The sequence below is a fragment of the Euleptes europaea genome, chromosome 7 (genome assembly GCF_029931775.1).
Source record: "Euleptes europaea isolate rEulEur1 chromosome 7, rEulEur1.hap1, whole genome shotgun sequence".
In the NCBI taxonomy this organism is placed as follows: Eukaryota; Metazoa; Chordata; class Lepidosauria; order Squamata; family Sphaerodactylidae; genus Euleptes; species Euleptes europaea.
Genome location: NC_079318.1, coordinates 81004598 through 81253885, shown reverse-complemented (window position 1 = coordinate 81253885; position 249288 = coordinate 81004598). Strand labels below are relative to the sequence as shown.

Sequence of the window (249288 nt, the reverse complement as noted above, 5' to 3'; positions counted from 1 at the left end):
ACTATAAATGAAGCAGATAAAAATAAAATCTCTGCCATGGTTGCAAGTCCCTAACACAGCCCCACCCTTCCACTTCTGTGTTGTCTGCCTACTTTAGACAGACCTAGCACATTTGGTGGCACTGTTATATATGTTAAGTTGCAACAGCACTTCCTACGGATCCCCCCCCCATCCCGTCAATGCCAAGATTTTTCTTCTAAAACACGCACCCTCTCCACCTCTCTTTTATTCCTTCACTGCTGCCATGCCCCCCCCCCAAAAAAAAATCACACCGCATTGTGCCGTCTGCCCGGACAGACAGACCGGCTTGCTTGTCATTTGCATGAACACTGCGCGGAGCGCTAATGCAATATTGATCCCCGGGAGTCCAGCCAACAGCTGACAGTGGCAGGAGATGATTGGAAAGGGAGAGGTGGGGGGGGGAGAAGAAGAGTTGCAAGAGGAGTGAAAGGGAAAGGACAGTGGGGCCTGCAAACTTGGGTGGGGTAGCTGGGGGCTTTCCAATGTGCCTTAAGAAGCAGTTTTCCACCCGAGAATCTCTACCAGTCTGCGACTTGCAAACGAAAAATTATAACAGGCTCCGGATGGTTTAGGTTGAGAAGAAGAAGAGTTGGTTTTTATATGCCAACTTTCTCTACCACTTAAGGGAAACTCAAACTGGCTTACAATCACCTTCCCTTCCTCTCCCCACAACAGACACCCTGTGAGGTAGGTGGGGCTGAAAGAGTGTGACTAGACCAAGGTCACCCAGCTGGCTTCGTGTGTAGGATTGGGGAAACTAATCCAGTTCACCAAATTAGCCTCTGCAGCTCATGTGGAGGAGTGGGGAATCAAATCCAGTTCTCCAGATCAGAATCCATCGCTCCAAACCACCACTCTTAACCACTACACCACGCTGGCTCTGCTTGAGTCTCTTGCTCCAAAGGGTAGGGCCAGGTGCCCACAATCTTCCCCACCATCAAAGCACGAGCCCAGCACATATTAGGAGTCCTGCAGAGTTTCAGCTTACTCAAGTCAGCAAGCCAAGCCATTTCCTGCAAGAAAAGTTTGATCTGGGAGGGAAGGGACGGATTCCTTTCTAGCCTTAACTAAAATGAGCAGTCAGACAATTCGCCAAGCCCCACAGTTATCATATCAGCCCCCAAGGAAGCTTTACTGGATACAATTCCATAACACCCGAGACCCCGCCTCAACCTGCAGCAGTCCCCAATGGTCCCCACCCCCACAAATATGGGGTGAGAAGTGTATGCCAAATGGGGTGGGACGATCAGGAATCATGCAAGACACAGCTGAGATTCACCCAGGACTTAAAAGACAAGAAAATTCTTGATCTTTATACATTTCTCCAACTTTACCTTGGGCCCAGAGAGTGTTGCTGCCTACCCACGATTCCAGGGAGGCTTCTCCCCAACCCAGCCCCTTGCTGTTATAAGTCTCTCAAGTGCTAGCAAGAATTTTATTTCTTCATTAGAGCATCCTAAGCCTGAGCAAGACTGTTGGCTACACATGAAAATGATACTGGCCAGTCAGTCACCTTGAAGAGTCTTCAACACTGTGATATTTAAACACTGGGGATCCTATAACCATCTTCCTATAACCACCTTCAACTCTATGATTCTCTTCTCAAGGGGAAAAGACTTTCTGCCATGGAGAATGACTGAGAAAAGTCTTTGTTGAAGTAAGTTACACGTGAACACCCATGAAGCTGCCTTATACTGAATCAGACCATTGCTCCATCACAGTCAGTACTGTCCACTCAGACTGATAGAAGCTCTCCAGGATCTCAGGTACATCACCTACTGCCAGATTCTTTAACTGGAGATAACAGGGACCGAACTGGGGACCTTCTGCATGCTGAGTAGATGCTCTGCCACTGAGACATGGGCATTCCCCATAAAGATATTGCCTTACTGAACACATGGAGCTACTTTGTACTGAATCAAACCATTAGTCCATCAGGTTCAGTAGTGTCTACTCAAGACCGACAGTGGCTCTCCAGGGCCTCAGGCAGAGGTCTTTCACATCACCTACTTGCGTAGTCCCTTTAACTGGAGATGCCGGGGATTGAACCTGGCACCTTCTGCATGCCAAGCAGATGCTCTACCACTGAGCCACAGCCCCTTTCCAACGTGGTTGTCTGCTGCAGCAAAACTGAACAGGAACGTTGTAACCTTAAAAACTAATGTTATTATTCCAGCATCAGCTTTCCTTGACTAGGGCTCTAGCCCATGAAAATGTATGCTGGGATAAAAAAATCAGTTAGCTGTTTTATGGCCATGAGCCTCCTGTTTATTTGTTTCCTTGTTTTGTTTGTTCTTTGTTTGTTTTTTGCTTCATCCGCAGGAGAACGATCAAGTAACATTAGAGAGCCTCACCGTATTCCAGAGTTCCAGCATTTTCACACCAGAAAGACACACATGCCATCTGCTTTTCATCCAACAGTTTTCAAAGCAGAGCATAATGAAACGATCAAAGAAGCGTAAGCAAATACACAGGCCGTTTATCCAATAATCCAGCGTAAGCAGCAACAGAAAACAAGATCTATAATTCAGAGTCTTTTAAAATGGTTTGGGATCAAAAACTTGCCTAGACAGAAAGGTTTTCAGTGCCCAGCTGAACAGACCAGGCACCCACACGTGGCGGATCTTGAACGGCACGGAGTTCCTACATGAGACCTCCAAGAAAACCCTTCAACAGTGGAGGATAACAGTCAGAACCCACAAGGTTAGGACTTCAACAAACAGGGAGGTACTGTATGGATGCAAGTGCTTTTGAAGGTGTATTTATTTACTTCAATTGTGTGTGTGTTAAGTGCCGTCAAGTCGCTTCCGACTCATGGCGACCCTATGAATCAAAGTCCTCCAAAATGTCCTATCTTTGACAGCCTTGCTCAGGTCTTGCAAATTGAGGGCTGTGGCTTCCTTTATAGAGTCAATCCATCTCATGTTGGGTCTTCCTCTTTTCCTGCTGCCCTCAACTTTTCCTAGCATGACTGTCTTTTCCAGTGACTCTTGTCTTATCATATTACTTCATTTATACCCCGCTTTTCTCTTCAATGGGGACCCGAAGCGGCTAACATCCTACTCCTCTACTCCATTTTATCCTCACAACAACCGTGTGAGGTAGGCTAGGCTGAGAGTCTGTGACTGATCCAAGGTCAGCCAGCACACTTCCACAGCAGTGTGGATTTGAACCTGGGTCTCACAGATCCCAGTCCGATGCTCTAACCACTACACCACGCCAGTTATACCTGATTTCTTAAGACTTTTATAACCCTGCTTTTCTCCCCAGTGGGGAGGCAAAGGGGCTTACAACACCATTCTCCTCTCCTCGATTTTATTCTCACAACAACCCTCAGTTCAATCCTAAGAATGCTTTTCTGGGAGTAAGCCCCACTGAGACCAGTAAGGTCCTGAGTAGACTTGCTTACAATTGAACACATGAAGCTGCCTTATACCAAATCAGACCCTTGGCCCATCCAAGTCAGTGTTGTCTACTCAGACCGGCAGTGGCTCTCCAGGGTCTCAGGCAGAGGTCTTTCACATCACCTACTTGCGTGGTCCCTTTAACAGGAGATGCAGGGGATTGAACTGGGACCTTCTGCAGGCCAAGCAGATGCTCTACCACTGAGCCACAGCCCCTCCCCAATTGCACTGTCTGTGTGAGGCAGATCAGGCTGAGTGTATGTGACTGGCCCAAGGTCACCCAGCTGTCTGGATCAGGCGTCTGTCCCTAGCATCCCATAAGCAAACTCATCCAGGCAGGTAGCTCTGAAGCAGTAATACTTTATTAGGAGCAAAAAGACAGATTAAAGGACTGACTGCCTACAGGCAGGTGAGGCTAGTCATGGTGAACACAGGCAGGTTACATGCTTAAGACACTACGGACTGAAAAAATAAACATTGCTAGGCAACCCCGAGATAAGCAGTTCCCAGGAAGACAGACTAAACATTATCACAGCTGCAGAAAACAGGATGAGCGAAACTGTACATAGACGTTCATAGGCATGAGAACCAAGGACTTGACGTGTGACCAGAACCTGGCCTAACATGTCAAGAGCCTTTGCTCCAGCTAAAAGGCAAAGGTTTGACACCAGCGAGCTTCCATGGAAGAGTAGAGTTTCAAACCTGGGTCTCCCAGATCCTCGTCTGACACTCTAACCACTGCACCACATCATATAAAAAGGAGACACAGAGGTGGCCGTCATTGGCATATAAGAAACTGAAGGGGGTCAGGGAGGGCGGCTGCCTTTTGGGACCTTGCTGGAGATCTCCGGCTCTCAACTGTTGGAAACAAGATGGCAGGCCAGACAGACTCCTCCAGCAAGGCTCTTCTTTCAACAACCTACTTCAAAACGTTCCCAGAGGATTCATGTGGATATTAGAAAGCACGGAGGATAGAACAGATGCCCACGGGATTCCACAAGAGAGCTCCCACAGGGAAGGAGACCTTCTGCATGTATCCAGCGAGAAAAGCAGAGAACTGTTGCAAAGCCCTTACTCCCAACGCATACAGCTGACCGAGAAAGATACCATGGTGGAGAGTACAGAATGCAGCCAGGAAATCCAGGAGAATAAACAGGGACATGGTCTCCCTATTGCTCCTTCAGATTGAGAGCCAGCGTGATGTAGTGGTTAAGAATGGTGGTTTGGAGCGGTGGACTCTGATCTGGGGAACTGGGTTGGGTTCCCCACTCCTCCACATGAATGGTGGATGCTAATCTGGCAAACTGGACTTGTTTTCCTACTCCTACACATGAAGTCAGCTGGGTGACCTTGGGCTAGTCACAGCTCTCTTAGAGCTCTCTCAGCACCACCTACCTCACAGGGTGTCTGTTGTGGGGAGGGGAAGGGAAGGTGATTGTAAGCCAGTTCGATTCTTCCTTAAGTGGTAGAGGAAGTCGGCATATAAAAACCAACTTCTTCTTCTTCTTCTATATTCAGCATCCAAAACCACCAGGGCAATCTCAGTCTTGATCCCCGTTAACCCAGAATCATAGAATTGAAAGGGACCACCAGGGTCATCTAGTCCAACCCCCTGTACAATGCAGGAAATTCACAATTACCTCCCCCCCACACCCCCAGTGACCCCTACTCCATGCCCAGAAGGTGGCCAAGATGCCCTCCCTCTACAGATGGCCATCTAACCTCATCTAAAAAACCTCCAGGGAAAAAGAGCTCACCACCTCCCGAGGAAGCATGCTCCACTGAGGAACCGCTCTAAGAACATAAGAACACAAGAAAGGCCCTGCTGGATCAGACCAAGGCCCATCAAGTCCAAGGCCCATCAAGTTCACACAGTGGCCAACCAGGTGCCTCTAGAAAGCCACAAACGAGACGACTGCAGCAGCACCATCCTGCCTGTGTTCCACCGCACCCAAAATAATAGGCATGCTCCTCTGATACTAGAGAGAATAGGTATGGAGCATGACTAGTATCCATTCTAACTAACAGCCATGAATACCCCTCTCCTCCATGAATATGTCCACTCCCCTCTTAAAGCCCTCCATGCTGGCAGCCATCACCACATCCTGGGGCAGGGAGTTCCACAATTTAACTGTGCGTTGTGTGAAAAAATACTTCCTTTTATCTGTTTTGAATCTCTCACCCTCTAGTTTTAACAGATGACCCCGTGTTCTAGAATTATGGGAGAGGGAGAAAAACGTCTCCCTGTCCACTCTCTCCAAACCATGCATAATTTTATAGACCTCTATCATGTCTCCCCTCAGCCGCCTTCTTTCCAAGCTAAACAGCCCTAAGCATCTTAACCGCTCTCCATAGGACAGTTGCTCTAGTCCCCTAATCATTTTGGTTGCTCTTTTCTGCACCTTCTCAAGCTCTGTAACATCCTTTTTTAGGTGTGGTGACCAAAACTGTACACAGTATTCCAAGTGTGGTCTCACCATAGATTTGTACAAGGGCAGTATGATATCAGCAGTTTTATTCTCTATTCCTCGGCTAATTATGGCCAGCATGGAATCTGCCTTTTTTACAGCAGCCGCATACTGGGTTGATATCTTCATTGAGCTATCCACTACCACCCCAAGATCCCTTTCTTGGTCTGTTGCTGCCAGCACAGATCCCATCAGTGTATATGTGAAGTTGGGATTTTTTGTCCCAGTATGCATCACTTTACACTTACTCACACTGAATCTCATTTGCCATTTTAATGCCCATTCTTCCAGTATGCCAAGATCCTTCTGGAGCTCTTCACAGTCCAATTGTGTTTTAACCACCCTAAATAATTTGGTGTCATCTGCAAACTTGGCTACTTCACTGTTTAACCCCTGCTCCAGGTCATTGATGAACAGGTTGAAAAGCACCGGTCCCAACACAGATCCCTGAGATACCCCACTGCTCACATCCTGCCATTGGGAGAACTGACCATTGATTCCTACTCTCTGCTTCCTATTTTTCAGCCAGCTCTCAATCCATAAGAGGACTTGTCCTCTTATCCCGTGACTATGAAGTTTGCTTAGCAGTCTTTGGTGGGGGACTTTGTCAAAAGCTTTTTGGAAATCCAAATACACAATGTACACAGGCTCCTTCCTGTCCACATGCTTACTGAAGCTTTCAAAAAACTCTAATAGGTTAGTGAGACAGGACCTACCCTTACAGAAGCCATGTTGGGTTTTGCCCAGCAGACCTTGTCTTCTATATGCTTGACAATTCTATATTTAATAATGCTTTCCACTAATTAACCCAGAACAGACATTAAGCTAACTGGCCTGTAATTTCCTGGGTCCCCCCTGGAACCTTTTTTATAAATGGGTGTTACATTGGCCATTCTCCAGTCCTCTGGTACAGAGGCTGATCGGAGGGACATATTACATACCTTTGTTAGAAGTTCAGCAATTTCCCATTTGAGTTCTTGAAGAACTCTAGGATGAATACAGTCTGGTTCCTGTGAACTGTTAGAAAATTCTCCTAATGTCTAGATGGAAACTCTTTTGATTTAATTTCAACCCGTTGGTTCTGGTCCGACCTTCTGGGCAACAGAAAACAACTCGGCACTATCCTCTATATGACAGTCCTTCAAGTACTTGAAAATGGTTATCATATCCCCTCTCAGTCTTCTCCTCTTCAGGCTAAACATACCCAGCTCCTTCAACCTGCTGGACTGAAATGGGCTGAGATAATCCACATCACCCAGGAATCTCTGGAACTGCTTGACCAGAGCCTGCTTGACCAATCTGGCTAGAAAAAGGAGACCGGAAACAGCCACTGGAGTAGCATCAACAGGGCATGACCAGCTACCACCACTCCTGGCTGGCCACACCAATTAATATTATGCCTTTTTTCTTCACAGCTGGAAGCAGAATCGGCCTTACCAGCAAGCCAAAAGATGAGGCAGAGACAATGGATTTCCAAACCAAACTGGAAATCCAGGGACCGGTGTTGTTCCAGTATTTCTCTCTCTATGCTCGTTCCAGACTCCGTACTCAAACCCTATCCTGAACCTCAAAATGGGGAAAGGGCCGTGGCTTAGCAGTAGAGCACCGGCTTGGCATGCACACAGTCCCAGGTTCAATCCCACCCCGGAATCTACCTGAGACCCTGGAAAGCAGCTGCCAGTCTGAGTAGACAATGCTGACAAGGAGGAGGAGGAGGAGGAGGAGGAGGAGGAGGAGGAGGAGGAGGAGGAGGAGGAGGAGGAGGAGGAGGAGTGGGGAAACAAATCCAGTTCACCAGATTAGCCTCCGATGCTCATGTGGAGGAGTGGGAATCAAACCCAGTTCTCCAGATCAGACTCTACCGCTCCAAACCACTGTTCCTAACCACTACATCACACTGGGTGAAGCAGGGGTCTGGTTCAGTATAACAGAGCTTAATATGTTCAAAACTGCCTCTTCTTGGTGCATAGCTGACAGATGCAGAACCTAGCACCTCCTCCAAAAAAAACTAGACGTTTCATGGAGGGAGTGTTTTGGACCCCCAGTTGCAGCAGAGAAACTTTGTGGTGCAATGCCATCACCCAAGCACCTGTAGAAACAAGCCTATCATTCATTCATTCATGGAATCCAGGCATGGTATTCCTACAGCATCTCTCGACTACAAAGAATGCCCTCAACAAGGAATTCATTACACTCAACACGATGGCCATTAACTTCTCTTGACTTTTTAATTCTATCTATGATGGAAGAGGGTCAAGCGGACATATTGGGGCGTACACAGATCCTGTCCACATCCTTGGGCATCATCCATTGAATCTCATTCAACAAAAATCTTGTCAGAGGAGGTCTGAGTTGCTATTATTACTGTGGTGTCCAGATCAGAGAGGAAGCGAGTGATTGTATTTACAAAGAAGTCTGCCAAACAATTCCAGCCCTTGCTTAGGGTTCCAACATGCTGGTGAAGGAGAGCCAGACTGTAAGAGCCCAGGAACTACATGGAAAGGCTCAGCAGGGTGAGAGTGCGGTAGAGCATCTGTTTTCCACACAGAAGGTCCCCGTTTCAATCTCTTGCATCTCCATTCAGGTAGCAGGTAAGGTTGGCGACCACCAGGTGGGGCCTGGAGTTCTCCTGGGATTACAACTGACCTCCAGACTACAGAGATCTGTTCCCCTGGAGAAAATGGTTGCTTTAGATGGTGGAACCGGGCATTATATCCTGCTGAGGCCCCCTCCCAGGCTCCACCCCCACATCTCCAGGAATTTCCCAACCCAGACCAGGCAACCCAGTAGTAGGTGATGTGAACAACTCTTGGAGATCTTTTGCCAGTCAGAGCAGATAATATTGGCCTTGAATGGCCAAGGTAGGGTTGCCATCCTCCGGGGGGGGGGGGGGGGCTGGAGATCTCCTGTATTACAACTGATGTCCAGACTACAGCGATCGGTGCCCCTGGAGAAAAAGGATGCTTTGGAGGGTGGACTCTATGGCACTGTACCCTGCTCAGGCCCCTCCCCAAATGCTGCCCTCTCCAAACTCTGCCCCCAAATGTCCAGGTATTTCCCAACCCAGACCTGGCAACTCTATCCAGGAGGTCAGTACTTCTATCTCTATATTCTCGACTCAGTATATGGCTGCCACAAGAGTTCATGTTAACACAGCAGTGGCAGAGAATTAAGACTTCTTTGCTACTACCATGATCATGAAAAAGGCTTCAAATAGGCTCTAAAATGCTCCATCAGATTCATCACTGCCACTGGCATTCAAGCTCTTGTCCCTACCAACTTGTCACCAGTAACTCATCACTAGGGCAGGGTAACCAGCCAAGGCTCCAGATACTCTTATGGACCCATAAGCCTTTGAGGGTCAGCCCATCTTAACAGATCCACCACTCCTGTGAAGATAAGGGTTGCTGAGAGCCAGTGTGGTACAAAGGCCTGGGTTCAGGTCCACACTCAGCACTGGGTGATCTTGGACCAGTTACCTTCTCTCCACCTAACTTACCTTACAGGGTTGTTGGTGGTGTGAAGACACAAGGGAGGAAGGACGAGCCATGTAGGTTGCCCTCAGCTTCTTGGAGGAATAGGGGACAAGAATTTGATAGACGGGTCTCAGGATTTGGCCTAAAGGACCACACTTCAACTCCAGGGCTCCTTCCCCCAGCATCTCATGGTCTGAGCCTCAGGAAACCGCACAGATACTAGTCAAGATCAGTAACTATAATCAGTCCAAAGTTCACTTGATCATGGTCCATCCCACTATGGAGGGACCAATGAGCTGACCTGTTCAGATTGCAACAGCCATGTCAAGAGTGTGACCAGCCACATGTGCTGGTGTGTTAGAAGAGGCCCATGGTGGTTTTGGCTTCCACAAACTCCCTAGCCATGCCTATTAAAAGGTACTTTCTGCAAGGAGGTCCCTGGTGTCAGGCATGGCCTGAGAAAAGAATGTTGTGGTTTCTCCAGGTGCTGGCCAAGGCCAGCTCTAGCCCTGCAAACAACTTGTTTAGACTGGACTCTGTGGGAATGCCGGTAGAATCCTACCTCCCTGACAGCTCCTGGGAGGGGGGTTGCCATGGCATCCAGATCTACCCTGATTTGCCCTATGCTCTTTCATATATACCCTGTACCATGCTTATAGTTTTCATTAGTGTCCATTTGACTCTTAGCTTCTGTTAACCTGTGGATTTTCCAATAAATCAACTCTCTTTTGGACTACTTGTCTACGGCTGTCTGTTTATGGGATTATCATGGGACTAGAGCTGACACCTGGTGCCCAAGAGCATAATAACTCCAGAAGAGTAGCCATATCACAGTGCAGTCCTATGCAGAGTTACTCCAGTTTAAGCCCACTGGTTTTGATGGATTTAGACTGGTGCAACTCCGCAGAGGATTGCACTGTCAGGCTGTTGCGCAGAAAAGTATACCAGAGTCCTACAGCTCCTTAAAGACAAACAACATTTTTTACGGTTGCAGGATCTCTGTACCAGGTCCTAGATCACCTTCATCCATTCAGACAAGGCATCTGGGAAGCAGCAGGGTAGTCGGTTGGCACGCAGATGGAATCCTCAGTCTCTCTGAAAGCCCAACACAAAGTATGCGTTTAGTATGAGGGTTGCCAACTCTGGGTTGGGAAATTCCTGTAGATATGGGGGTGGAGCAGGGACAGGGCAGGGTTTGAGGAGGAGAAGAACCTCTAGCAGGGTTTAGTGCCATAGAGTCCACCCTCCAAAGCTGCCATTGTCTCCAGGGGAACCGTTCTATGTACTCTGGAGATCACTTGTAATTCCAGGAAATCTCCAGGCTGCACCTGGAGGGTGGCAACCCTACTCAATATGGACCATATCTCCAACTGGATATCTCTCTAGGGAGTCCTTGCCTTTACAGATAATGTCCTTTCCTCTTCCTCACTCATTCTGAATCAAACCCCCCTGCTGGGCCTAAGCTGAATTCCCACCGCCACCCTTTGCCCTATCCAGCCACGTCTCTTAGACGTAGCGGCTTGGCCTCCTCCTCCGGAATTAAATCACGGATGACAGCTGTGTTCTTGTAAACTAAACTAGCATTAAAAAGGTCCAGATTTAAGGTTTGCTGGGCAGCTGAAATGAGTCCCCAAGAGCCAGCGTCTTGGCAGAGAACCAGAAGACGGAAAAGCTCTTAATTGTCTGAACCCTCTCCCCGCCCCCAATAGCGGTGCATCGCTCCCCAGCATCTTTCCGTTAATCACACCACTCGCGCTACCTGCTTGTCTTCTATCTATGCCAAGTCCAAGTGAGCAAAGCATATAATAGGTGACCCACGCCCCTCACAGAGAGCCAAGCTAACAATGCTGCCAAATAAATATCCATTGTTAAGATGTTCACTGTCCCCTCCCTTCTCTCACCAGGAAGCCCTCCAATTCCCCCACACACACTCATTGACACTACATTGGAATCACATCGACAGATGTAGCTATTCACCCACTCTTGCTGGGTAAGTGGCAAATTAAGCGGCTGATAATACACAGCCAGCAATAAACAAGGCAGACTCTAAAGCCAGCCGAAACCAGTGCCCACGTCACTGAGGATCCCACGCCAGGGTCTCGGTACCCCCCACAGCAGGCAAACTTTTCTAAAAACAGTCTATCTGACATCATTTCTCGCCCACACCCTCAGGACCACCCCAAGGGCAGCTCCCTTTGGGGGCCACGCGCCAGCCACAGCCCACCACCAGTGGCTGCCTAGAGCTAAAAATACTCCCAATCAGAAAGAACAGCTGAGACCTCCTACACTACAGGCAAAGAAGACAGGCACTTAAGAAGATTTACTGGCACAACAGCTCTGCAAGGTAGTCCTTATTGTGGTTAAGGGAGGGGCTGTGGTTCAGTGCTAGAGCATCTGCTTGGCAAGAAGAAGGTGCCAGGTTCTGTCCCCGGCACCTTCGGTTAAAAAGGCCAGGCAGTATATGATGGGGAGACCACTGGCTGAGGCCCTGGAGAGTGACTGCCAGTCTGAGTAGACAATACTGGCCTTGCAGGACCAAGAGCCTGATTCAGTATCAGGCAGATTCATGTGTTCCCTATTGTCTTTCACACATGAGAAGCGGAACACATGAAGCTGCCTTATACTGAATCAGACCCTCAGTCCATCGGCGTCAGTATTGTTTACTCACACTGGCAGCGGCTCTCCAGGGTCTCAGGCAGAGGTCTTTCACATGACCTACTTGCCTAGTCCTTTTAACTGGAGATGCCAGGGATTGAACCTGGGACCTTCTGCATGCTGAGCAGATGCTCTACCACTGAGCCACAGCCCCTCTCCTAGGCCAAGAGACTCAAACCAATCGAAAGGCCAAGTGAAAGAGATCATTTGCCCAGGTCATCCAGTAAGTCTGGGGAAGAGGTGTCTTTTGACAGCCGGTTGGCTGTCCCCAAATTCAGATCTCTGGCCTCCCATCACATCCTAAAGGTCCTTGTCAGGCAGGTCAGAGAGGGGCCCCTAGTGAATTGCAGAAGGGGCATCTCTAACATTCCCCACACACACACACACACACACACCTCTCTATGAATCCAATTCGAATTCATGCCCCTTTGTAACACTCCCCCCCACACCCCGCTTCAATCCCCAGTTTCAAATTAAAGGAGCAGCCACGGCTGTTTTTATTCATAGCTGGTGAGCTCATAAATAAAAACGCACAGGTAATGTATTCCCCAGCTGCAGCCCGGAGAGACGAGGTCCTGCAACCAAGAGGTAATAAATAATTTCACATCTCCAGATTTGGGAGAGAATCGGCACCTCATCTCCGGCGCTGACCTCCCTCCAGTGTGGCTTGTTCCCATTTCTGGCAGCTGCAGGGGAGCTCTCAGCATGGGGCTGATGCTCAGTCTGAAGTATGTGCTGTGCACAAGTCCAATGTTCCCCCAGCTTGATCCCCGGTGCTCTGATAACCAAGGGAATTTTCACACATTAACTCCAAAACCTGATACATCACTAACGCTCTGCTATGCTTTTCTTTCACCAGGGAACGCTTCTGCTGCCTGGTTTCACGATCCTTGAGCATCTCAGACCTCCAAACTGGAAATAATTCTTCATTTAATATACTTACTTCATGTATTCCCTGCCTTTCTCCCTCAATGGGGACCTGAAGCGGCTTACAGTGTTCCCCTCTCTGCCATTTTATCCTCACAACAACATCCTGTAAGGTGAGTGAGGCTGAGAGTGTGTGACTGGCCCAAGGTAACCCAGCAAGCTTCCATGGCAGACTGGGAATCTGAACCCGGAACTCCCAGTTCCTAGCCCAACACTAACCACTACACCTCACAGGGTATATCTGATTTAATTATTCAGACATTTACAAGGCCGCTTTTCTCCACAATGAGGACCTGAAGCAGCTTACAGACTTCCCCTCTCATAAAATCATAGAGTTGGAAAGGACCACCAGGGTCATCTAGTCCAACCCCCTGCACAATGCAGGAAATTCACAACTGCTTCCCCCACACACACTGCCAGTGACCCCTACTTTATGCCCAGAAGATGACCAAAAAAATCCTCCAGGATCCCTGGCCAATCTGGCCTGGAGGAAAATTGCTTCTTGGCCCCAAAGTGGCAATAGGCACTACCCTGGGCATGCAAGAAAGGGCCCCGAAAGCCAATCACTGATGCAAACCTTCCTGCCCTTCCTCTCATGTTTTGCCTAAGTTCACAGAATCAGCATTGCTTACAGATGGCCATCTAGCCTCTAATTAAAAACCTCCAAAGGAGAGCGTACCACCTCCCAAGGAAGCCTGATCCACTGAGGAACCACTACAACTGTCAGAAAGTTCTTCCTAATGTTTAGCCAAAAGCTCTTTTCTGAATTAATTTCAACCTGTTGGTTCCGGTCCAACCTTCTGGGGCAAAAGAAAACAACTCGGCACCATCCTCTATATGACAGCCCTTCAAGCCCTTGAAGATGGTTATTGTATCACCTCTCAGTCGTCTCCTCTCCAGGCTAAACATACCAAGCTCCTTCAACCTTCCTCACAGGAGTTGATCTCCAGACCCCTCACCATCTTTGTTGCCCTCCTTTGGACATGTTTCAGTTTGTCTACATCCTTCTTAAATTGTGGTGCCCCAAACTGAACACAATACTCTAGGTGTGGTCTAACTAGAGCAGAGTAAAGCAATACCATCACTTCACGTGATCTGGACACTATACTTCTGTAGATATAGCTCAAAATTGTATTTGCCTTTTTAGCTACCGCATCACACAGCTGACTCATGTTCAGTGTATGGTCTACTAAGACCCCTAGATCCTTTTCACACATACTACTGCCAAGACAAGTCTCCCCCATCCTATCATGATGTATTTTATTTTTCCTACCTAAATGCAGAACTTTACATTTATCTGCTGAAATTCATTTTATTAGTTTTAGCCCAGTTTTCTAGCCTGTGAAGATCACCCTGTATCCTGGATCTGTCTTCTACCGTATTTGCTACCCCTCCCAATTTAGTATCATCTACAGATTTAATAAGCATCCCCTCTATTCCTTCATCCAAATCATTTATAAAGATGTTGAACAACACAGGGCCCAGGACAGATACTTAAGGTACTCCACTTGTCACTCCTCTCCAAGAGAATGAGGAACCAGTAACAAGCACTCTTTGGGTGCAATCTGTCACCAGTTACAGATCCACCTAACAGTAACAGGATCTAGACAACATTTTACCAACTTGTCAACAAGAATATTATGTGAAACCTTATCAAAGGTCTTACTGAAATCAAGGTAAACTATGTCCACAGCATTCCCCTGATCCAGCAAGGTAGTAATGTTCTCAAAAAAAGAGATGAGGTTAGTCTGACATGACTTGTTCTTGAGAAACACGTGCTGGCTCTTAGTAATCACAGCCATCCTTTCTAAATGCTCAAGGACTGACTGTTTGATTATTTGTTCGAAAACTTTTCCAGGTGTAGATGTCAAGATGACGGGTTGGTAGTTACCCGGATCCTCCTTTTGCCCTTTCTTGAAGATGGGGACAACATTTTCCCGCCTCCAATCTTCTGGCCCTTCACCTGTTCTCCAAAAATTCTCAAAAATTATGGACAGAGGCTCAGACATTACATCTGCGAGTTCTTTTAATATCCTTTGATGCAATTAATCTGGCCTGAGGAGTTAGTTTCATTTAAAGAAACTAAGTGTTTATGTACTGTCCCTATGCCAATCCTAGTCTGCAATTCCCTTCCCTCATCATGTGTTCTGTTTTTGCCAGGTTGAGCACCATTTCCCATGCAAGAGAAGACTGAGGAAAAGTAGGAATTAAGCAGTTCTGCCCTCTCTTCATCATAACCTGTTGGAATTTCACTTCCCTGTCCCTGCAATGGCCTTACCATGTCCTTATTCCTTTTTTTTTACTCTCAACATAACAAAAGAACCCTTTTTTGTTGTGTTTAGCATCACTTGCTAGCCTAAATTCATACTGAGCTTTAGCCTTTCTAACACTCGCCCTACAAGCACTGCTTGTTTATATTCATCCTTGGTTATAAGGCCAGCCTTCCATTTCCTAAATGAGTCTGTTTTATTTCTCAAATCTTCAGAAAGCTGTTTATGGAGCCATCCTGGCTTCTTTAGGCTCCTCCCATTTTTCCTTCTCATAAGAACTGTTTGTGATCGTGCCTTCAATATTTCACTTTTAAGAAACTCTCACCCCTCTTGAACTCCCTTCTCCTTAAGTATTTCTGACCATGGGATTCTACCCAACACAACTTTTATCCTCACAACAACACCCTGTAAGGTAGGTTAGGTTGACGGTATATGATAGGCCCAAGGTCATCCAGCAAGCTTCCATGGCAGAGTGGAATCATAGAGTTGGAAGGGACCACCAGGGTCATCTAGTCCAAACCCCTGCACAATGCAGGAAATTCACAACTACCTCCCCCACACGCACACCCAGTGACCCCTACTCCATGCCCAGAAGATGGCCAAGATGCCCTCCCTCTCATGATCTGCCTACGGTCATAGAATCAGACGCTCTTTAACCACTACACCACACTGGCTGGCTGGGAATTCTGGGTGCCATTTGGACTTTCCCCAAACCATTTTGGGCTGTTCTTCCTGCAGCCTTTGTGTGCCGCCAGAGTGTTCAGAGAGCTGGGGCAGTCAGTCAGACAGCTGTAGGCATCCACAAACTGGGTTTCCCAAAAGAGATGCGGAGGGCCCAGCCTATCCAGCAACCTTGCTGCCTGATAAGGAGCTTGTGGTGATGACGATGTGGGAAAGGCGTTCTGTGCATGCTCAGGAACCTTCCCTCCTTGGTTACACCACCACGCATTCTAGGGCTGAGCCCTGGCATTGAACCCTGTGGTGGGGCTGTTGGGCTCTGGGGGCTTCTCTAAAGGAGGGCGCAATTTGCCCTCGCCTCCTGCCGCAGCTTTTTGCGGTTAGCTCGCAAAAGGACCCTGCGTTTGCCTGTGGCCGGCAATCGTTAGCAGCAGCGGTTGGGAGAAGGAAGGAATATTCTGGCCGCATGGCCAACCCGACCTTTATAGATCATGCTATGGATTTCCCTTCAGAGCCCTGCAGTCTGCACGTTCCGCTCCTGGCTCCGCTGGTACCTCAAGCCCAGCCTCAGCGGAGACGGGCTTACTCTGAGCTTAGCCTCAGGCGTGGTTTTCAGTGCCAGTCTTCAGATGAAGAACTTCTAATAAAGAAGAGTGCCTCTGGGCCTATGCAAAGAGCCTGTCCTCTCGCATGCCTGGCATAAAGTGCCCCCAGCAACTTCAGCAACCATCCTTCAGCGTGGTGTCGTGGTTAAGAGCGGTAGACTCTAGTTTGGAGAACTGGGTTCGATTCCCCACTCCTCCACATGAAGCCAGCTGGGTGACCTTGGGCCAGTCACAGTTCTCTCTCAACTCTCTCAGCCCCACCTACCGCACAGTGTCTGTTGTGGAGAGAGGAAGGGAAGGAGATTGTAAGCCGATTTGATTCTCCTTAAAAGGTAGAGAAAATTGGCCTATAAAAACCAACCTTCCATTTATTTCTTCCGATTAGGCATGAATGGTGGGATCAGCCATTTTCTCTCAACCTAACTTAGCTCACAGATTTGTTGTAAAGTTCTTGTGTCGATAAAATGGAGGGGAGAGCCAGGCACGCCACCCTGACTTCCCGGGGCCAAGGGCAGGAGCAAAGTGTAGTAATAAATCAAAGGAGCAGGCAAATTCTCCAGGAGGGGGGAAATCACTCGACAGATATGAGCTGTGATCACTACACGGTACCGCAGTGTTCAGAGGCAGCCTACAGCTGATTGTCAGGCGCTGGGGGCAAACAATAGAGGATGCCCATCGCCTTCATGCTCTGCTTGGGGCTCCTGGAGCCACTGTCAGAGGAAGAAACTTGAAGCAGACAGACCTTTGAGTTGGGTCGTGAGTTGTCCTCCGAAGCTCTTTTTGTACAGCGCTTAGTTTCCTGTGGTTGCATAATTCATGACTATCATTTTGTGAAGAAGCTTTGCTCTGTTGCCCAGGGGAGGGCGAGTAGAATTTAAGTTATTTTGTTATTTGTTATGTTAACAGCCAGTGTGGTGTAGGGGTGAGAGTGTCGGACTAAGATATGGGAGACCGAAGTTCAAATCTGTTGATTATTGGGGGAAAGGGAAGGTGACTGTTAAGTCGGTTTGATTCTTCCTTAAGTGGGAGAGAAAGTCGGCATATAAAAACCAACTCTTCTTCTTCTAACTCATATGGGGCCCAACCTACCGGAAACCACCCTCCCTTAATAACAACTGTGTGCTGTCAAGTTGCAACCAACTCATGGCATCCCCAGGACCATGGGGTTTTCAAGGCAAGAAGAAGAAGAGTTGTTTTTTATATGCTGACTTTCTCTACCACTTAAGGAAGACTCAAAGCGGCTTACAATCACCTTCCCTTCCCCACAATGGACACCCTGTGAGATAGGTGGGGCTGAGAGAGCTCTAACAGAGCTATAAGCCCAAGGTCACCCAGCTGGCTTCGTGTGTAGGAGTGGGGAAACAAATCCAGTTCACCAGATTAGCCTCCGCCACTCATGAGGAGGAGTGGGGAATCGAACCCGGTTCTCCAGATCAGAGTCCACCACTCCAAACCACTGCTCTTAACCACTACACCACACTGGGTGAAGCAGGGGACCACACTGGGTGAAGCAGGGGTCTGATTTCTTGAACACAGCAACCCAGGTCCTCAGTCTTCCTTGGTGGTCTCCCATCCAAGCACAAACTGTGGCCAACCCTGCTTAGCATCCAAGCCCTGACACCAGGCTAGGCTGGACTATTAGGCTGCTCCACCGCCCGCCCCCCCCAACACAAGCCTAGTGGAAAGCTTCAGCTGAGCAAGAGCGCTACCAGTCTCAGCATCGGGCTTGCACCAGAGAAACTTGCCAGTGGGCCACAGGACACGAGTCAGATATGTCTCCTTCCCATTATTCTGCCTTTGAGCAGCACCTCAAACCCGCCTCCTGCGGCAGCCACTTCCCTTTGCCTCTACATCCCAGACTTGCCCAGTCCAACACCCAACAGCTAACACAAGGTCTGGCAGAAGTGGTCCAGCCAAGCGCACCATCTGCATAGTGCAGATGCCACAAATACAAGCGAGTATCTCCCCTTGCTTTCTATTAACTCCCAGCTTTCACAGCCAAAGCTGTCAGCTTGAATTGCACCGAGGGCAACGAATCTCAAGAGCCCAGCGAGACCCTCCAGCATTGGCCTTGGTGGTGGGAAGTGCCGCCTAGTCGCAGCTGACATATGGAGACCCCCACATGGTTTTCAAGGAAAGAGATGAGCAGAGGTGGTTTGCCATTGCCAGCATCTGCACAGCAACCCTGGACTCCTTTAGTGGTCTCCCATCCAAGAACTAACCAGGGACGACCCTGCTTAGCTTCCGAGATCAGGCTGGCCTGGACCATCCAGGTCAGGGTGCTTTGGCCTTATGTATCCATAATATTTGTATGCTATCTTCTCTCATGCTACTCGTCCTTCCTCAATAGTTAGCAGTAGCACCTTATAGACTGACAAAATTTATTCCAACATAAGTTTTTATAAATCCAAGCTCACTTAATCAGATGCATGGAAGCGTATATTCATTCGGACAATGCTTTTACATTTATTTAGGATATTTCTATGCCACCTCTTCAGTGCCCTGCTCGAGGTGGCTTACAATTAAAACAACATCCCAATATAAAAACAAGCCATTGGACATACATAGCATAAAAACTATCCATAGAATAGAAGCAGGGCATTAAAAAGCTGGTAAGAGAAAACCTCTAGTTAGAAGCCTGGGTTAAATAATTGTGCTTTAGCCTGGTGCCTAAAAGAAAGCTGGCGCCAAGCAAGCCACAAGGGGGCAGAAAATGCCCTGTTTCTAGTCACCACCCATATCACCTCAAAAGGCAAGGGCACAGAAAGAAGGATTTAAGAGGCAGATATTAATTAGTGGGCTGAATAGTATGGGAGGAGATGGTTTTATAGGAGACTCACAAAAGCCTCTGCTGGAATACATTTTGTTAGTCTTTAAAGGTGCCACCGGACTCCCAGATTGACTACTAACACGACTACCCATCCAGAACTATTAGACTATGAAATTCAGGGCGGGGCCATGGCTCAATGATAGAGCATCTGCTTTGTGGGCAGAAGGTCCCAGGTTCAATCCCTGGCATCCATCCAAGTGGTTCATGGGATTTAGGCAGAGAAGACAATACTGACCTTGACGGCCCAAGGCTCTGGCTCAGTAGAAGGCAGATCCATGCAGTCATGAAATGAGCTACCGATGCAGGAATTTGGAGATAAGTGTCCAGGGTTTATGAAGTCCACAAAGAAGAAGAAGAGTTGGTTTTTATATGCCGACTTTCTCTACCACTTAAGGGAGACTCAAACCAGCTTACAATCACCTTCCCTTCCCCTCCCCACAACAGACACCATGTGAGGTAGGTGGGGCTGAGAGAGCTCTAACAAAGCTGTAACTTGCCCAAGGTCACCCAGCTGGCTTTGTGGGTAGGAGTGGGGAAACAAATCCAGTTCACCAGATTAGCCTCCGCCGCTCATGTGGAGGAGTGGGGAATCAAACCCAGTTCTCCACATCAGAGTCCACCGCTCCAAACCACCGCTCTTAACCCCTACACCACGCTGAGGGTAACTGAAGCAGAGGACATGATGCCTCCAATCAGCCCTAACCCCATCAGCTTAACAGTATGCCAGAGGCCCAGCGCTTCTACCTCCCAGCGTCTCAGCATCCTTCCTCCTAGCACAGGAACTTATCCAGCCATTCTAGCTGCAGCTCTGTGATCTAGGAGAACTACCATTGGCTACCTTCAGCCTGCCACCAGCAAGACTAAGACTTGGTTTAAACGTGAAACACTGGCAAGGAGACGAGTGCTTTCCCAGGGGACTTGGCAGTTACACAGGGTCTCTTGTAAACTGGGCCACTCTACCAGTACTAAGCCGCTCTGTGTCTGCAGCCCCTTTGCAAGGGGAGCAGCCCAGATGTAGCGAGACGTTGTGTGAGCGCAAAGTCCCATGGGACAGTGCCTTTGCCTGCGTCATATTTCCATTGGCCCTGAATTATTTGTGCTCTGTTCTGAGGCACAATTCACAATGCTCTCCCAGCAGCCACATGTGCAGCTGACCCAAGAGAGGGCCTGCTTGCAAGAGAAAGCCAAAAGATCCAAGAGAGGGGCCCAGCGGAGCCTTTCCTTCTCCGCTGATATGGCAAGCCGTCGCGCTTTGTCGCCTCTGAAATCTTTTGGCTTTGTTCAAAATGAGTTAACGTTAATTGAGCAGACAGTCAGTACGTTTTGTTGCCTTGTGTGGTGCTTTTTTTAGTTGTCAGCAGGTGGCGACGTAGCATCAGGAGAACCAGCAACGCTGGGAGAGGGAATACAAAGGAATCCAGCGCTTCCGCCATTCTTATCAATCATTTAGGCAGACACTGTTAAACAGAGATGGAAAAATAAAAGCCTGTTAATTGGTAGTGACTTTACGAGGGCGTCAAGCTGTAAAATTCCTCTAAAGCAAATTTCCTCATGGGCACACCACATACCCCCTCCCTGGGAGTGACCATGCCCATCCTACCACTAGAGGTCAGATGGCTGTTATGACCACATTTTCCGCTCTCTTTAAGTTTATTGCCAGGACCTCTCATAACATGCTACATTTTCAATTAGGGATGGTCTGCTTGGGGGTGGGGATGAAGCCAGTGGCCAGCATCGAAAGAGGGGCCGGCCACACCACAGGGGCTTATGCGCCGGAGCAACTGGGCACACGCATAATTTCCTGTATGGCTTTTATTTACAGTGCATCGGGACCCCAATATTTATTAGATAAAAAAATATATATGTATACATCCTCGCACTTCATCAACAGCCTGTTTTCTGGTCAGTTATCTCAGGATAACAGCCCGTAACTCATTTCCACTTCAGATTTTTATTTATATGCTCCAGGGGGGTGAAACAGAGGTTGGAAAGAGGGAGACGGATAACCACACTGCAAACAATCAATCACGCATCCATGCTGAATATAAAAAGGTCTGTCAAATTAAAGGTTACCCAGCCCCAGTTTCACTCGGGGGCCCATAAAAGCCAGTGCTAACAAGGCGGGTTTCCTGTGGGCAAATGTTTAAGCTCAGACTATGGCATGCCTCTAGAGAATTGGGGGGTGGGATTCACCAGTGTGGGCAGAACAGCCCTCCGCACACCCACTGACTTTGTCTACAGCTGGGATAATGAAGGGGGCGCAGCGGATAAGGGAAATCGCCATAGGCCGGGCATAAAGGAGGCATCAATCTCCAAGAGCTTTGTAGGTCAAAAGCCGATCAATATGCCTGAGAATCAATAGTGGGGGTAGCCGATACGCTCTGGCACAGGAGCGATGAGTTCTCAGAGACGAAGCCCTGTCAGGTCCGGAGGCTCGCGGTTGTGTTTCTGGGCCTAATGAGGCTCTTGCAGCGCCCAAACCTAAGCAGAGTTACGTTCTTCTGAGCCCACTGACTTCAATGGATTTAGAAAGATGCAAGTCTGTTTGGGATTGCCCTGTCAAACGGCCATCGAGGGGAGCTGGGATCCGAGAAAAGGCCGGGATGACCGCCTCCAGCGGCGCTTCCACACAGCAAAGGCTCTCTGCGCCGCACTTGTTGCTGCTTCACACACACATGTAGCTGCTTTATACTGAGCCAGACCCTCGGTCCATCAAAGGCAGTACTGTCTACTCAGACCGGCAGCAGCTCTCCGGGGTCTCAGGCAGGGGTCTTTCACATCGCATACCTGCCTAGCCCCTTTAACTAGAGATGCCGGGGATTGAGCCTGGGACCTTCTGCATGCCAAGCAGAGGCTCTACCACTGAGCCACAGCCCCTCCCCTTCAAATGCAGGAGCATTCACAGCGGCAACAGAGCATCCAAATAGCCGTTTTCCTTATGCTGTTCCTTCCTCAGCCCCCCCACCACCACCACCAGCCAGCAAGAGGGCTTTTTAAAAAATCAGGAATTCACATACTGCTATAGCATTTAATACTGTGGTGGGAAGTGCTATCAAGTCACAGCTGACTTATGCCTGCCAACCCCATAGGGTTTTCATAGCAAGAGACGTTCAGAGGTGGTTTGCCATTGCCTGCCTCCGTGTCATGACTCTGGTATTCCTTGGAGGTCTCCCATCCAAACGCTTGCCAGGGCTGACTGTTCTTAGCTTCTGAGAATCTGATCAGATCCGGCTAGCCTGGGCTATCCAGGTCAGGGCAGCATTTAATACAACCAATACATTAGTTGCTGATATGTTTAAAACCAGGAAAGGTCCTCTAGCCATGGGGAAAGAACAGCGACACTATAGGACTGCAGCAAAAATAAATAAATAGCACTATATGTTCAGAACCTGAAAAATTTGCACCTTCCAGCCTTAGCTCGTGCAGACGCCATGATGTTTCAAAAAAGATCATCCCAGATCAGGTTGAGGAAAGTTCGCAGCAAGACTGGGGGAGGGGGAGAAGATGGAAGGTGTACAAAATTGTGCAGTGATGCCGTATGGATGCTGGGGGAAAATCCGCCCATTTGAGACCCCTGGCAGAGCAAAATAACCATGTGGAAACAGCCCACGCGCAAAAGGGAAAGAAAGCCGATGTCAGTGGGTGGCAATTCTGGAAGCTGCCTTTGGTGCAGAATTCCCTGCGCAGACACAGTAACCTCTCAATGACCCCCCCAAGGATGAACCAGGCAGCAGAAAGGAAGAGCTGAGATCCCAGGATTCCCTGCAGATTGTCATTGCGTCTAAGGAACTGGTGCCAGTCCGCCATTTCCACAGGGCAGATTATTTCCATTGAATAAATTATTTCAATTTCCGTTAAAATAAATTAATGCATTGAAGGGTTTGGAAATCTTAGAACAATCAAAGCTAGGACCCGAAGGAGGTGGAGGGCAACATTCCAGCGTCTTCTGTGTTGTTGCAGCCGGCTGATGTCCTGGGAATGCAGAAACACCGCTGCAGAGATGTGCGGCCAAGGTATTCGTACAAAGTCTCCAAATTTGGCTTACGGAGAGGGGCCAAAGCAAATGTGGCAGGCTGCCCAGATAGCTTTGCAGCGTGGCAAGGCTCAGGGCTCTGTGCCCAGTTGAAAAATTCCCGGCAGTATCTAGGAGGGCATCATGCCCAGCACGACTGGAGAGAAACCAACATTCTGGCGGCCCGGCCGAATGCTGACCTGGTCAACCCCACCTTGCAAAGGCAAAAGGGGAGGGTGATAAGAAACATGGCACAGCTGTGCCAGGCTCCCAGTTCTGGCTGGACGTAGCTCTGGCTTCGTTGCCTGGCAGCCCTCAAACCTACTTGGCTGGCGGCTGCCAGGGGAGGCCCCACAGAGCGGCGGACAACCTTTCGTGCCCTTGAATGGCAGAAGCAATTAAAATCAAGCAATCCTGAGTGGGGAGCGAGGGCGGGAGGAGGGGCATCACAGCAACGAGGCTGAGGATGTGTTTTGGGGAGGGGGAAGAGGGAGGAGATTTGCCTGGTGGTCTTCAACTCAGTCCAGCATGGCTGAGAAATTCCCAGGCCTGCAGTCCTCCAGGCAACTAATTATACGAAACTGGTTCCAATTTCCCATATGTCCCCAGGCAGCAAAGATACTGCCCAAAAGTATCTACAAAAGATCAGGGAAGAGAAGAAGAAGAGTTGGTTTTTATATGCAGACTTTCTCTACCATTTAAGGAAGAATCAAAGCGGCTTACAATCACCTTCCCTTCCCCTCCCCACAAAAGACACCATGAGGTAGGTGGGGCTGAGAGAACTGTGACTAGCCCAAGGTCACCCAGCTAGCCTTATGTGTAGGAGTGGGGAAACCAACTTGGTTCATCAGATTAGCATCCACCGCTCATGTGGAGGAGTGGGGAATCAAACCCAGTTCTCCAGATCAGAGTCCACCACTCCAAACCTCCGCTTTTAACCACTACACCACGCTGGCTCTCTGAAAGTGTTCCTCAGATCCTGCCTGTGCAGGGTCTACTAGTCAATACTGCCCAAGCCAGACCAGATAATTATGTAAGAAGAGTTGATTTTTATATGCCGACTTTCTCTACCACTTAAGGGAGACTCAAACAGGACACCCTGTGAGGTAGGTGAGGCTGAGAGAACCGTGACTAACCCAAGGTCACCCAGCTGGCTTCATGTGTAGGAGTGGGGAAACAAATCCAGGTCACCAGATTAGCCTCCGCCGCTCATGTGGAGGAGTGGGGAATCGAACCCGGTTCTCCAGATCAGACTCCACCGCAGTGTCTGTCACGCAGTGCTGTAGAAAATGCCCTTCGCTGGTTGCCAGAAGCCTTCCAGGCCCGGCACCACTTTGAGTTCCTAACAGGTGGCAAACCAGAGGTCACTGCAGAGGCACACCTTTCCCAGCCGCTGGAGAAAGTAACAGTGACTACTTTTGAAAGTGAAGCGCCTCTGAGCATGCGTATAATGTATTCCCCTTAAACCCTGAATTACTGTGGACAGCTCTCTGGCACACAAAGGCTTCCAGGTAGAGTCTTAAAACCATCTTATTCACTTCATTCATATCCCGCCTTCCTCCCCAAAGCTGACCCGAAGCAGCTTGCATCGTTCTCTCCCCTCCTCCAGTTTTTTCTCACAACAACCCTGTGAGGGAGGTTAAGGTGAGTGTGTGTGACTGGGCCACGATCACCCAGCAAGCTTCCATGGCAGAGTGGGGGTTCGAGCCCAGGTCTCCCAGATCTTACTCTGACGCTCTAACAGCTACACCACGCTCAGCCTTGAGCTCCTCTGTAGATATCAATCGCTGTACAACCCCAACTCTGCTTTGCCAGATTCTCCCTCAAGAAAGTAACAAGAGATCATGAGAGGGAGGGCAGGAAGGGATGAGTCAGTGGTCAGCTCTCATGACCCTTTCTTACATGCCCAGGGCAATGCCAGTTGCCATTTTGGGGTCAGGAAGGAATTTTTCTCCAGGCCAGATTGGCCAGGGATCCTGGAGGTTTTTTGCCTCCATCTGAGCACAGAGCAGGGGTCCCTGGGGGAGCGGGGTCGGGTAGGTAGCTTTAAATTTCCTGCATTGTGCAGGGGGTTGGACTAGATGACCTTGGAGGTCCCTTCCAGCTCTATGTTTCAGTGTTTCTAATCAGTGCAGCGACGAAACCCCACATCCTCCGCAAGCATAACATTAATATAAAACCTCTCCCTTTCCACTCCCAGGTGGCCCAAGAAAAAGAGCACTCCTCGCAGACAATGCGTTTGTGCAGGGACATTTGTGCCCCAGTACTCCTCACCAATGCAAAGGAGTGTGCAGGCATGGGTCTGGGGGTGTGAGGGCATGTGTGAAATGTCACCCAATGAATTGCCTGCCACGGCTGCTGGGTTGCTTTGTGCCACCAAACCACTGGCTCGAAGCTGGGCCCCAGAGGGGAGAAAGGCAGGCAGTGGCAGAACCATTTATCACTTTAAAAGTCACAGGTGCCCATTCTCAGCTTAACCAGAAATTACTTGGGAGCGGGGAAACAGTGCAGAAAAGAGACTCTCTTGTTAATCTGCGTAGGTTATTAAATAGAACTAAATATCTGCAGACTTGAACAGCTGATTGGCTATAAAGGGGTATTCTCTGATCCCTTTTATAGACACTGGCATTGCCAGAGGTGGTTTAAAAGGGTCACAAAGAGAGGTGCTGGGGCTCACATTGGGCTATAGGCTGCAGCCCTCACCCCCATCCTCAGATTTAGAAGCCCCAAATAATTATTTACTTTATTTATCATCCAACTTTCTCATTGAGACACAAGGCATATTACAAAATTACAAAAGCAACCCAATAAAGACTCATGCAACAAGTGGGGATAGCTTAGCACAACAAATTCTGTACACGTGCAAAAGAACAATCTGTTGTGATTTTTACCCTGGCTTTCCTACAAGCTGGTATACATGATTCTCCCCTCCTCCTATTGGTATGTCAAACTGAAAGGGACTGGCCCAAGATCACCCACTGCTGAGTGGTTTTGAATCCAGTCTCATAAGAACAGCCATGCTGGATCAGATCAAGGCCCATCAAGTCCAGCAGTCTGTTCACACAGTGGCCAACCAGGTGCCTCTAGGAAGCCCACAAACAAGACAACGGCAGCATCATTGTCCTGCCTGTGTTCCACAGCACCTAATATAATAGGCATGCTCCTCTGAGACTGGAGATAATATGTATGCATCATGACTAGCATTCGTTTTGACTAGTAGCCATGCACAGCCCTATCTTCCATTTACATGTTCACTCCCCTCTTAAAGCCTTCCAAGTTGGCAGCCATCACCACATCCTGCGGCAGAGAGTTCCACAATTTAACTATGCATTTTGTGATGAAAAACTTCCTTTTATCTGTTTTGAATCTCTCACCCTCCGGCTTCATCTTCATCTTCCCCATCTACAGCCCAATGCTCTAACCCCTATACTATACTGGCTCTCATCTTACTACTGCACACGCTCCACAATGGAAGCCCGGCTTTGAAAACAGGCTCTGGGCTTAAACCTCAGCGATCCCTGGGGTTGAAATGACACAACTTCCCTCAGCAGCTCAGCTGGCACCAAGAGGCATGCAGCTCTCGAGCGGCGCGGGCTATTTATATGGGAATTCTCCTTCCCGTGCAAATGACCCCGCCGATCTGAAACGAGCAGAAAGGTTGGTGGGCCCTGGCACCTTTCGTTCTCAAAAAATCGAGCACTGCCCATTTTCCTGCCCGCCCCCAAAAGCTCAAAACTGGGTTTTGTTCCTCCAGCATAATCAGCCGCTGCAGCCAGCGGGGAGAGGCACCGTGTTTTGTTTGTCTGCACACAGAGATGCCCACTGCAGATGACAGCCAGGTCAGGGGGGGTCACGGACAAGACCGCATTAGGAATCCAAACAGAAGCACCTCCAGGGAACTCCTGCCCTGACCTTGCACAGGCTCCCCGGCCCTTGTGGGTGGGGGGGGAGAGAGGAATTTCTTCATGTGTCAAGATGGGGAAAGGATATGCACACAATTGGGGGGGGGTTCCTACTGTGAGGTAATGAATTTGGAGCCCCATGAAGGGGAGGGCAGGAGACGCATGTGTCCTGCAGCTGAGCACCCACCAACCCTCCAGGAATCTCTGCACAATCCCTCTTTATTTCAAGCTTGCTTTTACAGGAGCCAGCATGGTATAGTGATTAAGCGCGGTGGTTTGGAGCGGTGGACTCTTATCTGGAAAACCTGGTTTGATTCCTCACTCCTCCACATGAGCGGTGGACGCTAATCTGGTGAACTGGGTTGGTTTCCCCACTCCTGCACATGAATCTAGCTGGGAGACCTTGGGCTAGTCACAGCTCTCTTAGAGCTCTCTCAGCCTATCCCACCTCACAGGCTGCCTGTTGTGGGGAGGGGAAGGTGATTGTAAGCCGGTTTGAGTCTCCCTGAAGTGGTAGAGAAAGTAGGCATATAAAAAACCAACTCTTCTTCTATAGGAGGACATCCCTGTGGGTTGTGCACTGGGTTCGTTTTGTGGGAGAGGCAGGGTGTTGCTTCCCCGTTAGGATTTTCCATATCAGACACCACAATGTTTAGGGGCAGCCCACAGATTGGGAGATGCAGGGGTTCGTACAATAGTCAAGGTATTTAGGGACATTATTTGGGTGTGCGTTAAGTGCCGTCAACTTGCTTTCGACTCATAGCAACCCTATGAATCGATGTCCTTCAAAAAGTGCTATTGTTAACAACCTTGTTTATGTCTTGCAGACTGAGGGCCATGGCTTCCTCTATAGAGTCAATCCATCTCATGTTGGGTCTTCCTCTTTTCCTGCTGCTTTCAATTTTTGCTGGCATGATTGTCTTGCTGCTTTCAATTTTTGCTGGCATGATTGTCTTTTCCAGTGACTCTTGTCTTCTCATAATGTAACTAAAGTATGATAGCCTCAGTTAGATTAGAGCAGTGTACTCTAATCTGGAGAACCGGGTTGGATTCCCCACTCCTCCACATGAGCAGTTGACGCTAATCTGGTGAACTGGGTTGGTTTTGCCACTCCTACACATGAAACCAGCTGGGTGACCTTAGGCTAGTCACAGCTCTTAGAGCTCTCTCATCCCCACCTACCTCACAAGTAGTGTCTATTGTGGGGAGGGGAAGGGAAGGTGATTGTAAGCCAGTTTGATTCTCCCTTAAGTGGTAGAGAGAGTTGGCATATAAAAACCATCTCTTCTTCTTCTTCTAGGGACATTCAGGTTTGATTTCATCTGGAATTCACTTATTTTGATCTAGAACCTACTGACAGCCAGAGTGGGGTAGTGGTTAGAAGCGGTGGTTTGGAGTGGTGGACTCTGATCTGGAGAACCGAGCTTGATTTCCCCACTCCTCCACATGAGCGGTGGACGCTACTCTGGTGAATTGGATTTGTTTCCCCACTCCTATTCAGGAAGCCAGCTGGGTGACCTTGGGCTAGTCACACTCTCTTAGCCCCACCTACCTCAAGGGTGTCTGTTGTGGGGAGGGGAAGAGAAGATGACTATAAGCCGGTTTCATTCTTCCTTAAGTGGTGGAGAATGTCGGCATATAAAAACCAACCCTTCTTCCTTCTTCTTCCCTCTCCCTCGTCATCTGACTCTTCTTCGGGGGGTTTTGGCGGTCCACGGTATCCATAAGACTCTCTTCCAACACCACATTTCAAAGGGATCTACTTTCTTTCTGTCCAGCTTTCACACCCATACATAGTAATAGGGAATACTATAGCATTAACTAACTTGATCTTGGTTGCCAGGGAGTCGGGACATACTTGGGTGTGACATTTCAAAAAATAGGAGTGACATTTCAAAAGAATGGAAGAGGGGGGCAAAGGAGATTTACGGGTATCAGGCTTGGCACCCTTGCTTTCCTCAATTCCAACAAAAGCAAAATAAATCAGGCAAATAATTTATTTTGCCTTTTTTTAGTTATTTGAAATAAATGTGCACATTTGCTCAATTTCGACTGCATTCAGGTAACAGAATTCAGTTTTATCTTGAGACAGAAATTGGACTCTCCCTTTTCCATTACTTATGGGCATATTTTTAATTTTTGTAGCTCATAGACATTCCAGCCTTAGCAGACTAACCAAAAACACCTCTTCAATTATTCCACGTGTGCTGCAAAATTCACCCTCAGGTGGGCAAACTGGTAACTTTAAGATTACTCTGTCTACCTCTCGGTTCACTGTAAGAGAGGTAAGTTTAGACCTAGGGGAAAGAACTGTATTTATTTCCTCATTTTATTTTATTTTGCCCAGTAGTTAGCAACATTTTGCTCACTATGTTTTCTTTCCCCTCTCCATAATCATGGCCTTCAATTTTAAGTAGGGTTTTTCTTTTTATGAATTCGGCGTTATCATGGTAACTCTGCACTCGCAGACAAAACCTGCTTTGACTCCTCAAGCAAGGTGGCCAGGAAAAGCCAAGAATTCTTAATCTGAAGAAGAGTCTTTAAAGGAACAAAAGAGATCGTTCAGTTTCCAGAGGCTTGAAACTGGCATCTCTTTACGAGACCCTGGGGGCACACAAGAAAAAGTTCTTCTTTGGGAGTAGGTGGGGAAAAGTTGGAATGGAACTAAGATTGCCAGGTCCCTCTTCACCACCGGCTGGAAGTTTTTTGGGGCGGAGCCTGAGGAGGGTAGGGTCTGGGGAGGGGAGAGACTTCAATGCTATAGAGGCCAATTGCCAAAGCGGCCATTTTCTCCAGGTGAAACTGATCTCTATCGGCTGGAGATCAGTTGTAATAGCAGATCTCCAGCTAGTACCTGGAAGTTGGCAACCCTAAATGGAACTCATTGAGGTCTAGTGACAGGATCTGGGCCAAGAGGACAGGTCCTTAGGACTTAGGATCTGGGCCAAGATGGGGCTTTTGTGCTACAGACCTACCCTCCATGAATTTGCCTAATGCTCTTTTACAGCCATTTAAAATAGAGGCCAGTGGATTTGACCAGTCCTGGATCTAGTGAAGAGAGTGAGAAGGCAGGTTCTAGGAGGAATAATTTTCCTAAATATGGTAGAAAGAAATAAAAAGATTATCTTGTCTTGATCCAGCTAAGAACGTGTGTGTGTGTTAAGTGCCGTCAAGTCGCTTCCAACTCATGGCGACCCTATGAATCAATGTCCTCCAAAATGTCCTATCTTTGACAGCCAGCTAAGAATACTCATGTGCAAACACACTTTACTGGCATGCTGCATGGTATTTGCTGGAGTTGAATTTCTTTATTTATTGAATTTGTATCCCACTCCCTATCCTGGCCGAAGCCAGGCTCAGGGAGGCTAACAACAGTTAAAAACATCATAAAACACAATACAATAAAACATACAATTCCAATTCAGCATTAATTTAAAACCCAGCAATTCTGATCTAAATGAATCAGAGGCATAAACGGGATTCAGGGATTCAGTGGAATGAAAATGCAGTTTAACAGGCACTGGGTTGTTTAGCCTGAGATGTGCATGCTTTTGAATAAACATCACCCTCCACATTTTCACACAACTAAGCACACATTTTAACATTTCATTTATGCGCAACTAGAGCTGAATCGTGACCGCTGCAGTGCCTTTTTCAACCACAGTTCTGAAGGTGACGGCAGACGGAACGCCCTCGCGCCAAGCAGTTTGTGCAGCGTGTAAAGCTGAGATCTTTCAATTCTGTTTCCCCCCCCCCAAAAAAAATATCAAACGAAAATACAAGACAAAGCAGAAGTTACCTACATATATTATCACTTGTGCCAGTTTTTTAAAATATGTCTAACAATCTGAATTTAACCTATGAGTTTACACTCAAAGAACCTGAATATGTAACTAAAATCCAGTCGTAATCTTAAGAATACATGAAGCTGCCTTATACTGAGATGGTTACCACAAATATACACATAGATGAGCCAACCACATAAAATAACATTCACAAAATCACTATATCTGTATGCAAAAAAATATAAATCCCACCAATACAATATAAATCCCACCAATACAATATAAATCCCACCAGTAGTGTAAGTGGTTTTTGCATGATTGTTGTATGTATTGGTGGGATTTATATTATATTTTTGCATACATATATCATGATTTTGTAAATATTATTTTATGTGGTTGGCTCATCTATGTGCATATTTGTGATAGCTGTATGTTGTACATGGAGGTAGTGTTGGTGTTCATTACATTATACCGAGATGGGTCAGGGGACACCTAGCCCATCGATGTCCACTCAGGCACTGGTTCTGAAGGGTCTCAGGACGAGGAGGGTCTTTACCCACCTTGCTTTTCAGAAATCTTTAAACAGATGATCCGGGGGGGCTCAACTTGAGACCCCAGAAAGTACAGCAGATCTGAAGACCCTCCCATATCATTCTGCTCACTTGACACTGCCAGAACAATATGAAAATACTAAGCTGAAACTAATTACTTAATCCCAAGTGGGGGGAAACAAAACCAATTTTACCAAGTTGGTGTTTATGCATGCGTTTGGGGGGGGGGTTGCTTATGCATACACACACTGATGTGGGGCGATACAGTTTCAAGCCACCAGGCAGCTTTATTTATGGACCTCCCAACGCCTCGACCCCCTCCCACGTCCTTTCAGACGGCATCTCTTGGTGTTAAAATATTAATGTTCAGCCTCTGGCCCTCTTAGAGTGGGAGAGAAGAAGGGAGGCCACAGTACTGCCTCCGGCAAGGCTGCCGTTGCCCCCCCCCCAAAGGGGGAGGCAAAGCAGGGAGAGGAGGTTCAAACTCAAAAAACAGCAGGATGATCCGAGTCCTCGCCAGAGGGAAATGGAGCATTCCCACCCTAGGCACAGGCCAAGTATCAGATGCCTTCGGAAGACACCCAGTCCTCACCAAACCCATACTGGGGCAACGCACATGCCTACTCCAGATGAATCAGGAAGCTCTTGAGGAGAAGAGTAGGTTTTTATATGCCGACTTTCTCTTACCACTTAAGGAAGAATCAAACTGGCTTACAATCACCTTCCCTTCCCCACACCCTGTGAGGAAGGTGAGGCTGAGAGAGCTCTAGGAGAGCTGTAACTAGCCCAAGATCACCCAGCTGGCTTCATGTGTAGGAGTAGAGAGACAAATCCAGTTCACCAGAATAGCCTACGCTGCTCATGTAGAGGAGTGGGGAATCAAATCCAGTTCTCCAGATTAGAGTCCACCCCTCCAAACCACCGCTCTTAACCACTACACTACACAAGGAGGTGAGAGGAGAGCCAGGAAAACACAAGGCATCTCTTTCTCAGCTGATTCTGCTAGAGAAAAACTCACCCTTTCCAAACGGATCATCAGCAAGGCTCTATAGAATTGTAGAAACACACACACACCTGCTCCCCAAATCATGTAGTGAAGATGGGAAAAAAGCATACCAGCAGGTGTTCTCTCTCTCCTGTGGTATGAGAGGGCTGGTTTGGGCCCTAAAGTCAATTCTAGCTTCCTAACTGGTGTCATCTGGGATCCCCCCTCCGTCTTTTCCCCTCCCCAGTTGCCAAGCCTTTCTCCCTCCAAAAGAAGGGGTAACAACAGAGAGAAGTGAAGGTGGCTGGGGGAGAATCTGGGAAGATGCCCCTTAGGGATGCCATCTTCCAGGTACTAGCTGGAGACCTCCTGCTATTACAACTGATCTCCAGCCAATAGAGATCAGTTCACCTGGAGAAAATGGCCACTTTGGCAACTGGACTCTAGGGCACTGAGGTCCCTCGCCACTCCAAAACATGCCCTCCTCAGGCTCCGCCCCCAAAATCTCCAGGTATTCCCCAACTCAGAGCTGGCAACCCTAGCACCACTGAGGGATAAGGACAGCAACCTAAGAAGAGCCATGTGGGATCAGACCAATTGCCCATCTAGTCCAACATCCTGTTTCCCTCACAGTTCAATCAGATCCCCCCCCCAAGAAGACCCATAACCAGGGCCTTCCTTATTGCTACCCTTGCTAACAGTATTCAGAGGTACAATGCCTCTAAACATGGAGGCTCCATTTCTCCATCAAGGCTAATGGCAGGCTGATCATGGTTTTGTCTAATTACCTTTTAAAGTGTGTGTAAAGTGCCTTCAAGTCGCAGCCAACTTATGGCGACCCCTTTTGGGGTTTTCATGGCAAGAGACTAACAGGTGGTCTGCCAGTGCCTTCCTCTGCATAGCAACCCTGGTAGTCCTTGGTGATCTCCCATCCAAATACTAACCAGGGCTGACCTTGCTTAGCTTCTGAGATCTGACGAAATCAGGCTAGCCTGGGCCATCCAGGTCAGGGCAAAGCCATCCCCTGCCCTCCTACTATTCCAAGTGCTCCACCAGTAAACCTACAGTGCAATCCTAAACTGAGTTACTCCATTCTATGAGTCAGTGCGGTGTACTGGTTATAGCCTCGGACTAGGATCTGGGACAGCCAGGTTTGAAACCTGTCTGCCATGGAAGCTTGCTGGGTGACCTTGGGCCGGTCATACACTCTCAGTTCCTCACAGGATTGTTGTGAAGATAAAGTTGAGTAAAGGAGATCCCCATTAGGGAGAAAGGCAGAGTATAAATGAAGCAAATAAATAAAATAAATCAGTTTTAAACTAAGGGACCTAGAAGGGTCATGATGGGTAGCCCTGTTAGTCTGTCACTAGCAGTAGAAAAGAGCAAGAGCCTAGTAGCACCTTAAAGACTAACAATATTTCTGGCAGGGTAGCAGTTTTCCTGAGCCTTTCACTTCTTCAGATACAGCTAGAATGTGATTCCATCTATCCTTAAGTAGAGACGAGTGAATTAGACACACAATGGCAACGTAAATGTCATAAGCAAGTAAAGGACATTAGCAGGTGTGATTGGATTAGGTGTGATATGCAGAGGGATAGTCTGTGTGGAGAAATCAGCATTGGTAATGAGACAGGAATCCCAGATCTCTATTAAGTCCTGGAGAATGCATACTCTTGAGCTTCATTATTAGTTGTAATTCAGCAGGCTCTATTTCTAATCTCCCTTTGAAATCCCTTTGTAAGAGAACTGCTACTTCTTACATCAGCAACTGAATGTCCTGGAAGGTTAAAATGTCCCCCCACTGTTTTCTGAATGTTGTGGTTTCTGATGTCAGACTTAGAAGGGTGTAATCCTGCTTCAGATTGCACTGCTACACCGCAACTGGGTTTTGCTGACAGGGCTCTGGTGTGTTTAACAGCTGCATGACCAGTCTGCAATTCAACAGAAATGCATCTTCTTATTAAAGAGAAGCGGTATGTGAGTGTCTGCCTGACCTGCAGTAATTTACTGCCTTTAACAACAGGTGCAGCACAGGCCTGCCAAGAAAAGACGTGGCAAGCTCCTAGGCACAAGAGTGGCATGTGCCACCCTCCATGGGGCAGGGGGGAGGTGCCCCATGCCCAAGTCACAGAAGACGACCCCTCCCGCTCCAAGCACGGCTCCCTGGCACCAAACCGACCCATTAGCCATTCCCGACCTCCGCCTTAATGTATCAGGAAGCTTCTGAAGGGCCATCAAAGCACTACAGGAAAGAACTCTAGGTGCACTCGGCGCAATAAAAAAACCCACTAATTAGACCCAACCTCTGCCATCAGGACAACTGCTCTGGGGTATTTCCTCCCCCCCAGCAGCTGCATCACAGCCCCTCCCCCTCCCTTTGCTTGCCAGGAATGAGATCCACTGCACAGTTCTAATGGGTGTCTTAAACAAAGCTCCCACCCCATAGCTCCACTGAGCTCGGGATCATCAGAATTACACCACAGTTCGATCACTAGAAAATGTCCTCCTTCCTCAGGGCCACGACTAAGCACTCTGCGGCACTCCAAAACTGGCATCTTTGTACAACAGCCTAGGTTGGAAATGTTTTACCTGCTTTGGGACCTCTGATTTATATATAAACCGGGCTGAGAAAAGAGGAGTCATAATGCAGACTTTTTAAAAACAGCAGACTGCATTCTCCCTTTGCATTAAACGTTCAGTTCCTTTCTGATTTACCAATGTCTGGCTTCGTTAAGCAAAGAGAGCATCTGTCAGAAGTGCACAGAAAGAGAAAGCTTCTCCATGCCCACCCCGGACAAGGGGCTATATATTAGAACCACCAAGAGTCAAGTCAGACGCTCGTGGGATATTTTCAAATGTAGAACAATTCTCTCACTCATGCCCAAACAGGTATACCAAGCTGCCCCAACCTAACCCATAAGATTCTAGAGGGGGAAAACAGGGGCCAATCTGGGCTAAGCTTTGCATTATACTGGTTTAATCTTACATTTATGTACACTTCACAGCCAGTAGAAAGGTAAAGGTAGTCCCCTGGGCAAGCAACAGGGTCATTCCTGACCCATGGCGTGACATCCCATCCCAGCGATTACTAGCTTACAGGGTGGTTTGCCATTGCCTTCCCCAGCCATCTACTCCATAGCAAAACAAGAATGCAGAATTAATTTTCTTGCTTGGGTGGACAGGTGGGGGGCATAAAAAAACAGCTAAACCATCTTATTTTAAAACTTGATGGTGGGGAAAAATAAGCAGCAAAGAGAATTTCAGAGGGTAGCCATGTTGGTCTGCAGTAGAACAGCTAGATTTGAGTCCAGTAGCACTTTAGAAGCCAACAAGATTTTGGGGTGTAAGCTTTTGAGAGTCAATGCCCGCTTTCTCATATAGGGTTGCCAGGTCTCTCTTCGCCACCAGTGGGAGGTTTTTGGGGTGGAGCCTCAGGAGGATGGGGTTTGGGGAGGGGAGAGACTTCAATGCCATAGAGCCCAGTTGCCAAAGCGGCCATTTTCTCCAGGTGAAATGATCTCTATCGGCTGGAGATCAGTTGAATTAGCAGGAGATCTCCAGCTACTACCTGGAGGTTGGCAACCCTACTCAGATATGAAGGGAGCATTAACTCTCTAAAGGTAGCTTATACCCCTTGTTGGCCTCTAAGGTGTTACTGGACTCAAATCTAAGGTAAGTGAACTGCAAGGCATCCAGAATACATAACTTCCTTTCCACTGGGGAAAAACCATTCTGTAATTTTGAATATGTTCCTTGTACAGAGATGGAGAGGGAAAGCAAGCCCTTAGGAGGAAGATTTCCAAGGGGGCTGCTGGTACAGGAAGCAGGAGGAAAAGGGAGACAGACCCGGCAATCTTATCACCCATCTTTTAGCTCAGGGGAAACCACCATAATCCCTGACCCTACCAAGGAACTTGGTCTCTGCGATAGGCGCAGGGCTGGTGGTATGGTTGCCAACCTCCAGGTGAGGGCTGGCGATCTCCTGGAATTACAACTGATCATCAGACTACATACATCGCTTATTTATTTAAAACACTTATCCCGTTCCTCCTGGAGAAAATGGCTGTTTTGGAAAGTGGACTGCATGGCATTATACCTACCGAGGTCCCTTCCCTCCCTAAGCCCCAATTTCCCACGCTTTACCTCCAAATCTCCAAATATTTCCGAACTCAAGAGTTGGCGATCCTAGCTGGGGGAAGGGATGCCGATTCGGTCTCCTCGATAACAAAAGGAATACATTTTATCACGTGCTCAGAGGAACTCTTACCCTTTTCCCACAACCTCAGGGCAATCTAAACAGGTCCTCACGGTGAGCCGCTGCTGGAAGGAAGCCACGTGGCAGGAGCGCGGGAACGGTGGGATTTTCTGCCCCAGAATCCCCTTCTGCACTGTTTTCGGGGAGGGGGAGGGGGGAGTATCCGTGTTCTCTGTGTTGGGGGGTCATCTTGGGAAAGGGAGGGGTTGTTGTTTTTCCTCTTCCTTAGAAGGAAGCCTGTAAAGAGATGTAACCCAGGCTAGATGTGTAGATCAGGCGTGTCGAACTCATTTGTTAGAAGGGCCGGATATGACATAAATGTTACTTGGTCGGGCCGGGCCATGCGCACATAAATAAAAAAATACCACAGAAAGAAAAAGTGGAAGGAGGGAAGGAAGGAAGGAAGGAGACAGAAAGAAAGAAAGAAAGAAAGAAAGAAAGAAAGAAAGAAAGAAAGAAAGAAAGAAAGAAAAGGAGAGAGACAGAGAAAGGAAAGAAAGAAAAGGAGAGAGACAGAGAGAGAAAGAAAGAAAAGAGAAAGAAAGAAAGAAAGAAAGAAAGAAAGAAAGAAAGAAAGAAAGAAAGAGAGGAGGGAGACAAAGAAAGAAAGAAAGATGAGAGAGACGAGAAAGAAAGAAAGAAAAAGAAAAAGGGAGACAAAGAAAGAAAAATGAGAGAGACAAGAGAAAGAAAAGGAGGGAGACAAAGAAAGAAAGAAAAAGAGAGAGACAGAGAGAGAGAGAGAAAGAAAGAGGAGGGAGACAAAGAAAGAAAGATGAGAGAGACAAGAGAAAGAAAGAAAAAGGGAGACAAAGAAAAATGGGAGAGACAAGAGAAAGAAAGAAAATGAGAGAGACAAGAGAAAGAAAGAAAAGAAAGAAAGAAAAAGAAAGAAAAGAGAAACGCCTCCCACACACACACCCGGCCACGCCAGCGGCCCGCAGCCCAGCTCGGCCGCGCCAGAGCATCCCCACCCCACACACACACACACCGGCTCCGCGGCCCAGCGCGGCCGCCCCAAGCCCCGCGGCAAAGCTGCCACCCACCCACCCCCGGCCCCGCTTGGCGGTGGCAAAGCGCCTCACCCTGAGGCATGTGGAGGACCCCCCCTCCCCCCGTCACATTGCGGGTGTGGTGTGGTGATCAGTGCGTGGGACCAGGATCTGGGCGAGTGAGGTCGGTCGGAAGCCTGACTCTGTCCTGGAGGCTGGATGGGTGTCTTTGGGCCAGTTGCTCTCTCGCTCTCTCAGCCTCACCTCACTCACAAGAGTGTTGTTGTGAGGGGGAAACGAAGGAGAGGAGCGCAAAGGGGGCTGAAGAGGGTTCCCAGTTCGTTCCCTGTTCCTTATTCACATTTCCTAGTTCCTGAATGATACCGAGGACAACTTAAAAGCTCTTCACCCCAAAATAAGGATTGGACCCACACATATTATACACACATCTTCAATATAATTCGGGAACTAGGAAATGTGAATAAGGAATTGGGAACAGGGAACGAACTGGGAACCAACTTCAGCCTCCTGGAGAGCAATGTCCACAGTGGATAGAAAAAGGGGGGGTATCAAAATAAATTATGAGGCGGGGGGGAATAATCTTGGTCTTGCCTTGCCTAGCTGATGGAATCTTTTGTTTGCACCAAGGGAAGCAAGATGTTAGCGCAACGTGCAAGCTGAGCCCCCATGTATGTTTGCACTCAGCCTGACTGACAGCATCTATGGGGTAAACGCTCGCACGCTCCGGCCGCAAAAGAGCGCATCATTAAAATTCCTGTATAAATGATGCATAATTGCAGAACATGTGAGGTCTGTAAAAATCCATTTAAATTTTATGTAAGTTATTAGAGGCGGCCGTAACGTTGGCTATAGATTTTTCTCAGCCCTCTTATGCCCACTGGGGGACTTGAAGGTGCTTGGTGGGGTGGGGGCTCTTGCCCCTCCAATTCCATTACAAATTAAACTTCCCTTTCGACTGCAGTGCATTCCTTGGAAGGCTACAGTGCCTCCCACCTGCACACAATGCATACGTTGTAGCCGATTGTTAAACACTTATTTATTAATGCATAATTAATTAGCCACGAATAAATTATTCAGCATAGCCCTTTGTCCTTTCTTTTCCCCTAGTGGCATTTGTTGTGAGGAAAATGCAGATGGAGTGAAGTTCATCAGACTGGCCTCCATAAAGGGGCAAGGTCACATCAGAAGCAGCCAAGGGAGAAGACCTGGGTGTTCACCTTGACTCATGTGAATGCACCTTTGAAGCAACTTGCTCTGGGTACAAGCTAACCTGGAGGAGCCCCCATTACTGGTTAAGTCTCCTAGTATATAGGCCGATAACTGGGGGAAAGGGCAGGGAGAGAGGCCTTTGAGGACCCACTGCTGATGCGGAAAATGGTGCTAGTTTAAAAACATGCACAGGAACACACAAAATTGCGTGGATGCCAAGTCAGACTATTGGTCTATGAAGCTGGGAGTGAAACAGGGGGCCTTCTGCCTGAACATGTGCTTCTTAGCATAGCGGTTGTGTGTATGTGTTGTGCCGTCAAGTCACTTCCAACTCACGGCAACCCTATGAATCAAAGTCCTCCAAAATGTCCTATCTTTGACAGCCTTGCTCAGATCTTGCAAATTGAGGGCCATGGCTTCTTTATAGAGTCAATCCATCTCATGTTGGGTCTTCCTCTTTTCCTGCTGCCCTCAACTTTTCCTAGCCTATCTTTTCCGGTGACTCTGGTCTTCTCATAATGTGACCAAAATATGATAGCTTCAGTTTAGTCATTTTAGCTTCTAGGGTCAGTTCAGGCTTGATTTGATCTATAACCCACTGATTTGGTTTTTTTGGCAGTCCACGGTGTCTGTAACACTCTCCTCTGACACCACATTTCAAAGGTTAGCATTTGTCAAACTAGGATCTGAGGAACCCAAGTTCCAGTCCTCCCCTCTGCCATAGAAGCTTCCTGGGAGACCTTGGGAGACTCTTGCACCCTCACAGGGTTGTTGGGAGGATAACATAGAGGAGAATACACCAACGTATGCACCCCAAGCTCCTTGAAGGAAAGGTGGATAAAACTGCATTGAATGAATAAATAAATGGCCCCTCCCCTATACTCAGATTCATATCACGAGAAAATAATATAGTTTCTTGCCCATTCCAGAGGCATTTTTGCCCTGACTCCTTGTGCCAACCAACCCTGGTTGGGGAAGAAGACATGATTCAATGCAGCCCTCACCCAGGCTACAGAAATTACTGATTACCAAGCTATTGGATTTACAGTCAGCTTTAATTTTGGACTTTTAGTTGCCTGTTTGTTTCATATTGTATATATCCTTGTACCTTTTTCATGTTTATTTGTGTTATATTGTATACTCACCCTGTATTTCGTGCTTGCAGTTGTTACACTTGCGGTTTTTTGTGGATAGATACATAAGACTGTCGTTCAAATAGTCATTTGATTTTGAGCTTTTTGGTGGTTGTTCTCCTGTCATTCCAGAGGCATGGCTGAAACCCAGGACATCTGACTCCACTGTCACACAGAAGAGGAGTTGGTTTTTATATGCCGACTTTCTCCACCACTTAAGAGAGACTCAAACCGGTTTACAATCACCTTCCCTCCCCATCCCCACAACAGACACCCTGTGAGGTAGGTGGGGGCCGAGAGAGCTCTAACAGACTAGCCCAAGGTCACCCAGCTGGCTTCATGTGTAGGAGTGGGGAAACAAATCCAGTTCACCAGATTAGCCTCCGCCACTCATGTAGAGGAGTGGGGAATCAAACCCGGTTCTCCAGATCACCTCTCCAAACCACCGGTCTTAACCACTACACCTCACTGGCTCTCACACAGAGACTGTAACCACTCTACATACCATTCCTCAAAGCCCATCTGCAAAAGCTCTGGTGGTTTGTGGGGCACTAATGGAAGGGTGTGTGTGAAATGGTATGGTATAGCCCTATCTCATCAGGCCTCGGAAGGTAAGCAGGGTCAGTACTTGGATGAGAGACCACCAAGGAAGGCTGTGCAGAGGACAGCAATGGCAAACCACTCTTCCTCTTGCTTGCCTCGAAAGCCCGTAAGTTGGTTGCGACTTGACAGCACATACATAATGAAGTGGGACAAGGCGCAAGATGCTGAGACTACAAAGATCACACTGCTGAGCAAGTCAGAGCCAAAAAATATGGGGGGGGGGGCGAACAGCAGCTCTTGAGGAACTGAAGCGGATTTGGCTCAGAGTCAGGGAAGGTGGGTGGGGAAAAGTTTCCGTCAGCAAAGGAGGTTCTTGTCTGAAAGGTCATGTCTCATCCCCTCCTTTAATCCGCTTAGCAAGAGGGGAGCCGAGAGCGGGGCTCTGTTTACCCGCCTGCTTAAGACCGCCTGGCGCTTATCGCATGCGCCATCCATGCGCCAATCAATATTTTTCATAATTCAATTTTCTCTCTTCTGCTTAACGGCTTCAGCTTTCGGAGGGAGAGCAGGACCCGTCCTGCCAGGCTACCTTCCCTTCTCATTAAGAGCCGCACTGGGTCAGAGCAAAGAGCCACCTAATCCAGTATCCTGTTTCCATCAGTGGCACAAAGACAACAGGCTCCACCCCATTATATGTCCCTCACATTTGGTATTCACAGGTAGGCTGCCTCTGAACATGGAGGTTCCATTTAGCCATTATGGCAAATAGCCTTTGATAGCTCTCTCCTCCTTCGTGAATTAATTTTTTTAAAGACTGTCTAAAGATAGGATCAAAAGGGCACGGCCATATGATTATTTTTCAGCATCCAGGTTGAGCTTTAGAACACAACATCCGGTGTGGCACAGTGGATAGAGTAGGATTCTGGAAGACCTGGGTTTGAATCCCTACTTCTACCATGGAAGTTAGCTGGATGACCTTGGGCCTGTCAAACTTTCAGCCTGGGTTTCACACAGGGTGCGAAAAATGGAGTAAGGTAGAACGATATTCTAAGCCACTTTGAGTCACAACCAGTGAGAAAAGCAGGATATTAATAAATAAATGCAATGCGAAGAAGAAGAGTTGGTTTTTATACCCCGATTTTCTCTGCTTTTAAGGAGTCTCGAAGCAGCTTACAAGTACCTTCCCTTCCCCTCCCACAACGGATACTTTGTGAGGCAGGTGGAGCTGAGAGAGTTTGGAGAGAACTGTGACTAGCCCAAGGTCACCCAGCAGGCGTCATGTGGAGGAGTGGGGAATCAAACCCAGTTCTCCAGATTAGAGTCTGCTGCTCATGTGGAGGAGTGGGGAATCAAACCCGGTTCTCCAGAATAGAGTCCACCGCTCTTAACCACTACATGCAAATACATGATGGTTAAAATCAAATGTGCCTCTCTCTGGGCATGAGCGGCGTGTCCTTTCCTCAACCAGCCCCCCTGTTCAATGGACGGAGTTTTTCCAGAACACATGGATCTCCCCCCCACACACACACACACACAGAAACCTAACAGAAGCAAAAATGGGACCATCTCATAAAGGGGGAGCAGGAGGGGCGGACTCCATCTCAGTTACCTTGCAGCATGGAGGGAAATGTTGCCCAAGAAAGGAGCAGCCGAGGGTAGGAGGCATCTGGGGGAGCTAAATGCCTTGCCAATAATTCCAGGCCACAAATGACAAGAGCCTTGACATGAGCAATACAGAATGATAAACAGAATCTGTCACCAAGGGGAGGGAGAAGAGGGAAATCAATGTAAGTCTTATTATGTGTTTTTTTCCTTTTCACTCTGTGTCCAGTTTGACAAGAAATGAGAAGGGGGGGGGATAAAAGGGATATTTATCCAATTAATGGCACCTCTCTCTCCACCCCCTTTGTTCTGTAAATGCACAGAAGGGCAGCGGCATCACCACTTGCCCCCAACCCCCCCCCACACACACACCCATTGCAGGGGTCAAGGTGGCCTGCATTTTAGCATGAAAAGTGGCCTCCCTCTTTGGCAGTTTTTGCAACGTCTGCGTATGCTCTGTGGCAATTTCTCCTCTTCGGTAACATGGAGATGTATTGATAAGAACAGCTTTACTGGTTGAATTCCCAGCTGCCACGTGGTTTATAAAGGAACAAGAGCCCTTCCCAGGAAAGGCGGCAATAACATAAGGCGAGCAGGGCAGGAAGGGGGAAGGCAACCAACGACATGAAAAGACGAGGTTGTGTGGACCAATCCAATTTACCTGATCGAGCACAGATGGTCCCTTCCCTCTGCCTGAATCCACTCCCCCCACTCGAAACAGCAGAATATTTTGGTGATGGAACAGGTGGGCAGACAAGCAATGTCAAATTTATTGGAATCATTATTACATCTTGGAATCCAGTTCTTCAAACAAATATACACATGGTTTGGGAAGGTCTGTGTCACCTGGTAGAGCCCTAACGCCTCCTCCCAGCCATGGAAACGCAAGCCTCAACCCTTAAGAAGGGTAAAGGAGAGGAGGGTATTCTGAACTAGGTTTGAGGAAGAAAGTTTCCTAGTCCAGCTGCTCTACGGTGCAGCCCCTCTGGGTATCAGCTCCACATGTACTTAATATACATTTCCCACTTCTTGGGGGCAGCCCTTAGAACAAGGCGGAGGACTTCCTGGAGGCAGCGGGAACAGGAGATCCTGCAAAGATAAGAACACAACACTTAAGTGAATGACTGTGCCCCATACGCACCCACCTTCTCACAAAATTCGTGCTCTCCCAACTGCATAGAGAACCCCATCAGCTCTGACTTCCAGATAGGGTTGCCAACCTCCAGGTACTGGTAAATATTTATACCACAATCAGTGTTCATTCAATACACAATATCTAGAAGGAATGACTCGCAGTTAACATAATAACAATTTCAGCTCGCAGTTGAAGCAGCAAATACTTTGAATATCATCAGACTGTGTATTCTAAAATGTCCTCAGATTCCAAAAAACAATGATGGGTTTCCGGTAAAAATCCCATTTCGCTCCAGCTTCATTAAATTTGGAAATCCTGAGACAACGAGAAAGTTTGAAATGTGCTCATAGAAGCGGATGGCTGGCTGAGAGTCATCTGCGAGTCATTCCTTCTAGATATTGTATATTGAATGAACACTGATTGTGGTATAAATATTTACCAGCAACTACTGGATTTGTGGCTGTAGTGCTATTTTGCTTTGTTAACTAAGCCCATTTTGGCACTTCTTGTTGAAAATTTTGATTACCAAACCTCCAGGTACTAGCTGGAGAGCTGCTATTACAACTGATCTCCAGCTGATAGAGATCAGTTCACCTGGGGGAAATGGCCACTTTGGCAAATGGACTCTATGACATTGAAGCTCCCTCCCCAAACCCTAACCTCCTCAGGTTCCGCCCCAAAAACCTCCCGCTGGTGACAAAGAGGGTCCTGGCCACCCTATTTCAAGACTTCCCCCTAATATTGCTGACAAAGTCTTCTAAAGTGTAGGCAAAACCCAGGAGTTTCAGTTAAGTCAGGCCCAACTAAACAGTGCACTCCATTTACAGGTTCATCCCATGTCCACCCTGGTTCCTGCCATGCAGAGGTATGCTGGGAGTTCCCTGTTAAAATGAAATTTTTCATGCATGAGCATCACCGTTTCGAATCAGTTTCAGCATGTGGAGAGAGGGACTATCCATTTCTGCTGACCTGAAATGGCTCCAGGGAGCCACTGGGGAAAACTCCCATGTTGCCCATCAGTACAAATAAGTTTCCCGAACAGGGAAAGCAGCTCGCATGGGCCTTTTCAGATCAGGAAAGTGGCAAAGGGAGGAAGGCTTAAGTCCCCTTTCCATGGACACCATGGTCATGATCCTTGGCGGGGGGAAACGAAGAAGATCTTGCTGGCACAAGCAATCAGCAACTGAGTCCTATCTGGGTTAAGTTGGTCTTCTTCTCCTCACAGCTACTTAAAAGCCTAGGTGGCATCAGAGGCACAGGCCAAAGGGCTCTTAGCTCTGGCAGCCTCGTCAATCAGGGCCCACCCAGAATCCATTTCTCTTGCTTATGTTGTTGAATTGTATTATTTAGGGAATTGTATATTGGTATTTTTCTATCAGCTGCTTTAGGTGAGAAAGCAGTGTACAAACGCCATAAATAAATGAAAAAATTGGGCACCGCATACTCGAGGAGAAGAAGAGTTGTTTTTTATACCCCGCTTTTCTCTACCATAAGAAGTCCCAAAGCGGCTTACAATTGCCTTCCCTTCACCCCTCACAACAAACACTTTGTGAGGTAGGTGAGGCTGAGTTCTGAGAGAACTGTGTCTAGCTCAAGGTCACCCAGTTCTCCAGATTAGAGCCTGCTGCTCTTATTCACTACACTACACTGGGTTTCAACAGGAACTACCAGGGCTTGTGTGCTTGACAGGACCTGGGGCGAATCTGTGAGCTGTGTAATGTAGAGTTATATACACAGTTGTCCCTTCTACTAACTTCTTGTCCTCTGCACAGATAATACACCAGTGCTATAGATTGTACGGAGCCCAGCAATGCGGTTGTCATTAAAAACCGTTCAGGCATAGTAGGCGTCTACTGGCAGGAGTTAAACATGATCAAATCTAAAATACCCCCCAGTTATGTTATGGTGTCAGGAAAGCTGACTTTGGCACCAAAGAGGATTCATTGGACACTCTGCATCTTATCAAACACACAATGCTTTTTTATCATCAAGAGCTTAACCTAAGTAAGAGGCTAAGCCTGCTTTTTAAAACTAGGGCCGCCCTGCAGCCTGTGACGTAATGACAGAGCACCTCTAACATGTGTCCCCTTTCTTGAGGACCTACAAGTGGCCCCCCAAAGACATTAGGAATTAAGGGGGGAAGGCTGCCAAGGTGGACGACGCAACTCCTGGGTAGGGTTGACACTTGACCAGGAAAAGAAAAACCTTGGGTCCACTGGCCAGTCCGTCATATAACGTCAAACATCAGCCAATAATTTAAAATGGCTTAATGAGAAAGAGAGAATTAGGCTGATTACTGCTGCCTTCCAGAGGACTCTGGAAGCCCAGTCCCTCCCCAAAGCTTGACTGAGTCACACAGAGATGCCCTTCTTCTTCTTCTTCTTCCTCCTCCTTCTCCCCCTCCCTTAATCAACTGCAATGGGCTTGCAAGCAGTCCTTAGCTCCTGGTAACCTGAGCCTTCATGGGAGTTGCATGTGTGCTTCTGCTCCCTCCCGAATCCCCTTCTGTGTTCCTTTTCAGACATGCCTGTATTTAGAGCACATGGCCGGCAAAAGAAAGCAGGCTTTCAGAGAAGAGAGGCGCTCTCAGGAGAGAACTGCAGGGCAGGAGGGTACTTGCTCCAAAATTAGAGATGTGTATCCCTGACTCTTGCTGGCCAGAGGAGCAAAGGACCGTCCCCCTCCTGCCACTATTATTAGGTGTCCTTGTGATGCTGTTTTAAAGCATAGCTACCCTTTACCCCGAGCAAACTGAGCTCTTTCTAGCCGCCAAGGACAGTGATGCACAGTAAGGGCAGGGCCCACATGCATCCGATTGCACTCATAAAAATGCAGTGTGCAAATGATGTTGCTCCAAAAAAGAAGAAAAGTGGGGCTCCAGGGTCAAGCGCTAGAGGGCATTTTCCTCCTCGGCAGTCCCCCCCCCGCGTGACCCTAGACTCTCCCCCACCATTATCACTACCTTTCCTTCCCTCCCCTCTCCCTGCCTCCCACTAGACCCTGAAGTGTGATCATGTGATGCCTACATTCCAAGCAAACCCTCGAGCATCAGCCTCATAGGTGGACATCGAAGACCCCATCCTCCACCGCCTGCACGTCTTCCTCCTGGATTTCTGCACAGACACCAGAATGTAAATTGGGTAAAATGCAAAGAAAGAGAGAAGGAGAAGAAGAAGAGTTGGTTTTAATACCCTCTACCTTTAATAAGTCTCAAACCAGTTTACAATCGGCTTCCCTTCCTCTCCCCACAACAGACACCCTGTGAGGTAGGTGGAGCCAAGAGTAGGGTTGCCAACCTCCAGGTACTAGCTGGAGATCTCCTGCTATTACAACTAATCTTGAGACGAGATCAGTTCACCTGGAAAAAAAATGGCAGTTTTGTCAATTGGACTCTATGGGATTGAAGGCCCTCCCCTCCCCAAACCCCACCCTCCTCAGGCTCCACCCCCAAAACCTCCCGCAGGTGGTGAAGAGGGACCTGGCAACCCTAGCCAAGAGAGTTCTGAGAGAACTGTGTCTAGCCCAAGGTCACCCAGCAGGCTTCATGTGGAGGAGTGCGGTAACCAACCCGGTTCACCAGATTAGAGTCTGCCACTCCTTACCACTACACCACGCTTGTTTGCTGCCACTCCAGAGGCCTAAGGGAGATCTGATGGACTCAAGCGATAGGAGGGCAGATTTCATTTGAAACATTAGGTTAGGAGAAGCTTCCTAACAATAAGAGCAGATCAGCAATTATCCTGGTGGGGACTGAGCAGGTAGTTGCTTGCTGGAGGTCTTTGGTCAGAGGATGGACAGTCTTCTATGGATGATAACTTCGGATTTCCTGCGCCAAACAGAGGGTTGCACTGTCTGGCCTGTAAGGACCAACTCTATGATACTATGGATCAGGGCCACAGTGCTAAGGAAGGCAAGTGTTTAATCTTCATCATCACACACACACAGTTCCCCCAATTACACAATAACAATCTCCTTTATTGGCATAAAATCAAAACATGGGGTGTCTGCATAGTAACATAGAATTGTTGCAGTTGAGCATTTCTGACAAGGATAAAGCATAAAAATAAAAGGATGGTGGAATTAATAAAAGCCCTCTACTTATGGTAACTAACTGATGAACATTCATAGCAAGTCTCAGAAATTGTGCTACTTTCTCCAGAGAGTGATTATTCAGCAAGAAAAGAGCATTACGAGAATCAGGAAAGTGTGACTTTTTTGTCAAAACAGGGCCTAAAAATTTGCTGCGAATTACTGCATAAAATCTGCAGTGGAATAAGACATGTATGGTTGATTCAGTGCAATTATTACCGCAGGGGCAAAGTCTCTCTGATAGGGGGACATTCCCCCAATTTAAAAAAGAAGAAGCTTTCCACCCCATTCCTGAGCTGCTTTAAGGTCTAGCAGAGAAAAAGGCATGTACCCATGTTGTGTCTGTCTTTTTCCCTGTGCAAATGTGTGTGTGTGTGTTAAGTGCTGTCAAGAGGCTTCCAATTTATGGCAACCCTATGGATTAATGACCACCAAAGCATTCTGTCATTAACAGCCTTGCTCAAGTCTTGCAAACTGGCAGCCGTAGCCTCCTTGACTGAGTCAATCCATCTCTTGTTGGGTCTTCCTCTTTTCCTACTGCCTTCAACTTTTCCTAGCATTACTGTCTTTTCCAGTGACTCTTGTCATCTCATGATGTGACCGAAGTACGATAGTCTCAGTTTAGTAATTTTAGATTTCAGGATAGTTCACACACCCCTTCCCTAGCAGCACTGCCTTGGGTTTAGATTAAGCCTCTGCCCTCAGTTACTTTTCAGGGTCAAATTTCACATCAAGGTTTCAGCCGTAGAAATCCTCCATCCTGTGGAATTGTTGCAAGTACAACACCACAAGCCTTTAGGTAATTTCCCAGCAACAAACATAACACAGGCTCTGAGAATATTCTTCATCACTATAGGCAGAGGCTTTTTGCTGTCGAGATTTTAAATTCCTTTCCGCTATGCCTGATTGTGTGTGCAAACCTTAAAAACTGGCACACTCCTTCTCCCAACAAAAGCCAGACCAGAAGAGATAATGCTTTACCAATCCTCTTGCGTCAACAGCCTGGATAGTCCAAACTCCCCAGTGTGAGGCAGCCTCAGAACACAAGAGGGAGACACTGCCTCATAATTCAGCCACTGCAGTATGTTACAGGCAACATCAGGAAAAAAACTGATGGATGGAATTGAAAAGGGGTGGGAGAATACACAGAGCATGAATAATGCCAAATGCATCCTTCACAAACCTACAGTCAGTGTGTGAACACATGAACACATGAAGCTGCCTTATACTGAATCAGACCCTTGGGTCCATCAAAGTCAGTACTGTCTACTCAGACCGGCAGCGGCTCTCCAGGGTCTCAGGCAGGGTTCTTTCACATCACCTACTTGCCTAGTCCCTTTAACTGGAGATGTCGGGGATTGAACCTGGGACCTTCTGCGTCCCAAGCAGATGCTCTACCACTGAGCCACTGCAATGTTGTGGTTAGTATTTTTGAACTACCCCTGGGAGCAGCCAGGTTCAAAATTCCTGCTCACGATTAAAAACTCACTGGGAGGTTTACTCGTTTATTTACTTCATTTATTCCCCGCCTTTCTCCCAGTGGGGACTCCCTTCTGCTCTCCTCTGTTTTATCCTCACAACAATCCAGTGAGGTAGGTTAGGCTGAGTGTGTGTGACTGGCCCAAGGTCACCCGACGAGCTTCCACCAGCAGGTTGGGGATTCAAACCTGGGTCTCCCAGATACTGATTGGACCCTCTAGCCACAACTGCACTGGCTTTCTGGGCGATCTTGTGCAAGTAATTCTCTCTCAGCCTACCTCATAGGGTTGTTGTGAAACAGATGAGGGGAGAATCAAGTATGCCACCCTGAATTATTTGGTGGGGGTAAAAATGCAGGAGATAAGTAAAATAAACAAGCTTTCAGATATTGATGTCTAAATAGCCATGCACTGCTCCTATGACTCCTGCGGCAGTGCTTACATTCATGTTTTGTAATGTTATGTTGGCGTCACTCGTGTGTTACAGACTTAACGCGTGGGTGGAGGAGAGATCTCATATTAGTCGCCCAAAGAAATGAAGTGTGCAAACTCACACAGAGCAACACATACAGGAAGCAGACCTCTGAGTTTATCAACCCAAAGCACACATGGCAGGAAGCAGAGCTAGGCAGAGAGCCGTTATCTGGGTGGGAAGCCGGTTTCCGTCATGGGGCGAGGATCAGCGGGTAGAAAAAGAGGGGGGGGCCAGTTTGGCTGGGGGAATGTTTCTGTGCACAAAAATAATGTGCGACTGCTGATGCTGGAGAGAAAAACACTGAAAACGGATGTGTATGCGGGAGGGGGAGCAGCGGGATATAATGCAGAAAGAGAAGCAAGCGAATTGGGGGTAAAAGAGCCGGTGCAAGGAGAAGAACCACAAATTGGAGCCCAGCAAATTTAAGCCATAAATCACAAAAGGGATCTTTAATTACTCAGTGTCAAACTCTGGAATTGTTTATCTGGAAGTATTATGGCAGCAATGAACTCTGACGTAGAAACTGTTGATTTTTGGGGCTAAAATATGTAATTGGTTAAAAAGACCGCCCTTCTTATTGAAACACTGGGAAACAAAGCACTAATGTTTTATACAAAGATATGCATGAAATTAAAAATCTGCCATCTTAACCTCTGCCTCAGGTTAAAGAATGCCTGCATAGTTAACAATGGAAGACAAAAAAAACCTAAAAAAAAAAAAAAGGTTTATTTTAGAAAGTGGAAGGTCTGCCCCAGTTAAATGAACATAAGGGAGCACAGAGTCTGGCAAAGAAGTGTAAGTTAATAATTAGGCAGGTGAAAAGAGAATCGAGAAGCAGATTGCTTAAAGCATCAAGACAAACAATAAGCGTTTCTTTAAATATATCCAGAGCAGGAAACCAGCCTTAGATAAGCAGTTGGGCCTTTGGATGACCAAGGAATAAAAGGTTTGCTAAAGGAAGATGGGAAGATGGCAGAGAAGCTAAATTAATTCTTTGCAACTGTGATTGCTGTGGAAAGTGCAAGGCATGTAACGTGGTCAGAGCAGCTATTTTCAGAAATGAAATGTGAAGAACGGAGTCAAATTGAGGTGACAGACAAAATTCTAGACCTATTGGGGAAAATAAAAGCCAATAAGTGTCCAGGTCCTGGTGGAATACACCCAACAGTACTTCGAGAACTCAAATGCGAAACTGTTGAACTACTAACCAATAGTAGTTACTATTGTACCACTGCACTAGAGGAATATAAATATTACATTGATTTTTAAAAAGGGATCTAGAGGGAAACCAGGCCAATTAGGCTAATATCTGTCCCAGGCAAATTAGCAGAAACTGTAATCAAAGACAGAATTATTAGGCACACAGAGAAATAAAGTCTGCTGAGAAAAAAATCAGCATGGCTTCTGCAAAGGGAAGTCCCGCCTCATCAACCTTTTTTGGTGCCCTTTAAGAAAATGAACAAAAAGTAGATAATGTTGACCCAGCAGACATTATATACTTGGACTCTCAAAAAACTTTTGAGAAAGTGCCTCACTAAAGGCCCTTGACTATGCTTAGCTATTATGGGAGAAGAGGATGGCTTATGGATTTTTAAGGATTAAAAATTGGCTACATGAAAGGAAGCAGAGAGCAAGAATAAATGGACAGTTCTCTCAATGGAGGGAAGGAAGCAGTGGGGTCCTACAAGGACTAGTACTGGGGCTGGTGCGATTTAATTTGATCATTAATGATGTGGAATTGGGGGTGAGCAGAGTAGTGGCCAGATCTGCAGATGCTACAAAATTATTCAGGATGGTAAAAACCAAGGCTCACTGTGAAGAGCTCCAGGAGGATCTCCACCAATTGGGTGAGTGGGTGACAACATGGTAAATGAAGTTCAACGCAGGTAAGTATAAGGTGTTACACACTGGAACAAAAAAATTCCCAACTTTAAGTACATGCTACTGGGGTCTGCAGCATGGTGTAATGGTTAAGGTGTTGGACTAGGACCTGGGAAACCCGGGTTCGAATCTCCGCTCTGCCATGGAAGCTTGCTTGGTGACCTTGGGCCAGTCACACACTCTCAGCCCTGACCCTGGCTAGTATTTGGATGGGAGACCTCAAGGAATACCAGAGTCGTGACATGGAGGCAGGCAATGGCAAACCACCTCCGAATGTCTCTTGCCTTGAAAACCCTACGGGGTCGCCATAAGTCAGCTGTGACTTGACGGCAAAAAAACATTAGGGTCTGACCTTACTGAGACAGGTAAAGAGACAGGTAAAGTATCAAGCAAAATACACTGCTTACCTCTCCAGCATCCAACACTGCAACATTAGGGTCTGACCTTACTGAGATAGGTAAAGCGACCTCCAGGTTGTAGTGTTTAACAAAGTGTGCTGCAGCAGTGTGAAAGATGAATCTGATGCTGGTGATTATTAGGAAAGGGATTGAAAATAAAACAGCCAATATTATAATGCTCTTGTATAGATCTATGGTGTGGCCTCATTTGGAATACTCGGTGCAGTTGTGGTCACTGTATCTCAAAAAAGGACATTGCAGAGTTGGAAAAAGTACAGAAGAGGGCAACCAAGATGATTAGTGGGTTGGAGCACCTTCCCTATGAGGAAAGGCTGAAGAGTCTGGGACTTTTCTGTTTAGATAAGACATGATAGAAGTTTATAAAATTATGCACAGAGTAGAGAAAGAGGACAGAGAGAGCTTGTTCTCCCTCTCCCAAAATACTAGAACTCGGGAGCATCGAATAAAGTTGATGGGCAGAAGATTCAGGATGGACAAAAGGAAATACTTTTTTTTAGAAAAGGAGCAATTAAAATGTGGAATTTGCTGCCAGGAGATGTAGTGACGGCCATAGAAATAGACAGCTTTAAAGGAGATTAGATAGATTCATAGATAGGTCTCTCAGTGGCTAGTAGCCATGGTGACTAAAGGAAACCTCCTTGTTCAGAGGCAGTCAACCTCTGAATACCAGTGCCAGGGGGCAATGTAAGAGGAGGGGCTGTGGCTCAGTGGTAGAGCATCTGCTTGGCATGCAGAAGGTCCCAGGTTCAATCCCCGACATCTCCAGTTAAAGGGACTAGGCAAGTAGGTGATGTGAAAGACCCCTGCCTGAGACCCTGGAGAGCTGCTGCCGGTCTGAGTAGACAGTACTGACTTTGATGGACCAAGGGTCTCATTCAGTATAAGGCAGCTTCATGTATTCATGTGTTCAAGGGGAAGGCCACGGCTTCTATGCCCTGTTTTTGGTCACTGTGTGAGACAAGATGCTGAACTAAATGGACCACTGGGCTGATCCAGCAGGGCTCTTCTTATATTCTTACATGCTGAAATAAAAGCAGCAAGAATGTATCATTGATGCATCCACATTTTAGAACACTGCCCAGTTCTAGCTGCCCCTTCTTAAAAAGGGTGTGTAAAAGCTGGAAACTGTACAGAAAAGGGCAACTAAAAGGATCAAGGGGCTCTTGAAGCACCTTCCTTGCAAGGAAAGGCTAAAGTATTCAGGGAATTTTAGCTCTAACCCATGACAAAAAGAACATGATCCATAACACTACAAATGGTGTAGAGTGAGTGATAGAGAAAAGTTTTTTGCTCTTACATACAATACCAGAACTTGGGAGCAGCCAATGAAATTTATGGACAATCGATTCAAGACAGACCAAAAGGAATAAAAAAGAGCAAGAGTCCAGAAGCACCTTAAAGACTAACAAAAATTTTGGCAGGGTATGACCTTTCGTGAGCTGTGGCTCATACCGGCCAGAAATTTTGTTAGTCCTTAAGATGCTACTGGACTCTTGCTCATTCCTACTGCTATTGACAGTAGCCAATAGTTTGTGTGTGTAAAGTGCCATCAAGTCGCAGCCGACTTATGGCGACCCCTTTTGGGGTTTTCATGGCAAGAGACTAAGAGGTGGTTTGCCAGTGCCTTCCTCTGCACAGCAACCCTGGTATTCCTTGGTGGTCTCCCATCCAAATACTAACCAGGGCTGACCCTGCTTAGATTCTGAGATCTGACGAGATCAGGCTAGCCTGGGCCATCCAGGTCAGGGCAGCCGATAGTTTAAATAGCTTTAAAAAGGGACCGTACAAATCCAAGGACGATCAATGGCTTTTAGTCATGATAACCTAAGTGAAACTTCCCTGATCCACGGTGGTATATCTGAATCCAGCAGATGCTGGGGTCAGTGAGCTTCCCAAAGGCAGAGTTTGGTTGAGACAGACCCAGCGTTTTTGTCTAGCAAAGCAAGGGCCCACAATGTGTCAGCACAGCCAGAGATTCTCCAGCTTAGAGGTCAGGGCTGCAGCCCTCCCCCTCTCCCCAAGCACTGCAGAACAGGCGGGGCAGTACCTGGTTGCCGCAGGGACGACCGTCCAGGGCGTGGCAGGGAGAAGCTGAAGGACCGCGCCGGCAGAGCTGCCGGCCCGTCTAGGCTGACGCTCTTGCTGCGTTTGCGACACTCCACAGAGAGGAGATCCCGGCACTGTTTGTGGCAGCTCACACCGCAAGCTGGACGGAACAAAAGAAGGGAGTTACAGTCACACGCCATCCGTATGAGCTCAGTTCTCTAGTCCCCACTCCTCAACCCTACTTCAGATGGCTCATTTCTATCAAGAGAGAGGAGCAGAGGCTTCAGCATGGCTGGAAAAATTCATCCTCTGAACTGGAAGCTCTGCTTCAGCGAGGAAGGGGAAAATATTTTGTGCATGTTTTGAATTATTCTTATCTTCCAGGGCTGAGTCCTGCCATTGGAAACAAGCTCAGACTGGAAGTCCTGGCTCAAATTAAGCTCTTTCCCACCCTGGGGCAATCCCAAAAGACATCCTCCCTGTCGTCCTATGGTCTGTTACACGCACCCCTCAATTTCTGCTGGCTTTCCCTTTACCCCTATAACTCACCTCGACATTTGAGCCCTTTCTTGTAGAGTCCAAGGATCTGAAGGAAGACAAACACACACTTTTAGATATACAACTGGTGGCAACTCCATTTAGAAGAAGTTGGTTTTTATATGCCGACTTTCTCTACTACTTAAGGCAGAATCAAACGGGATTACAATCACCTTCCCCCCCACAACAGACATCCTGTGAGGTAGGTGGGGCTGAGAGAGTGTGACTATCCCAAGGTCACCCAGCTGACTTCATGTATAGGAGTGGGGAAACAAACCCGGTTCACCAAATTAGCATCTGCTGCTCATGTGGAGGAGTGGGGAATCAAACCCGGTTCTCCAGATCAGACTCCACCGCTCCAAACCACCGCTCTTAACCACTGCACCATGAACTATAGAAGCACTATAAGGACCCGATTCTGATCAGGACTGTGGCGCAAGGGGAGGAGGGGCTCCTGCCCCCCCCCCATTCTCCTGAGCCAAAATTTCACTGGAGGTGTCATTTGCCCCATGGGTGGGGGCTGCATGTGCAAGTATTCTCCATGGTGGCCCCCAGGCTCCGGAATACCCTCTTTCCAAAGACTCAGTGCCGCCCTACTGGAGATCAGTTTAAAAAATTCTCTTTGAAAGGAGCTGATTTGGGGGTCTTTCTTATTGAAAGGCACTCAGTGCTTTTTTAAAAAAATAAAAAGGTAGGATAGAGATTATATAAATTAATACATAAATGCAATAACTAAACCCAGGGATTGTTTGCAGGATCTGCTGCCTGTGGTGCCCTTGTGCAAATATGCTCATCCTAAACTCTGACTCAAAAGGGTTTAGGATACCAATTACCAATGGGGTTAGAAACCTACAAGCTTCTGAGGAGGTGGAGCTTCCAACAGCCAATACAAAGGGTGCACAACAAGTATTGAGCAACCTACACTGCTTACCTCTCCAGCATCCAACACTGCAAAAGGCAAGCTAGCATTTTTTCCTCCTATCAACCAACTACTCCTCTAACCCTGGGTGAGACTTTTCCTAGCATCCCAGAAAGGCTGGACAAAATTGTGGAATTCAACTCTGAATACAATGGTCACTTAAAAAAAACACAGATTTCATGAGATGCTTAGATGCTTGTTGAATGATTTTTAACATTATGCCAGATTTGATACTTCCCTCCTCCAAAACAACTTCATCCAACAATGATCATAACAAGGTCAGGATTACCAGGATTTCCTGTGCGGGCTTTGTTGGCGCAAACTATTGCACTTTCAAGGAACTGCCTTGAGAATTTTAGTTCCAGATTTAGTTACAAGACCTTCTCAGTTGATCAGATTGACCGATAACCAGTCTGAATTTCTCCAACATGCAGACAGGGAGAGGGAGAGGGAGAGATCTCCACCCGCCGTCTTGAATCGAGTCAGCTCTTAAGATGCAATTTCAAAGGTGGGTTGATGGGGGCTTTTTGACCCACCACAATAATGAGACATTTCACGGTGATAACAGAACCCACTCAGTTTCCCTAGGACACGTTCACCCTCATGCCTTGCTTGTGAGCCCCTAGAGTTGTCTACCTGTTGGAAAAGGACTATTGGACTAGATGGACCCTGTGGGCCTGATTCAGCAGGGCTCTTATGTTCTTAAGCATAAGAACGGACCACCCCACCTTCCAGCACAACCCCCCTCCTCACCAGGCCCTTGCACTGGCGGCAAGCGATGGGCCGCAGGAATGTGGTCTCGTGGAAGCTGTGGATGAACCCCATCTTGCCGTTCAGCTCCATGCTGGATTTCATGAAGTAGGAGATCATCTCTTCCCGACTGATGCAGCCGTCCCTGTGCCATGGAGATAGAAGGGGGTTAGCAGGTATGTTTCATTTGTGCCACAACCACCCGCTGGAACACAGCCTTGGAAGTAGAGGCAGCCGGTGCTTCCAAAAGGGTGAGGCGGTGTGCCACAAGCCACTCACTCTGCCAAGCCTTTCTGGCCACACCTTCCCACGGCTCCACCCACCCAAAGCTCCTCCTACCAGGTCCATTCCAGCTCCGCCCACAGAAGTCCATTCTATCCACCAAAAGGGCCAAATGGAGCTTCCAATGTGTATCCACCCATCTGTGGGCTATGTGGAAGGGGACTTAGAAGCATAGAATCATAGAGTTGGAAGGGACCACCAGGGTAACCTAGTTCAACCCCCTGCACAATGCAGGAAATTCACAACTACCTTCAGCCCACACACCCCAGTGACCCCTACTCCATGCCCGGAAGATGGCAAAAAAAAAAAAAAAAAAGGCTCCAGACTTTCCTACTTTCTCCTCCTGCCTCACTGAACTCCTACCCCTGAAATTTTATTTCTGGGAGGGGGTCTGCAGACCTCCAGGAAAAGTATAGGGGGTAAAGTTAGGGGGGTATTCAGTGGAAGGGAGGAACTGGTAGAAGTCGCCACCCGCTCTTCTGCCAACAGAAATGCCCTTTGATCAGAGGCCCTGTGCAGATAGCTCCGTGCTGCTGTGTTCAGAGAAAAGCAACTGGGAGAAGACCAACCCTTTCGCCACCCACTTGTGAGTTCCATTAGCAATTTTGGAACTCACTGCCGAAGGCAGTTTGAAGGGGGAGCATCTCATTATTCGTGTGTGTTCCATTTGTCCCGCTGCTTGCAGAGGATTGACAGTGTTTCTGCAGTGTTTCTGTTCAAAAGCTAAGATGGTGACAAACTTTACCCTTTAATGTCTTTGTGGCCAAAAGAGAGACTTCTGAGAGAAACGTCCCAAAAATGCCCTTCATTTTTGCACCTGTTCATATTATTTTATTTTTAAATTACAGAGTTTTCTGCTTTGGGTATTAGGGCAAGATCCCAGCCAAAGAGGGATCACATAGCTAGGGAGTCAATCCGATTGGACTACCTGGTGACATCAGCAAAGGCAAATGGAGCTATGTGACTCGCAGTTTGAGGCTTTGGATTCAGCTTCTCCAGTGTGCCAGAGAACTCAGTGCAATGAGCATTTGGGAAGCGCACTTCTCAGTCCAAGCACTATTGTTTGGACACAGGACATCCACCTTCCCACATGCAATTAAACGAAAATCCTAGCTGCTGTTCCCAGTTTTATCGAACTATACTGTGGTGCAGTGGAGCACAGCAAAATCAGGGAACATCAGCCCAACTGCTGAAGCAACGGGGGCACACTTCCTTTCCTCCTCATAACTTTTTTCACTTCCTTTCAAACATCTCCCTTCTGAAAAATGCAGGTGCTTTTCAAGGGGTATAAAAACATCAACAGAACTTGTGCCAACACAATTGAGTCAACTGCTCATATTTTACTAAACTGTGAATTTTATAGGGATGTCAGAAATTGCCTAATCTCGCCTCTGATGTCCAGATTCCCTGGATACACTAGCCACTGTAGTCACGATAGTGTCTTCATGGTGAATTTTTAAATTGAAGAATCCCACCATCTCACATACAGTGGCAAAGTTTTGCTGTATTGCTACCAGAATACGGAGATCATTGTTGCTATGTGAAACAGCTCGTTAATTGTACTATTGTATGACTGTGCACCACTGTAATTGCTCCTTTTAAAATTTTTATTGTTATGCTGGTCAATGACTGTATTTAATAAATCTAATCAACAGAACTTGGGCCTGATTCAGGTCCGCTCTGGCCGGAAACCAGAAGTGATAACCGGTAGGGGATGAGAAGAAACGTGAGACGGCAAGGGAAGCGATGCCAGCTGCTTTCCTGCTCTCTCGAAACTATACTCCGTTGCAGGACTTATGGCGCCTCTGAGCACATTCAGAGTTCATTGCCCTCACTGATGAGCAACCACAGCTTGCGATCTAGCAGAACTGAAAACATCTGAGTGTTCAGGTTTCAGAACAAGCTTAACACACACACCCCCAGCAGCCTGCCTCTATCTCCAGCTATAAGGAGTGTTGTCAAGAGTAGAAAGACCAGGTGTCAGGCCTTGCGGGGAAGGGGGGGTCCCAGAGAATGACTGGGTGTGGTCTCATGCATTGCGGACCGAGCTGTTACGGGAGCCCAGCCCAGCCCCTCCCTTTTCCCACATGCTTACAAGGGTGGAGGCAGCTACCGGAAACCACTGAGGCTGAAAGAGAAATGCCCCCACTCTCGGTCATAGGCGGAAGAACCTGGAGCCAAGCAGCTGCTGCCTCAGTCGAGAAGCAGGCCACCAAATATGGAGTGATGTGATTGTTTGATGTCTGGGAGGGAAAATCAGGACTCTGGGGTTCTCTCTCTCCAGCTCCAAGAGGAGGCTCGCAAGGAGGCGCAGCGGTGGGTGGGCCAGGAGCCAGAACGCCTGGGTTCCCTCCCAGTGGACGCAGCCGTAAAACAGTTTGACTTTGCATTCGAGACTGCCAGACAGAATGCAGCTCGCTCCCGCAAAGGCACGCACAAACATTCCAGACTCAAGAGTGTGCCTGAATTTGGTTTTAAAGCAGAATTTGGTTGCGGGGCGGGGGGGAGAATATAAAATTGTACCTTCAAACAGTCCTCTCCTGCTGATTCAAAACAGCTCTGCTCAGCTCATCTTCCTTTCCTATCCAATTCTTCCACCTGCTCCATCTCATGTGTCAGCTTCAAGATTCTGTGTGTGTGTGTGTGTGTGTGTGTGTGTGTGTGTGTGTGTGTGTGTGTTAAGTGCCGTCAAGTCGCTTCCGACTCATGGCGACCCTATGAATCAGTGTCCTCCAAAATGTCCTATCTTTGACAGCCTTGCTCAGATCTTGCAAATTGAAGGCTGTGGCTTCCTTTATTGAGTCCATCCATCTCTTGTTGGGTCTTCCTCTTTTCCTGCTGCCCTCAACTTTTCCTAGCATGACTGTCTTTTCCAGTGACTCTAGTCATCTCATGACGTGACCAAAATACGACAGCCTCAGTTTAGTCATTTTAGCTTCTAGTGTCAGTTCAGGCTTGATTTGATCTAGAACCCACTGATTTGTTTTTTTGGCAGTCCACGGAATCCGTAACCCTCTCCTCCAACACCACATTTCAAAGGAATCTATTTTCTTCCTATCAGCTTTCTTCACTGTCCAGCTTTCACACCCATACATAGTAATAGGGAATACGATGGCATGAATTAATCTAGTCTTGGTGGCCAGTGACACATCCTTACACTTCAAAATCTTTTCTAGCTCCTTCATGGCTGCCCTTCCCAGTCTCAATCTCCTTCTGATTTCTTGGCTGCAGTCTCCCTTTTGGTTGATGGTGGAGCCAAGGAATAGAAAGTCTTGAACAATTTCAATTTCCTCATTGTCAACCTTAAAGTTGTGTAATTCTCCTGTAGTCATTACTTTTGTTTTCTTGATGTTCAGCTGTAGTCCCGCTTTGGCACTTTCTCTTTTAACTTTCAGCAGTAGTCGTTTCAAATCTTCACTATTTTCTGCCAATAATGTAGTGTCATCAGCATATCTCAAATTATTAATGTTCCTCCCTCCAATTTTCACTCCACCTCCATCTAAATCTAATCCAGCTTTCCTAATTATATGTTCTGCATATAGATTGAAGAGATAGGGAGATAAAATAGATAGGGAGAGATAGGGAGATAAAATACATCCTTGGAAACCATTCCGTTTCTCCATATTCTGTTCTAACTGTGGCCTCTTGTCCAGAGTACAGGTTGCGCATTAAAACGAACAGATGTAGTGGCACACCCATTTCCTTTAAAACCAGCTATAGCTTTTCATGATCCACACAGTCAAAAGCTTTGCTGTAATCTATGAAACACAAGCTGATTTTCTTCTGAAATTCTCTCGTATGCTCCAGTAACCAGCGTATATTTGCAATATGATCTCTAGTACCTCTCCCTTTTCTGAAACCAGCTTGAACATCAGGCATTTCTCGTTCCATATATGGTAACAGCCTTTGCTGTAAGATTTTGAGCATCCTTTTACTTGCATGAGAAATTAACGCGATGGTCCGATAGTTGCTGCAATCTTTGATGTCTCCTTTCTTGGGAATCGGAATGTAAATGGATCGTTTCCAGTCTGTGGGCCATTGTTTTGTTTTCCATATCTGTTGGCATATTCTTGTCAAGATTTTGATGGACTCTGTTTCTGTGGCTTGGAATAGCTCTATTGATGTCCCATCTGCTCCTGGTGATTTGTTTCTCCCGATTGCTCTCAATGCAGCTTTCACTTCACTTTCTAAAATTGTAGGTTCTTCTTCAAAAGATTCTTCTTGGAAAGAATCTTTTATCCTTTCATCTCTTCTGTATAGTTCTTCAGTGTATTGTTCCCACCTTTTCTTTATTTTGTCCTGTTCAGTTAATGTATTTCCATGCTGATCTTTCAGCATGCCTAACCGTGCTTTAAATTTCCCTTTGATTTCTTGGATCTTGTGGAACAGATCTCTTGTTCTTCCTTTTTTGTTGTTCTCTTCTATTTCTTTACACTGGTTATTATAATAGGTCTCTTTGTCTCTATGTGCGAGTCGCTGGAACGTTGCAGTTAGACTTTTGATTTTATTTCTATCACCTACTTTTGCTTCTTGTCTATCTCTGGCAATTTTAAGAGTTTCCTCAAGATTCTAGTCCTCACTATTAAAATATCAGTACCTTCACACTTCTGACTTTATCTGCTTTGTTATCTCCTCCTGTGCCCTTCATTCTGTTCTGCACCAGCTTATTCCCATTTCCAAGATGTCTGTCATCCTGCCTGCTACGACTGGAAAAGCCCCCTCCCCATTCACCAACCCACCTCCTCCTCTTCTTCCTACACATTTTCCCCATGTTCTTCCACTGCCATCCAATTCTATCCCAACTACTAAACTCACAGCCCCTAAGCTCTCCTCTCTACCCATCCCACTGAAGAAGAAGAATTGGTTTTCATATGCCAACTTTCTCTACCACTCAAGGCAGAATCAAACAGGCTTACAATCACCTTCCCTTCCCATCCACACAACAGACACCCTGTGAGGTAGATGGGGCTGAGACAGTGTGACTGGCCCAAGGTCACCCAGCTGGCTTCATGTGGAGCAGCGGAGAAACAAATCCAGTTCACCAGACTAGCCTCCGCCACTCATGTGGAGGAGTGTGGAATCAAACCGGGTTCTCCAGATCAGACTCCAGTTCTCCAAACCACTGCTCTTAACCACTACACCATGCTGCTCTCATGAATGTCCAATGTAAGAGTCCTAGATAAGGAGTACATCACTTTTGTACATAAGAAAAGCCAAGGCCCATCAAGTCCAGCAGTTTATTCATACAGTGGCCAACCAGGTGCCTCTAGGAAGCCCACAAACAAGACGACTGCAGCAGCATCTTGCCTGTATTCCACAGCACCTAATAGAATAGGCATGTTCCTCTGATCCTGGAGAGAATAGGTATGCATCATGACTAGTCTCCGTTTTTACTAGTAGCCATGGATAGCCCTCCATGAACATGTCCCCTCCCCTCTTAAAGCCTTCCAAGTTAGCAGCCATCACCACATTCTTGGACAGGGAGTACAGCCTCTAGTGTACACTACTTGTGCTGACTTATTACCAGCTACAGCATTCATTTAAAGGTGTGGGGCAGTGTACAGCTCTGACTTCAGAACACCCCTTTGTCTGCACATAATACTTCTCCTGTTGCTCTACCAACACAGAAGTTGGTTTTCTCCAATTTGGCGGAGGAAGCAGTGTTAAGGTTCAAATTATCCAGGAAGGGCCGCCTTTGGCAGTCTAACTATGTAACATAGACAGGGTTGCCAACCTCCAGGTACTAGCTGGATATTTCCTGCTATTACAGCTGATCTCCAGCCAATAGATTTCAGTTCACCTGGAGAAAATAGCCGCTTTGGCAATTGGATATTTCCTGCTATTACAGCTGATCTCCAGCCAATAGATTTCAGTTCACCTGGAGAAAATGGCCGCTTTGGCAATTGGACTCTATGGCATTGAAGTCTCTCCCCTCCCCAAACCCCACGCTCCTCAGGCTCCGCCCCAAGAACCTCCCACCAGTGGTGAAGAGTGACCTGGCAACCCTAAACATAGACCTGTGATTTCTTGGTGTAGGCAACACAATTTGCACATGCTCAGAGGCACTCCCCTTGACAGCTATATGGCAGATATAGTAAGAGAGAAGGAAAGAAAAAGTCCCAGCACTACATAATGATGTGTGAGATGCATATTGTGGTACAGAGAAAGGGCTCTGGAGTCACGGGAACAGTGAGCCCCCCCCCCTCCCCGACTCAAATTTAGTCTAGTGGCAGAACCACAGGATGGCTTTTAGACATGAAAGATACAAGAGTCTTTTGAGTTGATGCTCCCCCCCTCAACCCACTCACCCCTACACCTGGCCAGCACTCACTGGTTCTCATCCAGATCTCCAAACTTGCAGAGGTATGGAAAATTATTCCTGATGATCTTAAATTCTTCCTGTGAAATGTGACCATCTCCATCCACGTCAAAGTTTCGGAAGACAGACTGAAAGGCAAGGTGGGGGGGTGGGGGAGCAGGAGATCCCGGTTACAAAATCTTCAGAGCCAGAACCAATTTTCCCTCCCTCCTTCCCACTCCTCACAAGGTTTTTTAGCTTGTCGGTTGTTCTTTCAGTTGTTGTTGCTGTTTACAACTTTGTTGGCTTTGCAGTTGTCCCCCGCGCCCCCTTACATGGGTTCATTTTTGTCCTCCCTGTTTATACTGACCTGTTTACATTGCTCTCTGTTGTTATTACATTCTGTCCCTCGATTTGGTTTTAGTTTGTGATGGTGGCTTTTTTTTAAGGGTTTGTTTTTAAACCACCGGCTTTGATGGTTTTGGTGCAGAGGTGACTGTTGTTTTATCTTTGTAGATCATTTTATCTTTGCAGGGAAACCGCCTCAAGAGTGTTGTGCTCAGAGGGCGGTCTAGAAAGCATGGAGGTTAAAAGAAGCAGGAGTCCTATGGCTCCATAAAGATTAACACGTTTTGATTCTAGGGTAAGATTTTGTGAGCTACAGCCCAAGAAAATGAGCTAGAATTAAAAAAAAACCTTTTTAGTCTTTGAGGTGCTAAGAGACTCCCGTTTGTCTAGCTCAAGACACCCTGGTTACTGTGAAAAAGGGATGTTTTACATCTTGCATTCATCACTAGAGTCATGTTTACCTGATGACAGGAGCTAAGGGCTCTAGGGTGCAAGTCCCACCTGCCCCACAGGGCTGAACTCTGTGAAAGCCCTAATCAGGCTTGGATTGGGGAGGGGACTTCAAGGAGCAGCCTGGAGCAAGGAACGATGCTTGCAGAAGAAAAAGAGTTGGTTTTTATATGCCAACTTTCTCTACCACTTAAGGAAGAATCAAACCAGCTTACAATCACCTTCCCTTCCCTTCCCCTCCCCACAACAGACACCCTGTGAGGTAGGCAGAGTTGAGAGAATGTGACTAGCCCAAGGTCACCCAGGTCACCTCCTCATGTGGAGGAGTGGGGAAACCAACCCGGTTCACCAGATTATTCTCCGCCGCTCACGCAGAGGAGTGGGGAATCAAACCCGGTTCTCCGGATCAGACTCCACCGCTCCAAACCACCGCTCTTAACCACTGCACCACTCTGGCTCTCTTTGTTATAATTTTGTGCATCTAGAAAAACCCTCATGGATCTTTAAAAACAAAAGAGGGAGTCTAGCAGCACCTTAAAGATACACATAATTTGATTCTAGCATCAGCTTTCATCCAGGACAGCCTAGTATCCAAACTTGTTTGTCTTCAAGGATGTTGCAACATACTTGCTTAGTTTTGCTGCAACAGACTAACACCCCCCAAAATTAGTACTGTGATTAAGGTAAGAGGAGTACACACAGTAATAAGGAATGCTAGTGATTTGTTTCATTTATACCCTCCTTTCTCCCTAATGGGAGCTGGAGAGCCAATGTGGTGTAGTGGTTAAGAGCGGCGGACTGTAATCTGGAGAACCGGGTTTGATTCCCCACTCTTCCACATGAGCGGTGGACTCCTTTCCATGCTCACTACAGTGAAACCTGTCTAGGTTGTTGGCTGGCTGTTTGAAGCCAATCACTAGGCATGAGGATTACCCACCCAGCATATCTGGTTTGGAGGAACTATTTACGACATTCTACTCCCACCCTTTTTCCAAGGAGCTCGGGGTGGCGTACAGGGCTGCTCTCCATTTCAGCAACCTTGTGAAGCAAGGCAGAGAGCGGCTGGCAGAGCAGGGATTTGAATCCGGGCCTCACAGGTCGTAGACCAACACGCTCTAGCTACTTAAAGAGACTGACAGGAAGTCCAACATATCCCTGGTGAGACAATCAGATTTTCACACTGCCAGGGCCCCACCCAACACGTTGCCCTCCCCCACTTTCCTTCCTACCTCCACCATCTTCTCAATGTGCTTGCGCACGATGGCCTGGTCCGGCTTGGGTTTGGGCACCGATGCCCACTCCTCAATGACCACCGGCTGGGGAGGCGGGGTGGAGGATGTAGGGCTGGAAGGCTGGAAGAGACACACAAAACAAGTTGCTGGAGCCGGTGGCAGGGGCAGCAGCTGTTGTAGTAAGAAGCAGCTGGTTCAGGGATGGGGCAAGGGGGAGTGCAAAAAGGAGGACCTTCCCCCTTCTTCACATGCTTACTACGTTTATATTCCACCTTTTGTTGCTTTTTAAATCCTGCTTTCCTCTCCAGCAGGAACTAGGGTTGCCAGCTCTAGAGTTGGGAAATACCTGGAGATTTTTGGGGCGGAGCCTGAGGAGGGCAGGTTTGGGGTCCTACTGCCAAAGCGGCCATTTTCTCCAGGTGAAATGATCTCTATCGGCTGGAGGTCAGTTGTATTAGCAGGAGATCTCCAGCTAGTACCTGGAGGTTGGCAACCCTAGTGGGAACCCAGAGCAGTTTACATTGTTTTCCCCCCTGCTCTGTTTTGTCCTCACAACAGCTGTGTGGGGTAGGTTACAACTGATAGGTTACAACCTGCTATTACAACTGATCTGTGTGTGTGTGTGTGTGTGTGTGTGTGTGTGTGTGTGTGTGTGTGTGATGCCCAAAGTCAGCTTGCAAGCTTCCACAACAGAGCGAGGATTCGAACCTGGATCTCCCTGATCCTATCCCAACATTCTAACCACTATAGTACACTGGTCTCTCACCTTTCCCCAAATTGGTGCTTTAACTAGGGTTGCCAGCTCCGGGTTGGAAAATACCTGGAGATTTGGGGGGCAGGGTTTGGGGAGGGACTTCAGTGCCATCGAGTCCAATTGCCAAAGAGGCCATTTCCTCCAGGTGAACTGATCTCCAGCGGCTGGAGATCAGTTGTAATAGCAGAAGATCTCCAGCCACCACCTGGAGGTTGGCAACCCTCATTTTAACCTTAGCACACCTCTGTGAGGAAGATTAGGAAGAGACACAGTGACTTGACCCAGGGTCACCCTTTCAGGTTGAGCAGGGGTTTCCCTTGAAACTGGCTTTTCGCATTCTAGCCCAGAGCTTTTGCAACTGTGCCGTCCTGACTCTCCCCATCCCAGCCACCCTGTTTCCTGCAAGGCAAAAGTCACTTCCTCTAAGTCTAACCCGTCTCCAATATGGGGGCAGGGGTGCGAGGAAGACTCAGGTCACCAGACGAAGGACAGCCTGATAGCGAGTACGCCCACAGTTGCATCCAGCAGTTCCGTTCTCAGAGAGCAGGAAGTGCAGCCCTGAGGGAGGAAGCCTGGAACGGGTTGGCGAGAAAGGATACTTCTGCCCCCACCATGACGCCTACATTCCCTTCCCCACTCTGAACATTTGCAAGAGCCATGGGGGGGAAGACGCTTCTTTGGCCAAATTCCTGCTAACTATGAGAGCCAACAACCTGAAGAATACAATTAGTAGGGTTGCCAACCTCCAGGTAGTAGCTGGAGATCTCCTGCTATTACAACTGATCTCCAGCCGATAGAGATCAGTTCACCCGGAGAAAACGGCCGCTTTGGCAATTGGATTCTATGGCATTGAAGTCCCTCACCTCCCCAAACCCCGCCCTCCTCAGGGTCCGCCACAAAAACCTCCCGCCAGTGGCTAAGAGGGACCTGGCAACCCTAACAATTATAGAGCAGGTAGAGAGAAGGTAAGGCAGGCAGAGGGAAGCCACCAGATGGAGAGAGACCAACAGCAGAATTTTTCACCCAAAGCTCAGCCCCAGAGTGACAAAGGCCCCTTGCACATGCTCAGAGGCATTGTCCTCTGAGCATATTTGAGGAGACTGCCTCTGAGCATGTGCAAGGTGCCTTTCCCTCGCAATTAAATAACCATAGCTACTTTCTAACACACCTAGGATTAAATGATTGCAGTTCCAGACAGCCCAGACCCCTAAAAAGTAAACTTGGTTTACAGCAATCATCCACTGAAGAGAGCAAAACAGTTAGAAAATTTCAACATTTACTCCTTTCAGTGGTCAAAGTACTTCGAAATTCTCATGCTGAGTTGTCCTCTCAACAGGGCAGCGGGTTCACTGGAAGGCAGGGTCTGTTTCTGAAAGGAAAAGTGCTGGGGCTCAAGGTCGCCTGAAAGCTGCACCCGAACATGCCACAGGAAGGGGACACTGGTTGAGGACGCTGCGGCAGGGGAAATGGGCTCTGTGTATGGTCCTTCCTCCCCACATTTTTGGGCACGGAGAATATGTCGTAAGGCTAATCCCTGGCTCAAAGCAGAGAAGGCGGCTGGCTGCCTTAAGTCAGGCGCCTTCCTGGAATCCCGGGCGCATCAGCCTAACGAGCATTGTACACTCACTGTGGATTTGTTCCGGGGCTCCCGTTGCAGAGAGAGTTGGTAGATTTCCTCTTCTGTCTGATACTGATCTAGAGAGACCTGCAGGGAATGATGCAAGTTAGAAGGAATGCCAAGACACACTCCCCTTGGTTCAAAAGATGTTTCAGCAGAAATTCCCACTAGACCCTAAGAACATGCTGTTAGGGATCACACCATCAAAATTGCCTTCGCAACTAAAAGACCTATTTAAGTATGCTACAACCGCCACCAGAATAGTTTTGGCGAGGAAATGGAAACAACCACATCTCCCGGACATAGAAGAATGGAAAGAAAAGCTGATGGAATATGCCACTATGGTGAAAATGTCCAATATGATAAATACAAGCAACGAGATCAACTATGAGCAGTTTTATGAAAAGTGGAAATTATTTTACAAATATGTTGTTTAATACCAACAAAAAGTGGAATAAGAAAGTAGAGATTAATTGATGGTAATGATATCTAACCTAATTTCCGTGCCTAGATAACAAATTTGAATGTAGAGATATAAACGTAGAGAAATAACTTTGATGATACAGATATAATAGAGATATCTGATATGTCTAATAATTTTATAAGGTGATCATTTTTAGATTACATACTAGCTCAAATATTCTTTCATTACTTTATAATTAGAATAAATATTTGATTATAATGTAGAAAAGCAGGGCAATGTAGTCTGACTGACCTATATTTGTATGTCTGACATTCCTATTTTCCCCCTTATCCCTCTTTCCTTCTGTACCCTTTATTATAAAAAAAAAAATTTTTTTAATTTAAGACACCCTCCCCTTGGGAAGGTAGTGCACATGAACACCCGAAGCTGCCATATACTGAATCAAACCCTTATTCCATCAAGGTCAGCATTGTCTACTCAGACCAGCAGCATCTCTCCAGGGTTTTAGGTAGAGGTTCTTTCACATCCCCTATTATCTGTTGCTTTTAGCTGAAGATGCCAGGGATTGAACCTGGAAACTTCTGCATGCCAAGCAGATGCTCTACCAAAGAGCCATGGCCAGCCACAGGGCTTGGGGACGGAGCAGAGAGAAATGTGCCAGGTGGGAGCACACAGCAGCTGCCCCCGCAGAAAAAAAGCTCACCCAGTAGGCTTCATTTGAAGGAGTGGGGAATCAAACCCAGTTCACCAAATTAGAATTCTCCGCTCATGTGGAGGAGTGGGGAATCAAACCCGGTTCTCCAGATTAGAGTCTGCCCCTCTTAACCACTACACCACACTGGAAGGAGTTACTGCTTCAGTTGTTAGTAGTAATTTGGACCCGTTCTCTGAACTCAGCCAAAATTGGTAATTTTCCCCATCATCCCAGTCTCTAGTCCAACACACCAGCTCCCAGTAACGGATCTGTTATTCATAACATGGGAGAACATCCTTTCCGTGGAAAGATGGGAGGTCACTGGGCATTCGTTGAAGGGTAATCAGGGAAACCTTTCTAGCCTGGCTGTCCAACCCAGTGAGATGTAGCCAGGCTTCCCTGGAAAGGCACCAGGGGCAAGTGCAGATAGGGACTGCAAAGGAGGCATGGTAACTGGAGCGGCCTGGAAAACTGAGGAGGAGTTCATGGGGAGCAGCCTGGGGCGCTCTGAGCGTTTGGATTTGGGGGCTCTGCTTTAGGAGTGTTTATTGACATTCTATGACAGACATTCTGTGACATCATAAGCATCAATGGTTTAGCAAGGCTCACAGGGGACGTGACACCAATTTGTAGCCATGTGGGGGGGGAGGGATACTAAAAGAGATGTGTGTTGTGCAGTTTGTGTGGGGGAATCTCTCACCATGAGCAAATTGAGGAGGTCAGTGTTGGCTTCAAAGGGGGGCCGGATGCTCTGGACCATGGCCAGGTCACTCAGGATACTGAACAGCTGCTGCATCTTGTTCCCATTCAGGCAGGTGTGGGCACGATCCAGCCAGTCAGGGAGGGCCACGTGAACAGCCACCAGGTCCTTGAGGTGGACCCCCAGGATGGGGAACTTGAAGCCCACGCACTTAGCAAAGCACCGCCGATAACGGCTGTAGTTCCCCACCGACGTCAGCAATTCAGTGAGTGATTCCCATACCTGAAAGTTGCCGAAAAACAGAGCAGGAGGGGTCAGCAAAAGGGAAAGGCCCTCCTGGAGGTGAGCAGGCTAACCCACACTTGAAGAAGTAGGTTTAGAAGGAAGATGCAAAAGTCAGAAAAGAGGCAGCCTTACCTACAGGCAGGATAGTCATTTCTCATGAGGGCTAGAAACGTCCTTTGATTCTTAAATGAAAGCTAGTCTGGCAGCAAACCTCTGCATTAAATGTGATGTACACATAGATAGCCAGGACAGAGGAAGAGGATTAAAACCCATTAGGGAACAGGGGCTTTGGGGTTCCAGGAAGTCTCCCCCTGTAATGAGCTTAGCTCATAAGAGGAGGAGGAGGAGAAGAAGAGTAGGTTTTTATATGCTGACTTTCTCTACTACATAAGGAAGAATAAAACTGGCTTACAGTCACCTTCCCTTCCCCTCCCCACAACAGACACCCTGTGAGGTAGGTGGGGATGAGAGAGCTCTTAATAGAACTGTAACTTGCCCAAGGTCACCCAGCAGGCTACATGTGGAGGAGTGGGGAAACTAACCTGGTTCATCAGATTAGCGTCTGCCGCTCATGTGGAGGAGTGAGGAATCAAACCCGGTTCTCCAGATTAGATACCACCACTCTAAACCACTGCTCTTAACCACTACACCACGCTGGCCATGCTGGATGAGACCAAGGCCCATCAAGTCCAGCAGTCTGTTCACCCAGTGGCCAACCAGGTGCCTCTAGGAAGCCCGCAAACAAGACGACTGTAGCAGCATTATCCTGCCTGTGCTGCACAGCACCTAATATAATAGGTGTGCTCCTCTGATCCTGGAGATAATAGGTATGCATCATGACTAGCATCCATTTTTACTAGTAGCCATGGATAGCCCTCTCCTCCATGAACATGTCCTCTCCAATGCTGTTCTGCTACCCTTTCCCTCTGTTTTCTCCAGCCCCCGCAACACAACCCTGTGACTGCAGCCAAGACCCCCCCACATCACCTACCTTAGTGGTCTCTGAGCTCACAAAGCTGTGTGTCTCCTTGAGCCGGGAAATTGAGCTGTGACTCAGGCCACCCACCACTGCCATCAGGGTGTTGAAGTTCTGCAGCTGTAGCAGTCTCTGAACGTAGACAGATAGACAAACGAGACAAATGATATAGCAGTGGAGAAGGATACCGTAGACTGCCAAAAAAATAATAATCCGTGGGTTATAGATCAAATCAAGCCTAGAAGCTAAAATGACTAAACTGAGGCTATCGTATTTTGGTTACATTATGAGAAGACAAACGTCACTGGAAAAGACAATCATGCTAGGAAAAGTTGAGGGCAGCAGGAAAAGAGTAAGACCCAACAAGAGATGGATTGACTCAATAAAGGAAGCCACAGCCCTCAATCTGCAAGATCTGAGCAAGGTTGTCAAAGACAGGACATGTTGGAGGACACTGATTCATAGGGTCACCATGAGTCAGAAGCGACTTGACGGCACTTAAGACAACACACACACACACGCAAGGAGACAGGCAAAGCTGGGCTGGGAGGGGGTTTAGAGACATGGTCGTAGTTTCATAGAATTTAAGGCAGAACACAACTGAGGACAACTCCCCTTGGGTCAGCACTGGCCACGATATCTCACGTAGCCCTTCAGACTGAGTGTTTCAGATGAGTCACAAGTTTGATTGGCAGGGTAGGAAGACTTCTGTATTTCCAGTCTGTCACTGCTGTCGAACAGAGCAAGGATGTGTCTGTGCACTCGGGGGGGGGGGGGCATTGGGCTCAGTTCATGTGGGGCAACACTATATTGGCCAGAAGCCCCCAACTGCCTGTTGAGCAGTAGAGTCTGATCTGGAGAACCAGGTTTGATTCCCCACTCCTCCACATGAGCGGCAGAGGCTAATCTGGTGAACTGGGTTGGTTTCCCCATTCCTCCACATGAAGCCAGCTGGGTGACCTTGGGCAAGTCACACTCTCTCAGCCCCACCTACCTCACAGGGTGTCTGTTGTGGGGAGGGGAAAGGAAGGTGATTGTAAGCAGGTTTGAGTCTCCCTTAAGTGGTAGAGAAAGTCGGCATATAAAAACCAACTCTTCTTCTTCATCAGGTCTGACCCACACAGGCATCTGGAGGCTTCTGCAGAAACCCAGATGCCATAGCACCTGCACTTTGCAGAACACACTGCCCTGTCCTTTGGGTCACAGCCAACCCCTAAAAGGAGCGCGGACGCTGCAACCCAGGCCACACTGGCCTTTGCAGAGCTGCGAGTCGCACAAACAAAAAGAGCCCTGTGAGAAGCAGCTGTCAGAATACACAGAGTTGGCTGGATTCTGGAGCAACATTGATTTTGCCCGGGGATTGGTACACTTTCTGCCCCCTGCTGCATCCCACTCATTCCTTCTCTGTCTGAGATTGTATAAATAGATTTTTATAGTTGCCAGCAAGTGTTCCTCCTTCCCCTTCAAAAGGAACACAATCTAGTAAGGGAGGGGGGAAAACGTTGCCCTAAACTTCACACCAGGGAAGGACAAACCAAACAAGTTTTATTTATATAGCTGGCTTCCCTGCTAATGGGTGCTCAGGGCCCTCTCAGAGAAAACAGTGCAACGGCAGACCTCTCTGCAATCGAATTTAGCCTGGTTTTGGGAGGTCACAGAAGCTAGGGAGGGGTGCTGGCGAGATGCCAAGCCAAGCAAGAGACATTTTGGGGGCTGGGAAAACTCTCCATGTAAGCTGAAAAGGCAGGATGGAGGGAAGAAAATCTCAGATTTCCTTGAGTTTTCTTGTCAAGCGTAGATTGTTTTCAGGGGTGAAAGGGCCTGAACAGAGTGGTGGTGGTAGAAAGTGCTGTCCAGTTGCAGACAATTTATGGTGACCCTGTAAGGTTTTCAAGGCAAGGGACATTCCGAAGTAGTTTGCCATTGCTTGCCTCTGCATGGTGTGGACTTCCTTGGTGGTCTCCCATCCAAATACTAACCAGGGCTGACCATGCTTAGCTTCCAAGAGCTGACAAGATCAGGCTAGCCTAACCAAGTGGTCAAAGCTGAACCTCCCTCCTTCGGCTTTAAATTGCCCGAGACCAGATCCATTCAGGAACTGGTTACTTTCACTCCAAATTTGTTTGCAGAGTTCCCAGAGTAAGTGTGCTGTTGGGTTTTAAGGGGGTTTTAGTAAGAGAATCAGGAGTAGGAAGTAGTGGGTCTGGACAGACCTAACAGCATTGCCTTAAATATTGTTTTGTTATCAAGAAAACTGAAGATTAAGAAGAGTTGGTTTTTATATGCCGACTTTCTCTACCACTCAAGGAAGAATCAAACTAGCTTATAATCACCTTCCCTTCCCCTCTCCACAACAGACACCCTGTGAGATAGGTGTGGCTGAGAGAGCTCTAAGAGAGCTGTGACTAGCCCTAGGTCACCCAGCAGGTTACATGTGTAGGAGTGGGGAAACCAACCCAGTTCATCAGATTAGCGTCCGCCACTCGTGTGGAGGAGTGGGGAGTCAACCCTGGCTCTCCAGATTATGTTCTCATGAGTCCACCGCTCCAAACCACTGCTCTTAATCACTACACCAAGACTTTCTTTTCTTTTTTTTAGCTCTCTTTGGTCCTGGTGGTGCAAAGAAGATGACAAAGGGAACATCCTCCTTTGGCAAGCGCCGTAGTAAGACTCACACTTTGTGCCGCCGATGCGTATCTAAGGCCTACCATCTTCAGCAATCTACGTGCGGAAAATGGGGATATCCTGCTAAGCGCAAGAGAAAGTACAACTGGAGAGCTAAGGCCAAAAGGTGCAATACTACTGGGACTGGACGTATGAGGCATCTGAAAAAGGTCTACCGGAGATTCAGGAATGGATTCCGTGGAGGAACGGCGCCAAAGCCTATGAGAGCTGCTGTTGCAGCATCCAGCTTATCTTAAGGAGTCAAATGTCTGTTTAAAATAAACGGTGTCATCTATGGAGTGGGGAAGAAAGACCTCCTCTTCTTTTTTTAAAACAACCCCCCCCCAAAAAAAAATCAGAAAAAAGTTTGCGGACCCTCTCACCTGGGCCACCATGACAAAGCGGGTGATGACCTGAGCTCGTTGCTGAGCCGTGGGCTTGCTGAGAACCATCAGCTGCACCCATTGGGAGACACTGTTGAAGAGGGTGATGAACCGCTCCAGGATTGGGTTGTCCACAGTGCAGCCGTGCATCACGAAACTGTGGTAGTCTTGGAACTGGGGGGGGGGAGGGGGAAAGCAGAGAATTCAAGAGAGGGAAGGCTAACCAATACGGAAAGACACCCTAGCAGAGGATCATGGGGCTTTTTGGATTCGACTTCCCCCTGCAAAAAGAAACTCTCCCAATTCTTGTTAGCACCTGGAATCCTACTTCAAAGATGGCTCTGCCAGCAGGTGATGGGACGGCCAGACCCGTGAGTTGCTTTTGCCAACTCTGCTCACTGAGCCACGCCAACCTTTTGGTTTCGGCCAGTTTGCAGTGGGTGCGTGGCGGTGGCTCAATGGCACAGCATCTGCTTTGCATGCAGATGGCCCCAGGTTCAATTCCCCCATATCCCTAGTTAAAAAAGATTAGGTTTGTAGATGACAGAAAAGGCCTCTCTAGCTGAGACCCCGAAGAGCTGCTACTAGTCAGAGTTGACAATACTGACCTTACAAACCAATGTAGAAAGCAACTGTCATCTGTTCATAGAATCATAAGAGTTGGAATGGACCGCCAAGGTCATCTAGTGAGTCCAACCCCCTGCACAATGCAGGAAATTCACAACTACCTCCCCCCTACTCACACACAGTGACCCCTATTCCATGCCCAGAAGATGGTCAGGGTGCCCTCCCTCTCATCATCTGCTTAAGGTCATAGAATCAGCAATGCTGACAGATGGCCATCTAACCTCTCCTTGAACACATGAAGCTGCCTTATACCGAATCAGACCCTTAGTCCATCAAAGTCAGTATTGTCTACTCAGACCAGCAGCGGCTCTCCAGGGTCTCAGGCAGATCACCTACCTGCCTAGTCCCTTTAACTGGAGATGTTGGGTATTGAACTGGGGACCTTCTGCATGCCAAGCAGATGCTTTACCACTGAGCCACAGCCCCTCCCAAAAAAAAATTTTCAGAGAAGGAGAGCTTACCTCTCGAGGAAGCCTGTTCCACTGAGGAACTGCCCTAACTGTTAGGAAATTGGTTCTTGTAGGTTATCCGGGCTGTGTGACAGTGGTCTTGGTATTTTTGTTCCTGACGTTTTGCCAGCAGCTGTGGCAGGCATCTTCAGAGGAGTAACACTGAAGGACAATGTCTCTTCAGTGTTACTCCTCTGAAGAAGCCTGCCACAGCTGCTGGTGAAACGTCAGGAAAGAAAATACCAAGACCACGGTCACAGCGCCCGGATAACCTACAAAAACCAATGAACTCTGACCGTGAAAGCCTTCAACAATATGTTAGGAAATTCTTCCTAGACGGAAACTCTTTGGATTTAATTTCAACCCGTTGGTTCTGGTCCGACCTCCTGGGGCAACAGAAAACCACCTGGCACCATCATCCATATGACAGCCCTTCAATTACTTGAAGATGGTTCATGTGGCATAAATTAATTAACAAGAGTGAAACCACTGTGCCTTGCCCTTGCTCCCAGTATTGGTAGAGGGGTCAATTATCAGGGCTGGTTTTTGTGGGCCTTGAGATAACAATGACACCTTAAATATCTTGGGGGCACTAAACCAGGTGTGCAGCAAGTGCCAGACACAGCACCAGCTGGGACAACATGCAGTAATGCCTGGGAGGGGGGAAGTAGGTGAGGAATCCTTTTTTTCTCCCCAATCGTTCCAGGGAAAGCCAAGCCAGATCTCAGAGAACCAATTAATTTTCCAGGAAAGGAGAACTAGTAGGAAGGAGGGCTCTGGAAAAAAGCTTGTTTCTCACCAGGATCTTGCTGAAGGAGCGGTACTCCAGGTGAGTCAGATGCTCGGCCAGCTCCCCTGATTCCAAGTGGTCGAAAAGGAGCGATGTTTTGCGCTTTTTCTGGGCCACCGGTTGGCGTTGCGTGACTTGCCGCTTCCACTTGTAAGTAGGGCTGGGAAAGGACAGGAGAGGTCAGCCGTGAAGTGGGATGCAAATGGAGACATGTAAATTGGCTAATTGCTCACCAGAGGAAGTCGCTGGGGCTCGTGCCTGCCTGGAAGTCCGCTACCTAATCTCAGAAGCATGGGGGAGAGGGGCGGTTGCAATTATTCCATTTTTCTAATTTGTTTCTTTTAAAAATGGATATCTAAACTTAGAAGCCCCCTCCCACCCCCAAACAGGCTCTCAACGTGGCTTACATAAAAAAATCATCTTCTTGATAAGGCCACGAACGAGAACGAAACCACATAACAATGATTAAAACCAACGTGTAAAAGTTGCAATCCCAGCCTCAGCAAAAGGCTGTCACTCTCTGACTCAACAAGGCGTTTGATTGGCCTCCTAAACCTGGGGACTCTCCTGGAGTAGCATTTTCCACAAAGAGGGTACCACCAGTGAGGAAGCCCTGTTTAGGGAAAAGCTCTCCCTTCTTTACTACTGTTACATCCAGAATACACTGGGGAAAGCATTATTTGGGGGAGAGTGTTATACATGTGATTCTCGCAAAACCTGGAATGAATGCCGTATTTCCAACCAAAACTTTTCAACGGAATCACACCAAACTCCAAACTGCTGCAAAAGATGCAACCCACAAAGCCAGCAAAGGTAGTGAGAGGGGCGGCAGGGCAGTTGGGCCCCCCTGGTTTACCTACACATTCTCTATGTCGATGAGATTGCTGTGGCACTGGTTCCCTTCCTGGCCCAGAACTTCCTTCAGCTCCTTGATCTGGTCTGCCAATTCTGGGTTCAAATCGAATTCCGCCGGAAATGCCGAGATCCAGTATCTGCCAGGGACCAAGGAAGACAGTCAGCACTAAAGGGCGGAGGAAGTCTCCTCTGGATTTGGCACTGTTAAACTGGAAGTCTTCTCCAAGTTGAAGACCACTGAATCATCAGTGGAAACCTCAAAGTGGCTTGGGAGATGCTGAGCTAGTGACATCCTTCCAAGCACTGGACCCTACTTCTTGGCTACCTTCTCAGTTCCTTCCCCTCCCAGGATTAATTTCCAAATGAAAATATATAAAATATATAGTTGCTAGACCTTAGACCTGTAGCACAAAGTCCCATTCTCAGCCTAAGAATTTTCAAGCATCGGTTTCGTTAGAGAAGCACAACCACCACAAGCTCACAGTGCTTTCCGTTGTTATTCATATGTTTCAAGGCAATACTCTAGCACTGAAAGCAGGCTGTGGGGTTCTACTGGGGCAATGAGTTTAAGTACAGCCCTTCCCACTTCCCACTGCTGTGCCAGGACCTACCTGACCAGATGGCAAGTTTTAACCTGCAGGGAATTGTTTTCCGGCCCACGTGATTCTTGGTAAGTTCAGGCCAGAGTTAAGGAGATATCATGTCTGTCTTGGAAAGAGGGTTAAACTGAAGAATATCAGGCAAGCAGGTGAAGTTATGGATTTTTATGGTACAAGTGCATCCCAGATTACACTACACCGTGCATGAGATTATGTTATATATGATCTGTCTGTCTGTCTGACTCTCTCTCATATCCCACTTTTCTCCCTTCCTCACCGATTGTATCTTCACAACAACAAGCCTTTGAGATACAGCAGACAGAGAATATGGCAGGCCCATGGTCACTTTGTGAGCTTCCATAGCCGAGTGGGGATTCGAACCTGGTTCTCCCAGGTCCTAGTCCATCATGCTAACCACTACGCCATGCTGGCTCTCTGGCAGCAGTCTCTAAAACTTGATTTAAATGTCATGCTGGCCAAGAGTAACTCATCCATGAGCCTTTGGCACTTTGATGGCATCTCATTGAAACTGCGCGGCTACCGGTACAAAGTCCAGTTTAAAGGAAAGGTGGTGTGGCTGCAAAATCCTACACAGATTAGTGCTTTCGTCTCAGACACCACTATGAGTGTTGGAATATCTATGGTCTGATGTTCCAATATTTAGCAGAGTGCGCAAAAGGCATTCAGCGCAATGGTATCACTCCTTAGATTCTGAACACGTGTGTGTGTGCAAGTCTGAAACAAAAGAAGCATCCGGCTTCTGTTCTATTTAAACTAAACTCATTTATTGGTAAAATACAATAAGGATAGGAAAGGACAAACAGGGTCCCCTATCCTAATCTATCTCGCTAGCTTTCTAGATATAAAAAAAGGTAACCTGCCTTCATTCCATTGTGGGATAAGAAGGCCTGAGCGTGGCAGTGCTCGGCTCTAGCGGCTTGCTTGATGAGGGCGAGTGGGAGAGAGAGAGAGAAGGGAAGTTTTCCCTGACAATATAACTCTAAACATCAAAGGGGGCAGGAAATGAGGGAGAGGTGTAACTAGAGACGACCTTCTGTGTCCTGTCTATCTATCTGACTCTGGTCAGTTCCCCGCTCTGAATGTGGAGGCAAGTGACACCGTTAAGAAGGGCATATTTTCCAACAATGAGAACATAAGAAAGGCCATGCTGGATCAGACCAAGGTCCATCAAGTCCAGCAGTCTGTTCACACAGTGGCCAACCAGGTGCCTCTAGGAAGCCCACAAACAAGACGACTGCAGCAGCATTATCCTGCCCGTGTTCCACAGCACTTAATATAATAGGCATGCTCCTCTGATCCTGGAGAGAACAGATATGCATCATGACTAGTATCCATTTTTACTAGTAGCCATGAATACCCCTCTCCTGCATGAACATGTCCTCTCCCCTCTTAAAGCCTTCCAAGTTGGCAGTCATCACCACATCCTGGGGCAGGGAGTTCCACAATTTAACTATGCATTGTGTGAAGAATATTTCTTTTTATCTGTTTATCTATGTCAAAATAGGGCTGAAGTTTCCACCGAGCGCATGGATTTTTTAAAAAAATAAGCTTTATTCTGTCAGCAACCAGCTCCCATTTGTTCCCAAGAACAGCCAGCCAATTCTTTTTATAAAGGCAAAGGAAGCATGAAAATTAATATGGAAACTTTCAGATGCAGTTAAAGGATCCAAGAAGGGTCAAAATTTGGAGGAGCTGGCCCCCTTGTTTGCTCTGCAAAAGATAGAATGGAACAGAGGAGTTCTGGAAAAATGCCAGAGAATAATCCACTCTATCGCCTGACTGGTACGGCCCCACATGATCAAGTGCTTCTTTCCCCAGGACTGCCGAGGCAGAAAAGAAGCCGCCCCTCCACTCACCACCCTCTGGAGACACAGACCTCCAAAGAGTAACATGACTTTGGCTAGCAGACATTTTGGTGTTGGCGGCGGGGGGCTGTTTCCTGTTAGAAAAAGGGGACACCATCAAAGGAAACGAAGCAGACAGCGTGTGAGAAATTTGCAAGAGGAAACAGAGATACATAGACTGGACAAGGAAGAGTGGGCGATCTCATCAAGCCAGAGAATTGTGTGGGGCAGGGCGGGGGAGAGGGGGAGGGAGAGACTAAGGAAGGATATATCTGCAGCAACTTGGCAGCCAGTTCTGAGGAAGGGATGTACCACGGGTGCATCATGAGAAACATGCGGACCAGTTGTGGGTCTCGAACTTTGCCCTCATCATCTGCAAGAGAAGACAGAACAAGTCAGGACAAACCCCCTATGGATCTCTGCCACCCGCCCCTTGGAACCTGCCCCCCCATCTTGCTTCCTCCACCTTGAAGGAGGAAGAAGAACCTTTCCTGGATCCCAAAGGCCCCACCTCGGGTTGCCAGCCTCCAGGTATTAGCTGGAGATCTCCTGCTATTACAACTGATCTCCAGCCAATAGAGATCAGCTCACCTGGAGAAAATGGCTGCTTCGGCAACGGGACTCTATGGCATTGAAGTCCCTCCCCTCCTTAAACCCTGCCCTCCTCAGGCTCGCTGGTGGCAAAGAGGGACCTGGCAACCCTAGCCCCACCTGGGGGCCAATTCACAGCTGCTTAGGAGGACTTCCCTGGTGCATTTCTGCCCTTCCTCCTTCTTCTCTGCCTGGCGCTCCCCGCAGCACAAACAGGCACTCGTGCAAAACACTGCATCTGTTTTTAGCAATACATTCCGTTTGCAGCTCCAGCCCTTTCTGACCCCCGAGTGCTATTCCCTGGAGGGGCCCGTGGAAGCTTTTTCCCTAAAAACTGTCGCTCCAGCCACCCCCCACTCTGGGCAAGGAGCAACAAGCAAGCCAACTGCAAGACACAGATTTTGCCTTCCTTCCCTCATCCCGGAAACAGCTGCAGCGGAAATGCAGGAATCAGCACTGAGCTACCACCAGTTACCCTAGGAGCTAAATCTGGGGTTCACCCCCAGCCACAAAGACTCGCCAGTCTTTTGGACAAATTAACCATGAATCAAGCTGAAAGTCTCCTGATCTTGTGCACCCTACAACCCAAAGGCAGCATGGTTCCTTAGCATGGACTTGTCGGTAGTATACCGAACTGGGCAGATGCAGCTGTGCGATACAACGTAGGAGAGACAGGCAGGCATCTATGCCAGAGCTATGCCCCGAGGGGCAGCCCTCTTTGGCTCCCATCTAGGAATGCCGCTACCCCCAATGCGTATGCAGCTTGGGGCATCCATTGCAAGTTGAACCCCTCCCAATATTTTACTGCAGGAAACAATCCCTGGCCCTCCCTCTCCTACTCACCAAAAGCCTCGATGCAGCCGTGTAGAAGTTCATCCACCGTGCACCCCTTTTCCAGGTCCAGAGTCCCAGACATTTCAGCTCCCCAGCCCTGCCGCCCAAGCCGGGCACAGCACTGTCACCAGCGTCGGTGGGTAGGTATCCCTGAGGGTGCACCCTAACGAGAAAAGGAGAAGAAAGTTATCAACAATGCAACTGTGTCTGGGATTGGGGGAAGAGGAGGTGGAGGAGGAGGAGAAAAGTTGGTTTTATTATGCCGACTTTCTCCACCACTTAAGGAAGAATCAAACCGGCTTACAATCACCTTCCCATCCCCTCCTCACAACAGACACCCTGTGAGGTACGTGGGGTTGAGAGAGCTGTGACTAGCCCAAGGTCACCCAGCTGGCTTCGTGTGTAGGAGTGGGGAAACCAATCCAGTTCACCAGATTAACCTCCACCGCTCATGTGGAGGAGTGGGAATCGAACCTGGTTCTCCAGATCAGAGTCCACCGCTCCAAACCACTGCTCTTAACCACCACACCACGCTGGCTCTCCCCAAGAGAGTGGGGGGAAGGCTGCAGCTTCCCACGGAGCTAGACGCATCCTGATGGGAGGATAAATCCCACGTTAGCAAGCAGAGAATTTGCAACACAAAACAACACCTTAGTGGAGCACAGCAGCAACGATTAACACCTCACAGCCAAAGTAGAGACTACTCAGTGTGTTCTCGCAGGCAATGCAGAAATCGCCCCAGACATTTCACCCTGGCTGGGGATGGCACCATAAGCATTTGCATGAGGAACATTGGAATGGTGGTTCCCAATTCTCCCCATCAGGGAACAGCAGGGAGAGATAGCATGGTGTAGTGGTTACAGTATCAGACTAGGACCTGAGAGACACAAGTTTGAATCCCCACTCTGCCATGAAAGTGCACTGGGTTGACCTGAGTGGGGCAGCCACGCACTCTCAGTCTAACCTCCCCCACAGGATTACTGTTACGACATTAAAATAGAGGAGAGGTAAACACTATGAGCCCTGACCTGGATGGCCCAGGCTAGCCTGATCTTGTCAGATCTCAGAAGCTAAGCAGGGTCAGCCCTGGTTAGTATTTGGATGGGAGACCACCAAGGAATACCAGGCTTGCTGTGCAGAGGAAGGCACTGGCAGACCACCTCTGTTAGTCTCTTGCCATGAAAACCCCAAAAAAGGGGTCGCCATAAGTCGGCTGCGACTTGAAGGCACTTTACACACAAACACTATGATGAAGACAACGACGACTTGGTTTTTATATGCTGACTTTCTCTACCTTTGAAGGAGAATCAAACCCGCTTACAGTTTCCTTCTCTTCCTCTCCCCACAACAGACACCTTGTGAGGTAGGTGGGGCTGAGAGAGTTCAGAGAGAACTGTGACTAGCCCAAGGTCACCCAGCTGGCTTCATGTGGAGGAGTGGGAAAATCAAAGCGGTTCAGCAGATTAGAGACCGCAGCTCATGTGGAGGAGTGGGGAATCAAACCTGGTTCTCCGGATTAGAGTCCACCGCTCTTAACCACTATGCCATTTGAATCCCCAGTAGGAAGGAAAGCCGGGTATAAATATTGAAGTAAACAAACGGAAAGGCCGTATGCCCAGAGTGTTACTTCTTTGCTGGGCTTTGCTGATGTCTGTCCCTTTTCAGCAGATGACCAAGGGAGAAGCCAGCATTCAATGCCACCACCTCCCCACCTTCTACTCTGGCACACAAAACTGGGTTCAGAAGAAGGGCAGCTACCTCACACATTACATGGCAGCAAAGTCACTCTGACCTTGCTAACACAAACGGGAAGCCATGGTCCAGCAGATTTTAAAAAGCTGACACCCGTGGCCAGAGGAAAAGATCCTTGTGAATATTCTCGATTTTGTCTTGTTAACGGCAGCCAGACATCTTTCTGAATGGGCCCTGCTCCACTGGCAGCCCCCCCCCCCTCGACTGCCACCAGCAAGGATGGTGGGAGAAGCAGCAGCAACCAAGCATCTTCCCAGTGTGCCTGGATCAAGACCTCACTGAAAAACCCCTCCTTGACACCATGTTTTATTTATTTTAATTGAAATTTGTATTGCTTTTTAATTACTGTAAGTGTCCTTTTGAGGCAGTCCAAGTAAGGAATTTAAACCTAATCAGGTTTACTCAGAATCCTAAGTACGGTATATTCAATGGCCTGTTAGGGAAGGGTAATCTTCCCTCCTATCTGGATTCTCTGGTTAGTCCAAAGTTATGTAGAATCTTCATGCATTCAAGATTTAATTGCCCCTTTTCAACCGTTTTGCTGGGTCGTATGCTAAAGATCCCTTTTTTCACATCGGCTGTGTCCCTGCTCTCTTCAGTCAGTGGACTCCTTGGTACATATCCTTTTGCATTGTTTTTATGTTTACCAATTTAGGCTAAAATGAATTATACTGTGTTTTAACAAACGGTCCGCGTTTTCTCAAGCAACTGGAGCAAAAGGTTCTGTTCCTCTTAGAGGACTCTGACCCTCAGAGTACTTATTTTGTTGCTCGTTTTTTGGAGGCTGCAGAGAATAATCAAAGGGAGGTGTTTTTAGAGATGGGTCTTATTTAAGTTTTATGGTTTTATTGTTCAAGACCTCAGTCTAAGAACTTTATACTGAATCAAACCCTTGGTCCATCAAAGTCAGTATTGTCTACTCAGACCAGCAGCAGCTCTCCAGGGTCTCAGGGTATTTCACATCACCTACTTGCCTGGTCCCTTTAACTGGAGATGCCGGAGATTAAACCTGGGACTTTCTGCATGCCAAGCAGATGCTCTACCACTGAGCCACAGCCCCTTCCCCAAACAGGTGGAAAGAACAGAAAGAAAGTATATTCAATGGGGATTACTTCAAGGAAAGTGTTCTAGGGTGGTACTGGCAAGCCATTTTCACCTCTGCGCAGCTCCCCTGCTTAGCATATCATTGGTTTATATGGTACACTAATTATATCTTGCAACTTGAGCAGTAACCCCAAGGTCAGAGTGTCCCGGGGGACTGAAACACTCCCCTTCTGGTTTTGACAGGTTCCCAATTTAAGGTTCGGTTGGCCTCAGTTCATTTCTGTCCTTTCCAACAGCAGAACCCTCCCCTTTACTGTGCAATCATCTCCCTGTCTAGAATTCATCTGTATGTCCCTTTTCACTTGCAAAGTTCTCTGCAGTCTGAAGTTCATCCTCGTGACAGCCCTATGAGACAGAATTTATCTTGTTCACATTATGGTATGACAATGAAGAGCTGGGGGTGAAGTCAGTGGGATGGGAATTAGATCTGGTGGACTTTTGACCCCAGCCCAATTCTTATGTGCGATCAAAGGAGAGCTCTACCCTGCTGCCTGTACTTGGTTATCATGATGATGTCACAGTCATTGGGGGGGGGGGAGACACTACATTAGGTTTACTTTGCAGTTGCAAAACTGTAACAGTTGAGAAATGATTCTAACATCAGCTTGGTTCCCAGCCCAAACCAGGCTGCTTTTTATTCAGCAGATTGACAGACCGTCCTCTCGATCTGACACGCACACAGTCGTCGCAACCTTGCAAGATCAGACCAAAGGGCTATCTAATCCAGCATCCTCTTTCCTAAAGCAGCCGTCCAGATGCTCACAACCAAAGACAACACTGCCCTGCCTCTTGCATCTAAAACAACATCATGACTAGCTGCTCTTGGGGTCAGCATCACTTCCGAAAAGCAACATCCTGGATAGAAACAGTGTTTGAGGGTGGAAACTAAAACTGCAGAAGGGAATTCTGAAGAACCGTCATACGGAGAGACGTCTTCCATCCACAGCAGCTGCACCGCGACATCAAAAACCTCTTTTAGGAAGGAGCTGCACCAGTTGAGGCAGGACATGAAGTAGCAAGAAGGGTGTTGCACAGCATTTCCTCCAGCCTCTCTCTTAAGACCTCGTCAAACTATATTGCACACATGTTGCAAGGATTTCCTGGCTGTGGCCCTCTTGCCCACAGTTCTCCACTTCATCAGTGCTAATTTGGGATTCGGTTATCACTGGACATTTCAGAAGTGTCTCAAGGATTCTGAAAGAAACTTCTGGAGTACAGAGTCACCGCTTCGGTCCTCCTGGGCACAGATTGTTGGCTAAATTGCCCTTTCAATGGAGTGCTTTTTTATCTCAACCCTGGGGGCAAACCACTTTTCAATCCTTGCAGAAGTGGCCATGTAGAGGGCACAGAAGGACAGGACTCTGCTGTTGAGGTTAACAGGACACAAGCTACTGTTTATGGGTGCGGGGTGTGTGTGTGTGTGAGAACGAGCTTACGGCCTTTTATGCAGGGATGGTTCCCTGACTGCTTCGGGGCTTCCTTTTAATTAGGCATGCCTTTTCTGGCTGTCAGAGGTTGCCTCGCTCTGCGCGGTTTGCCCGCATTTTCGAGATTCTGGTTAAAACAGCATCTGGAAAACATGGGCAAAATGCGCAGGGAGAGCGAGGCAACCTCTGATGGGCAGAAAAGGAATTCATAATCAAAAGGAAGCCCCAAAGCAGTTGGTGGGAGTAGGTTTGTAAGGTCCCTCTTCGCCACCGGTGGGAGGTTTTTGGAGCGGATGCTGAGGATGGCAGGGTTTAGGGAGGGGAGGGACTTCAATGCCATAGAGTCCAATGGCCCAAGCCGCCATTTTCTCCAGGTGAACTGATCTCTATCAGCAGGAGCTCAGTTGTAATAGCAGGAGACCTCCAGCTAGAACCTGGAGGTTGGCAACCCTACGGTGGGGTGACCAGGAGGGGAAACATCCCTGCATAAAAGGCCTTAGGGTGCAAAAGAGGCCCAATTCACTGATGCTGAGAACAGACAAGAGAGTATAAATGGTATCACTGTTTTGCTTTTGAAGTCCCAGAAGAACGAATGTTGCTGAAGAGAAAACTCTGGACTAGATGGACCGCTGGTCTCACCAAACAAGGATTCTTCTCTTGGGCCACAGCTCAGCCCTGGAAGCACTTCCCCACTCAGGTCTGAAACCTGACAGCTTGTATGCATATGCAGTATTCTTTCCCTTACCAAACATTTCACACAACCAAGGATTAAGGGGCAGGAGCTTCCAGGTAAGAAAATGGATTCCAAGCAGACTTGATCCCTGTTCACGTTATAGTGAACACATGTACAACCCGTGGACAGGGTTCAACTTGATTTTTTAAAAAATGCATGCGTTTAGTACTTCTCATGATACATTCAACACATGTAAAGCTGAAGGTGTGTGATTCAAACACCACATTTACACAGGTACTAGTCCCTGGTTTCAATTGCACAGTGAATATATGTTGGCTCTTTCTTCCAAACATGTATACCATATAATCAGAATATATGTGAGCTGTAACATACGAAGAGGGATTTGGAGTCTCAGGCATTTTCATTTTAGACAAAAAGTACCAGTTGCTTCAAAAGGTGGGTATGAAACCTCTTTCTTCAATCGGTGGAGTTCCAACTTTGTCCAAGAACTTTACCCCTAGATACAAATCCCCAACTCTGAGAGTAAAGAAAGGGCCCCAGAAATCTTGGCTCTGAGCAGGCACAGGCTCTTTTTGGACATGGGAATCCAAGCCAAGCAGTTTTTGTCCCCTTGAGGATGCTGGGCCAGGATTCCTTCTCCACTCTTCAGTAGGAACATGTGGGGCGGGGGGACACACACATCAAAGCAGAGTTGGAGGGGGAGAGGCTTATTTTCAGCTGGTTCTTCCTTATCTGCATGGAACTGAAAGCCTTTTTCTGCAAATAGGGAGGCAAAAGAACCTGTTCTTGCCCTTGGGGAAAGCGGATGCAAACTCACAGACCCCACCCCTCAGAGTTTTTAGCATATCCATCCACTCTCCTCTTCCCGAGTGAGGGAAAGAGCCGTGGAATGTTTGGAAGGCAGGCCGGGACCTGGGGCTCCTGCCAGAGGATGACTCAGGGCAGGCGGCTGATTTTAGACAAGTTCCTCAGCCTGGGAACTCCAGCCGGCCCCTTGCTGCTGAGCTGACCAGGGAAACAGAAAGGCTTGCAGGCTCTCCAGGCCCAAACTGTGGCCTCCTTGATCGAAGTCTGCAATCACTGAGAGACACTGTCCTTCAGTGTTACTCCTCTGAAGATGCCTGCCACAGCTGCTGGCGAAACGGCAGGAAAGAAAATACCAAGACCACGGTCACACAACCCAGATAACCCACAAGAACCAATCTGTAATCACTGCTGCTGAGATATGCTGAGCTTGAGTGGTGGGCGTTGAAGCCTGTTCGCAGTAGCTCCTTTTGCCACAACTAGTCTCAGGGGGCCACTAAAACCCATTCCTTCTAAGTGCTGTTCACGTGTCAAAAGAAAACACAAAGACAGGGCCTTTTAAACCCAAGCACACATTCAGGTCATCCAGTTTCCAAATAAAGGTGTTTTTTTTAATTTAAGTGTATCTTTCTCCTCTGAAAACATAGGGTTGCCAACCTCCAGGTGGTGACTGGCGATCTCCCACTATTACAACTGATCTCCAGCCAATAGAGATCAGTTCCCCTGGAGAAAATGGCCGCTTTGGCCATTGGACTCTATGGCATTGAAGTCCCTCCTCTCCCCAAACCCCACCCTCCTCAGGCTCCACCCCCAAAACCTCCCACCGGTAGCAAAGAGGAACTGGGAACCCTATGAAAACAGCCTCCAGACCCTTGTATGCGAGAGTTCCACATGCTCTCTCATTAGGTTAGCTAGCCTCCAGGTGGCATCTGGGGATTCTCTGGAATTACAGCTCAACTACAGACTACAGAGATCAGTTCCCCTGGAGAAAATGGATGCTTTGGAGGGTGGGCCCTACGGCACTGAATCCCATTGAGGTTCCTGTCCTCCCCAGACTCCATCCCCAAATTTCCAGGAGTTTCCCAACCTGGATCTGGCAACCCTGCCCCCGGACATGGCAACCCTATCTCTCACACCACCACATCTTCAAACAAGCATGTATGTCAAAGTCCTACATAAAAATAAGCCAAAAAATTGGGGGGGGGGGTTGAGCAAATAATCTACAGTGAAACACCCACCCCAAACACACACTTTCTCAGGGTTCAGTAGCACCTTATAAAGCAACAAGATTTTCAGGACATAAGCTTTCAACAGTTACATCTCCCTTTGTCAGATACTTTGACTCTCAAGATCCTACTGATCATTGGTTCTCGTAGGTTATCCTGGCTGTGTAACCGTGGTCTTGGTATTTTCTTTCCTGACGTTTCGCCAGCAGCTGTGACCGGCATCTTCAGAGGAGTAACTCTTCAGAGGAGTTACTCCTCTGAGTGTTACTCCTCTGAAGATGCCGGCCACAGCTGCTGGCGAAACATCAGGAAAGAAAATACCAAGACCACGGTTACACAGCCTGGATAACCTACGAGAACCAATGAACTCTGATCGTGAACGACAATATCCTACTGATCCTTTGACTCTCAAGATCCTATTATACTCTGAAGATCCTATTAGTTGCTAAAGTGCTACTGGACTCAAATCCAGTTGTTCTACTGCAGCCCAACACGGCTAGTCTCTGAAACGATCTTTCTCGGGGACAGCTCGGGACAGTTGGCTGTTCACAGCCACCACCACACCTCGCACGGTGTTCCACTTGAGTTTATACAGTTAGCCAATTTGCCTACACCTCAGTTTCTTCAGATACTGTTGTAAAACAGTTTGTTAGCTACTGCTCACCTCGTTCATGGGTGAGGCTTGTGGTAACACGCGCACACATACCTGTGAACATAAGCGAGGGTTAACAATTGAGCACACAAGAGCCAAGGCAATACCAGTGGTAGCTTCAGATTATGTACACAGGTGGGGTTCCGCCTCTGAAACCGTGTAACAGTCAGATACAAGTTGCGGCCTCAATTCCTGTGCAGGTGGTAGGCAATTCAAATTGCAACAGTGGTGCTGATGGCTTCTGCTTTCCTCCACTCCGTGTCATTTTCCTGATCTGAAACAGCATACTTGTGGGTTTTCCCAATGGGTGAAATCCTGTCCCCCTACCAAGGACCATTTCAGGTCAGGTAAATGGGGCAGGAGGGAAGTCTGAACTCCCTTCTCCACAATCACCACAGTGGCAGTCGGCGTGCGGGAGCTGAAGAGAACTCATAACTCACGTCTTACTATTACACAACACACAAGGTGGCGACCCTAAACCCTACCCGTGAACATGATAATTAGAGACCACCAAGATTTACACTGTGTGCCCCTCCTTCCATCTGTGCGATGGAGTACCTTAGTATCCTTGGGCAAGTCACTGTCCCCAAGCCCACCCCCATCCCCGCAAAAGGGGAACATTGACCTGCCTCACGACACAATGGGGAAATATAGTTAAAGACCGCGAAGGATTTTACTCAGTTTTATTTATACCCTGCTTTTCTCACCAGAAGAGCCCCGTGGCGCAGAGTGGTAAGCTGCAGTACTGCAGTCAAAAGCTCTGCTCACGACCTGAGTTCGATCCCAACGGAAGTTGGTTTCAGGTAGCTGGCTCAAGGTTGACTCAGCCTTCCATCCTTCCAAGGTCGGTAAAATGAGGACCCAGCTTGCTGGGGGTAAAGGGAAGATGACTGGGGAAGGCACTGGCAAACCACCCTGTAAACAAAGTCTGCCTAGTAATCGTCGGGATGTGATGTCACCCCATGGGTCAGGAATGACCTGGTGCTTGCAAAGGGGACCTTTACCTTTTACCTTTCTCACCAACAGAGACCCAAGTGGCTTACAGCATCATTCTCCCCTCCTCCAACATAATCCTCACAACAACATCCCTGTGAGGTAGCTTAGGTTGAGAGAGTGACCCAAGGTCATTCAGCGAGCTTCCAAGGCATATGGATTTGAACCTTAGTCTTCTGGTCCAATACTCTTAACTACCACACCATGCTGGCCATCTGAAGAAGAAATGGTAGCAAGAGTCATAAGGAAAAGATGATCCTGCATGCACTTATATCTGCCATGTGGAGAAGCAAGTGTGGTGTAGTGGGCAGGGTATCGACTTTAGATTGTGATGACCAAGGTTCAAATCCCAACTCAGCTTTATATGGTGGCCATGACAGTAAAGTTGTGGGGGGAGAAGCCATGCGTACCACCCTGAGCTCCCAAGAGAGGTAATGTCACACCCCAAACTGCTGAAGTGGCTGCCATTCCCACACCAGCATTTCTTTCTCGCACAGCACATGGAATCCCTGCATATAGTGAGGAACGTCTTTTGTGTCGTAGGACGCAATTATTATTAATCTTTTCAGACAGCCTTTTGTGCTCGGAAATGGTGGGTTGGCGTTTTTTGGTGGAGTTATTTTTAGGTAAGTTTTTTTATCTTTTTTGTTCCTCGCTGTTCTGGATCAAAACCTCAGCAGCAGCGTGGAAGGAGACAACGTTCAGGGATGGGCAGCTTCAGCGGGAGAGGGCAAGGAGACCTCCTCCTAGGTGCCACTTCTGGGTTTACATTCAAGCTGTCTACAGACCGGGGTGTGCGTTGTTGTTGTTTTTCGGTTCCTGCACACCCAAGGCCTTGTTGCAAAATATCAGTCAAACTACCAGTTGCAAAATGTAATTTCCCAACATCTACCCCCCCCACACACACACACACTTTCACTTCAGCAGGATAAATATATTGACAACAGATTGTCTGTGGCACAAACATTTATCAACAATCACAGCTGCTGCACACACCAAAAGGCAAAGGAGTAAGCATTCTAGGGATCTGCTGCAGGGAGGCACACACGCACACGCGCACTGCTTCAAAAGCAAGCCCACACATGCCAAAAGCAAAGCCTCCGCACAGAAAGGAGCCCAAGCCCTCTTCCTGCCATCCAACCTGCCCCTGACCTCCCATGCGGGGCACACGCACACAAAACCGCACGCCCCATCCCTTCATGCACATACAAGATGCGGTCGTTTTTCACATGTGGCGCTCCACGCTGCAATGCTCAGCCCCTTCTACGCGCACCGGACACCCCCTCCACAGCAGCAGCCCCGGGGAGGGGGCGCACCAGCGCCGACTGAATGCTGACCCCAGGCAACTGCACCACAATGCAGCCCCCTCTTTGTACGCCAGGGAAGCCGTCCCCAAAACCCACACCTTCTTTACCAGCACCAACAGAACACTAGAGCCAGAAGCCCCTCCGATGAGCCAGTTTACACACACACCTCGCCCATGCACGGTTGTGTGTCAAGGGAGGCACACCAGTTTACCCAGATGTTCTGCCCTCCCCCAGCCCTGCAGCTGGGCGCAGCAGCCACAAAACAGGCACACGCCACACGACACCTTGCCAGCACAAAGCTACACTTTGCCATCACAGACCAAATCTCACCCGCAAACACTATGAGCAGTGATGGAGCATGGAAGGAGAAGGAGGCTGCCTTGAGCAGAGCAACCCGACCCCTCCCCAGGTTACCCTCCCGTTTCAAAGCATCTGGGCAACGAGGGCTGCCCCCCCCCGCGCCAGGTGCCAGCACTACCTTTTTAAAGCAGGTATTCAAGGCACCTGGGAGTCACACCTCCCATGCCCTGGGAACCATTTTTTGCCCCACCCCAAAATGCGTGCAGAGGGGCTCGGAAGGGGCAGGCGCCCTGCGCGCACACCTGCAACCAGCCAGCCCCCTCCCCGTCGTAGAGGGGCTGAATTGAAGGGCAGGGGGCTGCCAAGCACGGCAGAGGGGAAAGGGCGACGCCTTCGCTCGGGGTGGGGAGGGGGGCGTCGGCCAACGCGTCCCAAAAGAGAGAAGTCGCGGGCTCCCAGCTCGCCGGGCAACGCCGCCCAAGCCGCGGGAGGGCTCGCTGCGCGCGACGGAGTGGCGCTCTGCACATGCCCAGAGCGCTCGCTCCTTGCTCCCCGCTTTCCCAAGGCGCGGTGTTGAAAAGGGGTCCCGGAGGTGGGCTCTGGCTAGGCACCCCCCCTCCCCGCGCGCCCCTCCCGAGAAGCCCGCTCACCGTGGCCGCTCCGCCCCGCTCTCTCCGCGCGCTTCGACGGCCGGCTCCGGCTGCGCCCCGGCGTGCGCGACGCAGCCTCGACTCCCCGCCGGAGGGAAGGCGGGCAGGAGCGGGCGTGGAGGCGAGGCAGCCGCCCTCGGGGCTCGGCTCCCGCATCGGACGCCCCTCGCCTCGCCTCGCCCGACGCCCAGACCCAGCCGCACTCCGGGAGGGCGCACTGCGGAAGGCGGGACCCCTCCGCCGGCGGAGGGAGGGAGGGAGGGAGCCGTGCGCCAAGCCCGGCTGGTCCGCCCCTCCGCCCCGAGAGCGGCTTGCGGGGAGCCGATCGCGCAACAGTGCCTCTGAGGGTAAGCAGAGGACCTGGAGGCACCGGCTTTCGGAGACGGAGGGAGGTTTGGAGGGAGTCCGTGTTGCAATTCACATTCTCGTGCAATTGGGTCATTTCTCCCCCCCCCCCAAGAAAAAAAGCCTGGGCGAATCACATTTAGAAAGCCGGGATTAACGTGAGCCGGAAAACACACCACACCGTGGCAAAAGTAAACCTAACTCGTGGGGAGTGTCCCTGAGTGCTGTTGCCCCTTAGTATATGTGGGAATGGGGTGAGGGGGTGAACGCATGGAGCGGCCTTCTACTGAACCAGACCCTGGGTCCATCAAAGTCGGTATTGTCGGCTCAGACCGGCAGCGGCTCTCCAGGGTCTCAGGCAGGGGTCTTTCACATCACCTACTTGCCTAGTCCCTTTAACTGGAGATGCCGAGGATTGAACCTGGGATTTTCTACATGCCGAGCACATGCTCTGCCACTGAGCCACAGCCCCTCCCCTGGCTTATTACTTTTATTGAAGCATTTTGGGCTGCTTTTCCTGCGGTGAGAGCAGCATACAAATGAATTCCAGGTTTCAAAACATGAAATAATTACCTTAATGAACCAAATGCTAATGAGGAAGGAAGCACTGGAGGGTAATAGAGAGACCTTGCTTGCCTGGCCACTTCCGAGACAATGTATTCTTATTTATTTACTAATTTCGTTTATACCTCATCTTCCTCCCCAAAGGGGACCCATAACGCCTTACACCATTCTCCTCTCCTCTATTTTATCCTCACAACAATCCTGAGAGGTAGGTTGCGCCGAGAGTGTGTGACTGGCTCAAGGTCACTCAGTGAGCTTCCATGGCAGAGCAGGGATTTGAACCTGGGTCTCCCAAATCCTGGACCAACACTAATCACTACACCACACTGGCTCTCCATTTCAGCAGGCAGCTGGGAAGACGGATGGATTTGACCCAGCAGGGTCAACCGACAGAGGGATTCTGATGTGCCAGTCTGTTGAAATGCGCAAGAGCACGGCATGTGACCTGAACCAATTAGTGCCATCTTGGGCATCAAAATATCTCGGGCTCCTGCCCTGACATACCTTCCCTAACAACACTGCTGGGAAAGTGAGGAGGGTGAAATTGATTCAGGCGTTTCCGTATGGAGCAGGAGGGGATAGATGCAGATTGACTGCCGGGAAGGTGGGATGGGAGGAGAGGGGCGCCAGAGCACTGACCCCGCCGCTGGGGGTGCCCAGGGTGGGCGTAGCAGCCTGGCACCCAGAGAGCTGCTCTGAGTGGATGCGGAGCACAAACGCAGCCTCCCGGGGGTCCAAAAGCTGCCTCACAATTTGGCAATGCAGCATCCCCTGGTTGCTATAGCAACCGGCACTGCAGGGCTCTGATTGGAAAGGACTAGGGCCCGGCAGTAACTCAAGCCCCCCCCCCCCGCGTCTTCCATTAAACCAGGTGAAGTGTGCGCGAGATATTGCACTGAGATCCATCCCAGAGTTTCATGTTCCAAGAAGACGGGTGCAGGAGCTCGAGCCTTCCCAGACGGTCGTCCTCTGCTAATCCCGGCTGCATCTGGAAGCAAACTGTGGTTACCTAGAAATGAGTGAAAGGCCCTCTGCATGTTCTCAGGGACAGCCCTAAAGGCAACAAAATGGATTCTCTGATACACTCCGCTTTTCCTATATGCTATTCTCCCCAGATCCTGACTGTCTGAAACACCCTACTCAAGGCTTGGTTTGGATCAGGCCCTCCTCTGGAAGGTGTAAAGCCACAGATCTCAAATTAGACAGTTTTCTTGACAAATTTCTGATCAGAGAAATAAAACACTTGCAATTCCAACTAGTGCCTGGAGCCAGTCTCACACCTGTGCAGACCTGAGCAGAAATCTGGCTGTACAGGTCAATTACATGATCAGATGCACAACTTTTCAGGGAGAAATTCAACTGGTGCAGCTCTGCATTCACTGCAACTGAACGGAAAGCAATGCAAGTTTGGAGAGGAACCAAATTCACCTAGACTTGGATACCAGTGTGTCACACAGCACGAAGAAGAAAAAGAAGAGTTGGTTTTTATACCCCACTTTTCTCTACCCTAAGGAGTCTCAAAGTGGCTTACAAGCACCCTCCCTTCCCCTCCCCTCCCCACAACTGACACCTTGTGAGGTAGGTGGGGCTGAGAGAGTTCTGATTGTGACTAATCCAAGATCACCTGGCAGGCTTCATGTGGAGGAGTGGGGAATCAAACCAGGTTCTCCAGATTAGAGTCTGCCGCTCTTAACCACTACACCAAGCTTGCTCTCTAAGAGCAAAGCTAAATTGCATGGAAGCCACATTGTCTAGCCTGGAAGCCATTCCTAGGTGCTTGAGGTACTCTGCACATGTTCAGACACCCATTCTTAGCTCGTGGAAAATATGATCCATACTGTTAAAAGTAGGGGCGCTGGGGGATATGGAATGGTATAATCTCCTCAGATCTCGGAAGCTAAGCAGGGTCAGTACTTTGAAGGGAGACCACCAAGGATGACTTTGCAGAGGAAGGCAATGGCAAAACCACCTTGCTTAATCACTTGCCTTGAAAACCCTATGGGGCAGCCATAAATCAGCTGTGACTTGACAGCACTTTACACAGACACAGGGGGTGCTGAGCCCTTACTCAAGAAGCCATCCCAGGTGAAAATCTTCCCTTTCCATTATGGGCAGACTTTGATTCTAGAGGTAAGCCACCTGGGAAGAAATAGGGCACTTCAAAGTGAGTGTGGTCAGGCCCTTGCTACAAAGCTCGGAGGAGCCTTCTTCCAGTCTGGAGTTGTCCTTTTAAAGGATTTTGGAAATTAATTTGGGGAAGAAGAAGAGTTTTTTTTATACCCTGATTTTCTCTACCACTTAAGGGAGACTGAAACCAGCTTACAATCACCTTCCTCTCCCCACAACAGACACCTTGTGAGGTAGGTGGGGCTGAGAGAGTTCTGAGAGAACTGTGACTAGCCCAAGGTCACCCAGCTGGCTTCGTGTGTAGGAATGGGGAAACCAACCCAGTTCACAAGATTAGAGTCCACTGCTCATGTGGAGGAATGGGGAATCAGACGCAGTTCTCCAGATTAGAGTCCACTGCTCTTAACCACTACACCACGCTGGCTCTCAGAAGCAGCCCTGACTAGCAGAAGAGTTACATCCCTGTTTGGGGGATGCCAGAAGCAAGCAATCTGCATTGCTCCTTTTAGGTCTTACTCCCAAAACCTATTTCCAGTGATGAGGCTTAGCTCTGGCACATGCCGTGTAACTCCGTACATCACCATAAGGAATAAAACGGCCTTCTCCAGTGCTCTGTGTAAAGATTAGAAACTCCCACCCATCTGGGACTCAGGGCAAAAGGCGTCGAGGTCAGGCAAGGTGAATGTCAGGATCTGAATCCAGCACTGACAACTGCCAGGAAAAGCCATGACAACCCTACAGGGATGAGACAGCCTCCAAACCTCCTCTTCTTTTCCCCCTCCCAAAAGTGTCTAAAAGGAGATGTTGTTTTCTCACAAGGTGTCTGTTGTGGGGAGAGGAAGGGAAGGTGATTGTAAGCCGGTTTGATTCTCCCTTAAGAGGTAGAGAAAGTCGGCATATAAAAACCACCTCTTTTTTTTCTTCTTCTCTTTACAATACCTGCATTCAAGGGCCACCTTTTCCAGTTTTGGCCAAAATGTCCACAGAGGTGACGGCAACAACTGCTTTGCTGAAATCCCAGAAGAGACCCTATTTCCTTTCTCTGAGAAGGACAGAAGAGGAGGAAGAAGAAGTTGGTTTTTATATGCCACCTTTCTCTACCACTTAAGGAAGAATCAAACCGGCTTACAACCGCCTTCCTTTCCCCTCCCCACAACAGACACCCTGTGAGGCAGGTAAGGCTGAGAGAGTTATGAGAGAACTGTGACTAGCCCAAGGTCACCCATCAGGCTTCATGTGGAGGAGTGGGGAAACCAACCCGGTTCACCAGGTTAGCCTCCACCACTCATGTGGAGGAGTGCGGAATCAAAGCTGTTTCTCCAGATTAGAGTCCACCGCTCCAAACTACTGCTCTTAACCACCACACCATGCTGGCTCAGAAAGCAGGCACCTGGCCTCTGCCTCCTTTCAGGTGTTGCTCTGGCTTTGTCTCTGGCTCTGGCCCTCCTTCTACCTCGCTCTGTGAAATATCAGCAGGGCCTGCCTCATCCTGAAGCGAGGGCTGCGGGGTCCTCCCAAACTCTCTCTGTCATTTTTTTGTTTAAAAAATGGATTGGGTGAGTCTTGAAAATTTGCCTGTCTCTTCAAGCCAATTATGATGATATATTTGGCTAAGGCTACGCACAGTCAGCTCTTGCTGCCCTCGGACTGGAGAGGAGGTCCTGACAAGCAGCTGCTCCTGAGGACGGAGTTGGCAAAACTGTCTGCCCCTTGGCTAGTTTTCTCTGCGTGGAGCAGAGATGGAGATTTTGATGCCTTGTTTCTGGAAGGAAGCCTTGTTTGTTTCTGCTAGGTTTGTTCGTGAATGCGCAAGAAGCCGCCTTCTACTGAGTCAGACCCTGGGTCTATCAAAATCAGAATTGTCTCCTCTGACTGGTAGTGGCTGTCCAGGGTCCCCGGCTGAGGTCTTTCACATCATCTGCTAACTGGAGATGCTGGGGGGTTCAACCTGGGACCTTCTGTATGCAAAGCTGGTGCTGTACCACTGAGCCAAGGTAGAATGACTTCTGGATGATTGTTGACATTATTTCTAGGGGGAGTAATACAACACACTATCAATAGAAAAGAGCAAGAGTCCAGTAGCACCTTAAAGACTAACAAAATTTCTGGCAGGGTATGAGCTTTCGTGAGCCACAGCTCACTTCTTCAGATACCCTGTCAGAAATTTTGTTAGTCTTTAAGGTGCTACTGGACTCTTGCTCTTTTCTACTGCTAGTGACAGACTAACATGGATACCTTCTGATTGGGAGATATTTCTGAAAGCCAGGCTAACTAAAACTGTCCAGTTATTTCCCCCCGATCTGAAAAAATCCTTGGACAAATTAGGGCTGCAGGCAGATAGTGATTTCCCCAGAGGGTTAACTGTGTGATTTGAAAGCGTATGCTTATCCTTCTTCTACCCCGGCAAAGCAGGTTTGGCAAGCTGTTGAATTATCTCAAAAGCCTGACAAACCTATTTGACAAAGACGAAAGCTCATACCCTGCCAGAAATTGTGTTAGTCTTTAAGGTGCTACTGGACTCTTGCTCTTTTCTGCTGCTGTTGACAGACTAACGTGGCTACCCATCATGATCTATTTGACAAAGGGATAGCAATGGGGTGGATTAAATCTGTGTGTACTCCAAAGGAAAGGGTGCCTCTCAGCTCTCTTTAAAATCTATTGTCTGTCTCCAGTCTAATTTGCCTGAGATGGGCCCCTGCCTCTCCCCTGCATGGCACAGCCTTGCGCCTCTTTGCCGACTTTGGTGCGTTTGCCCTTGGTGGGAATGCCTGCGTGTAGCTCCGTGATGGAGTCACTCAGCGTGTGGCGCTCCAGCTGCCCCACTGCGTGGCCAATTAATCACCGTGATTCCTGCCAGCTGCAGATCCAATTACGGCAGCCTGCCCCAAAGCACAAGTGCCGGAGGGGGTGCCAGGCCGCCCCCTCCATGCCCACCCCCCTCCTGCAGGGGGAAACAGGGGGGGAGAGAAGTGATCAGAGAAACCCCCCCACCAGTTGTGGCTTCAAAGCTGCAACAAAAAAACTCTCCCACGCCCGTCCCTGGACCCGGGTGTTGAATACCAGCTCTCAGAGATGAAATATTCGAGAGCTACTTTGGTTATGAGTGTTGACTAGGAGTGGAGAGACCCTAGTTCGAATTCCTGCTCTGCTTAAGGTGGCCCTGTGCAGTCACTCTCTTGCAGCCTAACGTACCTCACAAGGGTGTTCATAGAATCATAGATTTGGAAGGGACCACCAGGGTCATCTAGTCCAACCCCCTGCACAATGCAGGAAATTCACAACCACCTCCCCACCCCACTCCCCCAGTGACCCCTACTCCATGCCCAGAAGATGGCCAAGATGCCCTCCCTCTCCTGATCTGCCTAAGGTCATAGAATCAGCATTGCTGACAGATTGTTGTGTTGTGCTAGGAGGATAAACTGGAGGAGGGGAGAACCATTCCACCATGCTGGGCTACTTAGAGGAATGGTGGGATAAAAATATGGAAGACAAGCGTGGTGTAGTGGTTAAGAGTGTTGGTTAGGAGCGGTGGACTCTAATCTAGAGAGCCGAGTTTGATTCCCCACTCCTCCACATGAGTGGTGGAGGCTAATCTGGTGAACAGAGTTGGTTTCCCCACTCCTACACATTAAGCCAGCTGGGTGACTGTTAAGTGACCTTGGGAAAGTCACAGTTCTCTTAGAGCTCTCTCAGCCTCACCTACCTCACAGGGTGTCTGTTGTGGGGAGGGGAGGGGAAGGTGATTGTAAGCCAGTTTGATTCTCCCTTAAGTGGTAGAGAAAGACAGCATATAAAAATCAACTCCTCTTCATGGCCATAGCAGTAAGTAAGAGTGCCTCTGAGCAGGTACAGAGTACCTTTGCCTCAGCGCAGTGTTGTTACCCATTTTGAACATTAGAAAACAGGGTGGCAGAGTAGGCACAGAATACATCTCCATCACTACTAAATAACTATCTGTTCTCCCCCCCTCTTCATCTAGGGTCAGGGAGCAAGGTTACATGGCTGGTTCAAACCCCAGCAACTCTCTTGCTATAAATTGATCCCTGATCAACACCGCCCCCCTGCTTGAATCAAAGAAGATCCTTGCAAAAATGCATTTGCAAGTCTCAGTTCAGAGGGAGGGAAGAATCCTACCAAGATTCAAAGACCTGTTTTCAGAATTACATTGGGGGGAAAAACAAGATATTACAAGAAGAAGAGTTGGTTTTTTATATGCCAACTTTCTCTACCACTTAAGGAAGAATCAAACCGGCTTACAATCACCTTCCCTCCCCCTCCCCACAACAGACACCCTGGGAGACAGGTGGGGCTGAGAGAGCTCTGTGTCTAGCCCAGGGTAACCCAGCTGGCTTAATGTGCAGGAGAGAGGAAACCAACCCAGTTCTCCAGATTAGCGTCCCCCGCTCAGGTGGAGGAGTGGGGAATCAAACCCGGTTCTCCAGATTAGAGTCCACCACTCCAAACCACTGCTCTTAACCACTACACCACCCTGGCATTCACTGTGTCAAACTTAACAGAAAAGTGTGTGTTATGAAGTGCCATCAAGTCACAGCTGACTTAGGGCGACCCTATAGGGATCTCAAGGCAAGAGGCATTCTGGGGTGGTTTGCCATTGCCTTCCTCGGCACAGCAACCCTGGACTTCCTTGGTGGCCTCCCACCCAAATACTGACCAGGGGTGACCCTGCTTAGCTTCCAAGATCTGAAGAGATTGAGCTAGCCTGGGCGACCCTTCTAAATTCATTGGGCTTAGAAGGCTGTAACTCTAAGATTTCACTGTCACTGTGCTTCCTTTATTTTAGACCTATTAGCGAGAGCAGGTGTTTCAGAGAAAGTCTCCTGCATTCAGAAACACAGAGGAATTGGCAGGTCATTCTTACTGATGCTGATTTCTAGAATTTGTTCATTCCTACCAATTCCCTTCCTTTACGCAGCACTTCTGCAAATGATGGCATTATTTCCTGCGTCACAGCAGCCCTGGGGGGCAGGCCTCTGTTCCTCTCAAAAAGGAGTAGAGGTAAAAAATCAGGGTGTCAGATAGGGTTGCCAATTCCAGACTGGGAAATCCCTGAAGATTTGGGGATGGAGCCCCGGGAGGGCGGCGTTTGGGGAGGGGAGGGAGCTCAGCGTGGACGTGATTCCATAAAGAGCACTTGCTAGCTGCCATTTTCTCCAGGGGAACTGATCTCTGCAGTCTGGAGATCACTTGTAATTCCAAATTTCCAGGCCCCACCTGGAGGTTGGCAACCCTAGTGTCAGAGCTGGCTCTAGGAGATCCAGATTGAGACCTCCACTCTGCCACGGAAGCTTGCTGGGTGACCTTGGGCCAGTCTCTCTCGCTCAGCCTAACCTCCTTCACAGGGTTGTTGTGAGGATAAAATGCAGGAGAGGAGAAGGATGCACACCACCCCTGCCTCCTCGGGAGGAGGGCGACCTCCGTAACTCCTTAGAAGGGCAGGATACAAAATCGCTAAACGGTGGGACCGCCGGGCCTTTCTAGCCCCTCGACGGCACTGCGTATTGTAGCTCTGACCACCTTCGGCGCCTCTGGGCCCACCAGCCCCAGAAAGGTGCCAAGGTTGTGTTTCTGCTGTTGCCATGGATACAGGCCACTTAGCCTGTGCTGGTTTCCCTCCTCCCTTTGATGATCAAGACCACAGCAGGTGTGGTTGCAGGAGGGGCTATTTTTAGTGCTGGCTCCGTGTTGGGGCAGCTGTTGGGATGGGGGGGATGGCACGCTCTCGTCCCCAGAGGAGCAAGGCTGGCCGCTTGGCACAAAGCAGCCATAGGGATTTGCTCAAGGTCACGGGGTGGGAGGAGAACACAGGAGTCACCCTGTCCGTTTGTCGGTTGCAGCCTAAACGAGAACAAAAGACCCTCAAAGACTAAGGGATGCATTGTGGACAGTGCTGGATTTACGTATAAGCTAAACAAGCTATAGCTTAGGGCCCCACTCTCTTGGTCCCCTCAAAAAAATTATGAATAAAAAACCATTTTAAGTTAGAGCTTAATAATTATTTCACTATTAATATACTTCTTCTTAATTGTATTTCAGTTCAACAATTACTTTGATAAAATACATATTCTGTTATGTGCAAATGGCTTTAGATACCTATTGGGTCCATAAATTACCATATAGCATATATTCAACACAAAAAAACAGCGACAATTTGTTGACAAAGGACAGCTGGACATATAAAGGGCCCCATTACCTTCAATAGCTTAGGGCCTCATCAAACCTAAATCCGGCCATGATTGTGGAAGAAGCTTTTGGGGACCGGAACCCCCTGGGAAAGGGTCGACTTGAGAACTGAGGCCCGGCCTGGCTCATGCTTCTACTTTGACCGATTGCTGATGGATCCCTAAAGAGCCTTCGCGTTGCCTGGTGTCAACTCAAACACAGTTCTTTCAAAGCTGAATTTAGCTACTCAGCAGAACATAGGTGGGACAGTAAATTGCACCGGTTCAAATTGCAGGGGAAGAAGGCCATTATTTTTTTTTTAATCCCCTTGCATTTAATTGTTTAAAAAACTCCCTGCAGGTGGGAAATTAGCACACCAGGAAGAAATATTCTAGCCAAACCCTTTCCAAGCTGGGCTAATTTGCTATTTTCAAGGAGTTTTCTGCATAGGGAGCACTGGGGAAAATGCAATCCCTCTGCCCCAGTTTGAAGTGGTACGGTCCATTCTACAACCCCCCCTCCCCCTCCCCAATTCTGCTGCATTTGTAGATCCAGCCTGGATGGAGTCAGCATCCTTTGCGCAGTCAGCCGCGACATCTCTGTGTGATAAAGAGGCAGGTTGAGAACACGGCCTGGCCTCAGTCTCTCTGAGCCCCTCCAGCATTATGCATTCATTTAAATAAAAGGATTGGGGATGCTGTTGCCAAATTTAAAAAGCAAATTGGAAAGAACGGCTAAGATGGAAAATGCCAGAAGCACAGGAGCCAAGTGCAGTTCTCCACTTCTTATCTACACAATCCAGTCTCTCCCTTTCTCAGGATATGCAGTGTTGGAGGGGGAAGAGCTCCCAGCTTGGCTGGTTTCTTTAGCACAACAATTGGTTGCACCACACATCTGTACATGAGTGCAGCATTGGGGTGGGGAAGCGAGGCCTTCTGTGGCAGTTTAAGCTTCCACAGTCTTCAAGGGCTGCCCCACTGTAAACCCAGGTGAGTAGCCTATCTCGTCTCCTCCAGAGCTGCTGCTGGAAGCCTTGATTTACAAGGACCCCAACAACACATGCACACAATATTTGCAGATGGGGCAGCACGGAGCCAAAACGAAGGGAAGTGTGGTGTTTGTCCTGTTTTTTTAAGTCTTCCACTGACTAGAGTGGATCTCCCTTGAGGATTCAAAGCTCTTCTTCCTTAAGTCTCCCTTCAGGCTCCAAAGGGTACTCAACAAAAATTCTTGTGGCACCTGAAAGACTGAGGCTACAACCACACAGATATTGTTAGGATTGCCAGGTCCCCATTTTTCCACAAGCGGGAGATTTTGGGGGTGGAGCCTGAGGAGGGCGGGGTCCGGGGAGGGGGGACTTCAGCACCATAGAGTCCAATTCCCAAAGCAGCCATTTCCTACAGGTGAACTGGTCTCTATCGGCTGGAGATCAATTGTAATAGCAGGAGATCACCAGCCACCACCTGGAGGTTGGCAACCCTAGGTATTGTAAAGGGCAGGAAACCTGGAATGCAATTGGAAATCAACCTTCCTTCACAGGCATCTGTCCATTAAAGAGCCTGCCACGAGCATGTTTAAAACTGCCTGTTTTCCACACCTCCAAAATCGGTTATTCTTGCGTGTTTTTTACACTGGCAAAAGAGGGGCTGAAAAGTGTTTCAAGTGATATATGTGAATTCTGACACATTCATGATGGCACACATTCCCGTATGCCAGAGCCCACTTCGTCAGATGCATGAAGTGTTATCCTCCGTTGGCTGATAAACATACATCTGTATCCATGGGGACAGAGAGAGAATTGTGGACAGCCAAAACTGAGAACTGTAAAAAAAAAGCCCAAAGGCCATGAGGTACAGATGGCTTGTCAGATGTCAGTGACCATTCGCATCTGTGCCGTAATCGGTGGTAACACAATATTCTCATTTGTCTATACTGATGTAACACCTTCAAGAGGAGAAATAGCCCCAGTCTCAATGTAAGTGAATAGAATCACATTTGCAGGTAAATACTAGTTTAGCAACTTCACATTGGAGCTATCTACTGAAGTATTTGAGTCAAAGCTCAGTTGATATTGAGGTTATCAATGTTGGAAGTGAAGGACTTTGCGCTGTCTCTTAACCTCAGACTCCAGAGGGGGACAAGACTAGTGAGTCAGAGAGACAGAGGGGACAAGACACTGGGGCATCCTTTATCTACTGCTCTGACCTATCCCTTGATGCGTAGATTGCTACTCTTAGGGTACACTTCCTTCCTTACTGTTTCTTCCCCACCTCCTCAAACACACTGGCACTCTTCTCCATCTTGTCACCATGAGGGAAGGACGCATGTCCTGGATCTTCCTCCATCCTAGTTAGTTAGAATAGATAGGCAACTATATCCTATCCAGAAATGTATTTCCTACAATAAATGAAGTATATTAGTTAAATAGACAAAAGGCTCCTAGCAATTTTGTTCCTGGCACACACAGAGGTTTGGATCGGGCTTCTCTGCACACAATAGCCTTTGTACACTCTGCTAACTTAACAAGGATCTGGGCATAACAAAGCCCTCACAATCCAACAATCAGCAGAGTGGCCTGGGAGACAGAAATGGTTTCTGAATATTGCCATTTGTTGCTGGCAGATTTGGGCCCATTTATTGTCTGGTTTTAACTCTCTTGTCCCATGTAGACAGCAGAAGGGGCCCCATTGGCAGAGGGTGCTGCGGTATCATGTTGGAGAAGCTGGTGCAGGAGCCCTCGACTGCAGGGCAGCTGCTGCTAGGCCCTGCAACGTCTCTGCCTGAGTGGATCTGGACTCCCAAACTGTTCAGGCTACCAGCTAAGATCTCCCTCACAAGCCCAGCCCTGCTGACAGAGGTGAGGTGGGTGGCAACCAGAGACAGGGCTTTTTCAGTAGTGGCACCTCATCTACAGAATGCCCCCCCTTTTTTTTAAGGTTCAAAATTAGTCATTTATTAACGTAATACATTTGATTGTCGACTTAACTTTCTTATGACTCATAAGATTTTGTTGTTATTTTTTGATTTTAATATATTCATAGAAGGAATTCCATTTGTCTTTATTTGGTCTTTGAATGCCCTTCTTCTTGAGGCTCACCTGGCGCCTGCGCTACTTTCTTTAAGGCACCAGGTCCAACGGGTTTTGTTCACCTAGGCTTTTAATTAAAGGGTTAGAATCATAGAGCTGGAAGGGACCACCAGTGTCATCTAGTCTAACCCCCTGCACAATGCACGAAATTCACAACCACCTCCTGCCCCCACACACTCCCAGTGACCCCTACTCCATGCCCAGAAGATGGCCAAGGTGCCGTTCCTCTCATGATCCGCTTAAGGTCATAGAATCGGCATTGCTGACAGATGGCCATCTAGCCTCTTCTTAAAAACCTCCAGGTTGATCTCTTGACACCATTTTTAATGGCGTGCTTTTAGCCTGAAAACTGTTTAATTCATTTGAAGTTGCACTGTGGTTTGTTTTTTTGCGCTGTGGCTGTGTTTCAATGGATGTTAGATGTTTTATGCTTGTATTATGTTTTATTTTGTAAGCCACCTCAGGTAGGTGCCCTGGAGAGGCGGCTTAATTTTTTCCCTCTGAATAACTTAAGTATGGGAGCAGAACTGTGTCTGGGTTTGGTGCATAGTGCCGAGGCTGGTGTCTGTCAGGTGGTCAGATTGTCATGGTAGCCCTCAGCTAGGACAACTGTGTTACCACTTGCTCATGTCATGAGCAGTCACTGTTCTGACATATTTGATTTTTCAGAGAAGTAGTCATAGCACCCCGTTGACCTTCTTCTTACAGGCCTACAGTTTCCTTTCATAAGAAAATAAGAAAAGCCACACTGGATCAAACCAAGGCCCATCAAGTCCAGCAGTCCGTTCACACTGTGGCCAACCAGGTGCCTCTAGGAAGCCCCCAAACAAGACGACTGCAGCAGCACCATCCTGCCTGTGTTTTCTCCCTCCACCCCAAATGTGTGTAACTGCTAACATTTCCTACTCCAGCACAGCCTCTGTCACGATAAATCTTTACAGTCTTTAAGATGGCTAGAGTTTTTTTTTGTCATTTATTCCTTCTGAGTAAGATCAAAGAGCCCTCCCTGAATCCCAGGCCTTCCCACTTCAAGGGCTCAGACATACGGCTGGAAAATAGGAAGCCCAGCCTCGAGATCTGCAACAGCAGGAGACATCGCTGGAAGGAAAAAAGGGAGGACAATACGTGCAGAAAGTCACCCCGTGCTTCGTTTCTCAGCCACATGTTTATATGCGATGTGGGGAAAGCAGCATCACCAGAAAGCTGAGACGACCTGTGCCTGGAAAGCGAGTCATCACAAACCCAATGCTCTATCCCCGAAGTGTGCCCAAAAATAAACTCCAGCTTCAGCTCTGTGTTTGGGACTTTAGAGAAACAGGCAGCAGAGCGTTGCCCATTCAAATCTCACAGAACCCACAGTCGGTTTCACAAATTCGCAGAGTTCCTCCAAGGCACCCTTGCAAAATCATTTAAAGGTAGGACCCAACCCATTCAAGGGCCCTGTCTCATTTGGCACCTGCAAATATCAGCCTACGAAACATTCCAACACCACAGTAAAATAAGACCATCAAGATGTGCCGTTGTCCATGTCCTGGCAGCTGTCTCAGTTGTGTTCACCTGCAAATGGATCCTACCTGGTGCACTTGGCAACTTCCTCACAGTGAGCTCTCAGTAAAAAAAAAGAAAAAAAAGGTAAAGGTCCCCTGTGCAAGCACCGGGTCATTCCTGACCCATGGGGTGAAGTCACATCCCGATGTTTACTAGGCAGATGGGGTGGTTTGCCAGTGCCTTCCCCAGTCATCTTCCCTTTGCCCCCAGCAAGCTGGGTACTCATTTTACTGACCTCGGAAGGATGGAAGGCTGAGTCAACCTTGATCCAGCTACCTGAAACTGACTCCTGTTGGGATCGAACTCAGGTCGTGAGCAGAGCTTGGACTGCAGTACTGCAGCTTACCACTCTGTGCCACGGGGCTCCTTAAAGAGCTCTCAGTAGGACTGTTTAAATTCCTTAACCAACAACTGGAAAATTGACAGACGCTATCTCTCCCTGGTGGTAGAAAATGCTGTCAAATCCCAGCCTACGTATGGTGACTTGCTGGGGTTTTCAAGGCAAGTGATGAACAGAGGTGGTTTACCATGCCTGCTTCTGCGTAGTGACCCTAGACTTCCTTGGTGGCCTCCCATCCAAATACAAACCAGGGCTGACTTTGCTTAACTTCAAAGATCTGACAAGCTTGGGCCAGCCTGGGTCATCCAGGTCAGGGCACAGTCTCCCTGGTTCTTAAAAAAAAAAAAAAGTACAGGGGAGAAGCTTGAACAGGCAGTGATATTTTATATGCCTAGGCATATTATGGCATTTTCCAGAAGAGAAAGGGGTGTTGTAGAAAGTAGGTATACCAGGTTATTTTTGTCTCTCTCCCACACTGAGGCAAGAATGGTAAAGTTTCTCCCGAGGCGGGAGACAAAGACCAGATTTAAATGTGATGCTAGCGAGGCAAACACACTCATCCGTGTGTAGCCGCTTGGCACAGGCAGCAGCCCAGTTTAAAACAAGAAGCTGTACAAGCAGCAAGTCCCAGGGGCAGGGGCCTCGCTAGCATCACTTTTAAATCAAGACTCGTAATAACTTCCTTCGATGATATCTTTTAACACACACGGCCATCGTGTGTCAAAGCAGACGACCACACCTGGTTTAGGAGGACACCAGTTATTCAGATTCCAAAGAAAGGGGGTGGGGGGAAGAAAAACAAAACTTAACCCTAAAAACAGAATTAAGTACCTAAAAGGTCAAGCAGAAAAGAAAAAACAAGTAACAAGGCCAAGAAGTGTACAATTAAAAGCTAAGCCATTAAACAATAATCTAAGTGCACATAAATTTAATTTAATACAAGTTAAAAACCAAATAATGCTGATGACTCCTGTAAGGCCTTGCAAAAAGCCTTTAAAATACATACCATATATTAAAATAACACAACTGTCATAATATACATTTAGTCATACAATCATATAAAGACCATACGCATTTCGGCGTATTTGCCTTCTTCAGTGGTCTAAAAGAAAGTAGCAAACCAGACTATAAATTATGTATAAAATTTCTACAAATCACATATGGTCTTTATATGATTGTATGTCATATGGTTTGCATATGATCGTATGTCTAAATGTATATTGTGCCAGTTGTATTATTTTAATATATGTATTTGGAAGGCTTTTTGCAAGGCCTTATAGGAGTCATCAGCATTATTTGGTTTTAACTTGTATTAAATTTATGTGCACTTAGATTATTTTTTAATGGCTTAGCTTTTAATTGTACACTTCTTGGCCTTGTTAATTGTTGTTGTTTTTTGCTGGACACCAGTTATTCTACTGCTTTTGTTGAAAACAGAAACATTTGAGAATCACTGTAGCCTGGAGCATGAGACGGTCTAATGTTTGCCTTCCCCGTTAAAAAAAAACACATTTCTGTGGGTGACAGGTCCAAACCTTTATTTTTTCCCCAGCTCTTTTCCCTCCTCCCCCATCCTTCCACACTGCCCCTTTTAACAAGGTGCTGCTTTGCAAGTGGAAATATAAAATCCCCCTCCCCTTCCTGGCCATATATTTTTTCAGATTAAAAAATGTGTCAAGAGATGCTGTAGCCATCACTGTTCCTGTGTAACAAAAACCTTCAAAAGAAGCAAGGTGATGTTAATCCCTCTAAAAAAGGGGGGGTTATAAAAAGGAGAAGGGACAATATATTAACGAAGTCCCCTTCAAATAAATAGCACAATCTGGGATTGGGGAGGAGGGGAGAGGAAGAAGAGGGGAGTGCACTGAATTCATGGCTGGAGAAAAGGAATCTCCTCCCCCTCCTCACTTCCCTCAACCCCCGCCCCAGAAAAAAAGAGATTGTTCATTAAGAGCCAGGATGGGGTGGAAGCCACAGAAATGCAGCTGCTCCGTTGAAATTGCCGGTGGTTTCAAGGGGTGATGGGTACGTGATGGGTACGAGGTTGGGCGCTCACTCCCGCGGCTCATCAGGGGCAGCGAGCTTCTGGCGGCTGGGCTCAACGCCCCAGATTTCGCGGGCGTACTGGGCGATCGTACGGTCGCTGGAGAACTTTCCAGAGGTGGCAATGTTCCTGATGACCTTCTTGGTCCATTCCTTGGTGTTCTGAGGTGGGAAGGAGAGCAGATGGGATCAGGGGAAGGAAGGGAGTCGGCCTCCTCCTCCTCCCATCAACTGCCCTCACCAGATCATCAGGGAAGACCCGCTTGAGTGTCCCTGTTCTCTGAGATTTGGTGGACAGCTACCACAAATAGGACACCCTCACAGTGAAATTCTCTGATGAGACACAGCAGCCAACTCCCTGTGTCAGGCAGACTTTTGTATGAAACTGTCACCCTCAATTAAGGATGGGCTTCCCTCAGCTGGCTTCCAGTTGCCAGGCGAGATAATTTTTAGTCAATACAACAAATAAATAGCAAATTGTGTGTGTGTAAAGTGCTGTCAAGTCGCAGCCGACTTATGGCGACCCCTTTTTGGGGGGGTTTCATGGCAAGAGACTAACAGAGGTGGTTGGCCAGTGCCTTCCTCTGCACAGTAACCCTGGTATTCCTTGGTGGTCTCCCATCCAAATACTAACCAGGGCTGACCCTGCTTAGCTTCTGAGATCTGATGAGATCAGGCTAGCCTGGGCCATCCAGGTCAGGGCAAAATAGCAAATTAGGAGACATTTAAAGAAAAAATGTGTGAGAAGAGGTGGAGAGGAGGTAGGAAGCGGTCTGGGGACTGGAGGTATGCAGGTAGCATGAGGCCCCACATGGGGTGAGGTAAATGTGAGATTGGGTAGTGGGCAGTGTGGTGTCTACTACTAAGGCCTGACAAAATGTGACACCTCCCCAATGTCCTGATCACTTGTCACAGTGAACATCTCTCACTGCACGTGCAAGCCAGCGGTTGCCTCACCTTGTACAGAGCGCTGACCTTCTCTTGGCATTTAATGTAGGCCTCATAATCAGCAAACACTTTGAACCTACAGAGTGGACAGTACCAGAGAAAGCAGCCATTTTAATCCGTCAAATAATGCTTGCCACATTTCTCAATGAAAAAGAACCCATGTGGAACAGAGAGGGAGGTCCCCACCTAAGGCACCCCCCTCCCAAAATTCTGCACTCTTGTTCTGTGACACAGGGGTTTCGGGACACCACGGCTAGGGTGAGACGAGTCTCTAAAGGACCCTCTGTTGAGTTCACCCTGCAGAAGTTTATAGACTGTAAGCTTCTCAGGGAAGGGATCCGTCTTTGCTGCTTAGGAAGCTCTTAACTGCTCCACGCACACTAATGGTGCTGCATAAATCATTGTTATATTTATTGGAAGCCAATTAGCATAGAAACCTCACTGACATGGTTGATGACTCAACCCAGCTGTCTGGAAAGTGGAAGCCCAGGAATTTGTTTTCCAAACTCTAGGCAGGGTTGGGGGCAGAGGACACGCTGGGGCAGAACCGGCAGGCGTGTCTGGCCACCCTCAGCCAGTTGGGCCAAGCCCCCATCTTAGACTGCCACCTGCTGGACAATTGCTGGCATAATCCAGGCAAGCGCGAAAGTCTCTGCACCATTTCCACTGTTCTGGCTGCAGCTTGCCCGGACGACGTGAGCCACGGATGCACTATTTTGCTGCACCCCCTCGTCCAAGCTCACCAAAACATTCCTCCAGAGGGAAGTTTCTGAGAATGGCTTTTTGTAGCAGGGTTGGGTTTGGACTCCTGTTTGTCTGGATCTCAAGTTGCTTGACCTACAGAAATGGCTTCATCTGGGCCTCTGGGCCAAGTTTGTTTGGAATGGCGTGGTGGGAATGTTGAAACGCAGGATATAAAAGGGATGAAAGACTGGGGGGGCAGGCTTTTGCCCTCTGTAATAATAGTAGGCGGGAGCGGCCCCAAACAGTGTGCTTAACAGGAGACAGAGAGCTGATTCATATGTTGCTCTTTATTAAACTCCTGTCGTACAAACTAAGCGCTTAGGGCAAAAACGCACGCCTGACCATGAACACTGCCCACAAGTATAAATAAGGGTTTCTAAGATATAAACCTTGGGGGAGGGGATGGACCCCTGCAATACCTTCCCAATCACCATTTCCATGTTCATTTTTTTTAAACAGCCAATTGAAAACGCACACTGGATCATCTGTACGGGGGTTCAACATACAAACTGGCCCTCAGTGGGGAGGGGAAGGGGCTCAGTAGTACCACATCTGCTTGGCACGCAGAAGATCCCAGGATGAATCCACAGCACCTACAGTTAAGGACCAGGCAGTAGGTGATGTGAAAGACCTCCACCTGAGACCCTGGAGAGCCGCTGCCAGTCAGTAGACAGTACTGACCTCAATGGACCAAAAGTCTGATTCTGTATTATGCAGCTTCATGTGCATTCAATGCTTGCAGCGTAACTGCTGTGGCTCAGGCAGGTATTCTTTAAAGGATCCCAAGAATTCAAGTAGCATTGCTTTTATTGTTGTTCTGGTCTTTTAAGGGTTTTTTTTTTTTTTTTAATCAAGAATGCCGCATGTATAATTCAATACTTGTTATAGTATATTTGACTTAATTTTATTGTTTTATTTTATATTATAAATATCCTTGAAAGCCTTTGACCACAAATGCAATTGTTGCTTTTTTTTCTTTTAAATCGGTTTTTAAGATTAATGTTTGTACTTTGACACCTTTTTTAAAAAGTTTTTTAAAATGTTTTTTTTTTAAGGAACTCAATCTAGTGGGATCCAATGGGGCTTGCACAAGCCCCATTCAAAGGAATGGGAGCAGTTTCCCATTCAGTTCAATGGCATATGCAGGACAAGTTCCTGCTAGATTGTGCCCATAGGTGAAAATTCAGAGAGGTCATTAAAGACAACAAGAAATTCTGGGACAAGTCTGTATTGTTGGCTAGTTGGCCTGAAAGGGGCCCAAAGCCATCCGGTCCAGCCGCTATCCCAAAGCAAGACCCCTACCCACTAGCTCCTCCCCAAAGTTCAGCCAACACGAGCCAGTCTACGAGGTATCACTGGCCTCCAAGTTGTGCAGCAAAGAAAAGAGTCCCAGCAGGTTGAAGCCAGAGCACCAGAATGGTCCCAGGCCTTTCGTCAAATCTGCCGCTCTTACCTGTCGTGATACATGAGCATGTTGACAATATCTTTAAAGAGGTCTGGCTGCTTGGGGGAGAAGAAGCCATTGCTCATCTGGTCAATGGCCTGCTTGAGCTCAGGGATGTGGTCATAGTAATCCTTGGCACAGTATCTATGGGGAGAAAGGGAGGCCGTTTAGAGCCAGAGGACAGGTGTGCGGCACTTACGTCTGTTCCACGATGGTCCCCCTTCCTGCATTGCTCCTGCTCCCTACCTATACCACCCCCCATCCAATGCACGTAACCCTCTGCGCCAATCAATCACCTTCCTTTTCCCGGGGCCACCTACAATGCACATGGCAAAGACAGGGTGCGAGCCAGAGACTCGTGCTCTGGCACATGGCGTTACAACAAATCTCAAAAGGAATCTGTTCCCCTGCCCAGGATCACAGTTATGCCCTGGCTTTCCTCCTGTGGGTGGCATACACGGGGGTCACTCACATTTCATCCTCACAACACCCAGTAAGGTAGTTTAGGTCAGGTCGAGACAGTTATGTGGGAGATCCATGAATGGAATTGTCTAACATTATCTAAAAAGCAGCCACCCCTCCATGCTAATTTCCTAACAAGTATCTCACCTTGCCAGGGCTATTAGTAACCACTCTAAGTGGGGAAAAGGCAGGTGCCCAGGGAGTAATTTGAAGGGCAGGAGAAGAGGGCATCATTATCAGGAGAACAGTATTTCACTGTCAGGAAGTTGTCCTATCTCACATTTTAAAAGGGAATGAATAAGTGTTCCGGGGTGGGAAATGCACCTACCGGCCCCTCTTTGGCTAGTGTTGCCGACACTGCAGCCGCAATCCAAATTGGCTTCTTTTAAAGTTAAAATATCATGAGATCTGATAATGGATCTCCCATATAATGTGTAGCTTCACTGGAACACAGACAATGACCAGTCCAGTATGCTTCGTAGCCAAGTGGAGATTTGAATCCAGGTCTCTCAGGTCCAAGTCTGACATTACCTCGGGAGGTGGTAAGTGCTCCTTCCCTGGAGGTTTTTAAGCAGAGGCTAGATGGCCATCTGTCAGCAATGCTGATTATATGACCGTAGGCAGTTCATGAGAGGGAGGGCATCTTGGCCATCTTCTGGGCCACTCACTGGGGGTGTGTGAGGGGGAGGTAGTTGTGAAATTCCTGCATTGTGCAGGGGGTTGGACTAGATGACCCTGGTGGTCCCTTCCAACTCTATGATTCTATTATTATCCATACCGCATCAGCTCTCACACCTTTACTTCCTTCTGTTATATTTTTATCCTATCCTTCCTCTGAGAAACTGAGGGTAGCATACATGGTTCTCCTCTCCTCCTTTTCCATCCTCGCAACAATCCCGTGAGGTAGGCTAGACGGACAGTAAGTGAATGACCCAAGGTCATTCAGTAAGTTTGATGGCTGGGCAAGAATCTGAACCTGGGTCTCACCAGTTCTAGTCCAGTGTTCTACTCACGACACTGTGCTGGCTCAATCCTTCCTTCTTAGGGTCTACCGCTCCCCCACCCACTACTTTGCTGTCCTTATTTTAGCCTGGGGGGAGATTAGATCTGGTTAGACACTGGCATACAGAGAACTCTACTCAGGGCTACCCAGCATGTCCTGACAGCCATTTTGGTGTGGTGGTTAGAGTGTCAGATTAGGATCAGGGAGTTTGAATCCCCCACTCTGCCAGGGAAGCTTGCTGGGTGACCTTGGGCCAGTCACACACTCTCAGCCTAACCTACCTCGCAGGGTTGTTATGAGGACAAAATGGAGATGAGGAGAACAACGTAAGCCGCTTTAGGTCCCCATTGGGCAGAAAGACAGTCTAAATGAGGTATAAATAAATAAATAAATGTCACCTCAGCCTCCCCCAGTATTCACCCGTATCTTTCAAAAAGCAAAATGACCACAGGAAAATTATAGAATATGTTTGTCTAAGACAGTCATTTTACAGATTTTTATCGAGTCTGCCTAGGGAGACAAGCATCCAGCTTATCCTCTAGGCAAATGGTATTTAATTTCCAAAGCGTATTTTATTCCTTAAGCAATCATTGACAGGTTTTGCTTTTACCTTTGGTTTGTACAGCACCTAACACACTATATATAGAAGAAGAAAAAGAAGAGTTGGTTTTTATACCCTGCTTTTTCTCTACATTTAAGGAGTCTCAAAGTGGCTTACAATCACTTTCCCTTCCTCTCCCCACAACAGACACCTTGTGAGGCAGGTGGGGGCTGAGAGAGTTCAGAGCGGGCTGTGACTGGCCCAGGGTCACCCAGCAGGCTTCATGTGGAGGAGCGTGGGGAAACCAACCCAGTTTACCAGATTGGAGTCAGCCGCTCATAACCACTACACCATGCCCCTCTCCCAAAGACAGGACAGTCAAAGAGGTTGAAAGGAGATGGGACAGAAGTCCCAGCAGCCTAGAACACGAGGGGTAATTCAGACCCTCTCTGGCACCCACCCCTTCCTGTCCAGCTCTTCCACATCCTCCACCAGCATGCCGAAAATGAAGAAGTTCTCATGGCCGGCTTCCTCGGCCATCTCCACGTTGGCCCCGTCCATGGTGCCGATTGTGAGTGCCCCGTTCAGCATAAATTTCATGTTCCCAGTACCGGAGGCTTCCGTGCCAGCTGTCGAGATCTGCTCGGAGAGGTCAGCCGCAGGAACCACTGCAGCAAAGGCAGGAACAAAGACTTGACAAGGGAGACCTCTGGACATTGGCACTGCCAAAGGGTCATGGACCAGGGCACAGCCCAACTTACCTTTTTCCGCCAGCGAGACACGGTAATTTTCCAAGAAGATCACCTTGAGTCGGTCACCGATGACGGGGTCATTGTTGACAATGTCTCCGATGGATGTGATAAGCTTGATAATCATCTTGGCCATGTGGTACCCGGGGGCAGCCTATGGGGAAGGAACAGGGACATATAGGGGTAACCATAATTGTCATGGTAACCGCAATGGCAAAGTCCTCCCAGTTCTTCCATGCACCTCTGCTCCTGGATCCCTTTATTCACCACCCAGATCCCAACCACAGGCCCCAGCACCCACAATCCCCCCCCCCAGCCCGTGCTCTCCCGCTTCTCACTTTGCCTCCGATCATGATTGTCCGGGGCACAAAATGTTTGTTTGGTTCTCTCTTCATCCCTGCAAGGAAAGGCAGGGTGAGGGGTAGAGAGAGAACACATAAGAGGGAAAGAACAGTTAGAATCTTCCTCCCCAGTTAGGGTCTCCCTCCCCAGCTTCATGAAGCATAGATGGGCTAAGTATTAACCCAGTGAGTCTCTTTGTGTTGGGGTAGTAGGCCAGATTCTGGCAGCAGGAGAGGGAAAAGAGGACATGAGAGGAGGACACCGTGGTTCAGTGGCAGATCATCAGCTTGGCATGCAGAAGGTCCCAGGTTCAATCCCCGGCATCTCCACTTAAAGGGACTAGGCAGGTAGGTGATGGGAATGGCCTCTGCCTGAGACCCTGGAGAGCCGCTGCCCATCTTAGACAATACTGACTTTGATGGACCAGGGGTCTGATTCAGTATAAGGCAGCTTCACGAGGGGTCCAACACTGCCCTGGTTTGGTTTTGGAGCAGGAGCAGGTATGAGAGACAAATTCACCCATCCCTACACTCCTGCCTCCGTCATTTATTCTAAACCTTCTGGACCCCTTCAGGAAGAGAAGCTGGGCAGCCAATCGGCAATCAGAACCCCACAGAGGGCCAGATGCAACAGCGTGACCACCAGCTGCCAACCACAAACCCAGTGGGTCACAAAGGAGATGGTGGAAGACCAGAAATTGGGAGGGGGGGGGATGGATGACGACAACAGGACACCTGTCCCCGGGACTGACAGAGGAAACAGGCAACACTCACGGTTGTACAGGGTGATGATATGCAGGCAGTTCATCAACTGCCTTTTGTACTCATGGATTCTCTTCACCTGGATGTCAAAGAGCGAGTTGGGGTTGATCTTCACCTTGTACTCTTTCTCCAGGTAGGCAGCGAACTTCAGCTTGTTCTCCTGGGGAGGGGAGCAGCAGAGTTAAAAACAGAGGATTTGTTTTTGGGGGGAAGAGCGAGAAAGAGAGAGACCCCAAGTTCTGAATTCTGTCACGTATGTAAATGAAAATCTAAAATGTTTTGCTGGTTCCCAGTACCATTTTTCCCTGTGAAGTTTCACGTGTGTGTGTGTGTGTGTGTGGGGGGGGTGTAATAAGAACTGAGGGGAGGGTGGCACCACTGCCAATCCTGGTTCTCTGGCTGCCCCAAAACTGTGGCACTCCTTTTGCCCTGGAGAATACTGAGTTCCAAATCTGAACATTTCCAGGAAATGCTGTTGAAAAATTTCTCATCTAGATTGTTATTTTAGTTCATTTAAAAAAAAACACTCACACACGTGTTTTATCTACTTGGCTTTATTGCGGTGTGGTTTTTGCGATACCTGACCCAGGATAAAGTGGTTTAGTAAGTCTAATGCATTACATAAAACTAGGCCCAAATTCAGGCCCTGACATTAGGGTTGTCAGGTCCCTCTTCGCCACCGGTGGGAGGTTTTTGGGGTGGAGCCTGAGGAGGGCAGGATTTGGGGATGGGAGGGACTCCAATGCCATAGAGTCCAATTGCCAAAACAGCCATTTTCTCCAGGTGAACTGATCTCTATCAGCTGGAGATCAGTTGTAATAGCAGGAGATCTCCAGCTAGTACCTGGAGGTTGGCAACCCCACCTGGCATATGAAAGGCTCTCAGCCCCATTCCTTCTGTTACTCTCACTAAACTTGGATTCAGTACCTGAGTGCTGGGTGCTTCACAGAAGAAAGGGCATCTCTGCCCCAGACGAGCATTAGATGGGGAAGAGGGAAAAGGTGAGGAATTGGCAAATGAGTAGGTAAGTAAAGGTAGGGAGCGGAACATGACAGCAGAGGAACAAGAAGAAGAGTTGGTTTTTATGTGTCGACTTTCTCTACCACTTAAGGGAGACTCAAACCAGCTTACAATCACCTTCCCTTCCCCCTCCCCACAAAGACGCCCTGTGAAGTGGGTGGGGCTGAGAGAGCTGTGACTAGCCCAAGGTCACCCAGCTGGCTTCGTGTGTAGTAGGGAAACAAATCCAGTTCACCAGATTAGCCTCCGCCGCTCATGTGGAGGAGTGGGGAATCAAACCTGGTTCTCCAGATCAGAATCCACCGCTCCAAACCGCCACTTTTAACCACTACACCACGCTTGCTCTCAAGCAAGGCAAAGGAAGACGATCTAGCAAGTCTCCTCTGAAGAAAGCAGGCATTGCCTGGGACAGGCTGCCCTTGATGCAGGAAGGGCACAAAGGCCCCCTTGGCCCTCCTCCTCCTCCTCTCTCACCTGCTTGACTTTTGCTACATCCCGGATGAAGCCCTCATCTTCCACATAGTTCAGCAGTTTCTTCAGCTGATCCAAATCGGCGATGTACTCCTCTCCAATGCGCTGGAGGAAACAGGAAGAGTCAGGACGGTTGAGGGTGCGGATGCATGCTTGGTTGTAGGACAGTCAGAAAAATACGGTCGACCGAGGATCACATTTTGCTGTAAATAATTCTCTATATCGTGTCCTACCTATATTGTTTTCACCCATCCTCTCTGTTTGAACAATAAAGTTAAATGCTTATTCCGAACCTGGGAAAATTGATGTTTGATGTGGGGAAATGTGTCTAGTCATGATTCAGGGTGTCACTGAACATGAATGCATGAATCTGCCTACTGCTAAATCACTAAATTTATCACACTAAAACTAAATTTCACACAAATGCAAGACGCAAACACAAAATTAATTTGAGTGCGAAATTCTACTTGGAGGGACAGAGAAAAAAAAGTTACAACTGATGAACTCTTATTAAAATCAATACCTTCTCAACTCTGGGATTTTTTTTTTTTTTTAACCAACAGCATATCTTCCTTGGGGACGAAAATTACTTTTAAGAGAATATAGATTCCCAGGTTTTTTTGCAAGCAAACTAAAATTAGGAAAACTGCTTGAGAATATTTCTCCCAGCCATTCTTATTGCTGTGGGCTTGAGTTAACATCCACAAACAAAGCCCTGACCCAAATGAGAAAGAAGCCCTGAAGGCAAACACTGGCTATGAGCCAAACCAAATGTTACTGTTTTTAAAGAGTTGGGTCCCAGGAACTCTTTAAAGCAGTAATGTTTAATTCGGCACTTTGTTGCAGGAGCTCACATTATCAGCACCCCATCCAAGCACCCATGTCCCCCCCATGCCCACCCCGCAACACATATACTGCCTCACCTCAGCAATGATCTCAGCCAGTCCTGGGTTGCATAAAACGAGCCAACGACGTGGGGTGATGCCATTGGTTTTATTCTGGAACTTATGGGGCTCGAACTCATAGAAGTCTTTAAACCTGAACAAGGAAAGAGGGGGAGCAGAATATCAAGAAAAGAATGGAAAGAGAAATAAAGTGTAAAAAACAAAGGAAGTGAGAACAAAAAAAAAAACGGGAACCAAATTCAGAAGAGCAGAAGGACTAGGGAATTTAAAAGAAACGACAAGAGGTAACTGCTGGGAAATCATGAGGGGTTGGAGCTGCATTGTGTGAAGTGCCGTCAAGTCGCTTCCGACTCAAGAATCAATGTCCTCCAAAACGTCCTATCCTTAACAGCCTTGCTCAGATCTTGCAAATTGAGGGCCGTGGCTTCCTTTATAGAGTCAATCCATCTCTTGGTGGATCTTCTTTTCCTGCTGCCCTCAACTTTTCCTAGCATGATTGTCTTTTCCAGTGACTCTTGTCTTCTCATAATTGACCAAAGTACGACAGCCTCAGTTTAGTCATTTTAGTCATTTTAGCTTCTAGGGTCAGTTCTAGCTTGATTTGATCTCTAACCCACTGATTTGTTGTTGTTTTTAGCAGTCCACGATATCCGTAACACTCTCCTCCAATACCACTGCATTACAGAAGAAAAATGAGGAATCACTCTTGTTAACCAAGGCAAGCCTTTTTGCTACGCAAAGTGAATATATCGTCTTCCTTCTAAACATTATGATGCTTAATAGCTAAAAAAGGTGCTTGCTTAGGGTTTAAAAGGATCAGGTAGCAGGGGTTGTGAAAGACACCCCTCCCAACCTGAGATGCTGGAGAGCCACTGCCAGCCAGAACAGACATTACTGACTTTCTTGGGCCAAGAGTCTGACTCAGTAGAAGGCAGCTTTGTATGTACCACAGAGCAGTACCGCAAGAGAGCAGTGAAGGAGCAGAGCCTGGGGCACATATGCACAGGGTGGGTACTTACACGGTGGCCTTCAAAATCTCGGAATGGATACGGGCCACTCCATTAACAACATGGGCTCCCACAATGCAAAGGTGGGCCATGTTGATACGCTTAACACTGCCTTCCTCCACTATGGACATGCGCCGTAACCGGTCGAGATCCCCAGGGAACTTGGCATAGACTTTCTGCAGGGGAAAGAGAGGGACACCCCCAGATCCAAACAAGTCATTAACAGCCATTTGCCCCTCTAAGCACAATACTGCAGCACAGAACTGAAAGTGTCCGGGGTAGTTTCCCGCTTCCCGTAACTGGATCCCAAACACCCTTCCCAAACTTGAGGATAGGACCCAGAGGATTATGGGCATTGTTACCTTGGGCTCCAACCCCATCTCCCCAAAGGGTTCACACTCACATCGAGGAATCGCTGGTTGATTTCAAAGATAATTTCCATGTGACGGGGCAGGAGGTTCTCAATGAGGTGGACGGGCCAGCGCTCTAATGCTTCGGGCAATACGGTATGGTTAGTGTAGGCACAGGTCCGCACTGTGACATCCCAGGCCTGGTGGGGGGAAATGGTGCGGAGAGAAGCCTTCAGAGACCCTTTCTTGGCACCAGATTCAGATAGCTTGGCACCAGATTCAGAAGTCACCGTTCTCAGACTACAAACCCTGGAAATGGCATTCTATATAGGGCCCAGGGAGCCCTCGGCCAAGAATGTCTGGGCACTTGCATAAGACATATATGATATATGGCTTGTCTCCATTCCTTCAGAAGGGGTGTAAGAGCCATCCTCCCTCACTAAGAATTTGGTTTGATTCAACCATGATTACTATGTGATTTCATGCAGATTTTATTCCGGTTCTTACACGGCTATGGTAACAGATTGGTTTATGTTTTATTGGTAATTTGATGTGCCTGCTGTTACATTTGTATTCTGCTGTTCAGTTATTATTTTTAAATTGTTGCCTCGAAAGTATTTTTTTTAAGTAAATAAACACACACCCATGAAATTCAGTGCAAAATGGGAACATCCGCTGGAAAATGTGGGTGCCTTTGTGATTGAAAACTACTTTGAAAGCAATTTTCACTTCCAGGAATTGTTCCCCTAGCCCCAAACCCAAACAAAAATGTGGTCAAGTAGAGTATGGAATAAAAGTTGCCAACCCCAAAACTACAATTCCCAGGGTCCCTTGGAGACAGGGAACACCCATCATGAAAGTAGAAACTGATTCTGAATGTAGTGTGGGTGTAAATTAATATTCTTTTAAAAATCGGCTTGGGAAGTGAGGTACACACAGCAATACCTTCTATGTGCATGTATGCCCACAAGCCATTCTTTTATACACAAAACCTCTTGCTGAATTTTTTTTCCTGAAGACTTCACGTTGGCCCAAGACAGGCAAATCCTTCCTGGTATTGCACCTGATCCAATCAGGCCAGCAGCCTTTAGCATTGTGTATGCAACTGTCACAAACATACACACTCAGGCTGCAATCCTAAGAACAATTTCTTGGGAGTAAGACTCATTGGGACTTCAGAGCAGACTCTTCTTAGCATTGCTCTCTGCCTCCTTCCCAGGGTTGCCTCTGAGTCAGCAGAAAACAGGAATTCACCCCAAAACCTGGTTTTCATTCCAGGGCTCATTATGGAATGTGTATGTGTGGCCACCATAGGATTGCCAGGTCCCTCTTCGCCATCGGCAGGAGGTTTTGGGGGCACAGCCCGAGGGAGGGTGCAGTTTGGGGAGGGGAGGGACTTTAATGCCAAAGAGTTCAATTGCCAAAGCGGCCATTTTCTCCAGGTGAACGGATCTCTATTGGCTGGAGATCAGTTGTAATAGCAGGAGATCTCCAGCTAGTACCTGGAGGTTGGCAACTCTAGTGCGCAGTCAAGTCACAGTGGACTTATGGCGACCCTGTAGGGTTTCCAAGGCAAGAGACATTCGGAGGTGGTTTGCCATTGCCTGCCTCTGCGTGGGCGGAGAGAGTTCTGAGAGAACTGTGACTGGCCCAAGGTCACCCAGCAGGCTTCATGTGGAGGAGTGGGGAATCGAACCCAGTTCTCCAGATTAGAGTCCACCGCTCTTAACCACTACATCACACTGGCTCTCTTCATTATGGAGTAGGCAATGATAAATAAGTCTCTGAGAATGCACTGAGTGTAATTTCCTCCCTGGATACCAGTAGCCCCCACATTTCTGTCACTGAAGGGCTGGGGTTCCAAGGGGCCAGGCTGGGGCCCAGAACTACCTCCTCTGGAAATCTGGCACGGCCTCACCTTGTCCCAGTCTAGCTTCTCAACATCCACCAGGACTCTCATAAGTTCCGGGATGGCCATCGAAGGGTGGGTGTCATTGAGCTGAATGGCAACCTGGAAGAGACAGGAAATATATCCACAGGGGGCTCAACATTCAAGAAAGAAGGCCCAGCCTCCACACCTGAGGCCAGAGAGAAGGCGAGTTGTTTAATACCATACAAGGCCCCACCCAAGACAGGAATACAGTGTGTTGTTTTCTTTGTTTATTTGTTTGTTTATATTGTGCAAGGGCTTTCTTCCTTATCATTGTAAGCCATTTTGGGTCCCTTCAGGGATCATAGGATCATAGAGTTGGAAGGGGCCGTACAGGCCATCTAGACCAACCCTTTCTCAATGCAGGATCAGTCTAGACTGAGCATCCCTGACAAGTGCTTGTCCAGCCTCTGCTTAAAGACTGCCAGAGGGGGGAGATCACCACTTCCCTAGGTAGCTGATTCCACTGTCGAACATCTCTTACTGTAAAAAAATTCCTAATATCCAGCAATTTCTCCTGCAATTTAAACCCATTATTGCAAGTCCTATCCTCTGCTGCCAACAGGAACAGCTCCCTGCCCTCCTCTAAGTGACAGTCCTTCAGGTACTTAAAGAGAGCAATCATGTCCCCCCTCAACCTCCTCTTCTCCAGACTAAACATCCCCAACTTCCTCAGCCTTTCCTCTTAGGGCTTGGTCTCCAGGGGGAAAGTTGGATATACACATTTAAATAAATAAATAAGCAAGCAAGCCCAAGGTACTGACTGAGGCTTGAAGCTCAGGTCTCCAACCACTACACCAAACTCTCTCTCTCTCAACACAGGCTAAGCAGGTCGCTGGGGTTCCCCCACCCCTGTCTGGGGGAAGTCTATACAGGCTGGATGCCCTGTTCCCCGCTGCCCCCCAGTAGGAAAGTCATCCCTGGAAAACTGACTAGTAAATTCTGTGCTCCCCTGCCCAGTATGGTGCTGCCAGTACCTTGTCCGGGAAGGCATCGAAAGAGGTGCGGACGGGATCCCGGGAGCCAAACTTGGAGGACTTGAAGCGGCGGATGATGTCTTGAAGGGTGGCAGCCACAACAAAGTACTCCTGCTTCAGACGCAGCTCTTTGCCCTCGAAGAACTGCAGGGGAAGGAAGGAGGGTGACTTAGACAGCCGAGGATGAGGGAATCCCAGTTGCTCCCCAGCCTCCAGGAGGGAAGCAACCTCCCAGAAAGATCCTCAGCAGCAAACCAGGATTAAGACACCGGAATTCTGGCTAGTCATCTTTGCTCAAAACCCCTGGGAAGGAGCTGGAAATTAACATTATAAATTTGAGTCCAGTAGTACCTTAGAGAACAACATGATTTTCAGGGCGTAAGCTTTTGAGAGACAAAGTTCCATTCATCAGATACTACGAAGGGAGCTTTGACTCTTGAAAGCTTACGCCCTGAAAATCTCTAAGGTGCTAATGGACTCAAATCTGGCGCTTCTACTGCAGACCAAGATTTACCCTCCTGACACTAATATTCTTCAGGGGAACTCCGAAAACAAAAGCCACACACTACCATTTATTAAGAGCAACCAAAACACCACAACACACTTTGCAAGCTTCAGAGTTCTCCAGAACATTTCACCACTGGGACAAGCAATCTGATAACCAGACAGCCACACCTGTGCCCACAAAAGTCAGGAAACAGACAGACTTGAAGAACATCACGGGAAAGATCAAGTTTCCCTCTGCTTTAAAGAAACATGCAAAAAATTCCAACCTGATGAAGACTTCTGGAAAACTTGAAAGCTTGCGCAAGGAGTTGTGCTATTTTGGATGGTCTTATTTGGTGGTTCTTATTTACACGGCGTAGTGGTTAAGAGCGGTGGACTCTAATCTGAAGAACTGGGTTTGATTCCCCGCTCCTCCACATGAGCAGGGATCTCTAATCTGGTTAACTGGGTTGGTTTCCCCACTCCTTCACATAAAGCCAGATAGGTGACCTTGGGCCAATCAAGAGCTCACTCAGCCCCACCTACTCCACAATGTATCTACTGTGGGGAGAGGAAGGGAAGGAGATTGTAAGCTGGTTTGATTCTCCTTAAAAGGTAGAGAAAATCAGCATGTAAAAACAAACTTCTCTTTCTTCTTTTTTTGGGTTTTTTTTTTTTACTATGGACCAATGTGGCTACCTTCTCCTTCTTGAGGCACCAAACTGTGAATTTTAATATTCTCCAGCCTAAAATTGGATTTTGAAGGGCACTTAAAAAAAAGTTAAAGGTAGTCCCCTGTGCAAGCACCGGGTCATTCCTGACCCATGGGGTGACGTCACATCCCGAAGTTTACTAGGCAGACTTTGTTTGCGGGGTGGTTTGCCAGTGCCTTCCCCAGTCATCTTCCATTTACCCCCAGCAAGCTGGGTACTCATTTTACCGACCTCGGAAGGATGGAAGGCTGAGTCAACCTTGAGCCTGCTACCTAAAACCAACTTCTGTTGGGTTCAAACTCAGGTCGTGAGCAGAGCTTGGACTGCAGTACTGCAGCTTACCACTCTGCGCCACGGGGCTCCTGTATTACATTTTAACTACAGTTAAAAACCTACAGCTCCAACACTTTAATGTCCCTGTGGTTTCATCTATGACATTTAAAATCAATATCATGCTTAATCAGAAATTAGGTGGCTGTTGTTTTCTATATTTGTTGTTTTCTAAATTAGAAGGTGGCTTCACCTTGCTTCAAGGGTAGATGAATGTATTCCTTGGTTGGAGGGGGGGAACCTATATGGAGATCTCAAACTGGAAGCCACTGAGCTTGGCTCTTCACTCAGCATAGGAGGAAGAAGAGGGCTCAGAAGACTCCTTGTTGGACAGAGGACCTGAGTTCAAATCCCCACCTTGCCATGAAGCTTGCTGGGTGCCTTTGGGCCAGTCTCTCTCAGCCTAACCAACCCCACAGGGTTGTTGTGAGGATACAAAGCAGGAGAACCATGCACACCACCCTGAGATCTTTGGAGGAAAGGAAGGATAAAAACCAGAGAAGCAGGCTGGGGAAGGAAGAAGAAGAGTTGGTTTTTCTATGCCAACTTTCTCTACCACTTAAGGCAGAATCAAACCGGCTTACAATCACCTTCCCTTCCCCTCCCACAACAGACACCCATTGAGATAGGTGGGGCTGAGAGAGCTCTTAACAGAACTGTGACTACCCCAAAGTCACCCAACTGCCTTCATATGGAAGAGTGGGGAATCAAACCCGGTTCTCCAGATCACCACTCCAAACCACCACCACTACACCACGCTGGCTCTCGCAATGGAGGCAGGGAGCTACAGATAACATCTGTCTGTGTGATCTGATGTTACAGGCTTTGACATATTAGAGCATATAAACTGTTATATTAGTGTTGTACACATGCAGAATTATTCAATATAAAACCTTATTCTTCATAAAGACCATTTAGAGGCTTGTATTTCATTTAAAATGAACATGTCTGGCTAAGAGCCACTTTTAGAAAACTCCTCTACTGTTTTAAAAACCCCTAATCTTTAGAAGCCCTGACCTGGATGGCCCAGGCTAGCCTGATCTCGTCAGATCTCGGAAGCTAAGCAGGGTCAGCCCTGGTTAGTATTTGGATGGGAGACCACCAAGGAATACCAGGGTTGCTGTGCAGAGGAAGGCACTGGCAAACCCCCTCTGCTAGTCTCTTGCCATGAAAACCCCAAAAAAGGGGTCGCCATAAGTCGGCTGCGACTTGACGGCACTTTACACACACACACAATCTTTTGAAAGATAAGCTTTTGGAATCTACTGGAATCCTACTATGCTTGTGAAATTCAGTCTGCCACGAATACTGACTGTTATAAAATAGTATTGTATAAAGGTAATATTGTGTTTTAAAGTTTAAATATGAAAGTATTACTACAGAATAGATTCATTTTGACTGTACTCTTTGAGAGATGAGGTTGCTGGTAATGTTGGGTGTTGTGGAGGTATATTAAAGCTAAAAAGTGACTGTGTAAGAAATAGGCAAATGGCCAGCTGGAGGAGGAAAACCCTTATGTGTTAACCTGTCGGAATACAAGGAGGAAATCCTTATAAGGAGGCCAGCTGGAATACAGAGAGGAAGTCCTTATATATATGTCTAGCCATGGAAACCCAGCTTAGTCGGAATACGGTGACTTTTAACAGTGAAATTACAGTATGGAACAGTATAAATATGGGCAGAGAAAGGGCTAGAACTTCAGGCCTCTCTAAGTCTTTGGACTGAGGGTCTCAGAAGATGGTCTTGGTATGTTTGAATTTACTTAAATGTTATTCTAGAATGTGAATTAGATACTTTGAACTAAATCAGACTCTTATATTTTAAGTATTGGATTTTAAAACTGAATAGTATGTAGAACTTGCTTGCTTTATTGTATACATTGTTACTGAATTTTAAGACGTAAAACTTGCATATACACATTATACAAATAATTTCATTGGAGCACATCAATAAAAAGACTTACTTTTTAAAGTGAGTAAAGTAGTTGAGTCCTGCTTAGTAGGTGACTAACTGAATAAGATCGCATACCACTTCTCAGGAAGGGGTCGATTCTAAGAGCATAGTCAACCAAAAGGCACTGACCCGCTTCACTGATACTCTCACACTGAACCCGGAGGTGGCTGGGCCCAAAACGAGGGTTGAACAGGGTAGATCTGAACACGCCTGAAACATCCTGAAATGTTTTTTGGGAGGGAGTTGAGACAGACGGGAAACGGCACCTACGTTATCATTGGGATACAGCACACGGGAAATGTTCTCCGCCAGGTTTCTGTCTAGCACTGCCTGGATGTAGCCACCAACGTTAACTGAGGAGATCAGACAGGGGGAGGGAGGAAAAGAGAAAGCAAAAGAGAAATCAGTGCGATTTATTCAAACCAAAGAGTCACAGCAATCTCTGCTGTACAAATGTTAGAAGGAGGACATGCATGAAATGTGATAGCAAGCCTAAGATTGGCTCCCACGTATGATCCGCCACTTATCTGTGCACCACCAAGGAATTGCCATTAGGTTCACAGATGTGCACACACACGTACATCTGCAACTAGGGAGAAATGCATCTGCGTGCGAAAGTGTGGCTTCCCAGGACCCTGAGTCCCAGCACCCTCGTTCCAGAGGGAGGCAGCCCCCTTCTAAGCCCCATCTCCCCCAGCAGAAAGACCCACTTACAGTCCTTCAGGTTAAACTCGTTGGGGGCCCGGGCAGACCACAACCGCATTGTGTTCACGATGTTGTTGCGATACCCAGGGACGGGGGTGTCGTAGGGGAGGGCCAGGACCACCTGCAAGGTAAGGGAGAGGAGAACTCAGCGCCAGCAGCGTCAGGGGTTCCCCGGCAGGGCCAGAGCCACTCAATGCCACGCAAGCGAGCGCACACACACACCTGCACCCACTCACCACCATGGCATCAACTTCATCGGGGCTCCCTCTCTCTCACCTGCGTATCAGCCCATTTCACCCCATCCGGGGCATGCTGTACGTGCCCATAGAAATGCACAGGGATCATGTACTCGGGGCGCGCCTTTTCCCAAGGGTTTCCATAACGCAGCCAGTCATCTGCCTCCTCCAACTGCCAGCCCCCACATATCTTCTGGTTGAAGATCCCGAATTCGTAGCGGATCCCGTAGCCATAAGCGGCAAGGCCCAGAGTCGCCATCGAGTCCAGGAAGCAAGCTGAACAGAGGCAGCGGTGAGAGGGTTAGAGGGAACGGAATGGACAGGGGGCCGGACCGGCTCCGGGGCCTGCAAGTAGAGCTTTGAGTCTCCAAAGTGGGGGCAACAGTTCTGGGGGCCCCAACAAAGCAGTGTGTGATCTAAGAGACCCCCTCCCCCAATCCCTTGCAACACTATCAGGGCAAAACGGTCCGGAGAATATGCTGCGGAGCAGGGGAAGCAAAGTATCTTGGGCTTGGAGTACTCATGGGAGCCAGCGTGGTATAGTGGTTAAGAGCGGTGGTTTGGAGCGGTGGAGTCTGATCTGGAGAACCGGGTTTGATTCCCCACTCCTCCACATGAGCGGCGGAGGCTAATCTGGTGAACTGGTTTGGTTTCCCCACTCCTACATACGAAGCCAGCTGGGTGACCTTGGGCTAGTCACAGCTCTCTCAGCCTCACCTATCTCACTGGGTGTCTGTTGTGGGGAGGGGAAGGTGATTGTAAGCCGGTTTGATTCTCCCTTAAGTGGTAGAGAAAGTCGGCATATAAAAACCAACTCTTCTCCTCCTCCTCCTTCTTCATAGGTGCAGAAAAAGGTCAGAAATTGGAAGAGCTGGTGTGGGGTGGAAGAATGCTAATATTTACTGACATAGTCCTCTTCTGTGTGTATCTTCCATTTCTTTCATCCCCCCTTTCTTTCCCATGCTTTCCTCCCCACACATCCCTGCATTCCCAGGATCTTCAGGGTGTCTTTTGTGGGGAGGGGAAGGGAAAGTGATTGTAAGCCGGTTTGAGTCTCCCTTAAGTGGTAGAGAAAGTCGGCATATAAAAACCAACTCCTTCTTCTTCTCAAATAGGCCAAACCAGGTTCCTGAAGCAGGGATGGTGTCAGCATCCCCTGAAGGGGGGCAGCTGCCAAAGCCCAGGTCTTCTGGAGGGGGCTGCTGTTACCTCCCCCGCCCCACTCACCTCCCCCTGCTGCTTATCTGTTTGTTGTGGGCTCTCCCACCACCCACATTCCTGTCTGACCGCACTGCTGGGGGAAGGGTGCGCAGGAGGTAAATGGCAGAGACGCTCCCAGCAGCGGTGTTCCCAGTTGCATACTGTTGGGGAAGGGTTTATGAGCACTGCAGGGCGGGGGGCTGGCATATGAATTAGTGTCTGAAGGAAGGGTGCATGAACAGGCAGTGGGGGAGGAGAATGCAGGAAGGTGGACAGTGAGGTGTAAGTGGGGGTCACGGGGGGGGCAGAAAAGGATAGGAGAGGGGGCCTATGGGCACTTCCTGCCCAGGGCCCACCAAACCCTGGAATCTGCTCTTCCCTGATCCTCTGTTACTGTCCCTCTGGTCCCAATTCCACACACATTAAGCTACCTAATTCTGAATCAGACTCTTGGCCCACCAAAGTCAGTATTATCTACTCAGACCGGCAGCAGCTCTCTAGGGTCTCAGGCAGAGAAAGGTCCTTCACATCACCTACTGCCTGGTCCTCTTAACTGGAGATGCCAGGGATTGAACCTGGGACCTTCTGCATGCCAAGCAGATGCTCTGCCACTGAGCCATAGCCCCTCTCCTAACAGTCCCAAACCCTTGGCTTCAGAGTCCTGCCCCTACTTGTAAAGTATGACACTGTGCATGCGTGCAAGCTCAAGGTCATGAAATGGGGGCCAGTTTGGGGCAGCGGGAGAGAGAAAGAGAGAGATTGACTCGGTGGTCAAGCCAAGCCAAACCTCAACTAGGAAACAAACTGGGTGGGCCTTGAGAAATTATGCTAATCCTAAATTGCAGGGTTGGTTAATTCTGAGGATCAATGAGACTCATTGGGCCCTTCACACTCCTCAACAGCTGCACACCTGCCAGGCGCCCGAGTCCTCCATTGCCCAGACCGGCGTCTTCTTCGATCTCTTGCAGCTCCTCCATATCTAGGCCTAACTGTAGGACAAAGGAGAGAAACGGCACAAGACTGGTGGGTGTTGGGGAACAAGGCCGGTTCTACACCCAAGCCACCCAAGCAACTGCTTGGGGTGGCATATGGAGCAGGGCAGAAATGCCCTGCAGGGGCTCAGATCCCTCCTGCCCACCGGTGGTGCAAGCGGTGAAGGGATCTGTGCCACCTCCATCTGGGTCTCAACTGAGCCCCTGCAACAAAGCCATAAGGGCTCAGACTGGACTCAACCAGCATGGGTGTAAGAAACAGCGACGGGTGTTCATCGCTTGGGATAAGAAGTACTCCGAATTGGCCCTGGTGCAGAATTACTTTGAAAAGACAGGAAAAGAAGCTGGCAGAAACAAAAATCTTTCTAGCCTCGGAGTCTCGTCGCCCCTGGCCCTCTCCCCCCTCCACCTCCAGCCAGGCCACCGGTAGCCCCGAACCTGGTAAATAGCTTCATCGCAGGCATTCTGCAAGCCCAAGTTGACCATGGTGTTCTGCAAAGTCCGTCCCATGTAGAACTCCAAGGAGAGGTAATAGATCCGCTGGGAGAAAAGAGGAGGAGAAGAGTTGGTTTTTTATATGCAGACTTTCTCTACCACTTAAGGGAGACTCAAACCGGCTTACAATCACCTTCCCTGCCCCTCCCCACAACAGACACCCTGTGAGGCAGGTGGGGCTGAAAGAGCTCTAACAGAGCTGTGACTAGCCCAAGGACACCCAGCTGGCTTGTGTGGAGGAGTGGGGAAACAAATCCAGTTCACCAGATTAGTGGCGCATGTGGAGGAGTGGGGAATCAAACCCGCTTCTCCAGATTAGAGTCCACCGCTCCAAACCACCGCTCTTAACCACTACACCACTCTGGCTGGAGGGTGTTAGCGGGGGTGGCTTGGGGATAACGCCCCCAAAACAGACTCAGAAGTAGAGCTGTCCATCTAAGCAAAATGGGAGGCCCACACCAGGGGTCCCCAACGTGGTTCCTGTGGGCGCCAGAGAACCCGCCGACACCTTTCCTGGTGCCCACCAAATGTTTTTTAGAAAGTAGATGGGGCCAGGCGAGACTTTTGCCCATCAAGACTTCTGTTTGACCCCCCGATGATTTGATTGTGCAGATTTTTTAAAGCATTGCTTTGGCAGAAGCTGCCGCCACAGCACAAGGGTCTTCACGGTGCCAGCCATTTTACAGCTGTCTCCGCCTCCTGTGGCAGCCATTCTGTTGTCAGAGTTCCAAAGCTGCCCAAAGGTTCAAAAAGGCTGGGGACCCCTGGTCTACACAATTTGTGACAACCCAGGATTAGGACCCAACATTTATACTTTATGGAACTTGGTTTTTGCAGCCACTTTCAAAACTTTAACAATTCCAAGTGCTCCCTAACAATAACAACAACAAAAATCAGAAAAAGGAGGAAAAAAAGAGAAAGATCTGAGATGGGGTATTCCTCTGCTTTTGTTACATGCCCCCTGTACCTCTTGGGTAATATATTTTCATGACATATTTGTAAAATTCAAAGCAATTGCCCCTAATGCCAGCAAATGTCTCTAGCCTAGATCTTGTTTTAAAATACTATGCTAATTGCGAAGAGTGGGGAGGAAGAGAGAGCGGGTGAGCAGGAAGCAGGCTCTCTGGATCTGGCCCAACTGGCGAGGAGGAGGAGGAGGAAGAGTTGGTTTTTATATGCCGACTTTCTCTACCTTTTAAGGAGTGCTTACAATCTCCTTCCCTTCCTCTCCCCACAATGGACACCCTGTGAGGCAGGTGGGGATGAGAGAGCTCTAAGAGAGCTGTGACTAGCCCAAGGCCACCCAGCTGGCTTCATGTGGAGGAGTGGGGAAACCAACCTGGTTCACCAGATTAGCATCCGCCGCTCTTAACCACTACACCACTACACTCGTAGTCAAAGAGGTACTTAGAGGCCCCCCAAAACAGCAAACAAATGCCCTCACCAAATGCTATTCCTAAGTGCAAGGGATTGTGGCTTGTGCCCTTGTGGCCTCCACATGTTTTGAACAAAAAGCTCTGCCCCGGGGGCTTCACCGTGCCTCCTATTCCTGCACCCCACATGTCTATGCCAGCATTGGAACTAGGGTTGCCAGGTCCCTCTTTGCAACCGGCAGGAGGTTTCTGGGCAGAGCCTGAGGAGGGTGGGGTTTGGGGAGGGGAGGGACTTCAATGCCAGAGTCCAATTGCCAAAGCAGGCATTTTCTCCAGGTGAACTGATCTCTATCGGCTGGAGATCAGTTGTAGGTAGGTAGGTAGGTACAGATGTATTGCATATAGCCAGAGGCCATTACAATCAAGTAGACACAGTTGTAATAGCAGGAGATCTCCAACTAGTACCTGGAGGTTGGCAACCATAATTGGAACCCTGTGACCTCAAGTGCCTTTGCTTTCCCCCGCCTGCAGCCAGAGCCAGCCCCCACCCCCAGGTTTAGATTCCAGGTCAGAGCATGACCTGCAGGTGGGGCTGAGTACCCTCACCTTCTGAAATCAATTGCGGGAGGGGGCTGGTTGTGTTTATTCAGTGGCAAGAGAAAAGCACTCTGCACATTCTCAAGACCTCCTCACCAGGCTTAAATTAAGCTCTGTCTGGGAGTCCTGAAAGGTTTGGGGCATGTACCAAAAGGCAGGGAAGCCTTATTGGGGGGAGGATCGGAGATGTTTTCTGCTGCACAGAGCAGTTGCAAGCTGGAAACCCCCCCCCCATAAACCAAAAGCAGCATCTCGAGCTTCTCCTTTGGCCGAATGACCTTTCACAGACCAGCAAAGCTGTCTCCGCCTGTCTTGGGTGTGCTGTTGCCACCCGTATCTGGTATCCTTCACCCTGCTGACACAGACCCTTTCTTAAATTAAATGGCAAAAGTTCACAGCAAATGTCAAGCTGGGCTAAATTTAAAGAAACGTGGAGGACCCTGCCGATGCCTTCCCCACAGCGGTGCAGACTTTCCTCTGCCAGACAGGACCGCGAAGCAAAAAGACAAGAGGAAGGCCTGGAGATTTATGCTCTACGCCTCATATATTTTCACCCTTGCTCTTTTAATTTGGGGGGGCACAATCAGGGGTTTGGAACAAGGAATGAAATGAAGCAATGGTGGGGAGGGGCTTTAGGTAGAGCTTTGTACCAGACAGAAGGGAGCGGGAGCTGGGTTGACTTCACTGGAATGGGACGACTGCTCTGCGGTGCCTTTATGCCCATTTCAGAGAAACAATGCTGTGACCAAAGGCACAGTTCCCTGACAATGGCCGAAGGATATCTGGAGCTCTTGTTTTAAGATAGTGTTGGTGGGAACCTCAAGATCGTAGAGCAAGGATTAGAAATTTGGCTGAAAAGAACCAGGGGAGGACAGCCCCCTTGCTCAAGGCATGGAGCAAATCAGAAAAGCTGAACGGGGTGAGGAGGGCCGGCACTCGGAGGAGCCTGGAAGATGGTTAAAGTGAACTCACTGCAGGGCTTCCCAGAACTAGGCAATGGCAGAGATTATCTTGGTAGGATCTCACTGGCAAGGCTTTCTCTACTCCAAACAGAATCCGAGCCAGCTTCTGCACAGAGACGGGACAGAGCGCGGCCTCCCGTTTTTTAAGTCCTAGCACTGAATCAGCCACGCTGGCGAACCATGGTGGAAAACCAGCCGTTGGAAATGACAGCTCAGAAGTCACAGCCCCCTGATCCCACCCTGTAAATTGAGGGGGGGATGTAATGGTACTGGCCTACCTAACAGGGATGTTGGGAAACTATTGTGCACACAAAGCCCCTTTAATATTCATGTAGCACTTTGCTTCTAAGTAGTATTTATTAATTCTAACCCCATCAATGAAGCACCCTTGAATGTGCCTGATGTCCCCCCGCCTTCCTTGCATAACCAAGCAGTGGGCTTAAAACAGGAGTCTTCCAAGACTGTGCGACTTTCCCATAAGTACTTCGCCCAAAGTTACCTGGTTTTGTAACCCTTGAGAAAAGAGCCCCCAAAGGGCGGGGGGAGCAATCCCCCCCCCTCTGCAGTTGTCTTGGTTGCTTCTGCACCCTCAGCAAACTGCCCGGCCAGGCACCCTCCGAAATACAGGTGGGGGTGAGCCCCATTTCTTCATTTATCTTGCGCTGTGGGTCTTCCTCCCTGGCCTGCAGCTGGGAGCAGCGCTCTGCCATCTCCTGGCCTGCGCGGTGGCATCTCAAGCCGCTATTAATATCCACCAACACCGGCTCTGCTCTCCACTCCCACCCCCAGCCGCCTTCCTGCCCGCGGAGGGGTAGCAACTTGGACGCCCGCCCGCCCCTCGCGCACTCCCCCGTCCCCGGGCAAATGCAGGGGGCTGGTCCCTCTCGAGGGCCGCTTTTCGCGCAAGCGACGCGGACGAGCCTTCTGGATTGGGGCGCGCGGCAGCTGCCCAGGGCGTCCAGGCAGGGGCGACTGCGAGGTCCCACGCAAGGCCCGGCCGCGCAGCCCAGATCTGGCCCCGAACGAAAGGAAGCGGCGAGGGCGCAGCAGGCCAGGTCTCGTCGCGGCTGGGCGGAGGGGGCCGCCGCAAGGACACCTCCCCATGGGGAAAGCAAAGAAGTTGCCCAGAAGAACCGATTAGCGGGGGTGGGGTGGGGTTTTTGGAGAGGGGTCCTGGGAGCTCCTCCCCCGTGGGCCCCGCCCCCTGCCTTTGATCACCCCCCACACACACCCCGGCAACACCACTGTTTTTTTTAAATAAAATTTTTATTTTTTCCCCACATTAGTTCTTATTCAGTTGCAAATATCCATTAACAGATTATATAGTCTAACCAATTCTTTCTTAAGGTAATTCACAGTGGGTCGCCGTGTTAGTCTGTCTGCAGTAGTCAAAAAGGGCAAGAGTCCAGTAGCACCTTAAAGACTAACACAAATATTTTCTGGTAGGGTAGGAGCTTTCGTGAGCCACAGCTCACTTCTTCAGATAGAAGTGAGTATCTGAAGAAGTGAGCTGTGGCTCACGAAAGCTCCTACCCTACCAGAAAATATTTTTGTTAGTCTTTAAGGTGCTACTGGACTCTTGCCCTTTTTAAATTCTTTCTTGTCATTTAGCTAACATATATATCTCTGACTTCCCCCCTCCCCTCCTCTATCCATTTGTTGCCATTGTTACTCTCTTTGCACTTGTTATCTAATTCTTTATAATAAATCACCCATACCGTGATCATATAAATATGATAACCCCTTTGGAAATGGAGCCAATCCTGCACCTCCTATTCTGGGGGCGCGCCGGGAGAGACCATCCCCGGGAGGGGACGGGGGGCGCGCGAGAGGGGCCGCGGGGGAGCCGGGCTCGCCGGCGCGCGCCTCGGGGCCACTCTCGCTCTCTCCCCCCCCACCCCCCAAACATGGGGCCGCCCGCCCGCCCTCCTGCCCTCCTGCCCGTGCCCGGCGGCTGACCTTGGGGTCCTTCTCGTAGTAGTGCTGCTGGGTGCGGATCCAGCGGCCGACCAGGTGGTCGCGCACGGTGTGCGCCAGGGCGAAGTAGTAGTCGCGCGGCGTGGCCACATTGCGGTCCTTGACCAGGGTGAAGTGGAGGTGGCGATTGAAGTTCTTCTTGAGGTCGGTCACGTTCTCCACGCCGGCTAAGCCGCGCACGCTGATCTGCTTCCTCTTCTCGTGGTCCGACAGCGGCCGAGACATGTCGGCGGGCGGAGGAGGCGCGGAGGGAACCCGGCGCGGACGAGGCGGCTGCAGGGAACCCGGGCGGGGTGGGGGGGCGCGCGGCGCGACCTCCGCTTCGGCACCAGCAAATGCGCCCCAGGCCCCTCCCCTCATGCATTATTAAACCCACCGGCCCTGTGCATTATTCATGAGGTGGGGGGTCTCCCCCCCACACCCCGAGGCTGAGCACGCCCCCTTGCTTCTTAAGCTCCGCCTACCTGTCCCGGGATGGGATTGACTCAAGAGATTGTGTGTGTGTGTGTGTGTGTGTGTTAAGTGCCGTCAAGTCGCTTCCGACTCATGGCGACCCTATGAATGAAAGTCCTCCAAAATGTCCTATCTTTGACAGCCTCGCTCAGATCTTGCAAATTGAAGGCTGGGGCTTCCTTTATTGAGTCAGTCCATCTCTTGTTGGGTCTTCCTCTTTTCCTGCTGCCCTCAGCTTTTCCTATCATCAAGTCAAAAAGGGCAAGAGTCCAGTAGCACCTTAAAGACTAACAAAAATATTTTCTGGTAGGGTATGAGCTCATACTACTGCAAACAGACTAACACGGCTACCCACTGTGAATTTTCCTATCATGACGGTCTTTTCCAGTGACTCTTGTCGTCTCATGACGTGACCAAAATGACGTGACTCAAGAGATGGACGGACTCAATAAAGGAAGCCACGGCCTTCGATTTGCAGGATCTGAGCAGGGCTGTCAAAGACGGGACATTTTGGAGGACTTTCATTCAAAAGGTCGCCATGAGTCGGAAGCGACTTGACGGCACTTAACACACACACACACCTGTCCCGGGAATCCTTCTCCTCCTGGGGGTCACCGAAAGAGCCCAGGCGGTTTAGCGTTTCGTTTCCCTTTTTTAGGCTCACCTGATAGAAATTGTGTACAGTGGAGCTCAAAACGGATCTGACCATTGATGCTCAAGGAAGGGTGCCAATGTGTGTTAAGTGTTGCCAAGTCGCTTCCAAACTCATGGCGACTCTGGGGGTCACCGCATTATGTATTCCCAGCAATGTATTAAGAGTTTGAAAATGTTATAAAAAGCATCGCTTTAAAAGGGTTTTTGGATGCAACGGCTAAAAAATGGTTGGAAGACGTCTTCACGGCTAAAGGGGCCAAACAAAGTGCGAACAGTATTTTTTATAACAGTTTCAAACTCTTAATACATCGGTGGGGATACATAGAAAGTGCAAACAGTATTTTTTATAACGTTTTCAAACTCTTAATACATTGGTTCTTGTAGGTTATCCGGGTTGTGTGACCGTGGTCTTGGTATTTTCTTTCCTGACGTTTCGCCCATAGCTGTGTCAGGCATCTTCAGAGGATTAACACTAAAGGATAGTGTCTCTCAGTGTCAAGTGTGTAGGAAGTGTCTCTCAGTGTCAAGTGTTACTCCTCTGAAGATGCCTGCCACAGCTGTGGGCGAAACATCAGGAAAGAAAATACCAAGACCACAGTCACACAACCCAGATAACCTACAAGAACCGATGAACTCTGACCGTGAAAGCCTTCGACAATATCTTAATACATCGCTGGGAATACCTAGTGCTGTAACAGCCTCTATGAACCAAAGTCCTCCAAAATGTCCTATCTTTGACAGCCTTGCTCAGATCTTGCAAACTGAGGGTTGTGGCTTCCTTTATTGAGTCAATCCATCTCCTGTTGGGTCTTCCTCTTTTCCTGCTGCCCTCCACTTTTCCTAGCATGGCTGTCTTTTCCAGTGACTCTTGCCTTCTCATAATGTGACCAAAGTACGATAGCCTTAGTTTAGTCTTTTTCGCTTCTAGGGTCAGTTCAGGCTTGATTTGATCTTATAACCCACTGATTTGTTTATTTGGCGGTCCAGGGTATCCGTAACCCTCTCCTCCAACATCACATTTCAAAGGAATCTACTTTCTTACTATCAGCTTTCTTCACTGTCCAGCTTTCACACCCATACATAGTAACACGGAATACGATGGCATTAATTAACTTGATCTTGGTGGCCAGCAACACATCCTGACACTTCAGAATCATTTCTAGTTCCTTCATGGCTGCCCTTCCCAGTCTCAATCTCCTTCTGATTTCTTGGCTGCAGTCTCCCTTTTGGTTGATGATGGAGCCAAGGAATAGAAAGTCTTGAACAATTTCAATTTCCTTTCCTCATTGTCAGCCTTAAAGTTGAGTAATTCTCCTGTGGTCATCATTACTTTTGCCTTCTTAATGTTCAGCTGTAGTCCTGCTTTGGCATTTTCTCCTTTAACTTTCAGCAGTGCTAATGCGCATACTCAAACAGACTTTGACTATTCTTTGTACTTTTGAACAAGCTGCCTTTACTACTGAATCACACTTTTCTTCCATCTAGCCCAGTGGTCTTCAGCCTGCAGGCCTGAGCCCTCAGGTGGATCCTGGAAGCTCATCTTATGGTTTACGAGCCCCTCCAGAGCCACCGTTTTGTTGTTGTTGCTTTTATCTTAGAAGGACCTGTTTCCTTCTGCGCATGCGCACCATTCCTCAGGCCTCTCTTACCAAGCATGCTGAGAAGAGCCGCAGCATGGTGCAGCTAAATTACTTAGCGACTGGAGAGGATTTCTCAAGGGCTCTGACCTTTGGCTTGTCCCTCACTACAGTACACATCCCAGTGCCATGTAGGGTTGCCAACCTCCAGGTACTAGCTGGAGGTCTCCTGCTATTACAACTGATCTCCAGCCGATAGAGATCAGTTCACCTGGAGAAAATGGCAGCTTTGGCGACTGGACTCTATGGCATTGAAGTCCCTCCCCAAACCCTGCCTTCCTCAGGCTCTGCCCCAAAAACCTCCCACCAGTGGCAAAGAGGGACCTGACAACCCTAGTGTCATGTCCTGTGTTTCCTGTCCATGACTCTCTTGCTCAGCTACTCACAGACCTTGACCCACCGCTGGTGAGATCATAGCTCGGATTCTTCCACTTCCTGTCATGTGACTCTGATGGCAAGTGCTAGCAGCTAAGCGGGGTCTCAGCTCTGGAAAGGGTGAAGACCACCGATCTAGCCTGAGCACTCTGGGGTCTCTTCAGGGGGACAGGCCTTTCCCATCACCAGCAACCTGTGTCCTTTTAGCTGGAGATTCCAGGGGGCTTTCCGTCACTGAGCCAAGATCCTCCTCACTCCCACCAAGCAACTCTTAGTAGGATTCCCTCATCTCCTTCTCACAAATACCCTGTGAGAGGCTTAGAGACCATGGCAGCCCCCAGGACTCCCAGTGAGCTGGGATTTGAACCCAGTCCCTCTGCGGCACTCTGTCTGTTCCTAGTTCTCCATATGCGAGAGCAACAGGTTAGCACTGAAGAAAAGATTCCACAGCCAAACCCTGACAAACGGCAGCCAAAGCCAGCAGGGCACCCCACTCTGGCGGGTCATAATCTCTCTCTGCTTGAGCAGACCACATGAGAAGCAGCCCGCTGTGCCACGGGCAAAGAATGTCATCTTTTGCCATCTTCACCTCTTCCGGTAGTTCACAGTGGTAGTGTTCAGCCTCCTCTTATCAAACAAGCCGAGACTTAGGAGCTCCCTCCCCCTTTCCGGGCTGAGTTATGAAGGGCAGCTGCTCTGCTGCCTTGTGTTGCTACCCTCCAAAAAGGATCAGGGTGGGAAAGCTGCCCGGTCACATTCTGTTCTATTTTTGGCCTCTTCTGCCAGGCCTTGTGTAGCATGTTTGTTTCAACAACAAAATGACAAGGGTTGATTCCCTGCTTTGTGGGGGGCAGGTAGTTAGAGATGATGCTGGGGTTCGTGATTCTCTCCAGGATCAGAGGAGCATGTCTATTATATTAGGTGTTTTGGAACACAGGCAGGACGATGATGCTGCAGTCGCCTTGTTTGTGGGCTTTCCTAGAAGCACCTGGTTGGCCACTGTGTGAACAGACTGCTGGACCTGATGGGCTTCATCTGATCTAGCATGACTTATGTCTGATCCAGAGCCACACACATCCACCCAAATATTAAGAACAGAAGAAAAGCCATGCTGGATCAGACCAAGGCCCATCAAGTCCAGCAGTCTGTTCACAGAGTGGCCAACCAGGTGCCTCCAGGAAGCCCACAAACAAGGCGACTGCAGTAGCATTTATCTTGCCTGTGTTCCACAGCACCTAATATCATAGGCACACTCCTCTGATCCTGGAGAGAGTAGGTATGCATCATGGCTAGTATTCATTCATTCATTCAGAGCCCTGATCTCCTATATGTGCAGAGCCAATGTGGCATAGCGGTTAGAGTGCTGGACTGAATCTGGAAGACCCAGCTGCAAATCCCCCACTCTGCCATGGAAGCTCAGTGGGTGACATTGGGCCAGTCACATACACACAGCCTAACCCACCTTATAGGGTTGTTGTGAGGACACATTGGAGGAGAGGAGAAGGATGTAAGCCTCTTCGGGTCCCCATTGGGGGAAAAGATGAAATATAAATGAAGTTTTTAAAAATTAAGCATTTTTTTTTCACCAATAAATGATCACTGTGCCTTGACATGGGCTCGGGCTAGCCCAATCATCTCAGAAGCTAAGCAGGTTTGGCCACGGTTAGTACTTGGATGAGAGACCACCACGGAAGTCCAGGGTCGCTATGCAGGGGCAGGTAATGGTGAACCACCTTTGTTCCTCTCTTGGCTTGAAAACCCCAAAAGGGGTCACCATAAGTCAGCTGTGACTTGATGACACTTTCTACTACCAAATAACCACTGTGAACACTCTATACCTGCTCAGAAGTCTGCGACAGAGGACTGAGTTTTATTTCATTCTCACAGGCCCAGAAAACAGCTATTGAGACTGGGCGCTTGCCCAGCTCAAATGAAATACCACATTTAGGAAAAACCCAGAGAGAGAAAGCCTCCTTGGCAGCTTGAGTTAAAAGTGCCATTTGAGTTGTACAATACCTCCTTTAAGACATTTTCAGAAGTGATTTTCACACTATTTGGGTTTCACAGATCTGCAAATCAGATGCTATTATTCCACTTAGAAACGACTCTCTTTCCATTTTTGTAGAATGTTAAATAATACAGGAGACTGATCACTCTCATTTCCTTCCATTCTTAGATGTAACGTTTTTTTTTTTAAAGATTCCCCTTCGTTTACAAAGAAATCAACTCTAGGAACTTCAGCAGCAGGGGCTGTGGCTCAGTGGCAGAGCATCTGCTTTGCATGCAGAAAGTCCAAGGACCAATCATTGGTATCTTCAGTTAAAAGAACCAGGTAGTCGTACATTTTGGAGGACATTGATTCATAGGGTCGCCATGAGTCGGAAGCGACTTGACGGTACTTAACACACACACGCACACTGGATGGTGTGAAGGACCTCCATCTGAGACCTTGAAAAGCCACTGCCAGTCAGAGCAGACAAGACTAACCTCGATAGACCAGTGACTTTATTCAGTATAAGGCAGCTTCATGTATTCAGGCTGTTCCCAGTCATATTCTTAAAATTGAGCTTTATCTCTACAAGCTTCTGGTCAACGAGAGCCAGCATGGTGTAATGGTTAAGAGCAGTGGCTTGGAGCGGTGGACTCTGATCTGGAGAACCGGGTTTGATTCCCCATTCCTCCACATGAGCGGCGGAGGCTAATCTGGTGAACTGTATTTGTTTACCCACTCCTACACACGAAGCCAGCTGGGTGACCTTGGGCAAGTCACAACTCTCTCAGCCTCACCTACCTCACTGGGTGTCTGTTGTGGGGAGGGGAAGGTGACTGTAAGCCGGTTTGATTCTCCCTTAAGTGGTAGAGAAAGTCGGCATATAAAAACCAACTCTTCTCCTCCTCCTCCTTCTTCATAGGTGCAGAAAAAGGTCAGAAATTGGAAGAGCTGGTGTGGGGTGAAAGAATTCTAATATTTACTGACATAGTCCTCTTCTGTGTGTATCTTCCAGTTCTTTCATCCCCCCTTTCTTTCCCATGCTTTCCTCCCCACACATCCCTGCATTCCCAGGATCTTCAGCTTAGCTCATGTTCTGCAGAGCTCCCAATTTTACAGCAGGCTCCAAGAAGCAAAGTTTATCCAGATAACTCTGGCTGAATGCAGAGCTTGATTACAAGCGTGCTGTGGTTGTTTCCGATGTTTCGGCCTTATTTGGATTCTCCGAGTCGTTTGTTTTGAGCGGATTGGAGGTTCTGTGCCACTGCAGTATTCACGCTGATTAAAAGACCCAGTCGGAGACACCAGTAAGTCTTTTTTCTGTCTCCCGCACAAGGAAAGAGCCGCCAGCAGCAGTAATTGAATTTTTGCTTTCAAATGTCTCCTCCTTGAAGGATACACGCAAGAAAGCAACTAACGTTTGCAGCAGGAGAGCATTTTCACTCTGCAAACTCCCCTTACATCAGGTTAATGAGCTGCTGTACTCTCCAGAAGCCCTGCAGTTGAAACTGAGCCCTGCCTTGCTCACACGCTCTCCATCAAAGCTCTGAAAGGTGAAGGAAGGCTGACCCTCTGTACAGGTGCATTTTCTGTTATCCCTTAAATAGCACTAGAAGCTTGAAGTCCAGCTGGCCCAGCCTTGTCAGAACTTGAAAGCTAAGCAGGGTTGTCCACAGTTAGTACTTGGATGGGAGACCACCAAGGAAGACAGGGGTTGCTGTGCAGAGGAAGGCAAGGACAAACCTCTGTTCATCTGTTGCCTTGACAACCGCACGATCCTGGGGTCACCATGAATTTGTTGTGACTTGGCAGCACACAATTGACGGTCCTGACCGGGATGGTCCAGGCTAGCCCAATCTTGTCACATCTCAGAAGCTAAGCAGGGTTGGCCCTGGTTAGTGCTTGGATGGGAGCCCGCCAAGGAATACCAGGGTCGTTATGCAGAGGAAGGCAATGGCAAACCACCTTTGTTTGTCTCTTGCCTTGAAAACTCTGTGGGGTTTCCATAAGTCGGCTGTGACAATGGCGCTTTCTACCACCAGCACCCCAAATCCTAGTTTGGAAATCTCCAATGAAGTTCAGGACAGAAAGAAACAAAGGACTTCTTTACTCAATTAACAATTAAATGGCAGCATTCACTGACATTGGATTTTAGTGATGGCCGTGAGCATGTGTAAAGTGCTGTCAAGTTGCAGGTGACTTCTGGCGACCCCAGCAAGGGGCTTTGAAGGCAATTAAGAAGCAGAGGTGGTTTGCCATTGCCTTCCTCTGCAGAGCCCTCCTTGGTGGTCTCCCTTCCAAGTACTGACCCTGCTTAGCTTCTGAGATCTGACGAGCTTGGCCTATACCGTGCCGCCTTCTCTGTCATGAGCATAGATGGCCTTAGAAAGGAATTAGACAAATTCATGCAGGATAGTTCCAGCAATGGGAGATTTCAGACTTTATTTGATCTAGAACCCACTTATTTATCCTTTTGGCAGTACATGGTATCCATAAAACACCACAGTTCTATTAATCAGCTTTCTTCCTATCCGCTTCCTTCATTACCAACTTTCACAACCATACATAGTAACACTAGTATGAATTATCTCGATCTTGGTCATCAGTGACACGTACTTGCCCGTAAGAATCCTTGCACTTAAAAATATTTTCTAGCATCTTCATGGTTTCCCTTCTTAGTCTCAGTGTCCTGATTTGCTTCCCATCCCTGAATAGATCTGGGGAATGCCAGGGCAACTGGTTGGCCATTGTTGCTAACAGGAAGCTGGACTAGATGGACCACTGCTCTGAACTGCAGGCCACCTTGTATGTTCTTATGAAGGGGAGGGGATGTGCTAAGGGCATCCTTACCAGTCTAAGTTCATTATTGCAATTTGATGGACCAGTAGACCTCTTGATACATTGCCTGAACCCATTTTATACAAAATTCATTCTTCTGCTCCCCGCCCCCCAGTCATTGCTGCCCATTACCAGGCCTCTGTTTCACCCATACCTTAATGGGCAACAACACACATCCCTGGACCCTGTTCCAACTGACTTTCCATTTCCGTCTCCAAAATCCATCAAATTCCAGCAGCGTGAGAGCCAGTGTGGTGTAGTGGTTAAGAGCGGTGTAGTCTGATCTGGAGAAGTGGGTTTGATTCCCTACTCCTCCACATGAGCAGTGGAGGCTAATTTGGTGAACCAGGTTGGTTTCCCCAATCCTACACATGAAGCCAGCTGGGTGACCTTGGGCTAGTCACTCTCAGCCCCACCTACCTCACAGGGTGTCTGTTGTGGGGAGAGGAAGGGAAGGAGATTGTAAGCCGGTTTGATTCTGCCTTAAGTGGTAGAGAAAGTCGGCATATAAAAACCAACTCTTCTTCTTCTTCTATGTTACAACAAAACAGTTCTTTTTAAGGTACCGTGAGATTCTTATTTTGTAATTTGTCACTTTCCCTGAGCAGTTAGAAAGTTTGTGGATGTTCTGTGACATCACAGTGGTTCTACAAATGGAGGGGGCGTTGTTCTCAACCAGCAGCAGCCAAGTTTGTGCTCGTCTTGTCTGCTTCACGCATACGAAGCTGTGGGCTGAAAGCCTTACTCAGAAAGCTCCTTAAACGCCCCAACAAATCCCTTGCTGCAGGACTCCATTTCTGCATCTCTCCCTTTGCCCAGCTGAACAGCGCTTTCCCCTCTAATCCTCCTTTATCAGGGCTCCTAATGCTCTTCTCCCTAATTCTCTCCCCCTGATCCTTATCATCAGTCTACCTAATTTCATTCAATTTTTCTCTCTAATCTCGTTACCAGTCTAATCTCTCCAGTCGATGTTCCAGTCCCACACACTGCCACAAAACGTCCAGGAACAAGCTACGGTCAATCCGGTTCATTATCTGGGGTAGCCGCCATGTAATACCACCATCCCCTTTCACTTCCACTGTGCAGGTAAACGCACTTGCTACTCGTCTGGCCAGACACGGTGAGCTGCCACACAGAAATGGCAACTCCTTGGAGCTGGTGAAAAGGTCTCAGTGCCACTGCAAAGCACAGCTTGGCCCTTTGTAATCTTTGGCCCACTGTTTCAGATTGCTGGATGGGGCAGGCTGCGTGGCTCGTACTCCTTGCTGGTTGATTACCAGTAACTTGGGCTGAGAAAGCCTTTCCACCCCGATCACCTCTATGGGTAGACACAAAGGTCTCCTGGGTACTACTGAGGCATCTCCTGATCCACTAAGGTGGAGGAAAGCCAGGATTGCCTTTTTGCTTCAATCAGGCACCAGTATACCCATCAGCAGGTGCTGCCGTGCCCAGGGGCATTGTGGTGTAGATCCCTGAGTTATAGGGTTGCCAACCTCCAGGTGGTTGAGTAAACAATAGTACAAGGCTCAAACACTCAAATAGCAAAGATGTATATTTGAAAGTTACAATAGTGAAAGTGCAGGAAGTGACAAAAAGGAAACTTAACACAAAATCTATTCACTAAGATCTAAAGGTCGATAAATATTATAAAGTCAATAATTATGTCTCGATAGAATCTTTAAAAGTTCATAATAAATATATTTTCAAATCCTTGCGTTGTGGAGACAGAAGTCAGGAGAAGACGGAACGCGGTCCGGATGCCTTGCGTTTTCGCCGCCCCTCAGGGCGGCTTCTTCAGCTCTCTGTTATAAACAGAAACTGTTCTCCTGCAGAAACAAACATCCACAATAGAAAATTCTCTAGGCTACAATCTTTTTAACTAGAATTAAGTCATCACATTAAAAAAAAAAGATTACTATGCATCAACACCGATACAGTGAGCATACCTTAAATATTCATTCAGCAGTTTCTTAGATATAAAATCTCAGGTGGACTCTTCCTGCTCCCAACTGGGCTGCTCAGTGAAAATGCTTGCTAACTCAAACACAGGTGTTGCCAATATATCTGCTAAGCCCTCAAGGGATCTTTCTAATTGCAGCTGAAATAAATTACTGTATGAGCTCCATGCTTTTGAAAAAATTAAAGAAAACAAGAAAAATCTAATTCATTATTCAAACCATAAGGATGATAGGATTTAAATAAATAAATAAATCGTAATTCTTGCCTAAGTAATATTTTTTGAACGTTGTCAACATCAAAAGAATTGCCTTTGTAAACCCAGATGGCAAAAAATCTAAGATCATTCTCATTATGCTTCTGATTAATAAAGTGCTGAGTGAGAGGGGCTTCCAAATTCCGTTGTCTGATTCTGGATTTATGCTCCCCTATTCTTATTTTTAGGGGGCGACAGGTACTACCCACATATAATTTGCCACAGTTGCAAGAAACGCAGTAAACACATCTGCTCGTAGAGCAGTTGGAAAAATGTTTAATTTTGAATCTGAAGTTAGAGCTAGTAGAGCTAAACTCTTTAAGTGGTAGACTGAGCGGACAGAAAGAGCAAGATCCACAGGGAAAGTGCCCAACAACAGAGGGGGTGGCCCGCTGTGGCATAATGTCAGAGTGAATTAGTTTGTCTCTGAGCGAGATGTTTCTTCTCAGGCCAAAAGTAGGGGGAGTGGTACAGCCAGGGATGCTGGATATGATGTGCCAATGATTTCTGATAATCCGCTGGATGGATTGAGAGTGGCGACTGTATGTAAGAGAGCAAAAGATACCAGTTCTAGAGTTGTACTGGGTGGTGCTTAGCATAGACTCCCGAGGTCTCAAGTCTGCTCTCTGTTTAGCATCTCTTAAGATTGTGTCTGGATAACCCCTTTCTTTGAGATCAAAATGTAGGCTCCTGGCAGTCCGCTCGTAATCACCAGGAAGTGTGGAATTCCTTTTGAGCCTGATGAACTGGCTAAACGGGAGATTTTTCTTAAGATGCGAAGGGTGATAAGAATCAAATCTCAACCCTGAGTTCCTGGCCATCGGTTTTTTGAAGGGTTTAAAAGCCAAGGATCTGTCTTTGTTGACAAAAAGCTCGAGGTCCAAAAAATTAATGTGTTCTGTACTGCATGACCCTGAAAAGTGTAAGTGTTGATCACGCTCATTAATCCAGTCAGTGAACTTGGAAAATACTTCAGAATTGGAAAAACAAAACAACAAGTCATCTACATATCTCTTAAACAGAAAAATATCCTCTTTAAAGGGGTTATTATCAAAAATGAAACGTTTCTCAAATGCAACCATATAAAGGTTGGCAATAGAGGGGGCACAGGAGGCTCCCATTGCCACCCCTTTGGTCTGAACATAAAAATCATCTCCATAACGAAAGACATTATTCTCCAGGATTATGTCTGAGATGTCTAGCAAAAAATGTGTAGGAGGATTGTGGTCAGGGCGACTGTCTAGGTGATCAGAAATAATATTACGGGCTATGTCTAAGGGTACATTAGTATATAAAGCCGTCACGTCTAAGGACGCCAGGACGGCTTGAGGCGGTACCGAGAAGCCTTCTAGCTGCTTGATAAGGTCTCTTGAGTCTAAAAGGTAGGACGGGGTATCCTTAACAAACGGCTGCAAGAAATAATCTAGCATTTGAGATAGGGGTTCGGTTATGCTCCCTCTTGAGGAAATAATGGGACGACCAGGAGGATCTGTGGGGTGCTTATGGAGTTTCGGTAGTGTATAAAATAAAGTCAACCCTCGTCATCATTTAACCGCTTTCCCTTTAAGAGAAAATCTTCATTCATCCCCAACACATCGAACCATTTAATAAATACATTCCAATTTTTAGTGAATCAAGACGTTGAAAAATTAGAACAGCATCATTGGAGAATCCCTCCTAATATTTACAAAGCACAGCAATCTATCCTTAATGACTTAGCGAATGACACCTCCATAGTAATACGCCAAGCTGATAAAGGAGGCGCTATCGCTGTATTGGATTTTGAAAAATACCATGCTGAGAACATCAGGCAACTTTCTGATCCTCATTTTTATAAAAGGCTTTCCAGTAACCCTACTCAAAGAATTTCAAAAATAATCCGGACAGTAGTGAATGAAGGATTATCATTAGGATACATTGACAATTACACAGCAGAATTTCTGATTGTGCCCTACCCCCGTACCCCTTTATTTTTTTTTTTCTTTCTTTTTTTTCTTGTTTCTTTTTTCTTTTCTTTTTTCTTTTCTTTTTTTTTTATATTGTAAAATTCAATAAAAAATTATATAAAAAAAAAAAAAAAAAAAAAAAAAAGGATACCCCGTCCTACCTTTTAGACTCAAGAGACCTTATCAAGCAGCTAGAAGGCTTCTCGGTACCGCCTCAAGCCGTCCTGGCGTCCTTAGACGTGACGGCTTTATATACTAATGTACCCTTAGACATAGCCCGTAATATTATTTCTGATCACCTAGACAGTCGCCCTGACCACAATCCTCCTACACATTTTTTGCTAGACATCTCAGACATAATCCTGGAGAATAATGTCTTTCGTTATGGAGATGATTTTTATGTTCAGACCAAAGGGGTGGCAATGGGAGCCTCCTGTGCCCCCTCTATTGCCAACCTTTATATGGTTGCATTTGAGAAACGTTTCATTTTTGATAATAACCCCTTTAAAGAGGATATTTTTCTGTTTAAGAGATATGTAGATGACTTGTTGTTTTGTTTTTCCAATTCTGAAGTATTTTCCAAGTTCACTGACTGGATTAATGAGCGTGATCAACACTTACACTTTTCAGGGTCATGCAGTACAGAACACATTAATTTTTTGGACCTCGAGCTTTTTGTCAACAAAGACAGATCCTTGGCTTTTAAACCCTTCAAAAAACCGATGGCCAGGAACTCAGGGTTGAGATTTGATTCTTATCACCCTTCGCATCTTAAGAAAAATCTCCCGTTTAGCCAGTTCATCAGGCTCAAAAGGAATTCCACACTTCCTGGTGATTACGAGCGGACTGCCAGGAGCCTACATTTTGATCTCAAAGAAAGGGGTTATCCAGACACAATCTTAAGAGATGCTAAACAGAGAGCAGACTTGAGACCTCGGGAGTCTATGCTAAGCACCACCCAGTACAACTCTAGAACTGGTATCTTTTGCTCTCTTACATACAGTCGCCACTCTCAATCCATCCAGCGGATTATCAGAAATCATTGGCACATCATATCCAGCATCCCTGGCTGTACCACTCCCCCTACTTTTGGCCTGAGAAGAAACATCTCGCTCAGAGACAAACTAATTCACTCTGACATTATGCCACAGCGGGCCACCCCCTCTGTTGTTGGGCACTTTCCCTGTGGATCTTGCTCTTTCTGTCCGCTCAGTCTACCACTTAAAGAGTTTAGCTCTACTAGCTCTAACTTCAGATTCAAAATTAAACATTTTTCCAACTGCTCTACGAGCAGATGTGTTTACTGCGTTTCTTGCAACTGTGGCAAATTATATGTGGGTAGTACCTGTCGCCCCCTAAAAATAAGAATAGGGGAGCATAAATCCAGAACCAGACAACGGAATTTGGAAGCCCCTCTCACTCAGCACTTTATTAATCAGAAGCATAATGAGAATGATCTTAGATTTTTTGCCATCTGGGTTTACAAAGGCAATTCTTTTGATGTTGACAACGTTCAAAAAATATTACTTAGGCAAGAATTACGATTTATTTATTTATTTAAATCCTATCATCCTTATGGTTTGAATAATGAATTAGATTTTTCTTGTTTTCTTTAATTTTTTCAAAAGCATGGAGCTCATACAGTAATTTATTTCAGCTGCAATTAGAAAGATCCCTTGAGGGCTTAGCAGATATATTGGCAACACCTGTGTTTGAGTTAGCAAGCATTTTCACTGAGCAGCCCAGTTGGGAGCAGGAAGAGTCCACCTGAGATTTTATATCTAAGAAACTGCTGAATGAATATTTAAGGTATGCTCACTGTATCGGTGTTGATGCATAGTAATCTTTTTTTTAAATGTGATGACTTAATTCTAGTTAAAAAGATTGTAGCCTAGAGAATTTTCTATTGTGGATGTTTGTTTCTGCAGGAGAACAGTTTCTGTTTATAACAGAGAGCTGAAGAAGCCGCCCTGAGGGGCGGCGAAAACGCAAGGCATCCGGACCGCGTTCCGTCTTCTCCTGACTTCTGTCTCCACAACGCAAGGATTTGAAAATATATTTATTATGAACTTTTAAAGATTCTATCGAGACATAATTATTGACTTTATCATATTTATCGACCTTTAGATCTTAGTGAATAGATTTTGTGTTAAGTTTCCTTTTTGTCACTTCCTGCACTTTCACTATTGTAACTTTCAAATATACATCTTTGCTATTTGAGTGTTTGAGCCTTGTACTATTGTTTACTCAGCCATACTTTGTTAGTACTTGTGCATATTTATCTCAGCTCAACCTCCAGGTGGTGGCTGGAGAGCTCCTGCTATTACAGCTGATCTCCAGGCAGCCCTCTAAAATCCCTCAGGTACTTAATACTATTATTGTTGCTATTCACTTTCCTGAGTGCTTCAGTCTTCTTACATTTCATCAGCATCAATGTGGAGGCAAGATCGCCCTGCACCTATTTTACAGACGGGGACTGACGCTGACAGCTTCTCACCGTCCCCACCGCACACATGAACATACATGAAGCTGCCTTATACTGAATCAGACCCTTGGTCTAGCAAAGTCAGTATTGTCTACTCAGACCAGCAGTGGCTCTCCAGGGTCTCAGGCAGGGGCCTTTCACATCCCCTCCTTGCCTAGTCCCTTTAACTGGAGATGCTGGGGATTGAACCTGGGACCTTCTGCATGCAGAACAGATGCTCTGCCACTGAGCCACAACCACCACCACCATGGGACATGGGTAGCTCAGCACTGGGACATTTGTAGATGAATCCTACAGAGACAGGAATACCTCCCCTGTGGCTGCCACTCAAGGCTTTTGGCATCCCTATAAATAGTGCCCTTCAGAGAAAGGTCAGGTCAACTGGCAAGGATGTGGCCTATGCCATATTTAGCACAACATACCCTGCCCTGTTGCCTCTAAGCACTCTGGGAGATGTAGTCCTGTTAGCTTTGTGTGCAGCCATTGCAGCATCGGAGGCTCTGTGTCCCCTCGTCACCCCCTGGCTCCGTTACCGGCTGTGTGTCTTCACTCTAGTTAATTCAATTTCAGGCCCTTAGTTCCTTCTCCTTTCAAGATTGTCCTTCCTCAGTAAAGAATGGCCAACCTTTCACTCTCCTCTTTCAGAACCCTCCCTCCATGGCTGCATCTTGATTGTGAGCTGGGCTTTGGGCGGTGAGATGCTGCCTTTACGCTCAAGTTAACACCTGTAGTTTGGCCAGAAGGACTATCAAGGAAGCAAAGATCAAGGGAAGAAGTACACATAAAAGGATCAGTTCTATTCAGCAGCACAGCACATGGAAATCCTGGGTTGCTTTCACAAAAAAGTTATGAACATTTTTCCTTTTAATATCCTGGAACTATCCCATGATGTCAGCAGCAGCAGAAGAGGAAGAAGAAGAGTTGGCTTTTATATGCCAACTTTCTCTACCACTTAAGGAAGAATCAAACTGGTTTACAATCACCTTCCCTTCCCCTCCCCACAACAGACACCCTGTGAGAGAGAGCTCTAAGAGAGCTGTGACTTGCCCAAGGCCACCCAGCTGGCTTCATGTGGAGGAGTGGGGGAAACCAACCCTGTTCACTATATTACCCTCCGCTGCTCACGTGGAGGAGTGAGGAATCAAACCTGGTTCTCCAGATCAGAGTCCACTGCTCCAAACCACCGCTCTTAACCACCACACCACGTGGCATGCATGCTGAAATAACAGCATTTGCACATTTTTAGAAATTCTGTTTTGTCCTGCTAGGGTAGGAGTTGGGGGAGAATCCCCAGCTCTAAAACAAATGTGCGGAGATGGTGAAAATGGTGCTTAGTGGTGCACACACAGACTGGCTGGGGTGAAGAGTAGCAAAGGACCACGGCTGGTCTTCTGTATGCAGAAGGGAGTTTTGGAAGTTGCTGCTTCTCTGCTCTTCAGAACATGCCACACCTGCCAAAATGTCCTCCTCTACGCAATCCTTGAAGGCATAGGAATCCAGCGGTCCTCCACCACAGCCCATCCCCCTAGCTGCAGGTGCTCTGTGCTTCCCTGCTGTGCAAAGAATCCCAAATTTAGACACAGCTGAGCTTGAAGCAACAGGATTAGGACACCTGGTGGCCTGCAGAAGGGAGGGGATTTGGCCTGCTCCCGATTTCCATTTATTGGATCTAAAGGATGAGGCTGGATGTCTGTTGGCTCCGAGGCCGGCCAGCTGCCTCTGATTGTGTCCTGTACTACACCAGAGCATACGTGGCATACAAACAAGCAAGGACCTGGTGCAGTTAAATTTAAACCTATATTCAACCCTAAAGCTTTCAGGCTAGCCTCTGCCTCTCTATGACTCCTTGACCTGCATGAGGATAAATGAGGTCAGAACTGTATGTGCAAATCGTTCCTTAGAAACTTAAAAAAAAAAAGTGTATCACAGAAGTAGGAGGTTACAGATGGGTTAGGGGAATCACTTTTACACACACTTTTACACCGTGGCTCAGTGGCAGAGCATCTGCTTGGCATGCGGAAGGTCCCAGGTTCAATCCCTGGTATCTCCAGTTAAAGGGACTAGGCAAGCAGGTAATGTGAAAGACCCCTGCCTGAGATCCTGGAGAGCCGCTGCCGGTCTGAGTAGACAATACTGACTTTGATGGACCGAGGGTCTGGTTCAGTATAAGGCAGCTTCATGCGTTCAAAGGAGTCAATAGGTCTCTGTGTGGTCACTCCAGTCCTGGGAATATTAACGTGGGTTTACAGCATGATTAACTTGCCCGTCCATATTATTTCAGAGGAAAAAGTTGAAAACACACATAAGCAGTTTGGGGCAAGGGTTCGCAAAGTAAAGGTGCAGCAGCACCAACACCCTCCCCAGCTGTGCCCCTAGCACCCATTCTCCAACACCTCCTAAATCCCAATCATCCCCCCTCTCCTCAGATGAATAGCAAGTTCAACTCCCATTATCAGAACACATGCCTTTTAAAAAAAATAAAAGCCTCTGAAAAGAGTCAAGCCCTTCATCTCAGTCCTTGGTTCTTAAATGTGCAACGGTTCAAACCTAATTATCGTGAATCAAAAGTGTTTCACCAGGGTTTATGGTAAGAGACTATGGAACTAATGTACAGAAAGAGAGTGGACACATCCAGGGTCTTGCTAGGCTTCCCTGCATCCTACAAGAGACACGATCCTTTAGACAAAAAAAACCCCCTCTATCTGACAGGCTTTGCCCTTGGGACAATAATTGTACCGAAACCGTTGCTCATCTTTTATTACACTGCAGTTTTTATACAGAATCTCGCAACGAACTACTAAGCCCACTGTTGGCAAATAGACTGAATGTCTCAGACTCTCTTCACGTTTCCTATTTATTGAGCAATCGTTCGCCCCAAATATTGGAGACGGCAGCCCTGTTTTTAAAGCATGTTTTAAAAGCCCACCAAACAGTTAATTAGATTGTAGTAGCAACAAACAGTATTACCCGATGTAACTGTCTTTTAACCATACTATAAAAGGGCACCTTTTAAATATTTCCATTCCTTCTGTAATCTTTTGTATTGTGTTTTTAATGCCAATAAAGGAATGATGATGATAACCCCTCCCCCAAACAACAAAAACAGCAACAAAGAGAGTTAGACCATTTATGCTTGGTAATCTGCAGCCGTTCCAGGCTGAAGTACCTGCATATTTGTTTTAGTTTTTCACGCTGAACTGTCATTCAGGAAGTGACGCATTTCTTAAGAGCTCCTTTAATGCAACCTTTTGTGTTTGCTCCGCCCCCGCCTCGAAGAATCGCCTCAAGGAAGCATGCAAAATCACAGCCGCGCGTTAGCTATGCAAACGGAGGTTGGCTAATGGAAGGAAGGAAGGAGCAGGTGAGTGGGGAGGGTGGAATTTCTCCTTTTGCCTCTGGACCGTGAATAGGCATTTTAAAGGCCGCATTTAAAAAAAGCTTTGAGTAAGAATCAGAACTGACCCTGCATAAATTTCAGGTCCTGATTATAATCAGAGATTTCAGGTCCTGATTATAATCACTATCATCCTATCACCTTTTCTTTGTTCCTTCCACCTTTGCGCATTGATCCATAGGATCTTTGTTCCTGGGATCAAGTACATTTCCAAGCTTCCTCCTCATCCCAGATTGCCTCTGTCAGTTCTGTGGCTTTCAGTCTGTGTTGGGGATTCTCGGCTGAACAAACACCAACAAGGATCTTGTAGCGCCCTGAAGACCAATACAGTTTTATGCCAGTATAAACTTTTGTAGAGTAGAGTCCACTCTTTCAGATGCAACTCCATAAAAGCCTGTGCAGGAATAGTATAATTTGTTAGGTATTCAAAGCATCAGAAGAACTGTGCTTGTTCTTGCTGTAGCAGACAGGACTACACTTCTCGTATTGTTGGATGAGGAAGGATACTATTGAATTCAGGCCCTGAGGCATGAGATTACCTCTTTGGCAACTGAGCTGTACAGGAACCTCACCCACCTTGAACACATAAACAAATGGCGCTGCTTTGTATGGAATCAGAGTTTATCCAGACCAGGATTCATAGAATCGTTGGAAGGGGTCATACAGGCCATCTAGCCCAACCCTGTTTAATGCAGGATCAGCCTAGAGCATCCCTGACAAGTGTTTGTCCAGCCTCTGCTTAAAGACTGTCAGTGAGGGGGAGCTCACCACCTTCCTAGGTAGCTGATTCCACTGTCAAACAACTCTTACTGTAAAAAAGTGTTTTCCTAATATCCAGCTGGTACCTTTCCGCCCTCAATTTAAACCCATAATTGCGAGTCCTATCCTCTGCTGCCAACAGGAACAGCTCCATGCCCTCCTCTAAGTGACAGCCCATCAAATACTTAAAGAGAGCAATCATGTCCCACCTCAACCTCCTCTTCTCCAGACTAAACATCCCCAACTCCCTCAGCCTTTCTTCATAGGGCTTGGTCTCCAGGCCTCTGATCAGATTGTCTCTGATTGTCTACTCTGGCAGCCTCTTTTCAGGGTGTCAGGAAGAGGTCTTTCACATCACCTGCTACCCGATCCTTTTACCTGGAGGTGCTGGAAACTGAACCCAGAACCTTCTGCACATAAAACCATTGCTCTACCACTGAGCAACAGCTCTTTCCTCTGGGTGTGATGTGGCCTTCTGTTTGCTTCTGGCTAGGTCAGGCTGAGATGTGCCAAAGCAGGTAAGCCTAGGAGTCTCTCTCATGTTCATATTGAGAACACCATGCCTCTGGACACCAGTTGATATAAAGGTAAAGGTAGTGCCCTGTGCAAGACCAAGTCCTTACGGACCCATGGGGTGATGTCATATCACGACATTTACCGGGCAGACTATGTTTACAGGTGGTTTGCCATATAGTCAACACTGTCGGACACAGAATGCTGGACTAAATGGATCTAGATAGGCTTTGTCCATGTGATCCGAAGAGAGTGGATTCATTATCCCATATGATGTTGGAATGCCCTCTATATAATTCCTATGGCGATCAATGGATTACTCTTAATTGATTTACCTGCCACTGTAACAAGATAAAAAAGGTAAAGGTCCCCTGGGCAGTCGGTCACATCCCGACGTTTACTAGGCAGACTTTGTTTACAGGGTTTGCTGGTGGATAGAGATCCAAGAACATTGGCAGTGGCTAAATATCTCTCCACCATATTTTCCTTAAAGCAGAGCTTCTCAAAGTGTGGGTAATTGAATCTTGGGGTCGCGAAGAGTCGCCAGCCCCCTCCCCCCAGCCCCCCTCGCCGAGCGCTGTAATGCCTGAAATCATTATATGCTATGGGAAATGTATTGGAAATGTGTGCTTTGTGCTCAGTCCGCATCCTCGCACTTATAAAGATGCTAAGCCCAGGATATAAGGGTCCGCATCTAGCACAATACCATGTGAGAGCACTTGTATGTAATTGACATGCAGCCCCAGGTATAAGGGGTAAAGTATTAATCCTTGAAACAGATGCCCTAATGTGTAATCATTAAGTTGGCATGAGTCTGGGAGACGCCATTATAAGCTGCCAGAATGAAAGACTACGTTGCTTGCCTGGTACAGCTTTTCACCAGTAAAGAAAAACAGTATCTTACCTTCATACTTAGGAATGTGGTTACAAGACCTAATGCTTGCTTAGAGACAGCTTTGACCAATATCTAATACGCTATGCTAATTAAAGTGAAGTAGACTTCCAATGGGCAGTGAATCTACGTAATTGTAACATCCCTAAACCAAAGTTATAAACGTTGGTGTAATCCTTTGTTCTCTGTGTGAATTGTCCTGCGCATTTGGGGCAGTTCCCACCCGGTATGTATATTGGGCCTAATAAACAGACTGCTTTAAACTCTCAACCTCCTACTGTATTATTGTCATTGGAAATTAATACAATAATGCAGACCATTTCAGCGCCTCAACAGCTGCGCGTCCGCCAGAGAAAGGCCTGCCGTCTCCCCCCTCTTCTTTCTTCCTTCCTTCCTTCCTTTCATCCTTTCTTCCCCAGTTCCTTTCTTCTCTTTCCTTTCCCAGTTCCTTCCTTCCTCTTTCTTTCTCTCTGTCCCTCCCCCACTCTTTTTCTTTCTTTCTTTTTCTCTTTCTTTTCTTTCTTTCTTCCTTCCATCCTTCCTCCCTTTCATCCTTTCTTCCCCAGTTCCTTTCTTCTCTTTCCCAGTTCCTTCCTTCCTCTTTCTTTCTCTCTGTCCCTCCCCCCACTCTTTTTCTTTCTTTCTTTCTCTTTCTTTCTTTCTTTCTTTCTTTCTTTCTTTCTTTCTTTCTTTCTTTCTTTCTCTTTCTTTCTTTTCTCTTCCTTCCTTCCTTCCTCTCTTTCATCCTTTCTTCCCCAGTTCCTTCCTTCTCTTTCCTTTCCCAGTTCCTTCCTTCCTTTCTCTCTGTCCCTCCCCCACTTCCTTTTTTCTTTTTCTTTCTTTCTTTTTCTTTCTTTCTCTTCCTTCCATCCTTCCTCCCTTTCAGCCTTTCTTCCCCAGTTCCTTCCTTCTCTTTCCTTTCCCAGTTCCTTCCTTCCTCTTTCTTTCTCTCTGTCCCTCCCCCCTTTCTTTTTCTTTCTGTCTTCCTTCCTCCCTTTCATCCTTTCTTCCCCAGTTCCTTCCTTCTCTTTCCTTTCCCAGTTCCTTCCTTCCTTCCTTTCTCTGTCCCTCCCCCACTCTTTCTTTTTCTCTTTCTTTTTCTTTCTTCCTTCCTTCCATCCTTCCTCCCTTTCATCCTTTCTTCCCCAGTTCCTTCCTTCTTTCCTTTCCCAGTTCCTTCCTTTCTCTGTCCCTCCCCCTTCTTTTTCTTTCTTTCTTTCTCTCCCTCCCACCCTCCCTTTCATCCTTTCTTCCCCAGTTCCTTCCTTTTTCTTTCTTTCTGTCCCTCCCCCACGCTTTATTTATTTATTTCTCCATCCCTCCCCCTTTCTTCCTTCCTTCCCCAGTTCCTTCATTCTCTTTCCTTTCCCAGTTCCTTCCTTTCTCCATCCCTCCCCCTTCCCTTCCTCTACTAGGGCTGCCAACCTCCAGGTGGTGGAAGAAGAAAATACCTATGCTGGAAATAGTAGAAACTGTAATAAATGGCAGCACGTGGCTTTAAAGATAATAATATGAAATATACCAACTGGAAAAGAAAACAATATTATAGAATATAATAATTCTATTTTTTGAAAAATCCAAAACACAACATATATTCATAAACACTGTGTTGAAAGCCACACAGAAACCTCACAGGGTCTAAAATAACAAAAAATGTATAATACAGATTGCTTTAAACAACATGAACAACATAAATTCAAGAATTATTTCTATGGCCTTAGCAAGGGCTCATGTATACTCAAGAATTATAGTCCATGAAAAATCACGAAGAGACGAAGAAAGGTCCAAGGTGGGTCTATCACAAGTACGCGTTTCGGAATCTAATCCTTCCTCAGCTTGGTGACCACAATGATGTTTAAAGAGACCAAAAAATGGCTTCTAGGAATAATGATAATCATAATCATAATAATAAGGCTAATAATAAGGCTTATCAAAATGGCTACAGTGACAACTTAAGAGTGTTGAGAATACATTTGTAACATGAATGCAATTTCAAAAATAAGACTGCTTACCACTGCTTTTCAAAAAGTCCAAGGAATCTTCAAAAGGAAATTCATGGGAACAATTTTTTTCCTATGGTACAATGAAGCTAATCAATAAGGCTAATATTAAAAAAAGAGAATCAAAGATTGAACAACTCTCCATACCAAAAATGAAGTCTTACCCCATGTGAAAGGGATCAAGAAAGAGTAATCAACCCATTCAGAAATCAGTATTCTTCGAAGTGAGAACAGGGATGCAGGGACAAACTCAAATACACACAGCTGTGAGAAAAATTTCTCAAAAGGATCCAACTGATTAAAGTGACCACGTTACAAAAAAAAAAGAGAGGTCAAATTCTGTATTTAAGCCACTAGGGGCTAATGTTTGAAAAAGAAAGATGAAGCGTCTCTCCTGGCAATTGAGAATCTTCTTAACATCTTGTGCCTGATATGCTTTAGGCTGGTATTGCCAAAGAACAAAGAATTTGAGATCGTGGTCACTATGACCATGAGAGACAAAATGGCTGACAATTGGTGCGTCCTGAGTTCGAGCTCTTACTCTTGCACGATGTTCACCAATGCGTAAACGTACTTGGCGCAAGGTACAGCCAATGTACATTTTTGGAACTGGGCAAGAACACAGAAGGGCATAAACGACGCAGGCTGATGCACAGTTAGAAAACTGTTTAAGAGTGTACACAAATTTACCACCATCAGCAGTGACTTGCTTCACAGGTAGGCTGTACGGGCAGGCGGAACACCCATTGCATTTAAAATGACCATGTGCAGTGATCTTAGATTTCCTGGGCAACACATCTGTTTTAATAAGATGATCCCTCAGAGCAGAGGTTTTTCTTAAGCCTAAAATAGGACGAGAATTACAGCCCGGTAGGTGATTGATGACATGCCAATGCCTCTGAATAATCTTTTTGATATCATAAGAGAGATGTGTATAGGTGAAAGAAGCTGTCAGTCTCTTGGAGGTTTGTGAATCAGATTTCGGAGACAAAAGCTTAGAACGATCAAGAGACATTGCTCTCTGGTAAGCTCTCCTGAGAACAGGCTCAGGGTAAGATCTGGAATGAAGATTCTGTGTTAGAAGTTGTGCAGCTGTTGCAAAATCTTCAGAAGTGGAAGAGTTGCGCTTCAAGCGTAAGTATTGGCTGTAGGGGAGGTTCTTACGTAAGTGTTCAGGATGATGAGAGTGAAAATGTAAACCCCCTCCTGTGTCGGTGGGCTTCCTGTATGGTTTGACTGCAATGGTGTTACAACTGGTGCGAAAAGTGAGTACGTCTAAAAAAGAAATGGAGGTATGATGCCAACTGCCAGTAAACTTTAAATGTGGATTTAAAGTATTGATCCATAGTAATACTTGTGAGTAAGACTCAGAGGATTTACATAGGAGATACAGATCATCCACAAACCTGAGATAAAGGACCACGTGCTGTTGGAAAACTGAAGTAGGGGGAAGAAGATATTCCTCCTCAAACCACACCATGTACAGATTAGCAATAGAAGGTGCGCAAGCTGCGCCCATTGAGACTCCCTTAATTTGGAGAAAAAATTGTTGATCATATCTGAAATAATTGTGCTCAAACAAAATATCAAGAAGAGAAAGAAGAAAGTGGGTGGGTGGATGAAGAGAAGTCCGACTGGATAAACATTTTTCAATAAGGGTACGTACATCTTCTAAAGGTATGTTGGTATAGAGGGATGTAACATCAAGAGTAGCAAACACTGAAGTGGGATCAATGTGTTGGCCCTCAACCTTAGAAATAAAATCCCTGGTGTCAGCAACATAAGAAGGGGTGATGATGGAGAAGGGATGCAGAAAAGATTCCAAGTATTTTGAAGTAGGTTCTAGAATTGAGCCCACCGCACTTATGATAGGTCGTCCTGGAGGTGAAGAAAGAGATTTATGGACCTTGGGAAGGGAGTGAAAAATAGGAACCCTGTATTGAGTGGGAATGAGGTATTCAGCAGTTTTCTTATCAATATAGTCAAGGGCTAAGCCTTCATTAACAGTAGTCTTCAACAATGCAAGTATTGCAGGGGTAGGATCAGCCTTAATAGGCTTATAGAACACCAGATCAGAAAGTTGCCTAAGATTCTCCTGATGGTAGGAAGATTGATTCAGAACGACCAAACTGCCTCCCTTATCTGCTGGCCGAAAGACCACAGAAGGGTCATTAGATAAATCAAGCAAAATTTGCTGTTGTTCCTTAGAAAAATTGCTGTGCAGTTTCCTGTTAGCTTTCCTTTTTTCCAGTTTGTCAATGTCTCTTAATACTAACAATTGGAAGGTGAGAATATGATGGCTAGCATTTTTGGGAGAAAAAGTGGATCGGGGCTTAAATGGAGTAAAAGGAGAAGTTGAACCTTGAAAAAATTCTTTCAACTTAAGAATCCTGAAAAACTTAAATAGGTCTACTCGGGTTTGAAATTTAGAGTAACTGGGAGTTGGAACAAAACCTAGGCCCAGGTTCAACACTTGTAATTCCTCTGGTGAAAAGTTTCTGCTAGACAAATTAATGACTAGGTTTGTTTCTTTTGACGGCCCTGAGGGTGGGGAACATAGTAAAAATCCTTCCTGCCTGAGCGAAGGGAATATGATGAGCCATAGGACCCTGAACTAGAAGCATTTGAAGAGTCTTGTTCTGATGCAGATCCCTCACGTGAGGCGTTCTGACGAAAATTGCCACCGCGTTGACGGCGGGTGCCCTGTCCTACCCAAAAGTAAACGCGATTTTGGCTATAATCCTCTTGGTCACGAGTAAATTTTCTAAGTTTGTAAGAATCTATGTTTTTAGCATATGCCTCCAAATCCTGTTCAAGTTTGGAAATTTGAATGTTGTAAGTTTCTTCAGGTATGGATTCTTTGAGTTCATCCTGAATTTTGGTAGCTTCATTTTTAGCAACATCAGTGACTTTTAAAGACTCCTCAATAATAAGAGTCATAAGATCAATAGAACACTTGTTGAGAATTGCAATCCACTTATCATTAAAATCCTTATTTTGCTGGTACAAAGCTGGAGCTTTTTGTATCCTCAAACCACGAGGAATAATATCAGCCTGTAAATATTCAGAAAGATTAAGGGCATGAGTTTCACTACGAATACTTCGTTTCAGGTGATTTGTTAAGGTAGAAAAATCTTTGTTCCCCACCCCTGCAGTAGAGAAAAAATCCATCAAAATCCTTTAATAAATGGTATAATTATAGGTACACCAAAGAATTGTTTTAAAATAAATTTCTTTATGATTTATTATCAGTAAATGTTTGGTTTGTATACCAATTTTATATACCTATATACCCGGAGGGGTCCCCTAAAAAATTTTCAGGCAAAAAATGGTTGCGAGTGGGAAAAGTTTGAGAAGCTCTGCCTTAAAGAAATAAAGGCTCCCCATTTGTTGCTCAAGACCTTTGGGTCAAGGGAGCTTGAAAGAAAGAAAGGAAATGATACTAAATGGATCGTTGGGTGTGTTGGAGCTTGGGTTGGTGATTGAGAGAGCAGGCCTTCTCCTTCAGGGACTAATCTTAACACTGCATCTCCCAACCTCCCATACAAAGAGACCTGCTGGATCAGACAAGTGGTCCATCTAATCCAGCATCCCATTTCACACAGTGGCCAGCCAGCTGCTGTGTAGGGCCAACAGCATATATAGCCTTCCTGTGATGTTGCCCTTTAGCGCTGGCATTCAGAAGTCTGCTTCCTCTGCATATTGAGGTTCCCTTCAATCACCATGGCTGGTACCCATTGACGAACCTTCTCCTCCATGAATCTAATCCTCCTTTAAGGCCATCTATGCTTGTGGCCATTACTATATGCACTGGCAGTAAACTCTAATTTAAGTAAACAAACTTTCCTGTTGCCTGTGCTGAATCTATTGCCCGTCAACTTAATTGGGTGCCCTTGAGTTCTAGCTTGTGGATAGGAAGGAAAGTTTCAATCCGCTTTCCCTACCCTATCCATAATTTTATTCAATTTGCCTAGTAGTCCTAGAACTTTACCTCTTATCACAATTAGACCACCCGACACAAGGTAGAGTTGTTGTGCCCAGCAACGTGTGTATGTGTGTGTGTAGTGCCATCAAGTCGCTTCCGACTCATGGCAACCCTATGAATCAGTCCTCCAAAATGTCTTATCTTTGACAGCCTTGCTCAGATCTTGCAAATTGAGGGCTGTGGCTTCCTTTATTGAGTCAATCCATCTCTTGTTGGGTCTTCCTCTTTTCCTGCTGCCCTCAACTTTTCTTAGCATGACGGTCTTTTCCAGTGACTCTTGTCTTCTCATAATGTGAGCAAAATCCGATAGCCTCAGTTTAGTCATTTTAGCTTCTAGGGTCAGTTCAGGCTTGATTTGATCTATAACCCACTGAATTGTTTTTTTGGCAGTCCACGGTATCCATAACACTCTCCTCCAACACCTAGCGATACTGAATATAAATTCCTAATGATTTTAAAAGAGTTTAATGCTAGTTCCTGTCCTTATAAGCGACAGGAACAGGTTTAAAATAAGAATCACAGCCCAGTAACAATTCCACTCAACCAGGAGCTCAGGGGCTTCTGCATCCAAACTGTGCTACCTCTTAGCAGAATTGTGTACAATTTGCTCCGTTTCTCGCTAGCGCAGCATTTTGCACAAAGCTGACTCAACCTTTCCTGCTTCACAATACTTAGCAGGAACCTGGCTTCCTCAGAATCTTCAATTGCAATGAAAATACAAAGGAAGAGGGATGGGAGAGAGAAAAGAGCTCGTGCGCTCACCGGGCTTGCGTTCTCTCCAGTTCCGAAAGGTTAGAATTACAAAAAGCAAGCCATGTGTGCAAAATCTGCTTGCTTACTATTGTCCATTAGTTGTGGGCCCAGGAATGGGGAAATATATAGGGAAAGAAAAAAATTCTGCTCAGTATTAGGGCTCTGTTCAGTTTGCCAAAGAGCAGGTTCCACTCAAGGCAAGGGGAAAAAAAAAAACCTTCAATGCAGAATCTCTGGTTTGTATGGCATAATCCTCTCAGAAGGGTTCAGCCCCTCCTGCTCCCTCCAAGGTGCCAGGAGGCCCCATTTCAGTATCAGCCAGGAGCCTGACTCTTATTTCAGATGGATCCAGCAGTTACGAGGCAAGGAGAGAATGAAATCCCACCACAGCCCACAGAAAGGTCAGACATAAAGCTAAACAGAGTTCTGGGTGACTCAGCCGGAGACGAAACCTGACCGAGCCCCCAAGGGCCGCATACCCTTACAAGCCCTGTCCTTGGCTTGGAAGATGAACTCTCTCCTTTTCTATCTCACTCGGGGGGGGGGGAATGACCCCCCACTGTTTTCTGCAATCCTAACAGATCTTCTGGGTGCGGACCCCAGAAAGGTAACATATATATGGCAGTTTGTGCCACAACACATTTTTTACGCTACTATCTGCAGCGTGTTCCTGTTATAGGCATTTTCTGAGCAGAAAAAGCTGGAAGAATGTAGGTCCTGGATTCCAGCCCTTCCTTGCATCAAGCTGTACAATTTCGCCAAATCTGCACCTGACACATCATTAAATTCCCTTTTATTGCATGGCAGGATACAGAGCAGCAGGCAAACCCAGGGCCTTTTGGGGCAAAGCGCTGACGATAGTTAAATGCCAGGAGGCATTATTTCCTCTGCATTTGAGCCTGTCGCTTGCAACTCCACTATGCAAACGAGAGAAGGGAGGAAAACTGACAGCTCCACCCCCCTCCCAGCAGCAATTACTATTTCAGCTTGCTGGAATGGCTTCTTCCCCACTCAGGGAGCCGGCATTGATGCTCCCTTGCAGGCTCGAGGAGAATAAAGCTGCCTGACATAGATTCAGACCACTGGGACGCGTTACTCAGGACTCTAACAATGGCTCTTCGGGGGTCTCAGCCAGAGAGAGGCCTTTCCAGACAGTGGCTTGACGTCTGGCACTGAATGCGGGGCCTTCTTCCGCACGGCAAGTCAACGAAGAGGCGACTCGAGCCTCTTTGTGAAACAGCAGTCGTCAGAGGGTAGCTGGCCAGTATTTTGGCCATGAGACAACTCTGGCAGTAGACTCACCTTGAGTCTTTAGATACAACTCATACGTCTTGATTGGTTTGCTCATCACCTGAGGCATTTCCCCCCCCCCTCCCCAGAAGAGCTGGTAGGCTTTTCTCCCTTACCCCGATTCTCCCTAATTAAAATTCTGAGCCTCACAGAACCAGGAAATGAGGAAACTGCCCTTTACTCTCTTCTTTCTCTCTTCTTTCTAGGGAGAACAGTTATTGGGAAAGCTAAGAGCTCTGCCAGTTCTTAAGCGCAGTACCTTTCCTGCCCTAACATCATGCACAGCGGTGTTATGTAAAGGGACAAGGATTATAGCATCATTACAGCCCCCCTCCATTTTCACCCCACCAGTCGGATTACAAGCTCCCCCACCCACCCCCAAAGGACATTTCTTCTGTGCAGCTTAAACACTCTGGGCGGTTGGGTTGATTAATGGAGGGAAAGCAACAAAACTTTTTCCATGCTGAAGAACAGAATGTTCTTGCCGGGAAAGCTTTTGTATTCAAGCGGGCAACAACAACTGGCTTGTGTAGAGACCCAAATATATTGGGACACTGAAGAGACAAATTCAAATTGCAGAGGACATGCAACCCTCCCCCAACAAAGCAGAGAAAGCAAGAGAAGGCTGGATTACTGCGTATGGAACGAACACCCCCACCCCCCGTGCGTGCCTCCAAGCTCCTCTTCTCACTGCTCTGTGGCCCTGAAGAGAAACCACATAAGACTGGAAAATGGCCAGCCCCGCGGATTCGCCTCCAAACTGAGGGGAGAGGGTCACACCACTTCAGGAGCATTCAAGGCCACCCCAGAACACTTTTTACATGAACACATGAAGCTGCCTTATACTGAATGAGACCCTTGGTCCATCGAAGTCAGTATTGTCTACTCTGACCGGCAGCGGCTCTCCAGGGTCTCAGGCAGAGGTTTTTCACATCACCTACTTGCCTCGTCCCTCTAAACTGGAGATGTCAGGGATTGAACCTGGGACCTTCTGTATGCCAAGCAGATGCTCTACCACTGAGCCACAGCCCCTCTCCTTTTTAGTTTTGTGGATGAAGTGTACTGGGAGGAGAGAGGTGGAACAGGCTTCGTGCCTCCTATGGTAGGCAAGGAAGACGCTCTGGAAGGAATAAGAGCTAAGGAGCTATCACTGCTCAGGGGGTGGACAAGAACAGCCAGACAGATCTCTCCCAAGCAACAAATGGGATCCAGTGATAAGACCCAAGAGCAGCTTAAAATCTAGAGTGTGGCTGTGTGTGTGTGTGTGTGTATGGGGGTGTCTCAGATTTCCAACAGACTTAGCGTGATTGACACAAGCTCAGAATGGCTGAATTCAGCCTGCATTGTAACTTGGGCCCCCCCTACTGGCAGAGACTGGCAACAGAATTCCTCTGCTCCCCATGAACAGAAAAGGGACTGCACAAGGACTATTTTAAAAACGGCATTTATTTGGAACCTCCCCTCGCTGCAGTTTTTACTCTTACACAAAAAAGCAATTAAGAAAATGGTTACAGGTGACTGAATGAAGCATTATACACATACATCATTGTCAACAAGAGATCATTCAATCCGGGGGTGGGACCACCCAAAACCACAAAACACTCAGATGTGTCTAAAAAAAAAATAGGGGGGGGGGAAGGACATTCTAGGCAGGTGGATAAGTGACAAATGGACCTCAAAGTAGATGAAGATCCCCCCCCCCCATGCCTACTTCATCTTAATTATCCTAGGGGAGAGGTTGGGATGGACTCAAAACCCTCAGCTTCTACGGCAGAGACATCCTGCAAAATCTACCTATTCCTGCTAAGGAGACCCAGGAAAAAACACTGGCACTTCCCCCCGCCCCCCAAATCATCTGTGGGGCAAAAGTCTCAACTCCCACACACAGAGAACTCTACTGAAATCCATTCATTTCTTCAACTCTACTAGCAGAAGTTCAACGGTGGAGGCGTACAGGACCCTGGAAAACACAGTCTTTCAGGTGGGGTTAAAATCTAAGCCCAGCAAGAAAAAAAAATTAAATAAACAGAAGTTGCCATTCTGAGCCTGCAGGGCACATGGGAAATGCTTAAATTCACAGAAGAGGGCTCTTGCTGGCTCTGAGGCTGGACCTGGCAGTTTCAATTGGAACTTTACCCCAGCGTGTAACACATCCCATTAAGTTCCCTCTGCTCACTGCAAAAGGTTGGGACAGTCCTCAGTTCACAAAGGCGCTTGGGGCTATTGCCTTGATGGGACAAATTATCGAAGTACGCCAGTCAACAAGAGTCACGCACTCCTCGAAATACAGAGTAAGGAGGGGGGAATATCCCTCACATTCTCCCAGCAGGGCTCCATTAAACCCCCCCCTCCATTTCTTGGCTCCATGTTGGAGAGAAAAACAACTGTATAGAAAAAAAACCATTCTTCAGTTCTGTGGCGGTGGTGGCGGGGGAGCAGGGGGCATGCCAAATGGTGGCAAAGCCGGAACCCCCACCCCCATCATGGTTACAAAGTTAGAAGGGTCCATGGGAGGCGGAGGAGGGGGAGGGGCGTACATCATGCCCGCGGAGCCAGGCGGGGGGGGCGGGGGAGGAGGCGGGGCCCCGGGCGGCAGCGGAGGCTGGACCCCTGGAGGCAAAGGCACCATGGAGGGGCTGCCTTGCATCTGCGGGCCCCCCGTAGAAGTTGCCGCCGCCCCCTGCTGCTGCTGCCATGGAGGGATGGCCCCGCTGCCAGCGCTCGTGGTGGTGATGGTCGTCGTATCTAGGATTTAACACAGCACAAAGTCATTCCAGGAGGCTCGGAACCAGGGTCCTGAATCTCCCCGGTCAGAGAAACAGCTGACCCCTTTTCTCAAGATCACGTCCGGGGAGAGTATTCTTTCCCCCGCTTGAGATGACCAAGCGGGATAAGCCTGGGAAAGATGCCTTTTCCTCTGACCATCCCCAGGGCATTTGGCCTAAAAGCCAAGGATGGGCCTCACAGCAAACATCAAAAGGGAAGCCAAGGATTCAGCTCAAATACTGGGAGAAACCACTCCAGGAGCGGAGGGGTGGCTAACTGAGGATCTCTGAGCCTGACCCTGCAGAAAGAAGCACGGAGCTGCAAGTGAACCACAATGGAGGAATTATTCTGGCCAGGTACTGAAGGACAGGAAAAGGAAGTGGCCTCCTACCCCCAAGGGCAGCCCCACATTAGGACAGGGCCAATGGCCATTGACTTGCTATTAATACTGGCCAGAGTGTCGCGGAGGTGCAAAATTAAAAGAAGTTCTCTTACTCACTTTGCTGCCATGGCAAGGGAGTACTGCTGCTGGGAGGCGGGGGTGGAGGCTGCTGCTGCTGCTGCCATGGGGGAAGAGGACCAGAGGGAGGCGGGGGAGGCTGACCACTGGGCGGAGGGGGCGGTGGGGGCATCATACCCATCGGAGGCGGCATCATACCTGCAAGGCCAGACAGGCCATCAAGCTGACCCCGGGAACTACCCGCCAACCCCCTCACCCTGCCAATCCAAGTGACAGACACACACACCCTCCGCTTAATGGGAAAACAAGCCCCGTTTCCTCACCTTTTCCTTGGAGGCGATAGACCCCAGAGCCCACTGGCGCATTGCCCAGGTACTGATCTTAAGGGAATGAGAGACCGCAGCCTTAGTGACAGTTGGAACAGAACATCCCCGCCCAGCTCCGTCCACCCAGCCAGCCACAGTACTGTCCACAAGTGGAATTGGCTGAAAATACCCTTCCAAGCCTGAGAGACGTGATCGAAATTAGCCTGCAGCTGGACTCTGATCAGCCTTTCTCCATCCATGATGAAAACGCCCAAGCACCACAAAGTTCTAGATTGTACTCACCCATGTGATGGGGACCTGGTGGGCCATGAGGATGCGGTCCCTGGTTCATTGGAGGATTGTGCGGCTGCATCCAAGGCGGGGGGCCATTTGGATTGTGCTGCATGGGGTGACCACCGTGCCCCCCCATGTTTGACATTGGGTGAGGGAAGTTGTGAGGACCGCCAGGCCCTGAGGGCCCCCCTCCTCCACCACCACCGCCTCCTCCGCCTCCACCACCACCACCACCGTGCATGCCACCATGGAAGGGCCGGTTTTCAGAAGGGCCAGAGTTCATCCACGGAGGGCGGTTCTATGCACAGACAACACAACAGTAGGGGAAGCATTTCAGTTACACAAGAAAGAGAAGCCAGGTGTGCTCCGCACTAGAAATACCCACTTCCCGCATAACACTGAGTGCTTATTTGCTGAGAACACAAGCACCAGTTAGTATCCTACCGGGACAACTTTATTCTATTAAGGCAACTCTTCCCCTTTGGAAAAACAGACATTCTATTCCCTTCAATCCAATCTGGTCTAACAACATCCTTCCCAGTATGTTACTCACAGGAGGTGGCTGGTTGTTTCCAGGCCCTGATGGTCTCGGGCCGCTCTGCAGAGGTGGATTAGAAGGTCCTGAAGAAGACCCTACAGATGCTGGCACAGGGGCCTCTCCTAACTCAGCCATCAGAGATAAGTACTCTTTATCCATGCGTGCTTTATCCTGAGCTGACTGGGGATCTCCAGGCCTGAAAGGAGGAAGCCAGTTACCCTACAGCCTAAGCCAGTGATGGAGAACCTTTTAGAGACCGAGTGCCCAAACTGCAACCCAAATCCCACTTATTTATCGCCGAGTGCCAATGCGCAACACAGCACAGCCCTAGGCCAGTGGTCGGCAAACTCATTAGTCAACAGAGCCAAATATCAACAGTATAATGATTGAGATTTCTTTTGAGAGCCAAATTTCTTAAACTATATAGGTAGGTACACTGAATAAAACTTGATATCATACTTAATAATGATCTTATTTATTGATAAAAATTAAATTGTAAGTCCCTGCCATTTCCCCCTCCCGGTCCGGAGTCCTCGTCTGGAGGCCTGGTTTACCGCCATAAAAGCTTATTGGTAGACCTGGCCTCCGGCTGAGTCCCATTGGGAGGCCAGGTCTACCCATTGGCTTTCTTGGCAGTAGACCTGGCCTCTGGAGGCTCATAAAAGCCAATTGATAGACCTGGCCTCTGAAGGGGGACTCCCCTCCTTGGAGTCCAGGTCTACTGCCAAGAAAGCCAGTGGGTAGACATGGCCTCTGAGGAGGGAAAAAAGTAAGTAAGGTATCCATAAAATTAAATCATGACAATGACTGACAAACACTGTACATTTTCCCCATCTGCATTCTCAAAACTCTGCAGGGGGGCTTATTGTTGAGTTGTGCATCTGAGTGGCAAATCCAAGGCAAAACCTCCCATTCATAAATGGTCAATAACCCCCCATGCAGAGTTTTGAGAATCTGGATGGGGAAAATGTGCATCTGAGCGGCAAATCCAAGGCAAAACCTCCTTTTTGGTGGGGGGAGGTCCATGATCCTTGTGCCCCGCGGTTCCTGTGGCTCTCGCCTCAGTCAAATCCTGTCGAGGTTATTCAAGGTGGGGAGGAGGAAAATATATTTGGAATGAAGGGTGTCGGTTTAAGCCACCCTAAGCAGTTTCCCAGCGTATTCATAAGAAACAAAGGATGCTCTGTATACAGATCACTGCTTTCTGCGTTTCCTTCGCTATCCAAGGGCGAGTTCACACGTGCACGTTCAGCATCTGGCAACCGCAACATCCAGGGATGCCTTATACATGAGAATGCCTCGATAGGGAAATGAATCCCCTTTCCAGGTCATTTATTGGGAGAGGGGGGGGGGTTCTGCAATTTAGGAGCGCTAAATCGGCCCGTCCCTCCAAGTAAAAGGACTGTTGGGAAGCAAAAGGACGATGGGGGGAGCAAAAGGACGGGGGGGGGGGTCAAAAGGAGGGGGGAAGGACGGGGGCAGCAAAAGGACGGGGATAGTTTGGAATTCCGTGCATTGTGCAGAGGGGGTGGACTAGAGGACCCTGGTGGTCCCTTTCAACTCTATGATTCTACGACTGGGGGATCCCCCCACCTTTCCCCCTTGCATCGATCTGCACTCCCTCCAGGGAAAGCCTTGCCTGGCACGTTTTAATACAGAAGCAGGTTTTTCAAAGGTCCTTTTTAAAAATCTCCCCCCGTCAAAAAAAAATTTCTCCTCCTTGGAAGAGAGATGATTGATTGGCCATCTCTGATTTCCTCTCTGCCTCTGCAGGAAGTTGGGGGGGGGGAAGCGAGAGGCTGGGGTCGCCTTCGGGCAGCTGCGCAGCTCTGGGAGGGAGGGAGGGAGGGCGCCGAAGCCCCCCCCAAGCCAGGGCGGGGCCGGCAGCGGCAGCAGTCTTCCCTGCTCCCCTCCCCGGGCTTGAAATTGACGCGGAGGCGCAGGTGGGGGCGCCGGGCCGCCCTGCCGAAAGCCATATGCCTCCCGCCGCCCCACTCCGCCTCAGCAGCGCCGCCGCCCCACCCAGGTGCCACTCTGGACCCGCCGCCGCCCGCTCATGCTTGGCCCCAAGGGCTACCCGGCCGGCCGCACCACTACGCTGCCGCGTCGCCCCGCAACAAAGTTGGCTGCGGCACAGCAGAAACTTGCGTCAAGGCTGCGAGGAGGGGCGGAGGAGGGGGCAGGCGCGACGGCTCCGCGCGTGCCCACAGAGAGGGCGCGGCATGCCACTTGCGGCACGCGTGCCATGCGTTCACCAACACGGGCCTAAGCTGACACAAGTTAGGACCCCAGCCATCATACAGGCCAACCATTATCTTTCTCTCTCTCTCTCTCTCTCACACACACACACACACCAAGTTGTCAGGATGTACTCTTAGAGTTAATTAATCGCCCAAAAGCGACATAAGGGTCTACTATGCTAATCTGTATTTCACATGACAAACAAGCAAGACAGTGCAGATCCTCACAACTTACTAGAATGGGTCAAGAGCTCTGCAGCTTTTCCTGGAGAACAAGCAACACGATCACAGGATACCAAAGAGGATGCTTACCGGGCAAACTTGCAGTCTGATGCAATGTGGCCAGCCCCTCCACACTTGGTACACACGGTGGTGTTGGTGATGCTGCGCGTTTCCGTATTTTGCCACGGACGCAGAATCCTGAAGCAAGAGAGCAGTTAGGCCTGACTGATAATGCAGACAAGTACATTCCTACACGGCTAACGGAGGCCCCTAAACACATACCTGTTGTCGTCTTCACGCAGCGTCCCATTGAGGCGGGCAAGCTCCCGCAGCTGCATCTTGCGCAGATCATTCTGGTCCTCTGGTGTTTCAATGCCTTGCTTCAAAATGTTCCGGATCTAGCAGACAGAAAAAAAAGCACACTGCTGCATGAAAACTAAACTGACCCTGATGGACTAAGGGTCTGATTCAGCAGAAGGCAGCTTTATTTTGCAAGTTCTGATTAAGAACTGCAACTTTATTCTAGTTCCCACAATCTACTGGAAGTCCCTAGCCTGAGAGCAGTACGGTTGACCTCGACCAGGGCCTTTTTAGTCATGGCCTCTGCCTGGTGGAACTCTGTCTGAGGAGACCAGGGCCCTGAGGGATCCGGTCCAGTTCTGCAGGGCCTGCAAGACAAAGATGTTCTGCCAGCCACATGGCTGAGGACTTTTGGCTGCTTTATTACATCCACTGGTCACCTGACAGAGCCTCCTTCTTCTGTATGCTTCCCTCAGTCCCATTCCTCACTTACTTTGTGGAGGGTTTGTTGTTCTCAAGAGTCTGCTCTACTGGGAATTTAGGGTGCCATCTTATTTGTATTTTATTTAATTGTTTCTGTTTTAAAAAGTATCTGATTTGTTGTTACCCACCCCGAGCCCCGCTGTAGTGGAGGAAGGGCCGAACAGAAGTCTAAAATATAAATGAATAAATATAAATTATGGGCTGTGCCTCCACAAACACCCTCTGTACTTGAACCAACCAACAGATGTTGGTTTTGAGTTTCTCTTCCCAGAGTGGGCCTTTGGAGAGGAGAGATCCACAGGGTACATAACAAGGGCAGGTCTGTGGCTCTCAACTTCTTGCTGGGTGCAGTATCTTTTCAAACTCTCTATACTCACTCCACTTAAAACCCGTAACGTATGGTGTATACATGGAGAAACTCTGCAACTGATGCATAATATTACTCTACCACTAATAAATAAAAAAGGGAGAGAACAGGTAACAGTAAATATTGCAAAAATAAACAAGTATGGGACCTTTAAGCACAAGCACTTGCAGGGGGCATCTCATTTTCGCCCCCTCTTTCCCTTCCTCGAAAGCCCCCATAGCCTCTCCCTTTTCTGCTTCCTCCTATTCTTCACACCCACCAGCCAATCCACCTTTATCTGTCAGCTTTTCCTCCCCCAGGCAACCTCTACCTGGGAAAAGAATGGCCCAGTTGTCTGGTGCCAGCTGCCAGGCCCAGTTGCATGGCAGGGAACCTGCAAGGGCTATCTCCTCTTTCCCTCCTCCTGGCAGCCCTCAAACCCTCACATTTCCCTGCTTCCTTCTCTCTTCCCCAGCCAATCACCAACCTACCTTTTATCTGCTTCCCATCCTCAGCTATATTATTCAGTTACTTCATTTATACCCCACCTTTCTCCTCAATGGGGACCCAACGTAGCTTACATCATTCTCCTCTCCTCCATTTTATCCTCATAACAACCATGAGGCAGGTTAGGCTGAGAAAGCGTAACAGGCCCAAGGTCACCCTGTAAGCTTCCATGGCACAGTGGTGATTTGAACCTGGATTCCCAGATCATAGTCTGAAACGCTAACCACTATACCACACCAGCTTTTGTGGGGTGGCTGCTACTGAACAGTATCAAGTGAGTCATGCAAGCCATGTGGCAGCAATTTGCCCTGTGCTTGCTGCCAGGCCTGGACTTAATGAGTCTGCCCACAAAGGCCAAAACAGCCCTGGAAAGGAGTGCCCCCTGGTTGTCTTTTACTGACAGAAACCAAGCCTGAAAGGCTGGCAGTAACTGTTGGGCTGCCTAGCAACAGCCACCAAGAACATTTCTTTCTTAAAACAACAGGTGCTGCTTCTATTTTTCCGGGGGGGGGGGCACCCTTAAAAAAAGATTTTTCTGCTAACTCGGGGCAGCTTCCAATTTTGTAGAAAGATCCGTCTTGTCTGTTCATGGCTCCAATTTCAGGATTTCAGTAACCACAAATGGGGGCCGCATTTAAGAATTAGATATATTGATATCTAATGCAATTTTTATGAGTGCATGACAGAGTGAGTTGAGTGTGTGTGTGTGTGTGTGTGTAAAAAGAATCTAAGATTCTGTTCTTTGATGTATCAAATCATGAGTAACAGCCAATCTCCAGACTGGGCAGTGTCTGGAAAGCTCCTCCTTCAAAGCCCATTTTCAAATGGACAGTTCTGAGAATTTTCTTCAAGGACTTGTTTCCACCAGGCATGAAGGAACATCGGCAAAACCTGAACTAAGTCTTGGATCCAGCACAACAATTCCATGGGTAGAAAGATTTCTGGCTGTGGAGTGCGACTTTCTTGCTTCCCCCCATCCACCGCACCCTGAAATGCTGCAAGAAGCATTGCTTCTGATGGAAATCATTCCACTCACAAAAAAACCACGCTGGATCCAAGCCAACGAATGTGGGCTTTGAAGCAGGATTCAAGATACGGGCATAAAAGCTGAAGGCACACGTGACTAGGAAAGCAGTGATCAGGATAGGTCATCAGTTATGGCACCCTTGGATCAGAGAAGCTTTAGCAGACAAAAAAGTGAGATGCAAAAGACCTGCTGCCGTGCAAACCTTGGGGTTCACCTTTTATCAAGAGACAGCTAGGCCAACAAAATTATCCTTGCTGAAAAGGTTTTCTCTGGCACACTTGAGGTGTCTGACTGAGCGCCACAGTTAGGAAAGGCTCTTTTTCTGCAGCCCAAACTGCCTAGCAACCACCACTATGTCTTGTTCCCCTTTTCAGTGTGCATCTTGGCTCCTTCGCACAAGGAATGAGCTGCTTCATACTGAAAGCTTCACACTGATCTGGGCTTTATGCTGTAGACTGCACTTGATGGCTTTTCGGCCCCTGCCTTTCTGGTAGCAACGTTAAGCCCAGAGGTTTGCCCTTTACCTGTTCCACGGCTTTCTTCACATTTTCCATAGTGTTGGCAGTGACCAGCGCATGAAGGGGTTCATCCTCACCGGGCAGCATCTGGCCATCTTTCCGCCCCACCTTCCCTTCTTTCACAGAACCTTTGCCCCTGATCATGATCTTTGCATTGCACTCTTTCTCGATGTTCTTCAGTGTGTTTCCTCTGGAAAGACAAAATCCAAACCCAGGTGCTCAACTGATGTCAGCCAACCAGTGCTCTGAAATACATCCCCAAAAAGAGGAACCACCCAGAAGGATGAGAAAGCAGCACTCTGAACACTCTCACAAAACATGTTCTTGGAGTGAGACCAACATCATTTAAAAGCTTAAACCAAGTCTTTTATTCCTGAGATAATATGGAAAAGATGGAAAAAAATAGTACTTTAAGTACAATTCACTTTACTATGAATTTAGTTAATACTAGACATTCTGCCTCACTGTGGAGAAGTTGGGTTGAGCTGAATTAGTTTTTTCCTCGCAGACACTCCCCAAAACAAATACATGTTCTTGCAACCTTTCCACAATACGAAGTATTCTAGAACTGCCCATTTTGCCATCTCTCAACCTTCATGGGAGGAACACAAGCTCTTACCTGGGTCCAATCAGAAGCCCAACAAAGTTTATTTCAGGATATTCATCTTGCGGGATCATCACTTTGTCACTCACCCGGGTTGCTGGGGGCCTGTGAAAGATTAGATAGTGCCCATCAAGATCTGGTAGTCATCCACAATGGACCCCCTTGTGAGCTGAGTTCAGCACTGGGCTCAACCTGGTAACCCTCCAGGGAAAGCCCACAATGGAGAAGGGAGCTCTGCAACAGGCAGGGATAAAGTCATGTCCACCTGCCTCAGAGGGGGCAGAGCAGCAAGCCTCGTCTTACTTGTAATCAGCCGGCGGCTTGAAGTCTGGGTTGAGCGCCACCATCTCCGTGATCAGGTTGTGCCTCTCTTCCTCCAGTTTCTTGCGTGTGCGGAACTCACGGGTGTTCAGGCGCTTCCCCTCGCTATTGTAGATTGGTTCAGGGGAAGGAGACCTGCAGAGGAACAATTTCCAGTCACTCCTCGTAGACCTGAGCCCTAAAGGGCATTTATTAAGTACAGGTTCCCCTCAACTCTAGCGCAATTTAAAAAAAAAAAACATTAGAGACCACAGGAAAGGAAGGTGTAAACTCACTCATGCCCGTTAATGTCACACGGACAAGGTGGTTGTAGCAAATAATTGCCTGCTACCAGGAGGGAAAAAAAACCTGGGGTGTTTTATTTTGGGAGAGGAGGGGTATAGAGAGGGAAGCAGGGTCACACACAGCCATGACAACAGCTCTGCCATGAGTGTGCCTGTTATTAAAAAAAAAGGGGAGAGGGCGGGGAAGATGGAGAAAGTTGATTCACACAGAGAACAAACTTTCCAACTTCATTATTCCATGGAGCCAAACATTTAGGAAGGAACCCTGGTGCAGGAGGTAAATCAAAGAATTATTCAGGTTAACTCTGGACTTTTTAACATCAGAAAAGTAACAAGACAGGTTACGCTTCTCTCAGATTCTTCCTGGCAGTACAAGTTAAGGCTATTCCACTGGCACCACGTGGACGGGTCAAGGCTTCTGTCCTGGCTTTACCTCCACTTTGCTGGCTGCATCAAGGACGTCTGAACCTGTTTACTCTGTTTAAGGGTTAGAGAGGTGGGCTTGGTGCAGGTTGGACAAGCCCACCCTTCTCAAGGCAGTCTGGGTTATAAACTACTAGAGACAGACCTGCTTTCTCCATGCAGTTTAGGTGCCCAGACAGCAGAGAAACTAATGAACAAAAAGTTACAGCTAAAATTAAAAAAAAAAGTCAGTTTGATTTTACCACAGCTGCACTTGCGGTAAAAAAAAGTCACACTCCTAGAACTCTGTTTATACTTTAAGGACCTTCTCCAAACATATTGAAATAAAAATTTAAAGTTAGCTGCAAGAAGGGAAGAGATATTGATCATGTTATCAAAAAAACACATCCTTGAAGTAATCAGAAACCTAAACCTTGGGTTTTGGGTAAACAATCTTTTCTTTCTAGCTGGTTAAAGGATTGATTAGAACCAGTTGATCCCAATGTCTTCTCAGCTTGAAGTGAATGATCAACACAGGAATATGAAATAAAAGGTCAGGAGTAATAATATGTAAATTACACCTCCATTTCTAGGACCCGAGAAAACTTAACAGTCCCAACGCAATGTGATCTGTCCCTCCCCCCCACCTTCCATCTATGATTACTAGACATTTTAAAATACCCATCCACTAGCTAACAGGTTCTTTTAAACATAAAAACATGATTAAACAGTAAGGAAAAAGTTTCAAGCTGAATATACCTAATCATTTCATGCTTTGTATGGTAAAAGTTGCCCTTTAGCAAATAAATAAGAGAATCCATTTTTGCTGAATGGTAAAGGTATCAGTTCGTTTAACCAGTTTGGTCTCATTAGGAGAAAGCAGTGTTCAAACATACTACAAACGCAGATTACACACCAGATATTGCAGCCCTCCTCCCTTGTTCTGCGTTAACCTTCACATGAGAGAAACCTCGTTGGCACATTAAAATTAAACCAACAGCCCCAATTCGTTCTTATTCAGCACAGAACAAAGCACCAATATTTACTCCCACCAAGAGTATGTCTACCTATCAAGATTAACCTAAACCCCAGTATTGTGGTCATAAGAGAGCCAAAAAGGCTCTTTGAAGCCTGAAACAGATAATATGGTGCCTCAAGAACTAGAGAACTTGCTTTTTTGACCGGGCAGAGGGCAAGACTTATTAGCAGCCTCACCATATTTACTGACCCAAGTAATTTTAGTTGGGTTTAATTGAATAAAAAAGGGATTTTACACTATTCCACTTTCAAGAGCAAGAACTGGTTTACAAGTTGTGCAACATGCTATAACACAACACATCCTTGATTGTAGCCTCTCAGAAATTAATGTTGACAAGCCAATTAAAAAAAAAAAACAACCACACACAAAAGTTATTTTGTTGGATGACAATGAAGCCCAACAAAACCAAAGGCGTCCAAATTCCGCACACTGCTGGTGCAGTATTGCCTGAGCCCCAGCTCCCCAGATATTGGACAATGCTGTGTAGTAGCTGCTACCAAAGAAACTGGTTAGTACCCATCTGGTTTAAAAACCATGCTCAGCCACCCAATGGAAAGCACTGCAAAATCAGCGGTCAGAAAAAGTTTCCAGGCTGTTCAGACTCAGTGACTGTGCTGAGGATTCCTCAGTGTGAACCTGTGAGAAAGACTTCTGAACACTTGCCCAAGACCAGCAGTGAACAGGTTAACTTCGTTGGCCACCATATTCCTTTTCTTAATGTCAGGTTAATGGTTACAACCTATTCGCTTAGAAATTCCACAACGAGAATGGAACCTCAGCCCCTTTCTGGTTTCACTTTCCCTCACAGTAAGAATCTCAGCTACCATCTTTGTCAAATCAGACCACTGAAGATATTTCATTAGGAAGAAATTTCATTGAACTGATATTACGATGCCACCAAAATTTTATTGAAAAAGGTAAAAAATGTTACTGTCAGCTGGTTAAAACTGTTTCCCAACCTGTCCTCAGGGTTAGGGGGGATGCCCAGGTCTCCTGTGCGCAGTTTACGAGTCAGGTCTTCTATCTGCAGTTGCACTGGAAGAAACCAGGTTAGGAAAGAAAAAAGGATGGAAAAAAAGACAATGTTACCAAAAAACATCTCAAAACTCATCAACAAAGCATGAAGAACTGGAGAATTTTCAAGGGACGACTGATATGTCAACATAAAAACCAGGCGACCCCACAATGTTATGCCAGTCAAATATGCCAGTCATCAGGAATCCAGAAAAGGCCCTCCTTGGTCTTACTTATTTCTATCGATCTTCAAAAAGAATTATTCATCAGGAAGCAAAGCATTCATTTGAAAGTTAGCAAAAATTATCTAATCTTTTAAAGCCTGATCTTCAGTTTGCTGAAGAAAGCCACCCTTGACGTGCTATAACTGGTAGCGGACACTTCCAGCAGAAATACTGACATTCAAATTCTTACTTTTTAAAACATCAAAACAATCTTGTTTTGTTACAAGTGTTGGGGCCAAGTGAGAGACGAATTTCAGAACTGCACAATTCATAGCCAGTTTATCAACAGCCCTCTCATTCTGGAGAGAATGCATTATAAGCCATGCTTCTGTACTTATTTATTACTCATAGTTAACTAGATAAATAAATAAATACATAAATTTTATTTGCAGCTAGTATGCCAGATAAAACAGGTAAAATAGTTAACTAGTAAATGCTACACCTTGAAATGCAACATTAAGTGAAACCTTAGCATCCTTTAACTTGCTCATTATCCTATACTGTACACAGACAACCAAGTATCTAAGGCAGCACTAATAGATGGCAAGCATTCAGCTACTGATTCTTCGGTCCAGAATGAAGTGCTTTGACTCTGGCTCATCCAAGAGAGCACACGTTAAGTAATAGTTACTCAGCTTGTAAAGAACAGCAAGGCAAAGCAGCAAATGGTTTGGGACACAACCTGTTTTGAAGCAGCACTATACAAGACCCCATAATCTGTCAGTCTTCTCTGAAGTATGTGGTTTGTGGACTACAAGGCCAACTCACCACTAAGCAAAGTTTCACCCACACCAATTGGTGGGGGGGGGGGAGGATGTAAAGCAATAGATTCTACACATAATTGTTTGACCATTTGGTACCATTAACACAACACCATGCAATCTACACGGGCTTTCACAAATCTGCTCTTAAGCGAGAGTGCCTTGGTCCTCCTTTAAGGGAGGATACCCAGCAGCATCCAGATCCCACCACAAGCTTTCCACAAACTGCTGAGAAATTGGGGAGGTTATCTTACTTTATGATAGGCTTTGAAACAGCATAGTAACTGTCCCCAGAGCTCATCAATTCACAGAACTACCCTCTCTTGCATGGAGGAACAGAGTGAGGTGGGGCAGTTCTGGCTCACTTTGAGCAGGGAGGAGCTATATCAGAGATGGGCTGCTTCTGCCTACTCTAATGGTTTAATGTGATATTTCCCCAAATCCTCTGGCAAATACATAAAGCAAGCTGTCAGTGGAACAACTCTGTGAGAGGAGCAGCCCTTCCCCTCTATTCCAGTCATTATCTGTTCCGCTCCCCAACTGGGGCAGGTGCTTCTGGGGAGGAGCTGTTCTTTGCACCACCAAAGCAATGAGAACCACCACTGCCATCAATGAAGGAGGATGGCCCCTTCTTGTAAGAATTCTGAATACCATCCAGTCAGCTAGGAGCCCTCCCCCACAGACACTGTGAGCCACCAGGAGGGTTTAAATGGCGAGATATAAATCTATGAAACAAGCAAGTATTTACATTATCACCTGATCCTTAGAAGAGCAGTGTCTTTCTGCAACATTGTGATTTTATTATACAGTACTGATTTAATCTCAAGTTAATGATACCAAATGTTACGTGCCTGATTACATAATTCTATGGCATATTACAGGATTTTCTCTCATTAGTGCAGTTATAACTTTGCCTATTAGTGGTCTGGCTCAGTGTGGATCACTTCCCCCACATTTACTCAGTTCAGTTGAGGACTGCAAGCTCCATCTTCGGCACTACAGTTAAGTGAGCAAATGGAGCACTCAAATCTTTGCATAGACTGAGAATTCTGATATGATTCTATCCATCCACAGATGGAGCCGCTTCAGTTAAGGGTCTGATTCTGCGGCTCAACCAGTTAGTTGCACGTCTGATTAAAAACACAAAAACACTGCATTTCTAAAACCACCGCATCAGGAACAGCCTTCTTAAATAGTTTCTCAAACGAATCATTCCTCCCCGCACCATCAAATCTTCTACCCATTCATTACAAACTAATTCTCTTTCACTAGAGCCATGTTATTTTCTTTACAAGTATAAACTCAAGGTCAGATAGTGTATCTTGATTAAGCTGAAATATTGTTACATTTACAAGAAATATTGCTACATCTACAAGAAGTTAAGAAATAAGTTCCAAGATCCAAAGAAAATGGCCCTTTCTTTGATGTAAGAAGGCAGTACAGAGGATAAAATTGAGACCAGCTTCATCAAATGGCACACCTCTGCAATGCAGAAATTTTGCTTGACTGGGATAAAAACTGTTCTGCACTACATAAAAACTGACTTTGGAATCTTGAAAGTTATCCTGTAGCAGGCTTTCAAGCTACCAAACAGTTCTCAGTAGTGCTATGGATAACTGAGTGTTAAATCAAAATTCTCAGTGGTTTATGCACAAGAAAGGAGTTAAAAATTCCCAATCTTAATGAGATAAACAGGTATTAAATGGTCTTGTATTGAACAAAAGGCTAGCTTTAAGCCAAAAGGCAAGGACTGCATCTGATAACATATTAGAATACACTAGGATATTTCTGTCCAGGTACTGATCAATATTCATAAATAAATTTAACCACACCGCATTTCTTACACAAATTACACAGTTTTCATTTTCACACACAGTACAGTAACATTTGCCACTCCCCATTTTTTGCAGTTCCAATACCATAATTCCCAGAATTAAGCAGTATCCCTTTCCCAGCAACTGTGTACAATGAGTACAGTGACCCAAACTAACACAGCCCACCCTCAAGTACCTGGATATGTCAAAAAATAAATCAGAGAGTAGGGGATCTCCCCTTGCTTTGAGTGGCATCAACGATCTTTACCACCTTGCAAACTCAATTTGGTTTTGAAGAATTAATGTAACAATGTAAGAGAAAGTCAGAGGGAAACCATGGTTAGGTTGCTGTATAATATTCCACTGTGAAAGAGGTACTCGCTCCCAAACAATGCAGCTTGAAAAGGGACTTTTACAGTGTTCTCCGCTAGCAAGGAGTCTGTGAAGCTAACAAGAGACCCTGCTGATTACCAAGTTTACTGGCCAATTAAGTGAATGTCAGCAAGTTTTCATTCCCCAACACCTCCAAGGACATTAGCACTTCCACTGTGCCTGTGGAGGACACTGTTTCAGTCAGACAGGACAGGGAGCTGGTATGGAGCACAATCCACTCTGAGCAGAGACATGAATATTATCTATTTTAAGTAACAAAAACAAGGTCACAATATCCGAAGCCCATGAAAGCACACATTTTAAATGCCTCACATACAGCAGCTGAAAATAGTCTCTGGATCAGCAACGACATGAACAAATGGAAGAGGAAAAGAACAAGAGTTTACCTATGTAAGCTCTTTCTTGTTCACGAGTAAGCCCAGGGGGGATAACTGTGGGCATTCCAGGGATAACAGTCTTCTGGTCCATGGCGTCTTGGTTCCATCTGCTCCTCTTCCTCTTCTTATTAGGAAAATCTGCAAACAGAAAGATTTCTTTATAGGAACAGTTAATGCATAACACTCTCTAGTAAGAACTTTGTTTCCATGACACAATTAGTACAGCTAAAAGACCAATCACTCTCACATCCACAAACCTATCCCAGATCTTTTCACCATCAAGCTATCAAGCTTCCCCACAGTTGTGCTTCCCCCAGTCAGGGGACCAGACTCATAGCGCTTTTGGATTTTACTCTCATTTCACAATATGTGCTAAAAACTAACCATTTCTTTTTTTGTAATGCCTGTTGTTTTTAAGATGCACATGGTGAAAGGCACCAAGGAGACAACTAGGATAACATACATTTCCTAAGCTACTGTTTGTTTCACAGTTTCCTATGGAAAAAAATATCTGTGCAAAGACTCAATTGTATTAGTTTGTCCCTAAAACACAGGGCTCAGGTTAACTTTGGATCCACAAAACAAACAAACAGCATGGTACAAGGCAGACTTACTAGTTACCCTTCATAAAACAATTAATACAAACACATCAACAGTCTGCTCTAATATAAAATACTGGATAAGATAGCAAATTATCAACAAGAAAGCAACAGGACCCCTTCCCCACAGGCACATTATTCCAAAGTACAAATTCAAAGCAACCATTACTGAATTTAGCTCCAATTCAACAACCCTTTCAATTAACTTCCACTACTATGCCTGTAGGTGGCAGCAAGCAGCATTTGATGCTAGTTTTCTAACATGGCTGCCTGTTAATTTCTGCAAACATGCTGCTGGAGTGTTTACACCAGAAGGGGAGCTGCAGAACTGCACAGCATGATAGTTCCTCCAAGGACAACACACTTCTTGGTAAAACTACAAGGCATTTACGAGACATTTAATCCATATTTTCCCAACATGAACTTTTTTGGAGAACATTAAAATCCCCTTAATTGCTCTTCAAAGAAAAATTAAAGGACAAGAGAAACAGCCAATTCAGGAGAGCAGCCTATTATCATCCATTTCTTGCTTCCACAGCTGTCCTACAGCAAGGGTCAGTATGGTGTAGCGATCCATACACTGAATTAGGGAAACCCAAGTTCAAATCCCTGTTTGGTTAGAAACTTAGTAGATGAGTCATTCTCTCAGTCTAGCGCACCTCACAGGATTGTGAAGATATAACGGAGAAAGAGAGAACCAAGTATGCTGCCTGAGCTCCTTCACAGGCAAGCTATTTTTTTTTACTTATTTAGAAAATGCGCGTGCCATCTTTTCAGGGACCTATGAATACATAAATAAGGCCTCCCATTTCATCCATGCTCACGAGATATGTCTCAGTTCCCTCCATTGAGCATCAACATACCAACTGGCTCTGGCCGGGAAGAGCGGGGTAACAAATGGAAATAATAAATAAACTGTGCACCCATCATTTAAATGAAAGTCTACTTCTCAAGATTATGCTGCAGCTCTGTGCCTTTAAGCAATTTCCCCACCATGGGATTCCTTTCCAAATACAGCCCCTTCTCCCAGCATCTACCTCTTTCTATTGTGGACATCATAGCTCTGCATGGGCCATGTTTTTAAAGGGGTGTCACATATTTCTGTTATCCTCATCCCAAAGGATTAAAATAGTTAGCACCCTGTTTGCAATTTTTCAATGGAATATTGTCACAGCAAAGGCAACAGTCCCACAGCATTTGGAAGACAACACATTTAATGCCTTTAAAGGCAATAAGGTCTTCCTTGGGGTTATAAACACTCACAATCACAACATTATGTTGTGCATAATCCACAACATTTGGTGAACCAATCAAGATTTTTACTTTAATTTGCTTGTCATATATTCCATTGTGTGTTTTTTTTAAATAACCTCTTGCATATTTGTGGTACCTGAAGAAAACTCAGTGTACATGTTCACAACATAAATCAACATTATTGTAACCCCTCTCGCTTGCTTTTAAGGGGCTGGAGAAAAGACAGAAGACAATATAATGCAACAGCTAAAACAAGACCTCTTAAACTTTACTAAACAGGAGCATAGACTAAGAAAATGGGTTTCATAAGGGTGCACACCGATACATACACACAAGATATGAAAAAATGTGGCACCCTACATACAAGAACACGCTTATACTAATGACTATATATAAACAGAATGTGTTCTGTAAAAATAGATCCACTTTGCCAGCTCATATCAGAAACCTTCCCAGCGCTGATTCTAGTGTCCCCACAGGACCCCTCCACACCCATAGCTATGTAAGGTTAGAACGATAGACTAAGCTTACTTTACCTCTACATGCTTGGTTTTATCTAGATAGCAAGAAATCTATTTTTCAGGTTTTCCTGATAATTGCATATTGAACTACGCTTGAGTTTTTTTAGACAGCAAAAAAGTAGCATAACCCCTGGGGAGGCACGTTGTTGAATGACCCATTGTTGACAAACGTGCAAAGAACCCGTTTTCAGAGTCTTTTAGTAACTAGCGGGCAGACTTTGGACTACACGTGCTCCGTTTTCTAATACCCTAAATAGCGCCCCTCCACCCACCCACACACACACTAAAAACATGATCAGAAAATACAGGGTTGGATCCTATCAATTTTTTTTCTTTATTTGCCTTTGCACAACGCCTCTCTTCGCTTCATTTTCCGTCCTGCCTGGCCTTTCTCCACATGTGTCCCACGATCCGCTTTTCGTGGTCAAATGGGGCCCCATCGATGAAAAGTTGGTAGGATCCAACCGACAGAGAGAAGAAAACGGTGTACTGACCTATTAACTGAATCTCCTAAAACAGGAATGGAAGTAAGCTCCTAAGCGTTCAGTAGGCGTTACTACCGAGTAAGCATACAATGGAACAGGGCGTTAGTGAACTCAACCGAAGTTTTAAAAGAAACCCCCACACGTGACTCCAGTGCCCGCGTCACGCTTCCCGACGTGCGGAGACGCACACGTGTACGAGTTCCTTCCAACTCCCGAGCCCCGGCTACTTGCCTTGATTGCCGGCCCCGGCCTGGCCACCCTCGTCCTGCGGGTGGAGGTGGTGGAGCTGCTGCTGCTCGAGGGCCAGCTGGGGCGGCGGCGGCGAGGGAAACCGGTACTGGCCATACTGGGGAGGCGGCTGCTGGGGCTGCTGCTGGGGCTGCTGGGCCTGCGGTGGAGGCGGCGGCGGCGGCTGGGGCTGCTGCGTGGGCGGCTGGGGCTGCTGCGGCGGGGGCGGCGGCGGAGGGGGCGGCGGCGGTGGGGGCGGCGGCAGCGCGGCGAAGGGGAAGGCGGCGGCCGCCATGAGGCTGGGGATGGCCGGCTGCGGCTGGGCCTGCGCGGGGCCCGGAGGCGGCGGGGGCGGCGGGCCCTGCATCACCAGCCCGGGAGGAGGAAGTGGGTAGCCGGCCTTGCCCGGCGGTGGGGGAGGATGGAGCTTCCCCAGCGGCGTCGCGTTCGCCCCGGTCGCCATAGACGGAAAGAGGCGCTACTGCGCTCAATGGCGACCACGTCTTCGCGAATCTTCCACGCCAGAGGCTCGCCTCACAAAGAAAGCGGGCGCCTACTGGTTCGGCGCGCCGCCCGTCAAACGACCCCGCGCCACATTATTGGGCAGGAACCGGATCACTCAGCTCACGGCCGACGACGATTGGGTAGATGACAGTTCGAGGAATAGGATTGGTGCGAACTCATTGGAAGGGCGGGATAGAGACCCATTGGGTCTGCTGGTTGTCGCTCGGAAGAAAAACGGCATGGATTGGCCATCAAGCATAGCGGGCGGGGTAATAAAAATGGAATCAACGTAGAGGGCGGGAGAAGAGACCGAGGGCAGGGTCTTAAAGTCCAGTGCGCAGTCCTGATTGGCTAGCCTTGACGTGCGCCATTGGGTGCGTAGGCTTATCATTTCGCCATTAGAGCCCTACAGTTCGATGTTAAGAGGGCCGCGAGAGACGTCAATGAGACCTTTATCTCCTATTGGACAGGTCCTTAGCCAAGAGGAAAGGCACCCTTTCATTGGCAGACGGCCAAGAGCCTGCTGCTAAGGAAAGGGTTAATGGCTGCTGTGGTGGATTTGAAGGCCTTTCCTTGCGTAGGCCTATGGGGCGCAGGGGCTTCTGGGAGCTTGGGCAGGTCTGGGGCGTGGAGGCCTCTGGAAGTGCCGCCTTCAGAACTTTGGCGATGACCAAAAGTAACCTTTCTCCCCTCCCCTCGAACATATCTAGGGTTGCTCCTCTGGGTTGGGGATTTGGGGGTTGGAGCGACACCCCATTGGTATATATTTCCTTGGAGTCCACCTTCCAAAATAGCCATTTTCTCTTAGGGAACTGATTTCTGGAGCCATTGTGGTGTAGTGGTTAAGAACGGTGGCTTGGAGCAGTGGAGTCTGATCTGGAGAACCGGGTTTGATTCCCCACTCCTCCACATGAGCGGCGGAGGCTAATCTGGTGAACTGGATTGGTTTCCCCGCCCCTACAAGTGAAGCCAGCTGGGTGACCTTGGGTAAGTCACACTCTCTCAGCCTCACCTACCTCACAGGGTGTCTGTTGTGGGGAAGGGAAGGTGATTGTAAGCCGGTCTGATTCTTCCTTAAGTGGCAGAGCAAGTCGGACTATAAAAACCAACTCTTCTTCTAATTCTGGGAGATTTCCAGGCCCCACATGGAGGCTGGCAAGCCTAATTCATTTATTGCAGTTTTTTGTGGGGGGGGGGGGAGGCATATTTTTAAATTACATAAGTATGCCAAACAATATAATTTGATTTGGGTAGTTGTATCTGACAAACTGAACACTGACTCATGGAACCTCTCCCCCCAACACACACCAGTCATGTCTCAGCTGACTTATGGCAACCCCATAGGGTTTTCAAGGCAAGAGATGTTCAGAGGTGGTTTGCTATTGCCTTTCTGTGTCATGACCATGGACTTCCTTGGTGGTCTCCCATCCAGATACTGACTAGGGCTGACCCTGCTTTGGTTCGGAGATCTGATGACCTAGCCTGGACTATCCAGGTCAGGACCATTGCAGTTTCCACCTTGGAAAATGTTGGTCTTTTGAGTCCAGTAGCACCTTAGACTTTATTCTACTACTACAGATTAACATAGCTGTCCTCCTGGAACTAGTAGTAAATGGTGCTCTGTACTTCTGAAAGTGGCTTTACTAAAGTAATAACTAGTATGAATAAGGAATTAAAATTGAGGAAAAAGGTAAGTTCCCCCCCGCCCCCCAAACCCTGTGCTGAAAATACAGCTAATAACTGCACAGTAGCTGCTATGGACATTTCACAATTTGTGTTTTTATAAATCCAATTAGATAACCTACATGCATTGTTCCTTACCTTGCTTTTTTGGAGAACAGGTAATTTGCTTATTATACATATGTACCTGTTTGGCCAACAGCAAGTATGAGGACAGAACTTGCAGTTTCAAATGTGCATTTAATCAGAAGTGCATAGCAACAACCTCAAATTTAGAAATAAAATAAAGGTGACCATTGCCCACATTTGAATGAGGACAGCAGACGGAGGCCGTGTAAATAGTGGGAAAGTATCACAGAAGCTTCAGGCAGGTGCTACCTTTATGGAAGCCAAGGCGAGGTCAGTGTTGGTCAAACATGGTAAAATGATAGGGGTAAATGGAATGATCACACGAAACTGCCTCATACTGAATGAGCACTGGTCCATCAAGGTCAGAGGCTCTCTAGTGTGTTGGAATACTGCCAGGGAAACCTGTTTGCTGGAGGAGAAAATAGCATAATGATACTCCATTCTGGTTATGCTAAGCTACGTTTGTCCAAAAGTGGGTTCAGGAAAAGGAATGGAGGACACATCTATCACGAGCTATTAGCTCTGATAATACTCTGAGGATACTCTGGCTTTGCAGGCAGAATAACTGATTTTCAGGTGCAATTGTCAGCAGAGGACAGCCTTGTTTGACTGGCCACTGTTAGAAATAGGATACTGAACTAGGTGGACTCTTGGTGTGACCCAGCATGGCTACTCTAATGAGGAAAGCAACAGATTGGGACGAAATGTCAGCAGGATTAGTTACAATTTCTTCATCCTCAGAGCAATACAGCAGAAGTAGAGGGGAAGAACATGCTTGGGAATCTCAAATAACCAGCTGACCTGTACATTTATCAAAACACCAAAGGGGACTAGAGCAGCTGTCCTATGACGATTGATTAAAATGCTTAGGGCTGCTTAGCCTACAAAAAAGACGAGTAAGGGGAGGCATGATAGAGGTTTATAAAATTATGCATGGCGTGGAGAGAATGGACAAGGAGACTTTTCTCCTTCTCCCATTAATACTAGAACCCTGGGTCATCCACAAGTTGAAGGGTGTGAGATTCAGGACAGACAAAAGGAAGTGTCTCTTCACATAGCATATAGTTAATTTTTGGAGCTTGCTGCTACAGATTGTAGTCATGGTCCCTAACTTGGAAGGCTTTAAAAGTGGAGTAGACAAATTCTTCGTTGACTGGGCTATCAATGGTTACTAATCATGATGGATATCTACTACCTCTAGTACCAGAGGTAGTATGCCTCTCTAAAACAGTTTCTGGAGAGCACAGGGAAGATGATGCTGTTGCAGTCTTCCTGTTTGTGGGCTTCCTAGAAGTAGCTGGTTGGCCACAGTGTGAACTGAATGCTGGACTAGATGGGCCTTTGGCCTGATCCAGCATGGCTCTTCTTATGTTCTTATTTGGTAAAGGAATGTATCATACCCAATCATTTGGGATTAAAATACCACAATTTAATATCAATCTCCATGTTAAATAGCATTTTCTTTTCAAGTTTGGTTTTCTCAGACAATAAATTCCAGCTTACAGCAATTAAAAACCACAAAGAAATTAGCAGCTTGGGAAGGAAACTGCTTGGCACCGAAATTAGCAGGGTTGTGGTTGACCTGATAAGCCCAGATATTTGGCTGTATGTTTCTACTGGCTCAAGCAACAACAACAAAAAACAAAAAGACTCCTCACCACCAAAGACCTCACACAAATCTCAACACAATAGGAGTTCACCCAGCCCCACTCATGCACCCCCAGGGCATCCATACAGCCATACACACCAGCACGCTTCTCCTTCCAAGCAGCCAACCCCTACCTGGTTGCAGCACCGCAGCAGTCATTCAACCCACATGTAGCCACTAGGACAACTTGTGGATCATCAAGCCAAATGCCGCCCATTTATTCCCCCCCCGGCCCCCATTTTAACCGCCTGGCTATGACTTCAAAGACAGGGAGCCTTGCCCCGGTGGGCTACTATACACGTGTGAGGGGCTGGTTGGGCTCAGTGGGTTATATGCGTGCAGACCTACATTAGGGGAACATCTGTGTGTAAAAAAGTGCCGTCAAGTCGCAGCTGACTTATGGCAACCCAGTAAGGGTTTTCAAGGCAAGAGACTAACAGGTGGTTTGCCAATGCCTGCCTTTGCGTCATGGCCCTGGTATGCCGTGGAGGTCTCGAATCAAGACCGCCCCTGCTTCTGAGATCTGATGAGATCAGGCTAGCCTGGGCCATCCAGGTCAGGACAGGGGGACGTCTATGCTACAAAAATGTAAACTCTCTTGAAACTGTCTCACTGTCCATCTCTGTACTTTCATGGCACACATTTTGAGAGCTCCCCAGCCACAACAGGTTATCACATACTTTGTGGACCACGTGCTGAATGTTCTCAGCCAGTTTTCTCCCCCCACCCCCATCTGCCCTCTAGAAGCACCTATTCCTCCTGCTTAGATATTTGGCAAGTGTACTGCTCAATCTCTCTCTCTCTCTCTCTCTCTTACACACACAAATTCAACCACCCACACATACTCCTGCTGCCACATCCTGGGCCCGATCTATTCATGCATTCATACATCCAGCCTCAAAACTACATACTCCCTGCCTCCAATTTAAGGAGGTCAGGTCAGAATTCAAAGTGCCCTGAAAGACCTTTACATTAAAGCTCGAGTGCTAAAGCGTGCGATGCCCAGTAGCACCCCTGGCAAATGATTGTCTTCACTCTGGAGGCTAGACTAGGTCATCTTGCCTACACAGTGTCACAATGGACAACTACTACGGGTTAAAAAGAAGGAAAGGGGACTAGGAAGCGTTCAAGCAGGCACATGGCGTCAGCCCAGAGAGACCGCTACACTCTTTAGACTGACTAGTGGTCAAATTATTGCAAAACATCTCAGGAGATGCTGGCCCGAATCAGGGAAGAGGGCTCTCCCATCCTAGTGCACAGCAGGATCTCAGGAAGACTCAAGCAAAGAACGTATGGGAGCCCAGACAGTGTTACGTCCAGTGTATATGGCAGCAGTGGAGAGTGGTGGGGGAGAGCCTGAAAGCCTTCCACATACACGCCCACCCCTCCATTCCAGTGGGTTCCCTCAGCAATGGGCAGATATAGGTCACAGCCAGCCCACCAATCTTCATGATAGTCCACCACAAGGCCAGGCACCTCCAGGAGGAGCAACACTTTGGAGAAGGCACTCAGTAGCTGCTTTCGTGACCCGTCAGGATGTAGAGGTTGCTCTGCGCCAAGGGATTGTCCGTGGGCGTGCTCGCCAGAATGATGTCTCTGCCAGGGATGAGAAAGAGGCAGGAGGAACGGTGAGCAGCGCAGTCACTTGAAAGGGCAAGGAAAGCTGGGCACGTGTGTGACAGACGCCCGGAGCATCCAGGTGGCAGCTGCCACATTCACAGTCTGGGGCCTCAGCACACAGCCCAGGACACAGGGAACATCCTGGGAAGTGGCAAGAACTTTGCTTCCCACATAAAAACTGCACGTTGGATGCTTAACAGATTGTGCACAGCTAAAAGCCTCACCTGTGGGTTCCTAAGACCTGGAACACTCGGGACTCGTCCGTTACCTCCTGCGTCACCTGTTATGGAATGAAATAACAGGTTAGATGGAAATCCTTGTTACTGAGGCTCTGTACACCTAAACAGCTACTCTAGTTCAAACCCACTTGCAACACCCTTTAACGCTTGGGCCCATTCTCGAGAGAGGAATCCACAGAAGGAGGAGGCAGAATATGGGCTCTTCTTGAAAAATGACTCCTGCCCGTTTCTTCATATTAATGATACAGAGTAGGGCCTACTCTGCTCTCCATAGTGGGCTAAGAGAGTCTGTATGTTAGAAAACAAAACGGAGATTTCCATGATATTTTCTCAGGGCTCGCAATAATGGGTTTAAATTGCAGGCGGGGAGGTACTGGCTGGATATTAGGAAAAAGTTTTTTTTACAGTAAGAGTTGTTCAACAGTGGAATCGCCAATTTAGGGAGGTGGTGAGCTCCCCCTCACTGGTAATCTTTAAGCAGTCTGGACAAGCACTTGTCAGGGATGCTCTAGGCTGATCCTGCATTGAGCAGGGGATTGGACTAGATGGCCTGTGTGGCCCCTTCCAATTCTGTGATTCTAATTCTACTCAGTATGAGTGTATGATCCGCCTTGTGGGAAAATATGGGGGAAGCTGGGTTGTGAAACACATTGCTGGACTAGGTGGACCACTAATCTGGACCAGAAGGGCACCTCTCATGCTCCTCAAGGAAACAGTACCAAGGTAAAGCATGCACATTTGGAATAATTTCTTCCCAATACTGTTTGACTAATGTTTTCCCCTATAACGTTAGGTGGAAAGGTTTTGAGCTCTCCCATCATCAACACTGAGTCTGGTGCCGACAGACACCTATGCCCCATCTCAGCTTCACTCACCTCTCCAGATTCCAGGTTTCGGCCTTGCATGCCATGTTTCCAGAAGGCCAAAACGCTGTCTTGAAGGCACACTGCATCAAAGCAAAGAGGAAGAGGGAAGGAAATATCAGGCTGGTCCTGGATGTAGAATCAGTTTTTCAAAAAGTATAATGTACTCAACCTTTAGCTCAAAAAGAAGAAGAGTTGGTTTTTATATGCCAACTTTCTCTGCCACTTAAGGGAGAATCAAACCAGCTTACAATCACCTTCTCTTCCCCACAACAGACACCCTGTGAGGTAGGTGAGGCTGAGAGAGAATGACTTGCCCAAGGTCACCCAGCTGGCTTCGTGTGGAGGAGTGGGGAATCAAACCCGGTTCTCCAGATCAGAATCCACCACTCCAAACCACCGCTCTTAACCACTACACCTCCTCTATAACCTAAGATTCTAACACATCATACTTTGGTCACATCATGAGAAGACAAGACTCACTGGAAAAGACAATAGTGCTAGGAAAAGCTTTTTAAAGTATGAATATCTGAGGCCTAGAATCATGCTAATTTCATTGTTCCATTTTTATTTATCAGTATTATTCTTAGTACTTGTAGGCCACCTCAAAAATATTTTATTGCCTTGGACCCATCAGAGAAGTTCCACGCATGCAACTAGCAGGAAGATTTTCACTGATTTCTCCCCACTCTTCTATGGCAGACCTCTCCGTCCCCCCTCATACTGTTTCTGGGGGAGCAGCTTAGGAAGGGTTGTTTTGGACTGCAGCAGGAGGGAGGGAGGGAGAAGTCATGTTCCACAGATGAAAATCCCTTCCATCTGTGGAAACCTTTGAAGCTATTGAGAACACAGGATAAAGTAAATGAAAATAAATTATAAGTAAGTATGGGGCAGGTGAAATGCAGTGATTCACAAAGAACCAGAAAGTCAAGAGAATTGGACCTCAGTGCAGTTAGGTAGAATAGCTGCTGGTTTAGACAAAGAGTGGGGCTGATATTAACACAGGTCGCTCTGCTTAGAGGGGGAAAGAAAACCTAAGCAGCCAGACCTAGGAAGAAGCCTGAAGGACGCCTCCACTACCATCATCACTAGTTCCACAAAGAACCTCCCCCTCTCACACACACCACCAATCCAACATACCAATGGTCTCAATAGGAAAATTGAAGGTGAGTTCAGGAGCAAGGCCTCCCCGAGGAGCACCACGTAGGTTCACTACCCGCACGCAGCCTAAAGCAAGAACAACAAAGTTGACTAATCGAGAAGATGTGATCCAGGGAGCGTTGGCAGGGCAGTGGAGAAGAAAGGAGGATTGGGTCAAAGTGAGAGAGGACTTACGCTCAAAACACACCAGGACAGTGTCTCGGTCCATCTGAGTGACATGATTGGCCATGACGAGGGGCCGGCCTGCAACAAGGCAAGAGAAGGGTTAAAGGGTTTGCGGGAGTGCCGAATCTGACTTTCATCAGACCCCAGAAACGCGCAGGTCTACACCACATCACCTGGAGGGACCAAGAGCTCTTGGGGAACTGTGGTTAACTGCACATGAACAAGGGGTCCTTGTTGCTCCTCTGACACCGGACTCTTCCCTGGCCATCACCCCCACATCACTGACCCTCTCGCCTCCACCCCATGTAGCACATTTGTGGTCCAGAACAAGCCATCCCTCCACAGAATTCAGAGTAGTGGGGTGTTCATATGGATTAAGCTGAGACCCTTGTAGGGTTGCTAACTCTGGGTTTGGAAATTTATGGAGATTTGGAGGTGGAGTCTGGGAAGGGACCTCAGCAGGGTATATTGCCATAGGGTCCACCCTCCAAAGCAGCCATTTTTTTCCCAGAGGAACTGATCTCTGTTGTCTGGAGATCAACTGTAATTCCAGATCAAGCCCCACTTGGAAGTTGGAAACCCTAGATCCCTGGATCAACCAGTAAACCAAGCAAAAATCTGAATCTGGGTCTCCCCCTAGCCTAGCAAAACATGATGGCTCTCGTAACTGCACTCACATAACCCTAATTTCTTTTTAAAAATCACACTTTTATATTACTAGAAATGTTTAAGTGCCGTCAAGTCACAGCTGAGCTACGGCCACCCTAGAGGGTTTTCAAGGTAAGAGATGTACAGAGCTGGTCTGCTACTGCCTGCCTCTGCATAGCGACCCTGGCCTTCCTTGGTGACTATAATGAAATAATGTGTTCATTTGATTATATAATTGTAGCTTATTGCAAGACTTCCGATGAAGTTTTTTTTGGACATAACAAGTCTTTAACCTAAGTACTTGTTAAGAAGAGAGAAACAAGATTGTCAGAAACAGGTAACTGGAACAAGGTCACAGTTGTTAAACTGTTTTGATAATTCGATGCCAGTTTATATTATTTTTTGTAATTGCAGTGTCTGTATTTAAAACATCTTTTTAACCACTGTGTAATATTGTGATGCCTAAACAATATATGTGATTTTCATTATTTTACATACAGACGTGAATGTAAAAACATATAATAATTTTTGATAAATCCAATATGTGGGGTGTTTTTTCTATTTTGGATAGCTTCCAGGATGAGGCTAGCCACTTAGCAGACCTTCTGCGGTAGATGACATTCAGAAGTGGTTTTTCAAGACTGCCCTGTTCCTGCCTTACCAGAAGGGCTCGAGGTGCTGAGGCCGGTGCTGAGGGAGAGCGTGCTGAAATGCAACTCTGCGCCTGGCTGGTCGCTTCCGGTGACCCCCAAGCATACCTGTGGGTACTCCTCCGTCTCTACCACCAGCAACTCAAACAAGGTCAAGGGAGCTGGCAGCACCACAGGAACGTGCTGGGGGAAGAAAGAATGCAGGCCAGTGACACAATTGCAAAGGGTATGGCTACAAAGACATCCCATTCCGGGGCAACACCAGAACTTCAGGAGCGCTCGGAAGGAAAGGAGCGCTCCGTCCAGCACCTGTGGCCCTTCAGTACGTACCTTCAGTAGCATAAACTTCTGCAAGGGCTCGTACCACTGCAGGAGGGCAAGGCTGGAGGGAAGAGCAGCACACAGGAATGTGCTCCCGGAGTAGGGATTACGGACTGAAACAGAGACAGCAGTGTCAGTCCCATAAACTGCCTGGGTGGCAGTTAGGTTAAAGGCACAAAAAAGGAGGGGAAGGCATACTAAACACCGGAGAACAGCCCAAAAAGATGCAATAGAAAAACTGGTGGTAGAAAGTGCCATCAAGTCGCAGCTGATTTACAGCAACTCCTCATGGGGTTTTCAGGGCAAGACACATTCAGTTGTGGTTTGCCATTGCCTACATCTGTGCAGCGACCGGGACTTCCTTGGTGGTCTCCCATCCACGTACAAATTAGGCCCGACCCTGCGTAGCTTCCTAGATCTGACAAGATTGGGCTAGCCTGGGCCATCCAGGTAAGGACAATAGAAAAATTGTTTTAATTAAAAATTATTTTCTAATCCCTAATGCACTTTGATAACCCCTATGGGTTTGTTTGCTCGTCCACCCCACACCGAGGATGATTATCAAAACAGCTTAGGGATTTCCCCCATTACAAAATAATATTTTTTATTAAAACAATTTTTTTCTGGGTGCCTTTTTGGCTTCACTTTCACCTCAGTCATTTTGCCTTGTACCTTGTAGCCTGATACCCCCAGATCCTACTTTCCTTGCCTATGCACCTTCTGAACACATTTAGTTTGCTTATACTGAGTGTACCAAAACTGTCAACAAAAAGGACACTAAAACAATGTATGTGAAAATCCCAAGTCTATTCTTACAATCTCCCATTATACAAAATCCTCATATGCAATATGCAGGCTAAAAATACTAAAACGTGATGATCAATTATGAGTTCCCCAGGCTCGAGATTCATTTCAGATCCTTAGAATCCTGCTTCTTACTTAAGGGTTTGTTGTTAAACGACCATCTAATTAATTCAGATAAAGAAATCAATTGTTGACATGACAATCACGACACCGAGTAAGAAAGGAGCTGCAGCTTCTTAATGACTTAAAATATGAAGAAGTTTAATATTATTAACGGCTCTATTAAACATGCAAAATGTATCCCTAGGGGAAGGAATATTAACTCAAGACTATTAAGTCTGAAAGAGGATTCTAAGGATTCGAAATGAGTCTTCAGCCCAGGGAACTGTCAAATTGTTATTTAGAGAAAATAATTAGGCTGGGTTGGAAGCTTTACCAACTAATGCTTTTTGACGGCTGGAGAGAAAACAAGGAATGCCATGCTCCACTGTGTAAGAGGGGTGGGTGGCAGCTGGCTAGCACGCAAGCCCCCCAACCTTCTGGGAAATTAACTGACACCAAACCAAGTTACACAATATCGGCACTGTGTTTATCTGCATTGTGAGTGGTAAAATTCTTAATTGGTCAATGCTCAGCCTAAGCTGAGCCAGGGGGAAGAAAAGATACCCAGGCTGCCCCTAAGACATCAGAGGAAGCCTGGAGAACAAGACTGGGTTGCTAACTGGCATTTCTGCGCCTTTAACTGAAGCTGGATGTGCAGACATCCCATAAAAAATAACATGGAAATAAACATGATCACCTGCTGATATCTGCGGAGCAAGCTGCTGTTAAAAGCAACGTGCAGGGCTGAGTCAAAGACGATGGCAATCCTAGGACAATCCTCTCTAATTTGTGCTGGTATGGGCTGAGAAGATTTGAGTTAGACAAGAGATAATGGGTTTAAATTATGGGCAGGGAGGTACTACCTGGATATTAGCAATTTTTTTTTACAGTAAGAGTTGTTCAACAGTGGAATTGGCTACCCAGGGAGGTGGTGAGCTCCCCCTCACTGGCAGTCTTTAAGTAGAGGCTGGACAAACATTTGTCAGGGATGCTCTAGGCTGATCCCGCGTTGAGCATGGGGTTGGACTAGATGTCCTTAATGGCCCCTTCCAACTCTAGGATTCTATGAGTTCAAGACTCCTCAGATCTGTTTATGTGGCTGATCTGAGATTATTTCTATTATTATTATCTCACTTCTTTCAAGGATGGCATACTTGGTTCTCTCCTCTTCTATTTTTTCCTCACAACAACCCTGTAAGGTAAGTTAAACCGACAAGGCGAGTTTCATGGTGTGTGTAGGGATTTGAACTTAGGTCTCCCAGATCCTAAACCAACCCTCTAACCACTACACCACACTGATAAGGTGGGTGTTGGATGGAAAGTCTTCTGGTCAGAACAGCAGGCAGTCACTCACCCACACAACACTTCAAGCAGCCTTTGGTATCTGCTATCTTGGCTGACAGCGCAAACTTCCTGCCAGGAAAAAAAAAGGAAATTTTAGATTGCAGGATGGAGGGGAAATGTGTATATGTAAAGTGCTGTCAAGTTGCAGCTGACTTATTGCGACCCCATAGGGCAAGGGTGTCAAACTTATTTGTTACAAGGGCCGGGTATGACATAAATGTCACTTGGTTGAGCCAGGCCATGTGTACCATAAAATTTAATGCCCAGATTGGGACTGGGGGGCGGGGGTGGATTCCTCACCTGGCTTGTGGGCCAGATAAGAGCTCTCAAGGGGCCCGAGGACCATATGTTTGACACCCCTGCCGTAGAGCTTTCAAGACAAGAGTCTAACAGAGGTGGTTTGCCATTGTTTTTCTCTGCATAGTGACCCTGGAATTCCTTGGTGGTCTCCCATCCAAGTACCAATCAGGTCTGACACTGGTTAGCTTCTGAGATCGGGCTAGCCTGGGCTATCCAGGTCAGGGCGGAGGTGAAATGGTGACAACCAATGAGACAAAATAGGACCTGGAGCTCCTCCTGACTCCCCATTGCTATGCCTTCTGCCCCTCTTCCTCCTTTTTTCACATAATGGAATTGTTCCAAGGATTTAATTTAAAGTCCCAGAACTCAACCTCCCATGCCAGGCCTGGTTCTCTAACAGTGAAGAGAAACATGACAAAGCACATGGGCTCAGCACTGAAATATGATATGATTCTCCATGACACCAATCACCGATCCAGCTCCATCTTCCCCACCCCATCGAGCAAGGGATTGGCAATGAAATAATAATCTCAATTCATTTAACAAGCTTCTAGTCCTTCACAGCTACAAATTAAATCTTAATGTACACACAGTCTCAAACGTTTAGAACCCCCTATGGTGACTGCAGGTGATTCAGCGGCAGGGTGTACCTTAGTATTAAGATAATTTCAGAGAATAACAGTGTTGGTCTGCAGTAGAACTACTAGATTCTCATCCAGTAGCACCTGGCAGTAGGGTTGCAAGGTCCGAACTGGGAAATACCTGGAGATTTTGGGGGTGGAGCCTGAGGAGGGCGGGGTTTCTAAAGGGGAGGGACTTCAATGCCATAGAGTCCAATTGCCCAAGCCATCATTTTCTCCAGGGAAACTGATCTCTATCGGCTGGAGATTGGCAACCCTACCTGGCAGACCAACAAGATCTTTGGGGTATGAGCCTTTGTATCTGATGAAGGGAGCTTTGACCTTTGAAAGCTTATACCCGGAAAATCTTGTTGGTCTCCCAGCCCCTACTGGACTAGAATCTAGCTTACTATTAAGACTTCCCCTGCCCTCCACCAGTATTACAGACTTCTTTTCTCTACAGGGACACTAACCCCCTCCCCTTAAGGGAAGTGTGGTCCCCCCCTCACCTCTCCCCACCTGGGGATGATTCGCTCTGTCAGCCGGTTGGTGGCAATGGAAAGAGGAACCTGCCGCTTCTGTAGCTGACAGCGTTGCTCAAAGAGACCCAGAAGGTTGTGGGAGGAGACCTGGGAAGATTTCCCTGCAAAGCAAAAAGGAGGAAGGCTTGGCCAAATTGCACAGTCATCAGCAGGTAGGGGAGAGAGGTGCCACATTTTACGTGCAGGACCTCCCTGCCCCTTGTCCAGTTCCCATACAAACCTCCTCCTATCACATCCCTCCCCACAAGTTCTGCAGAATCCCATCATACTACATGGTTTCCTGCTATCCCAAATCCACCAAACCAAATTTCAACATATGAAGCTGCTGTCTACAGTGAGACTTTTGAGCGCATGATGGTCTACCCAGATTGGCCACAGTGCTCCAAGTCTCAGGCTCAGATGTTTTTCTCCCAGGCCTTACCATCAGAGATTTTTTTCAGCTGGTGATACTGGGGACTGAACCAGGGAACCTTTGGCATGCAAAGCACGTGCTCTGTCAGTGAACTATCATTCCTTGTCTAGGCTTTGGGTGCCTTGAATAAAGGCCCCCATATATGATTTTAGAGATTATTTTCCCCTCTCTGTTCTATTAGGTCTGACAGGGCCACTCTTTAGAATGATCATCATCAAACCTTTATTGGCATAGATCTCTTTAGAATCAGGAAGCAATCACCTCCCATGTGGCTTGGCTCACTTATGTGAGCTACCTCAAGCTAACTGATCTTTGTAAGGTGCCTCATAAAATATGTTATTGAGAAGCCAGGCAGAAATACTTCAAATAGTGCTTTGTGTGTGGCCCAGGGCAGTCCAAGTGGCGTAGAACTAGTGAGTGGGTGGTATTGGCTTGCACCCAAGACCATCCCTAAATTGTGGCTTCATGCAGCTTCAGTTTGCTTTAGGGACATGCAGGGAAGAAGGGTGTTGTCATGACTCTGGGTCCCTGTGCTACAATTCATACATTGCCTTCCCTCTCCTACACCGAAGGCTGATTGGCGGAACGGCCTGCAGGCCTTGCTGCAGCCTCTCTCTTCCCCCTTGGGAGGCCTGGGGCATTACTGGGATTTTCCTTGTGGGCTTACATTTCCCAGATGCCCTCCAACCCAGGGATAGGGACTAGTGAAATTGGAGGGGAAAGGAAAACCAATCATCACCAAGGAGGCTGGGCCATGAGAGAAATAATATAAGCCCCCCACTGAAAAGGAAGGTGTTCTCCCAGGAGTCGAGTGGCAAAAAAGCCACTACCAGCCAGAAAGGATTTCTCATAGGGTTGCCAGGTCCCCCTTTGCCACCGGTGGGAGGTTTTTGAGACGGAGCCTGAAGGGGGTGGGGTTTGGGGAGGGACTTCAGTGCCATAGAGTCCAATTGGCAAAGCACCCATTTTCTCCAGGTGAACTGATCTCTATTGGCTGGAGATCGGTTGTAATAGCAGAACTCCAGCTAGGACCTGGAGAGAGGTGAAGAGTTCTAGCAGCCTTTGTGCGCACTCAGGACGCCGCCACAATCTTCATTGATGCAGCCGCTTTTGCATGCGTCCTGGTTGAACTTAAACCTACCAACTTGCTTTGGGACTTTTTATATCATTGTCTCCTTTCTCCCCATTGGCATTGGTTCAGCCGGAAAAACGCATTGGAAATCATTTGGTCATGTATATATTTATAAAGCACTTAGATTATATTGCACTAAGAAATTTGTAAAATAATTATAAGAATATTGTGATACATTGAGCTTGTGTGCTGTTGATTTCCTAACTGCTTGTATTACAGAACTTGTGGTTTGTTTTTGGGTAGTACCTGGAGGTTGGCAACCCTAATTCCTCGCCCAAAGAAGGTGGGTTGGACCCTGGAAGGGCCAGGTACAGTAGGGGCCAGTGAGGAAGCCATGTTAGGAAGCTTTCTTGTTTTTCTTGCCGGCTCCTTTATGTCTTAATCTTGCCCTGCTTGTTCAAAACGTATCCTGTTAAAGCCGTTGCTCACAAGTACTTCTGTTTCCCGCTTGTTTGGTGATTACCCATTGTTCAATAAAGCAGTTGGTTTTACACGGCCTGGGTTCTCACGCCTCCAGCTCAACTGTTCACCTGGGAATGCCCTCACCTGTGCAGGGGCGCTGTTTGGAAGTGTGAAGGGAGGAGAGGATACTCTGGGCCCTCCCTAGTTTGAAACATCACCCCACCCCGACCAGAGTGGTGGCAGCCAGGCAAGAACCTTGCCTGCTCCAGGGCTGAATGGGGCAGGAGGGAGAGGGGGGCATGTAGGGTGAGAGGGCTCCTGGGAGGGGGTGCCCACTTTAGACAAGCCCCCACATGGCCTCCTCAGACCTGAGATGGGGGATTAACCTTCACTACGCCTCTTGTTTCATTAGAATTTAAAGGGGGGGAAACAGAAGAGGGGAGCCAGTTGCAGTTAGCAGAACCCAGAAGATGTTGAAGCAGACAAATAGATAAGACAGAAATTTTATTTATACCCTGCCCCCCCCCCCCGGGTGAACTGGGCTCAGGATGTCTAACATCATTGATACAATACATATAATAATTTAAAACCACGTCTAGGAAAGGCCCCATATAATTCCCTGCCTCCCCTTTCTTCCTCACAAGGCACTGAGGCAAACTGAAGCTACGCAAGCCTGCAATTTGTACTTTCTATAAGGATGTCTAAGTCATAAATCTGCTTTGTGATACCTCCCAACCCTACCATCTGTAGTCCAAAATCTGAGGATCACTACCCCTAAAGATCAACTTACTGGAGATGGATATTCATATCTACTAACAAGTCAAAAGAGGGGAGGGGGAAGGAAAAGGTTAGTTCTGCCCCTAAGAACTCACCAGCTAAGGTCAGTAGCACGTTATTCATACAGTAGAGCCAAGAACACCTGTGTGGAAGAAGCTTGGGAAGGGGAAGAGAAAGAGGCATCTATCAGTTGTAGAACAACCATTTTTGTTTTCATTGTGTGAAATGTAACAGGATAATACAAGAGAGCCCAAAATTAAATGTGATAACCCTAATCAAGTTTGATAATGCCCCTAGCCATAAATGATAATATACATTATATTTATTTATTTGGAATATTTTTACTCTGCCACCTCCTCAGACTCAAGGCGGCTAACAGAACAGCAGGTTGCAAGGACACAAAAAATAACAATTCAATTAACACCATTTTTTAAAATGGGAAGATTACATGTTTACATGATAATTAAAACAAATGCAGCCAAATCTGCCAAAACAATATACTGCTCTAGCAATGATCATTTTTGGCTCCCTTCAAATGCAGATCAATGGAGGCTGGTATCAGTGCCCCAAAACAAGTCTCCCCTCACACACATTCTCCAGAGCACAACTACCTTCCAGGTTAAGAGATCATTTTTCCTCCCTCCCACACGTGATGCTGCCTTTATCTGAATCAGACCCTTGGTCCATCAAAGTCAGTATTGTCTACTCAGTCTGGCAGTGGCTCTCCAGGGTCTCTGGCTGAGGTCATTCATATCCCCTACTACCTGATTCTTTTAACTGGAGATGCCAAGAACTGAACCGGAGACCTTCTGCATGCCAAGCAGATGCTTTGCCACTGAACCACAGCCCCTCCCCGTGCAAGGTATTGGAAGGCTACTACCATCAACCACCTGTCTCAGTCTGCACACCCCTCCAGGCTCACCTTTTCCATGGTATCTTCATGGAGTTCATGCAGGTTGAGGGTGTAGATACCTTCCTCAGCCCCCACCACCAAGTAGAGATCTGCAAGGGGCAATAGGAAGTAAGTCAGATCACAGATTACAAGCCACGGATTATAGGGGCGGCAAGGTAGAAGAGGGAGCGGACTCTACCTCGGGTCTCTGGGTGGATCCATGTCGTGGCTGAATTGATCTTCAGCGGGCAGCCATTGAACACTTTGGAGAAGCAGGCTCCCATCTAGGAAAGGGGAACACAAGTACAGGTAGGAGGTGTTGGGTTCAGCAGAAGCAGTCCAACCGGAGCAGCACTCCAGGATTCTGCCTTTCTGGTATTTCTTCTACTGCTCTCAAAGAAAACCTTCTGCCGTAACTCTCCCCCAGTTTACCAAAGTAGCTTCCTCGCCCCACCCAGTAAGCGTTGCCAAGAGAAGCTTTGCTGTGAATGGAACTTACGTGGACTTTTGGGGTGGGGGGCAGCCCATGACAAATCAATCTCTGCAGAGAACAAAAAGAAGAGAAGACGGTCAACTAGGAACATGTGGGAAAGATATCTTACTTTTAAAAGGGCAGGACACTGGCTTCCCCTGACTCAGGGTCCTCATCTTTGGCCCTCCCTTTAACCAGGGTGACTTTCTTCCACAGGGGAAAGGAGACCTGGAACGTGTCCAGAGGAGGGCAACAAAGATGGTGAGGGGTCTGGAGACCAAGTCCTATGAGGAAAGCTTGAAGGAGCTGGGTATGTTTAGCCTGAAGAGGAGAAGACAGAGAGGGGATATGATAATCATCTTCAAGTACTTGAAGTGCTGTCATGTAGAGGATGGTTGCGGAGTTTTTTTTCTGTTGCCTCAGGTCGGACCAGAACCAACGGGTTGAACTTAAATCAAAAGAGTTTCTGTCTACACATTAGGAAGAATTTTCTAACAGTTAGAGCGGTTCCTCAGTGGAACAGACTTCCTCGGGAGGTGATAAACTCTCCTTCCCCGGAGTTTTTTAAGCATAGGCTAGATGGCCATCTGTCAGCAATGCTGATTCTGTGACCTTAGGCAGATGATGAGAGGGAGGGCATCTTGGCCATCTTCTGGTCACTAGGGGTGTGGAGCGGGGAGGTAGTTGTGAATTTCCTGCATTGTGCAAGGGGTTGAACTAGATTACCCTGGTGGTCCCTTTCAACTCTATGATTGTATGACCTCTCAATTAAAGGTAAGGGGTGCATCTCCACTAGATTGCATCCCCATTCCTACAGCCAGGGCAATAATCCAGCTGGTCCTACCTCCCAGCCCATTCTTTTTCTGCACCCCACCATACCTCACTCACTTCCCAGATTTCAGTGCAGACCACGGGAGCCCACCCCACCCCCCATGTCATTCTGCTAATATTATCCTATAAAACCTAGATGCCCTGACTCCTGGGAGGGGCCTTAATGATCTTTCTCCTCCTGCTTCCCATCTGTGCTGTGGCCTCTTTGCTTGGAGTCTTAAAGGAAGAACCCCCTTCCCTGCACTCACGGTAGCCTCTTCTTTCCTCTTCATGGTAGCCCACTCTGTGGACAGGAGCGAATCTGCAGGTTGCAGAGAGCCGGATGCCACAGAATCTGGAGCATTATTCAACTCTGTTCGATCTGGGGACACAGAGATGACCCGTCAAAAAATAAAGCAGTCAACCTGGAGCAGAATTCCAGGATTCTGCCTACTAATTTTTCCCCCATATCCTACTAACACAAAAACAGAATTCCAAGGGGCTCAGGGGCAGACCACGTGCTTTGCATGTGTGAGGTTGGGTAAAAACATACCTTACTTGATCAGGGAAGCCACTATGGAAATGCATTCACTGCATTGCACACGAACATACATTTCACTGTCTAGGACGGAGCTCTGGGAAAACCCATTCTGCTAGGCTGCAAGAAGCCAGATGTACCCAGAGCTGATTGGCTAGTACTTGTACAGTCACCAACCCACCTTCATACCCCATTTCCCTGAGCAACTTTGCAGCTCTTTTAAAATGGATTTTCCTTTTTTTTTTAAGGAAAAAAATGCAGAACACACATTTAAATGAATATTTTTGAAAAAGTGGATAGTCCAGTCTACAGAGCAGGAAAAGGAATAAAACAGCGAAGTTATATCAGTGGTTAAATTGCTGATGAATAATTCCTGTTGTGGTGCGGGGTGGGGGGAGGATTCTCTCGTCTTTTTAAATTGAGGAAACAGACCTGGATTGGAAGGAGCATGGATTTCTGCTGAAACCCACACACAGCAAAGACCAGCTGTGCATACACTAACTGGTTAGTGCATGTGCCATCAACCTCCCCAGAGCACTGTTTAAAAAGGTAAAGGTAAAAGTCCCTTGTGCAAGCACCAGGTCATTCCTGATCCGTGGGGCGACATCACATCCTGACGTTTACTAGGCAGACTTTGTTTACGGGGTGGTTTCCAGTGCCTTCCCCAGTCATCTTCCCTTTACCCCCAGCAAGCTGGGCACTCATTCTACCAACCTCAGAAGGATGGAAGGCTGAGTCGACCTAGAGCCGGCTACCTGAAACTGACTTCCGTCGGGATCTAACTCAGGTCGTGAGCAGAGCTTGGACTGCAGTACTGCAGCTTACAACTCTGCGCCACGGGGCTCTTACAGCACTGCTTACACTCTTTCAAAATAGATTTTTCCTTCTAAAAGCACAAGCCAATCAAATAAAGCAAAGAATACGCTCAGGTTAAATTTGTAATAAACTCTCCAAAGGAGAAGAGTCCTACTCTGTTTCCTAGAACCCACGAAACCCTGGGAAGACAAAGATCCACGTCTGTGTTCTCTGCCTACCTCATATGGGCTGAGGCGCCAAACACAGCACATTCTTCCCACTGCCCACTTCTTCCTATTACCTGGCAGGGTCTGACTTCTGTGACATTCCAAGTCTGGGCATTCAGGGCCCTCTTCAAGTTCCCAGGGAGCCTTATATGCCAACTCCAAGTTGAGAAAGTCCCAGAAAGGCCCTCTCTTGATGGTGCCCATGTCACCCTCATCCGTACCACTGGGCCGCTGCTCCTCCTGGGCCTGTACCAGGAATAAAAAAAAGAGAGAGAGATGATTTAAGAGAAAGGTTTGGTTAAAGGAAGGGATGGAATTAAGATAGCTGGAACGTACCTGTTGTGGGGGACATGCTGGGCGAATTGTTAAGCTCCTGCATGTGAAAAATAAACAAAACAAACAAAAAAAAGACATCTGAAGATGCATATTTAACGCTTGGGTTCAAATCCCCATGCAGCTCTCCTTGGGCCAGTCACTCACTCTCAGTCTGATCTACCTCACAGGTTGTAGGGATTAAACTGGTGGAGGAGGAGAACTACGTGAACCCCTCCTGAGCTCCTTGGAGGAAGGGTGGGACGAAAGTGGGTGGATAGAACAAATCTGTTTTCCACGCCCGAGCTCAATCCTGGAATAGGCAAAGCAGTCTTGAGCATGCACAACGTGCCAGAGTACCTTTCCCTGATCACCACAAGCAACAGTATTTTGCCACAACACCTTTGAAAGGAAGAGTTCCAGGACAATGAACCTTCCTTTTAGAACTTAAGCCCCCTTGCCCAAATAGAACATACATCTTCCTCCTCCCTCAATTCTCTATCAGCCGAAACTCATTAAGAGCCATAAAAGAAGCCATTTTAAAAAACTTGCGAAAACTTTGCAATAGTGGTAAGCTTGGGGGAGGCTTTCTGAGAAGAGAAGGTCTTTGGTGATCTATGGTGCCCCTACCAAAAAGGGGAAACACCGAGGGAAATAAAGCCTCCTTGTTCCCCCTTCCCTCTCCTTAGCTTACCTTTCCTCAAGCGCTTCTTCCACAGATTGAAGGAGACTCCTAGGGAAGAAGACAAGACAGTGCAGAAGTATTGACTAACCCATCACCTACTCAGGAAGTCTGGTTCTCTTCCCCCCCTCATACCTGCCAGGCACCCAAACTTTGACCCACAGCATTCTGTGCCCTTCCCAGTAAGATGACCACCCTTCATTGGAAGGGTCCCTGTGTCCCTAATCACTAAAAAGACATAGTTGAAAAAAATCCGCTTTCTGCCTGAGGGGGAAAACTGCAACGGCAGAATTTGTGTAAGCTCTACAACTTGTGCAAGACAGGAAACAAAAGGCAGCATTTCTATTCACAGCAATGGGAAAAAGAAAAGGTCAGCCTCCCTCCAACCTTTCAAGGCTTCTTCCCACCACCACCAGTTCCTTACTCTCCATCTCCTAACAGCATCCAGTTCTCCTCTTCCTCCTCCTTCTGCAAACAAACAAGACATGTCAGCAAGTTTTAAGTCTAGAATGAAATGACTCCACACACACCCCAGCCAGCATCCCAGTGCCCCATGAATGCTGGTACAAGGAACAACCAAATCGATGCACACACGGACACACACACTTACCAGACTGCACCAAGGTTCTGTTTCTTTCCTCAGCAAGGGACCAAATTTCACCTGATTCACTGGAAAAGAAGAAAAAGTCAGCCATCCACTCAGAAAGAGGCTCCCCTCCCCCTTCAAGATCTAGTGCTTGGCTCTATTTACATAACACTCTGCCTGAGCACAAGGAGCAAGAGTCCAGTTGCACCTTAAGGACCGACAAAATTTCTGGTACGGTATGAGCTTTTGTGAGTCACAGCTCACTTCTTCTGAAGCTTACACCCTACCAGAAATTTTGTTAGTCTTTAAGGTGCTACTGGACTCTTGCTCTTTTCTACAGCTACAGAGAGACTAAGATGGCTACCCATTGTGAGCACAAGGAGTAGGGCATGTATAAAAGAACATTAAAAAAAGCCATGCTGGATCAGAGCAAGGCCCATCAAGTCCACCTGTCTGTTCACACAGTGGCCAACCAGGTGCCTCTAGGAAGCACACAAACAAAACCACTGCAGCAGCAGCATCCTGCCTGTGTTCCACAGCACCCAATATATTAGGCATGCTCCTCTGATCCTGGAGAGAATAGGTATGCATCATGACTAGTATCCAGTTTTACTAGCAGCCATGAATACCCCTCTCCTCCATGAACATGTCCACTCCCCTCTTAAAGCCTTCCAAGTTGGCAGCCATCACCACATCCTGGGACAGGGAGTTCCACAAGCACCTGCTAACACTCACATGTGAAGGATAACTGCAATGTACCCTTAAATAGAACCACAGTGCTTCAGTCTTTCCAAGAGGCAGGACGCCCAGGTCCTGGCTTGTGCCTTACCATCTCCAGAGAGAGCTTTGACCAACTACAGCCTACATGCTTCCTCTGGAGACTCCTGTCTTTGTCTGGAAGGACCCAAGTGCTTTAACAGCAGCGGGAGCACAAGCCCCATGTATGCCCATCAGCAATTACAGAGGAGACAAGGGAGGCAAAGTCAGGAGATCCGGGGGGGGCGGGTGTTGGTAGGGCAGGATAAGATGGTTAACTCTGGAAACTACCATGCAGGTGAGGGAGGAGACACGGCAGGACAACTCACGTTGGATCTCTGCGAGGGTGCCTTCAACTTGCTCGTGCTGCCGATGCGAACGGATTTTGTCAGGAAAGATTTCATAAGCCTGAATGGACAATATATATACATATATATATTTAAACAGACATGCACACATGATCAGCCCTGCAAAAAATCAGTATAAAAGCCCATCACGTTTGTCTTCCTGTTAGTAGCACTGGCCAGCAGTGCTAGACAGCAGGCAGTGACCCCAAACTCTCTCTCCTTTATCTAGGAAACATACAAGTTGCCCAGTCTCTGAAAGGAGGAACAGGACAAAAGTGAAATTGGCAACAATCCTGTATCCATCATGGCTGATGCACTTTTATTCTCAGCAAAAACATGTCTCCATGTTGGGGGGAGGTAGAGTTTTCGGGATGCTTGTGAGGAAGCACCACATGATATACAGTGGTTTTGGACTCCGTACACCTCCCCAGACCATATAAAGAAAACATGCCTACCCAATTCTATCACTCACACAAAAAGCTCTTGCGATATTTGTTTAATACTGAATCACTAATTCCTGACCAGTCTACGAATCTAAAAACCTCAAGGCACAAATGAGGTGGAGAGGCTGTGGCTCAGTGGTCGAGCATCTGCTTGGCATGCAGAACGTCCCAGGTTCAATCCCCGGCATCTCCAGTTAAAGGGACTAGGCAAGTAGGTGATGTGAAAGACCTTTCTCTGCCTGAGACCCTGAGTAGACAATACTGACTTTGATGGACCAAGGGTCTGATTCAGTATAACGCAGCTTAATGTGTCCATGTGAGGTTTCTCAACCCCACTACACAAACACGCTTCTAGTCCTTGTGTGGGCTGGTGGGCTGGCAGACAGACTGAAGAGTTCCTTGCTCAATACAGATCAGATCCACAATGGCCAAAGAGAAGTACACACAGAACAAAGGCACAGCATCCTAGCCTTGATGTCTATCTTGAAACTAAAGGCCCATCAACTCAGCCGTCCAGTTTCTAGCACGGGCTCGCTTGGTGCCCCTGAGAAGTGTGCAAGGACATGAAGACAGCAGTCTTTCCCTGTTGGTTCTTGGCACCTGACATTCAGAGATATGCTGCCTCTGTACATGAAGGTTCTATTTAGGTATCCCCCCAACAAACATGCATAGTTCGATCACCTTCCAACAATTTGTCCCAGCCTAATTTTTTTTAACTACGTACTTTTAAGGGGCCACAACTTGTAGCACTGAATTCCAGAAGTCAAATATGCATTGTGTCAAAAAAACAAATTTCTTCTATCTGTCCGGAACCTAATAAACATCGACACTTGCCTCTCCCACGCTTCCTCTTTCAAGACCGTTACCTCAAAATCTCCATCATCCAGGGGAGCAGATGCCAAGTCAGGATTTGTGGCTTTGTCTAGCAACTCAATGGCTAACAGGCGGGCGAGAGGTTGGCAGACAAAAGGATGCTGGTGGGCAAGAAGACAGCGTGAGCAGAGAAGAGGGCTGAAGGACCCCCCCAGACTTGCCTCTTTGGAACACTCAAATCACCCTCCCACAACCATGGCAACCATTTTGTAATTCTCTCATAGAATCATAGAGTTGGAAGGGACCACCAGGGCCATCAAGTCCAACCCCCTGCACAATGCAGGAAATTCACAACTACCTCCCCCATCCACACCCCTAGTGACCAGAAGATGGCCAAGATGCCCTCCCTCTCATCATCTGCCTAAGGTCACAGAATCAGCATTGCTGACAGATGGCCATCTAGCCTCTTCTTAAAAACCTCCAGGGAAGAAGAGCTTACCACCTCCTGAGGAAGCCTGTTCCACTGAGGAACTGCTCTGTTAGAAAATTCTTCCTAATGTCTAGAAGGAAACTTTTGATTTAATTTCAACCTGTTGGTTCTGGTCCGACCTTCTTGAGCAACAGAAAACAACTCGGCACCCTCCTCTATATGACAGCCCTTCAAGTACTTGAACATGGTTATCATATCGCCTCTCAGTCTTCTCCTCTTCAGGCTAAACATACCCAGCTCCTTCAACCTTTCCTCATAGGACTTGGTCTCCAGACCCCTCACCATCTTTATTGCCCTTCTCTGGACACGTTCCAGCTTGTTTACATCTTTCTTAAACTGAGGTGCCCAAAACTGAACACAGTACTCTAGGTGAGGTCTAACCAGAGCAGAGTAAAGCGATACCATCACTTCGCGTGATCTGGACACTATACTTCTGTTGATGCAGCCCAAGACTGCATTTGCCTTTTTAGTTACAGCATCACACTGCTGACTCATGTTCAGTGTTTGGTCTGCTAAGACCCCAAGATCCTTTTCACACACACTACTGCTTAAACAAGTCTCCCCCATCCTATAATTATGCATTTGATTTTTCCCACCTAAATGCAGAACTTTACATTTGTCTTTGTTAAAGTGCATTTTATTAGTTCTAGCCCATTTCTCCAGCCTGTCAAGACCATCCTGCATCTTGGCTCTGTCTTCTACCGTATTTGCTACCCCTCCCAATTTAGTATCGTCTGCAAATTTAATAAGCATCCTCTCTATTCCTTCATCCAAATCATTTATAAAGATGTTTAACAACACAGGGCCCAGCACAGATCCCTGAGGAACTCCACTAGTCACTTCTCTCCAAGTGGATGAGGAACCATTAACTACCACTCTTTGGGTACAATCTGTCAACCAGTTGAAGATCCATCTAACAATAATAGGATCTAACCCACATTTTCCCAATTTGTCAACTAGAATACTATGTGGAACCTTATCAAAAACCTTACTGAAATCTAGATAAACTATGTCTACAGCATTCCCGATTCCCCAGCATTCTCCTAGCTTCATCTCTGCCACAAGCAAGAAGCCATCTTACGTTTAACTGACAAATCACTTTTTAAAAAACCCAGCTGCTGGGGGTAAACAACCGATACATGTGAAGTGGAACACTGTTTTCTGTCCCAAGAAACAGAGATTTTAAAACATTCAAGACTATTTTAACTTTCTTCACTATAAATGATCTGTATTACTAATCTTATTTCCCTTCATTTGAACAGAAATCTTGCCACTCTCTAGAAGGATATTATCTTGGTGGATACTTTAAAGATTCATTCTGCCCTCCTGCCCCCCGGATCTGGCCATCCTAATGAAATGGGGTCTTCCATTCAGCCACCTGCAGGAGCTTTTCTGCCATGGGGCGCTTCTTGGGGTTCTTGGTCAGGGCCAGTTTGAGGAAATGATGAAAATCTGCAGACCTGCAAGGGACACAGGGGAGAGGAAAAATCAAATGAGAGATGCCCATTTGCTATTTATAGGTCTACTTTTCTTCTAGATAACTGAGACCCTTTGCCCCCAACACGTGCTGTATTGCAGGTTTTAGGAGATCACCTGCTGCTAATGAAGCGAATAGACACTTCTCCACTAGCCACATGAAACCAGGTCCTCAGATCTCTAAGCCACAGGAAGTCTGTCTTGCATGGTTATTTTCGCATTACTACAGTTCACAACTAAGAGCGCAATTCTGAAGGGGGGGGGTCGACCCATGCTCGTCTAGCCTTCATAATTCGCCATCCAAATTTGGCCATTTTAAAAGTTAGCTCAGTGTCTTTAACTGAGAGCAAGTTAGAAAGGCGAGTCGCTCTAGTGCTCCCTGAGTGGTCAGCTATTACAAGGGAAATGTCTTCTCTTATTTTATTATAAACTTTGCAGTCATAAATGGCATGTTCAAGGGTCTCTATACTCCCATCAGAACAAGGGCATACACGTTCACCATAGGGGATCTTCTTGTATCTGCCTTCCATTATAGCTGAAGGGAGAGCATTGCAGCGTAACAAGGTAAAGGCCCTCCATTTTTTTGATCTGAAACAGCCCACCGAGTAGAAGTTTGCCCCACTGGTAAAAAGATTCAGAATGCGACGTGCGCTTGCTCCAGCGGCACAAATAGTAGCTCTGCAGAGCTGTTTCAAAATTGGAAGGGGGATGATCAGTATTAAATCCTATCTCCCTACGTAGCCCTAATTCTAACTGGGCTCACCCAGAGCTGCTATTTACAAAAGGAAAATGCTTGATAACTCCAGATGTGGAACTCCCAGTATCTAGGCCACTGAGAGACTCGGATTCTCTTCAGAGGTAAGGCAGGGTTCATCTGCATTCAGTCTGCGTTGTTAAGCACACAAGAAGCATCTCGCCAGATCCAGCAATGCTTGCATGGATCTCAGCAACCAGTAGACACTAATGTTGTCTACCAGAAACTGGCCAGCAGACTGCTGGCGGGCAGTGCTTTAGCTGTTGCCCAAAAGGGGCATTAGAGGCTGTTTCCACATGGTGGCAGGAAAAGCTACCCCTGCTATGGGCACAGCAGCAAGCGGGGCGGATGTGGGTGACAACAGGGTTCACACACTCTGCCCCTCCATGGAATCAGCACAGAAGTGCCAACGAGATGGGGATCTTGCCAGCTCCCTCGCAACTCAGCGAGCTGCTCTCTGCCTTCATAGCTGAGCCAAGCCACCGCTGACTTTAAAAAAAAAAGCCCATTAAAGGGTTGAAAGGGACAGAAAACCCATAGCTATGTTCTACCATTTTGAAGATGGCTCTCAGCTCTGCCCCCTCCCTGGATTAGAAGAAGAAGAGTTGTTTTTTATACCTGGCTTTTTATCTACCTTTAAAGAGTCTCAAAGCAGCTTACCATCACCTACCTTTCCCCTCCCCACAACAGACACCTTGTGAGGTAGGTGGGGCTGAGAGAGTTCTGAGCGAACTGTGACTAGCCCAAGGTCACCCAGCTGGCTTCACGTGGAGGAGTGGGGAAACCAGCCCAGTTCTCCAGATTACAGTACACTGCTCTTAACCATGACACCACACTGGCTGTGCAGGCAGATTTTCCACACAGAGGCTTTGCATGCTGCCACCCTGCCATTTCCCCCTTCCAGGTGGAGCAAAGGACATTTTCCTTTGCTTTGGCTGAAAGGAGAAAGCCCCAGGAGCAAACGTCAAGATCTGAAAGAATATGTTGTCATGTTGAAGACACCTGGCCCCCCTCCAAAGCAGGGTGTGCTGAGTTCCACCCAGGGAAAAATCGCCACGCGAAAGCAGCCTGAAGAAGGTCCATAGTGGTGGCTGTATGTGTACTTACCAGCATGCCTTATCTTTTAGCTTGGGGGGTTGGAAGCTGCTTTTTGACAACATCATCAAGGCCCTGAAAGGAAAGGGGGGGGGGAAATGATCACTGCACTGGCTAACTAATGGCCGCGAACAGGGAGGGGAAACCAGAAAGCCGTGCTGTGGGCCTGATGAGGATAAGGCCGTCACAGGTATGGTTCCAAGATGGCATTCATGACTTTCCCCAGCGAGCAAGGGCCCTAGAGGCAGAGAAGTATGATCTTGCCACCAAAGGTGAAAAAAGTCAGGGGACAGTAGAATCATAGAATTGGAAGGGGCCATACGGGCCATCTAGTGCCACCCCCTATTTAATGCAGGATCAGCCTAGAGCATCCCTGACAAGTGCTTGTCCAGGCTCTGCTTAAAGACTGCCAGTGAGGGGGGGCTCACCACCTCCCTAGGTAGATGATTTGTTCCCATCTCTGTCTCTTCTTGCATTTCCTGCCCCCGATGCATGCATGAAGGACACTGCTGCCCTGGCGCTCCTCCAAGCAGAGGCTGACCAAGACACCATACATTCAAACCCATCTTGGACTTTGTGAAAGGGCCCAAGGAAACTGGCAAACCTGAGCCTGCTGTGTAAGTAGAGAAGGGACCTCCCAGTGCAGTTATTTTACAATTTCTCTCTGCTGCTGCTTCAGCCAGCCATTTAAGACCTGCCTCACAAGTCCTGCTCTTTGCCCTTACCTGCAGAGGAGGTTTGAGTGATATCTGGAGACAGGGCACTTTCAGTGGTGGCACCTTGCCTTTGGAATGCCCTCCTGCCTTACTGTTTCTTTAGGTGCCTGGGCAAAACATTGCTTTTCACCCATACTTTTAAGGAGGTTTTGTTTGTGTGTGTATGTGTGTGTGTGTGTGTGTGTGCGTGCGTGTGCGCAGTTTTTATGGTCTGCTTGGAGCTTGAGGATTATTTCCTCAGTGTTGTTTCTATGCCCATGGCTTGTTTGTAACATTGATAATTTACGTTGTTGGTTTTATGATCCTATTTTTACTTGTGAGCTGCCTTGAAAAGGTCTTTGGAAAGGCACTATATAAATCCCCTAAATAAATAAAACACAATTTATTTATTTTTAAATGCAACTGAGTTACAAATTAAAAGTGGAACAAAATTCAACCCCAGCCACACCTTAAAGACCAACAAAAATTTCCAGGTATAAACTTTTGCAAGTCAAAGCTCATTTCTTCAGATACAAAGAGGATGAAGATCCATGAGCCCTTATACCCAGAACTTTCATTTTTGGTTAGTTCCAGATTTCCACAATGCAAATCCAATTGTATTGTTCATTGGATGTCCCATCCTGTTGATTGTATTGATTTACTTTGTGTAATCCACCTTGAGTCCCAGTGAGAAAGGTGGACTATAAATAATGTAAATACATTAAATAAATATTTTAGCCTCCTTTTTGGCTACAGCCCTCACTGAGAGAATCTCCAAAGATCATTCGATTCAAGAGAGCTCAAACACACCACAAACTTTTAACTCCAATTGATAAACTATCTTTTTAAATGAATAATAATAATGATTTTATCCTAGTCCTTTATGCCGTCTGTACGGCGTGATTTACTATTTCAAGATGCCAATAAAGGTATTGTATTGGATTGTAAATAAATATTTGTATCTGACAAAGCGAGGTTTGACTCACAAAAGCTTACACCCTGAAAAATTTGGTTGGTCTTTAAGGAGCTATTGGACTTGAATTTTGTTCTGCTAGTACGGAGTACCACAGCTACCCACCTGAAATTAAAAGTATTGCACCTATATTTTTGACCAAAGGGGAAAGGCTTGGTTTGAGGCCTCTGCAATCTTCCTGAATTACAAGGAAACTGGCAGCAGCTGTGGAGAAACATCCCTCTCTGAATGGGCCTGGACTTATCCCCTACCGAACGGGCAAGGAGGGTTTCTAGGCCAATCGGTGCGAACGCTTCCAAGGTCAAGCAGCAGCAGCTTGCCCAAGGCGTCTCAGCAGGGCTGGCAACCAAACGAATCTGGGTCTCCTACACTGTACACTAACTACTCTTGTCATCTGTTGGCAGCGCTGAGCTCACAAAGCTGAGGAAGGAGACAGACAGATTTTGGAAATAGGGTTGCCAGTTCTGGGTTGGAAAATTCCTGGAGATTTTCGGGTTGGAGCCTGGGGAGGGTAGGACCTCAATGGAGAATAATGCCATAGAGTCCACCTTCCAAAGCAGCCATTTTCTCAAGGGGAACTGATCTCTGTAACCTGGAGATCTGTTGTAATTCCGTGAGATCTCCACCCAACAACTTGGAGACTGGCAACCCTAACTGAAAGGGTGGAGACAGACAGACCGGACAAGGGAGCCTCTAAGCACAACCCTCTCTAGTTTAATCAAGTTCTCTCACACACACTTTCTCTCCCTAAACATCCTCAATGGCTGGAAAGTGCTTTGGAAACCTGGAATTTGTTTCTTTCCAAGGTTTGTACCTCACTCATTCCACAGAGGCAGGGCAGCCAAATTGTGCAAAATACCTGACAGGCCCCCAAATAGAGTTGCCAACCTTCAGGTGGTAAAGGAGAAAAAAGACACCTCTGTACTATTATCAGGAGGATGAGAAAACCATGATAACAATGCCAATATATTATAGCTACATATACACTTTACAGTATGTGGTAATGAAACCACCAACCACAATACATTCAGTACAACAGTGGATGTGCAAAAATGCCACAATTAATCTGAAATATAAATTCTATCAGGTAAGTATCAAGTAAGTCCTTTGAAATAACTATCTTGGTCTTTTCTCAAAACAGATGCTGCAAGATGAACAGTCAAGGAGAATACGATCGTTTCGGAGCACAAGGGCTCAGTTCTTCATCAGTTCTTCAAAAGATGCAATGCATGCAATCCTATATCAACATCCATGATATCAGGTTTCAAAGAATAACCTTTTCCAGAATAAAGTGCATAATACTTCCCCAGAGGGGTAAGATGCTGAGTTCCTTCCACTCCTGGTAAGGACTCAAGTGGAGTTGAGAGATCTCCCACTATTACAACCGATCTCCAGAAATCAGTTCACCTTGAGAAAATGGCCACTTTGAAAGGTCAACTCTGTGGTATTATACTCCAGTGAAGTCCCTCCCCAAACCCCACCCTCCTCAGGCTCCACCCCCAAAATCTCCAGGTATTTCCCAGCCCTGAGCTGGCAACCCCACCCTCTAACGAGCTAATTTTGAGTGGGATGTGATTTTACCTCATAGGATGCAGGTCGAAAAGGGGGGGCTGGAGCTCAGCCAGTTCTATCGCTGTGATGCCAAGGGCCCAGATGTCACACGAGTGGTTGTAGCCACCCTTCTTCTCCACCGCAGCCACTTCTGGCGCCATCCTGGGACAGGGAACCAGATGGTGAATGTGGGGAAGGAAGGATAGTAGCACAAGAGATGTGCAGCCCAGCTGAACGCCACAGAAAACACTTTCCCCCACCTCCTCGGTCCTCTCTTTTGCCAAACGCTCCCAGATACTTCACTACCAATTTCTCCTGGGGTGAGATCTTCAAAGCATCCCTTGCTGGGTGAGTTTCCTTTGAAGAAGTACACTCAGGACATATTTTTGTTACACACTCTAACATGTCTAACCCATCATGGTTCCCAAGCACTGGATTCAGGAAGTAACAATTGTATAAAGATGTCAGAGAACTATGACAGAATCCAGGAAGCTTAGGGAAGTTTTTGGCTTGTGATGTTTAGGGTCAAGACAGGCATATTATGAACAGAGAACGCACTGGGGGTCTCTCTGCCACAGCTGAACTGGTCTTCCTTTCACCTTCACAACTATCTATTATACACCCTCCATTCCCTTTCAGGAAGCCTGTTTTTTTTAAGCATAACATGTACATCCATCTGTTCATTTGTTGCCCTATTATAATTGGAATTAGAAAAAAAAACCACTTTTCTGGACATAGAGGAAAGATTTTTGGGTGATGTTACAGACTCCAGCCAATCAGCAATATGCACAGCTGTCTTTGGCTGTGTAATTACAGATGAGCATTTTTTAAGACAGAAAAATATATTTAGGAAAGCCGCATCTGATTTGACCCCCATTGCTCTATATGTTTTACTTGTCTTTACCTACGCTAGACACTCATTCATTTTAAAAAGAAAATAAATTATGGAGGCGCAGAGTGGAAATGTCAAGGCAGAATCCCAGCAGGTCCCTAGTAGACAGTTGGACATTGACAAACTGCCTTCTAGAGGTTTGTCAATGTCCAACTGTCTATTGGGGACCTCTAGGTGTTTTATTTACTTATTTATTTGTACCCTGCCTTTCTCCCCAATGGGGGCCCAAAACAGCTTACATTGTTCTCTCTTCCATTTTATCCTCACAACAACCCTGTGAGGTAGACTAGGCTGAGAGTGTGTGACTGGCCACCCAGTGAGCTTCCATGGCATGAGTGGGGATTCAGACCCAGGTGTCTCAGATAACCAGTCCAACACTCTTAACCACCACATCACACCGGCAACCTTTTTAGGGTAAAATCCACCAGACTTAAAAAAAAAAAGACAGTTTTTGATCTGCAGAATTCAAAGCTAATATATACCACACTGTACTTCAGTCCCTTGAAAACAAAATGGCAGCATCTATTCACCGAGAAAGAATGGTCAAAGCAGACCATAAGGAATACAGTGTTATAAATGAATTTTAAGAAGTCTGGCTCTTAGAAGAAGAAGAGTTGGTTTTTTATATGCTGACTTTCTCTACCACTTAAGGAAGAAGCAAACCAGCTTACAATTACCTTCCCCTCCCCTCCCCGCAACAGACAGCCTGTGAGGTAGGTGGGGCTGAGAGGGCTCTAAGAGCTGTGGCTAGCCCAAGGTCACCCAGCTGGCTTCGTGTGTAGGAGCGGGGAAACAAATCCAGTTCACCAGATTAGCGTCTGCCGCTCGTGTGGAGGAGTGGGGAATCAAACCCGGTTCTCCAGATCAGACTCCACCGCACCAAACCACCGCTCTTAACCACTACACCACGCTGGCTCTTATCACCCCACTGTAATCCAATTCACATGCAATGGTATGTAACCGTGTGGATGACAAAGTTAAGAGGCAACCCCCCCCCAAACTCTGCATTCAGCTATACATACATTTAATTAAATGGTATATTTAATGTTTAAGAGTACCACAGTAGTGTTGCAGTCAGCATACGAGGTGCAAAACAGAAACCAATTTACCAACACCCAAAATAATTTGTTTCAATAACCATCTGAATGTAGCATAGAGATTTTTGGAGCATATGCTGCCAACGCGACATGTGTTTTTAGTCATCAGTGCGAAGTGTTTGAAGACACAAGCTAGAGAGTATTCAACAACAACAAAAAAGCAGTGATGAGACATGGGATCCCGAAGTCATACGAACAGCTTTTTCTGATACGGCCCCAGGTTTGAGCTTGGACCTTTCCCATGTTTCCCTCCCCAAGTGATGGAAGAGAGAGGGGGCCATTTTGCCCCCTGCCCCCTCCCCGGTACAGCTTCCTGCCCCACATGGTTGTCAGTCCACACAGGTTCCACAACCTCAGGAATACCCTTGTGAAGAGTCCGAAAGGACTGCTGGGGGAAACACAAGAAAGATCTGTCATCCTTGCATCCAGATTGCGGGATCCGATCCCTTAACTCTACCACAAAATGTTGCAAGCGAGAACTTAATTAATGGCGACTGTTCAAGAAGCACTTTGGAATGCCAGGAAGTTCAGACAAAAACAATTAGCAAAGTCTGTCAAAACAAGACTGAAGGTAGCAAAACAATGACACCCTCAAAGTTTCATAATACACTGAGAAACAACACCTTGACCTCTGAGTCACTGTACACAGTCGGGAAGGAAGACTCCTTCAAACAAGAAAGAGGAACTGTAAATAGATTGGAAAAATCACACTTGTGATGGTGTATGCAGCTAGAAGGCCACTGGAATTCAAGGATCTATGGAAATGCTAGTTAGTACCAGTTCCCATTAAAAGGTAAAGGTAAAGGTCCCCTGTGCAAGCACCAGGTCATTCCTGACCCATGGGGTGACGTCACATCCCGATGTTTACTAGGCAGACTGCGTTTGGGGGGTGGTTTGCCAGTGCCTTCCCCAGTCGTCTTCCCTTTACCCCCAGCAAGCTGGGTACTCATTTTACCGACCTCGGAAGGGAAGGCTGAGTCAACCTTGAGTCGGCTACCTGAAAACGACTTCCGTCGGGATCGAACTCAGGTCATGAGTAGAGCTTTTGACTGCAGTACTGCAGCTTACCACTCTGCGCCACGGGGCTCCTCAAGTTCCCAGTAGTGGCAGAAAAAAACGGGGAGATTAATAAAGCCAGCTTATCAGAACTGCTGGCTGTCAAAAGTGATTGTCCCTTGACTCTACTTGATACACATCTTGGCAACAGATGCAAACTCAATTATTGATGGGCAGAGACTAGGATATGCCTTTGGCCGATCACACGTGGGTGCTAAGTTTAGTTAAGCTGATGCAGTCTTTGATAGACACTACAGGGTATGGATTAAGGGCAGGCACCAGAGTGAAGTATGCCCATGGAAAATAGGGGGTGTCAAAACAGTGGCAGAAAGCAGAACCATTCAATTTCTTGCAAACTGGCAACCTTTTTTTTTTTTAGTTCTTGTGCATAACCAAGCAGCCCTTACAAAGATTCCTAAGCAGCTGACTCATCCCCAAAGCTCCAGATGATAAGTTAGTCACTGCAGTTGGCAGGTTCTGCTGAGTCATCCTGCCCAGACAGAACTCACAGAAAAGCACAAAGAAGGAGACATGGGAATTTTCCTCCTGTTGTGTTTATCACAAAATCACCATTTGTTGTTCTACCTTCTCGCAATACTGATATGATACAATTACTTCCATAAGATGAATTGTAAAAGATTACGAAAGCTGCGACAACTAAAATGGGAAAATGCATTCCATTGCGGAAGAGGCAGCATCTTACCCAACTGTATTACCTTTCCATGTCTTGATGGAATGCAAAGCGACATTCCCAGAGTGTCAATCATTCAACATCAGCAAATAAGAAGACTTTGACAGATACTGCAAGCTCCAGAATAGCCTCAGGGAAAAGTGAGCTTATGATAGAAACATCCATGCACTTGGAGGCCTTTGCATGTAAGATGTGTGAGTCTGACTGTCAAGAGAGAATCCGTCTTGAAGGAATTTTGCAGTCCGAGTTCTTTCCCTGACTCTCTGCAGGTGTTAGTTACCCCCCACACACAACCACACACACACAGTGGCAACTTTTCAAGGACAGGTTCTCAGGCCTGCTAAATTAGCTCATATATTCAGCCGTGAATTTGGTATGGGAGGGGGACCTCTTTCCTACCCTGGAACGTCCATGGATACTGCCCCATGATTGGTTGAAGAGGTCAGGAGGTAATGGTCAACTTTTTTCTATAAGTGTAGCTACAGAGAAGAATTTCTTATCCCTTAACCTCTTCCCCTCACTCCTCTTGCTGCCAGAAAGATACTTGTATTATGCTCTGGAAACTCTTTGCCTTAAGAACCAATTGCGCTGTGTTACGACTCCAGTAAGTAGGAAAGCTAGCCAGCTTTATTATTTTTTGTCCATTGCCATTGAACTGTATGCCTTGTTTTTAACATCTTTCTTAAATTTCTCCATTACAGCTTTACTTTGCTTTATGGTTTGTGTTACTCAGGGAGTTACTGGTACCAAACCCAGGTGAGCTCGGTTGCGTTACTGCACCAAGGCAGGGTCAGCTTGACACTGAGACACAGACAACGAAGACTTTACTCAAGGAAACTTTGTTCAAGAAATGTAGATCCAGGACACATTAACTCTGTCAAGCAATGAGGTCATTCTATATTAAGAGACGACACTCCCCAAAAGTCACCATCCAACACAATGGATAGGAAGTATGCAACAAAATGCCCCATACCAGTCCTCATGTATGCCCTTCCTCTGCCATGTGTCAGCATGAGTGGTACAAGTCTCAAACTAGGATCTGGAAGAACCAGTTTCAACTCCCCGCTCTTCCATGGAAGTTTGCCTGGTGACTTTGAGCCAGTCACTCTCGGTCAGCCTAAACTATGTCATAGGCTCGTTGGGAGGGTAAAATGGAAGCGGGAAGAATAGTGTACGTCACTCTGAGATCCTTAGAGGAAGGGTGGCATAAGAATGTACTAAATAAATAGCAATCGTAGAATCACACAAGTGAGGACTTTCAAAATTAATGCTCTCATTTGAACACATGTTGACATCTACTGAGTTAGACCCTTGGTCTATGAAGGCCAGTATTATCTATTATGACTGGCAAGCAACTTTCGGGGTTTCGGAGAGGTTATCACATCGACTATTACCTGATTCTTTTTACTGGAGATGCCAGAGACTGAACTTGTGAAGCAGATGCACTACCACTAAACCATGGCCCCTCCCCATTATAGTGAATTAGAAGCTGAGCAGATTTCATTTATGTGCTGAACACTGTGTGTTCTTCAAACAAAACTGTCAAAGCAGCGAACGTGTAGGAATCAGCAAATCTGTCAGCTATTTTTACAGTTCGAGCTTGTTCGTGAGCATATCATTAAACATAGCCATAAGCGAAAAGCCATCATAACAGCAGGCAGTAACCTCAAACTATTTCTCCTTCATCTAGTAAACACGCGAGTAAACGAATCTCTGAAAGTAGGAACATGACAAAAGTGAAATTCGAAGCAATATTGTATCCATCATGGCAGATGCATACCTCTGTGCTATAACTGAAGCCCATTCTTGAAAGGGAGGGGCAAAGCTCCTTAGGAACCAGCGTGCAAGCATAGGTGGCATCTTATAATGGAATAAGGTGTCACCTACGTCAGCGCGGTAGCAAACAAGCCAGTGTTCAGGAGCCACCAGCCCTTGCCACCTGCGCGGCCACACTGGCAGGGGTTTCCCAGAAGAGAAAGCCCGTGCTGGGGGGTGGCATTCCCAGGGGAAGAGCTGCCTTTGGGCAGCTTCCTAATGCCATTTGCCCTGGGAACGTTCCTTCACACAGCACCACCTTTTTTGGTGCCATAGCCTTGCTGTTCTCAGTTGGGGTGTCTTTTCCTTTTTTTCTTATTTTTAAATACCTTTTTTACCTCCTCAGTGGCCAGGAAGCCTCTGAGGAGGCGGCCTGGGTGTGCTGCTCCCAGCCCCGGTGGAAATATGCTCCCCCACCCCCAGGAATGGGCTATTTGCTATGAAGTGCATTACATGGGGGTTGATATATAGGAGATCTGTGTGTATTTTTTAAAAATCCATTTTCAGCATCATAGTCCTTTGGTCTTACATTCTCAGCAAAACCATGTCTCCATATTGGAGGGAGGTAAAGTTTTCAAGATACGTGGGTTGAAGCACGGCATGGTATACAGTGGTTTTGGCCTCAGCACACTCCCAAATCAAATAAAGGAAACATGCCTGCCCACTTCTACCATGCACCAAAAAAGCTCTCGAGAACTTCTGACCAGTCTACAAATCCATCAAAGCTCAAAGCACAAACACGGTTTCTCAACCCAGCATACGAACATGTGGGCTGGGAAGACAGATTGAAGAGTTCCTTGCCCAATACAGATCAGCCTACTATAATCCCAAACATTATTCCCTGCTCAAGGGCAAGTCTACTCATATACTACAAAAAACCTTGACCAACATCTTCGGTTGCCCAGAGACCTAAATCCCTGCAGAACGTTTTTTTAAAAGTAGGTATTGGTCCAGACTAGCCCCATCACGTCAGATCTCAGATGATAAGCAGGGTCAGGCCTGTGTAGTATTTGGATGGGGGACCACCAAGGAAGTCCAGGATCACCATGCAGAGGCAGGCAATGGCAAACCACCTCTGAAAGTCTCTTGCCTTGAAAACCCTACTGGGTCGCTGTAAGTCAACTATGATTTGATAGTACTTTCCACCACCACCAGGTATTGGCAGCAGAGAGTGGGGGATTATTGGGCAGGCTGAGGAAGAGAAGACAGAAGACTGGGGAGGCAGGGGGTCATCTGGATCCTCCATGGTGGCTTGGGGGTTACAAGTGCACACCTTTCCGCTCCAAACCCACCCTCCACAATCTGCCGGCCAGCAGTGGCTGAGAGGGGGGCTGTTCTCCGCTTCTGGCTCTAGGCACTTCCATGCGTACAAAACCAATATTTTTCAAGAAGCCTGAAGGTACCTAGCACAAGAGGATGCGCTCTACAATGAAGGACAGCCTCCACAATGGCCACAGAAAGAGAAGCGCATGCAGAATGAAGGCATAGGATCGAAGCCTATGTGATTATGCTAAGATTGAAACTGGGGGCTTCCCGGCTGCAGAGTTCAAGCTTTTTAGTCTAGTTTTGAAGTTGAAAAAGTCAGGTTGTCTCCATAAAATCCTGATTAAAGCCTGTGCCTCCCTCCTGCCCAGCAGCTACGCAGCAGATTCCCTTCAAGTCTGCTAGAGAGGGAATGCTGGGCAAGGGAGACCAGGCTACACAGCACTGGGGGCCACTTGCCTTCATATGGGGGGAAACAGAGGACAGTGCAAGAGCAGAGGATGCCACAAAAGCAGCACAAGTGACGGGAGAAGGAGTACAGTCCAGTGTGTTACCAATAGGGCGTTCCGATGAAGGATTTCCGCTTTGCCACAGATGCCGTCAGTTCTGCAGAGACGCCAAAATCCGCTGTTGGAAGGGGAAAAAGTGATTTGAGAAAGAATTATGGCCTGGGAAGACCCTCTCCCTGCCTTGAGATGGAAGGAAAGAGTTCAAACAGCATCAGAGGAAGAGAACTCTACATGAGGGTCTGGAAAGAAATAGGATCTAGGCTACACCTGCCACCTCTGGCTCGGGAAATTCCTGGAGATTGGAGGGTGGGGTTTGAGGAGGGGAGGAACCTCAGCTGGAGTATATAATGCCATACAGTCCACCCTCCAAAGCAACCAGTTTCTCCAGGGGAACAGATCGGGGCCTGACCTCCCTCCGGACTCCCAGGTTCTGAACTCCACAGCCTTTATTTGCTTGGTCCCTCATTCATCCACAGGGCAATGCCACCAATCAATATATATTGCCTCCTCATGCTGGCTGCCCCACTGCTCCTGTCAAAAGCCCCTCAGTTGCTAACGCCATTTTGCCAGGATGCATCCCCAGTCCAATTTAAAACAAGACCTTGCAAAAAATGAAAAATGCAAGCACATTAGGAGCTAACTAGAAACAGCTTTTGCATTTGGGGCGAAAGACAAACTGTTTCTCAAGATAACCAGTCTGAAGCTGTTTTAGTCTTCATTAAAACAACAACAACACCTGAAACAAAATGGAGAGGGGTATGAAGGAGTCACCACTTCAGACATGATATGGGGTTGACTCTAAGCTGTCAATCTTCCAAAGCTGCCTTGTTCCCACCATTTTTAGGGCAAAGGCAGCAAAATAATTCAAGATTCTTCCACTCAAGGGTCAATGATGAACAGGGTGGGGTAGGGAGGAAGTTAAAGAGAACATGTGAAAGTAATATATTTGACAAGGTGAAGAGGGGAGAATTTTGGATTAACAGCAAGAATAGGAAAAGCAGGTCGGATGTGAACAAAAAGGAGGGGGAACTGAGAGAAGGAACTGACCGAGTTTCACATCACCATCGGCTGTAAGCAGGATGTTGGCCCCCTAAAAGAGAAGCAGGAAGACTGCTGAAGAGAGATTTGGGACACAAAACGGGGAAGAGCAGGCAGCCATTTCCACAAAAGAGGGGGTCTTTTCCCTCTTCCATCCCCCCATCTTCCTTTGCAGAAGCAGCCTCAAAGGAATCTCTTAAAAGGGACAGTCCCTGGAGTAGCAGAGTCCCAGATGCTGCTGGAAGGTCTCACCTTGATGTCCCGGTGCATTTTCCCTTTGGTGTGCAGGTGGTGGAGGCCCTGGTGAGGGGCAACACAGACACAAGTATTACCATACTGCCATTGTTATTAGCCAGTGTTCAAAGCGTTCTCCCCCCTCCTCATCTCAGCCTGCTTCCCTCAGCTTCCCCTGCATCCAAAGACAGCACTGACACTCCCCACCCCTTCAGCGCTTTTCCTTCGCTTAGGAAACCTAATGAAACTGCGTCCTCACCCATTATGGCTAGGGAGAACGTCTACTGATTATATCTGAGGTTTATATGTCGCCTCATAAGAAAGGCCATGCTGGATCAGACCAAGGCCCATCAAGTCCACCTGTCTGTTCACACAGTGGCCAACCAGGTGCCTTTAGGAAGCCCACAAGCAAGACAATGACTGCAGCAGCACCATCCTGCCTGTGTTCCACAGCACCTGAGATAATAGGCATGCTCCTCTGATCCTGGAGAGAATAGGTATGCATCGTGACTAGTATCTATTTTAACTAGTAGCCATGAACAGCCCTCTCTCCCATGAACATGTCCACTCCCCTCTTAAAGCTTTCCAAGTTGGCAGCCATCACCACATCCTGGGGCAGGGAGTTCCACAATTTAACTATGCGTTGTGTGAAGAAATACTTCCTTTTATCTGTTTTGAATTTCCCTGAAGCGCATTTCAGGTGGGTAGCCATGTTGGTCTGCAGCAGAAGAGCTAAATTTGTATGTGACAAAGGGAGCTCTGACTCTCGAAAGCTTGTACCCTGGAAATCTTACTGGTCTTTAAGGTGCTGCTGGACTCAAATCTTGCTCTTATATTTCCAGCATTTCATGATGGCCTTTTGACTCTACCATTTACAACTTTCTTCCTCCCTTCATATGAAGTGGGCCCTGAACATTCACATGTGGCATTTGGGGGGGGGGGTCTCCTAGTCTACTGCAAAGCAGTGTCCCACACAAAAACCTCTCTTTCATGACAAATATTTTCAAAATGCTTCTTTTCAAAATGGTATTTCCCAACCCGGAGCTGGCAACCCTAGCCAAAAGGAATCTTTCGTGGGCACAGCTGGGCAAGTCAGGAGAGTGAAGTTTGGTGAACTTTTCAAGGGCATCAGCCAATATCAAGGTTTTAAACCAGAAATGTCCCTATTTAAAAAAAACACCAAACCAAGTTTGCATTATTTGAATCAGTGATGCTAATACACTGTCCATGGGCACCATATGGCATCTGCCAATGGGTTTCCTGACCCCCACTTGCTTCTTCCCCAAAACAATGAGCCAATCCTAGCTTTGCTCCACCTCAATGGAACAGATACTTCAGAAGAGCCCTGGAGGCATCACCTTTGTGTCTGCAGGAAACGCCCATTCAGAAACAGGCTTGGCTTGCAACTTCCTTGTATTTTGTGATTGTCCCCAGGCAAGAAGAAGAAGAGTTGGTTTTTATATGACTTTCTCTACCACTTAAGGAAAACTCAAACTGGCTTACAATTACCTTCCCTTCCCCACAACAGACACCCTGTGAGGTAGGTGGGGCTGAGAGAGCTCAAAGAGAGCTGTGACTAGCCCAAGGTCACCCAGCTGGCTTCATGTGTAGGAGTGGGGAAACAAATCCAGTTCCTAAGATTAGCTTCCACCACTCATGTGGAGGAGTGGGGAATCAAACCTGGTTCTCCAGATCAGAGTCCACCGCTCCAAACCACTGCTCTTAACCACAATACCAAGCTGGCTACCCATGGCAACCATTCTGTGATTGCCCTACGGCATCCATTTTGTGGTGGTGCCCACTCCCCTAGTATTCTGAGAATTCCAGAAGTGCCCACAGACTCAACAAGATGGGGGACCCTTGCAGTAAATGGAAGCTGTCACATCACCAACTAAAGGCCCTTTTCCTTCAAAAAATCTTAGGCGATGCAATTTAGTGGCTCCAATTGGGGTGGTGCAGCCACCAGTCTCACCACAGCTATAGCTGTTAGGCTATTCCGTCATGCTATATAGGGTTGCCAGATCTGGGTTGGGAAATACCAGGAGATTTTGGGCGGTGGAGCCTGAGGAGGGTAGGGTTTGGGGAGGGGAGGAACTTCAATGGGGTATAATGCCACAGAATCCACCTTCCAAAGTGGCCGTTTTATCCAGGGGAACTGATTTCTGTCACCCAGAGATGAGTTGTATAGCAGGAGATCTCCAGCCACTACATGGAGGTTGGTAACCCTAACTCTATAGCACTCACATGTGTTTTAAGAACAAGAATGCCAGGCATTGTTCTGCCTGTAGGAAGGTAGGGAAGGAACTGGGGAAGATCCTGCTAGCTAGCAGCAGCAGAATAGTATCATGCCAAGTTTGTTCTCTCTGTACTCAGGCACTTAAGGCCCAGGCATGCTCAGAGGCACAAGCCAAAGGACTCTTTCCTTCAGCTATGAGCCTGAGGATCGCAGCCTTGAGCTGGGCAGAGGATCAGCCAGCAGAGAGAGAAGAACTCAGAAACCATTGGCACTCAGAAATCGTGCTCTCCTGTTGGTTTCTGCTGTGTTTTTCTTCGTATTATTAGCTGCTTTGGGTCTCCATTCGGGAAGAACGCAGCACGTATATAAACAGATCTGGATTTTTATCCATTTGTCATATATTCATATTACGTTTTATTTTAAAGGCTTGTGACCTCAACTTTTCAATCTGGCTGAAGTTCTCTCACGATGGCCAGATCTCATGGTCTGCTGAGGACAAATTATAGTCATTAGGATTTCAAATTCTGCCATCCTATTTATAGGTAGTGAAACTAGTCGTTGAGAACCTGGAACATTTCCTGGAAAACCAATGAACTTAAAAGCAGCAGGATAGAAAAGACACTTCTCTCAACTATGTTTGAATTCTAGATGGTTTGGTTAACATGAGACATTTCTTGCTTATTATTTGCAATCCAGAGCGACTGGTTTCATACAAATTCACTTATGTCATTTTAATGTGTAACCTGAAAACTGACTCATGTACAGCAAACCATGAGAGAATCTTATGCACCCTTCTCAATGTTTCTGGCTTCCCGCTGAAACATATCCTAATCCTCAGAATAAACCCAGTTTATTTGAAACATTCTGTCTGCATGCTTTTCTGCGGTTGTTTGTCCACAAGTAGAGAACCCTGTGCCACGGGTCCGGTAGCCTAGTCCTCTAGACTGTAACAAAATGCCTTTTCCTCCACATACTCTATTCTCCAAAGGCTCACACTCAATAAAGCCATGGGGAAAAAATCCCAGAGTACAGCTTTGCTTGCCTTGCTAGACCCAACCTTCCATATTCCCAAGAGTAGATGGATGCACCCTAGCAAGAAAACGCCAGCCCTGCTCCTGTAATGTATACATGAGCAAGCAGGAGTTAAGTCATGCTAGCTTTTGATGAGGAGTCTACCCTCCTGCCAGCGTGGTGTAGTGGTTAAGAGCGGTGGTTTGGAGCGGTGGACTCTAATCTGGAGAACTGGGTTTGATTCCCCACTCCTCCATATGTGTGGCAGAGGCTAATCTGGTGAACTGGATTTGTTTCCCCACTCCTACACATGAAACCAGCTGGGTGACCTTGGGCTAGTCACACTCTCTCAGCCCCAACTACCTCACAGGGTGTCTGTTGAGGGGAGGGGAAGGGAAGGTGATCGTAAACCGGTTTGATTCTTCCTTAAGTCGTGTAGAAAATTGGCATATAAAAACCAACTCTTCTTCTGCTGCTGCTTCCTCACTTAGGTCACCCATCTTGGGACCAATTAAGATTGCCAGAGAGGCCTGGGAGACGCTTCTATGTGGCTGGGTCCCACAATACTTTGAAAATGTCTATAGCTAAATGGGGTCGGGTAACATACAGAACAGGCCTTAAGAGCCGTGGCTGAGAGGATCTGTTTTGTATGCTAAAGGTCCCTGGTTCAATCCCTGGCACCCCCAGTTAAAAGGATCTTTAGCAGCAGGTGCTGGTAAAGTCCTTCCTCTGCCTGAGCCCTTGGATGCCAATCACAGTAGGCCATAGTGAGTGAGACGGAACCATGGCTGTGGCTCAGTGGCAGAGCATCTGCTTGGCATGCAGAAGGTCTCAAGTTCAATCCCTGGCATCTCCCATTAAAAAGATCTGGCAGTAGGTGATATGAAAGATCTTTCTCTGCCTGGGACCCTGGAGAGCAGCTGCCAGTCTGAGTAGACAATACTGACCTTGATGGACCAATGGTCTGATTCAGTACAAGGCAGGTCTGTGATCTGACTCTACGTAAGACAGGGTTAGTGTGAATGGTATATACCTAAGGCATGATGTCAAATGCCTGTGATAACACAGCATAAATAAACCTGGAAAAACATCACCTTCAGAAAGAAGATGCCAGAGATTGAATTGGGAACCCTCTCTCTGCAAATCATTTGCTCTGCTACTCAAAAGAGTGTGTGCACATTGTTTGTCCCTGTGCGGCACCTTCCTAAACATGTGCACAAAGAGCCACACAGCTGTTGACACACCTCATTCCCACTATTGTAGCACTTTCTGCTGCAGGAAGACAGGAAGATAACAGAGTGAACAACGGAAAAGTGCACTTCCTGGAGAGCCAGATCCAACTGCAGCCAGGGCAGGAATGAGGGCTTTGTTTTTAAACAGAGATGTTGGCTATTAACTTAGAAATCTTCTGTCCTAATGCAAGGTTTCCAGTGGCTGGTTGCGGTTAACCAGTAGTGAAAGGGGAAAAAGACAGATTGCATAGGATCCAAGGGACCTTCTTCTTGACTGGTACTTTTTATATTCCAGAGCTGAGCAGTGGCACCGCAACAAGTTTTTGGGCAAAGTCCTGGTTCAGATTAAACTCTGGAGGAATCCTGAGACCAACCCCATATTTTTGCAATGGTTTCTGAAGCAAAAGAAGAATACGGTATGAGCACACATGCAGCAGCTTTATGCCAAGTCAGATCCTGGCTCTCTCTCTGACTGGGAGAAGCTTTTTCTAGGGTCTCAGGTGAAGGCCTTCCAGATCACCTACCAACCCGATCCTTTGAACTAGAGATGCTGTGGACTGAACCCGCATGCAAAGCAGATGCTCTACCATGGAGCCACAGCCTCTCTCTTTAAGGACCAATTATTCCCAGGTTAAAAACTCAGGTTCTTAACTGGAGATGATGGGAATCAAACCTGGGACCTTCTGCATGCAAAGCGGATGCGCTACCACTGAGCCATGGCCCTCACCCATGTCACAGAGGGGAAGTGGCCCTAGACACAGATAGTGAGCATTACAGCATCTTACATCCCTCCCTCATCTTTTGTTGGTGCCCGGAAAAGCGAGCAGCTGCCAGTGCCATCTGAGCACAGTCTGCCCAAAGACACGCCCTCCCCCATTCCCACTCAACCATACCCACACACTCACCTGGAGTGTTTCCCTGCAGACGTATGCAATCTGTTTTTCTGAGAGGGGACCAGTGGCTGAAGGGAAGAACCAGAAGTGCAATTATTTTGGGTATTTAAATATTTGCTGCTTCTCCAAAAAAGTGCCTGAGGAGGCTGACATCACTACACATTAAAATATATGAATATGCATACTCTGTAACAACCTCCCCCAGCCCTAACGACACTAACAGAAATAGCTTCTCTGTTAATGAAATAAGAGCCCCGTGGCACAGTATGATAAGCTGCAGGACTGCAGTCCAAGCTCTGCTCATGACCTGTGTTCGATCCTGATAGAAGTCGGTTTCAGGTAGCCGGCTCAAGGTTGACTTAGCCTTCCATCCTTCCGAGGTCGGTAAAACGAGGACCCAGCTTGCTGGAGGTAAAGTGTAGATGACTGGGGAAGGCAATGGCAAACCACCCAGTAAACACAGTCTACCTAGTAAACATTGTGATGTGATGTCACCCCATGGGTCAGTAATGACCCAGTGCTTGCATCTTGAAACTTGGTGGATGAGTTTTGCTCATGGCAATGTTTGGAGACAGAATTTTTTCCCCCCTGTGGTTGTGATTCCCTGGTAGCATGTGGCCTTCTTATATGATTTGGTGGTGGAAAGTGCCGTCAAGTCACAGCTGACCCCTCATGGTGTTTTCAAGGCATCAGAATTTCAGAAGTGCTTAACCATTGCCTGCCTCTGCGTAGCGACCCTGGACTTCCTTGGTAGTCTCCCATCCAAGTACTAACCAGGGCTGACCCTGACAAGATATCCTAGGCCATCCAGGTCAGGGCATCCATGAGTTACTTCAAACTATTGCTGTATAAGGGTGAAGGCAGAAGCATGTATCTTGAGCAGTCATCCTGCTGTCACATCCTTTTTAAACAGAGGTTCAAACTCCCTAGGAGCAACTGGTTCTTCCTGTTTCAAGGCAAAACCAGCAGGGCAGGATGCTGATTGCCTGGCCTTTGCGACTATCATCCGGCTGTTCAGAGAGGTGACTGGTTGAACCTGGTGGTAATCCCAAAGCCACCTCCCCATCAGGCTGTGTGGAGTGCTGACTGGCTGGCTTTTGTGGCAATCACAAAGCCACTCTCCCCAAGTGGATAGAAATGCCAGACACATTGGGGTGGGGGGAGAGCTACAGAGGCCTGTGCAAATGAGGAGGAATTGGGGGGAGTAGATGAAAATTCATATTCAAGGATGCGTCTAGGACTGCGCTTAAGGAGAACCTGAGCTTGACTTGCAACAGAAAAACCCACTCCCGGACAGAAGAAAGTGTTTCAGCTTTAACATCTTCTCGCAGGGCCCTTACTCTCTGCCTACAGTCCCGTGAACTGCAAATTCTGATTTCTGGGGAGGGTGAGAGATGCTGAATGGAAGTGGCTTCCTTGGGGACAGGGAGTGGACTCAATTGCCTTCCATTCTGGTCGATCCCACCCCTATCTTCTACACTAGGAAAGAACCACCTGCTGAATCCCACACACCCCCCCCGTTATGGAGTAATTAACTAGATGTCAGGTAAACCACATTTCTTCTTCCAACCTTCCCCCCCACCCCCCAATGATACAATCTGTGTGGAGACAAAAGGGGAAGTAAAACCCTTCAGAAAGTGAAGTAGATGTATTATTGCAACAGGCCAGACTGTAGAAAGGTTTCCTATTTATTAAGGAAGGAAGCCTACACTTCTGTGCATAGAACACACTCCTTTCTGTCATTGGGATCACAAGCCTATCAGTACAGGTTGAATATCCCTTATCCAAAATGCCTGGAACCAGTAGTGTTCCATATTTCACTTCTTTCCATATTTTGGAATATTTGTATATACATAATCTTGGGGATGGGCCCAAGTCTAAACACAAAATTCATTTACTGGTATGTTTTATATACACCTTATACACATAGCCTGAAGGTAATTTTATACAATATTTTAAATAATTTTGTGCATGTGGGGCATCGTGGGGAACCTGCCATTGGCATGAACCTGCACACGTGCCATTTTATTACCCTTTGTATGTACTCAACAAGTTTTGGATTTTGGAGTATTTTGGATATCAGATTTCCGGATAAGGGATACGCAACCTGTATAACCATAATATATCATCATGATGCTGATTCTCTCTTCTTTCACCCCACACATGGTTTGTTCTGTTGCTCTGTTCTGGCATCCAAAAATCTAGCATTAATTACAAACTCTCACGGGATTTTGGAATTTTGCATTGTAAGAGAAGGAGGAAATTGGAACATTGGGGGTGCTTTAGGAGGTTGGATACAAATTCTTGTACAAGGTTGGAAAGCTATGTGAAAGTTGTAGTAAACCTGCCTATACCACACCACAGTGAAGGCTCATCAGCTCTAACTGCTTATTTCTGCTGTACTTATTCAAACGGTTCTCTACAATAACGGAAGGAAAGACTCAAGTCCCTTTCAAAGAACAGAAGAAAAAGGGGAAGGAATGGTATGAAGAAACATCTGGATATGGAAAAAATTAGACAAGGAAAAGTAGATTCTGTATGTTGGAGATTGCACTAGGAAGTGAATGATTACAATAGCAGACTCCAGCAGCCTGTGGAATGAGATGTGGTTAATTACAACCGTCATTAGCAAAGCCATTTCCAATTCCAAAAGACAATGCAGACAATTGTCTTCTGCAATTCCTTCTGGAGCAGGAAACAGAACCTAGAAATCTAGCCACGTACACACACACAGCCACACTGCAATCCATTGGGAACTGTGCCAGTAGAGACACCTGAGGGAGCCCCGCAGAACGCTCAACACCAAAACTCACAGTGGTAGATCTCCTGCAAAGAGCCCCCTCCGCAGTACTCCATGCAAATCCATAGACGGTCATTTCTAGAACAGAGAAGCAGAAATAAACCTACATCTTACAATGGCTTTTTCTTCTGATTTAAAAAAAATAGTCTTTCCTTTTCCTCTCAGAGATGGCTTTGGGAAAGCAGATGAGGTGAGCCAGCATGGTGGAGTGGTTAAGAGTGGTGGGTAGGAGCAGTGGACTCTTATCTGGAGAACCGGGGTTGATTCCCCACTCCTCCACATGAGCGGCGGACACTAATCTGATGAACTGGGTTTGTTTCCCTACTCCTACACATGAAGCCAGATGGGTTACCTTGGGCTAGTCACAGTTCTCTCAGCCCCACTTGCCTACCAAGGTGTCTGTTGTGGGGGAGGACAATGGAAGGTGATTGTAAGCCGCTTTGAGACCCCTTAAAGGTAGAGAAAAGCGGGTACAAAAACCAACTCTTCTTCTTATCCTCAGAGATCTAGAACCCTTCTCTTTGGGGGAGGATTTCCAGATGAGCATTGCTTTTAGGCAGCCCTTCAACCCTCACCATTAAAAACCACAAAGCAACAATGACCATCCACTCAAGACCACTGAACACAGATCTCTTACCCCTTCATGCACTTAGAACCGTATTTAACTACTGAACTCATAAGAAGTTGTTTCATCTCCTTCTTCCAATGGAAGGAATTGTGGCTTCCTGGGGGCACCTGGTTGGTCACTGTGTGAACAGACTGCTGGACTTGATGGGCCTTGGTCTGATCTAGCAGGGCCTTTCTGATGTTCTTATGTTCTTATGAATCCTTCTTGGGGTTAGGATGACTAGGAGTACATAGCTAAGACGGTGGTAATTCATGTGGTAATTCATTACCCACGTGTAGGGGGTTGGGTGAAGTAGGGTGGGATCAGCTTTCAAGGTTTAAGAAACATCCCACTTGGGGAATTTAGTTTTTGTGGGTATGGTCCTAAGGTAGGACAAGAAGCCCCAAACCTAGACCATGTGCAAATTGCCATGCCTTGCTAGTGGATAAACTCAGACAGCTCCGACAATTTGAAATTGGCATGAGGTGAAACGTTTTCAGGTCAAAGGATGCAGCAGTGAAGAGGTTTTGAGCCCCCAAACTCTCAACCACAATTTGAAATGTCTCAGTTCTTCCCTTCTCCAGGTAAGCCTCTCACCTGAGATAGCTGCCAAAATATGTCACAACATTGGGGTGGCGACAATCCCTGAGAGTGGTGATTTCTTGCTGAATGGATCCAATGTCGTCCCCTGAGGAGACAAAAAGAAGACACCGTTTCTGGTACAAGTGGGGCTCTCTTTCACAATCATCCTTCGCCCGACACCTCCAGTTTCCAAAGTTGGCAACCTGTTTCGTGCTTGTCCTTTCTCAACTGCCCAGTGAGGTTGGCAATGTAAGTGTCCTAACTTGCAGGGCTGACTTCTTGATCTTAGACCCAGGAGGACTAAAGGCTTAGTCTCTTGGTCTCTGGCTGATGGGGCAGTTAAGGGGAGTGGTGGTAGCGCTACCCTGGGGTTGTGAAGAGTCACACCTCAATACCTTGTGGCTTTGCCTTGTACCAAATCCTTCACCCTTAAGGAGGCTTTCATAAGCCTTTGACAACCCATTCTGCCACAAAATGATCAGCACTTGAAATTCTGCATACTTTAGGCTGGTATCCAAAGAGATGTACAGGCTCACCCAAGAGGGCTTTAGTAGCCCAATACATTTTTTTTAATTTTTCTTTGGACAACCGCCTTCCCTTCCCATTCTTTCTCTCACAGAATTACTGGCTTTAGGCCCAAACCATATTATTCAGGAGTTCTTACAGCCAGATCTCCTAACATTCTGATTTTTCACTTAAGAGCAGTAGCAGCCCACCTACCTTTCAGGAGGGAGCAAAGAAATGCTTAACTCCATCCCACTTCCATTTTACTAATCTAAATTGCCCTTCCAAAATTCCTGGTTTTCCCCACTGGAGAAAACATTCAGAGTTGAACAAACACACCCACAGAGCACAGTGTCTCTGCTCCAATCTTATTTCTTGCTGTCTACATATTTAATGTTTATTCTGCTTCCCATCCAAGGAACTCAGGGAAACATACATGAACTTTACTCCCCTCTTTGTTTTATCCTCACAACAATCCTGTGAGGTAGATTAGGCTGAGAGAGCTGCTACTAGCCCATGAACACCCAGAGAGCCTCATGGCTGAGCGTGGGTTTGAATCAGAATCTGTCCAGGCCTAGACCTGTAACTAGTATACCACGCTCGCTCTCCCCTTCAGAAGTGAAGAAGAAGAGTTGGTTTTTATATGCCGATTTCCCCTGCCTTTTAAGGAGAATCAAACCGGCTTACAGTCACCTTCCCTTCCTCTCCGCACAACAGACACCTTGTGAGGTAGGTACGGCTGAGAGAGCTCTAAGAGAGCTGTGACTAGCCTAAGGTCACCCAGTTGGCTTCATGTGGAGGAGTGAGGAAACTAACCTGGTTCACCAGATTAGCGTCCGCCGCTCATGTGGAGGAGTGCGGAATCAAACCCGCTTCTCCTGATTAGAGATCACTGCTCTTAACCACTACACCACACTGGCTCTTGACAACCAAATCCATGGGTGACTTGAAGTAAGGGATTTGCTTAATGTTCTTGCATGTGTACAGAAAGACAAAGATAAACTGATTTCACAACTGGCCCCTTTTTTCCCTCCAAGCAGACACAATTCTGAGCGAAAAAGAGGAGGAGAGAGCCACGTACACCCCTCTGAGCTCACCCCTGAGAAGATAAAAATGGAAAGCCATAACCTTGCCTAAAATCTCTGACCCACCACAGCATTTCCCCTTCATATCCCATCCAAACCTGGGGAGGCGGGAGTTTGAACTGTCATCAATACAGAAACTGTGGAGGAAGGGCCACTTCCCTCCTTTACCTGGATCAAGTTTCACTATCTTGATAGCTGCTAATTCCCCCGTCTCAGTGTCACGGGCCTGTGGAGACAAACCATTAAGTTAATGTCAAGGGAGAGGTAATTAAACATTTACTTAGGAAGATTTGGAGTGTCTGAACCCTCCCCCAGTCTAGCTCTAACCATCTATCAGCCTTATTCTGTCATGGTTCATTTACCCCTCCCTATACCAAATAGATTCCTTTGAAATGTGGTGTTGGAGGAGAGTGTTACGGATACCCTGGACCGCCAAAAAAACCAAATCAGTGGGTTATAGATCAAATCAAGCCTGAACTGACCCTAGAAGCTAAAATTACTAAACTGAGGCTGTTGTATTTTGGTCACGTCATGAGATGACAAGAGTCACTGGAAAAGACAGTCATGCTAGGAAAAGTTGAGGGCAGCAGGAAAAGAGGAAGATCCAACAAGAGATGGATTACTCAATAAAGGAAGCCACAGCCTTCAATTTGCAGGATCTGAGCAGGGCTGTCAAAGATAGGACATTCTGGAGACTTTCCTTCATAGGGTCGCCATGAGTCGGAAGCGACTTGACGGCACTTAACACACACATACCAACCCCATATACAGTCTCTTGGTCTTGCCCTATTTTCCCCTGGAAAGCCACAGGGCCTATTTACGCCTGCTTGCTCATTTTGCCATTTCTCAGGGTTCAGCTTCTTTCCTTAGGATCTGTAGCAACTACATTTCTAAGTGGTGGATCCCTCTTTAGGATACGTATAAACGCATGCACACATACGCCAAGATGTCCATTTTACCCACTACAGTTGCAGAGGTATATTAGCCTAGAATCTAAAAGGCTATCGTACTTCGGTCACATCATGAGAAGACAAGAGTCACTGGAAAAGACAGTAATGCTAGGAAAAGTTGAAGGCAGCAGGAAAAGGGGCAGGCCCAACACGAGATGGATTGACTCAATCAAGGACAGAAGCCACGGCCCTCAGTTGCAAGATCTGAGCAAGGCTGTTAACGACAGGACGTTTTAGAGGTCATTAATTCATAGGGTCGCCATAAGTCAGAAGCGACTGGACGGCAGTAAACACACACAAGCACCTTATCAGTCCATTATGCAATCTACAAGCAAACGCACAAACACCGTCTTAGCTTTTAAATCAAAGGAGAACATGATGCTGTGGAGGAAATTAATAAAGCGCAGAGATTTCAGAGTCCCTTATTTCCATCTGTTGGAAGGTATGGAATTGAGGCCACTCCTTGGAGTTTGTTCCAGTTTCTGAACCCGGGGAGGGCAGGTGCAAACGGCTCACAAGCATGTCTCTCGCACACGTCCACATGATACCTTAGAGCCCTCCTGAGCCAGCCTTGATTCCCACGCAAAATCCAGAGGAAATTCCCCACCCCATTTTCCAAGGAATCATCTCCCCTGCTGCGGTCACAAGGCCAAACAGTAAGCAGGAGGAGACTGTATTATATTTTCGCAGACAAATGTTTTCTTCCCCACCTTTTCTTCCAAGGCAAAATTAACATCAACAAAGCATAACCTTTGCCCAAATTTCTCACCCACGCAAACTCCAATATTCATTTTCATGTCAGAGAAGTCAAGTTACTTGTTCCAAAATAACATACCTACCCAGCTTCTTCCCCGCCAACCACACCGTGTGTGTGTGTGTGTGTGTGTGTGTAAAGTGCCTTCAAGTCGCAGCTGACTTATGGGGACCCCTTTTGGGGTTTTCATGGCAAGAGACTAACAGAGGTGGTTTGCCAGTGCCTTCCTCTGCACAGCAACCCTGGTATTCCTTGGTGGTCTCCCATCCAAATACTAACCAGGGCCAACCCTACTTAGCTTCTGAGATCTGACAAGATGGGCCATCCAGGTCAGGGTCCCACCCAAACCAGTAGTAATGAAAGAAGATGTGGCAGGATGTTAGTTCTCAGGCCTTAAGGTAGACCCAACCCTGAACTTCTTTTGAGCATCAGCAGTAAGCTCTGGAATGCACAAGATAAAAAAAGAATGCCCCAGAGCACATGCAAAGCGTACATGCCTCACCACACTGACTAATCCTAGCCAACCTTCACTCAGCTGAGATTTAAACACCTTCAGGTCATAGCATGTAACTTTCGAAGGTTTTAGCCCTGGCAAGTCCTTCTAGAACTGACCCACTGCGGTGTTCAGCAAGGGACCTCAGCCCAGGCCCCAGGATCACAGCCAGACACATGCCTAGGTTTGGGGAGAAGGCAAACAAGCCCCACACCGCTCTGCTCCCTCTCTTGGCAGGCAGTGAGGCAACTTCCTGTCCTCCCTGCAGAGCCGGCTGCGCTACCGCTAGCACAAAGGGCGTGGGGTGTGTTATGCATGCATGCCTCCCCCAAACCGTCCTGACGCCTGCGGAGAGGAAGGAGACGGGGCAACCTCTCCTTCACCTGAACACCCTTTGATAATGCTTCTCCCTAACAGATACCGTGCAAAGGCCCCAAACACACAACAAGAACAAAAATAAAACCACGCTTTAAGAATATTTTGGGGTGGGTGGAGCGAGGTGCCAGAGCATCACCTTCTTCCGGGCTTTTGTTTTGAAGCAAAACGGGGGGGGGTGTCAAAAGGGCTCCATCAGGGCTGGCTCAGGAGATGCTGTGGTCGCATGCAGCTGTTCCAGATGATCCAGCGGGGGAGCCTCAATCGAGGCTCAGACCTTAGGATCCCTTGTGACGCTGCCACAGTGGCGACGCACAACTCTCGTGTGGCTGCAGCACTGCGATGGATCTTGGGGGAGGGGAAGTCAACTTGCGCTTCTCAGATCACCTGATGCTTCACTGGCACCCCTTACAAACATTACTGGCACCTTAAGAGACTGAGCTTGCACGAAGCCCATCCGTGGAACAGGACGGCTCCTCCCACCCTACCCTGAAACCCAAATTGGAGCTGTGGTTATCCAGCATGTAGCCCTGAAACGCATGAATCAGCAGCAACGACAGAAACAATGTCCTCCATGCGTGGCAGAATGCTCCACTGTTATGCAACCACAGCTGGCCCCCCACGGTGAGGGACTCATGTAAGCAGGCACCCCAGCACTGATCACAGCCCCATGTCCTTGGGTATTGGAGCTCCTTCCACCACACTCTTCCAATCCAGAGCACAACTTGGGAGTCCCGACTCTCAGGGCCTAACTCCACTTCTTCCCCAGGCGCACTTGATCAAATGTGTACTGCAAGTTTGGTACCGGGAACCTAATCCCAGGTCAGTTTGGATCAGCAGCAAGACACTTTGGGAGAGGATGCGTCAGCCTTCTCTGAGTCCTGCAGAATCACAACACAACTGCCTGTGGCGAACGCAGCCTTCTAAATGGTTGCCAAACTCCAGGTACTAGCTGGAGATATCCTGCTATTACAAGTCGATCGAGATCACCTGGAGAAAATGGCTGCTTTGGCAACTGGACTCTATGGCATTGAAATTCCTCCCCTCCCAAAACCCCACCCTTCCCAGGCTCCACTTCCAAAACCTCCCACTGGTGGCAAAGAGGGACCTGGCAACCCTAAGCGAGATACAGGGATTGTATCACCCCAGTACTGAAAGATTGCACAGGCTGCCCATTTCTTTGCAGGCAAAATTCTGGTTCTTACTCTTAAAGCCCTAAATCAGGGGTGTGAAACATACGGCCCAGATCTTATCCAGCCCGCGAGCCAGCTGAAGCAGCCACCCCCTGCCCGCTGCTGATCTGGGCCGGCAGGTCGCCAGCCGAGGTAGCCACCTTCCCCAGTCCCGACCTTGGCTGGCGAACCCGCTGTGGACTTGCCAGCCAAGGCAGCCCCTCCCCCAGTCCCGTGGGGTCAATATTTCAAAGACTGTTCAATAAAAGAAAATACTTTAAGAGTGTTATTGCTTGAAGCATGTTTGAATTTTAAATTAAAAATAAAGTAGAAAATAATATCATTAATTGGCTTTGCCTGTGTCTTCTATAAAGTTTGTATCTCCAGTACCTGGCATTAAATTTTGTGGTACGCATGGCCTGGCCTGACCAAGTGACATTTATGTCATATCCGGCCCTTGTAACAAATGAGTTCGACACCTCTGCCCTAAATGGCATGGGGCCAAGGTAACCAAAGGACAGCCTCCTCCTGTATTGTCCAGCCCCCAAGTTAAGATGTGCCTGCATGTTTTATTGCAATGACTCTCCGAAAACACAGGGAAATCACACAGACCCTGCAATTCTCCTCACGACACAACTGCAGACAAAACTCCAGGAAGGCCTCACAGCCCCTTAATTTACCTCTGAGCTGTAAACATAACCCAGGAGTGTGGACTCCATCTTCTTGTCTCAAAAATGTCCGGAAACGCCACATGGGGTCAAAACAATGCTCATTCCAGTGGGGTGCATCCTCTCGCTTCAAAAGGAGGCAGGCTGGCAGCTCAAACCAGTGCTTAAACATGAGGTAGGGGGAGAAATACAATAGAGGGGATCTCTTCTCTCCAATACTCATAAGAACATAACATAAGAACATAAGAAAGGTCGTGCTGGATCAGACCAAGGCCCATCAAGTCCAGCAGCCTGTTCACACAGTGGCCAAACAGGTGCCTCTAGGAAGCCCACAACCAAGACCACTGCAGCAGCATTGTCCTGCCTGTGTTCCACAGCACCTAATATAATAGGCATTCTCCTCTGATCCTGGAGAGAACAGGCATGCATCATGACTAGTATCCATTTTTACTAATAGCCATGAATACCCCTCTCCTCCATGAACAAATCCACTCCCCTCTTAAAGGCTTCCAAGTTGGCAGCCACTGCCACATCCTGTGGCAGGGAGTTCCACAATTTAACTATGCGTTGTGTGAAAAAATACTTCCTTTTATCTGTTTTGACTCTCTCACTCTCACTCTCCAGCTTCAGCAGATGACCCCGCATCCTAGTATTATGAGAGAGGGAGAAAAGGTGCTCTAAAGAAAGTGAGACACTGCCTCGGTGATTTTCAAACAGCTCCAGAGAAAAGTTGCCATGAATCCACCAAGAAGAGCGGCAAAGTTCTAGAGGCACGACATTACCTGGAGCGTTTGCCTCTCAACAGAACCTCTCACGGGGACAGAATGAGTGTCTCCCGCTCAGGGTCTGCTCACATTACCCTGAGCCAGGGAACTTTTACCCCAAGCTGAGATAGCTACTAAGCATGATTGCCCGCATCCATGTGCATTTTCCCCACCTGCCATTGCTTGGCCTGCTTGTCTAAATCATCATCAGCTATTTGGCCTGCAAATACCTACATCTGACACATCTCCATGCCACTTATGGCACAGCAGTCTGGGTAGCACAGTTTTTTCTGGGATAGTGGATTAATGGATGGCTTTACCTTGCAGCAAAAGGGTTGACTAGATGGTCTTTAGGAGACTCAAAGTTTAAAAAGCAAAACCACACTAGGGGATGTCTGAACAGGACATCCTACACCCCTTGACCATTGTGGGGAAAAGATGATGTTGTCAGCCAAGATCATTTTTGCTCTCATATGAGCCCGGGACAATAAAAACAAGGACATTGTAGTAGCTAAAATCAAGATGGAAGGAACCTCAGGGGACCTACTAGCTCAGACCTGAGAAAGGATGCATTATATCCTCTTTAACAGGCTGCTCCATCTTCTTCCTAAATACCTTTGATTCCATAGCCTCCCTGTTTGTTTTAGGGACTACTTCCACACATGATACCCAAGACGCAGAACAGTAAGAATCGCCCCCACGAAAGCAAGCAAGGAAGCTTCCCCCCCCCTCACCCCGCTCTTCTTTCAGGCCACAACAGAAGGTTGAAGGAGGAGGCAGGCAGGGTAGCCAGAATGCTTGAGGGATGGTCACTTATCAACAAAGCTGATCCGTAGGCCTGTTTAATTTGTTTCTGCAGGCAGCGATTGTCTCAGGGTGATTTTCATGCCTCCACAAACCTCTTTTCAGCACTTGTGATGACTTGGTGAAAAGGGCCCAGTCAACAACAACAATCTCCTTTATTGGCATAAAATCGAAACATGGGGTGTCTGCATAGTAACATAGAATTATTGCAGTTGGATATTTCTGACAAGGATAAAACATAATAGATAAAAGAATGGCGGAATTAATAAAAGCCCTCTTCTTAACTTGCTGACGAACATTCATAGCAAGTCTCAGGAATTGTGCTACTATCTCCAGTTTAGCAGGAGAGTGATTATTCAGCAAGAAAAGAGCTTTAAAACAATTCGGAAAGTTTGACTTTTCTGTCAAAACAGGGCCTAAAGATTTGCTGCAAATTTCTGCATAAGATCGGCAGTGGAATAAGACACGTACAATTCAGTGCAATTATTACCACAGGGGCAAAGTCTCTCTGAGAGGGGGATTTTATGAAATCTTCCTTCCAAAATCGCAGATGGCATGACATTGAATCTGGCCAGGGAGAGGGCTCTACGTTGCTGAGGATCATCAAGGTGGTACAAATACGGTGTAGGCTCATATATGTTAAAGGGAATCCCTAGACTTAATGGGGAGCAAGTTCAGTTAGCAGCCCAATCTCTGTTGAACTGTCGCACACAAACATAGACCACAACTTCTATATGTAGCAATTTAAAGTGGCATGTACATGGCAGACGTGACAGGGACACAAGGTTGAAGGAGAAAACAGTTTCCTAGGCTATATTTGGGTGTTTTGCCCCTCCCACCCAGTAATATTCACAGCCAGAATTAGGTCAAGTGCATGAATGGATGGGGGCAGGATTACAACCTGGGGGCCTGGCACCTTCAGAAATGCTCCAGGCCTGCTCCATGAACATTCAGCTTTCTTTATTTTTAAAGCAAGTCCCTAGTCCTTTTACCTGTAGGAACGTAAGGACCGACAGGCAGAAGTTCTATCCAACGGATGAGTAAGAATTTGTAAACCTGCTTTCACCTTCAAATTTTCTGACCCATGAGCATAAGGGCACGGAGATGACTGGCAAGATCTAGACAATATATTAACACTTAATTTAATTTAGATAACTCTAAGCTAAATATATTAGGCAACTTAGAAACATTGAGATGGAAGGGACCTCCAGGGTCATCTAGTCCAACACTTTGCGCAACACAGGAAATTCACAACTACCTTCCCCCCCCCCCCCCGCTTCCCCAGGGACCCCTGCTCTATGGCCAGAGGAAGGCGAAAAACCTCCAGGATCTCTGGCCAATCTGGCCTGGAGGAAAATGCCTTCCTGACCCCAAAATGGTGGGAAGGAATTTTCCTCCCGGCCAGATTAGCCAGGGGTCCTTGAGGTTTTTTAACGTAAACGTGAACATAAAGTTTTGATTCTTTCACAACAACATTTCTTGCAAAGGGCCTGGATAAGTGAGAAAAGTGACCCAGTTGCCTGCTAGGGAACCTTCATATTACTAGCTGTGAGAGTCAGGGCAGATTCAGAAAACCCTTGATTTTATCACACCCAAACACAACAGTTGGAAAGCTCTTTCGCACAGAGAAACATAGCCTCCAGGCCCGAGGCGCCCTCGGAGAAAGCAAATTTTCCAGTGGATTAGTCTCCAAATTTCCCAGTCCTTGTGAAACATCAACATGTGTGATGCGCCACTCAGAGGTCAAAGGCCTCTGGTAGACTGTGAACTCCAGTAACTGGACAATATACCAGAGACCTGGACCATACACCAGAGAAGCTGCACCTTGCTAGGAGTCCAAGGGTCCTGGTTCTAACCATTAACTCTACTGTCCCTCATTGACCAGCTCACTTGGCTCCTCCCCAAACCATCACACACGGATCTGCTCCAAGGAGTCTCCCGAGGGATGTGAGATGGGATCGTCCTGGCCCAACATCAACATCCATGCTCCATCCCCAACAACTGACGCCCGGACAAACCAGTAGCACCATGGAACATTTCTAAAGCGCCTGCCCAAAAGCAGGCGCTTCCCACGGTGGCCAAGATTGTAAAACTGCCCAAGGTTTTGTGGTGCAGGGGGGCAGTCAGCAGCCCCCCGCCAGGCCCCTACATCTTGCGGGAGGGGGCCCCGGCAGCCTGGAAAGGGCTCTGATCCAAGTCTCATCATGCTGTCGGGCAAGGCAGAGCAAGGGTCCAGGCCACCCTTCGACAGACTCCCCCCCGCCCGAGGGCCAGGGAGCCTGACCCTTTCCAGAGCCGGTCCTCTCCCAAGTCTCCCCCGAAGGGCCGCGTCCCCTGCCCTATTTCGCAGTCCCAAACAGGGAGAGGGAGGGCGATCCCCGCCTCCCCCGGAGCCCAGGCGTCCTCTCCGCCCTTGCCCTAGTCTACACTCCCAGGAGCCCACCCACGAGCCGCCCACGCTCAGAGGCCCCACCCCAAGACCCCAACCCAAACAGCGAGCGCCCTCTCTCGCGGTGGCTCTTGCACGCCTGTCCCCCAAAGGGACCCGCAAGCTGGCAATCGGCGGAGGAACTCGCCTGGATCGTGACCCTTGCAGCCCCCCCCCTCTTCCCGACCCATTCCCTCCCGGCCTCGCCCCCCTCCCCCGCGGGAGCCCCCGCCGTCCCTCCCGGGCGCCCCGGGCGCAGCGCGGCTGGCGCGCACCTTGTAGACGTCGCCGTAGGTGCCGGAGCCGATGCGCTGGACGAGCTCGTAGCGGCGGCGCGGGTCCTGCAGGGAGACGTCCCGCAAGGCGCTCATGGTCCCTCCACGGCCGGGCAGCCAGGGTCGCTCGGTCGGCGGGGCCCGGGCCGGCGGCCGGAGAGGGGAAGGCGCCGCCTCCGGGGCGGAGCGCAGAAGCGGCCGCTGGGAAGGGGAAGGAGGGGAGGCTCCGGCGCCGCCCGGCTCCCTCCTTCCGCGGTGCAGCGCCGCCGATGGCCAGGGGCGGCGATCACGGCCGGAGCCGGCCCTCTGGGCACGTGCAGAGGGCCCGCCGCTCGGGTACCCCCGCGCCCGCCCGCCTCGGTCTACGAACCACCAAGAGCGGAAAGGTCTGCGCGGCCTTGCTCAGAATGAATGGCTTTTCAGTTCGCCACGATGCCAGTGCTTCTGAGCATGAGCAGAGTGTTCTCGCGCCTGGATTCTGCGGGCGAGTAGCGCGCGCCGCCTTCGGTCAGGGTTGCGAGGGCTCCGCCTCGGGCAAGGAAGAACGAGAGTGCCTCTGAGCACATGCTTGACATTGGCTCTTAAAACCCCCGCGGTCCAGCCAGCTTCCGAGAGGAAAGGCTCGCAAGGAAAGAGGTCGCGGCAGGGTCGAGTCCCAGGACAGTATGGTTTTTCAGTATGGATAAAGTAATTCGCTTAAATGCACGTTGAACGGTTCCAGTGCTGGATTAGGCGGATTTGGGAGAGCCGATCCGCCCTTTACCCTGAACCTCCCGGGATGCCCACAGGCCACCGCGCTCTCTGCCGAGCCTACCGCACAGGGTTGTTGTGAAGATAGACTAAAAGAGGAAATACGCGACGCCAAGTCCCTCGGAGGAAGGGAGGGATAAACACCTGGCAAAGTTGCTCCCGACCTGTGATCACATCCCCGGGCTTTTGACCGGCAGAGGCTTCCGGAGTTTCATCCGCCCGGCTCTTGTTCTTAAACCGGCACCCCCTGCGGCCTTATTCAAGAAGTCTCAAGTCATATGAATTGCGCGACCCTTCCATTAAATCCAGATTCGCCTGCATGTGGATAAAATAAACTTCGAAGGGGAAAAGGATTGTTGGGTTTAGATGATCTCCCCACCCTTGTGAGAGAGAAGGCTGGAGGACCTTTCCTAAAACCGCTTCTATTAGTCAGTTTAGGTAAGTGCTTAAGTTTTATAATATTTTTTTAATGTTTTGCTCAGCTTTATTGGGGGGCGCTTTGGGGTTAGTTGGCAGTTGTAATAGTCAATTGCCAGTGGTTTATTTTGCTCCTTCCCACTTTCCTCTCAGAATGAGTGGTAGGCAAAAAGGCTTTTAACATAATTTCCCGGAGTGCTGAACAGCAACACAAGGTTGTCTTTAGCTGTCCCCCCCCCCTGCTCAGCTGTTCTCACCCAGCCTACATCAAGACACAGGCTAAGGAGCTGGTTTTGACATTTAAAGCCTTACACGGTCTGGGACCCTCCTATCTTCGTACGCTCCCCCAAAGAACATTACGTTCTACGGATAGTAACTTACTGGTGGTCCCCAGCCCTAAGAGTGTGTGGCTGTCTGGAACTCCCTCCCTGGTAACATCAGAGCCCTGCGGGACCTTAAAGCGTTTTGCAGGGCTTGTAAAATGGGGTTATTCCACCAGGCCTACAACTGAGGACAGCAGCAGGTGTCAACTGTGCGGGCCTCCCTACTTCCACATCTGAGCTGTCTGGGAGACAGCATAGTGTAGTGGTTAAAACCAGTGGTTTGGAGCGACGGACTCTGATCTGGAGAGCTGGGTTTGATTCCCCACTCCTCCACGTGAGCAGCGGATGCTAATCTGGTGAACCGGGTTTGATTCCCCCGCTCCTCCGCATGAAGCCAGCTGGGTGACCTTGGGCTAGTCACAGCTCTCTTAGAGCTCTCTCAGCCTCGCCCACCTCACAGGGTGTCTGTTGTGGGGAGGGGAAGGGAAAGTGATTGTAAGCCAGGTTGATTCTTCCTTAAGTGGTAGAGAAAGTCGGCATATAAAAACCAACTCTTCTTCTTCCCCTCATTTAATTTTAATTAAGCTTATGATCTAAGGAAGAATGTCTGGCTGCAATGCTTTTTAGCAGTAACTAATTTTATGGGCATCATCTGCTGTTTTAATATGATTATGATTGATTTTATTGTTTTAATGAATATGTCCTATTATTGTTCCTGTGGGCTGATTTTAATGTTGTTACCTGCCCTGAGCCTGACTTTGGCTGGGGAGGGCAGGATAGAAATTGAAAATAATAATAAGGGGAGAATAATTCTTCAGGCACCATAAAATTAATTTGCAGGACTCACTGCTACAGGATATAGCAATAGCCTGTAGTTTAGATGGCCTTCTAAGGGAACAAGCAAGACATCTGCAGCAGTATTATCCTGCCTGCTTTCCACAGCACCTAATATAATAGGCATGCTCTTCTGATCCTGGAGAGAATAGGTATGCATCATGACTAGTATCCATGAATATCCCTCTCCTCCATGAACATGTCGACTCCCCTCTTAAAGCCTTCCAGGTTGGCAGCCGTCACCACACCCAGGGGCAGGGAGTTCCACAATTTAACTATGTGTTGTGTGAAGAAATACTTCCTTTTGTCTGTTTTGAATCTCTCACCCTCCAGCTTCAGCAGATGACCCCACGTTCTAGTATTATGAGAGAGGGAGAAAAGCTTCTCCCTGTCCACTCTCTAAGAACATAAGAAAGGCCATGCTGGATCAGACCAAGGCCCATCAAGTCCACCTGTCTGTTCACACAGTGGCCAACCAGGTGCCTCTAGGAAGCCCACAAACAAGACAACTGCAGCACCACCATCCTGCCTGTGTTTCACAGCACCCTAATACGGTATATTCAGCATGCTCCTCTGATCCTGGAGAGAATAGGCATGCATCATGACTAGTATCCATTTTTACTAATAGCCATGAATAGCCCTCTCCTCCATGAACATGTCCACTCCCTCTTAAAGCCTTACAAGTTGGCAGCCATCACCACATCCTGGGGCAGAGAGTTCCACAATTTAACTATGCGTGTATAATTTTACAGACCTCTATCATGTCTCCCCTTAACCGCCTTCTTTCCAGTAAGGTAGATGCTGTAGAAAAGCCCTGCAGCGAGACTAACAGCCACCTGTGGCCGTTCCCACCTGCTCTTGGAATTAAGTCCCAGTGAGGCAGCAGCCTCCGCAAAGAAGGCTTTTTTGGTTCTGTTTCCCTTCCTTTTTTTTTTTTTTTAATAAATTTTTATTGATTTTTTAAAACTATAAATTCTCCATAATTTTGACAACAATGTAAAAATAGTATCGCAATCACAATTATATTGATTGTTGTCTTAATTCGTTCTGTTTCCCTTCCTGAAGATGCTGGTCCCTGCAGTACGCAGGCCTGCACGCATTCACTTGTACGCAGGCCAATGGCCAAGCTGTCCTCGTTTGCAAAGGAGGGCCCGTCCTGCCAAACACGTGGACCACACCAGCTCCGATGGAAAGCAGGGGGAGAGAGGGGGGAGAGAAAAAAAGAGATTGCGTTTAAAAGCCAGCAGGGCAAGAAAGGCCATTCCGCTAATTAGACTGCACAACGGGAGCCCTACCGGGATGTTATAATTATCTAAGTGCTTGTGACAGAAAAAAAGTGCTGCTTTTAAAAATCCCCTGCTTTCATGCACAGAGTTGCTGCTTCTTTGCGACAAGGCCAGAGAGTGACGACAGGTCCAGCCAACACCCCACTCTGACACCCGCACCAGGGAGCTAGAAAGCGGTATTTAGAAGCCACCTTTCTTCCATCATGGAGCACAAGACAGCACACCGTGGGGAGGGGGTGTCCCCAGGATGTTTCCTATCCAGGAACTGCCCAGACCCCACGCTGTGTCACTCCCGCAAGGCCGTATCATTATTTTGCTATTAAACATTTATACCCCACCTCTCCATACAGTTCAAAGCAGCTTCCCCAGTAACAGATTAAAATATATCGTCAGTACAAAATGTAAGTCTCTTAAGCATTGAAGAGTGTCAGTCACAATGCCCTCCTAAAAGCAGTAACAGCACAAGTGCTGCTAATCACCAAAATGTACTCATTAAAAAGATTGGAATCATAGAATCAGAGTTGGAAGGGGCCATACAGGCCATCTAGTCCAACCCCCTGCTCAGTGCAGGATCAGCCTAGAGCAGTGGTTCCCAAACGTTTCGGGCCACCGCCCCCTTGGTTCCACAAACTCAACCCCAGCGCCCCCTACCCTATAAAAAGCATTATTCAAATCAGGGGTTTGCATGACTCACTAAGAACAATAAAATTTCAAAACCGCAACAATTAATTGCACATCTATTCAAAATCAAATTACAGTTTTTTAGTTGAAATTTACTCAACAAAACTGATGAACTTGATCCAGTGGTACCAGCTCTTCAAAGTCTGGAAAAAAATTCTGATAGTTTCCACCAAGTTTGCCAGCTTGGAGACATAGCTTGATCTATTGTAAATTAGTTGAAGGGGCCCGCCTCTAGCACCCCCCTGCTGCCCCCTTGCCTCTTAGTGCCCCCCTAAGTAATCCCACTTCTCCCCAGGGGGTGGTACTGCCCACTTTGGGAACCACTGGCCTGGAGCATCCCCAACAAGTGTTCGTCCATCCTCTGCTTGAAGACTACCAGTGAGGGGGAGCTCACCACCTCCTTAGGTAGCCGATTCCACTGTTGAACGACTCTTGCTGTAAAAAAAAATAAATCCTAATATCCAGCCGGTACCTTTCTGCCCTAAACTTTAACCCATTATTGCGAGTCCTATCCTCTGCTGCCAACAGGAACAGCTCCCTGCCCTCCTCTAAGTGACAGCCCTTCAAATACTTAGTCAATAATTTTTGAAGGAAGGATGAGCAGGCTGAATAGCCCAGACTAGTCTGAGCTTGTCAGAGCTTGTGAGGTAAGCCTAGTCTGTCAAGGTTGGGAGATCACCAAAGAAGACCAAGGTTGCTATGCAGAGGAAGGCAACGGCAACCACCTCTACTCATCTCTTGCCTTGAAAACTCCATGAGGGGTTGGCCATGAGTTGGATGCAACTCGGTGACACTTTATTGTTACTGTTTTTGAGGGACTGATTTATCATCGGCCATGATGACTAAATAGAACTTCCATGTTTAGAGGCAGTAATCCTCTGAATGTCAGTGCTGAGCAGCAGCAACAGGGGAGGTCTTAGCTTCCTTGTCCTGCCTGTAGACCTTCTCGGGGTGTCAGGTGAGTCACTGTAAAACTGGCTGGCGGACTGCATCTATCACAGGTCTGATCCAGGATGGTTGCCCTTACGTTCTTAATAGCCTTGAGAAAAGTTGCCTTGCTCTGCAGACCTCCACGGAGAGGCCATACAATAAAATGGGGACCGCAATTATGGAAGAACTGAGTTTGGCAGGACCTGTGGCTCAGTGGTAGAGCATCTGCTTGGCACGCAGAAGGTTCCAGGTTCAATCTCTGGCATCTCCAGTTAAAGGGACTAGGCAAGTAGGTGATGTGAATAGTCCTCAGCCTGAGAGACTGGAGAGCCGCTGCCAGTTTGAGAAGACAATACTGACTTTCTGATTCACTATAAGGCAGCTTCATGTGTTCATGTGACCACACCTGGTGAATACACTGAACAGTCAATAGCAATTACTGTGTGGACCCAATTTAGTCAGTGGGTGGATACAGCATAAGCCTTCTATCCAAACGCTTCTATCACATGCCAGATACTTTGGAAATTATAGGTCTGCATGGACTGAGGATAAGCTCACCCATACAGGTTACCACTTTGTGCTCAACAGGGGTGGGGGAGGCACTGAAGCAAAGGCACCTATACTTTCGACAGAGAATTTAGGCAAGGGCAGCTTCTCAAACCTGCCACCACAAACTGCATCCATCTAGAGTTTCCCCATAAGTGCTCAAAGTAGAGGTACCTTGGCCTTCTTTGTTGCCTCCCCCCCAGTCAGGGTTTGAATGAATTGTTGCAGATGGAACCACCACAGATTGCGTTGGGGGAAATCGCCTCCAACATCCTGCTTTTTGACAGAGTCCAAAGGGAGCAGGCGTTAAAAGAACAGCAAGCCTCTCCCCCCCCCCCCAATCTCTGTGCTTCAGCCTCACCATCTGCAACATGCAGCTGATCTGGTAGATCTTACTGGATTATAGAGATCATACATCATAGGGAGCTTTCTGGACATTTGAAACCTTTTCTGTAAATACTAAACGTTACCATTCAGTGCTGGATAATTAAGAGATGCTTATGCTGGTCTGAGTTGGGGGATCAGTGGGGAAGACTGGGGGTGCTGTGCCCATGCTCTGAGCTCGTAACTGGGAACAGATCCCAGCACAGAGCTTTGACTAATGAAGAGTGAGGCCGTCACATCCATGCTCAGATGCTCTCGTATGACCCTTGCACCAGGCCATGGCTTACCCCTGAATTCAAGTCAGACCACGAAGCCAGGGCAACAGATGGCCACCTTGTTCCCGAGTACAGCAAAAATATAGAAAATTGTATGCCTGGCCAGAGCGATCAGGAGAAATACCAGCTGCAGATTTCTGGGAGGAAAGACTGGGAGAGGTTGGCAGGAGGGAGGGAGGGAGGGAGGCAAGCAGGCTGGGCTTGCAGGCCTGCTGCTGTTGCCCGCATAGGAACATAAAATCTGGCGAGGGACAAAATGTGGTTTTTGTGGGAAGACAGTCAGAGTCTCTGTGGCCTGTAAACCAGGGCCAACCCCCCTGGAACCAACTATAAATAGCAGCTCCTTAACTTGGGGGCGGGGGAGACACTGGCTCAAGATGTTTTTAGACCAGAGGCAGAACGAACCAAACGGCACCCCCCCCCGTGCCCATCACTAATAGATGTGAAGCACAGTTCACTAGAGCTCGTGAGAAAGCTCTTCTGAATTAACACAGCCTAGAGCAGAACACTCTGTAGAGGACCGAGTGCGAGACTAAGACTTGAGAGAGAGTGTGTGTATTAAGTGCCATCAAGTCGCTTCCGACTCATGGCGACCCTATGAATCAATGTCCTTTAAAACATGCTAACCTCAACAGCCTTGCTCAGGTCTTGCAAACTGAGGGCCGTGGCTTCCTTTATAGAGTCAATCCATCTCATGTTGGGCCTCCCTCTTTTCCTGCTGCCCTCAGCTTTTCCTAGCATGATTGTCTTTTCCAGTGACTCTTGTCTTCTCATAATGTGACCAAAGTACGAAAGCCTCAGTTTAATCATTTTATGGGGAGTTCTATGGGGAGTTCAGGCTTGAATGATCTAGAACCCACTGATTTGTCTTTTTGGCAGTCCATGGTATTCGTAACTGCACCAATACCACATTTCAAAGGAAAGACTTGAGAGACCCAGGTTCAAATCCCTACTCTAGTGGCACACCTCCTGACCTTGGGCCAGGCCTACCTCACAGGGCTATTGTGGGAAGGGAAAGCTATGTATACCACTCTTCTTCTGGGAGTTGGATAGAAGTGTATACCTAGGCAACGCAGAAGACAAAAGTTCCTACGTTATTTGGCGTACAATTCAGCAACATGAAAGAACATTGCTATCCCCTCTGAAATCCAAGGTGAATTTTCCGAAAACATACATGGGCATGCACTATACAGACCCAAAGTGGATTACAAACTTTCCTCCCTTTTCTGTTTTATCCTCACAATAACCCTGTGATGTAAGTTATGCTGAGTGTGTGACTGGCCCACAGCCACCCAGCAAGCTCCCATAGCAGAGTGGGGTCTTGAACCTGGGCCTCCCAGTTTGTAGTCTAAAACTTGAACCACTACAACCACGCTAGCATAAATGGCCCCAGGGAGCTTTCTGGCCACCCCTCAAACAGCTTTACAGTTTGATGGAGCGCAGTTAGCGGGCTGATGCTCCCCAAGACTCCCAGGTGGCTCAAGGGCTATTAAGAGGGGAACACCCCCTGGGGTTTTGTGCACTTTTGCAGGACTTGAAACTTGCTGCCACCTTGGAAGGCTTTAAGTGCGGAGTGGACATGTTCATGGAGGAATCATAGAGTTGGAAGGGACCACCAGGGTCATCTAGTCCCCCTGCCCAATGCAGGAATTTCACAACTACCTCCCCCACACACACCCAGTGACCCTACTCCATGCCCAGAAGATGGCCAAGATGCCCTCCCTCTCATCATCTGCCTAAGGTCACAGAATCCGCATTGCTGACAGATGGCCATCTAGTCTCTGCTTAAAAACCTCCAGGGAAGGAGCACTTACCACCTTCCGAGGAAGCCTTTTCCACTGAGGAACCACTCTAACTGTTAGAAAATTCTTCCTAATGTCTAGATGGAAACTCTTTTGATTTAATTTCAACCCATTGGTTCTGGTCCGACCTTCTGGGGCAACAGAAAACAACTTGGCACCATCCTCCATATGACAGCCCTTTGAGTACTTGAAGATGGTTATCATATCCCCTCTCAGTCTTCTCCTCTTCAGCTCCTTCAACCTTTCCTCATAGGACTTGGTCTCCAGACCCCTCACCATTTTTGTTGCCCTCCTCTGGACACGTTCCATGATTTCATGATAAGAGGGCTATTCATGGCTACTAGTAAAAATGGATGCTAATCATGATGCATACCTATTCTCTCCAGGATAAGAGGAGCATGCCAGATATATTGGATGCTGTGGAACACAGGTAGGACAATGCTGCTGCAGTGGTCTTGGCTGTGGGCTTCCTAGAGGCACCTGTTTGGCCACTGTGTGAACAGACTGCTGGACTTGATGGACCTCAGTCTGATCCAGCATGGCCTTTCCTATGGTCTTATGACTTCTACTTGAAGGGTGGCTCCTCCTGTTTCCAGCACCAAGCAGTTGCCCACTGCTGTCCTAACATGGCAAGATCTCTAACACGAGAAGGCTTTTGCCTTCAACACATGGGTCATCTTGTGTGAATGACGGTACAATGCAGTGGTGTGCAGACCACGCACACCCACCCACGCAAAGGGATATTGTGCATCTGCAGACCATCACTGCCTGGATGGGAAAGCACCTGGGAACCACCCAGGTATGCTGCATTCATTTCCACAACAGAAAGAAAGCAGGATAGACAGGTAACAAATAAGACGTGGGAGTTGACAAGGTTTGCTCTCCCCCAGGGTTCTCTTTGTATAGGTTATGCATGACTTCTGAACTACCAAAGCATCTTTTTCAGGGGATGATGATACTGCTCCAAACACA

At 47.5% G+C, this 249288-nt stretch overlaps 5 protein-coding genes and 2 non-coding genes across 13 annotated transcripts; 1 reads left to right on the top strand and 6 right to left on the bottom strand.

The window, feature by feature from the left end:
- Window positions 1-12106: 12106 nt before the first annotated feature.
- TRNAA-AGC (transfer RNA alanine (anticodon AGC)) lies at window positions 12107-12178 on the bottom strand. The gene has a single exon. It is a non-coding gene; the product is annotated as a tRNA-Ala (tRNA).
- A 34297-nt stretch (window positions 12179-46475) lies between these two features.
- On the bottom strand, window positions 46476-79932 carry RASGRP2 (RAS guanyl releasing protein 2). Its single transcript, XM_056853893.1, has 15 exons — window positions 79781-79932; window positions 78617-78719; window positions 76494-76556; window positions 75888-76019; window positions 75037-75187; window positions 73162-73335; window positions 70130-70246; window positions 68854-69135; window positions 67045-67122; window positions 64661-64783; window positions 62667-62782; window positions 56057-56198; window positions 54397-54433; window positions 53849-54007; window positions 46476-46572 (listed from the first exon to the last, which is right to left on the bottom strand). Exons 1-15 carry the CDS (start codon window positions 79851-79853, stop codon window positions 46514-46516), a joined length of 1809 nt encoding a protein of 602 aa, XP_056709871.1. The 5' UTR covers window positions 79854-79932; the 3' UTR covers window positions 46476-46513.
- TRNAP-GGG (transfer RNA proline (anticodon GGG)) lies at window positions 48892-48960 on the bottom strand. The gene has a single exon. It is a non-coding gene; the product is annotated as a tRNA-Pro (tRNA).
- LOC130481178 (60S ribosomal protein L37-like) lies at window positions 72741-73078 on the top strand. The gene has a single exon (XM_056853895.1). The coding sequence runs from the start codon at window positions 72742-72744 to the stop codon at window positions 73033-73035; it is 294 nt and encodes a 97-aa protein (XP_056709873.1). The 5' UTR covers window position 72741; the 3' UTR covers window positions 73036-73078.
- Window positions 79933-90338: 10406 nt separating the features above from the next.
- MAP4K2 (mitogen-activated protein kinase kinase kinase kinase 2) lies at window positions 90339-240213 on the bottom strand. Its single transcript, XM_056853884.1, has 33 exons — window positions 240089-240213; window positions 231574-231631; window positions 229832-229922; window positions 228641-228705; window positions 225840-225895; window positions 220474-220521; window positions 220231-220273; window positions 219229-219301; window positions 211891-212022; window positions 208654-208716; window positions 206695-206776; window positions 204880-204987; window positions 203553-203631; window positions 202492-202550; window positions 202306-202349; window positions 201894-201932; window positions 201224-201260; window positions 200962-201133; window positions 199597-199709; window positions 198545-198586; window positions 198245-198329; window positions 198076-198155; window positions 197249-197309; window positions 194408-194531; window positions 192979-193037; window positions 190728-190831; window positions 190409-190580; window positions 189109-189177; window positions 188914-189000; window positions 187786-187856; window positions 186896-186951; window positions 186493-186647; window positions 90339-90350 (listed from the first exon to the last, which is right to left on the bottom strand). Exons 1-32 carry the CDS (start codon window positions 240182-240184, stop codon window positions 186560-186562), a joined length of 2556 nt encoding a protein of 851 aa, XP_056709862.1. The 5' UTR covers window positions 240185-240213; the 3' UTR covers window positions 90339-90350; window positions 186493-186559.
- On the bottom strand, window positions 106919-132821 carry PYGM (glycogen phosphorylase, muscle associated). Its single transcript, XM_056853885.1, has 19 exons — window positions 132571-132821; window positions 127623-127724; window positions 127103-127181; window positions 125033-125268; window positions 124766-124877; window positions 124322-124404; window positions 120570-120713; window positions 119581-119673; window positions 117716-117862; window positions 117325-117488; window positions 116324-116438; window positions 115404-115505; window positions 113922-114069; window positions 113145-113203; window positions 112819-112960; window positions 112518-112725; window positions 110061-110195; window positions 107873-107939; window positions 106919-107077 (listed from the first exon to the last, which is right to left on the bottom strand). The coding sequence occupies exons 1-19, from the start codon at window positions 132811-132813 to the stop codon at window positions 106925-106927; spliced, it is 2532 nt and encodes an 843-aa protein (XP_056709863.1). The 5' UTR covers window positions 132814-132821; the 3' UTR covers window positions 106919-106924.
- SF1 (splicing factor 1) lies at window positions 163127-181626 on the bottom strand. 7 transcript variants are annotated; one of them, XM_056853887.1, is made up of 13 exons: window positions 181094-181626; window positions 178013-178141; window positions 174380-174455; window positions 171678-171830; window positions 171390-171479; window positions 170777-170960; window positions 167872-167987; window positions 167680-167787; window positions 165143-165323; window positions 164599-164887; window positions 164314-164370; window positions 164026-164188; window positions 163127-163509 (listed from the first exon to the last, which is right to left on the bottom strand). In XM_056853887.1, the coding sequence occupies exons 1-13, from the start codon at window positions 181551-181553 to the stop codon at window positions 163260-163262; spliced, it is 2256 nt and encodes a 751-aa protein (XP_056709865.1). In that variant the 5' UTR covers window positions 181554-181626; the 3' UTR covers window positions 163127-163259. The 7 variants fall into 7 exon arrangements, with proteins under 7 accessions (XP_056709865.1, XP_056709864.1, XP_056709866.1 ...); XM_056853886.1 differs by having other exon boundaries at window positions 164030-164188; XM_056853888.1 differs by having other exon boundaries at window positions 164030-164188; window positions 164314-164365.
- Window positions 240214-249288: the final 9075 nt, after the last annotated feature.

Coding starts and splice junctions, on each gene's coding strand:
- LOC130481178 (XM_056853895.1), top strand. CDS start 72,742: ATGACAAAGGGAACATCCTCCTTTGGCAAGCGCCGTAGTAAGACTCAC.
- RASGRP2 (XM_056853893.1), bottom strand. CDS start 79,853: ATGTCTGGGACTCTGGACCTGGAAAAGGGGTGCACGGTGGATGAACTT. Junction 78,720..79,780: donor CGGCTGCATCGAGGCTTTTG/GTGAGTAGGAGA, acceptor CTTCTCTTGCAG/ATGATGAGGGCAAAGTTCGA. Junction 64,784..67,044: donor AGCCCCGGAACAAATCCACA/GTGAGTGTACAA, acceptor TGTCTCTTCCAG/CCTTCCAGCCCTACATCCTC.
- PYGM (XM_056853885.1), bottom strand. CDS start 132,813: ATGTCTCGGCCGCTGTCGGACCACGAGAAGAGGAAGCAGATCAGCGTG. Junction 127,182..127,622: donor GCGATGAAGCTATTTACCAG/GTTCGGGGCTAC, acceptor TTTGTCCTACAG/TTAGGCCTAGATATGGAGGA. Junction 116,439..117,324: donor GAGATTTTGAAGGCCACCGT/GTAAGTACCCAC, acceptor TTCCTTGTTCAG/GTTTAAAGACTTCTATGAGT.
- SF1 (XM_056853886.1), bottom strand. CDS start 181,553: ATGGCGACCGGGGCGAACGCGACGCCGCTGGGGAAGCTCCATCCTCCC. Junction 171,480..171,677: donor AAGCCGCCGGCTGATTACAA/GTAAGACGAGGC, acceptor AATCTTTCACAG/GCCCCCAGCAACCCGGGTGA. Junction 164,189..164,313: donor CTATCGCCTCCAAGGAAAAG/GTGAGGAAACGG, acceptor CTGGCCTTGCAG/GTATGATGCCGCCTCCGATG.
- MAP4K2 (XM_056853884.1), bottom strand. CDS start 240,184: ATGAGCGCCTTGCGGGACGTCTCCCTGCAGGACCCGCGCCGCCGCTAC. Junction 208,717..211,890: donor TTCGACCTGCATCCTATGAG/GTAAAATCACAT, acceptor CTTTCCTTTCAG/GGCCTTGATGATGTTGTCAA. Junction 186,648..186,895: donor CAGGTCTTAGGAACCCACAG/GTGAGGCTTTTA, acceptor CATCCCTGGCAG/AGACATCATTCTGGCGAGCA.